The sequence below is a fragment of the Melospiza melodia genome, chromosome Z, assembly GCF_035770615.1.
Source record: "Melospiza melodia melodia isolate bMelMel2 chromosome Z, bMelMel2.pri, whole genome shotgun sequence".
NCBI classification, from domain to species: Eukaryota; Metazoa; Chordata; class Aves; order Passeriformes; family Passerellidae; genus Melospiza; species Melospiza melodia.
This window is the reverse complement of record NC_086226.1, coordinates 67,186,614-67,474,971: the sequence shown is the minus strand read 5'-3', so window position 1 is coordinate 67,474,971 and position 288,358 is coordinate 67,186,614. Positions and strand designations below refer to the sequence as shown.

The 288,358-nt window shown below is 40.5% G+C and overlaps 7 protein-coding genes across 9 annotated transcripts; 3 read left to right on the top strand and 4 right to left on the bottom strand.

Moving 5' to 3' along the window:
* Nucleotides 1–94,447: 94,447 nt before the first annotated feature.
* LOC134432543 (uncharacterized) lies at nt 94,448–101,236 on the top strand (the record flags this gene model as incomplete). The annotated part of the gene is made up of 2 exons (XM_063181390.1): nt 94,448–95,005; nt 101,165–101,236. Coding segments are annotated over 2 exons (630 nt in total), but the record flags the coding sequence as incomplete, so codon positions are not given.
* Nucleotides 101,237–113,075: 11,839 nt separating this feature from the next.
* CAAP1 (caspase activity and apoptosis inhibitor 1) lies at nt 113,076–130,351 on the bottom strand. The gene is made up of 6 exons (XM_063181426.1): nt 130,196–130,351; nt 129,055–129,255; nt 127,461–127,545; nt 126,757–126,832; nt 119,134–119,207; nt 113,076–115,346 (listed from the first exon to the last, which is right to left on the bottom strand). The coding sequence occupies exons 1-6, from the start codon at nt 130,325–130,327 to the stop codon at nt 115,003–115,005; spliced, it is 912 nt and encodes a 303-aa protein (XP_063037496.1). The 5' UTR covers nt 130,328–130,351; the 3' UTR covers nt 113,076–115,002.
* A 3,476-nt stretch (nt 130,352–133,827) lies between these two features.
* Nucleotides 133,828–152,336, bottom strand: PLAA (phospholipase A2 activating protein). The gene is made up of 14 exons (XM_063181415.1): nt 152,173–152,336; nt 149,484–149,677; nt 148,464–148,564; nt 148,260–148,380; nt 147,764–147,931; nt 146,565–146,700; nt 145,889–146,058; nt 144,238–144,395; nt 142,935–143,154; nt 140,887–140,955; nt 139,284–139,355; nt 138,342–138,443; nt 137,575–137,739; nt 133,828–136,117 (listed from the first exon to the last, which is right to left on the bottom strand). Exons 1-14 carry the CDS (start codon nt 152,319–152,321, stop codon nt 135,552–135,554), a joined length of 2,391 nt encoding a protein of 796 aa, XP_063037485.1. The 5' UTR covers nt 152,322–152,336; the 3' UTR covers nt 133,828–135,551.
* Nucleotides 152,337–152,507: 171 nt separating this feature from the next.
* On the top strand, nt 152,508–188,467 carry IFT74 (intraflagellar transport 74). 2 transcript variants are annotated; one of them, XM_063180937.1, is made up of 20 exons: nt 152,508–152,612; nt 153,124–153,270; nt 153,728–153,863; nt 154,358–154,406; nt 155,224–155,322; nt 155,527–155,587; nt 156,009–156,068; nt 156,994–157,055; nt 167,518–167,656; nt 168,688–168,750; nt 169,394–169,537; nt 170,613–170,653; nt 171,859–171,938; nt 174,750–174,803; nt 177,216–177,313; nt 178,260–178,386; nt 182,195–182,358; nt 182,946–183,071; nt 185,457–185,517; nt 187,140–188,467. In XM_063180937.1, the coding sequence occupies exons 2-20, from the start codon at nt 153,148–153,150 to the stop codon at nt 187,253–187,255; spliced, it is 1,803 nt and encodes a 600-aa protein (XP_063037007.1). In that variant the 5' UTR covers nt 152,508–152,612; nt 153,124–153,147; the 3' UTR covers nt 187,256–188,467. The 2 variants fall into 2 exon arrangements, with proteins under 2 accessions (XP_063037007.1, XP_063037008.1); XM_063180938.1 differs by lacking the exon at nt 152,508–152,612 and adding an exon at nt 152,661–152,720.
* Nucleotides 157,607–164,304, bottom strand: LRRC19 (leucine rich repeat containing 19). Its single transcript, XM_063180939.1, has 5 exons — nt 164,186–164,304; nt 161,676–161,768; nt 160,243–160,753; nt 159,844–160,047; nt 157,607–158,645 (listed from the first exon to the last, which is right to left on the bottom strand). Exons 2-5 carry the CDS (start codon nt 161,757–161,759, stop codon nt 158,320–158,322), a joined length of 1,125 nt encoding a protein of 374 aa, XP_063037009.1. The 5' UTR covers nt 161,760–161,768; nt 164,186–164,304; the 3' UTR covers nt 157,607–158,319.
* A 7,590-nt stretch (nt 188,468–196,057) lies between the features above and the next one.
* TEK (TEK receptor tyrosine kinase) lies at nt 196,058–234,626 on the top strand. Of its 2 annotated transcripts, XM_063179705.1 has the most exons (23): nt 196,058–196,464; nt 208,238–208,549; nt 213,714–213,824; nt 216,473–216,625; nt 217,519–217,650; nt 218,805–218,945; nt 219,149–219,277; nt 220,234–220,388; nt 220,647–220,788; nt 221,162–221,323; nt 222,127–222,261; nt 223,032–223,325; nt 224,577–224,876; nt 225,375–225,532; nt 226,751–226,961; nt 227,902–228,012; nt 228,349–228,539; nt 229,041–229,154; nt 230,040–230,110; nt 230,691–230,731; nt 231,827–231,923; nt 232,418–232,517; nt 232,659–234,626. In XM_063179705.1, exons 1-23 carry the CDS (start codon nt 196,413–196,415, stop codon nt 232,731–232,733), a joined length of 3,387 nt encoding a protein of 1,128 aa, XP_063035775.1. In that variant the 5' UTR covers nt 196,058–196,412; the 3' UTR covers nt 232,734–234,626. The 2 variants fall into 2 exon arrangements, with proteins under 2 accessions (XP_063035775.1, XP_063035776.1); XM_063179706.1 differs by lacking the exon at nt 223,032–223,325 and having other exon boundaries at nt 196,060–196,464.
* A 12,618-nt stretch (nt 234,627–247,244) lies between these two features.
* LOC134432542 (serine/threonine-protein kinase PAK 1-like) lies at nt 247,245–255,512 on the bottom strand. Its single transcript, XM_063181389.1, has 9 exons — nt 255,470–255,512; nt 254,694–254,757; nt 253,854–253,902; nt 252,482–252,591; nt 251,552–251,669; nt 250,627–250,726; nt 250,064–250,299; nt 249,637–249,771; nt 247,245–247,373 (listed from the first exon to the last, which is right to left on the bottom strand). Exons 1-9 carry the CDS (start codon nt 255,510–255,512, stop codon nt 247,245–247,247), a joined length of 984 nt encoding a protein of 327 aa, XP_063037459.1.
* Nucleotides 255,513–288,358: the final 32,846 nt, after the last annotated feature.

The window sequence follows — 288,358 nt, the reverse complement described above, 5'->3', positions numbered from 1 at the left end:
AAGATTCTCTCTGACCAGCCAATCCACACTCATCTTTATTAGTCACAGCTGTGACCCATTAAGGGCAAGGCTGTTCTTCTTTGGTAATTAGTACAGCTATGACTTACCAGGGATGAGTTCACTTGTAATCCTTTCTACCCCCTCCACCATGAACCCCCTCCCCCCAGCCAACTCCCAAGGGCAATTGCACCATAGAGTTCATTCCTCCTGTGGAAAAATATAACACTCCCCCCTGGACCTCTGTCTCACTGATCCCTACATTTCACAACCTACCCTGGTTTCTCCTTTCCTTTTTTCCTCATTGGTTACCCCTGGGGGCTGCCCCCTCTCCCCTAGAGATCAATCACCTTTGCCCTGCCCTTAGCTCTGACTCCCATCCCTCCTTAAGCCATCCAGAGCACATGTTCTCTCTCTTTTGCCTGGGTTTCCTTCAGCCTCCATGTGATAAACGTCTGCTGGAACATACCCTCAAAGAGCCTTCTGCATCTCTTGCTGAGCCAGCTGTGGCTAGTGCTTTGTGTGATCTGTGTTGCCTGAATGTTAACCCAACCTGCATTTCTACAGGAGAGGTTTGCTGGGAAAAGGTAATAGGCAGCAGTACCCACCATCCAACTCCTGCAGTTTTAATCCCTTCCCCTACACCTACACCACACTGGCCAATTATAGGGGTGCATTCTTGGTTCAAAGGGATTGGCTGAGGTCCCCTGTTTAAGATTGAAACTGACCTATCCTCAACATGCTCGAGGCTCGTTTACGTCAATTTTCTAACGAGCTAGGCTGGTCGAGTTGGTGCCTGTTATGCTAAATTATCTGTGCAGCCATAGACCAGCTATAGCTGTCACAGTTTCCCCTTTTGTGTTTAAAAAATATGAAGTGTTCTTTGTCATCCTTCTGCAGGTGCCTTGTAGACAGAATGACAAGGCAGCATGATGACTCAGATGTTTTCACCCAGCTCCACAAGCCTAGCTTCTCCCAGCTAGTGATGTATCCCATATATCATTGAAGTTGTAACATTCATTCCCAGGAGCTGTCAGGTGGGATTACCAACAATATAAGTTTTCAAATTGTCATGCCACACGTTCATTACTTACAACTTAATGCTATAGACAGGAAACATTTCAACAAAAATGTTGAAACATTTCAACATTTCCCAAAGAACCGTGGGAAAACCAACCAACGGGGGAAACAATAGATTTTAACCCAGGTTTGTGACTCACATCCATAAATAGATAAATCCTTAAGTCCTTATCTTTTAAATATATAAAATTCTTCTAATAGTGTCTAGTGATTTAGGGTATAGACAGCACCAGGCACTCCTCCTATTTCTATTTAAAATGAATATATTTTAAATTGCCATGTACTGGATGCAGGTGTTGTAACACATCCCTGAGCTGCAGGAGTCATTTTGTGTTTAGTGAAATATATAACTGCTTTTGAAAGCACTGTTAACCAAATAAATTTAAAATTACTAAAGAAAACATTTCCTGTCCTAGTTAGGTTTTACAGGTCACATCTTGGTATATGATTAAAAAATACACATCCTTTGTTTGTAATGTCCTTAAAATATTTGATTCTTGAGCCTGTTGAGTAAATTCATAAGTGAATTGTCCCTCCAAGGGTCCCATACTTGGTTTAAGGCTTTCGGATTTCTCTTGTGAAGGCTTCTTCACTTAGTCATGATCTTTTACTATTTGATGGATATGTATAAAGTTAACAACACCATTCAGTTGCATTTGTAGAATTTGTTTGTATAATTGTAACACCAAAAGTACAAAACCGGTTGGGTTGTCTGTCTCCACAAACACAGACAGCCTGCAGCACCACAGACCAGAGTCATCAAAATTGGATTCTTTTCTTATCTAAGGACAACATACAAAGTTGTTTTAGAGGCTGGACAGAATTGAGTTACTTACTATAGCCAGTATTGTACTGAATCATCTAGTGTAAGAGCTCACACACTGCAGGTTGTCTAAAGTTAGAGGAATTTATATTATTTTTAACATAAACCCTGTTATTTTCACAGGAGGTGAACACAGTGCTGGCTTAATTAAATATGGAGAATAAGATCTGGTAAAGAGGCTAGGAAGCAAAGGACTATTAGGGAGAGTGAAAGAGAAATAGACTGGTGGAGGAACATCTTTGTTCTGATTTAGGGCACATTTGGGAGGAAACTTCTCTCTAGAAAGCTGATTCAAGGGGTCCCTACCCCTACTGGTAGGAAAATATATCCTTGAAGAAAAGTGGAAAAAACCTGTTTATTTAACAAGCAAAGTATTCAGAAGCATTAAAAAATTAATAATATTAAAAAATAAAACCTTTGGCTGTTCTGAAGAGATGGCCTATTCAGAGATACAGTCCTTTTTGTGTGGTGTTACTAGGTCTCTTATCAGTCCCTCCTGTGCTGGAAATGCTGCATCCCAGGCTGTGGTGGGCCACAGGTGAGTGCTCCCAGTATTTTTCTGCATCTTTTCTCAGTCCAGAGCAGGGCTGATGAGTTCCAAGAAAAATAAAAGCCACAGTCCAGGGAACTTCTCTACCTCAGCTAGCTAAAAATACCCTAACTAAAATCAAAGGGCAACTCTCACCCACTGTTCGTGCCGCAGACAACACAGTCTGAGAAAAAAATACAGGAGAGTCAGTGTCATTTCTCAAAACAAACTCCACGCTTCTTCTGCCCCATTTTGCTCTCGGAACCAGTCTTAAAGTCTATTTTTCTCTCACTCTCCCTTTTATTCCTTTGACTCCTACCCTCTCTACCAGATATTATTGTCCATATTCAATTAAGCCAGTGCTGTGTTCACCTCATCTGAAAATGACAAGGTTTATGTTAAAAATAATATAAATTCCTCTGATTTCTAGGCAACCTGCAGTGTATCAGCTCTTACAGTAGATGACTATAGGTCTTAAAGGTGCAGAACTTAATATACAGCATAAACAGAACAGATGACTAGGGAGACAACAATCATAAAGTCACCCTAGGACAACCCTTCGTACCCTAAGAGAAGCTTGGCAGGAGTCAGAAGTCCCCCATCCATTTACCACCAGGCAGAAGGAGGAGATCTAGTAGATGGGGAGCAATGGAAAGAGGGATTTGCTCGGAGATGTAAAAGAATCCCTTCCTGACCCCCATCACCTGTTCAGATGCCCTTAAAAAAATGTACAAGGCGCTGGATCTAGAGGGACTGGCAGATGACACTAGAGACAACAATCTGTCTAGAGGGTCTCACAGTTGCACTCCATCTGTCAGACAGATCACAACCTCATTAAGATGAAAGGAAGGCTAGTTGTAGTATGTGACTCTCTTCTGAGGGGAACTGAGGGCCCTCAATTTCAACCAGACCCATTCCAGGGAATTCTGCCTCCTCCATGGGGCCTGAGTGTGGACATCACCAGGACACTCACTGAACTAAATCATCTCTCCAATTATTACCCACTACTGATTATCAAAGCTGGCAGTGATCAGGCTGACAAGAAGGGTAATTAAAATGGGCTTCAAGGCTCTGGGTTGGTCAATGATGGGGCAAGAGCACAGGTAGTGTTCAGCTCAATGCCTTCAGTGCTGGGATGAATGATGAAATGAACAGGAAAACCCATGTTATCAATAAGGGGATAAAGGACTGGTACCATCAGCAGAATTTTGGGTTTTCCCCTGAGGTACTTCCCACTGGTGAGGCCATGCCTTCAGGTCTGCATCCAGTTCTGGGCCTGCAATTCAGGTATGACACTGAGGTGCTGGAATGAGCTCACAGTAGGGCAAAAAAGCTGGTGAGGGGTCAGAAGCAGAAATCCTGTGAGGAGCAGCTGAGGGAGATGGAGTTGTTTAGCTTGGGAAAAGGAGTCTTAGAGGAGTCCCCTTTTCACTCTCTACACCTCCCTGAAAGGAGGGTGTAGCCCGGTGGGGGTTGGTCTCTTCCCTAGGCAGCCCGTGACAGGAGAAGAGGCCACAGTCATAAGCTACGCCATGGGAGGTTTAGGTTGAGCATTAGGAAGAATTTCTTCACGGAAAGAGTGATTTGGTAGAGGGGTGGACTGCACAGGGAGGTGCCGGAGTTGTTGTTCCCAGGGGTGTTTAAGAAAAGACTGGACATGGCCCTCAGTGCCATGGTCTGACTGACAAGTTGATGTTAGGTCATGGGTTGAACTGAATGACCTTAAAGGTCTTTTCCAACCAAGCTGATTCTGGGATTCTGTGATATAAAGACAAATAAATTAGGCCATAAAAGGTAAGCAAGAGAGACCCTTCCCACTAGCTACTATGCCATTTGCTTGGGGAATTTTGCTTTTTGGTCTTGTTGCAGAGTAACTAGATCACTTTCAGTGCTTACAGAAAACAGAGGAAATCGAATATACATTTTCATGTTATCAGATGATAAATGGCCTACACTTAGTAAGCTAACACATGAGCCAGCAGTGTGCCCTGGTGGCCAAGAAGGCCAATGCCATCCTGGCCTGTATCAGAAACAGTGTGGCAGCAGGAGCAGGGAGGCTATCCTTCCCCTGTACTTGGCACTGGTGAGGCCACACCTTGAGTACTGTGTCCAGTTCTGGGCCCCTCAGTTTGGGAAGAATTTTGAGACACCTAAGCATGTGCAAAGGAGGACAACAAGACTGATGAAGTGTGGCTGTTGGGGGTACAACTGACATCAAAGAAGGCTTCAAGCATCTGTCATTTACTGGCCTTCAGTATAACCTTGTATACCCTTCATCTTACATGCATTGCACCTGTGTGCCCTGTGTACTCTTTTGTGATTGCTCAGTGCACCTTGGCACTCCATGTCTCATTACCTTCAACACTGCTCACCTGTCCTGCACAGCTGTAGCCTTGTAGGGATGAGGCTTGGCCATAGCCCCACTCCCAGTTAACACAAACTGTGTGTCTACAATTCCCCCTTTTTTTCCTTTGAAATAAATGTTGTCAACTTATTGCAGGGGTTCCATACTACTGTCTCCTTATCACAAAAGTTTCATACCTTCTTGGTGTTTCTCGTGGGGAGCCCTTCAGAGCACTGACTCTTTCTTCTTCACAAAGGAACCAACTGATTCCAGTTCCCTTCTCAACCAGCCACACCACTTTTTTATAGCACTCTTCTCATTGGTCACAGTTGTGGCCTGTTAAAGTCAGGCCTATTCCTAATCTTTGATCATTGGCCCAGCTGAAACCCTCATACCTATGCCTACAAAATATTAATAAAGATTAATAGCTTCAATTCACAATCACAGCATATGTTTCACCAGCAATTAAACACACCATACTGAACTATGGAGGTACTCTGTCCCTAGCTCTCACTGCTGCTTTAATAAATTCCCTTGCTCTTTTTACAGTTTTTGTTGCATTACTTGGTCACTGCAAGCCTCTCTTGCAATTCTTCTGCTCTCACTTGTCCTGCTCTGTTTTCCATTTTTTTAAAGTCTCATAGAGCAACCTCCAGATGGTAGCCAAATCTGCAGCTGCCTTGTTCCCTTTTGACACTACGTACTATAGTCTTTCCCTGTTGGAATCCATAAAGATAGAGGGTTTTTAGGAAATGGTTAAAAAAGTATAGGCCTCAGACTGAAGTTTTGTTAGCATTGCAAATACAGCAGAAAAGTTTCCCAAGCAGTAGAGCATACGTGACAAATAACAATAGGCCTCTGTAGAATTGGCTTTTGGATGGCAACAAGGTTATTTAATGTATATCTTTAGAAGGTTAGCATGAATAGAGCTCTGTTCTTTGTCTCTTATGAACCAGTCTTTGTTTTAACTACCATTACATGTGTTTTATAAGATTGGATAGAATGCTTGTCAATATGTGTTCTTCTATGTATGACTGGCTGAAATCTAGGCTGAGATGGTTTTATGTCATTCTGTAATATTCCACCCCCCTGGCATTCCCTGTGGATCAGCAAGCTGTTAACATCCTGTCTCCATTGTCTAACAATGTCCTGAGACTGATGTGCTGAAAATAAAAAAAAAAAAAGCTCTTCACTGGCCTGGTTTGTCCAGTGTTGTCCATATCTGGACGTTCTGCCACGGCAAGTGGGTTCCTTTTTAAAACGTGGGTTCCTGACCCTTGCATTCCCCAACTTCTTTCCATGCTCTAACACTAAAAGCAGTATTTGCATCAGTATTAAATTCTTGCAACTTTGCCCATAGCAAAACACTATGAAGGGCGTAGTCAATAGTCTTAATGCCCTTTCTTTTCAACAAAGCTTTCCACGTAGATAAAACAATCTGTTCTTCACTTGATAAATTATTTCCCATTGTGTCTCCAGCAGCCCACCTTACTAATCTTCCATTCCAACCTTGTATGCCCTTCATGTTATATGCCTTGCACCTGTGTGCCCTGTGTACTCTTTTGTGATTGCTCAGTGCACCTTGGCACTCCATGTCTCATTACCTTCAACATTGCTCACCTGTCCTGCACAGCTGTAGCCCTATAGGGATGAGGCTTGGCCATAGCCCCACTCCCAATTAACACAAACTGTGTGTCTACAGTGTGGGGCTGGGAACATGCATCCTATGACAAATGGTTGAAGGAGCTGGGGTTGTTTAGCCTGGAAAAAAGGAGACTCAAGGGTGACCTTATCAATCTCCACAACTCCTTGAAAGGTGGCTGTAGCCAGGTGGGGGTTGGTCTCTTTCACCAGGTAGCACTGACAGAACCAGAGAACACAGTCTTAGGCACCAAGGAAAATATAGGTTGGATATTAGGAAAAAGTTTTGTCACCCTTACAGAAAGAATGATAAAGTACTGGAATGGTTTGTCCAGGGAGGTGGTGGAGTCACCATCCCCAGATGTGTTTAAAAAAAGACTGGATGTGGCACTTGGTGCCATGTTTTAGTTGAGGTATTAGGGCTGGGTTGGACTCAATGATCTTTAAGGTCTCTTCCAACCGTGTGATTCTGTGTGATACCAGGGACCACCAGAGGGTTCCCCCAGGACAAAAGAATGTTTGTGTAAAGCGGAAGTGAAATATGCTAATGATTTTGGGGAAATGATTATCATATTTATGTTTAGTCTGGGACAATCATTGAATATGTATGCAAAATTCAATATATAAACAGAAACTTTCCTGTATTCAGGATGCACATCTTAGGGAGGAGCTATCCCCCTGTACATCCAGCTGAATAGAGAATGTCTGCTTCTTAATGTTATGTTGATGTTAGGGAGTTTTTTTATTTTACTGAATTCTTATATTCAAGGCCTTTAAAAATATGAAACATATTGATCTAAGTCTACAGACCTAATTCACAGCATGACAAGTACAGGATGCTGTCAGTAGGATATGAAGGGAACACGAGAGTTGTTTTGTTTTGTTTTGACTTTGGGGACTCAAAATCTTCCTGCTTGTATTCAGTTACAGATAACAAAAAAACCAACAACAAATAAAGAACCATTCCACCTCATTAAATTTGGTGATTATATGACCGTTGTTTATACTTCTTACCTAACTGCAGTGTAATGTTATGGGAATAGTGATCCTATTCAAGGACAGAATTTAACTTTAGGCAGGTGGATTAATATTGCAATAGAAGATAGTCAGCTATCCTAGAGCATAAACTGTATTCACAGGAGGGAGAGAGATCTGAGGCAAAAAGAAAAATACCCATAAAAAAAGAATTTACTACCTGTCCAATCAAAGGCAACAGGAAAACTTTCCAATAACAAGAGTAAAATCTAAATAGTTTTGAGATCATGGGACTGTAAGACTCAGAAATTTTCACAGAGAAAACATCAACCCACTAGATAAAGAAATTCAGATTTCAGTGTCAGTACCTCTTACACTCACACATTCACCATATAATTTTACTGTCTCTTGATCCACTTACTTCATCTAGATTTCTGTTTATTACTATGGTGTTATTTTCTGCTACTCCTGGATGAGGTGCTCACGAGCCCAAATTTATATTGTACTGTGTCTATGAGTTAGTACGATTAATAGAAAATTATCCTGAATGAAAGGAACATATAACTCAGTGAATTGCTTCACACTACAGTACACTGACATTTAGAACCAGTTATTTCTTTCCATTGAAATAGCACAGAAATAAATAACCAATTTTCATTACAAAAAAACCAGACAAACCAGAGCTTAATTCATAGCCTTGTGAATAATAGTACAGAGTATATAATTCACCTGCCCTTGCAAGCACCACTCCATTAGTCCACTCGTTTAGGCGTGATGTATATCTGGCATGTGGCATTCTTGTCACCTGGGGGGAAAAAATAGGTAAATAAAATGACACATAGGAAGAAAGGTTGAAATAGTCTTCTTGGATCAACAGAACAGTTGCAAAGGACCAAAAAACAATTTCTATGTTCTTTATCTCTTGTTATATTAATCTTAAAAGATTTATGAGAACATCACATTACTCTAGAAAGTATGTTTTCTATGCATTGTTTATTAATGGACAGAAAAAACAGTAAAAGTAAAATCTAAAAAGTAAAATCTATTTTAACCACCTAGAGTGTCCTAATCCACTGCAAAACCACAACTTAGGAAATACTTCATTGAAAAATATAATTTTTTTGATGAAGTGTTATTTGATATTTCCATTCTCATTTATCTATTCTGATGTAGGTCTTAATTAAACCTGAAACAGGGGTTCTTCAGTAAGATTTTGTGTTCAAATTCCACTCCCACTGTGCTTGCCTTTGCTGACTTGCTTTCTTCCTTTTTTAATACCTCATCCATTCGCGTTTTCCACATGGGCCTCAAAATAAATTCTGCTCTAAAGTGTTGATACAAGTTTTCTGATATCCAATGACACTTGTAAAATATTTGTTAATTAAAATCAGAATATCAGAAGCTCTGCACAAGTTGTTTGTGTTTGCAGCTGTTAGAAAAACAAATCCCGAACACTCCAGGTCATTACTGTGAGAAATGATAACTCACTTTTAAAAAATTTAGAAGGTTTATTAAAACCTTATCCAAAAATACAGCAGAAGACTAAATAGAGAAAATAATACAGTGCTGGGAGCAAAGGATTCTATCACCACGTGCTCATCCACAGAATGGATGTCCCACCCTTTAAACCTTTAGCCCTTCCCAAAATGTTGTCAGTCAACTCCTCCTTCGCTGTGCGGTGGCAGAGATCACTTTCTTACATCGTGATTGTTGTTCAGGTGTTACCACAGTACTGAGCCAACTCTCCCAAATGCCCCGACTACCCAGGCCAGCCCGTGATAACAATGAAAGGGGGAGGGGAAACATAACTATACATCTACGAAACTTCTCTTAACATATACATAATATTTGCCTTTTAATTGTGGGAGCCAACCATCTCATTACTCATCCATAACATTACTAAGTTAGATCTGCTAGTAGGAACATACTCAGACTTAACTATTGCCAATTTTTTTTCCCATGTAGTTTTGTACATGCAGTAACTGCTGAATAAAAAGCACACTAGGAAGAAATTAAAGAACTAATCAGAAACAGCGAGTAAAAACAAGAGAAGCTTTAGTCCCATTGAAATAAGTATTTGGCACAGATATGAGGGTGTAATATAAAAGAAACGAAAATATGTTAAGCAAACAAAATATATGTATGAGACATGCAGAAATCTTCAAAGTAATACTTAAAAAATAAAATTCATTACTTCATTAAATGCAATTCCATGTTTAAAGAAACAGATGTTAGTAAAAATCTGTGATATTTATTTTCTTTCTATATACTAGGAAATTGTTTGTTTGTTTGTGTCTTCACTAAAATTTTGTTTTACCTTCAAGACTGGTGTCTCACACAGATCATTATCCTATTAAATTTCCACGTATTTCACACTGGTACATGAGTCTGTCTGAATTTTATCTTAGCGACTGCCTCATCAGTCAGTATCAAGACTGTGATGTCTACTTTGCCAAGCAAATAATATCTGCTTCTAACCTGCTGTATTTTACAAATGGCAGGTCAGTGTTCACAACAGCATTGACTCAAGTTTTACTTTCACTGATCCAAAAGAAAAAAAGAATGATGAAGGACATGGAGCGTATGTACTAAACTGTACACCTGCTTGCAAGTTTGGAGCCACGATAGTGAAGCATGCAAGGAAGGAGCCAATGCAATTTAAGGGCTTGTCTTTCTGAGAGTGGCATTTTGCCCAATAAAAATTAGACAGGAGCAGTGACTTAACTGCTTATTGGAATAAATAATGAAGTGAAAACCTCACTGTATCATATTGCTTATTCTCCAAAACAGAAATGCCATATATAACATTTTTTTTCATTATTTCTCCCCCTCTTCTTATGCCTTTTAGCTATCCAGAATTTGTTTGGGTTCTCTTTTTTTCCCTTTCCTATCACATGATGTCTTTTAAGATTTTCTGATAATCATTACCTTAGATACAAATTAAAGCTTCAGAAATAAAGCATAATGATATTATGGAACACTTCTTGAAATAAGGATCATTCTGACTGAGATGCAGCCATTGAAGGTGAGATTCACTCATCCTGGGAAACCTGGGAATCTTTTTTTACCCTGAAGAGGCCATTTTCAAGCTGTTATTACACAACTTCAGGAACTTTAAAGAGAAACAAAAGAAAAGGCTTGTGGCTCCCTGCTTCCTTTAGCAGGATTCACCATGGTTATGCTTTTTCTACCGCATGAGAAATCAGATGTTCTACAACTGTGCAGAAGTCTTCATGTATACAAACAGCCAAATTCACAAGGCAATTTCTCAGATCAGTTTCCCTAAATGCAAATGGAGATAATAATACATTAGTGCTCCACAAGAACCAAACACACAAACAAAATAACAAAACCAAACAAAACCAAAAAAAACCAAAAAACACACAAAAATCAAAACCTCACAAACAAACAAAAATCCACTAACATTCCAACCCACAATAAAATGTTCAATTGACAGATCCAGCAAAAATGCAGCAAAATTATCACCATAAATTAGACTGTCACAAACCATGAACACACTTTCTTATCACCTAAATGTTTATTTTCCCAAGAGAATTCTGATTTTTTGTAATGCTTTTTCTGCCATTAACCATAAGATTTTGCTTTTAATATTAAGTCACTAATAATTTGCATTTTCTGTGGACAGAATAAGCTATTTATGTTCTTACAAATTCTTGGCAATATATTTTTCTGCTGTTTCCAGATATGCAGCTTCTGCAAGTTGAACCAACACTATGAATAACCAATTTCCAAACTCTTTGCACTGTAGGAATGCTAATTTCTTTCCATACAGAACAGATCCTTTTAACAGGCACAAAAACTTCAATATAAACTTTATAATTGCTTCCAAAATACTGGTTATCTTTCCATGTCACGTCATGCAGAATGCAAAGACAATAGGAAAACCATTACCAGAAGACAACAGTGAGCAATAGAAAACAATGAACCATAAGATGCCATAAAATTTACTTATCATGTTCCTGCACTAAGTCAATTTGTATAATCAAGAGCTGTAAAATAAAGCATGCTTGGACCCATCACCACATGAAATCATCATCATTAGGTTTTTATCCAGCTTCTCAAAAAGTTGTAAAAGCTTTTTTTTTTTAAAAAAAAAAAAGAGGAGGTGTTTATTACTTCAAGAAGCCACAAAACACTGTTTCAAAACCCATACAAATATATTCTGTTTATTTCTTGATCCTGGAAAATTCTTAGCTGAAAGTATATTAAACCAGCTTGTCAATCTTTCTTCTCATACTGCCTCTGACAAAAATTAGAACCTGTGACCACTAACAAGAAACTACACCTTTCAAAAGGATAGCTACAAGGAAAAAAATCCAGCTTTTAAATCTTTTCTAGTTATCTAAAAGATCTTATAACCTTGGTCTTCCACCAGAAAATAGAAAAAGCAAACAAAAATACCTATTCAATATTGCAAATCCTTATGGACTAAACACATAAAATAAATATTTAGATTGTCTCTTAACATCTCTGTGTTTTATTGCAACTTCTCATGTATGCTTGTAGCTACCTCGAATTCCACTGTGTACTTCCTGCATGTGAAAACCCCCATATTTGGGGAAACATAAAAGAAGGGGAAAAGACACAACTTCAATTCCACTGCTAGGAAATCAGCACACATTTGCGCTTAAACAGAAAAGCCTTAGTGCACAATGATTGGGTAGAGTTCCAGTGTAACACCGAAACTATGGAGGTGTAACAGGAGCAAATTCCTTACATATATCTGACATTGGATGCATTTCCCAGCCCTGCTGGCTCTGCTGCCCAAAGGTGACCTCTTAGCACCCATGTCCATGATCAGTTGTTACGACACTGCAACATGCCTCACTCCCAAGAGAAACTTCACCTCTATACTGAGAGTGCTTCAGTCCCATCATTCTTGTGTCCAGTCAGTTCAACCCCTTCTGCAGGTGAACCTTCTGGCCCTCCATGCCCAAGTCATTCCCTGGTCACAAATGATCAAATGCTGAGAAGCTACAATTTGAATTTCCCTTTGACCAGGTGCTACCTAGTCCAGGAAACAAATCATGATGCGTTGAATTATATTGCACATACTTCCTTGTATATGTGGAAGGTGAAAGAGAAGACAAGGGAGCAGAAGAAAAGGAGACAAGATGCCAATATTCTGGATACTTTCCTTCAAATGGTAAAGTGATTTTATATTCTGAAGGAATGGACTTGTATGTTTGTTCACAGCATCACAATGCTTCTTGTTGTGGCTTAGAAAACTTCAGTATCTGGTCACCAAACTCATTCAGTCTCTTCCCCTCTCCAGTTTTGTTGCATAAAGAAACCAAATGTACTTTTGATCTCCCTTTAAAAAAGGATTTAAGTGTCTCCAGGGGCATTATTCTTTCTCTCAGTTAACCAGATCAAATTTATTCAAAACATATGCTAAATTTATCATGGTTATATTAGAAATCAGTATTTTCCTCTATTATTATCTAAGCACTTAATATTTTACACAAAATTCATGTCAATGTTCACAGGCTTGGAATAATTAGTGGTACATCTTTCCTCATATATTGTTTGGGCAAGCTGAGTTAAACAAGCCACACTATGTGCAATACGATGGTCATCATAATGTAGCTAAAAATAAGAAAAGGTGTACCAAAATTAGAGGAAATGTACAAGATATAAATGAACAAGAAACAACACAAATTTTCTCATTGTTGGGAATGAGTGAAATATATATTCTTTGGGATATATACACATACACTGAATACACTACTTAGAGTCAAAAATATGTTAGAGGGCAAATTGTTGCAAGACTTCAGCTTACAGTTTGATAAGAAACTGATCAGATGCATTTTCAATGGAAACTTGGGGGAAAAACATCATCTTCGAGTCCTCTGCAACAGCTGAGCTTTAATTACAGGTGCAGAAGAACAAAACTGTAAAACAATTTGATAAAGACTACTATTTCCAAATTGCCTTAAGTTATGTTTCCTCAACTGAATCTTCTGTGATGTTTTGAAATCCCAGCTGGAAACCAAACAGAAAGTTACAAGTAAACTATACCTCTACTATACTTTGCTTTTGGACTACAATAGATACTGAACTATAGTAATATGTGATATCACCAGGGGTGTTGTAGTGTGTTCTGTTAGTTTATTTAACTAGTCCCCTATTTTCTGTATCACTCCCCCATTTTCTGTAATGGTTCTGCCCTCACCAGTTCTTCCCGCCATGGCATTGTCTGTCATTTGGTTACCTTGGTTACTCCCGCCACAGTTTATGTCAATCCTCTCTGTTATATAATTTCCCCTCCCCTGTGTTTCCTTATATGTGAATTTGTTCTTCTCCCTGGGCCCAGTCAATCACTCCCCACTCCTCCCAAGCTTCCAGAATCTTCTTCTACCTGGGAGTTATGATTGGCTGTGGCTCCGGGGCCCCTCCCTTATAATGTAACTATTGGTTTCTCCCCAGTGCCTATTATGGTAAGTCCACTCCCCCACCTTCCCCTATTGGTCCTTTGTAAACCCCTCCCTGAGATTCCCTCCTCCCTTTATAACCCTGTTGCACCTCTTTGTTCGAGGTCACTCACTGGCAGACACGTTAGGTTCAACATCTGGGTGTTTGTCACTCCCTGGTTGACACGTTGGGTTCTACAATAAATCTCACAAGTCCCCAGTGAGTGTCCGGACTCTTTACTCTCGTCGGCCAGCAACGATTCCGTCCGCTGCGAGCACAGCTGGAAGCCTTCTGACGCCGAGGGGTGATCACACATTTGCAGTTGAGTGTTGGCCGCCCTCCTGCCAGCCGCACACCTGACCTTGAGGCCACGCCCACGCTGCACAGGGGTTCTTAATGGAAAAAGAGAAGTAGTTCAAAATAAACATCAGTTATAGCTCATCTTATCAGTACAGATTTCCCACCAATTCGTAATTCACAGTAAATAAACTTCTTTCTTGAGGAAAGTTTAAGTCATCTGAAAAATACAATTAGAATAGCCAACTTAAATATCCAAGTTTGAAAAGCTCTCAATCTTCCTCTACCAAAATTGATATTATGTCAAAATAACACAAAAACCAAAAATTTTAAGCATCTCCAGCACAAAGTCATGTCTTGCAATAAAGAACTTGCAATGAAAAACTTGCAACGAAGAATTCATACTTGCATGCAAACTAATCTTTCATTTTTGTAAGTCATTAACACAAGAAACATAAGGAATACTACTTTTAAAAGTTAAAATGTTGATTTTATAAAAGTGAGCACCACAAAGTATAAGTGACTGAAGACAAGGCTTTTGTACCAGTAAACTCACATTCACGTTCCCAAAGCACTGATTATCTTTTCTGATAAGAAAACAACTGCAATAGAATACCCAGTGAACTCTGCAACTAATGGAGAACTCAGTGGGGAAATCTTACATACTTCTTCAGAAAAAAAAAAATTTCAAATGTTTCTATATGGTGTTTTAAGGCTCTTGAGTTCAGATGCAAGTTGGACCTTCTCTTCAAGTCTTAAGGTCAGTTAGCCCTCATTTAAGGACTGCTGTTGGAGTCACACATCAAAGGACTCATTGCCAATTAGTTTTTCACCATGATTTTATGCAGAACATAAAGGCAGAAGGCCATAAACTCCAAACTGCAAACCTTACAGGTCTCCCTTAGAAGAAGAAAAAATCTATTCAGGATGTGTCCTTTTGTTTTCTCAGATCCGTGGCAAGTTGCACATATTTTTCTCTGTCTCTCTTTCTTTATCAAAGTAGAGATCTCCAAATCAGCTTCTGAACATTTTTCTGAGAAAAGGAATTATAGGTAGGATGCACTGAGATGCCAAAACATCTGAAACTGAGTTTTAGTATGACCACAAAATCACTGTGGAGCAAAAGCAAAAATAGGCCACACCATGCTTGTCAGTTTAAGTTTAAACATTTTTATGCAATGGATGCTGAACATATAAAGATAGATAAAAGTCCCAGTTAAGTCAGTTTTTAGGATGTTGAGGAAAAGCTCATAATTGAATATTTAGAATGGGGATTTTTCATTACAAAATAAAAAACACATGAGTTATTGAAATCTAATTGTACATTACCAATTGGATTTTTTAAAAAAATCTAGTTGCTTGCTTTTAGTAGATTACACAGCTAAAAGGCACAATTCTACCCAACCTTGAACCAAGAGAGAGTCAGGAAACAGGCATAATGCACTGATTTTACACTTCTACATCTTTAAAAGTAATTAACACTTTTATACCAGGTTAATTGTTTTAAAGGTATCCTAATTGTGGAAAAATATTTTCTTGATTGTACTTTCTATGTAATGTTTGTTATGGGTCTGACTTGCTGATTTGCACTAAGTTGAAAGCCATCTCTAGGTGATGCTGCAAATTGAATGAATACACTACAGATGGCCAGAAATAAGAGGCTGATTCATCTGCCAGAAAGAGGACACTGCTTTAATAATAGACTGAATAAATGATATCCACAAACTTCAAAAAAGTGTTTATCCAAGGAGAAGCTTGGCATAGCCTTGTAAATAACAAGCTTTATTGCCTTGTATTTCTCACCATGTTGCCATATTAAAAGGTGACATAGTAGGAGCCAAAGCCCAAGGTGTTTCCATCTTTTACAAGGACTACATATCAATGTCTTACTGGAAGTAATAAATACATTTATACACATGCTGGAGCTAAGTAATTTAGAACTAGAGTACAGTGTACAGAACAGTTAAGCGGTAACAGCAACATCTACAAATGTATTGTATTCTATTTTGAAAGCAGCATGCTTAACTATTTATGTCTGAGGTGCATTCAAGAAAACGTTCATTATGAAAACCCTACTTTCCAAAAAATTCAATGTACTTGCAGCACATTGCTGCAAAATTATTTTCTCAAACATTTCCAAAAACTATGCTTACATTTAACAAAATATATTGTTTATCTGTAAACATGTTAAATGTTTACAGATAAACAATATCTATTGTTAAATGTAAACATTATAAATTACTAAACATTATAAATAGTAATGGTCTAGCACTGAGGAACTGAGTCAATTACTGCAGTAACAAGTCAACAGTTAGCAACATAGCCAGTTCTGCAATACGCAATGTAACTGTAACCTTATGACAGCAAGAAAGAATATGATAATAGATCCAACAAGGACAAAATTTTATCAGAAGTCCTAATACTACTGATTTCCAACACTGCCTTAGGATAGTAATCTAATTTTATGTAAAATAGGTCTCCTTATCAGTGTACTTTTACTGATACTGTAAGAGAAACACAATATTGATGCTGAGAATGTCAACGTCTTTGGATGACAACATACCCATGGACTTACCTGTAACAGCCTACATATGTGTCAGCACTCCTTACCTGGTGGAAGACTGCAAGAATATCAGACCCAAACCATCTACCTGACCATGACATTTTTGTGTAAGACCACTCACATATAAATTTTTGTATTAATATAGCACTGAACCACCCATAGACCAAATATTTTTTTCTCAGTTTAGATTTCCTTTCATTCATCACAGCACAGCACAGTTGGAATTAGAGCCATTAAAAGTCAGTTATCTCTGAGTAACTGAAAACATCCGTCCCTGAACACATTGATCTAAATGGAACACATGAGAACGCTAAGAATCATAACACCAAAAGGGATGAGATTTATACACCAGTGTCACAGTCGTGAAGTTCCAAGCTTTCTTAGGAGATTCCATACAAGATGATACAAGAAAAATACTGCCTGAACATTATAAAATGCAGAGAGTGAAGGACAATTTCTCTCTAAATCTTGCAGCTCTTCAGAAACAAAAAGGTTTGCTGCTTCTTTTTTTCTTTAAATTTCACATCTGACTATCCTAATGCAGACTAACTAGTCTAATGTGCCTTGATTATTCTGAATCTCACAGTGCACAATAAAAATCTGTCTGTAACAGCACAGACAGAATTCTACATACATGCCTATCAAGGCATAGGCACACATGTAATATGTTAGTACTTTGCATGTTAGTTTAAATGTTATACTAGAATTTCAGGTAGAAATTTCCATGAGTTTGAGTATCTTAATATATTAAAATACAAGATAGTCAAATATCTTAACCCAGGAGTGCCTTCTTGGCATTGGTATAAAGAAGAACTGTTCACAACTTCTTTAGACTTCCTGGACTCTACAAAGAGCAGTAATTTTCTCACATTGGTAATAATTTATCAGCACCATCATGGCACCATCATGGCAGGCCATGTTCACTATTAATGTAGGCTTTTCTAGCATTCACAGGATTCTTCTAATTCAGCCTTAACATTCTGCTAGAGAAAGTTCTCTTAGACCCACCATGCAGTGGCCAAGAAGATATTTTTAAAGTATGGTTACATCCAATATGATTGGGGTAGTGCTTGGTAGGAAATGAAGAAATATAAACGAGTCATAAAACTGAACAAATGATTTTTTTAGCTAGCAGCTTGGTCCCAAGATAGAAACACTGGATCAGTAAAATCAAACCTGTAGGCAAACAGGTTTCTGCTTCCCTAGAAATCTGTCTGGAAAGAAGTAAAGCCTTTCCTTTTATCCCAGCTTTAAAACTCTTACTACTAGAAAAGTTATTACAGAAGAGGACAAAAGAACAAAACCATTTTACTTCTGGGTAAAATGGGTGAAATGCAGTATATGGTTAGGTATTATAACAACTAGTAATATTTTTTATAGCACCCTTCAAAATAGTGCTAGGTCTATTGAAGATAATGTAGCAGACTATTGTGGAAAACTGGGTTAAAACATCAACAGAGAAAGAATTACATGTATAGTTCTAACTGTCTTTGACTAAAGAAATTTTGAGAAGTCAGAACTGAAAGAGCTTACACATTCTTTTTCTGTCACCAATGGGAAAAACAGCTAGAGGTGCTAAATACAAAAATTTTTAAAAAGTAATCTGGTAAGAAAACTGCAATCATTCTGCTACATGTCAAAGCAGAAAAGAGGAATGTGAGAAAAGCTCCTGAAATATACTATCTCCCTGAATTAACAGGTCCATATAAAAAAACAAAGCAAACAAACAAAAACCTGCCTCAATTCTAAATTAAAAAAAAAAATTGAGGGAAAAAAATTTGAAAGGAAAATGGAAGAGACACCAATGCTAAAGAGACACCAATTTAAGCCAAAGCTTTTAAATCCAAACTTAAATTAAAGTTTTTATAAAAGAAACTACACCTTTGCCAGCTATTCTCTCTAATGTGAGAGCTAAAATGCTGGGGATGATCTAAAGAATATATAGCTTAAGAAATATTTTATTTACCTCTGTGGCCCTACATGAACAAAGCATCTAGACAGTTGAACTACATACCTCCTTTCAGGAGCATTCATAGTCTCTCCTAAACAGGTAACTTTTTAACTCAGATCCTGCTGGTGGTAGATTCAACACAACAAAACAAGATGTCCCTGCATCCAGCCTGAAATGGATTCCCTCACTGCAAAATATTTTGAAGACTAAAGCATAAATTGGTTAAAAATTGCTGGAAAATTAATGGAAAGAAAGGCCCAGCATGCTCATAAGTATGCAACATCATTTCTGCCTCAGTAATACCCAGAGACATGAATACTCCCAGTAGCTATATGCTTTAACTGTGCTCTCATAGATGTAAAATTTTGATACAATGAGCAAAAAACATATTCCCACTTCAATGTAGCTTGTTCTCATATATTGAGTTTAAAATGTTCATAGTGACCCAGTGCCTCCTGGGGGCAAAAAAGTGTGAGCTCAAAGTTTGGTAACAGTTGTGCTAAGTGTCTTACTTCTTCTTTTAGCTTCAAACACTTAATTTCCTGCTATAATTACTAAAAATATTAAAATTACCTCAATACCAGCCAATTCAACTTAAGAGAGGAAAAAAAGAAGAAGAAAATGGTATGAAAATAACCAATGCAAAAGTTACGTGCAAGTCATTTTCATTTGATAACTGTATTTTCTATCATATTATCATTCTTATTTTGTTGACAAGTTTCCTAGATTTTGATCTTGTTTTGCAATGTTACTCTAACAGAAAAAGTTCATATTCTCCTAGCAATTACAGTGGCATAGTACAGAATCATTTATGGGAGCAACTGCTGGATTGAAAAATGTGCCCTTACTAGAAAGGTATTTGGCAGCCTGTTTGACTGTGAATCATGGTGTAAGTACTCAGGGCTCCCAGACAACAGATTGAAATCTCCTTTCTTTTTTTCTCTTATCTGAACTCTAACATTTCTTGTTAAGCTGAATCAGCATTTCTGGAATATGTCCATATTTTCAGTGAAGATAATTACAACTCTGGTGTTAGAATTCAAACTGAACTGAAGCCCAGCATCAAAATGTCCTGGTTAAGAACACTACTCCAAAGCTTTTGCATGTGAGAATATGTTGTTATGCTAGCTAGTCTCAAAAAGTCCAATCTAATGATATTTAAGAATACTTCACCTTATTTGTATCCTATATACATATTTCCAGACACAATCAGCTTCCCAGAGGCATATTTCAAACCTTAAAGAAGAGCAACACTACAATAGAGTCTTTTTTCATTTTTTTCTTCCAAAAGAGAGAAGAATCTGAATTTTCTCGTTGGCATTGTTCTCAGTATAAGCTGCAGGGTCATTAATGGTTTAAACAGAATTTTGTAATGCATATATATTTTATTTCAACAGGACCATAAAATTGAAATCTTAAACTGTCCAGAAAACTGGAAGATGTAGGAAGAAGGTAGAGGCATACTCTCTAGTACTTACTGATGTGCTTCACTACTTGCAACAACTCTAAGGTCAGCACTATTTTTTCTAAACTCCATTAATTTGGATTTAATTATAATAAGCTATGCTCTTAGAGGGGATTTAACTTATCCTTTGTCAACAAAAAACCAGTTGTGGTTAGCTTTTTACTGAAAAGGAACAAGGTCATAAGAACGTGTGTGTCATGGTCAAAAGAATAACAGATAAAGGTACTATCCTGATCCAGGTACACCTACTGACTGACTTATGTGAAACATGTTATATCTCAAACTTGATGAATATTGTAGTTTTAAAAAGCACCCAGGTTCATGATCAAATACTAGATCATAAATCAAATATTAGAAGTACTTTTGACACTTTGGGCTTTCTTACTTTAACAGTCCAGAAAGGTTTATTTTTATTTGCATTATTAGACTGTAACATTAAAGTCCCAAGCTAACAACATAATTTCCTTGTAGGACAACAACAGTTTTATTAAGTACACAAAACTGTTACCTGACCCCCATCTTTTATTCTTGTTATTTTTATTTGTAAGCATCTCAGCCTATCACAGTCCTAAGTACAGACCTTTAAAAACTTCTCAAATGCCTGTATTGTTTTATTTTCTCTCTAAAAAATATGTTCTGATGCAGACATGTCAGAGTAATAACCATGTTTTAGATCTACATTTGCTGCCTAAATGGCAAAGTCCTAGATTTCACCCAGGGCTGCAAAGTTTTTAAATGGAAATCTAAGAGATCAAAGAATGTACTTACAGCTTTTAATTTTCTTTAGATTTTAAAAGGATTCAAGCAAAAAAACCACACACAATTTAAGAAAATATGAAAGCATAATTCTACAATAGAAAGGAAAATATATTTAAGCTATATTTTGATTTATCAGAATATGTGTTGAATAATGTGTTGAATATATTACAACCATTTTCATCTCACAAAAAGCAGAATTAAACAATTTCAGTTCAGACCGAATGAAAATGTTTTTTAAAGAACAATGGAAAGAACATCTTTCTTGTAGATAGAAGTAGATAGAGTTTTATGAATTAATTATTAAGTAACTCATTTTTGCACTATAAAGGAATTTGGAAGTGACATAAAACCCTCATGGGCTCTTGTATAGGAAGCAAACAAACTAAAGATTGTCTTCCAAAAAAATCTGCAGAATATAAAGGCTAATTTTTTTTCCCTCCTACTTCTCAGTTTAAGGAATCCAGCATCACTCTGTCAAACAATGAAAAGCTTAAAAGAAAAGGTCATTGCATTGTCATTCAGAAGCACGCACAATAAGTAAAATTTGAATAGGAAACTGAGCACAGAATATCAGTCTGAAATATTGAGATAGAAAAGTATTCAAAGAATTTGTTTATGTAGGAACACTGAATGAAAGAACCGATATTTAAGATGACAGCTCTTGAAAATCTAAAGTTGAGCTAAGACAAATATTATGAAAACTAGTAGAAAGTAGAGATGGTGTTGGCATTGTACACATTTTCATTTTCATAGTAAACAATGTCTAAGAAAAATCAGTTTTGGAGCAACAGATAATTTAGTCTTCCTGGATAAAATCCTAAATATTACCCTAAACAAATTTTTTTCTGGTTTGCATATGAAAAACAATATGCTGTATTGTTTATTTGAAAAAAGATGCTTCAAATTTTTTTCAAGAAGAATAGGACTCCTATCACTAAATAAGCTGTGGGTCTACAGATTGTAACTGAAGCATGTTTACTATCACACCAAGACACATTATTGTCTGAAGACCTTCATGTCCACATTCAAGGACTTCTTCCTCAGAATTGTTCTGCTGACCACCACCTTTTTCCCTCAGTATGGAATGTGAAGAAGAAAGAGAGCTAAGGGGAGACAGTAAGCAAGAGGTTTGGTTAAGAGGTCTTTGTAAGATGAAACAAAAGATAATTTAAAGACTTAACCTTATCATATCTCTACAAACAGAAGTACCAGCGAGGTTCAGCTTTGCTGGCAAGTGCCTTTGGCTTTACAGGTTAGACCCACACAATCATACCTCTACTTCAAAGTGCTGCACAGGTAGGCAAAATCTTTACAGGTAAATACAAGACAGAAAAAAGTGAAACCTCCCATAAGACAGAAAGTACATAATCAATATGCAATTTTCCATCAAAATGTGGCATCTGATTTCCTTTAGTGACAAGGTAACTCAGGTAGTTGATCAAAGGAAGTGATCTGATGCAATCTTTTTGGATTTCAGTAAAGCCTTTGATACTGCCTCTCCCAGGTTCCTTCTGGCCAAAATGTGCAGCACACAGCTGGATAAAAGTATCATGGGATGGGTGAGCAACTGGCTCAGGGCTCAGGCACAAAGGGTTACAGTGAATGGGGTGACACTTCACTGGTGACATCTCACTAGCAGAGTTCCACAGGGATCCGTCCTCAGCCCTGTGCTCTTCAACATCATAAATTACCTGGACATAGAACTGAAAGGGACGCCACTAAGTTTGCTGATGATACAAAACTGATCCCTTAAAGGATGGGAGACCCTTCAGAGAGATCTCAGCAAATTAGGGATCTGGGCAATCACCAACCACATGAACTTCACTAAGGGAAAGTGCCAGAATCTGCTCCTGGGATGCAGCAGCCCTGGATGTACAGACTGGAGAATGAGATGCTACAAAGCAGTGCCACAGGAAGGGACCTGGGAATCCTGTTCAGTTGAAAGCTGAACATAAGCCAGCAGTGCCCTGGCAGCCAGGAGGGCCACCCATGTCTTGGGACACATCAGACACAGCATCACCAGCAAGGCATGGGAGGGGACAGTCTCGCTCTGCTCTGCATGGAGGTGGCCTCACCACAAGTCCTGAGGGCAGTTTTGGGTGCCAAAATATAAGATATTAGGCTATTAGTATCCAAAGGAGGGCAATGAAGATGGTGAAGGGCCTTAAGGGGAAGCTATGTAAGGAGCAGCTGTCACTTGGTCTGTTCAGCCTGGAGGACACTGAGGGAAGAACTCACTGCAGTTACAAATTCGTCATGAGGGGATGAGGAGGGGCAGGCACTGATCTCTTCTCTGTGGTGACAGTGACAGGATCCAAGGGTTGAAGTTGTGTCAGGACAGGTTTTGACTGGATGTCAGGAAAAGGTTTTTCACCCAGAGGGGTGATTGGGCCCTGGAAAAGGTTCTTCAGGGAAGTGGTCCCAGCATCAAGCCTGACAGAGCTCAAGAAGTGTTTGGACAGTACTGTCAGGCACACTGTGTGACTCTTGGGGATGGTGCTGTGCATGATCAGGTGCTGGACTCAATGACCCTTGTGGGTCCCTTCCACCTTAGACTTCTTTGTGATTCTGAGACTAAAATTTTTAGTAGATTTAGTGTAATACTTCAGGCAACTAAGTTGAAAGAGGAATTCTGTTGTTCTTGCATTCTACACCAGTTTTTCAGAGTAACAATTCAATATTAGAAAAACACAAAATCGATTTCATAATCTTACTATGTCACAAATATATATTTTCCCCCACCTATTAGACTCACTCATCTTGTTGTTTTCCTAAATGTCCAGACACATTTACTGCTTTGAGGTTTTAAGAATGCTTTTTTTCTGAGTCTGAATTTCTTACATGAAAGGTGGTCCAAATTTCAGCATTTGTTTCAATGAGCACAAAATTCAATTTAATTTAAGAAATTACTCACCTTGTTTTCCAATATTATTCAATGTACCTTGAGCAAGTCCCTTAAGTGCTGGCCCTTAAAAGCTACTTAAGCCTATAACTCCTTCTGAAATCATGCTTGAGACCCATGGGATCAAGCTCTTAACCTGTTAGTCACTCCTATTTAATTTTTTAAAAAATTGCGTAAGGTTGTGGAAGAAGTATTAATAGTTACAGAATAAGGGAAGATGAATCATATATAACTATTTAAGAATATAAATTGATATTTTAGAAAATAAAGCACACACTCTGAAAATATTTTTAGGGATGTAACCTGTTTGAAAGCAATGGAACTAAATCACAATAATAAACTGAGACAAAAGCTTACACAATTCCTGCATTAGTCTTGCGGGAGAGACTGTTCTCTTTGAAAACTAAACTTTATTTAATTCCTCAAGTATCAAAGCCTGTGAAATTATACTGGCAGGTAATCTGAAGAGAGGAAAAAAATTATTTGTCACTTGTTATTTTTGCTTATCTTCATTAACATATTAAAGGCAGGCATCCTTTCACAAAATTTTATAATAACAAGCTGTCTTGTTCCTGACACAAACACGAACCAGAAAAATTTATGATGTTATCAGGAGATCACAGCTGCGCAAGAATGTATCACACCAGGGATGACATAGAACATAATCAACTGCAGTCTGGAGGCAGCCAGCGGGGGGAAAAACATATGACAGATCTTGGAATATCTTCCAGAGTCAGAAGTATGCATCAGCCTTCTCCAAGCAGCTAAATCTGTTCATTACCTAGATAATCCCAGAGTTTTGCCAGGCCAACCACTTACTGTATTTTTAGAGCTGGTCTTTTGGAGCTTCTTACGAGAGAGAAAAAAAAAGATGGAGTATGTAAAAGTAAACTAAATTTCATAAAACAGACTTTTTGTTGGTTATAGCAAAACTGGAGACCATAGAGCCATATTTTTAAAGGGAACTCAGTTCTAAACTCTGTTGTAACTCATCTTCTTGAAAAGTCTTAAAAATCAGTGGGAACAAGGTTACCTGATATCTTTACAGAAGCTGTTCCTGTTTTTAGTTAAACTGTTTTTCCACACTACTTTTCTTATTCCTATATTGGTCATTAATTTTCAGTTTACTTTCACTGTCTCTGTTATGGTTAAGATTCTCTTGTCCTAGCCATTCTTGTGTGCTTGTGTATAAACTGTAAAAATACAGTTCTTAAAGGATCATTGATAATGATATTTCCAATGAACATGTATTAAGTGTCTCAAAAGCCACAGAATCACATGACAAATACTTATTTATGCCTTTCCTGATGGATTCCAGTCCTAGGTTTGATCCAGGACATACTTCCAAATGTATGTGCTACTATTTTAAATCAGGAGGCAGTTGCTTACAGGATAGCAGACAGCAGTTACCAGAACAATTAACTCTGGTCATTAAAAAAATTCCTTACATACACTTACAATACCACGAGAAGAAAAAAAACAAAACAACAAAATAAAGAGCCTATCACAGCCACCATGATATTCTTGTCATGTTAACATTTCGGTTTTGTGTAACTCTTGCCTACCCATCTTTCATGGTGCAGGTCACTGTATATTTTAAAAGCTGGGTGGTTTTTTTCATTTTTTTTTCCAGGAGCTAATTGAGCTCTGTTTATGTGAGTGAGCTGGTACCTGACACTGACAACCTGCAGAAAACAATTTCTCTGATTGCTTGAAAAGACTAAGGAGTCAGACATGACAAACTGCAGCCAAGAATATCTGGCAGTAAGCCTATTAGTGTTGAAAAGATGCACAAATGAATTACTTACATAATATACACTCTTTTCATTTCTGTCATGGAATTCACTGTCCTGAAAAAAAGTTGAAGCTTTACTTTTTTCCCCCTACACAACTTGTCAGAGGTTTCGAAAGTTAAATACATAATTTATTCTATATGAGACACAATTAAATAGTATTCCTACTGCTTCTTGAAGTAGGCTTCCTTTTCATTCCTTAATTTCCTCAGCATGGGACCTCAAACCATTAGATACACTTCATCTCAGCAACTGCTGCACATTTCATGCAGGAGATTGTGAAGGAAGGGGAAAACAGTTCTATTTCTGTCTGTAAGGCACTGCCTTTAGTTTAATTTTTGTCTTTGAATATATATAGCTCTTCAGTGACACAGATGAGACTGGACTTTTATTCAAAGCCACCACAAACTGGCTCAGGATATGAACAAACCAAGCCAAGCTGGTACTATCCAAGAAATTGTATAGTGGGAGGTCTGTGCTAGAAAATGGTTTCGTTTTCTTAGAAAAAGCTTTTTACAGTAGCGGATGGCAATCTATCAGAATATTCAAACTATGCATACAGAAGAGTATAACCCAAACTGCATCCCAATGGCAATATGGTGGTTCCATTAGAGAAAAGCTAAGGCATTTCCAAGAAACTCTGAGTGTCATTCATATTCTAAGGCTAGCATCTCCCATGCCTAAATTGTAGGTCTGTAAAGTTCCATGTGCATTAAGGATCAGTTCTGGATTTATGCGAAAAAGGAGATCTTAAAGTACTGACTGCACTTTTTTGGAACACAACACTATTCTGTACAGTATTTAAATACAGGATCAGTTCCCATTGAATTAATTCTAGTGCCTTAGAGCTTTGTTGAGGTAAAGCCAAAGAGCACTTCAACTGTCCTCAAAGATTTATGCAAAACATCAGCAAATCTCACAATAGAGAAAGAACTTTAGTTAGATATAAAGTGTTTTCAGATTATTTTGCAAGCTGTAAGACTTTCACCTCTAAAATTGTCAGTCCAGCATTTCAAAGATGTGTTCCAAGATCCTTCACAAAGCTGAAGTAAAGAAGCCTAGATAATGATTACATAATCCACCTGAAATATGTATATCTGCAGGAGAAATAGATGGAAATTTTTGTCTTGAAATATGAATATGTAACTTTTTGAAATATGAAATATGTAACTTTACTTACCCATTGCTTTTTCTAAAGAGAGAAAGAATGAGTAGAACTTAAGAATTCCTCTTCCATAGGGAATATTGAGAGGAGAAATACTAGAAAGTCTTACAGACATTCAAATGAGTTCTCTAGCAACACAGTCTACTATAAATTCTTTGAGGATCCATGTCCATATTTACCCCTCCCTGACACAATCTTTGTAATCTTGAATAATTCATCCATCAGCTTTTCACTCCAAATCTGATAGTTAGCTGGATTCAGTAACCAGACAGAATTTTCTGCTATTGCATAACCAAATTAGAGTGCTATGAACTTTTGAATGTCAGATTAAACCAGCAGCATAGTTTTATTGTTTTATGCTGAAGGGCATTAGAGAGAACTAGAAAGCTGCTGGATACATGGGTACAAAATCAAATGCTGTGCCATCTCTGGAATGCAAAGTAGAACATGTACTGAGACAAATTTGCCCAGAGTAAAATCCCAATGGCATCAATTTATGCCCAGGTAAAACAGGAAGAAGATCTGGGACTACATATTCTTATTTTTCCAATTTACCTATATAAAAAAAAAAAAAAACTCTAGTAGTTCTGGAGCAAGAGCCTATGAACTGGACTATACAGGACCACAGACTGTGCCTGACCCCATACAGGTCCAGTACAAAGTGTTCCAGCTCATCTACAACTAATGAAAATGCAGGATTTACCACAGCATAATTAGCTGTCAGGTTATTCACCCACCTGCAAGGAAGTCAGTCTGACAAGGGAACAAGCAGCTGTCTCACAGACAGCTGGAGTCTCATCACAGCAAGAGATGCAGTTTGTCTCCAGGGGCTCTATTTCACAGTCTGATCAGAGATAAGGGAGCCTCAGAGTCATATAGAGAGAATATGAGTCTCTGTTAATAGTACATTCAGCTATCACACTTCCATTCATGCATGAACTTCAGGGTTAAGAATAAAGTAGGAGTGTTGTGGTTTAACCCCAGCTGGTAACTAAGTATCATACAGCGACTCAATCCCACCCCCCAGGTGGGATGGGTGAGAGAATCAGAGGGGTAAAATTGAGAAAACTCATGAGTTGAGATAAATCAGTTTAAAATGGAAAGCAAAAGCTGCTCACAAAAGCAAAGCAAGATGAGGGATTCATTCACTGCTTCTCATGGCCAGGCAGGCATTCATCCATCTTCAGGACAGCAGGGCCTCATCGCATGTAACAGGCATTTTAGAAGTCAAATGCCGTAACTTCCAATTACGTCCCCCCTTCCTTATTTTCCCCCTAGCTTTATATGTTGAGCATGATGCCACATGGCGTGTAACATCCCTGGATCAGTTGGGATCAGCTGTCCCAGCTGTCTACTCTCAAAAGCAACAGAGGTGTGCTCTGTTGGTGTGATGGGAATGACCTTTGGGGAACAGCGAGTTGGCCAAGAGAGAAAGAGAGGTAGAAAGAAAAAAGGAAGGCAAAGAAGGTAACCCTCCAAGGAAGTAAGAGTGACAAGCACCTGGGTTGGATGAACCACAAAGACCAGCAAAGGCTGGGGCCTCTGTGGCTGGGGAGCAGCCTTGCTGCCAGGTGCCTGGGGGTCTCAGTGGACAACAAGATGGGGATTCAGGAGTCCATAAGGATTGGTTAGATTTTAAGAAATTACTCTGAGAATCTCAGGAGCAGGGAATTCCCCTGTGTAGGAGGTGAAGAAGGTAGGCCAGATGACCAGCTTTGCTGAAAACGAAAGAGCTCCAGAGGAAAATAAATTTCTATGGTCTCTGGAAGAAAGGCTGGGTTTTGCAGTAACATGACAAAGCTGTGGATCACATACATGGGGAGAAGACACAGAAGGACAAAGCCCAATTAGAATTGTAAGTGTCCAGTGTTTTGTCTGACAACAGGAAAGGTTTTTCGGCCATAGTTTTTCAGCATGGTAATAGTTTTTCAGCTAGAGGACCTCTAAAGAAGACACTGGACCAATGCTTTCTGACAATTGTTATCCGACAAAGAGGGATGAAACTTCATAGAATCATATATTCATAGGTTGGAAGGGACCTTAAAAAGATCATCTAGTTCCAAGCTTTCTGCCACCTTCTACTAGACCAGGCTGTCAGAGCCTGCCTGGCCTTGAACTCTTCCAGGGATGGGGCATCCATAGCTTCTTTTCTCTTTTCTCTTTTCTCTTTTCTCTTCTCTCTTCTCTCCCCTGCCCTCCCTATGAGAAGCAGACAAGGGAGCTAGGGTTAAGTCTGGAGATAAGGAGGCTCAGGGGAGACCTTGTCACTGAAAGTCTTTTCTCCCAAGTAACAAGTGATAGGACAAGAGGTACATGGCCTTGATTTGTACCAGAAAAGGTTTAGCTTGGATATTAGGAAAAAGTTTCTTTACCAGAACGATGGTCAAGCATTGGAACATGCTGCCTTGGGAAGTGGTTGAGTCATCACCTCTGATGGTATTTTAAAAACATGTAAATTTGGTACTTAGGGACGTATTTTAGTGGTGGACCTCTCAATGCTAGGTTTGGTTTAATGATCTTAAACATCTTTTGCAACTCAAATAATTATCTGATTCGTCAATGCCAGAGTGCACTTCGGGAACTGAATAGGGTAGGGATAAACGAAATCAACCATGTCCGCTTTTCAAATTGTCCTTGTAGAGCAAAGATATTTGACCAGACTTAAATATATTTTTAACCTTTTATGTCTTCACATTTGTCTTCAACAGACAGCATTTTAAAGAAATATCTGATTTGCCTGCCAATTACTGTAGCAGCAAGCTCCTGAATGGGGAATAATGAGCATTGACTCCATGACTGCAGAAGGCTGATCAATCACTATCCTATCCTATCCTATCCTATCCTATCCTATCCTATCCTATCCTATCCTATCCTATCCTATCCTATCCTATCCTATCCTATCCTATCCTATCCTATCCTATCCTATCCTTATCCTATCCTATCCTATCCTATCCTATCCTTATCCTATCCTATCCTATCCTATCCTATCCTATCCTTATCCTATCCTATCCTATCCTTATCCTATCCTATCCTTATCCTATCCTATCCTTATCCTATCCTATCCTTATCCTATCCTATCCTTATCCTATCCTATCCTTATCCTATCCTATCCTTATCCTATCCTATCCTTATCCTATCCTATCCTTATCCTATCCTATCCTTATCCTATCCTATCCTTATCCTATCCTATCCTTATCCTATCCTATCCTTATCCTATCCTATCCTTATCCTATCCTATCCTTATCCTATCCTATCCTTATCCTATCCTATCCTTATCCTATCCTATCCTTATCCTATCCTATCCTTATCCTATCCTATCCTTATCCTATCCTATCCTTATCCTATCCTATCCTTATCCTATCCTATCCTTATCCTATCCTATCCTATCCTATCCTATCCTATCCTATCCTATCCTATCCTATCCTAAATCTCCATAACACATTTCACATGTGCACAACAACAGCTGAAGGTAAGAATTATTTCTCATTCTTTTCTCTGAGCTTTCTCACAGCATGTCACAGCTTCCCAGGAAAATTCTGGGAGAGAGCTATGTCTCTCACTGTTCAGAGGATATGTGATTACCACACCAAATTAAGAAAATTTTGCCAAACGTCAGGCTTAGGGATAGGTTGAATCTGGACCCCAAGTGTGAGGGTGAACCTGAAGGTATTCCTTCTGTGGGTCATTTGGTTGATTAAGTCTTGGGTGTTTTGGGTCTGCATTTCTTGTGGCATTGCAGAAAATCCAGCTGTCAATTCCTCCTGTCTATGGAGACAGCAAGCTCCTCACTACCACTTGCCAAAATGCCCAGGCCATGGTACCGTGCTTGTGGTAAGGGGCAGTGGCTTCTGGTTAAAGTGTCCAGTGCCTTTTTGAAGGGACTGAGATTCTGAGACTGCGCGGGAGACCTTCCCTATGCAAGAAAATGACACTGTGCCAGGCTCAGATGAAGAAAGAGAACAAATACAGGACACCAGCACACTTGCTGAGCCCAAGGAATATTCAGGTGAGTGCTTGGGCAATGCTGTCTTGGAAGAAGAGCAGCATTTCTGCTGAATACCTGCAGTGCTCTCCATGGACGAACTGCAGGTGCCCAGCGCACAGCCATGGCCTGCAGCCTGGAGGGAAAGGCAGGGGCAGTACTGCTCCCTGGCACACACTGGGCTCTTCTGCATGAGAACTGTATGGGATCCCTCTTGGTCCCTGATGCTAAGACACCAGAGCCAGAGGAACCCATTTCTGAAGACAATAATCCTTGGGCATCTGAAGCACACTGTGAGATTATCCCTAGTGCTGAGTACAAACATTGTCTCTCACACTGTCTTTTCTCCTGCCAGGGTCGGCTGCTGGGCAGAAAGCCGAGACTGCTGGATACTGTGACCCGAGCAAGTACTACAGCCTAGGGACAGTAGCAGCGCTAGCTTTGCTTCTGCTTGGGGCAGAGATATAGTCATGTATCAGCTGCTGAAGGGAGACATGTGAGTTTTCTTTTAAGCTATTGGCAATGAAGTGTCTACACCATGCTGGAATGCTCAGGCTGCTCCTAGCAGGGCTCTGTAGAAGGCACTGCAGTGCAGTGTGCTCCACATTCATATCTTTGAGGAGTCTTCTTGCAAATCTGTTTCTACAGCAGTACTCAGGAAGACAAAGAGGCAACAGGACAGGACTGGAACTTTTCCTGGGAAAGCCGTGATCTGCCTAGAGATGAAGCAGAGTCAATGGAAGGACCAGGAAGTGGCAATGGAGAGAGAGGGGGAAGACTGACTTTCTGATCAGAATCTGATTTTATTCTGGGATACAAATGCTTATATGCTATTTCAGGGAGACTTGTAACGTGTTCTACAATGATTATGTTAAAATCACACATACAAACTTATGTGTATAAGAACATCTCTTGCTTGTAGAGTTTAATGGGATTTTCTTTTCCCGGTAAATCCGTTTGATTTAATCTTCTTGCCATATAGGTCTAATTTTGAAAGTTCCGTCTGCTTTTGCCAAGGCATCTCGTTATCAAATCTCTTACATTAACCAGGTCCAAAGTCCACCATGTGTCCCCTAATATCCCAACATTGACCTTTTGACCAAAAATACTTTTAATGGTCTTATTAATTAATATCTGCACACACTGAAAGGTATCAGAATTAATACAACTATTAACAAAAATTTTCACATTTATACCTATCTTAAAAAGAAACTTTTAGCTGAAAAACTCTAGCCACTAAAAGACTCTGGTTTGTTCTTCATAAACTAAAAACATTCCTGATGGCAGCCACATTACTGGATTTAGGATAGCTGCCAGAAGTGTAACTGTACAAAAGTTTTGATTCTTATACACAGGGTTATAGGAAAAAACATTTTTAGATTGATTCCTTCCTGTGTATTTAAAATTAACACAAAAATCCAACTTCACAGAATCCAGGAATTCTAATTCTTGGGGTTCCACCACGGGTGTTTCAGGAGGGTAAGGGATCCAATATGATACGATATGATTTGGTTTGCTTTCAAAAAATATTAGTGTAAATATTAGTGTAAAATTCTGGAGGAGCTATATTCCCCCTAATTTTTTGTGTAAATATTAGTGTAAAGTTCTGGAGGAGCTATATTCCCCCCTGATTTTTAGTTTCTTAATAACATGTGTGTTTCTCATAATGAACATGAGGGTAACATAAAAGCATAACAATATGTAATAAAACAATAAACTTATACTAAGTAAAAATAAATCAAATAATAGAGACAATTAGTAGCATGTGGAAAATAAAGTGGTGATTTAAAACAATACATTATCAGTTTCTTAAATATTGTACTATTACTTAGAGTCTGGAGTAATTGGCAAGATTTATTTTTTAAAATGAGGGCTTGGAAAATCATTCCCAGGTAAGATTTCCAAGTTCACCTTTAAACGAGCTTTAGCTATTTTAAGTCCAAATTTGGTAAGCCAAAATTACTTGAATATAATTTTGGTGCAGAAATTTTTCTCTACTAGTTAAGGCCAGGACTTGGCCAAGGTCTAGGCTTTTAACTGGAAGAGTCTTTTTAATATATTTTAGAAACCTCTTAGTAATAGTAGTTAGAAAAATAATATATGTCTTATAAATAGCTATACAACAATAGGTGAAGGTTTGTAAAGTAGCTAGCTTTCTCATTTATCGTTAGTTAGTCAATGGTACCAGAGACAAATAGCAAATGTATAATGTATTGCTAGTTACAAAAAGTCAGTGAATTCACAAGATAAGATTAACAACATTATCAGGGTTACTAATGTATCAGTAGAAACTGTCTAAAGAAAATGAATTTATATTTTCCTAGACATTTATGCATATATGACATTAAAGCAAAAATGTAAAAAATAAAGCATTAAATAACTCATAACTAATAACGGTCAAAATATGGAATTGCTTCTCATTTTTCAGTATGTTATTCACAAAATTGTAGAATTAGCTTTTGCATGTTTGATTAATTGAGAATTAAATTAGAAAAAGTTAGTGTGCTTGTTGATGAACTTGATGATTACCACGTTCAATCCTGTTACCTTTCCATTAGTCTAGTTAGTATCCACAAGTTCTAATCGTATGTTAATGCATTACCTCTTGCAAGTGTGACTTTTCCACAAGTTCTAATTGTATGTTAAATAGCCCTTTTAAGTGTGCCTTTTTCCAGAAGCAGAGACAGCCAGCCCTCACAAACAGCAGTCTTAAGAGTTAACCATGGGTCTGCAGCTAAGCTCCATGACAACAGGAATTTTAATGAGGAACTTTCCCGCCTTTGAAGCAGATGACATCATTCCAGAAATCAGTCCCCTAACAACGAGCAAGCCATTGGCCAGAGAACACGACATCATGAACACTCTCACCAATCATACTAAACCTTAGAGGCTGGACTATGGGCGGTCCTGGGAGGGGCCACAGGAGTTAAAAAACCCAGACACAGAATGACAGGGGTCTTTCTCCCTCAGACTAGCCAGGATGAAGCTGCTATGCTGGGATCATGAGGCCATATTGAATTAGAGATTTTATAAAACAAAACCAGCCTAAAAGAATCCCTGCTCTCAGGCGCATAGCCTACTCAGCTTGAAGAGTCATTAATCCCTTGGTTTAACCTTGGTTCCTGGTTCAGTAATTTCTGTTAAAAATTAATTAGACTTTTTTAAATTAATCTTTTTATAATAAGTGTCTTTTTTGTTTAAATCCAAGAATTGTTTTCATCCCTAACAAGTATTACTTATAAAAATAAAATCACAAAAATTGTTATTTCTATAACAAAATTGTGTTATCTTGTAATTTAAATGAGCCAATTTTGACAAAAATTAAGACTCTATGTCATTTACTTGTATGGTAAGGAATTCTCTTTTATAACTCAAACAGGTGTGGTTCCACAAAATTTAAAATCAACTTCACTAAAACTTAATAAAGTACCCTTGAAAGAACTTAATGTTGTGGTGTGTGTGTTAAGTTTATTGTATTACTCCCCCATTTTATGTATTGTTTCTCCCTGTTTAATGTAAATGGTTCTGCCCTCCCCCAGTTTAGCCCTGCCAGTTATGTTATTCCCATGGCAACTCCCGCCATTGGGGTTGTCAGTTCTTTTGGTTATATAATTTCTCCTCCCTCTCCTCCCCTTATATGTATATTGGTTCCTCCTCCCTGGGCCCAGTCAATCAGCCCCCACTCCTCCCAGCTTTCCAGAATCTTCCTCTCTCTGGGGGTTGTGATTGGCTGAGGTCCCGGGGCCCCTCCTTTACTTTGTATCTATTGGTTTCTCCCTTATGTCAGTTATGTTAAGTTCATCCCTTCACCCTTTCCTATTGCTTCTTTGTGAATCCCTCCCATGTACAACCCCTTCCTTTAAAACCTCACTTCTCCCTCCCCTCGGGACCATTCCCCAACACATGTGTGATCATGCAGCCAGACAAAACCTGACTCTCTTAACATTTAAAAAAATCCCTGCTCTTTGGAGAAAAAGAGAAATCTTACTCTTTTACATTACCGTGTTCTTAGAAGTCATCATATATTCAAAGAGATTATGTTTTAAAAATGTATTACATTAATAGTCCACTGGGATTACTGTCATTGTGGAGGAAGCCCAATAGACACTCAATAGCAAGATACCCCATATTAGTTTACTTGTGGGATCTCAGCACCTCAGGATGGAGGTGCAGAGTGTCCGAGACCACCCTTGGGGGGCTCGGGAGTCCTGGAATGTTGCCAGAAGTGTCTGGTGGCTGGACTTTGATCCTACACAGGAGATGACACCTGTATGAGGACTGGGAGGATTTCACTGGGGTGAATGGTGAAGGGATAAGTTAATTAGAGTGTAAAACACAGGGTTTAGGATTTCTGTACAGGGGGGTCTGAAGAAGTAAGATGGAGGAATTGGGGCGTGTCCTGTCCTTCTTCTTCTTCTTCTTGGCCTCCATCTTCTGTGGTGATGGTGGCACTTTGGGATTGGTCTTTACTAGAAGTGCACCGGTTAATAAGGGTAGGAGGTACTGGGGAAAAATTATAAATATTGTATACGTAACTTCGGGTATAAAGATAAGTGACCGCCCCGGGGGCTCTCAGTGTGCCCATGGCTGACTTGCTGTGCAGACCTCTGTCGGGCTGAAAGGAAATCTTTTAGATAAACAATTAATAAACACCGAGACCGAAACAAGATCAGAAGTCTCTCCTCGTCCTTTGAAGCGCCGGGCTGTCCAAGGCCACCCTGGGCCTTTCCAGGCCACCTAAACAGCCGAGAAACCGAGCAAGTGGCGTCCCTGAGCTATCTCCGGTCATAAATCAGCCAGGAGAAACAGAACAGGAAAAGCGACAAGTGGCATTCGCTGCGTGGGCTAATCCCCAGCAACCCTTTCGTGGGGGTATCAGCCCTGAAGAGCTGAAGAGCTGAAGAGCTGAAGAGCCAAGAGGGCAGCCTCGATCTAGGACGAGTTCCCAGGAGAGCACTGATAGCTCCTGAGGAGAGAAGCCTGAAGAAAAGAAAAGGAAGAAAAAAAAAAAAAAAAACGGCCAGAAGAGTCTGCAAAAAACAGCAGCCACTGAGAATTACATCTCTCAGCTTCTACCGAAGACAGTTCGTAGCACAGCAGCCCGGATCGGAACCGGAAGGCGCCTCTGGATCCTTCTCCTGTGACCTGCTGGACAGAGACGGGAGGCTTCGGACAGCTCTGACGACAGATTCGGTGAGAAGGTCAAAAAATAAGAACATAATTGCACACTCTCCCAACAACAACGGGAAATCTTGTCCGCCTTACAAGGCGTGGCTCAAGCACACACAGAAGGGATCCCAAAGAAAGAATTAAAACAGCTATTGTTGTGGGCAAGGCTTAATTACCCACTTGCCAAAACATGCCTGCTATTCGAAGTGGGGTTTTGGCAGGAAATCAATAGGCACTTATATTTCTTAGCAACAAAAAAAGACGAGACAGCGTTAAAGCTGCTCTCGCCGGCAAGAGTAATGCTAGAAAGGCATATCGGTTCAGTCGAAAAGACTGGGAGAGCAACGAAAAGTTGCGGCACCCTCAGAATGAGGGGGGGAGCAATGCTCCAGAAAAAAATTAGCTCTGGCCTCAAGAAGCCAGGGGGAAAGGGCTCTCGAGGAAAGAGCAGGAAATAATATTAAAGTCCCCGGTCCCAAAACCCAGAAACCCCAGGAAGCTCCTAAAACGTCCTGAAACTCCGGAGAGTACAGGGGAGTCAGGATCGGAAGGGGGGGTGCAGGGGGCAGAGAAGGGATCGGGGGGGGCGCTTACTCGCGGGGGCACGGCGCGCCAGCGGCGGAGCCAGCGGGGAGCGCGGGTGAAGAGATACCGGGAGACACATGTCCCGGTGCGGCTTTTGTCAGCGCGGCGCCGGGGGTGGGGGCCGCCCCGGCCGGCAGGGTAGCGGAGACGCGCGCGGCGGGCAAAACTCGCAAGAACCTGCGGGCAAACTCAGCTCGAATTGCGGGGCGGGGCGGGCTCAGGGGCCGGCGGGAGGAATGGACACAACGTCAGAGGAGACAGAGTCAGGGGCAGAGCGAGGGAGGAGACCTCGGAGGTGGAACAAGGTGGGGAGAGCGACGTCAGCTCGGGAGAGACAGGGAGCGGCTCGGAGAGGACCCATGCACAGAGAGTAGAGCGCGGGCGGGGGCGGGCCCGATCCCCTGTGACGTCTCGGGCGAGGAGGGGCCGTGCTCGGGATCCTATATCCCGGGGCTCCACATCCTCTTCAGCCTTGGTACCTCTGGTTGTAACCCTCGGAGTTCCAGACTCATCCCTTCAAGGGAGACGTTCTGGTGTTCAAGCTCCATTTCCAGCTGAATTAAAAGCCAGGCAGACACAGTCTCAAAATGAGATCACGAACACGGCAGTCGACAGGACGAGGGGCAGTCGAGCTCATTCCATTATCCGAGCTGGGGAGGCCAGTGACAGCGCCACACCTAGTGGGGGGCAAGGCTTTCGCTTGTGTTTCCACAGATCGAGATCTGACGTGGGTGTCGGTACAACACATGAAACCATTTCGAGTGCGTGAACATGAAAACGCGGATCCGAGAAACAAAGATCCAAGAGACAAAGAGACGAGTACTCAGACGCAAGTCGAGACTCAGACCGCACAGAACGATTCAGAAGAAAAATAAAAAAAGGCTAAAGACTTTGGGGGAATTTTCTCTAGGGTCTTGAATGACAAGCAGAACAATGATTTCACGTAGAAGCAGAGTTGTGGGTTTCATGATGCTTATGTGCATCATTCTTTCATTCACTGCAGTAAGCAATGGGGGTAATTTACCTATTACTCAGCCAAGGCAAAATGTATGGGAAACTTTAGCTCAGGCAGCAAATTTAGATAGTATTTGCCTAAGACACTCAAGGCCAGGAAAACCATTTTCAGCATGCATGGTTGGATTGCCGGTGAACGAATGGCCAGTTCCAGGGCACTCCGCAGTTAACATTTCGCAGGTCATTAAAGATCCTGTGAAAGAGTGGTGTGCTTGGACGCATCTACTTCCTGTGGCTTCTACAGAACCTCAGGAATTGGAGATTTTTGGGTCCATGACAATGGAACTCTGCATGCAGTTTGAGGCTCCGAATGTCACAAAGGCGAAAACTGTCGATTTGACTCCCATTCATGAATTTTATAAGAATGCATCAGCATAGTGTAAACATACAGAAAAAACTACCAAAGGATCGGTCCAAGTGCCAGTGCAATTGCCACGGGGTTTGTTTTTAATTTGCGGGGACAGAATTTGGCACGGCATTCCTGCTAATGCCACGGGAGGTCCATGCAGCATTGGGGAAATTTCAATGCTATCGCCTGATTTGAACATGTTAAGGGAGAGAAAACGCAGAGAAAAAAAATCAATAGAACAATATGCGGCAGATTGCAATGATAAAATATTTTCTTGGGACAAGAAAGCGAGTATTGCTACAGCAATCTTCTCACCTCAAGCAGCATCAGGGGTAGCCTTGACTCAAGTTGACCGCATGGGTTGTTGGTTGAGCAAACATGCACAGTCTGTGTCTGTCGCATAGGATGACATGTTAAAAGACATCAGTGGTGTAAGGCAGGCGACTCTTCAAAACAGAGCGGCGATCGATTATCTACTGCTCGCTCATGGACATGGATGTGAAGAGTTTGAAGGGATGTGCTGCATGAATCTCTCAGATCATTCAAGGTCAATTCATGAAAGTATCAAAAATATAAAAGACAGCATAAATAAGCTTGGCGAGATCACAGGATCATGGATCAATCAGCTGGTAGACTTCTTTGACATCTCTCCCATTTGGAGAGGAATTTTAAGAGTAGGATTCTATGTTTTAATAGTTCTCCTAGTCCTCATACTTGTCGTCCCATGCATATTTGCATGTTTAAAACACCCTATGAATCGGATAGCAAAAGAGGTCTTCCTGGTGCAAACAGAAGGGGGAGATGTGGGATCTCAGCACCTCAGGATGGAGGTGCAGAGTGTCCGAGACCACCCTTGGGGGGCTCGGGAGTCCTGGAATGTTGCCAGAAGTGTCTGGTGGCTGGACTTTGATTCTACACAGGAGATGACACCTGTATGAGGACTGGGAGGATTTCACTGGGGTGAATGGTGAAGGGATAAGTTAATTAGAGTGTAAAACACAGGGTTTAGGATTTCTGTACAGGGGGGTCTGAAGAAGTAAGATGGAGGAATTGGGGCGTGTCCTGTCCTTCTTCTTCTTCTTCTTGGCCTCCATCTTCTGTGGTGATGGTGGCACTTTGGGATTGGTCTTTACTAGAAGTGCACCGGTTAATAAGGGTAGAAGGTATTGGGGAAAAATTATAAATATTGTACACGTAACTTCGGGTATAAAGATAAGTGACCGCCCCGGGGGCTCTCAGTGTGCCCATGGCTGACTTGCTGTGCAGACCTCTGTCGGGCTGAAAGGAAATCTTTTAGATAAACAATTAATAAACACCGAGACCGAAACAAGATCAGAAGTCTCTCCTCGTCCTTTGAAGCGCCGGGCTGTCCAAGGCCACCCTGGGCCTTTCCAGGCCACCTAAACAGCCGAGAAACCGAGCAAGTGGCGTCCCTGAGCTATCTCCGGTCATAAATCAGCCGGGAGAAACAGAACAGGAAACCGACATTTACTGTACTTTTATTTACGTTCTTTGTTCTTCCAGAGAGAAAGACTCTATTTCTTTTGGTTTCAAATCCAAGTATCTAGAAGCGGACTACTCCTGTTGATTAAACAAATATTGGGATAGTCTTTTCACCAAAATGCTAAATATGGTCATTCTTACAACTTAATGCAAAGAAAAAGACCAGTGTGATTAAACTGTAGAATTTTGGGCCAGACAAAAGGAAAGTTTTCAAGTAGTTTTTGTGTTGCGTGTGGCACAATTTCAGTTTTGTGGTGAACTAGATGCTTCTGCAATGGCAAAAAGTATTGGATAAAATACTCTTTTTTTTGTGTATGTTACCCCTTAATACCATGTTCTCAGTGCAAAAACAATGCAAAATTCCCTTGGAGGATTCCTTTATGGAAATAAACCAGTTTTTGTGTTTATTTCCAAATGCATTTTGGCTCATATTTTAGAATATTTTGTGTAATTTCTTTCTGACTCTGACAAATGTTTCCTTCATTGTTGAAAATAATTCAAGTTAGCAAAGGAACCAATGGAGCTTTTGCAAATGCACATATCTCTGTAAAGCTGGCTTTAATCACTTATTGATTCATCCAGATTCCTCTACACTGCCTCCCAAAGCAGTTTTAATACTGAAAAGGAAAGAAAACCACCGAAGTTATGGTCTTAATGGCAAAGTCATTTGCAGTGATCAACTACCACTTCTACAGTTTTGATGACAAATGACTTATAAAAGGTGATTTTGTCAAGAAGATAAAGTACTCATAGCTACATTTTGACACACAGAAAAAATTGCAGTATGATTGTGGTTTCCATAATGCTTACCCAAGTTTCTGAGCAGACTTACAGATTCCTTTTCTGCACAATCTCCTCCACATACTGGGTCCATTTTCACTTTTTTAGGAATACATTATCTTCTTTGCTATCTAACAAAAATGTTTTTGTCAAGCCAAACACTGTCACTACCCACAATGTGTCTCATCCTTGTTCAATACCTAAAAAAGAAAAGCCACTCACCAAAGCAGAGGGCAGCTACATGCATTTAAACATTGAGGAAAGAGCAAATTGGGCTGACTTATACATCAGAAACGAAGTTCTTAGCAATTCAGCTATCAGAGTTACACTCATTTACCTGAGAAGTGAGCCTTCCTGAAACATTAAGGAATTAAAGGATTGATCTTCCTTGATTCTGTACTCTGCAGCAAGGAGAGATATATGAATGTAGCATTCTACAGGATCAGATTTCTCAATCAGTGTGTAAACAAAGGCTGTAGGTATGAAGAAAAGGAAAATAATGCACATTGTTCATCTTGAATAAAATGGGCTTTAGGTATAAAAATTACTACTGCTTGCAGAGTATTTTTAATCTGAAACACCACACAACTTTTCCCTCCATTTAATAAACTCTCTGAAAAAGATCTAGTCACTTGCTACACCCTGTTAATTAAAAACTTATGTCTGATGAGTATACAGGATCCTGGAAGCTATGGTGAATAAAATTAGATGGATAGAGAAAGGGCAGAGGAGTACCAAGGACAGAATTATGTGATGCATCCATGCAGCACAAAAAGGCACACTGAATTTTTTATAACTTTATTCATAGGTAGTCAGTTTAAACACTTTCAATACTTTGCACATAAGGAAAGATCAGTCTGCATCCAAACAAGCAAACGTATTAGAAAATTATGTTTACTCAGCAAAAACTGCAAAGAAAGGAGGCATGGCAGCAAAAACTTCATGTTTTGTGGAGTTGAATACTGTTAAGAAGTTATCAAGGAAAGGCAGCAGGATGACGATATAATGCGGTGCAACTTTGTTTCTCACTTTATTTCTACCCATTGTGGCTTAGAAAGAGAGCATGACTTTTCTCCGAGTTATGCACTACAGGCTTAAGGAAACTTTACATCAAGTCCCAGTTTCATGACAGGCTTCCTGAGGGAACCTTAAACCATTAAATATCTTCACAGTTCATTCCTTAACTAGGAGGATGATTAGTATTTCCATTGTTTACACAATTTAAATACCATGAAGGCATTTCAATCTGTATAGAGCTAATACTTTGGTGTTACTGAAGCACAGTGATTGATTGGCATCATCCTTTCAGCAGTAAACAAGATGATTTTTGTGGGTGTGTGGGTGCCACCACTTCTCAAATCAGATTTTCTTTAAAAGGTTTGAGAAAGAGTGAGGGAAAGAAGAAAGTAAGAAAAAGAAAGTAAGAAAAAAAAAAGGAAGAGAGAAGAAGGAGAAGGAGAAGGAGAAGGAGAAGGAGAAGGAGAAGAAGGAGGAAAACTGTCCTGGTTTCAGCTGGGATAGAATTGATTTCTTCTCAGCAGCTGTTACAGTGCTGTGTTTTGGATTGGAATAAGAGTGGTCTTGGCAACACAAATGTTTTTGTAGTTTTGGTAAGTCACATTTGTCTTAAGCCAAGGATATATTTTTTTTGGCCCATGTTCTTCCAGTGAGAAAGTACACAGAAGAAGCTGGAACAGACATCCAAACCAAAGTGATATTCCACACCATAGAATGTCCAGCCCAGTATATAAAATGGGGGGAGTTACCCAGAAGCGTGGTTTATTTGGGCCTGGGAAAGGGAGTCTGACATCAGTCACTGGGCAGTGAACAGTTGTGAATCACTTGTTTTCCCCTTCTATTTCATTATTATTATTTACCCTATTGTTGTATTTTACTTTATTTTTAATTATTAAAAAGTTCTTATCTCAGCATACAAGTTTTCCTTTGATTCTCCTCTGGATTCCACCATGGTGGGAATAGAGGCAAGGTTCAGTGAACAGCTGCATGGTGCTTAATATTCAAACTTTTTAAAACCACAACACAAACTTTTCTTCTTTTTGGTAGAAATAAATTTTGCACTGAAAGAAAAGCAAGAAATTTACAGGAATTTATGACCAGTATGTCAGACTAGGATTACTGATTTGCCTTTTTTTTAATGTAAAGAGGTTGGGATTTTTTTGGTACAGAAATAAAATATAATTAAATTATTTCTCTACATGAGTATCTAATTCTTTTCTCTCAATTGCACTCTTCTGTCCCCCATACACATAAGCATCTACATGTCATTCCCTTATTCCCCTAAAGCCACAACCACCTGCCTCTGCAGGACTGACCTACCAGTACTGTAAATGATTTAATACAGTTTCTCAAATTACACTTTAAAGATTCTCTAGTGTGGCTTTTACCAATATGACTAGATTAGGACATTATCAGAATTTTCATCAAATGTGTTTGCACTGGTATTTTCTGACAATTTTCATTTTCAAGACTGATATAAATGGCATAAAATGAAATACAATAAATTAAAATAAATAAAATAATTAAAACATACAATGAAGGAGAAGAATAGGTTATAGACAATAATAAAATGAGTGATTAATAGGGTCAGTAATTCATAATGCTGTGTTTTAGTGGTTTTACTGAGCAGAACAAAATCACCATAATTACATTATCAGTGAGCTAAATACATTTCAGAATCTTTTAGAAGAGATATTCAAACACCAAAACCACATAATGCTGCTCATCTTAAAAGACTTCCAAGTACAGATTAAGAAGAAAGATTAGAAGGCTGCAAGACTTATTATGTGCCCTTCATCAGAATATCCTAGTTCCTCTAAATAACAACCACAACTACCACAGGACAACAAACAGACAAAAAACCACAGGAACCCCCTAAAACCACACCTGTGTAGGAGTGTATCATTGGCATTGTTAAGAAGTAATTGTAATTTCTAAACTATATCATCCCTATTGTTACCATTATTTCAGCATCCTCCCCTGATTCCCCAAGCACATTAATCGCTATTATGATGCTTGCAATTTAACACTTGTAACAACTGCTTACAGGCATAAGATCTTAGAACACTCTGTGCTTACCCCCACCAGGGCTGCTGGGGATGGGCACAACTTGACCAGAAATAGCTACTTCTTAATGTTAAAAATGGGGGGAAACAAAAAACATACAAAAGAGTATTGTAGAACAGACAAGGCTCATTCTGCAGATGCTTTTGCCACTGTTTAAAGTTCAGGGATCATCCACTGCTGGAGAGAGAACACTGAGCTCATGAGAGAATGGGGAGATCTTATTTGCCAGCAATGATGTTCATTTTAAGTTCCACCCCTGCATACTGGCGACTTTATCGTATTACTTGGGCTGTGTGCTTGTATCTTACGTCTCTGAAACATCCCAGTTGAAAAACAGCTTTACAAGACACAGTTTCATGAACAGGATTCTAAATGCAACAGATACATACTTATTAGTTCATTTCTAAGCATTTTATCAACCGATGCTTGGATAATTTAAGTACTTCACTGATTTGATCAAAATTCAAATTTTATTTGAAGAGTTTTAAACCTTTTCCTTGACCTGGTTTTGTTTTGCTTATTATAGCTTTTGTCATTTTCACATTTATTTTATTCCTCAATAAGCTTGTACCTTCTTCTCCTGCCACAGTTTCAAAGTGTCACAACAGCAAACTTTACTGTTTCTTGCATAGTTTTCCAATAAAAGATAAAATCAATACTCTAGTTCCACACTTTGTCATAAGCTCCATAAACTGCCACCAAAGCATACCAGGAAAGGGAGGGTAACTATTATTGGGTATCTATGTTTTAGAGACTTGTCCCTTGGGTCAAGGCATCAGAGCTGTTTTTTGATTACCTCAGCTATGGGGCCAACCAAGCAGCAGTAGCCTGGGCTTTGAGATGGTGAGTTGATCCTTCACAGCCTACCATTTTTCATCTGAATTGGGTACTATGATTTCCTTCCACAATGCTCATTTCAGACATAAACATCACAGAGTTTGTTCTGGCCCTACTTGATTTTAGGCTTCTATGGGAACAACTTCAGTCTGACTTCAAGCTCCCTTCTCATAGCCCTTTTCTGGAGATACCTTTGCTGGGGAGTTGGAAGTCAAAGGCAATGAAAAGAGTGGTGTCAAAAGTCATTAAAAATGTGTGACTCCATTATCCACACTAATCTCTCCGATGTTAATAGCCTGCATCCTGATGTAACAAAATTGACATCAGTCCTCACTTCTCTCGAAAAGACAGCAGATTCCTGATCACAAGACACTGTAAGTTTTGTACAGGTTTTATGGTTTTTTTTTGTTTGCTTGTTTTTCTTTTGTTGTTGTTGGTGGGGGTGGTGGTTTTGTGTTTTTCTTTGGTTTTTTTTTTTATTTTTTTAATTGCAAAAGCTCCTGAGTACCAACATATACACCTGTTAGCAAGTATATGTTCTCTTTCAGCAAAGCTTTTGGGCTCAATCATCTTCTTCTGGGGAGCTCAGGGGCACTTCTAGATGAGAGTGCAGTGAGGTGCACCCAGCCAGGCTTTCAGTAAGAATACTCTGGTATGACTGCCTGAGCCACAGCCACACCCCTACCTCACCTTTCCTACACTCATCTAGCCTGCCCCTAAATCATGACAATGGTAATCCCCTATGTAAGACTTCTTCAAGGAGTTTGTGATGGGAGCCCAGTCACACAGGTTTGAGAGTGGTTCCAAAGAACAGCAGAAGTTTCCGTGACTTAAAGAAGCTGTCCTATTCTACTGCAAACTTTTTAAAAGGCAAGAATCTGAACAACTTAATCCAACAGGGCTGAAGCAAAGTATTGGTTTATAAACCATCCCACTGAACATGCCAAGAAGATACTTGCTCTAAGCATTGCTCCCAGGCAGTGCAGTGGCATGCAGCACTTTGCATCAAGCTCTGTGCCTTTCCTGATCAGTTTCTTTATCTTACCCTTCAAACCCTGGATGACAGTTGTTTTCTCCCTGCATTCTCTCTGTAGAAGCAACAAACTTCTATGTCCTCTTGGGAAATTCACCTGCTTGCCTCTCAATAAAACCATCTCAGCTGCTCATAGCATCTCTTCCGGGTTTGTCCAACAGCAGCAGTTGCCCTTTCTCTGAAAGAGCTTATCTGAGCTGCTCTTTTTTTAAAAGGCAGCCAACATGTTGCAAAGGATGAGCAAAAAAAAGAGAAAAATTAGCTACATCAGAGATAGCCAGACAACAGAGACACAGCCACCTCATCTAACTGAGGTGGGTTGAGCCCAGCAGATCCCAGCAGAGTATCTCGTTATTGCATATAAACATCTCAAATACAGGTGTCAAGAGGAACATGGCAATCTCTGTTTAGTGGTGCCCAGCAGCAGGACAAGAAGAAACAGCCACAGCCTAAGCCAGAGAAGTCCCATCTCAACATTAGGAAGACCTTCTTTAGTCTGGGAATGGCAGACCACTGGAACAGGCTGCTCAGGGAAGTCATGGAGTCCCCCTGCCTGGAGGCATTCAAAATCCATATGGACACATTCTAGTGTAACCTGTTCTAAGTGACCCTACTTTGGCGGGGCTGCTGGACTGGATAATCTCCAGAGATCCCTTCCAAGAGTAACAATGCTCTGATTCTCTGCTTCTGTGAGTACTGGGACAGATGGAAGTTCTCTATAACCTCAACAAGATTGCAGGTGATACCAAGTCAAGGGTGCAACTGTCACACATGAAGATGTCATCCAGAGGAATGGCATACCATCCAGAAGAACATGGACAAGATGGAGAAGTGGGGCCATGTGAATCTCATAACATTCAACCTTGCAAAGGTGCTGCATCTGTGTCAGAGCAATCCCTGCTAACAATATAGGCTGGGAAGGAATAGGCGGAGACCAGCTCTATGAGAAGGATTTGAGGGTGCTGGTGAGTGAGAGGCTGGACATGACTCAGCCATGGGCACTCCCAGCCCAGAGAGCCAAACGTGCCCTGGGCTGCATCCAGAGCAGCGTGGGCAGCAGGGCAGGGAGGGGATTCTGCCCCTCTGCTCTGCTCTGGGGAGAGCCCACCTGAAACCTGCATCCAGCTCTGGGGTCACAGCACAGGAAGGACATTAACCCATTGCAGTGAGTCAAGAAGACATCCACAAAAATGTTGAGACATCTGGAGCATCTCACGACATGCTGAGGGAATTAGAATTGTTCAGCCTGGAGAAGAGAAGGCTCCAAGAAAGATTTATTGAAGACTTTCAGGACTTCTAGGAAGCTTATAAAGATGGGGACAAACTCTTAATAGAATCTGCAGCAATAAGGCATTTGCCTTACCAAATGTAATGGACCATAACGATGAAGAGACTAATTTCAGACTAGATATAAGGAAGAAATTTTTGACAGTAAGTGTAATGACACAAAGAAGCAAGATGTTCAGAAAAGTGGTACATGCCACATCCCTGCTAAGATTTAAGATTAGGTAGAATGGTGCCTCTGAACAATCTGATTAAGTAGAAGATGTCCCTGCTCATTTCATGGGTACTGGACTAGATGACCTTTAATGTTCCTTCCAACGAAAGCCATACTATGATTCTATGTTTGTGTGAAATTAGGCTCCTAATCACTCATCGGAGAGGACAATTTTTTCGATGGCTACCAAAAAAACAGAGACATCTTCTCTATAGTTGTGACATGAAGCCATATTTTCACTGTGGAAGAGAGCAGTAGCACATGGTAGTCTGTTATTTGGGGCATTTGAGTTGAATGTGCAAAGTTCAAAAGCTGAATTCACTCCACTGTATCAGTGTGCCATACTCCCTTTTGAATATAAAATTCAAATTTGCATAAATAAAATCTAAGAAGGCAAAGTTCCAGTTCCCACCAATGGCAATGTTTGCTCGTGAACCCTTTTGCCTTTAAAGGCTTTCCTTTGCATAATGTAGAAAATAGGTTCTGCTTTACTATTGATGTACTATTTTCTGTTCAAAAAGCTAGAACTTGCACAAAGTCTTTCAAAATTATCATTAAAAAGCAGAGCACTTCAGATGTGTTTGGAGGTTAACAGAGGTTCATTAACAGTTTGGGTAAACTAGAGATATTTTAACTGTAGCAAATAAATTTGCTGATTTTAAAATTAGTTCACATATACTTGATATCGGTGATTAAACAAAGGAAATTTCTTGTCTGATTCTGAAGATTTCCACAGAATAAAGCTATGAAGGAAACCCATACTCTTTCTTGTTAAAAATACATTGATAAATCACACCAAGCTGGAATCACTGGAAGTCTCAGTATTTTTGTGCTGAATGTCACTTCAGTACCGTTTTGCGAAAGATTGATCTCAGAAAAAGAAAATATAATAAATGGAAAGGATCTTTTTTAGAAAAGAGCAAGATGAATTTTCTTTAATACAGAAATGTTAAATCTTTAGTCTTGAATCTGGAGCTTCATCTAGGTGTATTTCCAGAAAAAAAACCAAGGTTTTGTAGCACATTTTATGGGCCATATGCTTAAGCCCACCAAGTTCAGAAGAACTCTTACATTTCTGCCATCAACTTTTTGCTATCCAGGCTTTCAATCTTACCTTCTTCTGTTGTAGGACTTTCTGTTTCATCTAGAGCCAAGTTTTATGACTCCGAGCTTTGTTTCATTATCCCTTTTCACTCAGATGAAGGAACAGGCTCCTGTGTTGCCCTTTCCCTGGGGGCTTACCCACCTGCATCTCCGGGAGCAGCAGGCGAGCACAGAGGAGAAACATCGCTGCAGAGAAAAGCCAGCATGGTCTTTGCATGTGCAGCATTGTTTTGCTTTCTCTCTGCTTTCCTTTTGCTGCTTCTGGCTGAAACAAAAAGAGAGCAACTGCACACCTCAGGCACAGAACAGTGGACCATTTTGGCCTTGCTTTCCAAGGTAATAAAATGAGAACTAGCCCTAATGAAAAAAACTACTTCTCTAAAGCTTATTAGAGTCCACAGTAGCCTTTCAAGTAACCCAGACAGACTGTGAGACAGAGCATTTACTGCCCAGTGCAAGATGTAATGAACCTACAAACAAATCTGACTACAGACATGAAACTGCTCAGAGAAATTACACAATCTAGAGTAACTGAATCACCACATTTTTCAAATACAGAAGTATGCAAAGTGAAAGAAGGGAACAAAAGAACTGTTGGTTAGAACTTTTTTGTTCCTAAATGAATTTTATTGACTTTGTCAAATTTTATTCTCTTACCATTGCAACTTTTTTGTCATCTCTGTCCTCTGTTTGTTAAATGGTGATTATGACACTGATTTACAGTTAATAATTATTTTGGTTTAATGGGTCTAAAGTCTCTTCATTTAGTGTTTGTTATTAACAGGGTGTGTCTGTACAATATGCCTTTGGCTCAAAAGAAGGTTATCACCCTATAAAAATGCTCTCAGCTAAATAAAAAATAAAATCACCTCTCCCCATTCTCTTATGATTCCAGTTTTATAAATTTGCGGTGAATATTTACCTTACAGAAAGAGGAAAGGTTGCTGTTACAAAACCCTAAATCTGGCTGTAGATACAATATAACCTATAAAATGTATTTGCCCACAGTAACCCATTAGTCACCTAGTACAACTTATGAGTGAAGCCAAGATTGTTAAGTGAGTTTGCCTGACAATATCGGTGAGTTTGCCTTTTTGCTGCTTCAGATGAAAGTAAGGTCCTTTCTGAGCATTCTTGTCACGGTTACCTGAAAGAATGGAAGAACAATCACAACATTCATCCCCAAAGAGAAGAAGGAGGAATACAGATGCCTGGATGTGTATTTCTCTGTGTTTGGGTCACCATGTGTAAGAGAAGAACACTATTTATGCATTACAAAAAATCTTAGTCCTTTTTTTTTTTTAATTTTCTCACAAGACATCAATACTAAATCCAAGGTAAATTTATACTGCAAGATGGCACAACTTGGTCTAAAATGAAAATCAATAAAATAAATAATCTGAGCCAGATAATCACCTCATTCTAAACTCCATACTGCCTGTCCTGTCAGGTCTTTGGACTAACTTGGATAAGCTACAGATAAAATCAAACTGGCTACTGCAGAACTGACAACCAACTTCTTCAAGGTTCTGAAAAAAAAACCAAGACTCAAAATCGTTCCATAAAATTAAGACTTTATACTCACTTCTATCTAATTTCCATGATCTTTACATTTTTTTTTATCACAGTATGGTGCCATAGCACTTGTAGCACATCCTAAGAGTATCCAGACTCCTGGCAGTCATTGTGAACTGCAGCTGTCAGATAAAAAATAGCCATTAGCACATCACCAGATGTAGGGGTATGGTCTATGTGCTCTTACTGATGCAGCTGATATAGTGCATAGGCTGCCTAATGGATCAGCTTTTCCTTGTCTTTTTTCCGAGGACTGTTGCCCACAAAGATTCTTGGCACCTGGGGAAATTTCTAGGCCGTAATTGAAAGATGTCTACATCAGGCCAAATCTACTAACCTGTCCACGGTCCAGGACAAGTATTTTGACTTCTTCCTCAAGCTCACTATCAATGAAAACATTTGAAGTGCCTTTCTTCTGAAGTTAGCATTTTCCCTCTATGCACAAAATTATACCTAAAAGCAAAAATGAATTACCGTGTTAATAGTAACGCGTTGTTATTATTAACAAAACACAGGAGTTAATACAACACCCTAGTTGTATTGCTGTTATTAATGCTTGCAGAGCCAGGCCAAATATGATTTGTCTTATGCTGGAAAAATACATGACTTTGACAGAAATGAAATGACAGTGCCATGTTTAATCAAACTTCCATAATTTTTTTCTCTTGCTCCTATGCAATTTTCCTAGCTTGTAGAATTTTCCGGACAGTTTGTTAGCTGAAATATTTTGTTTCAAATTAAGATTTCTGGAGAAAAGTTAAAATCAGGTACTAATAAACAAAATAGTTATTAACAGAGCAAATAGCTGATTAACATCAGTATCTATGCCTTCCAAGCGCCCAAAAAAATTACTACAAATTAGTCCCTTCGTCCTGGGTAAATAGAATGTTTTTCAGATGAGAACAGTCTTCTTTTCCTTAGACATTTAGGGAAAATATCTGTGCGTCTTTGGAGTATTTAAAACTGGCATAAACATAGACTGAGATTTTCCTCTGAACTAATCAGAAAAAAAAAAAAAAAAAGCTATATAGTAGAAGAAGTCTTGAAAGAAATTACTTTATGAAAAATAAGTAAATGAAATAAAACCATGACTACCAGTGAACCTATCAAACAGAAAAATGCAATATAATTAATACAGAAAAGTATTTTTGGAGTTCATTAGTTGTATGTCTTCTTCAGCCCATTGCAGGAAATGCAGGACACAGTACAGACACTGAAGGGGCAGCTGGGTACGACTGTCCCTCCCAGCTGGCAAACCAGCACCACTAGCAGCTGTGGGACACTCTCCCACGAGTCAGGAGAGTGTCCAAGGCTCTCACCTTGCTCAGGGATGTGGCTCACAGCAACAACCAGCAGAAAAAATAGGAGGGGTGAATCTGGGTTTGTTGAATTCCGGCATGGAGACAATACCCCCTGGGAAGGCAACAGCTAAAGACAGCCTCGAGGGGCTCACAAGGGGAGGAAATGGGGGCGCAGTTGGTCCCCAGGCGACCACGACTGCAAGTGGGAGTGGGGTACAGAAGATTGACATTCAGAATACACCAATGGGAATAACTTTGGGGTGGGGCCCTGGCCTCTGAGCCAATCACTAGATGCCTGGGCTGGAAGTTTCTAGAGAAAAGGGATGGGTCACCGAGTGACAGACAGGGCACCAGGGAGGGATCAGGGAAAGCATGCCTCGGTTTCCAGGGGAGGAGGACAAGGTGATTGACAATAAAGGGAGGGAGGAGGGAACCCGGGCAGAGCCATTGCAGCAGAGAGGGGGAAATGGAGCAGTCCAGCCTACAATTTATACAATCAAGGCATATAAAACGCAACACAACACAGACACCATCATCTCTAGTTTCTGTAGTCCCAGCCTCTGTGACACAATAAAGACTGTTCACAAAGCTCAGTCATGATGTGCTAACTTACTACTCCTTGATGGATTTACAGAATTTTGTTGTACGCTATGAACAACAACAACACAAACTTCGTCATTTGGACAACTAGAGAAAAATACATGTCTGTTCTGTCCCTTTGATTTGAATTCCACTCAACTTTCTTATTATTTAAAAGAAAAAAAAAATTTTTACAAGAAAAGACAGGAAAAAATCCTAAATGTATTTCCTTCAGAACTATTTCTAATTCAGAAAGTAGTAAATATTTTTTTATTCCAATACTGTGTTTTTATTAAAGAAAAGCAAATGCTTGGCTTTTTTCAAGTTGTTACTATTGTCAGTATATATATGTGCCAGCTAAATAACCTGACACATACAGCAAAAAAAGTCTCACCAAGATATATGTTCAGCCAAGCTTGTGCCTGGTTTTGAAATAATTCCATCAAAATTTCGGTCAAAATTTCAGTTAAACAAATTGACCCTGTTTATATATATTTCTCAAAAAATTGCATTTTTACATGGAGTCAGAGATGGCTTGACACATCATCAAGTCCTCGTTCACTGAAAATTTGTCTATAGACCAGACAAATATGGATAAACCAACCAAGCATCATTTATGCCAGCTGCTAATACAAGGTAAAAATGTATGATTAACAGCTGCTTCAAAAAACAGTGTGCAAGGAAATGAAGACAAGTACACGTTGCTTATATAGAGAACAGGGCACAGCATCATTTCATGACATGCAGCACACCTGCCATTGTACAGAAAAACTGCTCAAATATGGTATTGTCCAGTGGCAAGTGACAGACCACCACAAAGGTGTTCCTCAGTGTCACATTTTTTAGTTCAACAGTATGTCAGGTCAAACCAATCCTTCCTTACAATGAGGAAATAAATTCGTACTTAAAGCTCTAGAATTGACTATAAAGTGTTCAAATTTTAGAAAGGAAGATCCATCCAATGACCATGAAAGAACTTCCTTCTGTATTGAGCCCTGAGACAACAGAAATTTTGCTGTATTTTCTCTTTTTCACGATGTAGTGATCATATGCAAATCATTAACCCCTTTGATTTACTTAAACAGACATCATTTAGAGATTAGTTCATGATTTAATCCTGCATCCCATGAAGCCAGTAAAATTACCACAGGCAGTCTTTTTTACCTCTTTCACAACAATCTTACCAGTCTTGACCTTCAGAATAATGGATAGAAGTGTAAGAGGTAGATGATGCATTAATTAAAAAAAAATTAGAAATATATTGCAAAATTTAATTACAACTTAGCTCATTATTTTTTTTATCTTGGTGCTCATTAAAGCTTTGCCATAGTGTGGGTACATATCACAGAAAACACAGCAATTAAGATGCCTAACATTGCAACATTATGACTCAATGCTGAACTCAGTCAAAGAAAAAAGCAAACTGTGGTATCATTTTATTTACAGTCATTTCAAAAGCACTCAGACAGTAGTTAAAAAGGTAAAAAAAGGATTTTTTTTTTCTGCCATGTTCCTACCAATTCACTGGGCTTATAGGAATATTAAAATTATGAAGGAGATAAGAACTGAGTAGAAGAAAAACAAATTATCTGCTCTGCTAAGTTTTTTAGACTGGCCTGCAGGAGACCCTTATTTTACTTTACTTCAGTTTCTGCTACCACTAGTAAGCAATCCTGATTGTTTTCACATTTACATCAAGGATAAAGTAATATACTTATTAAATAAGTAAAAATTACAAATAAGTAAAATAATAAAGATATAATTATAAAAGTAATTATTTCATTAATATTAAAACCCCTTTATTTAAAAGTATTTTATAAAACAACATTCCTATGTTTCCATAGGGTTCCATACACTGGTATCAAAATACATTCTAGTTGTGTATTCATGGCAGAAAAATCTGCTTTTCAAATATTTTCTTAGGCAAACTTCTCTCTGAAATCTGCAGGCTATGCTTATTTGTGTTTTAGGTCAGTTTCACCAGATTTTGGTTACTCCATCTCATGCAATACAAATCAGGGGAAGCTTAACCTCTTTCTTTTAGACTTAGGAGCATTGGAATGTCATGTTATGGTCAAGAATTAACAAAGTTTTGTGCATTAACTTTTTTTGGGTTATTTGTCTGGACCTAATATAACCTAGAAATTCTGGCTTTAAATTAATTTAGGGAAACTATTGTTGGGTGAAAACAAATGAATTAATGTTTAAAAAGCTATATGTTTTTACAACAGATTCCAGTTTGGTATCATGAGCCTAGCTCACTTCAATATTTTTGGGTAAATAAATTCCACCAAGCAGTTTGTATCACAAGTTGATGAGTGAACATTTTTTCTGTTTCTTGAGCTGTGCACCCTGCTTATTGCATATTCTGGGAAGGTTTCGATGCTCTGAAGTGACACATCAGCATGTCAGTGCGTACACCAAGTATATCTGTGGAAACTCTGACAGACTCTTTCTTAAATATAGCAGATACCACTTACACTGCATTAATGTTCTCTGAGTATCTAAAGTAATTAAAAGAATATAAGTAATATACTTGAGATATTTTTCTAAAGAGCCTGAAAAGGCTTTCATAGAACATGGACAGTTTCTCAATTAACCAGGAGAAAATTTTTAATGAAGTAAATTTTCTTCTACAAGGCATCCACAATTTCTGCATAAAATACTGTTACTTAAACTGAAGGAAATCAGTGACCTAAATCTGATTCTAAAGAGGCAAGGGAAGGCCTGAAATGAGATTCTGTTCATCTGGAAGGGGTGCATTTCTTCAGACCTCTTTGAGCTTAGACCTCAAAACGATATACTGAACTTAACTGTACTTAATGACTTAATTTTCTATAATACTAAAGAAGCAAATTCTTGATGCTCCATGCAACATACATTAACCTTCTATCACCTAAATCCTCAAAAAATCTGTTTTTAAAGTCTAAGAGAGAGTTCAAAAAAATTATCAATAGAAAACAAGAAAATCTGAGCACATATTTTCCGTGGCTTTAGTACTTGAAAGTCTTGAATACTCAGTGTCTTCCACTATCTGCAATTTTTTTCTAAATAGTTTTTTCCATTCAGACCAAAAAAGTTAGCCACAGCTTTCAGTTTTTCTATATATTTCCTTCTGGTAGCTGAGTCACCCACACACTAGGTAGTTTTAGTGTCTGTGTGACTCAGCTTCCAAAGTAACTTGATCTCATTCTACCATTCTCCTTTGCTTTACTAATGGCATTTCTAAATTCTGCTTATATTGCAGATTTATGTGCAACTGATGCACTGATGAGCATAGAAATCTTCCTGTCAGCTATTTTAAGAAGGTTTATGGCCTTGAAACAGGAACTGAGAAAAATGTAAAGGGCAGAACATTCCTCTTCTTTTCCTTTCCTAAAGCAGCAACAGAAAATTTCAGCTTTAGCATACACACGCTTTTTCCATATACCTAAATCCATCTAAAACATATTTAATTATTAACAACCTCTTAGGTTTTGGCACAATTTTTTGACACATTTAATAAAATCATGAAAAGATATTTTTAGCCGTAACTGAAAACCCAGTCATCCTTTAGCCAACAAATATCTCTCAGTGCTAATAATTTGGTCACTTACTGATATGTATTTCCAAAACTTGTTACAGCACATCATGTCATGCTATCTCAAGGCAAGTTAACTCCCCCTTTATCAAAATTTGTTAGAATTGCACAAAGTTCTACATTGGATCATTTTTCCAGGTGAGACTGTAATGTGAAAAGTGAAGTGGCTGAGACACCAAAATATATGTAATTTCAGCACTTTGCTGCAAAACTCTACAAAGTCAGGGTGGCTGAGGACAAGTACCCAAAATTTTAAATCCATTATGCACAGTAAATTCAGAATATCAAATAAAGAAAGAACAATAATTTTTGAAATCATATCAATATTTGAAGTCCACAAAACCAAAAATATTCTGCCATCAAGTGTAGTATTTTGATCTTGTCAACTCCAACTCTCACATGTGTCAAACTTTGTGGCAGTATACAGTAAAAGCTATAGTCCTGAGGAGGAAGTCAGCTCTCATGAGTATAATTGTGCCATTGCAATCACCTTTGTTGTGAACCCGACTTGTCAGTGTGATAAGTGTATGCTCGGAATGAGCAGTTTTTATTTATGAAAAAAATCAACCTGGGATTTTGAGCAATGTCATAGTTTAAATTGGAAGGAGTTCTGATGCTTCATAATATGTCAACAACCTTACAGGCTTAACAAAGAAGCCTGTGTGTGGGCAGCTGAGAGTCTTTAGGGCTCTGCTCAAAGAACAACAAAGTATTTTAGAAAGTGCCTCTGGAAAAAATATAATTCAACTCTGGACTTGAAACAGGATTTACTTTAACAGGAGATCTGACACTCTGTGTTGTTCAGCTCAGCCTTGTGATTCTCTGACCTTCATGTGAATCCCCATAAGCAGCAGCAGAAGAATCTAAATAGCTGCTAAATGGATTTGGACTACCAAACAAAAGGGAAAAAAAAAAAAAAAAGTGGAAAAAGTGGAGATCTCATCTCTGAGGACAGGAGAAATAAAATAATCATCTACAAATGATGAAAGGTTTCTGATGACTTCCTAATGCAACTCTGAGTAGTGACAGAGCATTTTTCAGTGGAAAACTAGATATGGTCATGATTGGAATGTTTCTGTTCATTTCTATTCACCTGTAATTGTGGACTTTGCAAAATCCAAGACAGACAGCCCATTTAAAACTACAAAACTGTAATTTTTTTCTGATTAATCACATTTATTTAAAAAGCAGTTTGAGAGTAAGCCTCTGAATCCTGAATAATTCTGTTCATTTGATATGGCAAACATCAAAACAAGTCTAACATTGGCTCTTGAAAGGACCAACACTTTTGGATATGCCCCATAGGTTACCTATGAATTCTTTGTCATACCTGTATATCAAACTGTTTTAATTACTGTAGAAAAACTGGTTTAATTTCCATCTTAAAAGGTTACAATGCAATACTGTTATAGGAAAATTAAAAAAAAAAAAAAGTTAACATTCTGTTAACATTCATTCATGTTCTGACATCTAGTGAATCTGTGGAGAAGACACCAAACCCTAACAGTGTTGAAAAGATCTACTTCAATGGGATTGGAAAGACATCTTGAAGAATAGCTATTCCTAGGAAAGCAAAGAATATAGCTGGCAATGTTAAAATTAATAATTTTTGCAATATCTCTTAGAAATATATTGTAGCTATTATTAGGTAATTTAATTGGTGCCATAACACCTTACCAATACAGATTTTCCCTTGTGAAATATAAGGGAATATAAGCCATGAATCACATATCTTACCTTTCTTTTTTTTTGTCTTGAACCTTATTAAAATTATTTTAATATTTTGTCTGAAGATACAACTGACTTAGATAAAAACAACAACTGTCCATTATTACAAGAATGGTGACATCTGCAATGATATAATAGATATTTCATGGTCCCCAAAAGAGTAGTCCCAGTCCCTTCCAGGGATTCAAAATCTTAGTTTTTGTCACTCTAGGTCTTATGGGCTACTTGAAACCTGAGACACAAAGGCCTGAAAGAAAGTAAACACTTCTCCTGTTGATTTATGCCAGCTAGGAAAGCTTTCTAACATTGAAAAAGGCATTGTAAAACAGTGCTAAACTTGGATTATAACAGATGGGCATTAGGATCTAAGACAATGGACATGAAAAAATAAATATGAAGGCTGAGTTATCTCATATTGTAATTCTCTGATTGTAAATAACATATTTTGCTCAAGCAGATCCTATATTGTTCCACTATTTTCAAAGTCTCAAAATTATTAATTGTACTAAGTCTCTATTACTAAGTACATAAGGTTCTTGCTATTATATGAATGGAAGAAATATTTCTACTGGTAAGATTATTTCAAAGAATCTAAAAGAAAGCAAAGCAGTTTATTCTTTTACAGAAACACAAAAAGAAAAAGGCATTTTTCTCTATGCATCCAGAGAATAAATTTGGTATTTCATTGTTTCATGTCTGGTTTAATTCGGCTATGTCTTTTCATCTGTCCAACAGATTTGACTGAAATATTTGTTTTAAAAATCAATTTGAGTCAAAGGCAAATAGGAATGGATAATGAAACACTAAGAAACTAAACCAAAACCTAATATTTTTCAGTATGAAATGGTGGAAAAAAAAATCATATTTGGCAAACAGATAGACAAATGTGTATAAAATGTTGGGGAAACAGTAAAAAAAATCAGCATAGAAGGAGGAAAGAAGCTGCAAAACACAGAAGACCTCACTGAAGTTTCAGGGGGAACATTTTTAATTTTATTGTCTCTAAAGGTTGATTTTGCCTGTAACATTTATAAAATATTGAAACATAAGAAATAAATCAATATGGATATGAGTGCTGTGGCTTGTTTTATTTTCCCTTGGAAAAACTGCCATAAATCTTGGATGAAGCCAAATAAATCTGACAATTTTGGCCTTAATTCTTTCCTATTATTCAAAACATACATGATCCTAATGGAATTAGAACTAAACAGAATGGCTTTCTTCTGTGATCTTCATATCCAATGATCAACAGATTTACACCGGCAAAGTTTAACCAGGTTTTTCCTCCTATTCTAAAGAGCCTGTTTGTGTTTTTGTATGTGCAGGTACGTGCATGCATGTGTCCATGTATGTACCTACTCTCATGCTTGAAAAAATACCTGAAGTTTTAGGAGAAACTTTTAAAAATTCTAATGAAAAAGGGAAAAGAAAAGAAAAAGAAAAAGCTATCAGTATAACTACTTCTTTTTATTTTTTCCTTTGTAAATGACACTGGAGCAGACTCATATTGAAAGCAAATGTTATAGCCAGAAGAGATGCAGAAGATTTTATCTGGACAATTTTCTTTTTCACCATTACAACCTTGAAGAGTTTTTGGCAATTGAGGAATATCTTTTGGCACAGTTGTTGCTTTTACATCACAGAACAAATGAAATCACACACAGCATTTCTACAAATGGCTGGATTTGAAACAAAACTGACTAAGGACCTGTATGTAAGAGATGCTGCAGTGGAGTCACATGGAATGTTAAGCACTGTCAACAAGAAAAAATTCTGTGTCTGTTAGCTGATTGCTTATTTTGCCAGGAAAATGTGTTAAATCCGCTGGAGAATTTTCAAAACAACATTTTCTTAACAGAAAAATGTATTCTATATTGCTGTTAGATTGTCATTGAAACATATTGATTGCATCAAGATGAAAGGAAAATGTTCAGAATAATTCAAGAAAGAGCATATTGCAGCTCATGTCATTTGAAATTTACATTTTATATTTTATTCCATTGCTCTAATTTGATGTACCTTATTAAACAGCATCATCAGTGTTTTATATTAGAAGTGAACATATAAGCAAAACAAAAATATATTAAATTAGATATTTCATTGAAATCACACTTATTCTATGCTTTTTTGTAAATTCTGTTATCTTCTTCCATTGTTCTTGGCTTTTAGATCCAATAGATAATGGCAATGATCTTTTATATGCTTGAATTTACTGCAGGAGTGAAACCTCATTTCATTACTAGTTCTAGTGAGAAGAGGGTTCTGAAAATTATTCACTCAATAACTCTGTAATTATTTTTAATAATTAATATTGTCCACAAGGGTCTCTAACTGCTCAGAACTCAAGGTCAAGATGAGTGCATTTTAATTGGTTAGAGATGTTACTTAATGGAATTTTTGCTTCCTGACTATAATGAATATATATCTTAAAATTATGTCCACAGATATATAATTACATCCCATGAATTCTCTCCTAAAATTTCATCATTATTTTAATTGTAAATCTTACAGTTTATTTCTTGAATAAATATCCATGAGAGTTTTAATATTCCTCAAATAAAAGCATGAAATATTTTTTGTGAAATATTGCAGATTTTTTTCTTATTTTTGTCAATGCAATGCTTATTATAATTATTTTTCAACTATTTTATTACAAGCCATTAATTAGAAAAAAAATTAAAATGTACTCTGCTTCATGAGAATTTCTTTAAAGTAAGTGTAAAAGTGTTAAAAATATTAAAGTATAAAAATACTTTCTTCTAGTCTACTCCACAACAATTTTTAAATTATCTTGGAGGAAAGTGGTTGTAATATTTCTCTATGTGATGTCTATAATCCCTTTGGAATGGAAGCCATTTGTGTCAGCTCTTGTAGCCCTTTTGAATTTAGTCCATTCACAGTCATTTATCATGGAATTGTACATGGTTTGGATTGGAACTGACCATAAAGGACATCTTGTTCCAACTGCCTTGCCATGGGCAGCAACACTGTCCCCTGGACAGGTTTCTCAGACGTCCATCCAGCCTGGCCTGGAAGACTTCCCAGGATGGGGCATCAACAACCTCTCCAGGCAACCTTGTCCAGTGCTGCACCACCCTCATAGCAAAGAATTTCTTCCCAATAGCTCATTTAAATCTACCTTCTTTCAGCTTAAGACCATTTTTCTGTGGACTGTCACATTTGATGATGCAGCAAAGCCATCTCCCGCTCTCTTAAAGGCCCCTTTCAGGTACTGGAAAGCTGCTGTCAGGTCTTGCTGGAGCCTTTTCTTCTACAGGCTGAACAGCACCAATTCTCTCAGCCTTTCTTTACACAAGAGATGCTACAGACCTCAGATCATTTTAGTGGCTCTCCTCCGGACTCCCTGGAAGAGTGAGTACTCCAAGTAGGGTCCCGCAAGACCACAAGAGCAGGGTAGAGCAGTAGAATCCACTCACTAGATCTCCTGGCTACACTTATTTTGATGCAACCCAGGAGACACAGATGACTTTGTTGGCTACAAGTGCAGATTGTCAAGACATGTTGAGCTTCTTGTCCACCAACACCCCTAAGCCTTTGAAGTGCAGGGCTGCACTTGATTCATTCTGCCCTCAGTCTGTATTTGTGTTTGGGATTGCTCCAACCCAGGTGCAGAACTTGGCCTCATTGAAATTCACAACGCTCTCACCGGCCCTCGTCTCAAGCCTCTGGATGGCATCCCTTTACTCAGTGTGTCAACTGTACCACACCACTCTTTCTTTTTCTTCTTAATTCCCCCTTCTCAGAATTTTTTAGTAACTTAAAATCAAATGGGTTTACAGTTTGCTAAGTTGAATAGGCTAAGGTAATGCTGTGAGAAGGAAGGGTTTTATGTTGACTGAATGTTGCCCTGAACATTTTGCCGCAGTTCTCAGATTTTCTAAAGTTGTCAGTAAAGTCTATTTTGTTGTTTTGACCTCTTAAGAATATCTTGTTGGTATCTCTCCTGTGAGTCTAACTGAGAGTACATGAACAAACATAAGATCTTTTAAAAGTCTCATCAAGCAAGATGAGACTTTTAAACGTTTAACAACCCATAAGCTCTCAGTCCATCCCCCAATGCAGTTCCATGCACTCCAGATGGTTACTGACACAGAAGGCAACACTGCCTCCTCATCTCCCTTGTCATTCCTTCCTAAGGATCCTGTATCCTTCCACTTCAACACTGCAGTCATAGGAGCCATCACACCACATATCTGTGGTGCCAATAAGGTCAGACCCCTGCAGGCATCCACACATCTCTTAATTTCTCTTATTTATTCTCTATGTTGTGTGGGTTTGCATGGAGACTTTTAAGTTGTGCCCCTGATACAACTAACTTACTGCTGGAATGGCTGAAACTCCTTTTTGTTCCCCTTCATGGGCAGAAACTAATGTACAGACAGTGTCTTCCAAATATGAGAAAGAACTTCTTTTTACTTCTTTTTTTTCCCCTAACTTTCTGCAAAGAAAAGAAAAAGGCTTTAATTCTTCTCTGATTTTAAATGAAATGTTCAGACATCTCTGGAAACATAATTCATAAAGAAGGCACAGTAATTCAAACAGTAATCTATGGGCATATATATCATCCTGCAATGGTCCATTAATCATTACCCTTCAAGACAGCCCAAGAGTGATGAAGTTTTTCCAATTGTGTCTACTGCAACTCAGATATATTCAAGTGCTTTTAATCTGTGCTATTACATCAAAACGTAGTAAGTATATTTTAATCTAGAAATCTTTTATATACCCTTTGCAATGTAATTGGAAAAGAATCATAAGCAAAGGAGAGGTGACTTGAATTCAGCATGTCACATACACAAATGAGCATACACAAACACTGGCATGCACACAGAAGAGTTATCTACAGAATACAAAATTAACATTGCTTCTGAAGGAGAAATTCAATCGGATCCCTGAGGATAGAACTTCCTATGAAAAAGAAAGAAGGCAGGAGAGAATGATGTGCATTTAAGCTAGGTACAATCCTGAAATATATAGTATCTTGTGTCACTAGCCTGCAGCTGGTTCAATAGATTTCAGTTAGAAAAGGTCAGTGAAAGAGGTGAGAATTTAACTCTGCTTAGACAGACAGATTTTAAAAAACATTATAGCAGTGAGGATGATAAAACACCTTTCATGTTCAGAGACAAACAAGACAATTTCAAAAATTAAACTATTGTATTTATGTAAACCAAAATAAAACATACCAGACACTCCATATTAATAGAAAACTCTATACTTCTTTGAAACCTGGATTCATCTTAAGAAAAAAAGTATCAGTCCTGACAAAAAGATTTTCCCAAAATTCTTTCAAGGAGTTTAGTATCAAAAAGAGAACCTGTATTAAGGTTTCAGTAGAAGAACACCATCTCTGAATGGAAATTTGATATTATTTTGAAAGTGTCTTATTAGTTGTGATCATGAACCAGTTGAAATCTACAAGATACACCAATACACAGTTTTCTAGTACAAAAATGGACAAAAGTATTATCTCTCATTATTATGATGAAGAAATCAGAGATGTTGACTGAAGCCTGTTTTTTAGTGCAACCATTTCAATTCAGACACAGGTGTTTCTCACTTTACCCAGCACAGCACAGGCAACTTCTGTTGAGAAGAAGAACCAGCTGAGAATCTCATGACAGGCCCTGCAGGGAAATCTCCTTCGAAATTTGGCCCTGATAAAAAGCAAGCATAAGTTAGGGGCCAGATGCTGTCTGAGTGGTGGGGGCTGGATGACTGCCAGAGGCCGTGCATTCCAACAAAATACTCGTAAGCTGAGTGTACAAAGACAGTGAGAAAGTCATTATACCTGAGTGACAAGGGCACTTGTAACACATGAGCTTAGAGGACATTATCATTATAAGGCATTTCCCATCTTTTTGATCACAAACTGGGTGTTAATAGTCCCAAAAGGAAAATCATCATTTCAAGTATGGTCAGAAAGCTGACTGTTTATATTTCACTTTCCACGAGTATTGAACTTCCTGGAAACTGGCCTATTATTTTGTACCTAACAAACATCAAGTTTATGGAAATTATACTGCTACATCAAACTTACTTCTCTTCTAATGTCTTGAGATCTTACCAAGCCCTACAATTACCTGAAATAAGGCTTCAGAGAAGTGGGAGTCAGACTTTTCTCCCAGGTAGCAAATGATAGAAGAGGACTCAAGTTTCATCATGAGAGGCTTAGGTTAGATGTTGGAAAAAAAATATCACTGAAAATGTGTTCAGACAATGGAACAAATTTCCTAGGAAAGAAATTGAGTCACCACCTCTGGAGGTATTTAAAAAAATCTATAGATGCAGCACTAAGGGATTTGGTTTAGTAGTGGACTGAAGAATATTGCATTTACAGGTGGTCTAAATTATTTTAATATCTTCTCCAACTTAAGTGATTCCATGATTGTATGATTCTGTTCCATCTAATTTGTGACTCAGGCCAATATTATTTGACAGCCAAATATAGCCTTTTTTACAAGCATTTATACCCAGAAATCTAAAAGAAGAAGATCTGAAGTGTTCTATGCAATATAATCTGATACTAACCTCAGTTTACTTCCATTTTAAAATCTTTTAAAATATCACAACTATGATACTCTGGAGTTTGATCTTTTTCCTTTTTTAAATTTTATTTCTCTCTCTTAGCTACTGAAATTATTGATCCTTCTACTAAAAATTAAAATTTATTCTCTTTTGTAGTAGCAATGTGATCAAGAGAATTGTCCATTTAAAATAAAATTAGAAATACAGCTTACTAGAACAGACCATGAAATTATAGGCAGTGCTTATTATAGATACAAGAACCACTGATCTTTTAACATACCCCTTCAGGCATACAGCTCCACAGGAATTAGAAGTTAAAGTTTATTGCCTGCACATCCGCTCAATCCAAACACCTGACAGAGGGGTAAGCAACATGAGGAATAGTACTTTATGGGTCAAGAAGTCCTTTCTGAAATCAAGCTTATTCAATCCCTTTCACTTTCTCTGACAATGACAGCAAACTACCAGCATAAGTCAGTCTGAAAATAAACATATTTTTTAATATCTGAAATTACTTAAAGAGAAAGATAATCAAGACGTGACATAGAATGAAGAAGTGAAAGAAGGATCATTAGCAGTGGAAAGTAGACTTCAGGCAAGGGAAGCTTGCATCTCTCAGTTTAGTTTGGTCTATCCTTTACTTCATCAGAGAACTCTTGAAGCTCCCATGAGGCATTTCTCCATCCATCTTTAAATTTTGTGCATCCTAAAATTAAAATCGTCAGCTCTTTTCCATCCTGACTAAACCAGAACAGGTTTTTTTCGGACTGAAAACCCTGATGTTTTAAAGAGTGAAAAGAGAATACAGAAAATTAATTCCTTCTATGCAGTCAGTGAAGCCTTGCCCCAGTCAGATTCCCTGACCTTTTCTTTCAGCTAAGCCTGAGCTCGGGTGAACAGGAGAGAGCAGGAGGATGGTGTCTTTAACATGATTCTGAACAATTGTTGCTCCACCAAACCAGACACCTGATGAGTAATCTTAGCCATAAGGCCTTGTCCACCTGCACAGACCCCTCTTTCAATCCCGTGAACAGGCAGCTTCCCACATGGATGGCAACCATGGCTAAGTACCTTGGGGAAAAGGCATTCTCTGCAGTATGGAGGACACAGATCTTTTGCAGACCACAGATTTATGGTTCTCAGGAAAGAAACCCAGTTTTATTTATCAAGTGGTCAATAAATTCTGTACAAGTTGCAGCTTCTGAACAGATTTAAGATCATGGTAGGTTGACCCTGGCTGGGCACCAACTGTCCACCAAAGCAGCTTTATCACCACACTGTTTGGCTGGTCAGAGGAGAGAAATTACAAAAAAAAATGTGTATCAAGATAAAGATAGGAAGGCCATTCACCAATTACCATCACAGACAAAACAGACTTGACTCAGAAAAAGATTTCTTTTTTAAAACTTCTCCTTAGAACACAAACTCTTACCACCTAGAAGCACAATTATAGGCTTCCTTCACAGTTTCTTCAGCCCAAATCCAAGTTTCCTCTGGTGCAACAGCCTTTCATGCATATGGCTCACTAGATTACATGTACCTATTCTGGTGGCATAGGGACAGAACAACAAAAAGTCTGAAAGTGTTTGCAATCTGGAGTCATTTAAAGGAGTGATTTGCATCAAAATTAATAACTATGCAAAGTTTTTGGAGCTATGGATTTTGTCACAAACACCAAATTCTTCCATAGCCCTGATCCTTCAAAAGGTAAAAACATCTGAGGTACCACTGTCTTTGTCTTGATAAATGATACATGTCTTCATGTTCAAAATGGCAGAAATTCATTTACAAGGGGAAAACTGTAGGTTTCACTACTTTTATGTTTGGAGTACAACATTTTAGGGTTAATTTGAGTAGATGGAGCTACAGAGGGTGCTCATAGCCTCTACTCAGACCCAAAGAACTTAACCAGGCATTGTCCCAGTGAAAAAGCCCTAGAGCCATACAGCCACTGGAGCTGGACAAAATACATTGGAGACTGGGTTCTACTTCCACAGGCATGGATCTGCTTTTTGTGAACCAGGAGCCTAGAAAAGTTCCGTTTAAGAAAAAAAAAAAAATATATTTTACCAAAACGAACAACCAAAAGAAACTACAAAGAACACAATGAAAACCAGCCTTTATAGGCGGAGGGAAGCAGAAGGAGGAAAAAAAGCCCAGGAAACAAGAACAAGAATGCAAACAAACAAAACACACCCAGGATATAAGTTTTTCCCACTGAAACCAGTAAAAAATTTGCCAAAAGATGCAAAATATGTCATTTTCATGACACTTCTCCTTCTTTGTAATTTACTGGACAATTTAAGTGGGTAATTTCTCAGTCATTTTCTGTGTTCAAGTCACGTAAATCTTTATTCATTATAATCTTCTCACTTGAATAATCACTCAAATATTCACTCCTGATAGCACAAAGCAAATGCAAAAATGTATCAAAAAGCAAGATACCATAGCAGAATTCTGAAATTGCACTAGAGTATATTGCTATAGTTGACATTGTAAGACAGGCAAAAATCAAGCTTTATTTATAGACCGTAATGACACAAGTAATCACTCAAAACATCCTCATTTTTTATGCATGGCAAGGTTGTAATTCCCAGTTGGTAACAAATGTATTCTATCTCTCAAGTAATTTCTCTGTTATATATATATATATATATATATATATATATATACATATATACACACTCACACACACACACACACACACACACACATGTGTATGCGTATATATATGTGTGTGTGTATGTATATATATATATATATATATATATATATACATATATATATATATATGTATATTCAAAAGTATATTCAAAATTTCCTCTCTTAGCTTTCCTCGCTTGTTACTTGAATTTCAGTAATTCCTCTTCCACTCACATATGCCTAACTAACCTAGACTATACATATTTTCTAAAATTTTGTATATTGGATCTGTTTCATTGAAGCCCATGACAGTAAAATTTTGGCAATAGGCTATCACACTTGCAAGAGCAATGAACTTCTTTGTCATCACACACACAAATTATTTTGATGTGTTATCCCTGAGTGGGAAAATAGCACAAGAACGCAAAACAGCCCAAGAGCACAAAGTAGAAACATGGAAAAGCACCAGCAAAACTGCAGTCATGTAACTTATCTTCCCTTTTAACTTCTGCATATGTTTCCATGTAAAAGAAAGAGAATTAGATGGAACATTATTATGATGTCCTACTTGGAGTCACTCCATCAGCAGTGCCCAAAACTGCCCGTTCCTGCTCTTCTGCTTCATAATTTATACTCCCTCTGTAAAACCCTGAATGGAAGAACAGTGTTGTAATCAATCATCTTCCACAATTACATCCTTTCTCCTTTACTGTTATTATTTTTTATTTCCTCTAAATTGTTTGTAGACAAGAGTGTAATATAGAAATTTGTGAGTTTTAGATGAAATTATTTACACAGGAATATAAAAAGTATATTAAGAATGCTCTTGTCTCTTGAAAATTTAGTCATGCAGCCAGGTTGAAATTCCTTACAAAGTTTGTCTAGTACAATTCTACAAGAATAAACAGGTCCTCAAGAAACACATTAAACTCTGCAACAACCTTTCAAGCACATAAAGCTCCTTTCCAGCACAGTTTTCTACTTCATGTTTGTCCTCCCAAATACAGATAGATGAGAGGGAATCTGAGCCCATATTCTTTAAATGCTTTGCTCTTAGCAGTTCTTATTTAACTTTACTGAATAAAATACGCTGAATAAAAATATTCTTCCACTGTCTCTCTGACACTTTATTCAAATTAGTCTTTTTGCCCCATCCAGAAGAAAAGAAGATCAGTGATGCATTTGGGTTAGATCAAAAGTCACACTGTCAATTACAAAAAAGCCAAAAACCTTTTCTCCCTAAAATGAGAAAAAGTCATATAGTGCTGAAAGTGTCCCTACTCACAACACTATGTTAAAATTTTCATTTTAAAAAATATAATGGAAATAAGGAATCCATTAAGCAAGTTACCCAAAATTCAAAACTCAAAAAATTCCTAGCAATGTGGTATTAGAAAGCACAAAAATATCTCAAATAACAATGAAACTATTTTATTATTACTCATTCCTGACTAAAGAATATCCACACATGGCAATTTTATCCTGATTGAATTTAAGTATGCCCAAAAAATACATGACTCCTCCATGAGCTAGCCACAATTAAAGCTAATGTTAGTTTATTTCAGCTGTTTTGTTTCATTTTTTGAACATAACTATTACTGCTATAAAGTCATGTATCAGAAATTCACCATTCAAATAGAATAAAATTTTTCCTGTTTTTCCTGAAATATTTCTTAGATGGGGCAAAAAAACTTCAACAAAAATTATTCAATGAAGAAAACACATAGCTCAAAAAATTCTAGAATAAGGAGGTTTTTACATTTCTGAAAGGAAAATCTCAGTTGATTTTTAAGCCACTTTTCATGATTATTTCATACTCAGGATATGGTGCATAAATGAGGAATATCTTTGGTCAAAAGAAGAGGAAGCGTTTGATTGAAACTAGTGAAAACACCACCACAAAACAAATGCCGAGCAGCTTCAGAGGTGTGAAATGTCGACATGTGATCACTCTGCTCTGACACAGAAGACTTCTTTCCAAAGTTTGTGTTTTGCAGAGCAGACATATAGCGCAGCATTATCTCGTAGCAGATCTTAGTACTACTGTAGTAGAACAGTACTTCTGCCGTGACTTTGATCAGCAGCTGAAGACAAGACATGAGCCTATAGCAGGACAGGCAGAGCAGGGATGCCCTCCCAGTGCACCCTCCCAGCACTACTGATCCATAATTAAGGAAGAGGATCAGAGCTTTTTCAAGATGAAGTTTCCCTGAACACACTAGCTTTTTACAGCTACATGCAAGAAAAGAGGTTTCCATAACAAGGGTTAGATACATGGATAAACGTAATGTGTTTTGAATGACTGATCTTCATTTCACATACAAAGCAGCACAAAAAAAGTTTAAAACACTGGTTCTGCTTATTTTAGTAATGGTCTCTGAAGGTCACGCAGCATATTTCTTAGATAACTTGCAGCTGCAACCAGTGAATACTTTGCACATTTCACCATTCTCCCTCTAGAAAGAAATATTTTTTTGTAAACCTTACTAAATACTGAGCCAGAATTAAGCTGATAAATTGCCAGATGCAGCCCAACTCTGTACAGATTTTAGAGAAGAAACCGCAAGATTGGAATGAATAAGATTTATTAAGTTTATTATCCACAGCACACAGTCTTATTATTCTAAATCCAGCATGGGGAAAGGAAATGGGCTTCAGTCCTTACAGCCTGTAGGAATATGGGAATAATAGTTGGGGGGAGCACATTTTGTACAGTGGAAAAATTCTCTGCTCACACCGAAGATGTTGATTGATGCTTGCCAAGGAGATTGGCAGGCTCCTTTAACACATCTAATTAGGTCTCTTCTTACAAAGCAGGTTTCATTGTACACCCTGGCTCCTTCCAAATTTGAGGAAACATATCTATTGTAGGAGTTCTGTACCAGGCAGTACACACTCTATTTTATCCTTCACTATATTAAATCCAAACTTTTCATATAATGTAAATGTAAACTGAGATAATTTTAAACCATAAAATGTAAACTGAGATAATTTTAAACCATAAAAGTAATTGCAGGTGAGGACCAGAACAGACCATGCACATTTAGCATAAATGTCACTTTATGTGTCTCTTGTCTCTAAAAAGAGATTGACTTAAAAATCAGGGCTAAAGCATGAAATAGGTATTTTTTGATTTGAAAAAGTCATTGGAAGTCCATGCTCCTTATCTCAAAAATAACATTACTAGGGCGACAAAGATGGATGCCTGTTAAATTTCACAGAATACAATGAATTTAGGGATATGAGGAAGTGTTTTGAATGACAAGCATATTAAGCATTTCCTAGAGGCGTGGTGCTGGCATCAGAGACTGATAAGCTCCTGCTCATAATGTATTCCATCAGAACTTGAAGGAAAGTGTGTTTTCCAATATAATACAGCAGAGGAATAAAACTGTGGAAATTTGCCTCCAAAGATAGCTCAAAATATACTGAAGTATTCTACCATTTCAAAAAAAGTCTGAGCAGAAGGCTGTAATATGCCACCACTTCTTTCTGGAGGGATAGATGATTTTGTGATTTGGAAGAAGTACACCCTCACCTGGAAACATTATTATAGTTTTGCTGCATTTGAACCAGTCAGTTCTATTTAAAATACAGATTTTTTTCCTTGTCTAGGGTCAGCAACAAGTCAAAGAACCCACAGGCTCTGTCCAGTGCTCTTTGGCTGGAGCTACACATTGTTTCACTCAGTCCCTGGCAATGAGGTTGCAACAGGACAAGATACTGTGCAGTCCTCCCATTTTACTCAAAGAGGGATCTGAGTTACCTGTTAATGCAGAAGGTAGGTATCACTGTCATTGTCATTGTTCTGTCACTGTCACTTATTACTATTGTCACAATAAGCCTGTCACTGTCACAGGGTTATTGTTCTTCAATTCAAGGAAGGGAAGACACAAACCAGAAAAAAAATGCTTGGTTCCATACTTTAATTCTTATGCTGAAAGTACAAAATGCATTGGTGACTTCTGGCATTTAGCCATAAAGGGTTCACTGGGAGGTAGACTGGGAACCATTCCCTTCAGCTAAAGAATCACATAGTAGTCAGAGAAATATTCTTGGCATCTGTGACACAGCAGGGACAGAATCATACCTGTAATCCGAACAGTGCAAACCCAGTCTCACAGCAGCTGGCAAGGGTTTGGTGTTAACTTTAATGTTGCCCAGATTTCATCCAGGGGACATTCCCTCCTGCCAAGTCAGTTGTACTCCCTGTGCATACCAACTTCATTTGTTTCTGTTAACAATCCAGTAAAAAGCAGTTTTCTTTGAATATATTAAACACCATGGAGAGAAGAAAGGTTTCATGCCACAAAGCCGATGCTTAAAGGATACAGCTGTTCTATTTGAAAGGAAAAGATACAATCTCACATTTCAGTTTTTAGCAAGTACAAATGCAAGAGCAGCAATGCACTAAGTACTGAGAGGAAGAAAGCTCAGAGATTAATAGAATGGAGATGATAATAGCCTCACATTTGAACAGTTTACTTTTCAAAGGCAACACAAGGACAAATTGCTTTGTGCAAAGAGAAAATTAGTTTCCAAATGGTGTGCTTTCTGCAAAGAGTCGAGTTAATTATTCAAAGCAGAGGCCCATGAATTCTCACAATTTAGTCATTATGTTCAGACATATTCAGGCCCAGTGAGCTGCTTCTTATCAACAAGACTTTGATAATTAGCTTAGACATATCAAATAAACTTTCTGGAGAATTCAGTAGTAAGCAGGTATGATACCCTAACAGGGGTTGTATTAGGCATTTCTCTGCACAATAATGTGTTAGCAATCACTATGACATTTTCTGCTCTGAGGGATTTTGGCCTTGCTCATTTTTACAACTTGCTGGGAAACAAATTAGTTCATGACAAAGGTCTAATCCAACACATGACTCTGTTTATCCTGATTTGTACAGTAACAGGTGTCTCAGAATTAATGAGAAGTGACATAAACACCAGAGAGGAAAATGCAGTCTTCATCCTGACTGAATAGCCATGATCTCTCCTGGTCCTGCCGACTGTGGGAAGGCATTCTTAACTGCTCTGATCCTCACATCACAGATATCATCATGACAGAATGAAAATACTTCTGTTTCCTTTCTCTCAGCAAAGCCAAAATAAATTTTTAAAATACAACTTTCAATTTCAAATACATCTCCAGAAAACAAAGGGCTTGACACTAATAATATTATGTGAATGTTCTTGCTCATATATGAACTATCATATCTTGTACTGGTTACAGGGAGACTTATGCTGCAGAACTGAAAGTGTTATTTATAGATGATCTGCAACATGGAAGTGGCCTCATGCGTGGTTTTGTTTAACTTTTCACAAAATGGAAGCAATAGAATCTGTAAACACATTTGTAGGAGTCACATTCTCTGAACCTGAGAGAAGTGAGAGAAGCAGAGAAAAGAATGATCAAAACAATTCTTATCTTATTTACTGCTCCTGTGTTGTGCCAGATTAGAATGCACTATGGGGATTGCTTACCCAGAGTGATGGTGTTTTGTTTCCTTGGTCTATCACGGCCAAGCACGTGTCCTGACGGTCGGTCAGCAGACAGTCCAGAGATTTGGTTCAGTTGAGTGCTTGTGCAGTTTCAGTTTAGATGTAATGTAATATAGTGTAATATAGTATAGAATAGTATAGTATAATAAAGTAATTAATTAGCCTTCTGATATCATGGAGAAGGATGCATCATTTCTTCCTGCACGTTGGGCACCCTGCTTTTACAATACACATTATGCTTTTGGAGGGTCCAGATAAAGGCAGAAGTATACCCGGAACAGGAAAACAAATACATAAATAAAATTTAAAAGTTAGAAGGAGAAACATAAAATGAGAGAATTAAAAAAAACTCAATAAAGTTCTTGTCTGAGTAATTACAGTTCAAAGAAAATTGCCCTGACTTATTAATGGCAGAATCAGATTGTGATATAATAAACCACTTGACTGTAATCCTGGGCCAACAGGATTAGTAAATATTTGTAATGATTTTATTTTCCACTATATAGTAGCTATGACAAGTCTAGATCTTTTTTATTCTAGGTATAAAATCAAATCTTGTTGCATTCTGCTGCATAAGAAAATCACAGAAGAACACATTATGGGATGTTAAGAACTACTAATACAAATATTCTTTGTACTACAGTCTGCTGAAAAAAAAACAAACCAGAAACTGTGAACAAGGCCATACAATTAACATGTTTAAACTCTCTGATAAAATTGAGTGAAGTTTGGCCTGAGTTCATAGAATCATAGAATACTAGGTTGGAAGGGACCACAAGGATCATCTGATCCTACCTTCCTACCTTTCCTGGCAAAAGCAAGATTTATGCAAGATGGGGCAACACTCTGTGCAGCTGGATTTTAGGAGTTCGCAACATGGAATCCACCACTTCCAGGGGATGAGATTGTTACCATGGTTGACTGTTCTCATGATGAAAAATTTTCCACTTGTTTCCAGTTGGAAAGTCTCCAGGAGTAATCTGTACCTCTTGTCCCATTCTGTCTTTTCCTGTGACTCCTGGCAAAAAGGGAGTTTCTATCTTCTTTTTAGCCACTGGCACATGGTGATAAGATTTCCACTCAGCAGTCATTTCTCAAGGCTGAACAAACCATATATCTCAGCCTTTCCTCACTCAGCAGGCTTCCCAGCCCCTGGCCCTTCTCTGGACCCTCTCCAGCCTCCTCGTTTAGGCACTAAAGCCAAGCACAGTATTCCAGGAGTGGCCTGACAAGCACTCAGCAGAGTGGGATGGTGGTGCCTTTGTCTCTGTAGGTGATGCACTTTTTGATGCAGCCCAGCATCGGCTCTCTTTTCCACAGCATGCTCTGCACACCCAGTGTGAGTTTGATGTCTACCAGGACTCTTTGGGTCCCTTTCCACAGGGCTGTTCCCTTTCTGGGAAGATCCCAGCCTGTGCTGCACTCCTGGATTATGTTCTCCCTGGTGCAAGACCTTGCATTTGTCTTTGCTGGACTTCGTAAGGTTCTTGCCAGCCACTCTTCCAGCCTATCCAGGCCTTCCTGCAGGATAATTTCCCTTCCCAAGAACGCATTTCCCACTCTCTTTGGTATCACCACGGGCGTCATCACAGTACACTTGATCCCATTGTCCAGATCACTTAGGAAGATAATCAACAGATTTGGGCCCAACACTGATCCCTGGGACACCCCCCTTGTGAGAGTTGGCCAGCCTGGAAAGGAGCTGTGGACCATCTGGGGCCCATGAGCCAGGGCCCCACCCACACCACAGACCTCTTTTCCAGACCATCATGCAATGGCTTCTCTGGGAGGAAGCTGTGGGAAACTGCATGGCAAGCATTGGAAAAATCCAGATAGAAAATATCCATTGCTTACTGCAAAAACTGAGCAGGATTGAAAGAGGTAAGCTGCAGTTTGGATACTTTGAGAAGCTGACAAGATCTATGGACACAGAAATATTCCCTTTTTTCCTAGAAAAGATTAAGGTAGTTATTCTTATGTGATGACAAAACATCTACTAAATGTCTTACGTGCACTGTTACTGTAAAGTGAGAAAACAAGAGTTGGAATTTTCAAGCCCCTCCATGAATGTTTGCTTGTCACTGCATTTTTAGGGAATATTTAATCTCCCCCTGGGTTTAAATTACAGCTTCAAACAGTTCAAGAAATTGTTCAAGGAAGTTCAAAAGAAGTCATGACAAATCAGCTTGTCAAAAATAGCACCTCGGAATAATAATTCTGGCACTGATTCAGGCAGAAACACCTGTCTCCATCTTTGGGATCCATGCCTTCAATGAGGTTCTGGCATATGCCATTTGTCTTATTCATAAGAATAAGAAAATAGCCTCACTAGAAGTCAAATAAATAACGGTGCCAGTATGAAGGTATACTTGTTGCTCTGTCTAATGTACTTCTCATAAAGATTTTCACGTTCAGAAGAATACACATTATTTATGGAAAATTAGTAAGAAATGTAAATTACATTTGAATTTTTCTTATCTTCTTCTAACATTCTTTACAGGGTTGAGGAGATATGAAAAAGACTGATTGTGTTGCAGGAAAATATGGAGAATTAATTCATTCCAACAGCATACAAGTAGTATTTTCACAATTGTTCTATTACTGCTCTAGGGAAAATAGTGATCTCAGAGAGTTTTCCTTTAGCAGGTAAAATCCATAAAAGTACTTTAGATTTGAATTTGTCTAAAGGTCTGAATAGTGGACAAATGCTGTAAAGAATATAGCCCACCTGATGGATAAAAGTTTTAAAAGTTTTCACAGTACCAGAGGATATGTGGGTGGGAGAAGTGAGTAGACATCAAGGAACTTTTTCCACTAAAATAAATGATTCTCTTTAGTTACAAACAATAAAAATTACAATATGCAGCAAATATACCACAGTTCACTGTGTCACCAACATTTTTCAGTGTTCAGATAAGGGATAAAAATTAAATTACTTTTATTTTCAATTGCAGTTTTGTTGCCAAATATAAAATATTTAACCATGAAGGCAGACATTATTCTCCTCCTGTTGTCGGTTGATTAGTTCTTATTATATTAAAGAGAAATTCATTATATTCCTCCATATCACAAGTCCAGCTAGAGGAGATAAATGCCTGATAAAATGTCTCTGAGAACAGTTATAAATTACTCACTTCAAAAGAATAATAATGCAGCTATGCAAAGCTGACTAAATCCTCAATATATTTTGTATAACGTACTTAGAAATATGCAGCAATTTACAGCCAATAATCTTCAGTATTAAGCTGCTGCTTCCCAAATTTTTGCACAGAAACTTACCTCTGAAATACAAATGTTTAATTAGTTTTTAATGGCGATGATTTTTTTCACTAGATCTGTCTCCATTATTTTCTCGAGTTTTTATAGCTAAAAAATAATTCCCTTTCCAAGAGCTTTTTTGTCCTTCTTCCTGTATTTTATTTCTCTCTTTGAAAACACAAGCTTCAGCAAGCCCCACTATAGGAGCAGAACTCAGCCATTTCCTCTTGGCACAGATGTTCCAAAATTTGAGGGCTCAAGTGTGAGGGAAGTAGCTGGTACTAAGCTGGCCCTCTGGCACATTGTATGAATGTATGAATAAGTGAAAAGCAATGTATTTTGCTTTGGTTTTCAGTAAATAGCTGATGGCAGGAGGTGGGAAGCATTGCATAGCAGGAATTCAGGCATTTTATGGCTCTATGACTCACATGCTGTTGTGGGAGGAAAAACCAAACAAACACAAAACAAAACAAAACCAAAACAAAACCAAACAACCGTCTTTGGATAACTTTGAACAGTGGTGATCTCTGCATTTGCTTCTTATGCTGTGCTGAAAATATCCTTCAAATTAAATAATATTACTACACTGGCTTTTATTATACATGTTTGCCTCCATTGGGTGTCTAATGACCATGGTATCTGTAAAAACTTCACAAAAATGCAATTTTTTTTTCTTCTTTAGGCCAGCAACTAATTAAAAATATCTGAAGAAATGTAATTTTTTTCTCTCATTAAATTTGGTCTAAATAGTAAAAATATTGCATTATTGCTATTGAATTTTTCTCTGAAATGCAGTCATTCATCATCAGGGAGATACAATGTCATGGCCTTGTGAAGGACCAGGCATAAGCAGGATTTGTCCTGAATATGTTGACTTTTGGGACAGGGAAGGTGTAACTAGAAGAAAGGGTCCCACGGAGGTGGGGCAACACTATTCTTAGCTGGCTTCCTTTAATATTGAGACTAGTGCTCAGTGCGCCTCCATCAACTCCTCCCACGCTGATTCACTTCCTGGAGCACTCAGAAGGGCTGGCTGCACATGCGCAAACAATATGGCACAGAAGGTCCACAGAAGTTTACATAAAAGGTGTGTGCCAGGTTTTCTATGAAACCAAGTGAATTGTCCCCCTTGCTCTCATTTTCCTCTCTCTCTCTCTGTCTTATTCTCTTTGTGGTCCCCAGATCTGGACCATCCATGCATCGGGACCAACACAGGATCTAAGGACTGGTGATCTTTTTTCTTCTCTTTCTCTCCTTTATGCCTAATTTTCTGTCCTCTCTTGCCTAATCTTCACAAAGTGAGGCTATCGTATTCTACTCCTTACTCTGTACTGAAGTTTCTTGTGAAGTTTGAGGGCTTGTCAGTGATGTGAAGAATTCAACATCAGGTTGTGACATTGGGCCTAATCTTTATCTTTGTATACATGCACAGGCATAAAAGAAAGGTTCTTGTCAGCGTCCCAGAGATAAAGAAAGTCAAGGGACAATAATGACATAAATTATGCGCTACTGAGCAGGCACTACTCTGACCTTCCCCAGTTTCTCTCCACCAGCCTAACGTTTCTTCCCCAGCATGAGCAGTAGAGGAGGGCTTATGTGGTGTTTGCTGCACGTACAGAGGTACTGTAAGAGGAGAGCATAGCTAGACAGGAGTCATACAAAGCAGTGCAGACAAACAGGCACAATATCCCTGGTTAGAGCTGAGGTCTCGGGGATTGGACCTGAGTTGTGATGCCCCTTTATGGAGTTAATGTACGCAAATTTATAGCTGAACTCTCTGAAGTTCATCAGGGACAGGCTATGGACATTTTAGAGGAAAATCAGCTTTGCTTTGGTATTTAAACCCAAACCTTAACAGCTGCAACCAGATCCAGTTGCATGCAACTAATTCAAATTACCAGATGGAAACAAATTTCAGTGACCATGGCGAATTTGTATATTCCCTGTTCACATCCATATTTGGTGACTATGTCTGCCTTTTCATGACTTGGCAACATGGTGAAGTTTTGGAAGGGCCATGTGCTGAATTTGGCCTTCTGTGATAATAATTTCTACTAACAAGCATCCTACTTTTCTTCTTTGATTCCTTCCAAAGACAGTGAAGGGGTTCAAAGCCTTACATTATTGAACTTATGAGACTACTTTGCATACATTTTAAATTTTCATTGCTTATCCATAAGGTGATGGACTTTGGTGGGTCATAACCTGATCACCATTGGAGTAGAATGTTGTTCTCATCATCTGTTGACATTGATGCCTAGAGCTAAACAGGGTAGGATGTGTATGGACAAAAAAGCATCCTCTTCAGAAATGTAAGCTCATCACAGAGCTAAAGGTATTAAGCAAAGGATTCGAACTGATTCAAAAGTTTTTTCTTTCTGAATTGTGTCTTAGTGTCTATTTCTCCAGGCAGTATCTACTGTTTATAATTTTATGTACTAGTTTTAACAAGGTAAGTTGCAGCAGACCAACAACAAAAAAGTTATATTTATTATGCTATACTTAGAATCAGTAAAAAGTTGTTTAACAGATGTTGCAACTGTATGGAATAAAACCAGAAGAAATTCTCTGAAACTCTGTATCAGAATAATAGCAATTCATTTGCAGCTTCAGTTGTTCTTACCTCTTTTCATATTAAAGAAATAAAAGAGCATTTCAAAGGTCATTTTTCGGTATTTCAATGCAGCCAGGCTGATGAGGAAGGACAAACACTTGAAAAATGAAGTTGCACAAGGTGCTTGAAGATAGAAATTGTTTTTATGGTGTTTAATCATGCTTTTCAAAACCACTTCCTCTGGTGACCTAATCACATAAATCATAGTAAAAGGTTAAAGAAAAGTTCAATTGCATCAAATTATATCTGATAGTTTCCCTGACATGGATTACTTTCCATTAAAGAGTGAAGTCATTCCACTAAATAATCATACTCTTTGCATGGCCTCTGGAATGAAAGCTGGTATTTTGTCACACACTTGTATGGATGGACTTCTTGGCTGCTTAAAACTCCACTACATGGGACAATAACAAATCATATAGCTGCAGTGTTCTGGAAAATAATCACTTAACTCATTACTTACTCCATGCAATGAAAATGTTACATGTGATTATGATTTCTGCAGAAACTCCTTGAAGCTCACTTGATTTACAACAGGGGAAATCAAAGCACAGAATTACAATGTAGAATATGAAGATGGGAGACAGTCCCACTCCCAGACCTGTGCACAGCCCCAAAGTAGGTAGAAAGAGATTTGAACAACATCTTCAAGTTAATGTTTTAGCATGCAGCTGGCTATTTGGAGTGCTGAAAGGCAGACACTTTGGTAAAATTCCATGCATTTAAAAAGATTTTAAAGTATTAGGTTTAGACTAGTGCAAGTGCAGGGAACGGCAGAGGAGAGGTAAAAATTCCTGGGACATATTTGGTTTATTAACTTGGATCATTTTTTTAAAGTTGAGTCTCTCTCATTTTGTGTTTAGAACTAAAATATTAACCAGTCTTTTATGCTAGTAAAAGTCAGGATTTAATTCACTAGCTGTGCCAAAGAAGTGTCATAACCAGCATGCCTCTTGATAAGGTGGCAAGTTCCCTTCTCTGTTCAACATTTTCCAGTAGAACTACAACAAGGCAATTTAATGAATCACAAGTCTTCTTTTTATTTAATGCAGGTGTGCTCATCAAGAACTTGATTTTCAAGTTCTCTCTGTTTATTTTCTCCTTCTTTCTGCTTGGCATCTTCAACATCCTTCTGAAGCATTTTTTACTGAATTCATGCACATTTTTTTAAAGTAAAAAGTAGTCAACACTCTCTGGAAGCAGTTGTGCTGTTGTGTCTGCCTGGGGAGATAACTTTGCATGTCCTGTTACCTGCCTACAGGTAGACCCACCTTCTAATATACACCTTAGTACTGCTAGAGGTCCACATAATTTTCCAAGTGGGATTCCTCAGATCCTTTGGCATTTCTTCTGTAAGAGCTTATTTTGGCCATAGAGGTATTACTTCAAGAGCCAAGAGATGATCTCTAGTACGTGAGAGCATGTTGGAAATGGTGGCAGCACCATCATGAGGCTGGTTTCCATGGACATGTTTCCAGCAGCATTTTCCAAACTGCACACATAAGCCATGTTTCCTTGGTTGTGCTAAAGCACACTTGGCACAACCTTAGCCTACCTGAAAAAGGGAAACTTGTAACTCAAGCAGATGCCTGCAAGTTTAGCCAATAAGTCATGAGTAAGTATTTACTCTGTGAATAAATTAGAGGCTCCCTAATTAATTAGGCTTCCTAATTTAAAGGGGGCCTCCCCACAAGTATTTAACTTGGGGCGCAATCTTAAAACCAGAAAACTACTTTCTTTGTGTTTATTTGTGGAAAAATTTATCCAGCTGCAGTCAGGAGTAAGAAGTTGAATACAGGCTCTTTTCCCAACATTTCTCTACATATTAACTGAATTAAAATATTGTACCTTCTTTTCAGTTTAGCTGAGCAGGCTCCAGAACACCTAACTAGATTTTCTGGCACAGAATAAAGAAAAAATGGTCAAGATTTATTTAGAGATCACTGTCAGCTGATTGTTGTTAAAATTAAACTTAGGGCCAACATAATTAAGACAGAACAAAAGACTTTTCCAGTCCTGCTAGCCAAGAATCTTGGATCTCCCAAGCTAAACAGTTGCGAGTCTCTACAAAAAATACCGTGGCCACATGCATTGAATCTTAACCCTATTAAAACAATAACCTGACCTGTGAACATTTCAGTGAGACCTGAATTTCTCTGTTGAGTTCACGTATTTTGAGATTATATTTGATTCTGGAATTTCCCATACTCACAGCCATTCAGCTGCAGCTAAGCAGAGTAGGCATCACTTGTAAGAGAGGTGACCTTTTCCTCCCTGGGTAATGAGACAGGTTTTCTCAGTGCCAGCCTTCAACAGAAGGTCACTCTGATCAGGTTGACAACTGGTACTGTAAAACAAGTAATAACACAGTCCAACTAGAGCTGTCCTCACATAAGGGTTACAATCCTGATTTTTCTGCCCACTACTTGCCACAAAAATGTTGGAAGTGTCAGCTCGTATTGAGCAGTCAGGCTTTCATGCAAATGTTGTACATCTAATATATTTGCACAACCCTTGCAGACAAACCTGCACTTACATTTTTCAGAGACATTTGCACTCATTATGCTCCAGTACCATTAGATTCTGAAAATATAATGTTTAAGGTAATGAAGAGAACCCTGCCAAGAGCACCATGTCAGGATAATGAAGTAGCATGGTTTTCAAATTGGTGTTTGCTCCCATTACTTGGCTTTGAAAGTAACTACAGAGAGAGCAGAATGGAGACTGCAACTTCCAGGCCCTCTTACAGGAAGTGCACTTTCAAATTCAGGTTTGAAACTGACTAAAGCCAGCTGGGCAGACATCAATCTTCCACACCATGTGCGTTCCTGTGGTTGTCAGTGAAAATCTTCTCATTGCATTCAGACTCCTCTTTTGGAACCAAAAGCTTTTAGGTTTCTGGAACATTAGAGGAGCAAATAGACCTCGAAATTTGGCTAAACACTATCTTTTACAAAAAGCCTCTACTTCTAATTCCTCTACCCCTAATTCAAAGTGAATCAAGGAGATAGTGACAAGCACAATATGCACTCTTCACACTTCTCTTAAAACAGTTATAAAGTCAAGAAGAGACAAAATTAACTAACAAATTTCAGAAAAGATTATTCAGAAGGACATTAATGGTAGGTAGCAAGCTACCTACACTCTGTACTATTTTATGCTGCCTGGTATTTTTTTGTTATTGTTTCCCATATAATAAAAGTGTGGTTAAGGCAGTACCTCAAAGATAGGGGAAGTTAAAATTTCTGGCTCTGACACAGGAACACTTTTGACTGCAATTCCTTCTACTTCATTTACATGTGAGTAAATTACTTGGAGTGTTTAGAAATACTTCCCAGCCTCAGAAGAACTGCTGTAGGGCTCCAAGATTCAAAACTCTCGTGCACTCATGCTACATACATGTGGGCACTCAAATAATTCAATCATTCTAGAGGAGAATGTGCACCCTCCATCTGCACACCTCTACTCCCATATCATCAGGCCCTGCATTCTAATCTTTCAATGTGCACTGAATTTCAGCCATTTCAGTGACATCATGAGCCTGTGGAGCAGAAATTTTGCTTTAAATGGGTCATGTTCCATTCAGAAAGAAAGGAAAGGAACCTCTCTGCTCATCTCTCTGTTAAGTTCTTGTTTATCAGTTTCTCCTGAGGAGGTAATTCTCCAAACTTTAACAGCATTGGCAGCAGAATATAATTTTTGACTCTTGGTTCATTTCTATGTTGCCATGGTGGTGAGGGGGATGAACATTTCCAGGTTTCTGTATGACAGGCAGAGAGCCCAGAAGTGATCGTTCCACATGTAAGACGACTTCTGTACATGTAATATTCTGCCCTGGTTTATGCATTATTATATATCCCATAAAGACCCAGGGTTCTTTGGCTTCATCTGAGCATGTTGCAGTCTCAAAGGGACTTTACACTTGTGCACTGATATCAATCAGTCATATATTTGGACATTTAGTAGGTCCAGTGGTGGGACTAAAAGGAGCCTATTGCTTTCAAACCATAGCTGCATTGGTCTTTACACTCTGTGTCAAAAACTGTGATGTATTCAGAATGCAAAAACACAAGAGGTAACAAAAGTAGTTTACAAAATCTGGCACAAGAGGAAAAAGGACTTCTTAGGAGGACTGCTTGTGGGTTTAGTTGCTTGAGTATAATACTTTTAAGTTCTGCTAAACTCCATTTTATAATCCAGTGAGAATTTTTGTACTACGTCCTTTCTGATGCTGTCTTATCTTTGTTTGGCTTGCAGTCCCTTCACCAAAGAATTTTCACTTTTTCTTCTAAGTCATCATAACACCTAACATAATGAATAGATGTTCACTAAGCTGGCAAGATATTATTTGTTTTAACACTAAGTGACAATTGGCTGCTAGCTTTAATACAGGCTGAGCCTCAAAATAAAAGTGCATCTCTACGTGTTACTTCTGTTCTTCACAGATTTGTAGCAGCATAGAGTCTACTTGCAAACACTGGCACCATTTATACCACCTCAGGAAATAAGGCATAAGACAATGTTTTATACTTCTCCCAGTGTGGTCTGACTTGGCAGTTCAGCATGTTGTGTAAGATTTTTAATCCTGTATCTCTGTTGTGGTTACATCTGAAACAGTTTTATCTGTTACACACATCTGTCAGCTCTAACACTCCTGCTGCAATACAGCTCAGAGGATATCCTCTGTGATGCAGGGGAGCAGGAAAAGATCTATGCATCTTGTAAATCACCACAAGTTCTTCATACATCACTATTGCATTGAGAAAATACTCATCTTTAACTCTGTTTGACCATATTGAAGAGAAAGGCCACTTAGCCCTAGTTGGAGGCACCTGATAGATGAAAGGATTGGCCCCTACAGGTTCCACCTTTCTGCAGGACTCAAGGACAGTGTATGCCAGTAAGTGCAGTGGGAGATGAAATAAACTTCAAAAAACCTGATCTCATCTAGAACAGGAAATTATTTCTTTCACATCTCCACCTCAAAATGAAACCAACTTTAAAAAAAAAAATCTGTAGTCCAGTGAAAAGAACTCTAGATAAATCAATTTGTAGTATAACACAGTAACACCTGAAGCATGTGGGGATAATGTCAAAGCATAAAGGAAATAACACAGCTTGCTTCCACATTATCCAGAAGATTTCAACAAAATGTCTTCTGTTTAGAGACAAAGTGTTGCTAGTATTTGAGTATAAGTATGAACATAATTTTTTTATCATTATATGCTGCTTCGAAAATAACTTTTTCTATGCTATTGAGGGTAATAATGTTGTAAGTATCTGTTTTTCTTTTTCCCAAATGTTACAATCTGCTACCTTTTAAAAAGAATGAAATAAAAATTATGAGACAACCCTATAAGTTTTAGGTATATAGGTTCACACTAGACTGCAAAGAAGAATGTCTTGCCACACTGGTGCTATTAATTTAGGAGATGAGAGCTTAGGTGAATGAGACCCACATGTAATAAACACATTTTGGTAGAATTCATTAATTAAAGATGAGGTCTGCTTTCATTCACTTCTGGTGTGAGTTGAACAACCCATGGCATTTCTTTAACAAGAAAAAGATATTCCTTTCCTCTTCAGGTACAAGAAAAAAGTACATGCCATATTCTCACATAAGCATAAATCAGAACAGCTTCACTAGTATCCAATAGAGTGTAACTATTTATAACTAAGAATACTATGCACCAAAACATAAAACAACCTTGCATGATCACAGAGTTTCCACTTGCCATATTAAAAATGTCAAGTAGTATTTTTCCTATGGAAAACATAACTAATTTTCAACTTGAGGTACTGGAAAATATCTCCTCCAGACTATTTCTTATAAAGGAAGGGACCAATAGGCAGATTTGCACATTTATGGAATCAATGTGTGGCTCAAAAAATTTTACTGATACTTTTTAAACTAAAGTACAAAAATAAAACTGGAACAAAAATATGATTGTATCTTCTAAGTGATTTAATTAGCTCTGTGGCTTAATTGAGGAAAGTTCACCACCACAAATTCTGCACCCTGAGTCCTAGAGAAGCTTTCTACTTTTGGTATGGTCTCTGCAACTTAAACTTATCTTTACTTCTAAACCCAACTTCTTTAAAGTCTCTTTTTTCCCTGGAAAAATGGATTCATTACTAAACCTACTTACCACTTAATTTCTTTATTTATAACAGCATACTGCTCCCTGCCTGCCTTCTCTATAATATTCAGTTTAAGTGTAAACAGATATAGCAGATATTGTAATGAGATGCCAACATTAAATGGAGTGTTATGTTTTTCTGGCTTTGGTAAAATATATTTCAGAAACAAATGTAAGAGACTTTTCTGATTGCCTTCCTATTCCTGCAGTGGGGTTGCCCTAGAGCTGGGCAGCAGCTCCTAATACTTCAGTCATTCTATCACTCTTCAATTGAAAAAAATCTACCAACATTGGCAGACTGTTACAAAAATCCAGCGTCAGGGCCCATTAATGTAATTGCACTACTTGAAATACCAATATCATCTCTATTAGGTGGAATATTTTGTATATATGCACATATGTAGGAAAGTAGAAAGGCAGAAGTATAGGTACATTGAAAGATGGATAAATAAATAAATAAATATATATATATATTCTTCCAGCACTTCTATTTTTCAACAAATCAGCTGCGACTCTTCTGCATTTAACAGTTTAATGCATCTTGTAGATGCATTTCTTATGTAGAGAAAATGTAAATGGAAATTAATAGTTTATTATACCCAGTAGAAAAATCACCTAAGATCATACATCTCATCTAAGTCACTACCCCAAGCAATGTGCATCTTTAATGTTCAAATCTGAGCAACACTTTGGTGAGGGGATGTGAGCTTTTCAGTTTTCTCTCTCACAACTTGTGTCCTCCAAATACTCTTTCAGTAAAACACCATTATCTTAGAGGGTTTCAGAAGCAAATGTTTTAAGAGACTGCTTCTTAATTTGTAATATTCAAGACATCGTTTTCTGTTATCATTCAGTCAGGCTGACCACATCTTTCCTGCCTTGTCTCTTTTAGTTTGTTAGAAGAGCTGCCACTACTGAGGGAGAGGTTAAATATAGACATCCACTAGACAAGAAAATGAAGATTTCTTGAAATTGATCTGATTTTTGCATTCTTTGGAGTCTCTTTTCTCCTTTCTTTTTCCTTTCTTTTTCCTTTCTTTCTCCCTTTCCCCTTTCCCCTTTCCCCTTTCCCCTTTCCCCTCTCCTCTCCTCTCCTCTCCTCTCCTCTCCTCTCCTCTCCTCTCCTCTCCTCTCCTCTCCTCTCCTCTCCTCTCCTCTCCTCTCCTCTCCTCTCCTCTCCTCTCCTCTCCTCTCCTCTCCTCTCCTCTCCTCTCCTCTCCTCTCCTCTCCTCTCCTCTCCTCTCCTCTCCTCTCCTCTCCTCTCCTCTCCTCTCCTCTCCTCTCCTCTCCTCTCCTCTCCTCTCCTCTCCCCAATGGTGCTCCCAAATCTAAAAGCACAAGTTCAACTTCACCTCAATTCAGTACTGTTAGCATGATCCTGAATAGAATTCATAAATGCACCCATAATTTACCAAAATCTTTCACAGTTGTCCTCTCAGCCAATTCCCATGGCCTATACTTTTAAAAAATGTTTCTGTCACCCGGAAAATGGGGATACAAATAATGGACAAGCAGGCTGAGAGTGACTGTGTTTCATGATTGAACTCCCAAGCAGCTTTATGGCAGGCATCACCAGCACCATCCTGTTTCACCACAAATGAAATAAAGAAACTGATATATGGCACTGCTCACCCTCACCTTAATTAGAAACAACTTTAAATCAGATAAATTGTGTAAAACAAGGGGACTGCACCTTGCTGAAATGCAGGGCATGGCTCTTGGGAGAAATCACAATGAACCCAAATCTCCCAAAGGAGTAAGAAAAGGAGGAGAAGCACAAATGCTTTATGCTGCTTCCTAAGACTATATCACAAGTCTATTACGGAGTTTATTCTTAGGGCATGTATTCTTCCATGGCACTTTGTTTAAACCAGCAACAGTCTCCTTGGAATTAGTCACTTGGCAATATAATGAATAAGAATACAACCTCCAGCTTATTTGTCTGTTACATTGCCAAAGGAAAAAAAAAAAAAACCAAACAAAGTTAATGAAAATCTAAAATAAATATGTGATTGAATACATAGGATGTCCATTCAGCACCACATGATTTTCCTATGGCAAGGAATGATAGGAAGTACTGAAAGAAGTGAAAGAAGGTAGAAGACTTTTATGGAGTTACACCAGAAACAAGCAGAATTACCTTGTAATCAAACTAATTCATGGTGATGGTAAGGTTATTGCTTATTCAGCATCTGTATTTCACTTTTTGCATAGTCGTCCTGGTAACCTTTGTGAGGCATGCTGTAAAAAATTACAGACAACAACAACAGAAACAGACCTTACAGCAGAGAAAAAGGTCTTACACTAGCTGTTTGTACAGGGGCCATATCCCCATGGGTGAAGCTCAGTGGTGTGTTTTGTGACTGCTAAAAGTGTCTTCTGACAGATTCAGAAGAAAGAAGATAAATAAAAAAAAATTCTTTTCAAATACACCTGTTTATCAAACCTTATTTTAAATTCACCTAGCATTGAAAATTTAAATTAAAAACAAAAGAAATTTTTGGAGGTGCCCATTGTGTCCCTTCAACCAAAATGTGTTGAAAACAAACCTTGGGGTTGAATTCTCAAAAGAGTGAAACATGTCCACTATTCCTACAATTAAAACCAGAACAGAAGTGCTAAAAAGTGAGCACTTAGGTTTCCTTCTTAAATAGCTGGATGATTTGACAGGTGCATCACATCATTCATGTTTGCTTAAACCACTTGGAGTAAAAGCTAAAATTAGCTTTAACTTTAGACTCTCCTGAAATCTCCAGATGAAATAAATGCAAGCTTTTTGCATCTAGTTAAAAATAGATGCTGCTTTGAACATGTTCATTAGAGCTAATTATTTGCATATGTGTTTAATCTCTATTTATCAGGGAAATTTCGGGGACAAGTATATATATGTATATCCCTTTTTGGAATTATTTTTCTATTCAGAAATTATTAAACTTTAAACTTCATTTTCTTCAACTGTTACTGCAGGTCTCCAAGATTAACTAAAGTATCTACATCTCTCTAAGCATTCTTGCGAAGTGTTTAGATGAAGAGGTTGAAGAAGGTAGATACACACAGGCAATATGAAAGTCGAAATAAATATCTTCACAATTTCTATAAATTATGTGAATGGGGGTTTTTTCCCCCACTTGCACATACTTTTCCCTGTGACATTACAATACACATCTTGAATTAGTGATACAAATGTATTCAGGACCTTCTAAATTTTAAAATTTCCTGATGCTTAATTCACAACAGAAATTTTTTTAAAATTTAGGTTTATAGTTCTGAAACATGGGATTTGGACTTGGGTCAGCATTCTTTTTTCAAGAAAAATTAATGAATTATTTTAGAATTTTATTCCAATTTCACTAGAACAGAAATTTGCATAGAGGGCTTTGACTTCAACCTATGTGTTTTCTTTTTCCACAACGTACTCTGCACTATATCATCCCCAGGGTTTGCAGGCTTATAAATCCAAGTGTTAATTTATATTATTCTTTGCTCCATGCTTGGCTATGCCTATCAGCCTATTATGAAATTAATAGGGTCTCATTATCTGTCATTTCTAATTTTAAGCAGGAAGAAGGACATGACAAGCCATAACATTGATGCATTTGAAAATATGTTAATTGTGTCTTTCTCCTTATTTAGCCTACTTAACTACTTGCCAATACTACTTTACTAAATACAAGTCATGATAGATTACTTCTATACATTAAAAATTATATCTGAATTCCTTTGGAATGCCAGATGTTTTCTACCAATTGAAAAATAGTTTTCATGAGGATTCCTCATGTATCCTCATGATCTCTCTGTAGAGAGATCACCGATCAGAGGTGAAAGTTAATGTACAATTGGTGCATGCTACTGACTGCTTTTAGACCTCAAATACTAATGAAAGGTATCTGAACTCAGCAGAGTGGTAACTAGCTTTCTTTCAGTAATAGCAGTTCTCAGCCTGGGTGTAGAGCAGCTGCCAACAGTTCAGTCACACTTTTGTAGCAAGATATCTGCGATAGCTGTAAAATGGCATGGAAGTAAGGGAGTATACTTTTCTCTCCAGCACATCTGGGTAACTCTTACTAATGCTAACATTGACATGCCTGTGCAATGATGACCCTGTATTCCCCTCAGACTGCAAAAGGATGTGTTTACTGTGTGTCAGTGTGTATAAGGAAGCATAACAAATACTAAAAATTATGCAGTGATTTACTGCATAATTTTCCATTTTCTGTATGAAAACCTGTAATCCTGGAGGGTCCTACTCCATTTTAGCTTTTGGGAGGACACCAAATGTGGGGGTTTTGGATGTGTAGGTAGTAATAACTCTTTTAACATTGGTATTTCATTAATGGGCTCCAATATCGTATGGGCTGACTAAGATATTATCTATGCAATTTTTTAAAAATCCTCTTCTCTTTCAATAGATGAAGCAAAATGGGAGCCTTTCAAGCAATAAGTCAGGAAATGTCTCCCTGACATCAAATGTCAGCAAGAGAGAGGCAAAGAAGAGTGGGGGAGAAAGAAATGGGGAGAGTGCATGCATGTGCAAAAGCTGGTAATTCTCACTGCTACTATGCTCTTTAAAATAAGTGACAATCATTTTATGGGATACGACTCTTTTGTCTCTATTCCTTGCCATGTTACTGTGTCTCACTCTTCTCTGAGACTGGAAAGAATTACTTATCCAAGGGGTACAGAAAAATTTCACTCCTAAGACCACCAAACCACAATCATTTTGCATGTATTCATGTACATATGACTCTAGATCACAAGCTGAAGAAGAAGAAAAAAGAAGGAAAAAGAAAGAATCAACCAAGATGTAGATGGAAAAGGAGGATATGGGTTGAAAATGTCAAGAGGGGAGGAACTGTGTTTGTTCAAGTTTTTCTCAAAAGAAAACAATATCCCAGACCTAGAAATTCTCTGACTTAAATATTTAGACTCAGATTTTCAATGAAAATATATGGCCTGGCACTCAAATCCTTAAAAGTTGCATATAAGATACTAGATTCTTTGCAAATCTGCTGAAAAATGCCTAGAGTTCAACATTAAATTTAGCAGAAAACACAGAGAAGAAATGCATCTGTATAAATTCTACATTCCATGCAAAGGCATACATCCTCACAGCAATGCTATGAAGGAAGAAAAGAATTCCTAAAAAAGCAGACTTGACCATTCTACCCGTGATCTTAGATTAGCAGCCATCCAAGGAGATAGTTTGATTTGAGGCCATGACAGAGCTGATGAATTTACAGCTGCTGGACAGCAGAATATGCAGAGGCATACCCAAGCCCAACCAGGCAGTGCAGGTAACTTATATTTCAAAAGTTGACAGCATCTTTCTGTTGATTGCTAGTTTTTATGCCTTAGCATAAAAATTGGAAAAGAAGGTGTGATAGAGTTTCTTATACAGATGAACTGTAATTGAGTGTAAGTTGTGTGTTGACTTCTGTTGACAAGAGTTTAACCATTCATACTCTATGTGGAATTCAAACAGGATTTTCGTCTGGCTGTGTCATGACACTGAACATCCAACACCAGGTGAAGGATGGGGCTTGCATCAGATGGTGCAAGAAGGTCTCTGATGTTTCATGCCTTTGGAAACCTGTGCCTAGATTCCTTCACCACTGGGGACTTTCTTCCATGAGTGGTCCTGCTGGACCCCTCAGATAAGCTTAAATCCAGACCTAAACCTAAGTTGTTGTCAAACCAAAAACGTATTAATGTTTTCAGATGTTTTCAGTGTTTGCTTATCCTATAAAGGATAAGCAAAAGAGAAAGTCACAGAACCACAGAATCACAGAATTCACTAGGCTGGAAGAGACCTTGGAGATCAAGTCCAACCTATGGTTAAAGAGGAACTTGTCAGACAGACCATGGCACTGAGTGCCACATCCAGTCTTTTCTTAAACACATCCAGGGACGGTGACTCCACCACTACCCTGGGCAGCCTACTCCTATACCCAACGACTCTTTCTGTAAAGAATTTTTTGCTAATGCCTAGCTTAAACTTCTCCTGGTGCATTTTAAGATTGTGTCCTCTCATCTTGTCACTGGTTGCCTGAGAGAAGGGGCTGACCCCCCACCTGGCGACAATTCCAACCTCCTTTCAGGCAGCCGTAGAGAATGATAAGGTCTCCCCTGAAACTTCTCTTCTCCAAGCTGAACAACCCCAAATCCATCAGCTGTTCTTCACAGGGCTTTTGTTCCAGACCCTTCACCAGCCTTGTCATCCTTCTCTGGATGCATTCAAGAATCTCAATGTTCTTCCTAAATTGAGGGACCCAGAACTGGTCGCAGTACTTAAGGTGTGGCCTCACCAGTGCTGAGAACAGGGGAAAAAAGTCTTGTGAAAGGGGAAAAATGACTCGTGTATGCCTTAGAAATAGAAAAGATGTAGCTAGAGTTCAACTCCATTCGACTCCCTTTTCATCCTTTAAACCAAAAAATAGGGTGAATGTTCTGAATTCAGAATGCCCCACTAGTTACAACTTTTTTCCAATGAGAAGGGGAAAGATTTGTGTCTTATTTCATTGTAGCCTGGGCTTCATAGTCTGATTTTGGTAGGCCCTGGGTAAAGACACTTAGTGTTCTGGTTGCTATTAGTCCATTTTTAAGAAGCAGTAACATATTCTTGTACCAAAGAACAAGCTGTGGCCAGTAGCAGTGGTAACTTTATTTTGGGTACCCCAAAACTGATTCACCTGCAGTCTAGGCCAGGTGTAATGCAGTCAACAGCACTGACCTGTGGAAGACAAAAGTCCTTATCACAGAACATTACAAACCAAAGGAACATGATAAAGATATGAGTACAAGGAAATTGGAATCAGAAGCATTAAGGGATGGAAGGCAGAAGAGAACACAGAATATAATCTCATCTCTGTGCCATATGACTTATTAATACAAAGAAAGAACATATGACAAATCATCCCTCATCTATTTTCCTTGTACACAATGGATGCCTAATATATTTGGTCATTCATCTGCTGCAGTAAGGAAGCAGTACAAGAATATACAGTCCTGCAGCAAATTCACTGGCAGGACTAAATTGAGTGTCCTTCTCCAAACTTTAGAAATCTGTGTTATTTTAAAAATAATTTTAAAAAAGGTCTATATTTGCATTTCACAAAGTTTAAACATATGATGGAAAGCAATAGCTTTTCTTTGCTCTGCTACTGGTTTGCAGTGGCACTTTGGTCATACCTTCCATGCATTTTTTACCTTTTTTTGTCGATAGTGGAAATGACTTTGTATATGATAAATGGAATTATATGAGTACTAGTTTTTAAACTTTCTGATCACTGTTTCAATTCTGTTATTCTTTTCTCTCTATCTGATGCTGTAAGTGTGCACCAGCAGCCAAGAAAGATGGTAGAGCCTCATCTCCTCCACTCCCCAACTGCTCACTCTTCAGGAGGCAGCAGGTAACAAAATCCTGCATCCAAAAAGGCAAGGGAATCATAGGGGAAGAATTTTACAGGAAGAGTCATGTTGGGTCTAAGCTGTAAATGAGATTCTAAAATCTTCTTTTTTATAGTCCAGAAAGCAGGAAACCGTCCTTTTCTAGTTCTGCATTTACTGGTGAGGATTATGTGTTCTTATTTTTCATGTGCCAGTTCATGGGAGAAAAAATGGTATTCAGACTGCTTCTGATGAAAAGAAGGCTCAATGCTATTGGGGAACAGTGAGTTAAAATGAACACTTCAACTGTGTTAATATAAAAAGTGCCTTGTCATTAATAAGATAACACTTCCTATATGTCACTCTCCAAGGTGAACATCTCTATTTTTTATTCTTGAGTAGGTGGAGCTTACTATTAAGCACGTACATGGGGATTGGCACTGATAGTGGAACCCTGGAAAAAGTTAAAGATAGAATCTAAAATGTTAGGCTTTGTGCTTTCCCAGATCAACCGCACCTGCGTAAGCAGTATGATAAATTATATAATTGTTAGATGTGATGATTGTTTAGTAATTAAATGTAATTATTATATAACCATAAGAAGAATAGTGAGAAACTATGTTGGAAATTCAGAGAGGGGCTAAATTTATGTATACAATAGAACAATACAAGTTTAATAATTAACATGAAAGTTATGTAACGATAGAGTATAAAACATGATCATTTGGGATGTATGGTCGGAGTCAGATTTGGGTTGAATATACCCCGATTCCCAGAGCTCTTAATAAAAAGCACTGCATATAATCCCCCATGATTATGTGTTTTTGAATGCTAACCTTTTGGCGACCCGAAGATGGGACCCTTGTGAGTGCTGCTGAGCGAGTTCGCGATTCGATCACGCTCCAACCGGCACCGAGGGATTCTCGGGGAGCCCATTGGCCGCAACCGCTTCCGCCACTCACAAACGTCCCCGGGAGAAAGGTAAGGTGCTTTATACTTTGGTTTGGATGCCTGCTAATAAGACACAGCGAAAGCAACGCTTCGTTGGGCTAAACGAATTCCTGTTGGGGTAAGTCTAGGCACCGTTCCATAAGACAATCGCGAAAGCGTTGCGGGTTCAGCATTTGTGGTATTTTTTAAATGGAGAAACTTAAAGGGATTTTGGGCAGTAACACCCCTATCCCTCAAAATTCTCCTTTGGGGTGCTTATTAGCACATTGGAAACAAGGTAACTTTGGGGAAGGATTACGTAAAACTAAGTTGATTGATTACTGTAATTCATGGTGGCCAGAATATGCCTTGGAGAAAGGTGAAAAATGGCCAAAATACAGTACTCTGCGATATAACACTATTTCGCAGTTAATGTAGTTTTGTAAACAAGAAGGAAAATGGGATGAAGTCCCATATGTTGATCTGTTTTCCTACTTACGGGGAAAGCCAGAATGGCAGGATCAATGTGGATTAATAGTGGTTAAAACATCTGCAAAGTGTGGGGTTTGTGAGGAACGTTGTTTAGAACACTTGGCGTTAAGAGAAAGCTTGAGTAGGGAAAATTATACAGATATTGATTTACAAGTAGCTCCAATAGGAACAAGAGAACCTAACCCTATCCCACCTGTTTCATCTGTCCCTATCCCATTACCTGCTCCTCACCCACCTAGCCCTGAACCTGTCTCGTCTAGTACACCTTTCCCTCTTTATCCTCCTCTCCCATCATCATCCAATCCCTCTTCCTCGGAAGATGAGCAAAACCTAACTGTGATAGAAAGGGGAAAGAGGTATGCGAGTGAAAAAGATAGCAATGGTAATGAATCAGTGACCCCAATAGCCATAGAACCCGGGGTCAGGCAAAGCTTGCTCCAGTTGTGCATAGAGATGGCATAAGGAAACAAAAATGGACTGTGATTGCCCCCTTGCGACAAGGTGTTGGAGTGGAAGGGCCAGTATTTGTAAAAGTGTCTTTTTCCCCGGCAGACTTAGTCATTTGGAAACAGTCAGCCGAAACTTATAGAGAAAATCCTGATAAAGTGGCACGCGTAGTAAAAATGGTTATGAAAACTCAAAATCCTGACTGGGATGACATACAAGTAATATTAGATACTCTGATGGATTCTACTGAAAAAGAAATGGTACTTAAGGCAGCCAAAGAGAGGGCAAGAGAAGATATTAGAAATGGGCTGGTAACAGGGAATTTAGATGTGAATTTCCCAATTGAGGATCCAAATGGGGACCCTAATTTATTGTGCGATATGAGGAGATTATGGAAATACCAAGAGTGGATCCAAATAGGAGTTCAGAATGCTGTGCTCAAAACTATAAATTGGTCCAAACTATATGAGGTTCAACAGGAAAAGAAGGAATCTCCCACTGCGTTTTTGGAGAGGCTTAAGGAGGTAGCAAGGAAATATACAGACCTCCAAATGGATACAGAGCAAGCAAAGGTTCAGCTCGCTCTCATATTCTTGGGCCAATCACAGGATGACATTCGTAGAAAATTGCAAAAATTAGAAGGGGAAAAATTAAGGAATTTGGGTAAGTTACTCGAGGTTGCTTGGAAGGTATATAACAATCAGGAAAAAGAAGCTAGTAAAAGGCAGCAGCAGAATCTTTTGGCAGTAATACAGGGGAGAGGGAACCCAAATTTCAGGGGGCGTAACAGGAATGGTCAGGGTAGGAGATCAGTTACCCAAGGGTCAAGCCTGAATCAATGTGCGTACTGTAAGCAGGAGGGGCATTGGAAGCGAAATTGTCCAAGCTTGAATAACCATTTTGACCTGGGCAATCAGTTCCAGCAGGCTACCAAGGAGATGGTCCTGGGGGAGTATACCAGCTGACTAGACGTAGAACCGGTAGAACAAGTTAAGGAACCTGTTGTAAATATACAGTTAGGGCATAAAGAGGTCAGATTTCTAATAGATACGGGAGCTACCTTTTCTGTATTGAATGATTTGGAAGGACAAATTGGGGACAAGGAAATGACAATAGTCGGTGCTACAGGGAAAGAGGAAAAACGGCCTTTCCTGCAACCCCTAGATTTGTGTTTTGGAAACAAGGTTATAACACACTAATTTTTATATGTACCTGAGTGTCCAATTCCGCTTTTAGGGAGAGATTTGCTAGCAAAACTTGATGCGGTAATAACCTTTGAAAATGGAGAGCTTATAATGAAAATACCTGAATCAAAGACGGGACAGATATTAATGATCAAAGAAAAACCTGTCCCCTCTATCCCTAGGGAGGTAGAAGATGCAGTGATTCCCTCTGTATGGGAGACAGATATACCAGGGAAATCTAAATTGGCAAAACCAGTGCATGTAGAGTTAAAAGAAGGGGCAAGGGCTGTACAAGTCAAACAATATCCGATAAAACCAGAAGCATGGCAAGGAATAGTAAAGATTATTGAGAAATTCTTGAAAAACTGAATTTTAGAAGAATGTGAATCAGAATTTAATATTTAACCAATATTTCCAGTAAAGAAGCCAAATGGTGAATATAGATTGGTGCAGGATTTGAGAGCAATAAATAAAATAACAAAGGACATTTATCCAGTGGTAACAAATCCTTATACATTGCTAACATCCGTAAAGGAGATATATAAATGGTTTACCGTAATTGATTTAAAAGACACCTTTTTCTGCATCCCCCTTGAGAAAGAAAGTAGGAAACTGTTTGCCTTTGAGTGGGAATACCCAAGGAATGGAAGAAAGACCCAGCTCACCTGGACATGACTCCCACAAGGCCACAAGAACTCGGTGACCCTATTTGGAAACCAACTGGCAAAAGAACTAGAGATTTGGACCGAAAATGGGCAAGTACCAAGAAACCAATACTTATTGTTGCAGTATGTTGATGATATACTAATAGCTGCAGAAGAAAGAGCAACCTGTATAAAGGTAACCATTGAGATTTTAAATTCACTGGGAATGGGAGGCTATAAAGTATCTAGAGGAAAGGCACAAATCGCACAACAGACTGTGATTTACCTGGGATGTGAAATTTCACAAGGGCAACGAAAACTAGGTACTAATCATATCCAAGCTATTTGTGTTATTCCAGAGCCCCAGAATTTACATGAGCTGCGAGTCTTCCTCGGGATGGCAGGATGGTGTCGCTTGTGGATCATGGACTATGGACTGATTGCAAAACCCCTGTATGAAGCTCAGAAGATGCAGCCATTCACCCGGGGCAAACCACAGAAAGAAGCCTTCCTAAAATTAAAGGAAGCACTGACAACTGCTCCAGCACTAGGGTTACCTGATCTGTCTAAAGATTTTCAGCTGTTTGTACATGAAAGGCTGCACCTAGCACTAGGAGTCCTGACCCAAGGTCTGGGAAGCTGGAAAAGGCCGGTGGGCTACTTTTCCAAACAACTAGACAACATAAGTGCCAGGTGGCCCCCATGTCTGCGAGCAGTCGCAGCTACTGTGATCCTGATACAAGAAGCCAGGAAACTTAATATGGGAAGGCACACAGATGTCTATGTACCACACATGGTAACCACTGTCTTAGAACAAAAGGGGGGCCATTGGCTATCTCCCAGCAGGATGATGAAATTCCAGGTAGTCCTGACAGAGCAGGATGATGTCACATTAAAAACAACTAACCTTTTGAATTCAGCTTTGTTCCTAGGTACCACAACTGAAGAAGGCCCATTAGAACACGACTGTGTAGAAGTAATAGAGTACACCTATTCAGCAAGAGAAGACCTGAAAGACGTCCCACTAGAGCAGCCAGAGTGGGAGCTGTTTACAGATGGGAGCAGCTTTGTGGAAAACGGAACCAGATACGCTGGATATGCGGTAACAACAGTCAATACAGTGGTGGAGGCAAAGGCATTACCACCAAATACATCTGCCCAGAAGGCAGAACTGGTTGCTTTAACCAGGGCACTAGAATTAAGTGAAGGGGAAAAGGTAAATGTCTGGACTGACTCAAAATATGCTTTTGGAGTGGTGCATGTACATGGAGCACTGTGGAACGAAAGAGGACTGTTATCTTCTCGGGATACACACATTAAACATCAGGATGCAGTCCTGCAATTGATAAAGGCAGTACAAAAACCTGAAAAAGTGGCAATCATACACTGCAAACACACCAATCAGGAAACTCCAAAATCTGTGAGGGAAATTGAAAGGCAGACTGGGCAGCCCGACAGGTTGCTCGAGAGGTACAAACAACAATGGCATTGATACCTTTGAAGCTTAATGTATCCCAATTCAATTTGCCTCCAAAACCAAAATATTCAGTAGAAGATGAGAGACTGGCACATTTGCTAAATGCACAAAAGAATTCAGAAGGATGGTATGTAACCGCACAAGGACAAATAGTGGTACCCCCCTTGATAATGAGAGAAGTTCTACAAATTAAACATAACTAATGTCACTGGGGAGCAGAGGCATTGGTAAAATTACTAAAACAGAGTTTAATTTCAGTACGGATGTTAACAATGGCAAAATCAGTAATGTCAAAATGTGATATCTGCTTGAAAAACAACCCAGTGGCCAGGCGACAGGCACAGTTAGGAAGAATTCGGATAGGAATAGAGCCAGGAGACTATTGGCAGGTAGATTTTGTAGAACTACCAAGGACTCGAGGATACAAATACCTATTAGTGGGGGTTGACACATTCTCTGGGTGGCCAGAAGCCCTTCCCTGTCGCACGAACCAAGCAAAGGAAACAGTTAAGTGGTTACTACAGGAGATTATTCCCAGATTCGGGGTACCCCTAGGGGTATCATCAGATAGGGGACCCCATTTCATAGCTACAGTAGTAAGAGAGGTAAGTAGATTGCTGGGGATAAATTGGGACCTCCGCACACCGTGGAGACCCCAGTCAAGTGGACGGGTAGAGAGGATGAATCAGACACTAAAAAGGCAAATCAGTAAAATATGCCAAGAAGCCAAATTGCAGTGGCCCCAGGCTTTGCCAATAGCACTGTTGAGGATTCGGATAAAGACTAGGAGTGGGATGTCAGTCAGTCCTTATGAGATATTGTATGGGAAACCATATGAATCTCCTGAGCCTAACCCTAATGTACACGTCACAGGAAAGCAGGAAGTATATAATTATGTTCTGTCTCTTGGGAAAACTTTAGCTCAGCTCCAGAGTATCCTCGTGTGGAATAGACCACTGACTCTTGAGAACCCAGTTCATAACATACATCCAGGAGACGAGGTGTACATCAAGAACTGGAACGAGGAACCGCTGAAAGAAAAGTGGAGTGGACCCCATCAGGTACTACTGACCACCTTTACAGCAGTCAAAGTAGCTGGTGTGGAACCCTGGATCCACTATACCCGAGTGAAGAAAGTCCATCCTGGATCACAGACTGTATAAACTCTGGAATGAACAAAGGCTGCAGATAAGATGTGTTTAATTGCTTTCAGAATGCTATCAGTAATTGTGCTAACGTTATGGTTATTAATATCTTTGGGATGTGGAATGCAAAACGATCAACTAACCACTCTTCATTCTAGAATGAAGAGAGAGGTACAAACGGAAACACAGGTGATAAAGGTTTCTAATGCAGTTCGGACTGAGAATGTAATGATTGGATTAGTCAAAGATTTTGCCAAAATGCAAAAACACCAGCCGAATAACTGCCTGTCTGCCAATACCAAAGGCAGCAGGAGACCCAGTAAATTGGGGAATCGTAACATCAAAACTACCTGAAATATAAAAGAGCAAAACAATTACATGTAAACTGGTACCCGAATCGAGGCAAGTTACAGAAACCACTCTGGTATGGGAATGTGAGGCCGACGATCAGAAAGATCAGATAGAACCTTGGGACAGTGCGTGGTCTGTGAGTATTCTTCAAAGATTCCAATATATGGCAAACACCCCTTGGTGTATTAAGTGGGAAGGCCCCGAGAATGAAACAGATCCAGCAATAACGAACACTGACACTAGTAGCAGAACAAGGGCAGACAAAGTAAGTTGGTGGGCATGTAATAAAACTTACGACTGCACTTCAGATGATGAAGAGATAAAACAGATGCCACCCCTGGCAATAGCCCTACAAATTGGTTGTGCTTGCAGAGGGATCAAACATAAACAAGGCAGAGTGAATTATAAAGTAATTATAGGGTGTACCAGGATTACAATCCGAGGTCCAGGACAATTTGTATGGGCAGCAAGTGATGGTACCTGGACAACACATCTGCCTATAGACGGGAAAGTAAAGGAGATTACTTTAGGCCTCCCAACCTTATGTCCAATTTGGAAAAAGTCCCCATTTAATGGAAAACATGAACTTCTGCAGATAAGAGCAAGACGAGAAGTTCTAGACAATGAAAATCCAGATGACACTTGGCAAGAACCCTCTACTGAAGTGAAATTTGGATGGGCCCTAGAGTCATTGCTTGGTCCTATAGCAAACTATAAGAGCAGAGAGATGCTGTACAAACTTACAGGTCAGGTAGGTAGACTGGCAAGAGTCACCCAGGAAGGATTTAAAGAATTAAATATACAATTACAAGCCACCACAAAAAAGACTACAAAATCAATTGGCCCTAGATATGTTACTCCTGAAAGAGCATGGAGTATGTGGATTTTTAAAGGGACAATTTGATCATTGCTGCATTCATATCCCAAATGTAACTGCAGATGTAGAATATGACATCAATCAGTTGAAACAAATAGATCATGAAGCACAAGAAGAGCAAAAGGATTTGGCTACAAGCTGGTTAGGAAAAATCTTTAAAGGATTAGGGTGGAATGTGAGTTCATGGATTAAATCTATCATTGAGAGTGTGATAATCTTACTAATTGTATTCTTAGCAATTTGGTTAGTTTACAGCATCTTAAAGGGAGAGATACAGAAGAAAGCATCCTGGAACCAGAGGATAATAAAGGCACTAACACGAGATCCATGCCCACCATCTTCTGGTTCTCCAGTTCATAACAGCATCCACAACAACGTTTACATCAACCCTGGATTTGAAGAACCAAGTACAAACTGAGGAATAAAGGACTGTATCAAGTGAAAACATTTATACCTATAGTGAAGTGAAAATGCTTTAAAAGGGGGGAGAATGATAGTGGAACCCTGGAAAAAGTTAAAGATAGAATCTAAAATGTTAGGCTTTCTGCTTTCCCAGATCAACTGCACCTGCGTAAGCAGTATGATAAATTATATAATTGTTAGATGTGATGATTGTTTAGTAATTAAATGTAATTATTATATAACCATAAGAAGAATAGTGAGAAACTATGTTGGAAATTCAGAGAGGGGCTAAATTTATGTATACAATAGAACAATATAAGTTTAATAATTAACATGAAAGTTATGTAACGATAGAGTATAAAACATGATCATTTGGGATGTATGGTCGGAGTCAGATTTGGGTTGAATATACCCCGATTCCCAGAGCTCTTAATAAAAAGCACTGCATATAATTCCCCGTGATTATGTGTTTTTGAACGCTAACAGCACCATTTGTTTTCAGGTTTTACATTTTACATAAAAAATGCTAATGTCTGATTGTAGAATCTCTCTCATAGTTACGTGCAAAATATCTGAGATATTACGTTACCTCAGGTGTGGTCAAATGGGGAAAAACTATAGCTGTGGAATATTCCCTTTCTTCCTCAGATGCTCTATTGTTGCATGGTTTTAACCATGGTAAAATGTCTTCTTCTCTCTCAGTAAGCACAGAGTCCTGCAATGAGAACGAAAAAGGGAGGGCAGGGGGAAGGTTTGTGCGGCATTTTGTTCAGGGGCAAGCACGTGGCTCCCAATGTACTCTGGGGACACAGTAATTCAATTTGTACCATGCAAAGTCCAATCACAAACTCATTAATCAGAAGTGAATGAGCTCCCCATACCCAAGAGGTGAGGCAAGTTGTGTGATTCCTGGAAGTAGCATCGCCTGGAATGCAAAATCAGAAAGAAGAAATTCAAGCAGCTCCTCTTCACTATGCTTGCATTGAAGCAAGCTGTGAAAGAAAGGGAGAGGGTGAGGAATAGAGATAGGGGATGGGTGAGGAAGAAGAAGAGGGAGAGGGAGAGAACATGCTCTTAACATTGTTTCTGGGTGCGGCTCCAGCACCTCCACTAAGACTTGCAATTGACAAATGCATAGAAATAATTATAGGACAGGCAATATCCCAGCTCCATAAAGCACCTCCTTTACTCTGACGTTGCTTGATCTGTATTACTTGCGTTAGTGTGTCTGCAGGATGTCTTAAAGGGCATCTGGGCGCAACAGGGTGCAAAGACAAATAAAGTCTTCCACAAGCCACTCATCCAGAGATTGCCAGACACAAAAAAATCTCCGTTTCTAGTAGTTCTCCACTATATATAATGGATCCCAAAGCCCTGGCAGCGGCTGCAGAGGCAGAGAACACAGATTGATGTGTGACTGCATGCACACTGCAGAAGGGTTTGGCTCTATTTACTGCAGCCAGCCAGGGCAGCAGGGCTCCTTCCTCCTCTCCTTTATTTTGTTGTTGCTTTCTCACGCTGGAAAAAAGAGGTAAAACCTAGTGGTTTTCCACTAAAAGAGGCAGAGCATAGGAAGAGTTAAAATAACAAAGCCTTAATGTTTAATCTGCCAGAAACATGAGAAGAGCAATCAAATCTGGGATAAGTAGCTCTGAATGAGGTATGCCTGATTGCTTTAGACCATGCTGTTTGTCAGCCTTTTAAAATTCAAGTCATTACCAGATGCTGATCTGCTCTAATATTGTGATATTTTATCTGATTACACTTATGTGATTGTGCTATATCTGCTATTTGCCTTCCCATTTTTCCATGTATATTAAATGCAGGTGGTTTTATTATTCAGAGAGCTAGAAAGTGTTGACTGCTCTGAATATAAATGGGAATATTATATCATTACCTTGCTCTGAAAGCAGAGTGATTCAGTGTGTAAATCATATGCAAGGTACCTAGTGGAGACACAATAAACCATAATGTCTTGAGAGAGAAATCAGTGAGAAAAGGATAAGGAGATAAAAATTTAGGGCATTTTTAAAGAAGGATAATCTTCATAATCCTATTTATTTCTTTCAAACCACCATTTGATAATATAACCTTTATATTCAAAACTTTTTTTTAAGTTCATTTAGTATCTCTTGATGAAGTTATTGTCACATGGAACATTATCAATAGTGAGGACTGAATAAAAACAAGATCCCCAACCAACCAGGCATCTTAGCTGCTTTCAAGAAATGCAGAAGAGGCCCACACATTTCTGCAATTTCTTGGCTGACCCTTCTTCTAAAAACATATCTTACTGTGAGTACAGGATTTTGGGATACCTTGGAAAGATAGTCAGGAAGCACTTACAACATACCTGAAAAGCAGATCAGAGTAACAGGCCAATCCGGGAATCCCTTTTTCTTGCAAGCAAGAAAATTCCCTTGCAAATTTTACTAAATTGAAAGCATGATAAATTCCCACTGTGGCGATGCTTAGAAAAGTTACAGGATCATAGAAGGGCTGAGACTAGAGACACCTCTGAAGAGCTAGCCTAGCTCCCTTGCTGAGCTAGAGTAGGTTGCAGAAGACAGTGTGCAGCTTCATTTTGGAGATCTTCAGGGATGGAGACTCCACAACCACTCTTAGAAACCTGTCCCATTTCTCAAAATCCCACACAGGAAAAAAGCATTCTCTTATGTGTAAATTAATATTCCTGTCTTTCAGTTTGTGCCCATTACATCTTGTCCTGTCACTAGGCACATTGAGTCTGCCTGCATCTTCTTTACCTCTCCATGAAGTATTCATACATCTTGATAAGATCATTCCCAGCCTTCTCTTCTTCAGGCTGAAGAGTCCCAGCTCTCTCAGCCTGTCCTCTTAGAAGAGGGGCTCCAGACCTCTGATAATCTTTGTGGTGCTTCTCTGGACTTGTTCCAGTGTGTCCATGCTGCTCAGGGTGAGGGAGCCCAGGACCAGGCACTCCAAGTGTGCTCATCTCTAGATGCTGTTCTCTCCTTTGGCTTTTGTAGCATAACCTGTTGTAATCCTGCTCAACCTCCAACAGCTGTGACAGATGAAGGTAATTGCACAACAAACAAGTAAAAAAGTGAAATAGCTAATGCCTCCCCATCCCTGCCCCCATCAGTTATGCTTGCAGCCTTCAAGGTGACACTAGGGCTGTCAAGTCCCCCAAAAAGGTTGCTGCACAAAACTACCCCAGCACCCCTGTGTTTACAGGAAGGATTTTAGAGTATGACTAGGAGTCCAGAGAGACATGGAGTTGGCCAAGTGAACAGTGACTCTAAGTAAATACGATAACTTTATGTAGATGCTGGTGGGGCAGAGTGTACAGAAGGCAGGCAGAGGAAGGCTCTACAATTTACACACATCAGCCATCAACTTTTCTGAAAAATAAAAAGGCAAAAAAAATATATAAGGAGGAGAAAGGGCAGCCAATGCAAAAGCCATGGATGAACAGTTCAGAGACACAGAAGCTCAAGAAGAAAAATTAGAAAATAAATAAAAACAAACATAGGAGAGAGAAACATAGCTATTAAAGGTTGATTTAAGCTTGCAGGGTAAAGCATATCTGCAACAAAAGAAAAGAAAGAGCTAGTGAAAGGTGACAGAATTTTAAGTAAAGGTGGCTTGAAATCCAAACCAAGGAAAGCAGAAATGCTCTCCACTCTGTAAAATGTACTTTCAGAAAGCAGAAACTGAGAATACTTTGAAAAGAAAAAAAAACAGACAGACATAGACCTCTGAATAGTGGCAAAAGTCAGATGGGCAAATCATTGGCTTAAATGCCTCTCTCATGAATCTTCACTGATTTTTTCTGCCTGGAAAATTTTTAATAACAGCCTATTGACATTGATATACAAATCTGGGCACTAAAGGAGCTAACTGCCAAGCTTGAAGAAAAATGTGTGATTTTATCACAAATATCACAGCATGTTATGTTGATAAAGCCTCTGCTACTGCAGACATGTGGGACAGGAAATCCTTGTTTTGAGTTCGTGTTTCCAAAGTAAGGTTTTAGTGCCATTTGCAAAGAAGAGATTAAGGACACTAGCCCAAGCTTAAAAGTGCAGAAAAAATAAAAAGTACTTCAAATTTAGGCAACTATATTTTAAAATGTTACAGAATGTAATTTTCAAGATTTTTGAAATTTTGATATTCATCATGCTTGAGCTCAGTTTCACTGCTTTCTCAAATTTCCTGCACAGAAAAGCTAACTACTTTTCCCTGATAAAAAGGCATCTTGCTAATCACCATCTGAGAAATAAATATCTGACAAATGATGGGGTGAGAGGGGGCAGGAAATGGAGGACAAAAATATGAGGGAAGTTCAAAAACTTCAAGAACTAACAGTTGAAATGCAGTGTCAGTTCACAGTATAGAGGTTACTGTAGGTAAAATACTTGCTGAACTGTACTAGGGCACTTTTAGAATGTTTTATTTTCTTCTGTTAGCAGTTCCTTGAAGGAGGAGCGCTGGTTTTACTCAGCCTTCAGAAAGCAACTGCTTGAGCTGGCACAGAGGTTTATTCCCATATCTGCTTGGTTGTTGCACCAGACGGAGGATTTAAAGATAAAATATGACCAAATGGAACAGCTTTTTCCTGTTATTTGACTTCTAAGATTGGGAAATAAAGGGAACATGGGACTAGATGAACTGTATTTGGATGTTGATATAGCACTTTCATGTTTTCAAGTTTCAGCATTTTTAAGGAAACTTACCTCAAAACTCACACTCCAATTTGTTTGGACAAAGATGATCTTTTACAGAATCTGAGTGGCAGAGTTAGGAGTTAAAGGCAGTGGTGTAAATTTTCAAAGGTACCCAGATACTCATGGAAAAGGAACGCAGTCAGTTCTGGTTCTATTTAAAGTCTTTCTTGTATAGCATTTTAGAGTTTAATAATGTAATGTTTAAATGTAATATTTAAAATGTTTAAATGTAATATTTAATAAATATTACATTTGTGAAAGCTCCGAATTATACTAAATGTAGAGGACCTGTAAACACCAATTGAGCCAGAATGAGGTCAAATCTCTTTTAGGAGATTAGAAAAACAGATTGACAAAATTTACAACAATGCTTCTTATAGGTATTTCTGCCAAGTGGTGCACTCAAAGTTGGAGGCTTTCCTGAGGTGCAAATGTGCCACCACAAACACCTAAGAAACCACAACAGTTAATGTAATCCTGGGTGGAATGACATCAGACTTATTGGTCAGAGGGAGACATTTGAAATCTCTGAGTTTCAGATCCCACTCTCAATAATTTTTCCTCTTGGTATAAAAGAAAATGGGAAGAGGAAGCTGACATTTCTCAGATGACTGTGACAAGCACAGAAGAGTATGTCAATTCTTATTCACATTCATATGCAATAATTTGCCTTCCTCTAGAGAAAAGCCAACTCATTTGAGAAAATTATATCAGAAGCAAAACAGCTTGAACAGTTTCTTGTCTTTCTCCCGCATTTGTTTATATGCTAATTCCTGTAATAGCTCTGCTAAAAATACAACTTTGTTTTGATTGTTAAAGTGAAAAGAACATCACTACAAACAGAGCCTGCAAAGTTTTTCAGTTCATCCTTTCACCTTACAGAAAAGCCCCTCAGGCACAGTGTTGCAAGGCCTGAATGAGCTCTCCATCAAATTATGCACACGTTTTCCAGCTACACATTGTGAATTCTCTATGTACTGAGTTCCACTGCTGTGGCCAGGAGTGACTCTAGGTTGTATAGAGTCCATTTTTCTTTGATGAGAAAGCTCAGTCAGCTTCTTCAAGAAACCTCTTCAGACTGCTGTGTGAATTTACAAAGAGTTAACCTGGTTAATGCATGTCCAGGAGCGTAGTTTTCCAAAGGCTTCAATGACTTCTGAGTAAATGCATGTCCAGAAGTGTAATTTTCCAAAGGTCTCAATACCTTCTGAGTAGTGACAAAAGTGACTTTGTGGCTTTTATCACTCAGGCTTTTATCACTCACTCACATCCTAACAAGAAATTACTTCTGGAACTTTATCCATGATGTAGCAACTTGATATGTTACAGAAATGATACATGTAGGAAATGGACTAACAATTCCTGTGCTGAAAAATCTCATTGGAAAAAACAGAAGAATGTACAGTTTCATGATGCACATGTGTATTAGAATCACAGAACTAGAATATGCTGAGTTGGATGGGACCCATCAGGATCATCAGGTCCAGTTCCTGTTCTGGCACAGGACATCCCCAAGAGTCACAGCATGTGTCTGAGAGCATTGTCTAAATGCTTCTCAATCTCTGTCAGCCTTGGTGCTCTGACTACTTCCCTGGGGACCCTGTTCCAGTGCCAGTCTTCTTCTGGGTGAAGAACTTTTTCGTAATATCCAATCTAAGCCTCCCCTGATACAACTTCAGGCCATTCTCTTTGGTCCTGTCACTGTCACCACAGAGAAGAAATCAGCATCTTCCCCTTCTCTTCCCCGTATAAAGAAGTAACTGCAATGAGTTCTCCCCTCAGTCTCCTCCAGGCTGAACAGACGAAGTGACCTCAGCCATTCCTCCTATGGGTTCCCCTTCACCATCCTCATTGCCCTCCTTTGGACACTCTCCAATAGCTCAATGTCTTTCTTACGTTGTGGCACCCAAAACTGCCCCAGCACTGGAGGTGAGGCTGCCCCAGAGCAGAGCAGGACAATCCCTTTCCTTGCCTGGCTGTGATGTTGTGCCTGATGCACCCCAGCACATGGGTGACCCTCCTGGCTGCCAGGGCACTGCTGGCTCACATTCAGCTTGACATTGGCCACATCTCTTTCCATCGAGCTGCTCTTCAGCCTGTCGTTCCACAGTCCACACACACAACCAGAGTTGCCCCATCCCAGGTGTGGAATATGGCACTCGCCCTTGTTAAGTTTCAGAGCTTTGCAGATGTTGAGACACCATGTCACAGTCTTTTGTTTCAGAGGAAATGTCGGTTTAAGGAGTACAGGAGCTGGGCATTATTCTCCATGTTGTCCCACAGTTGCAGTGACACAATTGTTCAGTAAATTTCCTTGTAATATCTAATCAATCTATCTAATTCAAACCTACTCCCACTTGGAAACCATTGTTTCCCCCTCCCTACATCTACAGCTCCTGATGAAGATTTCCTCTCTGGCTTCCTTGTAGGCCACCCAAGGATACTGGAAGGTTGCTATGAGGTCTCCAGGAAACTTTCTCTTCTTCAGGCTGAACAGTGTTAACTTCCTCAACCTATCTTCACAAGAGAGGTGTTCTGCCTATGTTTTAATGTTTCATTAACTCTTAAAAAATTAAAAGTTAACTGGTGTGACATACAATTTTTTATTACTGAAGAAATGCATCCTGCTTTGCTCACATCCTACCATCAAAGCACAATAAGCCAACCTTATTCCTGCCCTTACTTAAAGTTTTTCCATTTACAGATGAAGAAATTAAACTGTCCACAAAATCTCTTGCAATGTGTTGTCTATTATTTCCCCAACCCCACTACTACACCATAGAGATACTCATATTAAGCAACTAGCAAAATAAACAATTTGTTGTGTAATTTATGATTCTCCGTGACCCTCTTGGCAAAAGGCAGGGATTCAGAGGAGAATCCTATTTACTAAAGAGTGTTTAGTTCACGCATATTCACCAAATGAGTCCACTCAGCTTTCATAAACTATGGCAGTGGATTTTCATGGAATGAAAACATTTGAGGAAAACATTGGCAGCCACTAAATTCATCAATACTGGCCATGAGTTTTTTCTGATGGCAGTACCATTAGGAGTTGTTGTCAAGGCATAACAACAGCATAACCAATGCTGATGCACAGGCAGAGCAGTCCTTTATTGTGTTCTGGACCGGAACCAATGCTGTGTAGGGCCTTACAGTTTCATAACAACTGGGTGGAAAGACAAATCAGAAGGTTAGATAAATGTTAGAGACAAATAACAGCCTGTATATGGTTAATAATTATTTCCAAGTATAAACACAACAGAAGAGAGCAATAATTAGCTGAAAATGCAGCAAGGTACTTGTAGGCCTAAAACACAGGTGTTTGTGGGAAATGTCATAAGTAATGAGTAATTTCAATATTGTTTGTAGGTCTGGTGCTGAGCTAAAAGCAGAAGCTACAGTCAGAACTTGTTTTAACACCATAGTGACACTAAGAATATATTATAAAGAGTTTTCAGTGTTGTCAGATTCACTCTTCTTTAAAGAGCATAGAAAATAGCTAGCAAACCTTTTTCTTTGTATTACAGCCAATGTTGGCTGTTGCTTACCTAGGGTTGTTGGTGTGGCAAGTGAAGAGCTTTGACAAAGGAAAATGTAGAACTGATTCAAAAAATTAGAGTAGGCATGGTTTCTTGTGTAAAAAAGTTTGAAGATGCCTTCTGGTATTTAAAACTGCCTTTTGTAACACTTAAGCAGCCAAGTAGCAAGATTATTTTATCTAAAAACTCTACTACATTTGAAGTCATGTGTCTTGCCATGCAGACGGTCAGGGTAAGGTTTCTAAGAAAGAGCCATGCCTAAGAACAAGTTCTGAACTGTTATCTCCTCTGTAAGCATATGCTTCCAACCACCCCAATTATCTTTGATGAAATGGGTTTGGGATCAGCTGGGTTCTTCAACATCAAAAACCTGAAAGTAATCAAATTTTTAAAATTGCAGTGTATAAGCATAATTTCTCAATGACTGACAAATGCAGTCTAAATTATCAGTGCACATTATAATAGCCCATAATTTCTCTTTGGCAGCGTCCCTCCAAAGCTATTCCATCACACTGCTGTTGGATTATGCGATAGAAAGGTCAGAAAAGCTTTTTATTGGAAAAGCCCTCTGAGATCATGTAGTCCAACTTTTGAATGACCACCACTTTCTCATCCAGATACCATGGCCCAATAATTTTGTGATCATTTCCAGGGATTGTGATTCCACTACCTCCCTGGGCTGCCCATTCCAATGTTTAACAATCCCTCCTGTGAAGAAATTCCTCCTGGTGTCCAGAATTCCTTCTCATGTCCAGATTCAATACCAACAGTCTTTCTTCTGCATAAGTACAAGAACCTTGCCTATCATGAGTGATGTTTCTTCCAGAAAAGTGCACTGAATCACCACAATATGCTTTCTTCATAACTGATTCTGCAGATTTTATTTGTAAGTCAATGAGGAGCCCAAGTTTTGTTTAATTGCTCCATTTTTATTAATATTAATTCAATGCATTTTAAAGGCTGCTGTGGCTGGAAATAAAAGGAGGTTGTTACATTATTGAACATTTCTCCTTTAAGCTGACAAAAAGAATCTGTCTCTTAACCTGATGGCTATGAAAGACAGTGAATGAATCACTGCTTGAGGTAACCAATTTATTTAGTCACTGTGTCATGGTTATTTATTACTTATCAGCACATGCTGTTAGTTCAATTAAATACAAAAACCTGAAATTCTCTTCCAGCCTTCTCCCCTTCTCAATTTTATAAACACACAACAAACCAGAAAAGAATTACTAGAATCTGCAGTGCGAAGGGTGAACCCTTTAAGTTTATTGTGCTTCTCTTGTTTTAATTAAACTTTGTTTATTAAATTTCTGCAGCTAAAGTATGGGGATTATTAATCTTATTCAGTAGCTAAAGATATTAGTAGAGAGAGGACAAAAGGAAGAATTTAATAGTAAGACAAAGTGTTGATTGCAACATTTTACCAAGAAAAATACAGGGAGCTGCAAAGCACAAATATTTTCATTCATCTGCTCACAAAGGAGAAAGAAATGAAAATTCCTAATTTATGTACATGTGCACATATGTAATTTAGAACATTACTAGTAAATGCATCTGCCATTTCAGAATATAATCACAGATATATAGAATCAATCATAATCAGTACAGTACCACCCTTCCTCCTGCGCTTTGTTTCCTACATGTTCCTTGTTTAAGACATCATGAGAGTAGAAAATAGAATTTTTGTTCTTTATGAGAGGATTCTCTGTTTTTTGCTTAATATTAAAATTAACAAAGGAAGCCTTTCTTATTCATAAAATAAATATAAAAGACAAAATAAATAATATAAATATGAAATCTTCCGGTCTGAGGACAAATTGGCATTTGGAGATCTGCTTAGTAAATACCATTGCTGAAATAACAATAAATTTAAGTTACTGCACCCAAAACAGTTTTAGAAGATTAAAGAGACAGTCTGAATTGCAATTCCAGCTACAGATACCCATGAACAGTGTCAAACACTGCCTACTAATTTCTGACCTTGATTCCAGTTTGCAATGATAAGCATGTATTATATCCCAACAATTCCAGGGGCTGAAATTCATCATCGGCCCTCACTTTGGGTAAATTGATTCCTTTTGGACAGTAGAAATTTAGTGAAAAATACTGGCAACACTACTTTTCTTCTGCAGCAAGTGGAGGTATAATTAGAGGCCCAAGGGCACCCTGTTCTCCCCTCTTTTTTTTTTGTTTGGCTTCTCAGTACAAATGTTAGTGTTAAAATTAGTGTTTAGGAGGCAGCGAAGTAATATATTTTATTGTTTCGGTGGCAGTGAAGTAATATATTTTTATTTTAAAATGGTCTGCTGAGAAGTGTTTCAGGCATTCACAGTTTGGACATGCAATTATTTTCATGAGACAATAAAAATCTCAGTTAACTTCATTGTCAGTTCTTAGACAGATTTTTTATCAAAAAAACACAATTTAGAAAAAGTGGAAGAAATAGGATCCACCAGGCTGGACCATACCCAGTACAATAGGCAGAAATGCCTGCAGAGGCTCATTATTCATACTAAGGACACAAGATTCATCAACCAGAAATTTAGTAAAACCATCATCTACCAATCCCTGTACCAGTTTATTTCACCAAAGGAAAGTAATTTACTTATGAAAAATATTACTATGATAAGATATGTATGGAGACACTCTCCATGAACAGTGAAAACAGAAATTTTCTTAATGTGCTCTCCTGCACATTTTTTTTAAACAATATGCAGATTAGTTAGTGAAAAAAGTGAGGAAACTCCACTATTATATGATCAAATGTTAATATTTGGTAGGAAGAGACATATTTGACTGTTCTAAACTCTTCCTAATCTTGATAGAATTCCTCCTTCTAATGGAGGTTGTAGCTCTTCAGAGGTATACAAACAATGTAAAAAGATAACATTCAGCAACTTAAAGGGAATTTATGTTGTCTAAATAAGGTCCTACTATAATAAATGCTGCCTATTTTAACTTCCTTGGAGCAGTATCCACAGCTCTTCAGCATTCCAGTACAAAGCTATATTCCATAAGAAACTGGTTTCTTTAAAGTACCATTTTTTATCAATTTTAAAGAAGGGAATATATTAACAGAGTTGTTTAGATCCACTAAGTGTTTAGAAGAAATTGAGGATAGAAAAGATATAACCTGCCTTTACAGTGGTGGGAGGAGACTTCAGTTAATTTTCCAATACTGCGTCCACTTGTGCTTCAGTATACCTCTACATCAATGCCCTCATGAGGCCTGGAAAGCAAGTTGGAGAAGATATCAAACAATGAACCTCAGTTTTGTTTGGGATATAGAGCAAATGGCTTCCTAAAATGATAGTTTAAGGAATACAATGTTTGTAGCAAAGCAATCTTACACCCTGCAGTGATACATGAACTGGGGCAGTCAAAGAAACAGGAGACTAAAGCAGAAGCACTGGGATATGCAGTGTAACTGGGATATGCTCTGTATAGAAAATCCCCATTTATGAAGAAAAAATGCTACAGGTTGATAAATCTTGGTGAAGAGCAACCTACAAGTCCTCAATTCCAGCAAACTGGGTTATTACATCCTAGATCTCAGAAGCAGGAAGTAACGAGGTCTCAGCTTTTCTACTGATCTCATGACAATGAGACCATCACTTTATCCTTCAACTTTTCAACTTTTTATCCAAGTAAACAGTAAATAAAGTGTTTAAATTGCAAGTCATTCCCCTTTACTATTCTTCTCCTGTTCACTTTATTATGTAGGGAAAACTACTGCTTACAAGTTGTTTATACAGTTTGGACTCTGCTCTTAGTACATTACTTTTTGAAACAGACATTGTTAAAGCAACACAGCCCCCTAGTGTGGATGTAATCCAAAATTTAATTCACATACAAGGAAGAGGCACTAGCTTTCACCAGACTACTTGTACTAAAAATTACACAGACTTCAACAAAAAACCTCTCACTAAATGATGACACACATGAAAAACTCAAAACCATATACAAAGAAAATCTGCACCAGCCAATAATTAAGAATGTAGATTTAACAATAATTTAATAGCTTAGATAATTTATATTTGGAACATTTAAGTAACAGTTTTGAGTGAAGATTTAGATGCTTTCAAAAAGACAGAATTAAGTCATGGACCTTATTTCTCATGCCTCATATCTTAAGAACTGGAAGAACTTCTTCTTAAGTGGGTTATCACTTATGTAATATAACCCAGCAGTTTCATTTTCACTACTCATTCTGTTGTGCCAACACAGCAAATTCAATCAGAATGGCGTCTCAGGTGAGAAGCAGATGGGCAGGATAGTGTGTGAATAAATTTCCTGATATGGCTCTGTACATATCCACACTAACACTAACTGCACAGCTGCAGGGAGGGGACCAGGACACAGCCTGAGAATAAGCAACTACACCAAAATGTATGCACGGTTCCTCACCAGCATTCATACTCAGCTTAAATGTCTTTCCCAGTACTGTTTCTGCCTGCCTTTAAGGCTAGTGTCAACATGCTTAGACTAAACACACTTCTCCAGTTGTGTCTCTTGCCCTGTGCTCCTCTAGCAACCTTAGACGACTTCATCTGCATCTGCTCCTCTCCCAGTGGATAGGCCTTCAATACAGTCATGCAGAACTGCACACAGTATTCCAGTGAAATGAAGCTGAGACTACTTATATAAAGTAGGATTCACTGGAGTCTGGAAACACAAGATGGAGAGCAAGGCTTTAGATTAGACAATTCACGGCTTTGCAGAACCATTAGATTAAAAAAAAAAAAATTGAGACTGACAGTAAACAACAATCCCAGGGACAAAAAGTTACCTTTATGCATTGTTTAAAAAAATGAAAATGCAATGAATGAACAAATGAACATGTTCCATACTCTGTTTATATTTGGTTTGAGGTTTCTTTTCATGCTATTATTGGGCTGTATAATGCAATAAATACGTAATATCCAGATTTAAATTTTTGCAATCTGTCCTTACCTCACCACAGAATCAAGTTGATTAAGGGATATGTGGCTAGCCCTTCCTACAAGCAGTAATTTTTCTCCTCCTTTTTGTATTCTGTTTGCATATTTCAATATTAAAGCTAAAAAAGAGCCAAGAAACATGAGATTTCAGCCCCTCCCCCAAAAAGTCAAGTATTTTAACATCTATATTTGGCCACAGATAAGGTGAACAAACTTTTTTTCTTCTCTATGTATGTTGCAGATTGACTTAGCAATAAACACGAAAGTTTATACTACTGGAACTAAATTACAGGACTTTATAATCAGTTTTTAATTTAGTGCCTATGCTCCTAAAATTATGCTGTTCTTATGTTTCTGGATCAATTAACCACCTCATCTCCTTTCCTGACTAAAGGGCTTATTTCACAATTAATCTTCAATTATCTTCTGTGAAAAGGGCATATTTACCGGTATCAGTGATCTCATAAAGCTAAATCAGTGTTTATAATTTTAAGATAAGTGCATAAAATGCCATATAAAAACTTACTATGCACTCATGCACACAAAGTCTTTCTTCAGCTGATGTTTTTAGAGAATGCTTTAGACACAGAAGGGAAAAAAAAGCAACTTTAGTTACAGTAACTGCTTTTGTAAACATTATTTAAAAAATAATAGTGACAACCAAGCAACCATTTACCAGCTTTAAAGCTCTGACTCTGTACATTTTGTCCCACTGCAAGGTTTCCCTGAGGTGGCTGCTGCTTTTGAAACTGTGCTCCTTTAAATACGGACAAGGCCCGAGTAAAGTGCTACACAGCTGACTCCTCTGGCAAGACTCACAATGCAGCGCTGAACTGCTCATGTTTCATCTGGCATCTCAACAGTACCTGGCTGGAACAGCAGCATCTTCTATCACCTACACATATTATCTGACTCCCTGTTTCTTCAAATACACTTAGAAACAACCTGTCGTTAACAGTGATGAAAATTTCATTTACTACAATCAGCAATTACACTAATTTCAAACAGCAAAGAACATTTTTATAACACATCTCAAAATAAAGTCTCTTGGACAAAATACTTTTGAGAGCAAATACTATATTGAAAAGTGTATTACGAGGGGAACTAATTCTATGCTGTGGAAATATTTGGGATTTGCTTCTCAAAACTTGCAACTAGAAATCTATTATTCTCTATGAAATCACCATAACAGCAAAGCCTCCAGAGATAAATACTTTTGACTCTCTGTGGGAGAGTCATTAATCTTTTTATTCATCTAGTACACAGTTAACCCTCCTCCTCCTCAAAAGATCTTTTTCAGGCTGGCCAACACGCAGTGTTTAATAACTGTCTCCTGACAAAATGGTTGATCAAAACCCAGTAACACTATTTTAACATTTCATTAATAATTCAATATATTTTACATACAAATTGCCTCTCCTTCCAAATGAAATAATAAATTTATTTTTCAAGTAAAGATCACAGAGATATTTAAAAGTGAAAAATGAAACAGCTGTATAATAAATATTTTAAATACACTGGATTTTTTTATCTCTTTAGTGATACAAATCAAAGCAAGAACACATGTAATTTAGCTGATCTGTTTTTAACCTAAGCAGCAACAGTACAATATCCTAAAAATGAATTAGCACTTGTGTAACCAATCACATTAAGTATTTTACATGATTTTTTTTTGTTTTTTGTAAACAGCTTAATTGAATTTTCTTGGAATACTTCTCATGTTTTAATTTCAAATTTAATTAGGCTGTAATTACAAACCTTCTCTGCCATATGCATAGTAAACCTGTTTCATCTCTGTCACACTACATGTTAAAGTTAGCATTAGCTAACTTTAACATGTAGCGTAGCTTGAAATAACACCCTTTCAATGTGCTATATAACAAACTTTTAAGGGTGACCTGGGAAACCAGTAGAAAAATAATAAATACCATACACCTCCACAAAGTAGTCAGTAGAAGGCAATTACATTCTAGTTTATCATTACTTCCACCAGTATTTTTGTGTTGCTAAACAACTGAAATGTGTTGTTTTCCAACATCACTGAATAAACTTCATATATGTGGCTTCTTCATGTGATGCAGGAAATGCCCTTGCAAGCAAGATTTGCGCTTGCACAGCAGGCAAGGTGAGGTACTTGGTGCCTTAATGACCTAAGTACAGCAGCACTGAAATGTATCTTTGAAATCCAACACAGCTCCACCAGTCTATGACTTTGTAAAAGAGAAGACAGCACATCTAAGTTTTGCCAGCTGTCTTTCTCTGATTACTTCTTTAGTTTCTCCAGACTCAAATAAAACACAAGTTCATCAAACACCTAAGTGGAATTGACCAAAGACAACACCCACAGATTTTGAGTCAGTAAAGTTACCTTTTGAATTGTGTGTATATATTTTCACTTACAATCTCCATTTGCTACAAAATAATAGAAAAAATGCTGACGATGTGGATAACCCTAGAGTCAGGTGCACTTTACCAAGGTCACTGATATCACTTAGTAGAAGCACACTGTAATTTTATCAGCTGTATTTAATGAAGGTTTTAGTTTATTATCAAATTTACACTGCACTAACATTTTACAATAATGTTGGTTGTAGAGGAAATCAATCATACTTAAGAAATATACAAGAAGCTTCCTACAGAAAGGGATTTAAAAAGAAACTGGTAAAAAAGAAAGGGAATAAAGAGAAGGAAGAAAAGGGATAAAATGAAAGAACATAAAGAAAATGATAAACTTTAAAAGAATTCAAGACATAATATCTGAATAGACTTAAGTTTGCAGTAATATTACACAATACTAGGGGAAATTATGTCTGCTTCTGTTGCAAAGCATGTAACTGGCTTTCTAAGTAACAACCAAGGAAAACTCATGAACAAAAATACATAATACATTATTTTACTTAACAAACAGTACAGTTGTAAACTTCATACCTATAAAAAAAAATTTGATGTCTGCATCACATTGTAATTAGAGTACCTACATTATGATGAGATGGGCCCCAAGAAGAATTAAGCAGTCTCAAATCTCTTCCTACCGTAACCATTCAATAATTCCATGTTTCTACAACAACCTTTCTGGAAGGCACCAGATACCTGGCACAGCTCCATATGTGGTGTGACTCCCTGAGGAAGCGACCTAGCACAAGGACACCTCATCTCAGGGAAGCATCAACCACTGTTTGTGAATGTCACGGAAGCAGCACACTAAAGGCAACAAAACCACTGAACCACAGGTCAGGATACACAATACAGTCTGAACGAGGAATGTCACACCCAACCCAAACATAGCACTGAAGAGAACAGACATCACCTTTTTCGAAACAAATAGTGAAAATGAAATCTGAACAGTGTCATGGATGTTTCTTTACATCACCAGCTTTCATCAGAGCCTTAATAGCTCTGGCCCTCATCTCGAGTTCCAGAAGCTCCAGCTGTTGTGCTGATGGCTGAACATCTTCTGATGGAGGAACAGCTAAGGCTGCTGCTTTAGGCTCCTTTGGGCTGGACTCTGCCAACCCCAGAATCTCATTCACACTCTTCTCAATGTCCTTCTGAAGGTCATCTATCTGGCCAGCTCCACTTCTGACAGTGCTCTCTTGCACATCTGGACCATCCTCTTCATTGCATGGGCCTTCTATGTCACTATCATATGCATCTGCATTTATGCTGAGGACATCACTATCTTCTCCCTTGCCTGTAACACAAACATAACTATCACAGAGTTGCTTAACAGAATTCTTTTACCTCAACCTACAAAATCACTTCAGCTTAAAGTGTTACTCTGCAAATTAAGAGAGTGGAAAAAATCTAGAAAAAAAAATCTATATGATAATCAACTCCTTTGTCTCCTTCAACTTTTAAAGGTAATTTATACAAGTTTTATTGCATCTTTATGCAATTATAAAAGAATATGCAGTATAGCAATGCAGCAATACCAGAAAAATTTATTCCCTCCTGTGAAGTTACATTACCTATTTTTCTAATTAAATTGTCAAAAAATTTTATACTAAAGAAAACTTCTGCAGTGCAAAACTGATTTTTGTTTATCTCTTAAATAAACCTAATTTTCAGATTGCAACTTCAAAAATTACACTCAACTATGTTATGTATTTTAAGAGGCATGGGATTTTAGTGAGACACAAGACTAAAAATTAATAGAAACTCATAGTGCCACTACTCAGAATTTATCATTAGTCTTCCAGATGTATTTAACTCCATATAAAAACATGGCTAAATTTAAGACTTAGAGTTTTAATTGTGGCTGAAAGTTGGAGTGTATTTTTAAAAACATAATTAAAAGAGGCAGCTCAGTTAAATAAAAGCAAAGCTCTAACAGAACGTAACTAACCATTCTCCCAGTTTCGCTGCAGCAAGAATTGCTTTTGACACACTGGCCTCCAAAGTTCCCACTCTTTCAACAGCTTTTTTAAGTGTGGAAATTAAGAGCAAGATTGGTTCCAGCTTAAAATGAATAATGTGTAGTCAGATGATAATTAAGTTACTGATTACACAGACTTTATAACTGAGTTATTACTTTTAAGTTTTAATTATTAAGTTACTACTTTTGGTAATACCATTTTTACCACTTGCACAGGGAAAAAATGGCTTTAGAAAAATGTTATTCTTTTTTTTTTAAAACATTTAAAATGCTTTATGGTACCTGTATGCACTTGGTACTAATACATGAAAAGTGCTGAAAAAACTTAGGAAGATTTATTTTTCTTGGTGTTTACAACAGTCCTCCCATCCTGAGGGTGTGGGAAAAAAAATCAATACTGACTACTTCAAAAGCTATAAATGCAATTTCTCTACTTAAAAAAATAAAAGGAGGGAGGAAAGGAAGATCAAAACAGCTCAGAATTGTTTTATGAACAACAATAATATTTTAAAACATTAGGGTTTTGTTGATTCAGCATTGAAAATTTTTTGTATTATAGGAAGGACACATTTCAGTTACTCACTCATGATCACTTTGTATCAGGCTGTGATCATCACAGCATTTAAGTTCAGATTTAAGAATTCTGCACACTCACCCTGAGAATGCACTCACACAGCTAAGGTATGTGGCATCTCAAAAATTCCAAAATGAAAATATATGTTAAGACAAACAAAAGAAGTTTACAGACCACTTTTCATCTTTTTTTAAAGCAAGATAAATCACAATTTTGAAATAATAAAATTTGAAAACCTAAAAATTAAACAAGGCTCCAAAAAGTCCCCTCACAGCATTGTGTATTGAAACTACTCATGAGATGAACATACAAAGGTCTTCTTTGATCCTAAGTAGTCTTGGCCTGTTCCTACTGTGACAGTAACTTCAAGATTAATATTTCATTTTCATATGCAGTTTCCCCTACTTCCCATACCATTTAGTCATCTTTGAACAGTATCTTTTAACTTTACCTTGCAAGCCGCAATGTGTGCGAAAGATCAGAATGGGAAACAACAGGATTAAGAAACTGTCTTTCTTCACAGTATCAGTCAGTGTTTACCTAACATGCTGGCCAGCCAAGGAGTATTCCCATGGATCAAAAAATCAGCTGTATTACTGGATCACAGTTCAAAGCCTGAAACTTAACATCTGAGCCTGACCATCCTAATATACTGCCAAAGTCAAACTGACCTGTACAGAGTCTGACTGGGATGGAGTTAATTTTCTTCACAGCAGAGTGCATTATGCTGCTTTCAGATTTGTTTCTGAAGCATGTTGATAACACATGAGTTTGGCTACTGCTGAAGAGTGCTTGAACAGCCTCAGGGCTTTATCTGTTTCTCACTCTGAGCCCACAGAGAGTACAGTGGGAGGCTGGGAGGATGCAGAGCCAGGACAGCTGAGCCAAACTGACCTAAGGGATATGCTCCACCATACAGCACTGACATCTTCCCAAGTAACTGTCATGCATGCTGAGTCTCTGCTTTCCAGGAAGTGGCTAAAAATCTGGCTGCCAATGGGAGCTTGTAACTAAGTCTCTGGTTTTTGCTTTGCTTCAATGTACAGCTCTTGCTTCACTTATTGAAGAGTCTTTATATTGACTCATAAGTTGTCCTCATTTTGTTTTGCTGACTGTCACCTTTATCCCACTGGGGGACAAACAATTCAGGGGTTGGTAGGTGCCTACTGGGTCAGCCCATCATAGGATTCCTTTTGGAATCAATTGTCACATTAAGAAGGAACAAAATATTAAGTCATTCATGTCTATCCCAGAGAAGCTGGGCAGAACAACCTTGGGTTCTATTTAGAAATTGGAACCTTCAAACCTGTGGAATTCAGGGTTCATTCAGGCTTTTTGGCCTGCAGATGTATAATGAGCTAACAGGCTTTATTCCCTATTTTGCTTCTGTGTTTTTACAGTAATAAGGATCATGGCTGGCATTTCTCATCATATTTTTCATTTTGGTAACTTTTACTTTTTTCTTCATCTACAGTTGCAAAATTAATTTCAGCACACTTAATTTCATTTTTAAATTTTAATTTTATCCACTTTTGCTTATTCTCTCATTCTCTCTTCTTTTTCCCACAGCCTGAGAGCTGTGGGAAAAAGAAGGGAGAATGAGAGAATAAGCAAAAGTGGAGAGAATGACTGGAGTTACACTTTCTAATTTATACAATATTCTCAAAAGTTCTTAAAAGCTAACATCTTGAGAGGAGTCACTGTTTTAGCCCAAAGCAATCATGATGCTCTGGTTGATTAAGTCATAAAAAAACAATGATATCACTTGAAGTAACCATCAATTCCTTTTGATAACACAGAAGCAGAAGAAATCTGCAGGAAATCTGTCAGTTCTAAGGTTCCTCCAAGAAGCAACATTTAAATGATTATCCACAGTCATAGCAACTCACACCTAAGAGTTTTGGTGCTTTTATTATGTATGACTCTTTCCCATTTGACTCTTCTCACTAACTAATTCAAAAAAGAAACACATTTCAAAAGTCATTCCAAGAGACATCTTTTAGACAACATTCTGAATTGTGAAATAGTAGCTGCAAGAAGCAAATAAAGTTAGATTTTGCAGAAAAGAAATGTAGCTTAGAAGAATTTTCAGCATTCTTTGACTGGAAAAGCTATTTCTGATCTTTCTGCTTAGAGCCAGTCAAAATGAAAATAAACAGACTGAGGCAGAAACACCTCTATTTCTAGTGCTTCATGCACAAACTAATATTGGCAATTGTTATACGTGCTGATTTAATGACTGGAATAAAACAAACACTACTGCAGGCTAAAAGTACTGTTTTCTTGTGTAAAAAGTACAAATGTGCACCAGTAACTTCTGAGCCTTTGCATTTTCTATCCTGCCAATCACTGTAGTACTTGAATGTTTCACAAGCTGTGTTTTTGCATTTAAGAAGAGAAAGTACACAAAACAAAATACTCTCTCCCAATGTATGTTCATTCTCTGTTCACAGGAGAGCTGTCAGCTACCTGGAATAAGTCACTGCCCAACATCAAGAACACAAAATTTCAGCTGTCTCTACAACATACCTTGCTTTGACTCCTGACCTTCCAGCTTGCTGTCTTCTCTCAGAGAAGAAGTTGAGTCTATACTGTTGTCTTGTCTGGAAACAATTAAGAACACATTTTAATCACCATAATTTAAAATTTAACAGAACATTTTTTAGAAACTAAAAAATTATCAGGGGGTAGGCCAATAAGCCAGCTACAGTAGGAATAAGGGCAGAAGAAGTACAGAGAGCTAATGTAAGCACTTGAAAATAAACTTTTTTTTGTTTGCCTTGTGATACACAAGGATAAAGCACTGCATCCTTGCCTTTTAGAGTAACAATCCTGAATGGCTGTAACTGAGCAACCACAGCTGAGCAGTTATAAGGGAAAAGCTCCTCATATTAGGAGCTTTTCTGTAAAACTCAAAATAAATTGTCACATAATTAGATTGTTTGGAAAAATGATAATTTCTGCTGCACTCAAATACTATTTACAGTCTTATTTTGAAAGTAAAAAATTACTTTAATGAAATTATCATCAGACCATCACTAACCTCACCTAAACCAGAATCTTTTTGTTTCACAAAGGGATACCTTTTAAAACAGAAGTATTTACAACTCAGCTATTACAGTGTATTCAGTTCTCGCATTTCTCTATTTCTCCTACTTAAAGACTTCTACCCTTGATGTGTAGGGCTTCAACTCTTACACAAGTGTAAAGAAGAGACACTTCAGTAATGTCCTTCATGTACTTCACTCATACTAGTTACACAAATTGTGAAAACATTCAGGAAGGGCACAGGTAGAACAATCCAGAATCACAGGAAAAGTTCAATTGCCACATCCAGTGAGCATTTTGACAACAGAATTGCCAAATTTCTAAACTGGAGTTAGTGTATCATTGGCTTCATCTGTATTAATATGGAATCAATGCAGCTCTCCTGGCCATGGGAACTTAACAACTCTATAAAAAGGAAGCAGTATTCTGGTGTCACAGATGTAAATATAATGACTGACAACTTGTTTCTTAATAATGGCCTTTAGGGCTTTCCTGAAAGTGAACACAGATCTATTTTCCTTGTGCTTTACAAGTTGTGTTTTTTCCCATATGCCCAATGGTTTTATCAGGAGGAGGAACACCACAGTATTTCTAGAAATCACGGTCTGAGAGGAGAGGCAGTTATTTTCATTTCTATTTCCTTTAATGAAGCGGCAAAGGCTACATCAACAGACTCTCCTTTTCCCCCTACTTTTTTTAGCCATTGGAACATAATTGTGTAAAGTATCATCAATAACTCATTAAGGACAATAAACAGGTCAATACACTTGCCTAGCAAACCCTGGATGTGAACACCAGTCTGTTCTGCCTATTTATTGAGCCACGTGGCTACACTAACTCCTTTTCCAAATGAGATGACAATAATCACAATATGCCTACACACGTGTAGGCAACTGCAACCAACAACTGCAAGGAGACCACAAGTCAGATGGGCCTAAAGGACTGTGCTGCCAGAAATCAGACAGAATGAAAAATATATACCTTCTCCAGGATTTTCAGTGTCATGCAGCTGTAAGTACATGCTTGTAATTCACTAGCAAACCTCAAGCTAGTCTAGACAAGAAGCAGGATGCAAGATCTGGGACTAAGGTATGAAACAGACTGTAAAATCAGAGGCAAAATTCCAAAAGCAGAATAGGTTCTGCAAGTAGGCAAACTTTTGGACTATAATAGAGCACAAGATACCCCAGAGATGAACAGCTTCAGCTACCGGGGACAATCACAGGCCTACACCTGCCATCAGAGAGGCCTGCATGCACATGGAAGTCTGAGCAGCAACAGCAACAAGGATACAAACCTTGTGGGCTTCTGTGCCAGCAGCCAGGGAGAGATGTGGATTTCAGACCAGCTACTGGTTGGCAGATGTGGATGGAACCACTTGGTTTTTGGTTTTTTTTTGAGCAACTCCTAACCATTTGCTGTATCTAGTTACTTAACTCTTGACGAAAATTAGGTTGTAATATACCCTGATCATCACTAAGAGCAGAAGCAGCTTTGGCTGCTCCTGCCTAATCCTCTTTCACATACATACTTCACCATTCAGAACTCAGTAGTCATGTTCACAAAGTGGACAGCAAAGTGTCACTCTTAAAAGCCTGATCTTGCACCAGTAGTATTCAGACAGTAGATTTTAGAACTCTGGTATCACCTTAATGTCTGATGAGGAACTGTAATCATCTCTTTCAGAGAAAACAAAGTGACCACTATAGTTCAAACATTGGCTGTGAAATTATCCACAATCATTTTAACAGCCGTATTAAAAGAAATTACCAACTTTAAAAGAAACCACACACAGAAACTTGCAAAGTTTCTTCCTGATGCTTTGACTTTAGCAATAATTACAGCAAACCCATATTCCTTTAGAGACTACCTAATGTCAACAAAAGAATTTTTATGACATGGGAGTACTTTTAGAGCATGTTTTACTCTCTCAAAATTGATTGGATTGGACTGCATCGCTGCTGAACCTTCATGACTTTGCTTTGTAGGCAAGCATTTTGCACCATCTACTGGCCCAACAAATGCATTTTAAGTTCATTGCTCAGTTTGGCTTTTAACTTGTTAGCCTTGTTTTATGTGTTTGCTAGTGAAAAATATTTTTTCCCTAATTATTTCTAGTGTGGTATACACGTAAGAAAGGGGGGTCTCCAAACAATGGGAGCAGAAGATATGTTATTCTAAAATTAAGGGACCTTATAAACACTTAATACTCTCTTTTTTCATGCTGTGCTGGTAAGTGACAATAGTAATTTAGAGTGTCTCCCTTTTGCCAGCCTTTATATTTCTCCCTCAAGATGACAGTTAAGTTCAAAGTCAATCTTCCAAGCAATAAACTCAGCACTTTTAATTTATTATTTTAAACAGAACAACAATTTCACAGTATGATATTTTCAGCAGAAAGAAGCTAACTACACTACAATTTGCTGAAAACAAATGTTGTAAATTTAAATTTACCTTACTTTATGTAGAGCATGCATTTCATGTTGTCATGTGCCACAATAGTGTAATCCCTAACTGGGCTCACACAAATGGTTTCTGTACAAAATTTGCTACAGGAATTTGCACAGCTCTCAAAGCATCTGGGCGTGAAAGTGATTTGGTACCCAATTCCAGCAGATTTTACAAAGTGGGGTAAAAACACAGCAAAGGTTAGGAAAAGGAGTACTGGCAGAGGAGCAGATGGCTAAGGATTGACAGTAGCTCTCCAATACTGGTGGCAGTGGTCACTGGGGTTGGAGACCAGAAGGAAAAGTATTATTCACCTAAATCTCCAGTGAGACTTGAGATCAGGACCTCTGTTATTTTTGACGTGATGCACCTTCCTGAATTAAAATTTGCCTTTGCACTCAGCTCCAGGCCTAAAAACCATTTCTAGAAGTCCCAAGCCCTTGAAAGATTCCGGCAAATTTTTGTTCCAAGGAGAGTTTTCAATGACAAATGACAACCAAAATAATTAACAAGCATTAAGTAGTAAGTTAAAAAAACAAAAGGGAAAAAAGTTCTTACAAAATAGTGCTTCTGAAGAAAGGTATCTCAAAAGACAGGTGTTAATCAAATAGTTTTATAAGCTATGCAAAGTCCATCAGTCCTGTTACAGGTGATGTTTGAGGACACCACAAGAACAGAAGGCAGTGGAGCAAATTAGCCAAATGCTGATGTATCTGTTCAGTGACTCATGTAGCTGGTAGTTACAGAGATTCCAAATGCTGAAAATAACCAAATTGTCTTACAGGGGTAAATATCAGATGGTAATTGCTTGCTTGTGAACACGCAGCAACCAGGAGCACAACACATCAAAGCAAGACAAAAGTTTTATCTGCTAACCTTTCCAAAAGAAAACAAGCAAACTACACTTATGACTGCAAAGTAGTAAAACACCTATAAATTCTTGAAAGAGCAAATATTAAACTGCAACTTTTCACTCAGGGAAAAAAAATAAGCCAAATATGATTTTGAAGGCAGGAGATCATTTACTCAGACCCCTATGAACATTGATCATTATAATGACACTGGAATGTTTGTTCTTTTAATGTTTTACTAACATAGCATGTAACTTACTTTCACTTGTTCTGCTGAAGGATATTTGAAGAATCAATTCAGGTAAAAGAAAAGAAACAGCTCAAAAACATGCTAACACTTCTTGAACAAGATGAAGAATACCTACTTGGTTGTTCCAAGACATCTGACTCCTGTCAATTAAATATCTGATGTTTAGCTGGAAGCTTCATATACAATAATTCTCTTGTTTTAACAGTATTCAATTTCAGACAGTAACACAGAAATGCAAGAAAAATCTGAGAACTGCATATTCAAAAACCTATACAGAGCTGACAAATAACAAAATTTATCTATTGCAACAGCATGTTCCAGTTACTGGCAAATATAGGCCCTGCTTCTTCAATTCTTCTGCATGGTTATTGCAGGATTTCTAATGCTTCACACAGAGTAAGCTGGTGATAAAATAAAAGAGTAAATGTTTTACATGCTAATGTAAGCATGTGAAGCATTTACATAGTTGAAATTCATTAAAAGCCTCAGGATTTCCACTTCTAGTAACAGAATGAGGATATGTGCAAAAACAAAAAACAGAAGATCCAATTTACAATAAGATGCAATACCATCTAAAAGCTTCACATAAAGATCTGAATTTTGCAAATTTCCTGTAACTAGAGAAACTTCCCTGCTACTTTTAGCTGGTACAGACAGTAAACAGCTCTTTAGAGACTGAGAGTAATTTGCTTATTTAATTTGAAATTTCTCTAGATGTATTGATTCAAGCTTTCTGAATTTCAGTTGATATACGCAGATGGCTAAAGGTACATTTGTTGAATTTATGTTTTTCAAAGGACAATAACAAAAGAAACAAAGGGGTGTTTCCACTCAGTTAAAAAACCACTTTTGATGAGAGTACAACTTGCTACTCACTTTTTCCCTTTCCACATTCACATCTGAATGTAAAAACTAATACAAGTCAGACTTTAAACAAATAAGGTATAATAGAATGCAGGAAAAAGAAGAAATTTACATAAAAGCCATATGCAATGAAGATAACCTAGGAAGAACTAACAGCGATTATATAAATACAGAAAATGTCTTTTTTGTTATGAGAAGTCTTTTCTATTCCCAGGGCAAACAAACTTGCCTACTTAAATCCAGATTAGAAATATAACTAATGATTACAAACAATGCTTGCTTGACTTAGAAATGCAGTTTTCATTATTTTTTCACATTGGCACCTTAAGCCTCTGTAGTGGCTAACTTGTTGAAACACAGTTTTCTGAAGTTTTGAAAACTTGCATTTATAATTATTTACACGCTGGTTATAAAGAAGCTGACCCAAGGCCCAAAGATTAGACTACTTAGTAAAAAGTGCTTGTGACTGTTTACTGTTGTAAAAGCATCGTATTGGTCTACTTACTGAGCACTGAACTTCAAGATTAACATAAAACCTTAATTCTCCTCATTTTCTCCTATCCCTTTATTTTTTAATCATCCAAACAGCTTTTCTGTTTCGCTTTCTTTTTGTTAATGCTACCACACAGCTGAACTGTGGAGCCAAGGTTCTCAGACAGCACCCACTGATGCAGAATGCTATTTTTGAAAGGGAGAAGAAAATCCCCAATTCCTAAAACTTGCCTGCCCAGCATGGAGGGGTCTGAAACCCTAAACTATCAGGATACAGATACAAGAACAAGGGACGCCTCAACCACTGTTTGTCACAGGAAGCAATTTGCTCTACAACTATGAACAACATCTCTCAGTTTCTTTTACCTTTTTGAAACACAATTTCTTGATTTTCTGTCAGTTACTGAAACCTTCCTAACTGGCATGGGAAAATAGGGTAAGTGCCTTTGATATCCACTAGCTAAAAAATGATAAATTCTGATTTTTCTTATTTGATAGTTTTATTCATTAATTTCCTCTTTTTAGATTTTTACCAGCTCAAATAATTTCCATATAAGAAAGAATTTACACAGTCTACTATATCAAACGATCATAAATACATGTCTCAACAGTAGCTTTGAAACATCTTGAAGACACAGAACAACCTTACTGAAATCCAGCACCACTACTCCTGCCATACATCTTGGAGATAAAGAACACTTAACATATTTTGCAATAGTAAACAGCTTGTGAGTTAGACCTTAAACAAAAACCCAAAATAACATATAATGTCTCGGGGAATCAAAAAATTTGGGTATTTTTTATGGCTTATTTAGGCAGCAAGTCTGTCTTCTCATTCTATTTAGAACTTCACTGGCAAATTATCAATCACTTTACAGAGACTATTCCACATAGAGACCACTACATTACATAAAGCAACCCAAATTTTAGTATATTTAGTAGTTTTTTAATTTTTCTATCTGCTTTTCCCAACAGCCAGAAGAGGGCAATAAAATAAGAAAACTAGTTTTTAAAACTGATGACCCCGTTCACAGATCACATAGGCAACAAACAGCACAGCAGGATACATTAACAATGGGCTCCAAATGGAACCTTAGAAGAAACAGTGTCAAAGGGTATAAAAACTGTATCACAAGGAAAAGAATGAAAACTAACTTTGTATCCACTCCATTTTCTAGTATATTTGTATGATGAGAAATCATCAAGAAAATTATGTAATAACTTCATAGTTTGTTTTGAATCAAAGACAGGATCAGAAATTAGGTCTCTGCTAAAGAAAAATACTGACCAGAATGTGGAAGTTGAATTAGTGTTACTACCTTTCCCATCCATTTGTTCTTATTTAGGAGGTTTACATAAACCAACCAAACCAGTAGCTAGGAGGTTACTTTAATCCGCCCATCTCTGGTGCATTGTCTTGCACTGTCTCAGAGGTTTATTAAGTGTGTCCTGAATCTGTGGACCAGCTGTAATCAGGTCAGTGTTGAAAACATAAAAGCTTATTAGTCTTCTAGAAACAAGTTAGCCTCACTAAATTTGATGCATTGTGCATGATAACTAGTAACTTTCCTTTCTCCTTCACTAAAGTAGTGAAGGGAAACTATCAAACAGGTGAACTCTTGACAAAGAAATGGTCTTTAAAAAACAGAGAAGCATTTTAAGGTTAAGTGCTGTCTTTTACAAAACTGCCTGATGCCAAGGTTGTAGCACTCCTTATACAGAGTGCATTGAACGGGTGAGTGTCAGTGCTGCATGAATTGCGGCAGGAATGAAGGACCAGAATGGAAAGTTGAAAGACAAGGGATAAATCTCAGTTGAACTGAAAGTACACTTAAACAATTCACTGATCTAAGTGGGAGGGGTTTACTGCTTTAGCTCACACAAAGACAACCTAAATCACACCACTTCTGTTGCAGGACACAAGTATGAAAGTTTAATTACCACAACTCAGCTGACAGGTGCTATGCCACTATGAGCCCAGTTATGTGCTCAAGACACACTTAAAGTCACAAAGTGACAAAATCATGTCTGTAACTTTAGGGCTTGCTAGTAGCCACACTTCATTGTCATTTAACTAGAGTAATTAATTAAGGATATAACAACTGTGTCTTTCAATTATATATTTGATCATTTCTCATGAAAAATCTCTGAATTGTTCAGTCTCCTTAAATTAAGTTTAAGTTTTTATCTTTTACTCACTGACTGACTGAATCACCTCCAGTCTTGTCTCCTCCATCTGCCTCCTCGTCAGTATCAGAATCAGCTCCAATCTTGCCTAGATATACACAGTTTCAAACATGAAAATTTAGGAAAGTGATATAATTAATACTACATACTTAGGTTTACTTTTAATTATTAACTCTATTGCAATCAGCGGAAGAGGATTTTTCCCAGTTAAAGCAGAAGTTCTAAAATTAGACTTTTTTGACGAATTTTTCTAAAATTAGTCAAAACCAAAACCCTTATTTGGGAGTCTTCTGCTGGCTTCACATACATTTATACTGGATTACAAAAAATCTGATTAGCTTCTCTGATTAGTACAATACTGTGGGTGCTAAAAATAAAGTACAGAATCAACAGCAAGGTACTCTGGAGCACTCAGACTCGAAGAGCTTTTCTTCATTGACAAGACGGCAATATGTTTGCAAATAAGTTCTATACTCCTTAAATATCACGTGCAAGTTTAATAAAACTGTGAAAAGCTGGAATGTCATTTCCTTAACCAAAGTTACATGAAATGTGTGTCTTGGTGGAACTGAGCGATTATGAACACATTAATATATACTTACTAGTGTGTGTCTGTATATATACATATATATTTTTAAGTTGCTAAAATAAGTGCAAATTCGGTTGAGGCAGACTATTTTCTGGTATACAGTGGAGTCTAAAAGTTTCACTCATACCTTCAAGTATCTTCAACAGTTTTTTTTCAGATAACAGCTCCAACTGCTCCATGCAAAGTCTTTTGATTTCATCCATGGAACAGTTCTAAGAAGACAGATAAGACATACCACAAGCTACTAAAAATTTCTGAGAAGAGAGTAATTAAAGTTGTAATGAAGATTTAACTTGGATTAAAGCCTCTCCCATATTCTGATCTGCACTGATGCAACTGCTGTAGAAAACCAGGTGTTTCAGTTATGACAAGAAATACCATATGTGTGGGTTTCATCTGAAAAATTAAGCAATATACACGCTATCAGTTACCTGACCTATGGCTCGGAGTCTTTACTGCAGCTACAACACTGAGCACCAGAAACACCAGATCGTATGTGTGAAGCATGGAACAGCAAACAATTGCAGACTTTGTTATTCCTAGTTTTGCACCACTAGGGGGAAGCTGGGTTATGTAATTAAGCTTGCAAAGATCAGAGGGAACTGTTGAATGGAAGTCCAAAAACTGGAGAAAATAATCCTATTGACAACACACCAACAGATGCATATCACAACACAGAAAATAAAGCAAGCATGTAAACTGTGATTCATTTCTCATGCTTGGTACATACCATACATTGCCACAGATTTTACTGGTATTCCAGTCACCTTCAAATCTCATACCTCTTGGTGACATTTGGGAATTTCCCATTTTCAAATGAGCTCTGATACCATGTACAAGTACCAAAATTAGGAGCTGCTAAACAGGTTGTAACACCCTCAGTCATATTTTAAGTTTGGTTCTATACTATGAGGCAATTTCCCTACAAACTCAGTAATGTCTTTCCTTCCAGACTCTCAACTTCTTCTTCTGCCAGAGATGAGAAACGGATGAGCCTATGTGCAATTTACCATGTGTTTAAAATGAAGTCCTGTCTCACTTATATTATTAATAATTCAACTCATTAAGATAAAAATTTGAGATAAAAAATTTACAACTACCAACAAGCATTACACAGATGACATTTCACTTGCAGCCTCTTCTTCTGTACAGGCTGCTAGCTTAATTTATTTTAAGTCCTACTTAAAAGTTCACAAGAGTCAAAAACCATTTGATCCAAGCCAGTAAAACTCCACCTTTAGTCCATAGGAGTTACAGCTTCAGAAGCTGTTTATGAAGAATGGGCTTTATTTTCTTATCTCAGACATTGCTTTAATACCATACAAAGAAAATCAGTTGCCACAACCAGAAATCAGTATTTTATTTACAAATCAGCATATTAGATAGTGAACAACACTACTGCATTTACTTCTCATAACCACGAAAATCCTTTTGCATAGAGGGAGAATCTAAAGCTAAACCTGAAGTTTAGAAATGATTGAGCAGTAGCAAAAGGAGTAACCTGGAATAACAACAGCAAATCTTTAAAAAGTTTCACTTCCAGACACATGACTGGGAGACTACTTAAGAAGAGTACTTGACTTCATAGAAACTTCTTTAGTTGAGAAATATACAGACAGTTTTTAAAATGTAAATGCACTAGGCTTGAGAGATAAGTATTTTTTGTTAAACAAGCACTCAAGATCATGGTAAATATATAAATGGTCAGTGTATTTCAGTACCTTTAAAGTATCAGGCAGCATCTTCTGTAGTTTCTTCTCCCCTATGACACAGAAACACTGTTGAAGCATTTCCTTTTTGTCCCCAATGTAGAAACTGACAGGTTTGAGTGACACAGTGAGATCTAATCCTCCTTCTTCTATATCACTGGGTTGCTCAGCTTCTTCCACTTTTTCTCCAGAGAGTACACTGCATTTTGTTTCCTAAAATCAAAGAAGACACATTTTCTAGTGAATTAGAGAAGACAGAAAATTACAGCTTCACTTGTGCTTGCAATAATTTTCCCTTCATAAACGCAAGGTACATCTTAACGTGGGCTTCTCAAATTCCAGTGTTTCATATTGTAAGGTAACTGCATTACAGAAGTTACGTATTTTATTACTGAAAACATTATTGTGCTAGGAAAATTTTGTAAACCTCCATGAAGTGAAAATTACTCCTAAATATTAACTGGGAAATACTATCTGCAAATACTTAGCAGGTGCTTACACATGAAGGCATGCTTTAATGCAGAAGAAATCCATCTGATTAGCTGGGCAGTTAAATCATAAAGCCCATCATTTACAGCTACCCTGCTAAGATTGGCATACAATCCCCTGTCTGGCAGAGTCTTTACAGAATCAAAATGGGCTTCCTATGAGAAAATGCATCCTACATACATCAGCGGAGGACCTCTAGAATAAAAAAACTAATTAAACAAAAAACCAAAACCAAACCACCAGCCAGAAATACATTTTGTCAGCCTTAGCATTCACTTAGGCGTGCATGTCACAACCAATTTTTGCAGACCAACACATCCTTGGAAGACTCGCAAGGCCAGAAGTGTGAGAACCACGACGGGCGCTACCCGAGCTCGTACGCCACACCCCTCACACCTGAGAAGCACAGACCGGCGTCCCCGGGATGCGCGCCCGGGCTCGGCGGGCCCCGCCGCTGCCTGTGGCTGTGCCTGGGCCGCCCGTCTTCGCACCGCCCTCCCTGCACCTGCACTCCGACCAGCGCGACTGAGCCCGGCCCTTCCCGCAGCCAGCCCCGGCAGGGACCGCGGCCAGGCCTCTGCCGCCGGGACGCGGGACCGGGACGCGCCCGGGAAGGCAGGGGCGGCACGGCACCGGCCAGACCCCGCGACTCCGCCCGCGCTACCTCCAGGGCACCGTGGCTGGACTCGGTGCTCCGACGCTTCCTGTCGCTGCCATCCTGTCCCGGGGCTCCCTCCGGGCAGCAGGAACGCGAGCGGCGCCGCTTCTTCTCCTTGGAAGACTTCCTGCCCGGCATGGCCGCGCCGCGCGCACGCCGCACTCCGCCGCGGCAGCGCCGCTTCCGGCCGGGACTCGCGCGCAGCGCCCCCTGTCGGCCCCGCGCCGCGGCCTCCGCGCCCGAGGCTCGAGATGGAGACGCTGGGAATGTACGGGCGGATGGCCTGGGGTGAGCGAGGCCCCAGTAAAAATGCAGCCACGCGTGGGCACGGGACCTCTTTACACAGGTGGAAGATGTAGAAAACACATCTTTCGAGGAGCTGGGGTTGTTTAATGTCCAGACGAGGAGGCTCAGGGCTGACCCCATTGCTCTCTAAAACTCGCTGAAAGGAGAGTCTCCTGCCGTGCCTGCAGTGAGAGGACAAGAGGAAATGGCCTCAATCTGAGTCATGGGAGATTCAGATTAGATATTAGGAAAAAAGATTATCACCATCAGGGTGGTCAGACATTGGAATAGGTGTCCCTGATGGTGGAGTCACCATCCCTGGAGGTGTACAAGACATGTGGATCTGGTGCTGGTGGTGTGGTTTAATGCTTCAATGGTTACAGTGATAATGCTGGGTGGATGGTGGACTTGATGATTACTTAATGTTCTCTTCCAACATGGATGCTTTTACGATGATTCCATAGTTCTATCCTCTGTAGCTACTGTTTAATTCTGACCTTTTCCCTGACTTTCAACCTGTTTCAATGCTGCAAGGACCTGCAAACTCCTCCCTTGGCAGCTATTTGGCATTGCCAATAACTTTGGAACAACAATAACTTTTCCCATGATACTGTGTACTGGAGAAATTCTTTCATGGGATGCAAACAATTAGGAATTGCAGCAGAGAAGCCTGTTTAAGGCAGGCAGCTGCTTTGTGCAATTCACTAAGACACTGATCAACTTTCTGCCACCAATAAGATTAGTTACAGAGGGAACTCAGTCTATTATCCTGAAGAGGTTAGTGAAAATTAAAGACTATGGTAGACGAATAATTAGGCAGACATCATTTGTATTAAAAATCTTCTTTACAGTGCAAAGATGTGCAATAATTTTCTTCTTTATTTAACACAACTGAATGTCTGTTCTTTTTTGTCTGCTTTCTTTCTCAGATTCAAACATATTGCCATCCAGTTTGCCCATATTGGGTTGGATCTTCAAATGGGATGTACTGGCCCATTTAGGCAGAAGTCTGCTGAATGCAAGTTGTATAAAACTACTGGTATCAGAACTGCTGTGGGAAGATTATATATATTTGCATAGGCTGACACTGTTTCCAAAAGGGTTAGAATTTATTAAGTACCATCAGTTCTTTTTTCAGCAAGCCTGATTCCCTGCAGAGGCAGAATAGTATCAGAGTTAATCCTGATTAGCCTATGTTGTTAAAATTACCTGGATTGTGGGAATAGATGTTCATATTTACCATCAGCGAATAACAGCCTCAGCATACTCTGAAGGTGGCAGAGGTAATGTAATGAGGAAACACTGAGGAGGGGTCTAAGTTTGGGATGAAAATGGGATCCCTTGAGCAACTGTTAGGAAAATAAAAAGTTTAGCAGTGTATGCTTAGGCATGCAAACTGTGTTTTAAATGAATGTAGGATATAGAATACAGAAGCTAACTGGGCTGCTGATAAAAAGATTTGTAACAATATTCGAATTTATGTACTCACAGGCTTCAAATTCTGCTGTCAGAAAGGGGTAGTTCATACTTTAAACTATTTTTTAATGTTTTTTGTACAGACCAACAGTGGTGTCACGAACATTGCAGATTTATCTTTGCAACTGGAAAGTCTAGAAACAAAATTTCCTACCAAATTTGAAACCTCAATCTCTACAGTGAATAAGCATCAAAAAACCACTGTAAGAATAGGACATCTGAAAACACCCAGATACTCTTCAGGCTTTCAACAGTTGCATGGGGAATCTTGTTGCCAAACATTTAATTTCAGTCTATTTAGGACACATTTTGAAAAGATGGGAAACATCTACTGTTCCTAGACTTTGGATTTTTTGGTGGTTTAAGGAGAAAGTGACAAAAAGAGGCAAGTGATCACAGCATACAGTAATGGATCACATTCAGCTAAGAAGCTTAACTAAGTATTTTTAAGCAAAATACTTCACACAATTGAAACTATCAGGCTATTACATTTCCTAAAGCATTTGGAGTTGCCTCTGTAATACTGATCTATGGTAAGGCTCCTCCTGTAGATTATTATAGCATGTTACATTATAAAAAAGTCACTGCATCCAATTATTAATGAATGTATAGCTCAGTGTACATTCATGAATGTACGGCTCAATGTACTGCTTTTAATAAAATAGGTTTGCAGACTGAAGTTAGTCTATTTCTGGCTGTAGCCTGAACACGACTGAGTAATTAACACTGCTTACTTAGGTCCTGATATGAGCAAGGCGCATCATAATAACAGACATTAAAGAAACTTTGTGATAGATTAGACCAATTTGTGTTACTGTAGTCTTCTTCTATCTTGGAAAGTCCAGCAGTTGGTGCTGACAGAAGTCTGTTTTGACTCCTTATTTAGTTCCTTAGGAAGGCATTTTTTACTTGTCCTGAGCTTTGGCCTAAGTAGATCCAAAGTTTTTCCACTTCATAAAACCCGAGCCATGCCTAACAGCAATGCTTTAATGTGAGATGCTACTGTGTGCTGTTGGCTGTTCTTTCTAAAATCTTCGTATCTTAGAAAAAGATGCCAAAAGAATTGTGTCATCTACTGAGAGACTTTAAATTCTTAGCAGAAGACACAGCTTCTCTTCAAGGGGCTCTTGAAATCTCTCAAATGTATACTTCAACTATTTCCCTGATAAATGAAATCAGGAACACTTAGCACGCAGATCAACTTAGTCAAAATGTACTACTGTAGATAGTAAGCCAGCTCCCAGTTGCGTGTGAGGCACATACTTATTTTCAATGGCCTCTGGTCTCAAAATTTTTCTCAAAATTTTTTTATTGTACCCTGTGGATCTCATGTCTGGCACATTTCCCACTACAGATGTAACATTCTTGCACTGCAACAGTAATTTCATCCTGCTGACATTCCTAAGGAATTCTTCTTATTGATGACTCCAGCAGCAGATTGTGCAGTACCCTTACATGCATTTTCATTTATGCATGTGGATACTGACATGAACCACAATGGAGTTCCAAAGAGTGCCATTTAAAAGCAAAAGCAATTCCCCAATCCCTGCTTCCTCAGATGATGCTAGATCATGGATGGGTTGGTATCACAGTACCCTATGGCAGCAGGTATCTTTCTCTCCAAACAATCCTGGCCTGCTTTGTTTATCTCACCTAACACTTAATGCTGCAGTCCCCAGAAGGATTTTTTGCTGTGCCTCATCATTTCTCTGCACGTTTAAGTGAATTTTGTAATACCTTTTAATATACCATTTCTTGGGAGTTGCCAGAGTATGTTTATTAATATAAACATTAATTTTTGGTCTGAGAAATTCGTAACAATTTTCACGTAAAGAGATAATCTGTAACAGAGCAATCCCACAATAATAAACCAAAAATATTAAGACAAGTATAATTTCTGAAAATAGCACAGGTACAAACACAGTTGAAGAGCACAACATTAGAAAGCTGAAGCTTCAAGAACAATTGTATAGTAGGCAACCAAAATTCAACAGACAGGCACATTATTTCACAGACATGTTTCCTAAAGATAGTTTCTTAGATGCTTTCCCAGGAAGGGGTTCATCTATCAAGCACTGTAAATCACAAATAATTTGTTGGACTGCCTCATATATGAACCTCCAATAGATCAAATCAGAAAGCGTGTGACTCAGACCATGATCAAGACTGTGAGGGTATTTATCTGGAAATCCATCCAAAGTGTAACTGTACAAGTGTGCAACTAAAGATCTGAGAGACAGAGTTTGCTGGAAGCAGTGTAGTAACTTAGTTCAGGTAGCTGGAGCAAACAAAAGTTAAGAGCGCTTGGTCACAAAATTCTTCACATCTAATATAGGCAGGTATCACGGGGTGTGGAATTCATGTGCCAGAATTTTGCCCCTTTTTTTCCGTTTTCCATTTTATTAGTCTAATGAAAAATGCAACTTAAACATTGATACTCTTTAGCTCATCTTAATTCTGAACCCAATTGCAACGCTTGCAGTAGTAGAAAATAACATTTGCATTTTCTGCTGAACATCTTAGATCTGCTGGAGTAAGTTGCAAACTATTATTTTCCCTGTCAACAGTCACCACAGTTTACGAAGTTAAAGCTGCTTCATAAGACTTGACTTCAAATAGTTTGTGCAGTTTACAACAGAGTATTTCAGTTGTAAAGAGATCTGACCATTTTCTGGACAAAAATTAGAGCCTCTTATCAAGGACATTGTCCAAATGCCTCAAAACACTCAAAACACTGACAGGCAGGGTACACCAACCACCTTTAGGAAGCTTCTTCAAGCTTCTGCTGCTCAATCTGTTCTCTACGTGTAGACAGCTCTCCCACTCTTCAAGATGACCTATTTTAATAATCTAGATTTCACAACATGGAATAAGACACCTGCTATTAACTAGTGGGGTATTCCTGTCCTTAGAAATTAAAAAGTCAAGATAAAGGCTTCTCTAGAAGTTCATGCCATTTTACAAGCTGCAAGATACAAATTTATGAGGGAAACACAACATCCATATGGCAGGTAGAGGTTCTACCCCTCAAAAGGTCATCTAGCCCTAGGTTAAAAGACATAAGAGCCATAAAAGTTGTTTCAAAAGGAAGTGGAGAAAGCTGCTGAAAAATTTCCTTACCAGGCTATTTGACAAGGGTTAATATTTAACTGAGGTAAACTAATAAGCTTGTGAAATGCACTGCTGAACTTAAGGAGATCTCAGGGCCACTCATCCACTGAAATAAACCCCACAGCGAAGAAACAGACGAATCATGCTGGAACACAGAATGTGTTTGGGGTGGGTGTCAGAGTTGAGAGTCACTAAATAACAGCCATTTCCTACTTTTCTGTCTGAATGACCTGTAAGTACTGATATAGTTTGACTTCTTGGTGTCCTATTTTTTATGAGCAATGTCCAGACTCCTTGCAAAGTTTCTGTGCACTGATCACTTCAGAAAAGCAGTCCAATGACAAGCAGTGAAAAAAGTTTTATTTACTCTGTATCTTGCAACAAGTGTAATTAATCCACAGTATTTTCCCAAGTATAGTCTGTCATAAAATATGAACAAAAGCATCTTTTTTTTTCTGCATACACTGTCTTCCAAGTGCTAAGAAAATTATTATAACAGATTAAGAACAAACCTACAGCATTCTTTTACTTTAGCTGGTTCTGATACAGAGGCATACTTTTTTATTTGAGAATCAACTCCCAGAGACTTAGCTAATTGCACAGCATTTGTATCATCACTGATTAGCGTCCCAAGAGCCACAAGCAGTCTAAAAATAGCTTCAAGATCTTGAACAACTTCCATAACTGTGCTGATTACTGATAAACATTGAGCTTTGCCCTCAACGTTGTTGACTTTATGTAAACATACAGCATAGTTCAATGTCAGTGTGGCCAGTGCAATGTGGATGTTCTTATTATTGCCTGATTTCGTTTCTATTGCTTGTGTCATTATTTCATCCCTCTGTTCCATCATGAGCTTCTGGCCTGCATGGCTGACAAAACAATTGCAAAGAGCTCTAAGTGCCAACAGCTGGTTTGCTTGTTTGCCTTTAGGATTCAGAAATTTAAGAAGAAGGATGATAAACTGTACATGCTCCTTTTCACTGCAGAAGTTTTCATTCACAGTGGGATGCCTGACAGACAATCTAAGAATGTCTAGCGCTGGAAAGACAATATCTAAGAAACAAAACAAAACAAAATTTTAGTATTAATAGTAAAATTATGTGTAAATTTATCAGTGAGTTTCTTTCAGATGCAGACCTTCTTAGCCCTGCAAGTTTGGGAACAGACAGTAACAGTTTCATGCGTAAGTAAAGCATAAATTGTTTCACATTCATAAAGACAAATATTGACAAATCCATTCTAGTCACGCTTCAATTATCATTAAAAAATCCATAATCCTTAATTTAGGATTAACATAGGGCTTTGCAGAAATCTTAAAATCTTTTCTTTGTCTAAAATCTCAAACTGATAACACTGAAGATAAGCACAAGATATGGTAACTAATCCAAAAAAGTCTCTGAAAGCTGAAAGTTCAGTGACTGAACACCCCTACATAGACAGCAACTCCCTTTGTCCTCATTCCATAACTTACAGTACAGTGTAGGTACAAAACTGCTTACAAGAAAAGAAAATAAAAAATATATTCCAAACTGAAGAGCTGGAAATCATTGTAAGGAAACTGAACTGAAACCTTGTAATGTCCCTCCTTTCCCAGATTCTGAATACATATGTCTACTTGTATCTACTACTGGTATCCAATGCTTTCAACTAAATCAAAGCTAAACCTGCCCAACTACTTATCTTATTAGAGGTTTTTTTCCTGCACATATGCAGCATCTTCAGAATTAATGCCTTGTACAATACAAAGAGTCTGGAAGGTATGACATTGGCCATCACCAGCACCTCTTTATGCAAAACTTTGTTTGATTAAGTGATATTATAAAATGAGCATGAATTTTTAATATTGAAATGTTTTTCCTATTAGTAAATCTTTAACTGCAATTTTAAAAAAGCAGGTAACTTTAACCATTCTCAGATATTTGTATATGCAAACAATCGTTTCTTCCAGAATGTGCTGTAACAACCAAAATAGCTTTTCCAAGCCATCATTGCTGACAATATTATTAAATGTAATTATATCACCTCCACTTCCATTCTTCCAGCATGTCATTTCACTAATGCAGTTTTGGTCCTATAGCATAGCATCAGTAACTTTTTATCTACCATATTAAACAGGAGCTACTTTTGATTTTTTTCCCCCATAATTTATCTCATAATTTCATCTCTCATTTGCTAACAGCTTAGAATGCCAAGTTTGTACTTCCTTACTCTATTTCCTTACAAGTCTCACATCTTTTTGAGGATGGCCCTGCTAATGAAATAATCGTAACTGACTTTTATATCAAGTTTCCTCTTTATGTTAATTATTTTGCCAACAAAACTTGACAACCAATTACCAAATTTACCCCTGAAGCTGATCAATGCTGTCAGCACATTTTATTAATCTTCTCTTTTCTGCTTGGGCTATCAAGTGTTTGGGACTGACTCACTGTAACATACAGCATGACAAGACTTTTCATTCATGGTGAAGTACTGATGAGATGACGCTAAACACAATTGCAAGAGTTTACCTTCTGGCCAGTTAATTGCTCTCCATAAAGTCTGAAGTTGCTGTGCTGTAGGTGTTTCCGTAGAGGTGTTGCATGTTGCAGACAGTAACTTTTCTAGGATTATCAAGTCATCTTCAGTAAGCTTATGTTCTTCAGCTGCACTGCCATTAAGTTCCTTTAATTTGCCTATAATACCAAAAGAAGAGGCACAATTTTCCCAAAACAGAACTTCAGAAATTGAGATCTCAAATGAAATGCTACAAAAGCACTTTATAAACAAGTAACAACTATTGCAATTGAGTGGTTTTTGGGGGGGGGGCAGATTTTTTAAAACATGTTTTCCAATTTGATAATTTCTCATTTCAAGATTTTAATTATCACAATGATTGCTACTAATAATTCCACTTTAATAATGCGACACAAAGATTCAGAATTTGTAGAAAAATTTTAGAAAATGCCTACATGAAGATAAAAATGCAGAAAGGAGTCATAAGAACAACAGAGCTTTCATAACTGAAATACAATTTATTTTTACTCTTTTATTAAGTAGTAAAAACGTTAAAGGTCTATGTTCTTAGTGTGATCACAATTTTTTTATTTTTACTTCAATCATGTGATCATGTTTTGCTTATGACATGTGCTATATTCAATCTTCAGTGTGATTTAAAAACCAAATAATTAGATTATTGTAATGGATCTAGCATTAAGGAAATGTTTTTTTTAAGAAGCTCAGTTAGTCAAATTACTTCAAAAATATTAAAAAAAATCCTTAATATTAAAACACTGACCCAGTATCTGTGTAGGATTGGCCTGGTCAAAGGTGACCGCATCTTTCTTCGGAAAATAAATATTTTCAACTTTAGCTGCAGCTGACTGGTAGGCATCCATTCCTACAGAAGGGCAATACAGAGCATTCAACAGTGTACCAAGGTGTCTGATATAGAATGATGTCCTAGCCGTAACTCTCTACTGCTGGACATTACTTGGAAAAATATCTCTTGAGAAAAACCCTGAATGTCTATGCAAACAGCTGTCATTTCTTACATTATTTTTACATTCAGGGGTTAAAACTGAAAGCAATATCTTCACAAACTGTTCCCCCCTCATGTATAAGTTTACAAGTTGAAATTATTAACAGTCTTCTTAATTATGTGAACTAAATACACAGTCACTTATAGCAACAGCTATTGTAGTTAACACAAAAATGGCAAGGATCTTTTTAGGAAAAATATCCCTTTTGCCCCTGAAATCTTGTATTTTTATTATTTTCATAATGAAACTGTTTACATATTAGAAGACATTACATCGCAGACATGACCAAGTTAGGGCACATGCAATAGTAGCCTAAAATGTGATTTTTTAATGAGCAATATAAAGCTTTTATCAGCACCCATTATTATTTCTTAAACTCACAGGTCTAGTGGCTGATATTGCATAATGCCCATTAACTATGTATCAGTTTCTCTGATCAACAACACAACTACTAGGAGATCAATACTCCTCTAAGATTATTATTATTATACATTTTAAAGCTTGTGTGCATGATTCCTGCATGCAAAGGAAGGCTCTCTTATCCCGCTTTTATGATTAATTTCAGAGTATAAGCAGCTTCAATCTGCTATTTTTGATAAAGTATGAATTTGCATCAATGCAGAATTAATGTTAGAGAAAAAAAAAAAAAAAAACGCAACAATCAGGAATGTTTTTCACTGGCAGACATTTTCTCTTACCTGTAAATGGATCAACCCCGCCCACTGGAGGAACTGTGTTTGATGCTGAACCAGGAACGTACCGACCAGCTCCTAACAAAGATGTCAAGTTTTTAAACACCGCCACCAATAAAGAGGTTATGTATACCTGTATTTAGTTACCATTTTTCAAACAAAACTATTAAAAATTATTTTTCTGCACTAAAGGAATTACGAAGTAGTGTTCAACACCTCTTTAAGGATTAAATCTCAATGCCTGTGTGAGGATGTTGGTGATGACAGCATTCACAAGTTGTGAGCCCACAGCTGGGAGACACTGTGTCATCACTGTGGGACACTGTGGGATCTCTGGCACTCACAGGTGAAGAAGGCTTCAGCACAGCAGATACCTTATCTATGACAAGTTCCAGCAGGAGGGCACACTGCCCTGGCAGTGGCTCTCCTGTGGGAGTTGGACTCTTTCACACTGAGGCCTCAGTGAGGCCTCCATCTGCAGAGACCACAGAGCCACAAAAGCCATGGAGGAGAAACAGCTGGACACAGAAGCCTGTCAAGACAGGGAAGTAACAGCACAAAGGCTTCTGCTCTATCAGTGGATCTGCAACTGCAGAGCAGGCAGTGAGCGCTCTGGCACTGGTGTGGACCAACACCCAGCAGTGATGTGTTACAAGCCAGCTGAAACTACACCTCATGTCTGCAAAAACAGGAAAGGCAAGCAGCAGTGATGGGAAGCAGAGTAACCTCCTGCATGGTGGGGAGGCACCTGCCTATGCATATGGCCTGGTAACTTGTGTGGTATGTGTCTGCTGGGGCAAGGACTCAGGATGCCAAAGAGACACTGCCAAGCCTTGCCTGGCCTTCAGACTGCTACCCTGCTACTCTTCCACATGGCAATCAATGGTTTTGCCAAGGAGGTCTTGGAGGATTTCAAGAGTGATTAGAGGGCTCTGAGAACAAGGCTGAAGAGTTCAGGCCATTTCTTTGTTACTCTGAACAAAGCAGAAATGCTTGAATACAAATGGACTTATCAAGTGGGTCCGCAACTAACTGCATGGCTGGTTTTGCAGGCAAGATCTTGGCATCAAGTGATTACAGGAACCTCTTTGAGGACTAAGAGCTCCTAATCAGGGATGGGAGAAGTCTACCAATGCAGGGCTGGAACTAGGAATGTTTTTGCAAACACTAAATTAGTGAGGAGGACTTTACAATAGATATACCAGTGAGGATCAGAATATAAAATAGGGGGAGCATGGTACCAATAAAGATCATGTAAAAAAACCAAGTAAAAATGAAAATAGAGAACTACCTCTATAAATATACCTAATCTTGTGTGGTTCATGACTATGAAGTCTGGCAAAACAAAAGGTTTAGGTCCTTACTCTTCTGCTGTAGTGGAACAGAGTGACATGAGGCACACCCAACAGCAGAGGGCTTATCTCAACTGAACAGATCTCGGTATGCTTTGCAGTGGCAGAGCCCACCTTACCAGGCTGTTCCACACTACTGCCCCAAACAGAGAACTGTAAGAAACAGCTGTCTGGGGCTAAACACATAATGCAACAGAAAACAACTGAAATGCGTATCTTAAGTGCTAGCCAGAAGACAGATATGAATTTCCCATTACCTGTAAATGGGTCTGCTCCAGGTATTGCACTTGATCCAGATGAAGAGCCTGGAACATAACGTCCAGCACCTAGTCAAACAGTCAGAAAAGCAATGACTATTAAACACACCTTGATGTTATTAAAATCCAGAGAGGGGTAACAAAGCTGGTGAAAGGTCTGGACTGCCGATCCTAAGAGGAGCAGCTGAGGGAGTTGGGGTTGTTTAGTCTGGAGAAGAGAAGGCTCAGGGGACACCATACCTCACTCTACAACTTCCTGAAAGACGGCTGTAGCCAGCTGGAGATTGGCCTCTTCTCCCGGGCAATGTGATAGGCAATGTGATAGGAGGAGAGGGCATAGCCTTAAACTGCACTGGGGGAGGTTTAGGTTGGACATGAAGAAGAATTCTTTCACAGAAAGGGTGATTAGATACTGGAATGAGCTGAGCAGGGAGGTCGTGGAGGTGTTAAAGGGAAGACTGAATGTGTGGCACTTAGTACCATGGTCTAGCTGACATGGTGCTGTTCAGTTATAGGTTAGACTTGATCTCAGAGGTCTTTTCCAAACTAATTACTTCTGGGATAACTGCAACTCTCAGAGTTACATATAAACCAACAAGCCTGTACTCCCATTTTCAGTCCCTTGCAAGAAAAAGATTTAGCTCAATTATGTTAATGCTATTTTCTTCAAAAATTCATCTTTGTGAAATTAATTGAATTAGTTTGTTTTGTAGATGTGATAAGCTAAATGTAATTGATTAAACAATGGTTTAGCTTATCAGTAATCAACTTGTTCTAGTTCCATTTCCTGCCTGAAAAAGGTTCACATTTATGTATTTTGACTAATTCTCTGGCTAAATTTTTGTATTTTATTAATTGCCCTAATAGCATCTGGCACTTCTTGTATGAAAACTGGACTTTTCTTTCACTGGAAAAAAAAGACTAGACTGAAAAATACGACTGGCTTGATTAGAATTTTGCTGAATATTCTTTGTTTTTTGGGGTTTTTTTTTCAGAACGAAAAAAAAAACCTTTGCCCTCAATCATTTTAAGATATGAAAGTATCTGTAGAAGAAGTTCAAGACCTACAACACTGAAGCCTGCCTGGGCAGACAATTCTATGACGCTCAACAAGGACAAGTACTGGGTCCTCCCCCGGGTCACAACAACCCTGTGCAGAGATACAGGCTGGGGGCAGAGTGGCTGGAAAGCTGCCCAGAAGAAAAGGACCTGGCAATGCTGATCATCACCTGCCTGACCATGACCCAGGAGTGTGCCTATGTGGCCAAGAAGGACAACAGTACCTTGGCTTTTATCCCAGCAGGACCAGGGCTGTGACTGTCCCTCTGTACATGGCCCTGGTGAGGCCACACCTCAAATCCTGTGGTCAGTTCTGGGCCCCTCATGACAACAAACACATTGAGGTATTGCAGGCAAGTCCAGAAAAGGGCAATGCAGCTGGTGAAGGATCTGGAGCACAGGTCTTATGAAAAGAACCTGAAGGAACTGGGGATGTTTAAGTGGTGCAGGTGGACCTTACTGCTCTCTACAAGAATTTGAAAGGTATCAAGGTGGACGTCAGTCTCTTCTCCCAGTAAATGGATGCAAAGAAGTGGTCTCAAGCTGCACCAGGAGAGGTTTAGATTCAATATAAGGAAAAAGTTCTATACTGGAAGGGTGGTCTGGCATTGGAATAGGCTGTCCAAGGAAGTGTCTGAATCATCATCCCTGAAGTATCCAAAGAACTATGCAGATATGAGGATATGATTTAGGGGTGAACATGGAAGTGGTCAGTTAATGACTGAACTCAATATTCTTAGAGGTCTTTTCCAATCTTAGTGATTCTATGGAAGTGAAAGGGATTGGAACAACCGTGGCCAGAGCATGGTGGCCAGTGCTACTACATTTACTGGAAGCCAGCCACTGGTGGTGTACCCCAGGAGTCAGTACTGCATCCAGTTCTGCTCCACATCTTCACTAATGATGGTGTCGAAGATCAGTCAGAGTGTGCTGAAGACACAAAACTCGGAAGAGTATCTAATGTCATCATTTAAGTTTAAAATATTTACCTGTAAATGGATCTGAAAATTGATTACTTGTACTGAACAGTGTTTGCCCCTTAGTGTTGTCCATAATAAACTTGGCCACCTGATCCAGAAACATAGGATTTAAATCATTCTTTTGCAGGAAATTGTATGCAGTCAGCCAGGGATCATCAGTGATGTTATATGGCAGTTTGTAGGAAGGCCCATTTTCATTTACATCAATGGTGAAAACATAGTCATATTCCTTTAAGTGGAATAAAAATAAAAACACATTAGAAGTCTTCCAGCACTTTTTACATAATGATCTATTAAATGTAGTCTAACCTAAGCCTAAGAATTTAAACCACTGCTACTTCCAGAACTTATCAGCAATACTCTCCTGAGAGACTGCAAGTAAACATTTGCTGATTTAGGTTAAACACTAAACATTACTTAGCAATAGCCAAAACATCAGTGTGTTGTAACACTGTTGCTATACTATATCCAAAACACACAGCATTGTACCAGCTGCTAAGAATACAAACTGTGTCTCAGTCAAAACCATCACAGACTTAAGCCTGTATTTTCCAGAATTCTCTGCTCAAGAAGAGCAGAGTAAAACAACATATCATTGTAATAAGTGTACACATATATTACAAAGTAAAGATGCATCAGGTCACTTTCACTGACACCTCCGGCTCCCTCCAACGCTATAGAGCAATCAATTTGATTGATTGCTTGATTTGATTTCTTCTCTCAAGAAATTTGACTCTTAAAAGCACACTTCTAATGCTAGCAAATGACTTCCTAATGCTTCTTTAAAATCTGTGAGAGTGAAAATCAGTATTTTGGAGGCATTTCTTCTGTGGTGGACCCTGACAAGCTTTTCTGTGTATATTTCTGTAAAGGAAACGTTTTTTAGCTTTTATGTCTTTAGGTTAGTTTACCTTTAAGTTCAATAGTTACTATAGAGAAGCAGGACAGAAAGTCTGGTACCTAACATTTTAGGTAAGCCTTGCATTATAAAGTTCATTTCCTTTGGGAAGGATATTTAAACTAACTTCTCAAGGTATTAACAATACATACAACAGAACTTGACAACTTCTCTACTAATGGTTTACCTTTCTCCAAAATAATTTGTGTCCATTAGCTTTCTCATTTTACAAAATGTGTTTTCTAAGTAATATACTGTACTCACTTAGACTTCTACCTCTGATATCAAAGGTATCCAAAAAAATCATGTTTTCTAATACAGATATTTTTAAATACCTGTTTTCTAAATTATATTTTATCTGAACAAAGACCAGTTACTTAGGAAAGAATGAAACAAATTAAAGTTTGCACATACCTTTCCTTCAAATAAAACTTTTCCAGACGTTTGTTGTGTGGCTCCAGAAGAACCAACAACATCACCGATCTTTATCCATCTTCCTTCACTTACACTCCATTGATATGCTTCTACTTTCCCATTATCTTTAATAAGCCGTGTCTGTCCATCTCTTGTTCCTGTAGGCAGGAATTTAAACAATTTCAAGGATATTATTTACTTTAGGAGAGAAAAATATTCAAATGGTGCTCAGCATTAAAAATTTTAAAATAGTTCAACAACACTTGAAACAACAGCACAGCAGATATATGGTTTAATCCCAGATGGCAACTAAGCACCACACAGACACACTCATTGCCTTCATGGTTGGGGTGCAGGAAAGAATGAGATGAACAGAAGTGAAAAATTTGGCAATTGAGATACAATTAAAAAGGTAAATCAAAAACTACATGCAAAAAGGTAAATCAAAAACTACAAGCAAAGCAAAACAAGGAATTCATACACCACTTCCCATGGGCAGTCAGGTGTTCAGCTGTCTCCAGAGGAGCAAGGCTCCATCAGGCTCAACAATTTCTTGGAGAGACAAACGCCAACACTCCAAACCCCTCTCACTCCATACCCCTCTCACTTCCTTCTTCTTCCCCCTAGTCTATATGCGGATGGGTATGGGGATATTCCTTGGGTCAGTTGGGGTTAGCTGTCCCAGCTGCGTCCCCTCCCAGCTCCCTGCACACCCTCGGCTCCTCACCGGTGGGGTGGTGAGGAGCTACAAAGGCCTTGGCTCTGTGTAAGCCCTGCTCAGCAATAACAAAAACAATGCTGTGTTATCAGCCCTGTTTTCAAGCACAAATCCAAAACACAGCCTCATAATAGCTACTATGGAGAAAATCAACTCTATCCCAGCAAAAACCAGACAAAATACTACATCTCACAACAAGAACATCAGATTTCTTAAGGAGCATTTTACAATTATGGTAACAGTATCTGCCAGCCGACTAAGTGGCCAAACCAATACTTAGGTCAAGTACTTTAGAAGTTTATCAGCTTCTCAGTGAGATACCAATTAAGAAAAGTGACATTCTCCCATAGTCTAACAAGATGCAAAGTTTCATACGGATCTAAGATCTACGCCACTTCCTAATCATAGCCAAGGGCTGAAGTCACCGGTTACTTCACCTTGGGAAAAAGTATTTGTCTGTTTAAGAATAATGTTTACTATTGATTCTACTGCATTCTCAAGTACCTACACAGTGTGAACCGAGCCCATCAAGACCACCTTTCAAGCCAAAAGCTAAAGCAGAAAATTTGCATTTCTAATTTTATTAAGAAAAAAAACCTGCATATTCAGTATTCCATTTACAAATTACCTGTTTCACATACTCTTGGTACAGCTGGCAGAATAGATAGAAAATATCTCAAACATAATGTAGCATCAATTCCACCTTTTTCTAAATTATCTCATAGGAGAATAAGAAAACCCCCAAAACCAAAAAACCTTGAGTCCTGTTTCCAAAAGAATCTGTGAAAGGATACCAGAGCAAAATTAAGCCATTTTCTTCGGTAACCCTATCAAAAGGGATTAAAGCTTTAAGTTTGGAAACCATCAGATGCTTCAATACCTCCAACCAATATTTGGAGGCACCTCTGACATGACAGAAGTATAGTAACTTACCAGGATCCTTAAGGTGTTCTCTTCCAGGAAGGTCATCAGCATTGATATCTCCTAAATCACCAGTTTTAGGGTCAATGGATGCTTGGGCAAGCTCATTTTCAAAAGCCTGAATCTCTTCAGCACTTGCTGTACGTTCCAAGGACTCTGTAAACACCCTTATAATTCCATCACTGAATGGAGAGAAAAGATTCGAATAGAAATACTATTTTAAATGTCATTGTGATATTTTGTGATAAATTCTAATGGTGACTTCTATGTCGCAATAAACCATCACTATTTTCAATTACCCCTCCCAATTATAGCTATGAAAGGAATTCACTCTCATACTAAAACCATACAGAGAAGGAATCAAGCAGGTAACCCTGTCTTCAGAAACACTTTAATGTCAAGATACATATGCTTATGCAAAGTGTTTTTATACCATGTTTTCTAAATTTATTCTCAAGTCTATTCATGATTTACCACATTTCCAAAGAACTCACTCTACCTCTATGAATGACATAAAAAAATTACTTCATGGATGTAGTGCAGTGCATGTTTAAATTTAACACACATCCACTCTGATGGATTTATTTTTAAATATAAATGAAACTGACATCCAAAGTGATGCTGGCGATTTCTTCAAGTATTATCAGATTTGGATTTACAAATATATTGAAAGTAAAACTTGGGATACCTTGCACCAACTACGATGTCACCATTGTCTAAGACACAGCAGCACCACACAGACTGAGCTGGGAGTCTGATTGTTTGAGCACATTCCCCTTGTTTCCAAATTCTAAGAGATCTATCCTCTCCAGTTGTTACAAAATCTGAAAATAAAAAGATACAAAAAAGTTCTAAAGTACATTTTTAGCACACTGTGATAATGGATGCTATTCTGAAACTAGGTATCTAAAAATCACAACAGTGAAAGAATCTTTCTGCAATTCAGTAGTTCTCTCAATTACAAGTAGAGAGCAAAAACACCCCACTGTTCATTTGCCTTCTCAAAAAATACAAAGTGCATAAATTGCAGATTAAGCAGCCAAACAGTGAATAAAACTGTGCCCAAGACAAAAAAGATCCCTTCATCCTTTAAAGGGCTTGAACAATTTTATACTCATCATAGTTTCATCTTGCACTACAGTTGCTTAAGTCCACATTTAAGGTACCATTTGGAAGGTAAGCCTGCTTTATCAGGAAATACACATAAAGCAATTTTAAAAGTCTACAAACTACTCAATGAGGGATTTTAAGGCATAGGAGGTCCACAATATATGTACTAACCCATATACATGCACTTGACCTACTGAACAAATGTGCAAGTATCCAATACACCCCACAAAGGTCACTGACTTGGAATTTCTTCTGCAACTGGCTCAACAGTTAGTTCTGAACCTCTAAATCTCTAACTCTGAAAACAAACGTAATTAAGCCTCATAACAAGAAATTCTTAACCTAAACTACATATAATGCACATTGTGGAAGTATTTAAATTTACATTATCTCAAACTGGCATGCCACACATTACTATTTTACTACTCTGCAACAGCACTGAAATACAGGTGGCAGCCAAGACAACAGTTTTGCCTACTGTTTCATCTAAGTTTTACTTAAGCTTTCAATCAGGAATAACCCAGGACCTTTCATCCCACATACTGCCAGAGCAATTTTGACAGCAGTGCAACTTGGAGTCAATCTCAATGTATTTTATTTCTTCCTTACACCTAGTGCAAATAGGTGTATTTTCTTACACTTATTTGCACTAGGTGTAAGAAAAAAATTAAACGCTACTGGTCTTCTTCAGTTGTGGCAGTGGCACAGAAAATCAGAATACACACCTTCTCATTTCATTTTGAAAAATGTCGTGTAACAGCTGGGAAGGAATCCTACCTTTACATCGAGGGAAGACAGAAATGCTGTATATGTAATTTGTATGTCCATAATACACCTGCAGACACTCGCCAGAGATCTGCCATCTTCGAACACTAGCATCATTAGCACAGGAAAGGAACTCCATTTCACTGAGAATAGCTAAACCTCTCACACAATCTTCATGTCCTTTACAAAAGGAAGAGAAAATTTTAATGCAGTTATTGTCTCCATTAGCAGCAGTATACCATTTCTGTATAGCTCACATCTAAATCCAGGCAAAAAATCTTTGTTGGAATAGTTAGAAAAAAAAATTGCTCACAATTCTGTGAAAAATATCTTGTTTTCAGAAGTCATGTGGCCTCTGGACATATAACTACTTCAAGAAGTAGTTTACTTTCAAAATCCTGCCTAAATATTGTTCAGTTTATGTATGTTTTTGTAAGATTTTAGTGTTTGTTCTCTTTTGACAAGAACAGACCACACCAATGAAATTATCAACTGCAGCAACATTTACCGGTGAATGTTCTTTCACATCTGCCTGCCTTCCACAGTTTTATAGTTTTGTCAGCTGAACCAGTCAACATTAATCCCTGTTCCGGAAGTATCTTCACTGCCCATATTGCAGCTGTGTGACCCTGCAAAAAACCCAACATTGTTAAGACATGTCAGAATCAAATTCAGAGTAGTTATTTCACATTCACGTAGGGGAACTTCATACCTGTAATGTCATCATACATCTGTCATTCAACCAGACTTTTGCTGTTGTATCCCATGATCCACTTAATAATGTGCCAAATTTCCCAGATGAAAGGCTGCAAACTGGAATGAACATTTAAGTCAGAACTGACAAGTACCCTGCACTGCCACAAATCTTCAGTATTCAAGAGATTCATTTAAGAGGATTTATTTGGTATTAGTAGCATATTTAGTGTTGAGGAGTCTAGAGAAGAATTAAGTGAACTGTACTTGCACTGCAACCCAGAAAGAAGCTGCTTAAAATTCTCTTAATTTTACGTTTAAAAAATTGAAATATTTTTGCCATTCATATTTTTATACTTCTCTCAGTCACAGATCTCTTCTCTTGGACTAGAATATGATGACAAACAGGTGAGATAACTAGCCAAGACACACAATTAATGCAAATGGGACATTTTTAAGAGACAGAAAGGTATTAATTGATGTCTTCAAGAAGTTATTTCATAAGAAAAACACTTAGCTCACCTTCTTGGAGGGCAAAATACTACCACCAAGAAATCTCACTGTGGTGAGATTCAAAGATTTAGTAGAAAGGTAATCTGCAATTTACACAGTGTAAAGCTCTGTATTTAAAGCACCAATTAATATTAAATACTCATCTAAGTAACAAAATGGGCAGAGGAAGTTTATTTAGGAAGCTCATTTTTTTTCCACTTGTATCAGCTTTGACAAAAAAAATAATACATGAAGAAGTAAAGTGCAATTCTTGACAAAAGGGTAATCATTCTGTCAATTGCCAGGAATTTAGAGAGACAGTGAAAGTTCAAACATTCATCAGGACAAACTTGGAAGTCCTTGCAATGAATGGTCACTGCATGAATTAAGATTATAAAATCCTACTTGCAGAGAACATAATTAAACAGTTTGCTACATTATATACCAAATAAATCAAAACTGAGTTTCATAAATTTGATTTAATTTCCTCTCTAATAAATCACGTTAACTTTTATGCAAAAATCCCCAAAGTACAATTACTACATACCTGTGTTTTTATGACCCTTAAGGACGTAAAGAGGAGCTGAGTTGTCAACTGTGAAAATGCAAATATTATGATCATTGCCACCAGTTGCAATCAGCCCACGAGGGTAGAGGTCACTTGGAGGTATGATGCACACGCAAGATACAAAATTTGAGTGGCCACTCATACAGTGCATCTCAGTAAAACCCCTGTTAAGACTAAAACATAGATAATAATCAGTTTAGAATCATGACAGAAACAGCACTTTGAGTAAATTACAGCTCTTATTAATTAACAACTATGCTTGTCTTGTGCTGAATAAGTACTATATATGGCCTAGAAAGAATGAAATTTAAGACAAAAATTATATCCCAGTATGTCGCAGACATTTTTTCATAGAAATCCTTTCTTTGGGATTTGTTCATCTTCTGGGAAGCTGAGGCCCCAGAAGAATGTAAACAATTGTTATCGGCTGGTGTGGAATGCAACAGGTGCAGCAGTGATTGGTCTTCTGTGAGTGTTTGAATTTGCACTCACAGGAGAGCTTGTCCTTGCTTTCTGCTTTGTTATTCATTCTTTCCTATTCTATTCTTAGCTTAGCAGCCTCTGCAACTTCTCTATTTATTTAGTATAGTAATAATGTATTATATATCATATATCAATAAATCCAGCCTTCTGATCATGAACCAAGATTCTCGTCCACTTCTCTGACCCTGAAGACCTCATCAGGTCGCTGTAATACCAGAATTCTTCCCCATACACAATACTAAAGCTTTCCGCTTATTTTTCAATGTAGTGATAGGCCTGGAAGGACTTTTGTTCTTTCTTGCTCATTGGCAAACACTCTGCCAAATTTGATGAGAAATAGCTACAGTTTGTCTTTATGCCATCTTTTTTTTGCCTGAAAACTCAAATGTATGTCCAAGTACATGCTAAAGTAAGAGCACAGAAATGTAGTTTACTGCCAGCCAAGTGTATTCACTGCCTCTTCATTAGGAGCACTACAGAGGAATAAAAGTTAAACAGATCATAACTGACTCAACCAGCACCTTCATTGCCTCATCCTCAGCCAATCTCAGCAGTTACAGCACTAATGGAAAAAAGCTACTTATTCCCATAGAATAAACATGTAGGTTGTGGTGTTGTGTGCTTGTTATGTTTGCCTGTGTTTATTCACCCTCCTTCAAACACAAAAGCTATCACATGATATCATACCTGTTATCCTTCAAACCCTAAAGCTTGGCAAGCTTGAAATATGTAAGAAAATCACGATACTCTCTAGATTCTAAAAGATCTCCCCTTGACGCACATAGAACAAATCACAGGAGCAACATCTCTTCTTGGAAAAGCTGAACCAAAACAGCACACAGCAGTGTGCTCACCCACTGAACCCTGACTACTGTAGTCCCTGAGCCTTCAAAGCAGAGAAGCATAATCAATATCAACATTTGTAGTTGATACAAGTAAGTTATGTCTTCTTCCTCACAAAGTTCTCAAAAACTGTGGGTTAGAACTAAATTCCTTTCCTCCTGCAAATTTCTGTGCAATTTAGCAAGTTCTTTGTCTTGTGATAAGAGACTCAGTAAGACCCACTTAATAAGATTAGTTTTCCTTCACCTCAGTCGCAGAGCTCCAGAGAGCAATACGAAGAGACATGTAAGCACTCAGCAAATTTGCCAATTATTTCTATTTTACATGAACGCAATGGGAAGACCATCCATGCCTAGTAACTTCAGAATACAGATCACAATACAAAACTATAGTCTGGGAGGAGGTACATCCTGTAGCTTCCAGCAATACCCCCACATCTCCTACACACATTCCTTAGCAGTGTATCTGGTCTGCTTCTGGTCAAGGCAATATGCTGAAAATTTGATTCTGTGTATTCAACTACACAAATTAGCAGGAGACATATTAGTGGAACATCAGAAAAATTAATCTTGGGGTATTTTTTCTTTTTCTATGTCTTTGTGTATTTAATTTTCTGTACAGTTTATTTTCATATTCCATTTAATACTTAAAGAAGCTTGTTTAACAAGGGTGAGAAAGGATGGAGTTGTTTTGTGTGCTTTTTTTCAAAGCACAGTGCCTTACTGTCAAAATAGCAGCACTGTTACTTAGCAGGATTACTTGGGCACTGAATACTATGAGGTAGAAACAACGTTATTGATACCACTTAGGAAAAAAGACGCCTAGAACTAATGGCATTGTTCCCATTTCCAAAGCACACTACAACATAGATGTGCAGCAAACGGCTTTAAAACATACAACTTTCCCCAAAGGCATGCAGAAGTTAGGCCTGCTCAGCCTGGAAAAGAGAAAATTACATGGAGACCTCATAGCAACCTTCCAGTACCTAAACGGGCCTACAGGGCCCCTGCAGAGAAGTTGCGAATATCCCATCCTCGGGAGTGCTAAAGGCCAGGATGGACAGGGCTCTGAGCCAAGTGTTCTGGTGAAAGGTGTCCATGCCCGTAGCTCAGGGACTGGGACTAGCTGATCTTGAAGGTCCCTAACGTGACTCTCGACAAGTGACAATGCCAACCACGAGCGCCGCCTGCGAACAGGCTCCCGCCGTCCGCCACCTCTCTCGGTCCAACGATTGTGCCGGCAGCCCCTGAGGAGAACTCAGCTGCACGGACGAACTCGGCGGGGCACGGGCGGAGCCCCTGTGGCGCCACCTCCACGCTCTCCGCCGCGGCCCAGCACTCACCCGTCAGGGGCCCAGAGCCGCGCGGTTCTGTCCCGCGAGACGGACACGAAGCTGCCTTCCGGGAAGAGGCCGCGGGTGAGGCCGCGCACGTCCTGCCCGTGCCCCAGCAGGGAGCAGCGCAGCCGGAACGTGCTGCCCTCACCCGCCATGGCGACAGCGCCGGCCTGACACAGCACAGACTGCGCGCCGCCGGAAGTCGTGCCGGATGTGCCGTCACAGGGCGCGCCGCCGGACCGAGGCGAGGCTCCTTATCCCGGCAAGCACTGCGCTACACGCAGGAGGTTGTGCTGCCGCTCTTCCGTCGCCAGGCCCTCTGGGAATCGTAGTCTTTGGGAGGCACGGCCGGCTGGAGCGAGATTTGCGGCCATCGCGATATCCCCGCGAGCGGTTGCTGCGATACGGCGGCGCTGCCCGCGGGCTGATGGCGGCTGAGGGGCGCGGTGAGGGGACGGGGCCTTCCCGGGCGGTCGCGGCCCTGGCTCCGCGCTGCTGTGCGGCTGGGATGGGCTCCTTGATGGGCTCCTTCGGGGGTGGCGAAAGTTGCCGGGGTTTGTGAGGGACAGCGCGGTTTGGGATTGCTGTAGTGATGGGTGATGGTTTACGGACCCTCTGTAGATAACCAGAATGAGTATTTGCACCAATTGCTCACTTCCAGTTTGTTTCATTAAAGATTTGCATTCAGATAGTGAAACAATAAATGCTACAAGAATAAGCTAAGAGCTCAGTAAACACTGAAAAGAGAGTGCTGCCTCAGCTTACGTTAAATGGTCTTTCCCGAGCCCTGCCGCTCATGGTCTCGTACCATCCAGTAAGGAAGTACTTTGCAAATTGCTAAAAAAACCAAAACTATCCCCCCCATAACATTGTAGTAAGAGTTATGCTTTAAAGAGTCGGTTTCTCATAGTTTTAAGGACCTTGTGCAAGTCAAAGGATGATTTCTTTTCTTACCAGAGAGAAGTTAAAAAGGAAACGAGTATGGCCAGCGGTAACAGACCTCCCACAGCTCGTTCTGCCTTAAGATCAGGAATAGGACTGACCTCTTCATCAAGGCCTGCCTCTTCATCAAGGACTCCGTCAGCAGGCAGAGTAGGAACAGCGGTATGTTAGAAAATATTAAAAATATATCATTAATTTTTATGTCTTTAGATTTGTTTGTTTGTTTGTTTTTGCTAATCTTATTTTTTTTAGTGCCAAGACCAGAGTGAGGAGAAGTTTTTTTTTGAGAAGAACTTAAGATTTCAGTTTCGTATAAAGTTTTGCTAACCTTCCCTGGAGTAGATCAGGGACTTCCAGCATCCAGAGTTCACCTGGGAGACCTAAATAGCATTAATGTTGCTGATAGATGGAACAATGAACAGCTGCTCAAAAGTAATCCCTTACCTTCTACAGGAGACATTCATCTGAAGCTTTGCTTCCTTGAAGAGATGTAAATGCTAAAATGTTCCTACAGAAAGAGTGAAGAGACTAACTGAAGTTTTTAACTGCTTTTGCAATTGCTTAAGGATAATAAAGTTATATTTCAGACTTGGTAGATTTTTCATTTGTTTTTTTATAGATGCCTCCTAGTACAGCAAGACCTGGTTCTCGTGGTGGTTCTTTGACTCCTGGAGGAGTCTTATCATCTCAGATTAAAGTTGCAGACCGCCCAGTGACTCAACAGGGATTAAGTGGAATAAAAACTGCAGTGAAAGGTATTTTATACTGAAAATAACCCTCAAGATGTCTGCAAACATTTTGAAAGAATATTTAGGTTTTTAAAGGGAAGCTTTTCATCATTGTGTAAATTGCAGAGTGAGGAGCTGTGATTAAAAGGAGGAGCAAAAAGAAAGAGAAAATTAAAGCGTCCCTCTTTCTGTGATTAGTCTTGGTAGCCAAACATAAGCATTTTTCTGTAACTGAGCTGTCTTTAAAAATAATTCAAAAGAATAAAACAAGGTTATTGTGTCTTCTTCCATCACTACAGAATACTTAAAATACTCTGTTACATCGTAACTATTTTTATATTTGTATTAGTAATGTTTATCTTCACAGCAGTCCAAAATGTCTTCTTTTTAAAAATTACATAATAACTATATAGGGACACCAAAAGATATTAGTTGTACATTTTTTAATGTAAATTTGGCAAATTGTTTTCCTAATTTACAGTTCATCTAAAGCAAAATATCATATTGCTTTCTTTTATCAGGTCCTCAGAGACAGATAATGGATAAAACATACTACCTTGGCGTGCTGAGGTATGTCTTAACAGCACACATTTAATGGTCTGTTCCCTTTCAGACACAGAGTTGGAGCTTGAAAATAGCATGAAATAAGTGGTGTTCATGTATAATGAACTTTTATAGGAGTGCTGCTGTAAAAGTGAAGGTTATTTGCGTATAGATATTCTGTAGGAGGAAAGGAAGTAGATTCCCTTGAGCTTTTCTTGTTAGGCTTGCTAAGTTAAATGCTCTCTCACAGTGTTAGTAAGGGGAGGGTTAGTGATTCTGAGCTTCCAGCTCCAATGTTTATTAGGTCTGATAGCTCCATTTGTAACAAGTACCATTGCAAAACAAAAATTTTTTATTATACGTTTCAGATTATTTGCTTGGATTATACATTCAGCTAGCAATGGCAAAGGCAAGACCTTGTGCAAACTATTGCATGCAGGATTTTATCAGTTGCTCGTATTATTGAGCAACTGATAAAATTAGGACTAATTGTTGAATAATTAGTCCTAAAATATGTAATTTTAAATATGGATGTTACCCACATTTTGTGACATTAGACTGTGTTTTTTTTATTTCCACATTTGTTTTGCCAGCAGAGACAAAAAGCTAATTAAAACATTTTATTTCATACCAAGGTTTTCCAGCAGCTACTTAGGACTTTAATTGATAGAACCATTTTGCTTTTTTCTACACTTACGTCTCCTTAGAAATGCTGAGTTGAAACAAAGTGCAGTGTGAGAGATACTAATTGCAAACATCCTATCGTAAAATGTGTTTACTGTTTTAGCTGTGCTTTAGTTGGATATCCAAATGTTGATGATTCTTTTTTCTTTATTTTTTTCAGAAGTAAAATAAATGAACTTACAACAGAAATTAACAAGCTGCAGGAAGAAGTAGAAATGTACAAGCAAGAGAAATCTGTCTATTTGTCCTATGAAAAACGGTGAGATAAATTGCAGCTAATGCAGTGCTAACTTTCTAAGTCACAAGACTGTTTCCGAGTATTGAGCAGGCTTCAAGGAATCACTAAGTAGTTGGTTTTTTTCATTATTTTATTTTTAATTTTAATTAATAATAATTTTTCATTATTTTATTTTATGTGCAAATCTTTACCATCTGAAGTTTGACCTTTTTGTTTCATATTTAGGGCAGAGGCTTTAGCTGGTGAAATCAAAGATTTTCAAGGTCAACTAGCAGACTACAACATGGTATGCTGCTGCCAAATTTTGATACTGAATGCTCCTATTTATTCTCTTGCTGCTTGTGCTTTATTCTGAATAATTTTTTGACCTTTCTATGTGAAAATTTACTAGTTAATACTGCCTTTATTCAGTTATTGGCAAGGAAAGAGATGGAAACAGGTAAACAAAAAGTGTACTATACATTGGGAGAAGCATCTGCATATGGATTTAAGAAACTGGTGTTGTGTAATATTTCAGTGCTTAGAACAGTGACATATAATGATGATTATTTCTAAAAATGACATGTCATCTATTCAGATTGGCAAATCATGTTTTTTCCAATTGCAATAACCAAAATTTGCTATTTTCATGAACCTTTTGTCTGACTTTTGGTTTTTTTTTTAGGAAAAGGAGAGCAGTAACAGGTTGGAATTCTTTCTTGTTTCAGGTTGTGGATATACTTAACACCAGTACAGATATGGCAGAAGTGATCCGTGATTACAATATGGTAAGAATTAGGATATTTGCTATGCTTTAACAGTGAAAGGATGTGTTACTTTCTTGGTGCTTTGAATGTGTGACATATATAAAAAAGCCATTTTTTTCAAATTAAGTTATTCATAATGTTGGCAACATGTTAGCTGTAAGAAAATTGCCTGAAGTCTTGTGTTAACTGTCCCATGATGTTTTTTTGTGATTTACATCTGAGAAGGCTGTTGTCACCCCAAATTATGAGTGTTAAATTATCTTTTTTATTTTTTGGGAGCACAAAACACCAGTCTTAGACAGCCAAATTTAAGCAGACTGTACTGCCTTGTAAAGCTGCCTGATCTTCTGGACATTAAGTTCTCTTTTATCTTCAGCCTTCTAAATGTCTCCAGTGTAAAAATATTAACTAGGTCTCTGACATAGCCACCACAATATCAAAGAGTTGTGTTCTTCCTTTGCTTTCCTTGTTTATTTCTAATACAGCCTTTTAAGTGTTAAGGCATGAATAGCACTATGCAGATTTTCTTTCTTATGATCAATTTTTCCATAAACAAAAGAAACCAGTTTCAGTAAAGGTTGTTTTGGTAACTTGAAAGATCACCTGAATATTTCTTGGTCAAAATAACTTTTTTTTTGTTTGCATTTGGTTGAATAATAAAGGTACAATGTCTGTGTCATAAAGAGAAGAATGCTTTTCATCCCATCTGTGTGGTTTTAAACAGTATATTAGGAAGTGTTTCAGGAATAAATCCCACAGAAATAGGAGGTGAATCAATTTCTCTGGAAGTATTTAGAAGATGTGTACATGTTGTTGTGGTTTGTTTGTGGACTTGTCAGTGCTGAGTTAAGGGTTAGACTTGATGATCTTAAGAGACATTTTCCAACCTATATGATTCCATGATTTATTACAAACTTGATTGTATTTTATTTTATTTTTTTTTAAGTTAAAGGTTCAGAATGACCGAGACACTCAGAATATAGATAAAATTTTCACAGAAAGACAAGCGTAAGTAAATTTACATGTCTGTTTTTCATTTTTGAATAACTCAACTTCTCATAACTCAGCTTGGGAAAATTGAGGTGTTACATGCTACCAAAGCAGTGCAATGCGTGTGAACAATTTCAAGATGATAAACATTAGTGCCAGGTTGTAGTTGGAGTTCCTAGCATTAAACTCTAGTAACTCTTCTGAAGATAGTTACCCTGCCATCCAGGAAGGGCTAGGTGGCACTAGAGACTCCTGTCTTTTTGCAGTCTGCTATCAAGTTCTGGGAGTTTTGTTGTGGAGCAGCAGAATGAAGAAAGCAAGCAGGGAAGTAGACTTTTGCTTGGCTAGTAACATAGGTTTGTGCAGAGGGACAGATGAGGATGGTGAGATGCTTGAAATAAGAATTTGTAAGCCATGAGGATGGCTTGTGTAGTGATAGGCTGAGAGTGAGTTTTTGGGGTAGTTAAATTAGGGACAAGGTAGGTGCAGGAGAAGATATGATCCTGCTTGTTGCCAGTGAAAGCAATCTCAGCAATGAGATTTTATGTATCAATAACCACTCCAAAAAATTTACCAGTTAATAATGTCACATTGTATTAATACTGTAGGTTTCAACAGCTCACAAGTTTCTCTGTTCCACCCTGAAAGAATTAATTTTTAAGTGTTAAGAAAATATGAAGAGAAAGTGCTTGATTCAGTAGCAATGCAGTAAGGATAATTTTTTATTGCACTGTACATACACATTTTTGGGAATACAGCAGTTGGTCTTTCTTGCTGTGCTAATTTGGGTCAAAAAGTACCCAAATGCTCCCTTCTCTGATTGTGTTAGTTTTGCCTAATAGACTTCAGAGCTGTTACAGCTCTGATTGATTTGGAGCCAGCCCCTAGTCTGGCTGTGGTCTGCTTCAGCATTTTAGAGAAATTATTTTTCTCTTCTAGACCTCTTCACAATGCAGCATTAATAATTATGCCAATTTCACCTGCTACTTTGTGCATGTTAAAGAATATATAGTAAGCCCCCCAATATAAGTAGCCAAATATGTTTTTATAAAAAGTGGATTATGAGTATTTTTGCAAGTTCTAAAGTATTTGTTGTGCCAATAGTGCATGCATGTCACCCCATTTTTTTAACTTCCTGATTGATGCAGCAAAATCTTTTCAAGAATTTGGCAAGATGCAAGGAGATAGGCTGCATTCTGTATTGCATGTAATAAAGCATAAAATTGAAGTACAAGTGTACTACATTTTTTAAATGTCAGTTCAACATCCATTGTTTAAGACATTAATGCTCCTCATTTACATAAATATCTATGTATTTATCCTCAATAAATCCATCTTCTTCATCTCTACATGCATGAACTTTCTCAAATATTACAATGGGTTCCTCACTGCTTGTGCCCGATGTTGAAGGAGAAGGACTCATGTCAGCTGAGAACTCCTGTTCAAACATCTCTGAGTCATTTTCTTCCAGACGACGGTGACGGTAGCTGATCAAGTAGTGATACCATGCCGGGCATTTTACAGCAGTGAGAATCAAGAGTGTGGTGCCTAGGACAAACCCTAGGACGCCTGCTAGGAAGGTCCAGCTTTTGCCAACAAGCGGTAACTCTTTAAAAAAACAGGAAAAAAAATAAGAGTAATCTTCATGAGGAATACTAGTAAGAGTTCAAGTATGATTTTTTTCATAGTTAAATTGAAAATTCACCAAGTAAACATTGGTAGGGGAATGACTGAGTGTCTCCAGAGCTTTGTTGTTGCTGTGTTGTTAGGGAGTCAGTAACAGAGACTAATAATGTATGTGCATAGTATGTTTCCCAGCAATATAAATCTACCTTGCATATTTATAAAAAATAATTGTTTCAAAGTCTATTTCAAAGACAAAGCTCTGGGGGCATATAAAAGATAATAAATACATATAAATATTTTTTTTCCAAAAGTTAAATTCCAAGAATAACCTTTGGAAAAAAATAATCAGTAATTGCCTTCAAATTCTATTTCCCAGGCTTTACTTTTTATATGATGATAATGTCTGAACCCTAAAATATCATGCCTTTTATTTGGCATATCCTTTCAGCTCTGCTTCTTTAACAATAAAAATTTCAGTAAACTGTAGTTGCAAGTAGTTTTTATCTAGAAGCTGCTTTTGTGTAATCGCCACTACCCTATAAATAAATTATAAGGTGATACAGCTAAAGAAATATGTCACAGTGGTAAGCTTATAATTTGTGTATATATCTGTAGATAATTTTCTTGCTTTAACCAGAAGAAGGAAGTAAAGCATTTCAGGATGGAAGGGTTAACTGACATGTCAGATTAACATTGAAAGGTGAGGAGACTATCACTGAAATTTCCAGAGAATATGTAGCAGGCACATTCACATCTTTATACTGAGCACAGTTAGGATGGGAGTAAAATCTGTAAGTTCATGCTATCATGTTTTAGAAAGACAACTACATCTAGAAAGCAGTTATTTTGGAAAAAGCAATTTTTTTTGAAAGTTTTTTCCCTCGTTCTGTTAGGCAGAGATCTAGACAATTATCTGAATTTTAGGGCTTTGAAATTTCATCATCATTTTTTAGTATAATTTGAGAGTTGTGGGGTTTATCTGTTTTGAACACCTACTCAATAGACCTTAATATTCACTGCAATGTCTGTGACTGTTTACCAGGACATAGAGATATGCCTGCTTTGTAGCCCTGGCTTTTATGGAAAAGTCAGAGTGTACCAGGGATGCAAAACACTATAAAGTCATTGAACAGCAAGTCAAACAGCTCATAAGCAGTAAAGTGAAATATCTGTGTATTACCTGCACGTGTTCCATTGTTTCCAGTGATGTTGTTTGGAGTCAGAGCTGTTAAGGTGCTACTTCTAAGATTAACAGCAGGAGTGGAAGTTACAGGGTTTTCTAAAGGAGTATTTTCAGTTATGCAGTCAGCTGGTTGGATAGCTGCCATCTTGATGGAGATTTTTTCCGTGTTTGGGAATTTACATGTGGTGTTGCTTTCATTTTCTGTGAATGTGAGCAGTGAAAAGGCTATGAGATGCTGGTAATTTTTTGGCACTTGAAAGAAATCTCATGGATAGCTATTGTATTACTGCATAATATGGGTAAATTGATGATTGATTTTATCTACATCAGAAAAAAATGCACAGTAAAGTTATTTGATGTAAAAAAATATTAAATGCTGCTCTTACCAAAACTTACCCAATGTCACATTGGAGGCAGTTAGCCATATCTGTAAGTCAAGAAGGTCACAGGAGCAGATCCATGGGTTTCCAGCTAAAGCAATTTTAGTCAGTTTAAAAGATGATTTTATATGAAAATATTTCAGAAAATTATACTGTAGATTTAAAACTCTCAGACTTTCTAGAGAAGTAAATGTATCAGAATCCAGTTGAGCAATCATGTTATAGGATAGATTCAACACTGAGAGTTGATGTAATCCTGAAAATGCTGCTTTATGAACTGTGCTAATACAGTTGTTGCTAATATCCAGAGTTATGAGATTTTTTAGATTGTAGAAGCTGTTATTGTTCAGTACAGTAATGTTGTTTTCATTCAGATAAAGTTCAGTGAGGTTAATAAAACACCCAAGAATCTCTTTGTCATGATCTTCTAAAGTGATTTTGATCTTTTTGAGGCTTAATTTAGTAACATTTTGAAAAAGGTTGAGGGAGATATTAAAGAGGTTCTTTGCCGACTCCTCACAAGCAACCTGTTGAAAAAAGAGAATGACAACAATTAAATACCATAGAAAAGTCTGCTAAAGATGGTGTCTCAGTGAGGTTTCTTAAAGGCAAGAGAAAATGATCTTCTATTTTTTAATGCTGTCACTTTAAAAGAAAAGTTATATTGCTCTTCATTAAGTTTTATCTACATCTTTCTTAATTAACTCATGGTCTGGTGAGAGAGTGGAATGAATCCTCCTAGTGTCTAGAGACCTGATGTTCCAGACGACTTAGTGCTTAGGTATATAAGTCTTTATGTGATGATCATCCAAAATGTAACCAGTTTGTCATACCATTTTGGAATTAATATTAATATTTGGAATGTATTATTTGTTGGGTGTAAAAAGAATTCCTTTCCTACATAATCTGGAAAGAAGGTGTCATAGAGGAGATTTACTCAAGACTGTAAATTAATTAAAATATAGTTTCTAAACTGTTTTTTTTTTTTTAATTTACGTTTACTCTTAATTTAAAATAACATGTTTAGAGCAGACCTTCAACTAAACTTTTGTTATATATATGAATGCTATGGCACTTAACTTCATTTTGGTTTTCTGTGTTAAAGGTTAGCATAGCTAGAGTCTTTTTTGATTTGAGTCTTTACTCTCAATGCCTTGAAATATTTTTGTTTTCTGAAAAGAGTATATTTATTTAAATATGTAAAGAGGCATTCCTGTTGTTTGGAAGAATTTGAGATACAAAATAATCTCAAATATGCTTCAGTGTTATTTACCCACTTACAATGACTATCATCAGCTAATTGTCCATTACACAGAAAACCACTTCTTACTTGCATTTTTGTATTTCTTTCTTCAGGACTTTTATGTTTATGAAACAGTTTTTAAAATGCCTTCTACTTCAAGTGTATCTTTCAAAAGTAAGGGTAGTTCAGATCAATGTAAAACTTACGGTTTGGGATGTAATGTTGCAGTCAGCAGTGACTGGATTCAAAAACAATGTTCCAGCCCATATCACAAGCCAGTAGAGTTTCATGTTTGAAGCCTAGTAAAAAACAACACTTCTACATATCAAGACTAGAATTATACCTGTGTCTTTTGTAGTGATTGTTTAAGAAATTAATAGATACAGTTATTTCAATGATAGTTTAATAAATTTTGTTCTACATAAATACTTTGTAATGCAAAATTAATTGAAAAAACAGGGGTTATCAGAATTAATGAATTCAGCTTTCACTTAATTGAGCCAAACCTAAAATCCAGTCTGCAGACTGTATCAGCAACTAGAAAAGGGATTGATTAGACAGGTTAATAGAGAAGAGTATCATAAATGTATAAAACAAATTGGCAGGGCTGTACTCATTATTATCCCTGTTAAAGCCGTTATGCGTACTGGAAGGCTATGATTGGAGTAAACTGCAGAAAGTATTGAAACTTGCTTGCTTTCCCCATACAATTTCTCTTGCTGCTCTGACAGAGTGCTCTACTAGAGAATTGTTGGTTTCTCCAGTCAGATTTCTTTTACATTCTTATGTAAGTTACTAAGCATTTTTGTGAATATTTACTTAGAAGATAAATCTTTTCATCTCTTTCTTGTCCATAATGTAACCTATAACATGACATAAACTGGCACTTTTCTGTCATGAAGGTATAGTTTTTGCTCTGATCTTTGGAACTAAGTAAACATGGTTCAATCTCTATTGACAGAATTCTTGTATAGATTCAAGCCTTATTTTTTGAAAGTTAGGAAAGGTCCTACAAATGGTATTTACTGTGACATTAACATCTCTCAAAGAAATGATCTCTCAGTCATTGCCTTTGAATCAGACACTATTTGTAGTATCTACTAATTTTGAGCAGAAATGTTACACCATATTTGTGAGATGTTAAGTTAGTCCCTGTTTATGCCATTCATTCTACTTGAATGAAAATGTTATGTAAAAGGTAATGAACCTTTAATTTTTCCAGTTTTTCTTAATTAATCTTTTCTTATCTGAAAAGATAGGGTGTCAAGTTAATATTATTATCTCCTTGCCAGATTTCTATCTTGCAAAGTAATAGAAACACAAAAGGTAAAGTGTAAGATACTTGTTTAAAGTGAGCTGTACAGAATATTCACTGAATTTAATAGAAAAGAGTGGGGGAAATTACACGAGGAAGTTTAATTACAAACAATGCTAAACATAGGCAGCCTGTCAGATTTACAAAACCTCCACCAGTCCTTAAAATGAGTGCTGGAAGGCCTTTGCTGATCATAATGAAATAAATGAGGTCATAGAACAAACTGATTAAGTCTGTTTGATAACTTTTATATATTTGCATGCCAGAGGATTGACCTTATTCACCTAAATTGAATGAGCCTGGAAATTTCATAACTTCTTGGAAAGAAGAGGAAGATAAATGCCACTTAAAATGCTCTGATCCATTGTGTATTTCTACTTCTGTCAGAAACTTATACTGACTACAGAGGGAGTTCATAAACCTTTTACCATTTAGCCATTATCCCTGGCAGGGATAAGGGGTGCTAGCAGCAGCCCCTGTGGAATTATGTTCTGTATTAAGTTTTGCACTTGTCAGTGGTGGTACTGGTGGCCTGCATGTTTTTTTACTCAGTTTGTGTCTTGTTAATGGAAGACATGATGCCCTTTAAGAACTCCCAAAATGGCCATTTTAACATCTGGATCTTGCAGCATATTTGTACTTTAAAGATACTGCTTCCTATAAGTTCAGAAACAGAGCAGATCTTAACCTGGCAATTTATAAATACAGATTAATAGTATTATTGTAGTCTTCAGATTAGAAGACAAGAGCTGTCTTAAATAGAATGGGAAAATATATTAGGTATTGTTTTTAATGTTAATCTGTACATTAATAACAAGTTGAAAAATCTAAGTTGCACATATTACAAAACATAACTCCTAGCTCTTACTTAAGTTTCTGCTGAAAAGGTAGGGATTTCTTACAAATGTGACTACCTGTATTTTTTGTGTGTGAACCTGTGTAATCAGTAAAAGAACAGGAAAGAATCTGTAATTTTAGTTGCAGTTTAGCATTTTACTGGAACCAGTTTTTATGAGCTGCTGCTTAAACTAAGTGCTTTGAAAAGAGACTTAGCCTGGCAAAACACTGGCAATACATTGGTAGCACTTTGATATTTCCTTGTAATTAGAAGAGCCTTCTTAAAAATTTCTTTCTGAAAACTTTGAAAACGATATGATTTAAAGATAATGTAATTAATTTTCTGGGAAGGTGATTGTGTTTATAGAATTGATCTGGTTTTCAGAGTCTGTTCCCCAGCTTTTTAATGGAGTAGAATTTACTTAACAACTCAGCATGTCCAAGGTTCATAGTAATTCCTGAAATTTTAATGTACTTTGAGAAGGGTTGGCTTCCTGTCTAGCAACAAAGTTACTGTAATAAATCTTCGCCTGCATTTTGAATTAGACTTGCCAAGTATCTTACCTTTTGGTTGCTTCTGAGAGGTATCGTATGTACACATGTGTAGATTTTTCAGTGTGGTGGCAAGAAATTATATGGTGAAACAGCACTTTGTTTTTCTTCAACCTTTGTACCTGATGAATAACCAGGCAGTGTAAAAAAATAATAAACCTAGAAAATCCTTAGCAAAAGATTGACTAAGTTGAGCAACTTCTTATAATCATCTTGGATTTAATTGGATCAGCAGCCAATAGGGAAGTCTAACTGTAGTATGCTGAAGTGTCAAGTTCCAGATCATAGAGGAAGCAGTGAGTTTAAATGCCACAGGTGATTTACAAGCAAGTTGAGTTATAATCAGTTAAAGAAATTATGGAGACAGAAAAAGACTTGCATTTTTAATTTGATCATTCATCAAATGAAGAAAATGTCAGGATGTGTGCATACCAAAGTCAAGCTTCCTAGTAGCTAGTTAACTCCATTTTAATACTTGTGTTTTGGAAATATCATTGTCCGAGGAGCTGCAGGGTCATAGATGAAGGTCATTATTTACAGAGAATTATATGCCCTGTAAGGATGTCTGTAATTAGGGCTGTATTTCAGGAAGTTATAAAAACAAATCATACTTTCTCTGGAGTGAATTTCTATGTACAGGTTGAAAAAAAGGGATTATATTGATATACAAGTGCTGTGTCCTATGCATTTTTACTTGCATTAGTACTCATTCTGTCCAGTACATACCACCAAACTACAGAGCAGTTCATCTCCTTTCTATCTCCATTCCTCTCCAATATGTGGCATTATAAGTTGTTTTACTTCACTATGTCTTTGTTGTTATTGGTGCTTTTGTTTTGCATAATATCTCAAAACATTCTACAATTTTTCCAAGCCTCATCCCTGATTCAACTTCATGCATAGTGTTCAAATTATTTCTGGTAATGAATTGTATTTCTGTGACAGCCATTGCTGATTTTTTTTATTGCCTCTTGAAAAATCATTAAGTTGCAGCCTCCCCTCACAAGGTTTCTGCCAGAGAAGAAGCGTCACTGTAAGTCAGACATTTCTAGTCTCAAGGACATGCTGGATCATCTTGAAGTATTTAGCCAGGAGTATATATCATGTAAGAAAAGGAGAATTGTCTCATGTAAAGAGGCTACATTGTAATGTGTCCACACACTTTAAATAGAGGGGGCTGGAAAAAAAAGTTTCTTTCCTTGTCCTGTCTTGCACACTTTAAATCTCTGGCAAAGATGAGAGAAACGCTACAGAGCTTGGAGACCTCACTGCCCTCAAGTGTGGTGTTCTCAATTTTCTTTCTTCCATGTCCGCAGTTGGGCTTGATTTGAGAGAAACTATCACCGCTAAGACCTTGCAACAACTTTCCTAGGTCCACACTGAGGCATGAAGCACACTCAGTAAACAAGTAACATGAAAGCTCCCTGACATCTCCTAGCTCCATGCCTTCCAAAAGGTCTTGGATCAAACTACTCATGTAGCTTAAAAAAATCTCTTTTCCATTAACACATGTAACATAATTAACCATTTATAAACTGTTGTTCATGCAGTGAGGGACTCATATTTGGAGCGGGTCTGTATAAATTAGTTTTAGTTTCGAGAGGGTATTAAATTTAATGTCACGTTACAACTATCCAGTATTTCTTATACAGTCCCAGTGCACTCCAGATTTGCCAAACTAAGTGGGAGATCATGATTTTTATTTGTTTCATCATCATCAGGTCCAAAGCATTTTTGCTGCATGGCCTGCTAACCTGACAGAATTGCTACATAATATCCTCAATGTCTTGGAGATTGTGGATCTTTCTTCTAAGCTGGTTGGAAGTGGTTACATTTTTGAAACTCTTGAGAATTCCTTGTAAGTGATGAATACTGTGGGATAAGGCTGAGAGAACTGTCATTGTTTAATCTCCAGAAGAAAAGGCTTAGTGGATATTTTATCGAAGTAAATACCTGATGAGCAGGGGTTGAGAAGATGGAGCTGATCTCAGTGATCCCTAAGGGCAGGAGAATGACTGAAAATTAAGAACAGCAAAGTCCCTTTAAATATCAGAGAAAACTCTTCTGTTTGTAAGAGTAAACAAACATCAAAGCTTTGCCCAAAGCAATGGATATATATTGTGGTATATCCATCCTTCAAGATACTGAAAACCTAAAAAAGACACTGACACCTGCTCTAGGTGACAGTGCTTCGAGTAGTGTGCAGGTTGGACCAGACAGACAACCTTCAGAAGTCCATTCCAATGTCAGTTCTACCCTGCTTCTACAATATTTTCATTATTTCCTTACCCTGAAATTATTGTGCAGTTCCACTATTTTGCCTCATCTCTTAAACTTGAGGTGATTTTTGTCTGCACTCTTTGATTCAATAGTGTCATTTACACAATTTATAACTTGTCATCTTGCAATTCAGGAAAAGTTAATGAAAAACAGATGAAAAAAAGTCCTGCAGGAAGGTATTTTGCTGATTTTGTAATTTTTAACAGGAGAAATCGCTCTGGAAACAAGCAAACCATTTTAGCAATCTTTCATGAACAATGAAGGGAATTAAGGTATACTCTTCAGGGTCTCAGTTTTAATTTCCTTTAAGTATGTTTTCAAGTTGACTCTCTAGTTTTCAGGAATTTCACAGAAATTACTAGACTTATCATAAAACAATGAGAACAGTTCTTTATGTGTTCTTTAAATCTGCTAAGACAGTTGCTTGTAGCTCACTATAGCTGGAATGGTAAAGTTTTTGAATTTGCAAGCTATCCATTTTCTAACAAGAATAAAGTCCTGATTCAAGAATGTAAAACATATCAAATGTCCTAATTATTGCATAGTTAAAAAACTACACTGCTCAGACCTCTCTGAAACCACTCTCCATTCTAAAGTAACTAACAATTCTTTGCAAAAAGTAATCTGTTCATCATCATCATCTGATGCTGTCAAATCCTGATATCTGTATTATGTTTTCTTTATGTGCTTTCACAAATTTCTTATCTACTTCCTATCTTCAAACTGCTTGTTGTTACTCCAGAAATTCCCTGATTGTGAGGTAGTACCATACTTTTGCAAGTGTTGAGACCAATGCAGATAGACAGTATGGGAGTGTTGGAAAATACCATGTGGGTATTATAAAGGCAGAGAATTCTTCATCTTCTCTACATTTTGTGAACGTTTGTATTGCTAATTCAGTTCCAAGAAGATTGGATACAAGTTGGTAACACCCTTTTATAGCATCTAGACTTTTTCTGTTACACTGAGCACGTCAGTGAAACTGAAGGAGTACTGGAGTTTGAAATAAGTGTTTACAATATGTATTTACCAGTAAAAGTTACAAAAGCATTATATTTTTACAGCACAGAAAAGTTAATTCAAGCTGTAGAAGAAGATATCGAGCGTGAAAAGATTGTGGCAGATGACATAATGAAAGACATGTCACAGGAAAATCAGGCTAAATATCTGGAGATAAAAGCTGCTAATGAGAAACTCTCCCAGGTTGGCTTGTTCCATTATGCTTACCTAAAATATTTCTTAAACTTGCTTTTTGGGGTTTAGATAAAATTTAAATACTGAAGAAATTGACAACAGACTAATACAATAAAAAAGCTTGCTGGTATCTTGCTGGTATCTTCCAGCTAGAAGTACCTGGAAATTAGGCAATTGGCTGAGACCAAGTCCTTTGCCTTCTTGTATTTCATGCTTTAGGAAGAAATAATGTTCACAATTTTCTGTTTGAATTTAGGGTTTGACATGCAATTTTTAAAAGCCATTGGGATACTTAGATGTTTCATCATGTGTAAAAAGCAGGAGAAAAGGAAAAATAACCTCAGCATTTTTTGTAGTTCACTTGAGTAGAAAGTTTTCTTCTTGTGTAAAAAAGTGAATCTGACTAGCTTTTTCGAATATTATTATTATTGTTATTGTTATTGTTGTTATTGCATGTCTGAATGTATCCAAAAAAAATAACTGGGCTGTATAAAACATTTGTTACTTCACTAATCTGTATGTTAACAACAGGAGTAACACTTCTAGGCTCCCTGGGACGATCTAATTCAAGCATGGTGTCTTAAAAGTTCCTCTGTATGGTCTGTACAGAGATGAGTTCCATGTTTCCTATCTGTCTTAGAATGAGCTGAATCAGTAGTCAGGGCTTACCTGTCTCTTTCTGGACTATGAAGAAACTGTAATGATTCAGATTTTAAAATTTGACTCTAAACTCCTGAAATACAGATAGTAAATTCTACCAGTGGTACTGACTTAAAAAAAAAGTAGAAAAAGTGCAAACAATTTTTTGGTAGTAGCCCAACTGCAAATAACAATGATAAGAGTAATGGAAAAGTTGGATGCTGAAAGCAAGTGTTTACTACATCTGAGTTATGTGAAGGAGCTGGACAGAGTCTTGTGTTACAAATTTTTAAGAGCAGCAATGGGACAGTTTACAGTATTTGATACATACTAAAGTTTAGATCAAAAAATTAGTTAAGTAGTAATTTTTATCTGAATTTTGCATTTTGCTTCCTCTTTAGGAATTGGTTGTTCAACAGCAGGAATTGGATGCACTAAATGTGAAGGAAGAGAGTCTAAGAGCTGTATGTATGATAACAAGTGGTCTCTATACTAACCTTTGCTGAATGCTAGTGTAAAGAATAATACAATTGAAAAAATATGCGTAATTTCTTTTCCTTAAATTTTCAGATACTGTAGGATCATGCTTTAGTATGGGAAGGCAAATCTGCCTTTCTGGTTTCCACTAATAATTTCTAATCATTTTTTGGGTTTTGGGTAAAAATATCTTATTGAGGGATTTTTTTTTTCATACTGTGTCTTTCATGAATAAAAGTATCTATGACCTGAAGCATATAGTCAGAAAGCATAATTTTCAAATACTGCTAGATATTTTTCAGTCCTTTTGAATGTTGTACATAGTTTGAAATCCCCTGCAACTGTGAAGTAATAAATCTCCTCAGAAAATTGGCCCAAGGAGGAACTTGTAAATCAAGAAGTAACTGATTGGGATATTCTATTCTAGAAAATGAAATTTTGACAATATGGATTATGAATTTTACTTTTTATAAAGTACTTTATAAAGTGCTTTTTACTGTCTCTGTGCTTTTTATAAGAAACAAGCTTCACTTGCAATGTATAGGTAAGTGTTGCTGTACTAAAACATGATTGCCACAATGGTCTCTTCCCATCTGAAAACAGCTAGTAGGTGTTTGCTTTTCCCTACAGGAAATAGCACACTCTGCGGTGAAACAGGAAGCTGTGCAGTTGTATGAAAAGCTCCATGAGCTCAAGGAACATCGAGATCGAATGATTGCTGAGGATAAGAACATGGAGTCTCCACAGGAGGAAAGAGAGAGATTACTAAAGCAGGCAAGAATAGGAAATGTTGTTACGTCAAAGATTCTCCAAGCCAGCATTATTAGGGGTGATAATACTTGAAAATACTTAGGTTTGAACTTTGCCTTTATCTGTCCTCTAGGCAGTGCAAATAATCTGACATTAAAAATAGTTGGGATATTTCAGGTCCAGCCAAAACTATTGTAGTGGGTTCAGAGGAAGGCTGTGAAGATAATCTCAGGTCTGGAGCACGTCTTCTATGAAGACAAGATAAAAGAGTTGGAGCTGTTCATTCTGGAGAAGAGAAAGCTCTGAAGAGACCTGATGGTAAAGTCCAGTACCTAAAGAAGGCTTATAAAAAAGTGGACGAGTGACTTTTACGCAGGCAGAAAATTACAGGATGGGGGAAACTCTTTTAAACTAAAAGATAGAAGATTTAGATTAGATGTTATGACAAAATTCTTTATTGTAAGGATGGTGAGGTACTGGAATATGTGGATGCCCCACCCCTTGAAGCATTCAAGGCCAGGTTGGATGGGGACCCTGAGCAACCTGATCGAGTGGATGGCATCCCTGCCCATGGCAGGACTGGGGAGTAGAAGGAAGTGTGAGTTGGAAACAGGCGATCTTTAAAGTCTTTTCTAACCTAAACCATTCTATTATTTTAAGAAAACAAATTTGGTATGGTGAGGTTTTCAGGTGGTTCACTTGCTCCTATTCATGAGGCATGTTGGTTGGGAAAACTGATCCAGTTGAACAGCTCTTGTAACCTAATTCCAGAGAGTATCCTTGTGAGGTACTGAACAGGTATACTAGTCCAGGAGTAATTGGATCAGTTTACAATGGCCTATATTGTAACTGACCATTGATACTTTATAGATTATTGGTCTGAATGACCAATGGTAAGTATGATTTTAAAGTATGATTTTTAACCATTTGGAAGACATAATGCCTAAATCTTCACTTTTTGTTGGACTGCGTCACAAATTTGTGATTTCAAATGCTAATTTTCTATTCTCTGTATTTTGAATTCAGATTTTTATATAATTTTCCTTTTTTCATTTGTAGATTTAATTTCGTATATTAAAGTTGTTGAACTTTTTTGTAGGTTAAAGATGATAGTCAAAAAATTGCAAGCATGGAAAGACAGTGAGTAACTCCATTATACTGTTGCTATAAATTACATGTACACCCTAAAGACATATGGTTGTGTTCCTTCACAAAGTCTATTTCTATAGACTTTTAGAACATCACCACATCTTCAAACCTGTACTAGTCTAACCTTCCATAGAGAATAGAATATATTCTTCGGTTTCAGGTAAACAAGTTTCGTAGTGATAAGACATTTAGATCTGCATAATAAGATACTTCCATCCCTTAGGAACACGCCTTGAGAATATAGATTTGTAATAGAACTAATTTAAACTTGTTTAAGGCTGAAGAAGACATTGATTTGTAAGAGATGCTCCTCTGAGACAGCTATGAAATTTAACCGTTATTACACTGCAGTCACATTTTTAAGTTTGTTTCTGTGTTCTTAAAGCCTAAGAGTTACAGAAGTACCATTCTAAAGAGTAGTAGGGCATTGCTTCTTGATTCTTAGGTACTGGGTCTTTCCAAAGACTGGCCAGAAAGTCAAGTAAATTTTATAATAAATAGTAATGTGTTGAGGGGGAGATAAAAAAGTACAATATTTTCTGGTTTTGAGCCTTTTGATTTCTCTTTCTTGAAAGAAAAACTGAGATAATTAATAAAATCTCTTAGAAACAATATTAAATTCTTTTAAGCAATATTTCCAACTATAATTATTTGTTAGTTTTTAATGGATTTTAATTGGATAATGAGTTGTTTAACAGATTTTTTTAATAAATAACAATAACAAAGAATTATATTTGAGATTTTGTGTAGAAATATGTTAAAGGTAGTTTCATTTCACACTTTGATTGATTGCATAGCAGAGTGATTTATTTTGAAATTTCTTAGTGGATTTTTCTAAATACAGTTATTGCTGTTTAACAGTTATATTGTACTTCTTTGGAGGTACAACAGTTATGTTGTACTTTAAGAATAGCAACCAGCAGAGGGACTAGTTGAGTAAGTTAAGAATTACTGATGACTCAACAAAAATTGTTTTTTTAATAAAGAGGCGCTACAGAACTTCTATTTAATAAACAGAGGACTAAGTGACAGATGATTTACATATACCTTTTATAATAACAAGAATCCCGTTATTCTTTCGGGTTTGATTAAATCTATAGTTTCTATTTTTATTCTTGACTTTTCAGTTTTGTCTAAAATAAAGTAAGTCTTTTACAACATGGTTTTAACCTTGACTTTCATTATCTATTTGTTAGGTTGGCAGAAGTAAAAGAAAAAATAGATTATTTTAAAAAGGTCATTCAACGACTTGATACAGATCTGGAGAACCATCGAGGTAATATGATTAGAGTTGTAGCAGACTATGCAGAGCTGCATCTGATTGTTCTGTAACAAACTGTTATACCTAGGAGTTGCTTAAAATTTTGAGGCTTATGCGGTAAGTGAAAACTCATCAACATGAGAAGTTCTGTGCCTACAGATACAGCCTTTTCTTTTCAGACATAACAAATGGGGAGTATCCACCTTTAGTGGTACATTCAACAAGTTCATGTTGAAAATTACCGTATAAAATAATAGGACAGCTGGCTGGTTTTCTGTTTTGTTTTATTTTATTTTTAATATTTTTTGGGAAATAGAAGTTTAACTTACTGGAAGCACTGCAGAACAAACTCATATTTAGAAATGCTTTAAATAATTTTACCTTTTACATTGTCTGTTAGACTGTCAGCAAATGTGGAATTGAGGATATTTAATAGCAATGTGTAAAGTAGACTGAGTTCAGTATTATTTTTATCTGTCTTTGAAACTTCTTGGGTTAATCTTGGCAAGAAGAGTTTGTAAGCTGCCTGGTAATGGCCTTAGCTTACACTGACCTCCAGCAAACACATGCTGCTGATGCTTAGGCTAGGTTAGTTTGGAATTTCTCCTAGCACTGGAAGTTGTGGTTCTGTGGTTACTTTCTCTTCTGGAGGAAGTAACTTCAGTTTGAGCATGGGCCCTAAAAAAGCTGTAAAAGGTTATAGATAAAAGGAAGATCCATGCAAAGGAAAACCTTCTTTTGATTGTAAGAAATCTTGTTCAGATAGGAATTAGATAAATATATGCCTGCATTCTGAAAGTCTTTACAAAATTTTTAACTTCTGTAGGATTGAGGAATTATGTTCTTCTTACTTTATGCCTTTCCTTGTGCAATCAACGTAAAATCTAGCTGTAAGTTTATTCCAGTTGAATAAATATCTAAAAATCTGCCTCTAAGCAAATGTTTCAGACATCTGTTTATCATCTTTTGCCTGGCAAAATATTTCATATTTCTACAGATACTTCATATTTTTGGAAATAATTCATTAGGACTGCTTTATTAGCTTTGTGTTTCCAGATAATATCATTGCAAACTTTATTGTTCTTTGGTTTTTCCTTTTCGTTTGTCTTGCAACTATTTTTTTATTTTAACTTTGGAGAAATACAGAAGGTAAGAAGTGAGTTGCTTTTCACATTTTATAGTTTAGTGCACACACAGAGTCATTCGTTGACTGTCTCTTGTTTTAGAAAAATAAATTTGTTGAAGAAGAGTTTGAAGCATATGTAGGAAAAAGCACATGTTCTTTGTCAGCATATCAGAACCAGTCAGAATATTCAGAATCTAGTTACTTAGAGGTATAATACAGAGGGGATTATACCTCTTTGTGTAACACAGAGGGACTAAAGATACTCATAAAGAGTAGCTTTAAGACACAGAAATGTAAACTGCCAGTGCTGCCTTCCCTAGTGAATGGAGAGAAGATCACAGAGGGCCATTCATACTTCTGCTCTAAATCAGTGTCTTGGTGTGTCCTTGAAATTCCTGTGCTCTCTCCCTCCCCAGTGACTTTACTTCTGGATCAGTATTTAAACATTATTACATAGCATTCTCAAAATTCAGCTCCAAAGTTTTTTATGTAAATATCAGGTGAAATAGCCAGTAAAAAATACCCAGGCATTTTAACAAAGCATTATTTAATATTTTAGGATAAGTATTTCAGTGTTAGAAATATTTCTGAGCCGGACAAAGACTAAACATACGATGCTGGAATAACTATTTTTAGGTTTTACCGGAAAAAATCTATTAAGTAAATAATTCACCCACATATTATTTGGCCTGTATACTAGCAGTAAACTTTTAATGAGTAGTCAAAGTCAGCATTAATTCATAATGCAACAGACTTAACCCTTCATACATTGAAGAGGAGGTTAAGACAGTTGTGTATTAGTGGTGTATTTGAAAGAAAACTTACTGAAAAGACATCTCAAAATTGTGGACTTCAAATGTTTTTTCTATAAACACTTGACAGATTATGTAACTCTGTTTCATGGCTCACCATTACTGGAATTCTTAAGAGTAGAGCAGGCTAAGTCATTAACTCAATTAAAAATGTAGACGTTTGAAACTTAAAATTATTTCTAGAAAATGAATTGTCTCATCTTCTTGTGACAGATATATCAGGTGTCCCACTTTAGTAATACTTACAAATTATGAGTTAATTATAATGAGTAGTTGAATTTAAAAATAGGTTGTCTATGAATGTTATTCCTTACTTCTAATACCAGTATATTGAAGGTGTATGGAAATGTTTTCAACTTAATTGTAGAAAGCTTTCTGTGCATTTTGTTTTCCTAGACCATTGCTCGTACAGTTCTCCTGTTTATTTCCTTGAGATTATCACTTGCAAGTTGCATATCCTTATGAAAGGTGAAAGTGCAGTTGAAGTGGCTCATGCATTAAACAGGGCTGCAGAAACTGTTAACTAATCTTGGTGCCCAAATACAAAGAAGCATTTGTTCTCCATTATTGAAATTCACTTAACTTCAGAAACCCCTTTGAATTTCCTTTGCCCAGACCAAGTATTTATCTCCCTCCTGTCTATCAGAAGTTGTAACCTTGAAAGGTTGTCAAAATTGCATTGAGACTGATTCATTAAGGTATCTTCTTTTTTTAATATAAAGATATATATAACATAGTTAGTTGAACTGACTACATTAAATGAAATAGGATGAATCCTGTAGTTCCTAGGCATGTAGAAATTTTATTTTTGTGACAGACATTTTACCTTCATGAAGGAATCCAGGCCTAAGACAATATGAAGTTAAATCAATGGTACATGTCTTGTAGGGGAAGAAAATTGGAAATACAAGGAGTTGAAGAAGAGGGAAGAGAGCATGGACAGTAAGTTGTCTTATATTATTTACCTAATATTGTGTATGTGTGTGTGTATATATATATATATAATTAAGCCTAATTTCACTAAATTAGAGGTTTTGTTTTACTGATAAAAAAGTTAATTTATATCTGCAAAGAACTGGTGTGCTGATCTTTGCATGAAGTTCTGCAGTCTTGTTCTGCAGACAAGATAGTTGATACCTTACATGACAGTCACAAATATTCAGAGCATCTTTCAAGACTTTTTATCAACCATTAAATGTCTTAGAAACACGACTTTATTTTATGAATGCAAAGTTGTAAATAATGGATTGAGTGATTAAAGCAGAACTTCAGCATGGAAGATTGTAGATAAAATGTAATTCTATAAAATTAGAACTTCTCATATCTATTTACTCAAGATGAATGTTTCTAAAGCTTTGTTACATGTCATAAAGTTTTAATGTTGTAGAGACTTCAGTAGCAACTAACAGAGGATGAAAACAACTGACTTTAAGTATACCTTGTTCCTTTCATACTGTAGGAGACAGCTTACCAAAAAAGTTGGTCTGTTGCTCAGCAAAAGGGATAACGGTCAGTAAACATGCCATGGAGGTTCAAGGGATATAACACCTGTTTTTAAGTGTTCTCCAAAAATGTTCTATATAACTTATGGCTATCATGATACTGAGAAAAAGGTCTCAGCTGATAATAAAAGAAGATTAATAAAAAAACACAGCAAGTTTCTGTGTTTTCAAATTGCCAGGTTTCCTGAGAAGCAGAGACAAAAGCTCACTTGATCTGGATTTTCCATATTAATGCAGATGGAGTCTGCAGGGCTTGACTTTTTGGGTTTTGGTTCTGCTTCTACCCTTCATTAAAGGTTATTGCTAAATTCTAGACCAGTTAGTGATTTGGGGGACCTGAGACCTGAGAGATTTGGGGGAACATGCCAGGAGTCTTAAGGATGGGGAAAGAGGAAATATGTAGAAGAAGAGGGGACAGGGAAATACAGGCCAGTCAGATTAGTATCAATTCCCAGAAATAATTTGGGAAAACTATGCAAGCTAACAATATGTAAATGTTACAGGAATGGGAATATGAATAACACTAGTATTGATTTGTCAAGTACAAACAACTTTTTTTCCTTTTTTTGTGTCAGAAAAATACTGCAGAAAAAGGAAGGTGTAGCAGATTATGTGCACTTTAACTTCAATATAACCTCTGCTGTTTTGTGGTCTTTTTAGATTCAAGCTAGGCAAATATTGTCCATTATTAATCTATATTGTGCATTAAGTTAAAAAAATCATTAGTTTTGAAAGATTCAGTGCCAAAATTAAAGGATGTACTGCGTGGTGTTTTGCAGTGTGTTGGATTGTCAGTGTGTTTAGGTTAGTCAGCATTTTCTTAATCAGTTGGATATTGGGAGAGAGTATCTGACAGAAGAGTTACAAAAAATGGTCCATCAGAAAAGCTGAAATCATGCTGGAGCACGTAGTTAGAATTTAGTATACATCTGTTATGTTAGAAATCAATTACAAAAAGTTTGGGAACGACTTAGTGTTAACTTTCTACACTTGGATGGAGTAATCAACAGCGAAAATGCAGAGCAGGGAGCGATTCATTAGGTACAGCTCTGTGGTATGGCTCAGAGAGTGAATGACAAAGTGAACATGGCTGAGCAGTATCAAACTAACAAGGAAAATACCACAACAGTAGGTGTACATTGGAGTGTAATTTTTTTTTGACATCTGAAATATTTTTTTCCCTGTGCATCAAATTCTTCAGATGGGAGTTCTGCTCATAAAGAAGGGGGCTGTCAGTCCTTAAGAAAGCTGATGGGAGTATGCAGAAAGCATGACCTGCAAGGAGATATAAAAAGAATTTGTCTTTTATTTTAGAAAATTTATGACAGTTGTGAAATGTGTAAAAAGGCTGTTTCAAATAATAATGGAATAATTTATTTCTACATATACATGGAGGATAGAAAAGGAGTAACATACCACTAGGTGCAGAAAGATTTCAGTTTGGATATTAGTAAAAACTTCCTACCAATCAAACTTACCAAGCATTGAAATAGATTATCCAGGAGAACTGTAGAGTATGTATTAGGAGCTCTGTTTGTGAAGAATGTAGACAAACATCTGAATTACAGACATAGATCTGGCTTTGTCTTGGAGCAACTGAATTAATTTGATTAGCTCTTGCACTTTCTTGCATTCAAGAGTTTTTATGAATCTGTGAAATACACAGCATTCAAATGAAACAAGGTCAGTAAGCTGACAAGTTTCAAGGTCTCTACCACCTGGCTTTTAAATAAACAATTACAGTAACCTATCACAAACTGTACTGCTTCCAATATAATACAAAGTTTTGACTGGAAACAACATTGCAGCCATAAAAGTAAGAGCCTTCTTTTTTATGTTTGTTAATCCCTAGATTTTCTAGCGACTTTTGAAGATGTGAAGAATCAGGAATTGGAAAGAAAGGCCCAAATAGAAGCCAACATTGTTGCACTCCTGGAGCACTCAAGCAGGGTAAGCATGGAGCATTTTCATCCTCCTTTGGCAAGCTAGGACTTCAGACGCACAAAACAGGAGAGTGGCTGGATAAAGAAGGATGGTGGATTTTATATATTTATCTACATAATTATCTCTTAAAATTAACATTAAACATGTTAAACTACAGCTGATTAAACATTAAACAGCTGTAGTTAAAAAAAGGATTTGTTTAATTTCTCTCTTTTTCTAGGGGAAGGGTTTTGCACAGTGTGTGATATTGTAACCAGAATACAGGAATATTTTCATAATTTCTATAACTCTGCATCTCTCTATAACTAACATTAATAATGATAAATATTTCCAAATACTGCAAATAAAACTACTGCAATATTTTGTTTATCCACAGTTTACAAAACTCAGTTCATGGGTATTCTGTCACTAGTTTTACTGAACTAAAAATATTTCAGTTGTCCCTCTACTAAAAGTGTGTCTGAACTACCCTGATACATAATATTTAATGTAAATATTATAAATTAATAATGTAGCAGTTCAGAAACTGTTCCCATTTCCAGTCTGCCATTTTTCTCACTTTCAAGACTTGTATTCTTTTTAATGTTTTTGGCTCCCATGGATTTTTTATGTTATAGAAAACTTTCAACTGAGTAATATTTTGATTCTATTATTATTTTAATTGTCTCGTACCTCTTTCAATATAGTATACCATAAGGTATATTTTAGATGCTGTCACTTATTTTACAACAGACCTATATGACAGCACAGTTTATATTTGCTGCATATTTATTTCATCTGTACTGGCCTGTCAATACATCTTTTATCAGAAGTTGGCAGAATGCAAGTCATTCACATTTAAATCACCCAAATAACAGACAGTGTCATAGGACAGGAGAGTTTCTTACTTATCCAGTTACCAGTTGTTTCAAAAATACAGCATGTTAATATCATTGTTGTTGGTAACACACAGAATCTGAATCATATGAAACAAATTTCATCTGTTACCAATCAAGAGCTGAAGATTATGCAGGAAGACCTCACTTTCAAATCAAATGAAATGCAGAAATCACAGAGCACTGCTAAGAATCTGATTACAGGTGAGATCAGTGAATTTTCTAATTAATTCCTTAAAATAATAAAGACTACCTGCATTGTTTCACTGATATCATGTAGAAGATTTCTGAATATTAGATATCAAGTCATCTCCAAATATTAAAATACAGTGATAAGTTCACAAATTGAAATGCTTCTGGGTAACAAGTTATTTATTTTCATAAATTTATTTCTATTTGTTTTATTTATTTATTTATCTCTATTATCTATTAGATATTGTATGCTATGTATTTATAATAGGTATGTATACTTATTTATATTTACCTTACTATTATCACTAAATTATCATCTTCCTTGCACAGATATATGTTTAACATGTGTATTTCAATACAGGGGTTGAATTGAGCTAGAATTTTATTTTACTAATACTTGCCTCAAAACAAGATCTTCCATGATCTTGATAGAGTGCTTAATAAACGGAAACAGAGTCTTGCATATTTATCTAACCATGAATTATTTGTAAATGTCGTTCTTAGTACCACTTACTTATGGTTTATGCTTTTCCAAATGGATATGTATCACAGGCAATTAACTGACAACAGTGAATAGCTCTCAAATCCCAAGGCTTCAGTTCTGCAGAGTGAATATTCATTTTGACTTTATTTTCTAAACACTCAAATACTTATTAGCATCTTGAGGATGTTCTCTGTAATTTCAAAAAGCAGACAGTAGTTTAATTTCATTCCTGTAAGAAGTATCTCTTTAGTTTGTTATTTGCACTGTTTAATTCTGTGTCTTTGTCAATATCATTATTGGTTCAGCAAACCTTTCCTTGTCTGTTTGGCTGAAAGGAAGGGGCAGGAATTAAGAATGATAAATCATTTTCTTAGAAGGCTGTATCATGTTGTACTTCACAGTAATTTTCAAAATAGGAGCCAGTATTGTGACTTCAAAGTAGTTACGAACAAATAAGTTATTTGGCACAAAATTTTAGAGAAATTGATTTTCTGCTGTGTGATTTAACACTAGTGTTTGCTCATCTGCAAATACTCATTTTGCAGTTGTAGTGTAGTTTGAATTTTTGGGCCTTATATTTATAAAAGTTCAAATATGACTTTTTTTTCTTCCATATAAGCATCATTTATGACTCTTTTCCAATATAAGAATGTTTTGGAAGCACGTAGTACTATAGAGGCATTATTGAATGAAAATTTTTTTTCTCTGTAAGTGAAGAGGAGGAAGTTACAGTACATAATTTTCAGCAGACGATTTAAGTTATTCCTAAGTAAATGTCTGACAGCTGGGATTCACAGATAGTTTAACAAGATTCCTTCAGAAATACAGTGAATGCTCAATTTGCACAGTTGAAGTTCCTTCTAATCTTTTAATTATAGCACAGCCATCTTCAGAATTCTTTTGTTATGATTAAAATCTGGATTTCCACACTTTCTTGTCGTAACAAAGATATGTCGTAACAAAAAGTCCACCAGCAGAATCCTTAAAAAAATAAAAAAGAAAAGGAAATCATGAAGGGTAAACAAAAGTGCTGATGGCATAGTTTCCCAAAAACATTTCCCTGGGTCACTGTAATTTGTTCTGAGAATTTGCCACTGTGTACACACTGCATGCTAGATGCTGCAACTTCATGGCCTATCAGAAGGAACTGGTCTGCATCCTCTTCCTGTCTCTTCCCCTAGAGGAATTTTGAGTTTTTTTCAGTTTTGAGATTTTTTCATTGAGTCTGCTGCTGGATAAGGATAAAATTTTCCCCTTCCAGTTTTGTCCTTTTTCTCTAGAAAGTGTGAATGGATAGGAATATCCATTGCAGTCTCATCATACTTGTATTCGACAGAACAGTCCAAGAAATTTTTTTGCCTTTTTGGCATTTGGGTTGGCACTAGTCTTTACATGTGAAATAAATTCCAACTGGTCAACTATGTATAATTTTAAAATAACAAAATACAGATATTAGAACAGCTGTATAAAAAGTGAAAATGCTGTGATCAGACCTAGGTAAATACTCATGAACATCTCTAGTTGTTTTCTGTTATTTCTCTCCAATCTGAGTCTATTTTTTAATTTTATTTTTTACTGTTTCTGATCTAAAGCTCTCATTTATTGATTTGTTTTTAAACCACAGTGCTCTAGGAACAAGAAAGGAAAGAGCTGATCTGTTCAGTTATGGTTTACAATCTGTCACTGACCAATGCCAGAAACTTCATTGTGAAAGACTGAGCAGTTATAAAATATTGTAGACACAATGAATGTGTTTTCTTAAGTCCTTTACAGTGGAAAGCAGACTGTGAATTACATACATGTGAAGCAATCAAAAATATTATAATTTAAAATACTTCTTTTAATTTGCATGGGAATTGTTCATATTTATATAAATGCTCCTTGCACATAGAGGACACTTTCAATCTTACTCTATGGATAAGCCTTCCTCAGGATAATTGCAAATGGTACAGAAATCTTGGTGTGTCCTTTTTTTTTATTTTGAGGTTCCTAAAGAAATCATGAAAGTGCTCTGTAATATGCCAGAAATGTTGATAAAAGTGAGTGTTTCACTATAAAATATAAGTATATGGCATAAATACAAAGCAGTGAGATGAGTAGCAAAATCTTGCTCTGAATGTTTTGATCAGGTGAGATTTTCTCATGTAAGTCCACTGACAGAACTATACCCATAGTTTTTGGAAAGGTGAACCCTCCTTCTATCCCATGGACACACCTATTTTCTTCTGCCTTAAAGATTTATACTGCCTTGATTAAGTTGGGAGGAAATTTTCTCTCCTTTTTTCAGCAGATCAGCATAAATCTCAAGATGCAAACATATGCCAAGAAAAGGTTTTTTGTGCAGTCTCTTCCCTCTCAATAGCCCATGTTGCCTGATACTTTGGAATGTAGGAAGAAAACTGCATTATCTCTGTTGTTCTTCTGAGTTAGACACAGATTTGAAACATAAGATGATATAGCTATGTGTTCAGAGTTCAGGAACGTGAATGAAATACAATGACAGGTCAGATCACAAAACCATCCAAACTAAGTCTAGCCAACATCTAGTCCTTCCTGACTCTGGGTAAGTAACTTAACCCAAGACTGAGTCAAAGTACTTTTATTACTTTGTGTATATATAGTTTCTTCCCTCCCACATGTCTGGACAGTTTCAGTCTTTACAGTCCTCTTTATGTCATAATCCACCCACAGTTCTAATTCTTTTAATTACATAAGTCTGCTATGTTTTTAATGGCATCTCAGAAGTAAATGCTATATATTGTAGCCTATGTTGATGATGTAAGCTGTGACGCTTATTTTTTGAAGAATATATGAAGGATATATGGAAATGTTTTCCTCTACAAAACAAATGTTTACTGCAAGTTTCACTATTTGTTGTCCTAAAACCAAATCTTATCCATATTCAAGCAGCACAAATAAAAAGAAGATGATGCTAAAAAATTAATAAAAATACTTCTTTGGTTTGTCTGTGTTCTGTCTGCACTTCTGTTGCATTGCAATAAACTTTTTGTAAGTTATCACCACTGCTTTAAGATTGTGGTGCTACAATTAATTGCATGGTGCTATAAACATTACAAATAGAAACACTGTGATACATATCATCATATTTTCATTACTATTATGGATTATAATACAGTAATTGTAGTGTGTGAGTCTGACTTGTGGCATGGTGGTGAAGATCAAATTTTTTGTTTCCTTCACATTAACAACTCCCAAAAATACAAAAAATCAGAAGTGTTTATATTGGTTAAATATAGCATAAATGTTTATGTAATGGGCTGTGTATTTTGAAACAAAAAGTACTGTTAATTAGAGATTGTGTTTCTGGTGATCTAGAGAGTCAAAAACTGCAGCTGGACCTACAGAAGATGGAACTGTTGGAGGGCAAGATGGTTGGTGAACTAGCTTCTCTTAAGGACAAAATTGAACAGACAAAAGCAGAGTTGGAGATCTACAATAATTTGCCAGCTCTGAAAGCATCAGGAGAAGAAAAGAAAAAGGTAATGAAAGGGATGAAACAAAGTGTGTGCTTTTGAAGAGTTAGTGGAGGGGAATCCAGTTTTGTGACTGGCAGTCCTTCTGACAGCTGAAAAACAGGATTGCACATCAGTGCAAATTAATCCAAATACTATTTTGCTTATATGTGTGACTTGTTAACTGGGTACATGTAGCAGGTATTCAGCTGGGTATCTTTTAATAACTGCCTTCCACAAAATCTCCCCATTCTATTTTAGTGATTCAGCTAAACTCTTATGCAATTTATGACTGCCCATAGCGTTGAATTTAGCAATCTAACACAGAACACAAGCAAAAGAGAATTTCCTACAAATTCTTAATAACAGCATTCCCACTAGTGTTCATACAGTATTGTCTAAGCATACAGCTTGGTCATAATCATTGATTGTTTTTGGGGTAGAGCATGCAGTGCTAGAGAAAAGCAAATGAATTCTTTACACATATGCATGTGATCTTGTTCTAAAAGGAAAAAAAGTAGCATCTTAAAAGGTAAATTGAAGTAATGTACTTGAAGCCCACATCAAATCAACTCATCCATTAATCAGTTTCTGTTGGGTTTTTCCCTAACTAGAAACTCGAGGATGACAAAGAAAAATTAACAAAACGAAGTCGTGCTTTTAAGAAAATAATGGAGCATTTGAATACAGAGTATGAGACACTAAAGAAGGAGCTGCAAGAAAATGAGACCCATTCTCAGGTATAGGTCAAGTTACATATTATTCCTTCAGTTGTTTGTTTCTTGGTTTTGGCTTTCTCATACGCATGAAGCTTTGTACAAGCAGAATCTGTTCCTTCTCAGTGAGTTTTCTAAGTCATGTGTTGTAAGTGTGTAACTGTATTTGCTGTTTTCAAACAAAAGGTAATATTGTGCCAACAAATGGCTTGTAAACTTTGGATTATTAGCAGAAATCTTTCTGAGCTAAAAGTTATGTGAGTCCTTTGTTTAAGTGTTTGTGTTAATCTTGCTCTGAACTCTCTACCTTCTGCCCTTCCTTTGCTTAAGTAGTTTGAGGACGAACTTAGAAAGAAACTGCGGGGAAGAAAAAGGTCACTGCTAATTAGCTAAGATCTCTTTTGCTTTTAAAGTCATGGTGATTATTTTTTCCTTTAAATCTGTACTATTAATTCCATTTTCCTTTTTCCAATTCTGCTCCTTGCAGGCCACTGAAGTTTTAGGGTCTGTTCACATTTAAACAACTTTGGTATATATGTATATTTGTATTTCAAAAGTGAATCAGGAAAGATGTTTATAGCTTCTTGATCGGCTTCTATTCTTTCATTATAAACACACATAAATTGCTGTCATTTTGGCAGCAGAACTTTACTGGTAAATACGTTTGAATGCACAGAAGAAAAATAGATAGCCTTAAAATAAGGTGGAAAGGGAAACTGATTTTTTAAATGCATTTCACTGTTTTTTATTGATTTATGTTTTTGAGATATTTGTCCTTTAGAACTGTTATTTTTTGCTAATACAGTTAAAAGCTGAAGGTCATATTGCACATGTTTAAGTTGACTTTCTTTTGAAATTAATGTTGCGGAGCAGATGAGAAGACATAGCTCTGACTGAGACATATGTGTCCATTTGTAGCATAGGGTTATGATAATCATTCTAGGCTGATGATACAAATCCTCAAAGCTACATGCCAAAATGTGAAAGACTTCAGACACTGTGAATCTTTTTTGCCAAGATCAAATTCTAGGGTTTAGGTAAATTAGAAATGCATACTCAAACAGTGTTAAGTCACTTGCATAATAAGTCTAAGGATTTTATAAAAAATAGTAGTTGTATGTAATTTCTTCAGTTCATTAAGCTGTGGCAATTCTATTTTTATGTGGGTGAAAAGGATTTTTTTTCTTTACTTTTTACACCCCAAGTGTGTAAAAAAATGAGGGTGAATTAAGGTATGTCTTATAATAGCTGATTATTTGACATGTGTCAAGCATTTTGAAGTACAAATAGTGTTCATAAATGTGGAGGACTTGGCAATTTTACAAGAGGTCAGCTGGTCTTCAAGCAGTTACTGTAAAAATACACTGAATCTTTCCTTTTCTCTGTGCAAGATAACATGTATTTCAGTTCCAGGCTCCTTTGCTGGCTGTGTTATGTGCAGCAATGTCTACCAAAAGGACAATAATAATTCTAATTAGCCAGAAATACCTAATCTTGGAAACAAATGATTGCCTTGTTTCCTGCAAACTAATACACTAAACAAACTGATTCTTACTGTTAAAGTTTGAATTACATAGAAACTATTTTCATCTCTTCCAGCTTAAGGAAAGCTTTAAACTAAAATACTGCAATATTTTCTTTATTTATTACCTCAGTTTCCACTTAAAGTTTAGCCTCAGAATGGTTTTTAGTTTTACTTTTAAAAATAACATCTTCATATCTTGAAATGCAGAACCTTGAACAGTAGCATCAGAAAAACAAATATAAAATTGTATTGTAAGGAAGCAGCCATCAATATAATGTCCACATTAGTTTCCTGTTGATGCTGAAAGTATTGAAGAAGTGCCAGCGCTGAACCCACACTCCTACAATCTTCTCGCTGCAGCTCTGTTCTTATCACAACTTCTGGCATCAGACAGGAAACTTAACTATGGAAGTAAGGAAGTTTCTTCTGTGTAGTGCAAAGTCCAAGACAGTGTCAGGAAATATTGTATCTCTGGTGATTTTAGATTTTACTGATTCTAAGAAGAGATCCATCTAAATGATATGGAGCATAATTAGAATTAGTATCTCCCTGAATTGTTCACCTTTTTACTTCTGACTTGCCTGTTAACTTTTTTATATGACAAATCTTGAATTCTCATCTGATTTTTTCATCTGTTGCTGCAGTTGCATACAGTGTTTTTATGCAGATGAATTATGAAGTACTAAATTATATATGCAGGCTAATCAGCAGCAGCTTTAAAAGCATTTTGCCATTGTTTCTCATTTCTGTGGTTTTTATGTGAAATAACTTTGATCTTATCAGTTGATAGAGTACAAGGTACTGATACAAAATTATTTATGTAAATATATGTGTAATTATTACCATTTTAATTTTTGGCTCTTTTTGTGGTTTTGTGTTTTCAGCTTACAAATTTGGAGAGGAAGTGGCAGCACCATGAGCAAAATAACTTTATGATGAAGGAGTGTATCCTTTTCTTTAAGAGGTAAGAGTCAAATTCACACACTGTATTAATTGAGGAAGTAGTCTGTTTCCTCCAGCAGAACAAGACAGGACGGAATGGGCTGCAAAAGACAGGGGAGAAGGAGAAAGGCAATCCTTTGCAAATATCTGCTTAGCTGATAGATATTATATATAGCGAAACTTGCATGTGTTGCCTGAAAGAGTTTTACAGAGTCCTAAAACATAAGCTTTGCATTGCAGTCTGGAATTTTTCCTTCTTTCTCAGGTTTTCTGCAAGGTTACATATAAAGTTTATCTTCACATCTCTTCAGTCTTAACTGATATTAATCTGCCAGTGTAACATTGTTTGAAAACATGCTGAGGTGGCGAACTGTCTTGTAGCTCTCTATGGAATTCAGATTAACAAGTTGCATTTCAGCAAAATCATTACTTGCTGATTTGCAACTGGCTTGCATAAGATAGTTTTTGAAATTAGGAAAAGCACTGAAATTTGTTTTAATTAAACAAATGATGGTTCTTCACATCAGTACTATTCTTCTGTTTTTCTGCTTAGTTATTATAGAGATCTGAATAGGACCAAGCTGTGCTTTTATTTTATATTATAAGGACAGTAAATTCACTGCAATAAAATTACTTCTTTAAAATTATTTAAGAAACAAGTTGTTATTTAAAAAGTCTGAAATCTCTAAGATGCACAAAATCACTGTTACATGATTACAGTACAAATGTAATTGGTGAAGGTAACATGAAAACTAGACTCCACCATCTAGTGTAGTGTGTTGAGCAACGAAAATGGCATGGGGATGTATTTCAGGCAATTCTGTGTTAGGCTAGCCATCACGGAAATAATACTGATGATGATGATAATTATTTAGTAATTAATGCACATACATATAGCTATATGTAGGTGTACACATATAATGTTGTTTTCTGCAAATACCAAATATCCCATTTCTCAAATCTGCTACATGCTCTAATTCCTAGAGAAATATCTGAAAAAGTCTTGGCTAGTGTAATATAGTTTGGAGCCACCTCTTCTTTGAAGGAGGCTCTACAGGAATGTTTTATTAAGGCAATACTCTTAAACACAGTTTTTCTCAACAGAAAAGACTTTAAAACCAAGAAAACAAGTTGATCAGGATATTAAAGTATTTCCTAACTTAGTATAAAACATTGACTATCCAACTGCAGACCCTTATACAGAGTACTTAAATCTTGGGCTACTGGAGCGGGGCTGCTTTCTTGGACTGGGACTTCTGTGATTTGGTTTGCAATGTAACAATAAGCAGAGTCCTTCCTGAGGAACTTATTGCCTACATATATATATATATATATATATATATATATATATATATATATATATATATATATATATATATATATATATGAACAAAAGTGCCTTAGGTATGTAATCGCTCCTTTTTTCTAAAGTGCTTGTCGTGAGATGGCAGCTAGTAAATAAGTGTAGATTATTATTATTATTAGCCCTGGTATGAGTTTTTTCCACTATTTTCATCCCTTGACAGTTTTCACAGAAGGAAATGTATGGTCTTGTGGTTCCCTTGTGATCTGTGATTATGCTCATATTTATACTGGCAGTTTGTTTCCTTAATTCTTTTAATCAGTCATAGCAGCAAAAAGTCAGGAGAGTGACTACCAGCCAATAATGAAGAATTCGAGAAAGCTGGTCAAAGAATACAACAAAGCTCTCATAGAAGCTTTACAGAACACCAAGAACTGAACCCAGGCATTTCCTTCCTGCCTGAATGGACCAACAATGAGAGATGTGCAAAGGCCGTGTGGAAAGCTGGACTACTGAGATAATTTATTCACCACTAGGGTGGAAGATATTCTTAAAATTATTTTTCCAGGTTTTTAGAAGTTACAGGTTTTAATACTATCTCTCCTTTTGCACTGTTTAAAATTTTTAGAAATAAACATCTGAATTTTAGAAACAAAAAGGAAATACTGCCCAATGAATTACTGAGGCCCATTGCTGAATTGCATCTCAAATGTGAGATTTTAGTCTGCTTTACACCCTGAATTTCTAATTGCCTTGTAGTCTTGCCTCTGTCAAACAGAACAGGACTGCTTGGCGCGCTGTCATATGCATTATCTTAAATTAAGTGCATAATAAGATAAATGGTAACATCAACATACCATACCTATATATAGGAATTTATACCAAGTAAGGAAAGCATGTAATGATGACAAGCATCTTTTAAAGTCAAAATTGCTTCATAGTGTAAAATCTTACAATAAAACAAGTGCCAGCAAATTTTCATTTCCTAATGGAGACTTAACTTTCTTATTTTTTAAAATGTAATTATAAAGAGCAAACTCTGATAAAAGGTAGTGAAACATAGCTAACATTGATTTTATGGGAAGCATTTTACTGCTGTAGTATTCACCAGTAAAGGAAATAGCGGAGAAACTTATTTGTATTTTCTGCAATGTGTTTTTCCCTCCAGTTTCAAGCAGCAGTGTCATATGAAAGCTCTGACAAAAATCCACAAGGAAGAGTTTCAACTTAGAATAAAAACAGGGCTTAAATAGAAACTAACAATGTGCTTCATGATACCAAAATTTCAGAAAACATTTAGATTAAAAAAAAATTCCATTTATATATTTATCTCACATTCTACATGTAATGTATTTTATAAACTGCTTATTGATCATTTCTTTCACCTGGTATATTGTAAGCTAGTCCTGATCAAATAGAAATAGCACAGTTGATTATAGATAGAAATCTTAGCTGAACAGTAAGCTAGTAGTCTTATAGAAAGATACTACAAAAAAGTAGTGGGATCTGGATTTATAGCTGTTCTGCTCTCTTAGAAAAGTTTTCCAGAAAAGAGGTGGACTGTGTGCCTCATTTCATGAAACTGGAGTAGAGAAATTATTAGGAAATGTTCTGAGTCCATTAAAATAGTTCTGTATTTTTGTCACTAAATTTCCTCAAATCTATGATTGTCTTTTTGAATATAAAAAGATCTGTAAGCTAAAAATATTGAAGATTTGTGCAGAAAGCACTGTTTTTGCTAATTCAGCATACTGAATAGTGTTGCTCTATATGTTTAGAATATTTGGAGATAATGGAACAGGATTTCTATAAACTAAGGGCTGTTATCTAGGGGAAATTCCCACTAAAGTCTCTTCCTTCCTGTCAGAGTTTCAGCTATTCCAGAGAAAGGCCATTATTTGCAGAGATAAAGTTGAAGTCTAATATTCTCACCAGTCAAACCATCAGCCAGAGAGATCATCTCCTTGTGCTAGAATTCCACTTGTGCTAGAATAACATATTGCAATGTACAATGGAAAAAAGCTGCAGACTGAATAAACAGATTGCTTTGACTTTGCTTTCTCTCAGGGCAGGGGAAGGTTTTATTCCTTGGTAGGGATTCTGTAAGGTAGCATGGTAAAGCTTACAGGTTTTGGCTGCGTTCCCAGGAGATGCCTGTCATGAAATCCCTTTCTTCAGCATGCAGTTCTCTTCCTTGTTCTACTGAAGGATCTTCAGATAACCTGTTTCTGTGTAAGAATCTCATCACTCAGTCTTTCTCTAACAATTCACCCGTATGCTCCTTGATAGCAGTCATAGTACCCATGGCTGAAAAGAACTGTATAGATCCAGAGGGGTAAGCTGTGTGGCAAGCGTTTCATCTCCCTCTGGAACATTATTAACTCACTCCTAGTAGTGAGCTGTGTAAATTGTACCCTTACATAGTTTTTTTCAAGTGAAAATAACTTTTCCTTTAACTCTTTATATATATATATATAAATATATATATATGCATGTATGTATGTACACACACACACACACACACATATATATATTTATACAGTTTAATTACCAGACAATGTTTTTTCACTGAAGTTCCTGTGTGCACATCAGGACATGAATTCAGTAACGCACGTCTCTCTACCCAGACAATCTTTTATTCATTTTATGCTATGACTTCAGACTGAGAGGACATGAATTAACTGTCATCATCTGCAGAGTGGAGATACTTAAAATCCCTTCTGCTCACCTTTCTCAGCAGGGCTGAGTATCACCTCCCTCAGTCTGCCTGGCAATGCTCTTCCTAACTTGCCCCAGAATACTGCTGGCCTGTTTTGCTGTGCATTGTTGGCTATTGGTCAGCTTGGTGTACACCAGGAAGGGCCCCAAGGTGCTTCTCAGTAAAACAGGTTTCCAGCCACTCAGCCCTCAGTGTGCATGGGTGCCTGGATTGTTCCTCCGCAGGGACAGGACTGTGCATGCATCTGTGTGAAATTCCAGTGTGTGGAACTTCATGACATTCTCGGCTGCCCACTTCACCTGTTTAGATCCCTCTGACCAGCACTACACCCATATGGTGTATCAGCCACTCCTCCCAGCTTTGTGTCATCTGCAAGCTTCCTGAGGGTGATCTCTGACCCATCATCCAGGTTATTGGTGAAAAGGTTAAACTATATTGCCCTCATATCCATGGTTGTTGTATTCCACTACTGGCTGGCCTCCAACTGGATTTCAGGCCACTGACCACACAGGGAGCCCCAAGCCTGCTTATGTAACCATACTTTGTCAGCTTATCTGTGAGGATTTAATGGAAAACTCTGGCAAACACCTTGCTTATGCTGAGGTCAACAACATCCACACTTCTCTCCTTGTATGTTATTAGTTGCCTCATTGTGGATGGCTATCACGTTGGTTAAGCATAATTTCTGCTTCATAAGTCGGTGCTTCTTGCTCATGATCAACTTCACATCCTTCATGTGTCTGGAGATTGTACCCCCCCTTAGCTGCTTCACAACTTTCTCAGAGATTGAGGTGAGGCTGACCAGTCTGTCATTGGACTGATCACTCTTGTTGCTCTCCTGAAGGGACACATTCTAGCTTTCAGTATTCAGAAGCCTCTCCCTTACCACCATAAAATAAAAAAGGTACTCAGGAATGACCTTGCAATGCCTTAAGTCAGCTATCTCTCTACACATGTGGGTGCATCTCAACAAGCTCCATATACATGTATGTAGTTTGTTAAAAGTTCCCTTACCTAGTCCCCCTTCAGTAGGGTGCCACTGAGGCATTAGGATACCAGGTTTGACAATTACTGTCACTTCCACATCTCACTTCAATGGCACACTGTATGAAAAGAAGCATTTCAATTTCAAAGCCTTCAATCAAAGCATCTGTTGCTGCCATGTTATTTTTGCTTAAGAACGAGCACAGGAATTACTGCTGTTGTTCCCAGCTCATGATGGCATGACAGTACTCCAGCCTTGTTCCCATATATACAGGGATATCATCATATCTCCAAGCAAACTGTATTTTTCCTGCAAGCAAAGCTAATCCTCTTGTTGGTCTTCCTGTTTCATCTTGCCTTCATTACTTTTCATGGTGATTTTCAAAACGTTGTTTTTCTTTCAAAATAAGTTTATTTTTTAATTTCTCTTAGTGAGCTTAGAATACAACAATGCAATATTCCTTTGAGCAATTCCAGACAGGCAGAACACTGAGAATTCTTTCTGCCTGACAACTTTAGTTAATGGCTCTAAGTGCTAGTATGTGCTGTTTCACAATTGTATGGACATGTTTCCAAGGTGAAGTGTTTGTAAATTCTTTCTGTACACTTCTATTTCCCTGCTGCAAGCATAAAACAAAAATACAAGGCATAAAGCAGGCCTAATGAAGAGGTGCAAGCCATTAGAATGTCTTAGTTTGGGGAGAAAGAGATTAGACTTCCTTTGTAACTGTTCTTAAAATATCTGCTTTGAGTGAGCTCCTTGGAAATGTCTCTCATGGTAATAATGGGTGTGGTGGGTGTAGCAATTGGAGTGAAAACCCTTCAGATTCTGAAAGTCATCCTAAAATTGGAGCTCACTTGAACACCTGCATGGTGTGAATAGCAGCTGAACACCACATGATACATATCTTGTATGTGCAGAGCAAGGCTCTGAAATGCAGGTCAAGCATTCAGAAGGGAACTGGATTCCTCCCAAACAAAATAGTTATCACCTTTGTCTTTTTGATTAAAGAGGAAGGAAGCCCTTAAGCAATCACTACTACAGAGATTATCTGAATTCAAATCCCAGTTTTGATCAATTGTTTGTTGGGATTGACAGAATCTTGGAGCAGAGGAAGAAACGTTTGTACCCTGACTTGTGCTCAACACTTAGAGGTCCTCCTTTAAGGAAGGAGGACTAACTGGACAATATGCCAAATGTGTGAAATAAGAGGAAATGCTCCACATTAAAAAAAAAAAAAAAAAAAAAAGAGAGAGAGAGACAAAAAGAGCAGAAATGTAAAATTATCCACTCTTGTTTCCTCTTGTAAAGCTAATTCCTTGAAAGCTATGTTCATTTAAAGTGACTGAACTTGATTCACTGAACACTGGTATCTCTGTATCAGCCCCAAGATTTCCGCTATGCAGCAAAGGATGAGTAAGGTACAAGACCTCTGTCTCCAACATACAACTCAAGTTTGCCCACAAATACTTGTGATGTAAGGGGGGCTCAGCACTTCTTACAATTAGGAAGAAAAATAAAATTGTGACTATAGTAGAAATTATCAGTTGCATCAGCGACTTTAACAGTTATGCATGAGAGACAAAATTCTAAATGAAGCCTTCAGATTTCCAAGATTTCTGTAAGATTTCTAATCCCAAATTTGGAAGAAGAGGCAGGTAGACAGCAAATTTATCACTAAGTTGTACTTGTTTAAAATCACCATTTAAAAGCACCATCAAATCATACTAACAGTGTGATAATAAGTCAGGGAAGATAGTAGGTCCTGCACACAGGATATTAAGAATGAATTTCTGTAACCCTAATGGCTGAGAACACTACCCTGAGATCCAGTTGACATGACCCATTTCCTGGTCCTTGAAAACAATAGTCCGGTCTTCAAAGATCACATGTTTTAAGAGGCTTATGAAATTAATCTTTATTTCTTCAGATGGAAGAAATATTAAATTTGCCTTGTTCATGCCCTTTTACTTTAAGCAGTAGTAGTAGTATTTCTGTACATCATTTGGGGAGATTTAATATCAATATCTTAAAGATATTTGGATATACAACTGTTGACATTAAACACAGATACACAGACTCATTTCTTAGAAAAGAAAACAAAAATATGGAGCAAAACAAGTGGATTATAGCTATGTTTACAACCCTGAATTGCCTTCTAAGTATGTATATGCAGGAGAAGCAGTAGAAAAAGCATAAAGAAACTGCACCTCCTCAGAATGAGGTGCAGCAAAAAACACTGTTACCTTCTCTACCTCATCTAAAGTTTCTCAAAACTACCGTTTTCAACAGCACCATTGCTCCATACTGTCCTGTCCATGTTTGCATGACATGTACCCCAGAAACCTTTACCTCCCTGCATTTGCCTCTGCCACTGAAGTGGTAGGGCAGTGCTCATCCTGAGTGCTTGCACCAGCAGCTGCCTGCACGTGTCCTCTGCCTGGCCTCCTGGCTGCTACCTCTCACTTCCAGGTGGTCCCAGATAGATGGCTTAAGGGCTATAGATGGCCTCAGTGGCACAGGACATGCTGCAGAGGAGAACATGATCTGTTTGGGAAATTAAGCTTAAACCCTATCATTTGTGAGCCTTGGTTTCACATTAGCTGACTATGATGAGTAATAATTCCTGAAGTTCCTTTACTGCCTCCTACTAACACATTAACATCACATCAAGGCCAAAGTAATGGCCTGGTTCCAAAAACTAGAATACAACCAGACACTGCAAGAGGATATGTGATTTCTGCTAACACATCTACCTGACTAAAGAAGTATAGTGGCATTGTTTCTTTTTCCTCTTCACATATTTCCATGTGGTACAGCATGTATGAATGGGTTGTCCTTGAGACAACTATGCAGCTTATCTAAGGAGGAAAGCTGGTGTCAGGAGTTCAGGGCACTTGACATATCATAAAATTAGCCTTCAGCAAAGAGAGTTATGAAAAGCCATGTTTAATGCTAGGGTTCTATTTACATGTTGGAAGAAAATTTGTTTCCCTGCTGCAACTAATTTGAATTCACACATGCCATTGTGTCAGGGTTTAAGATGTGAATATGTTTGAATCAACAGCTAACAAAAAAACCTGATGTTTTAGAGAGGAACACTTATGAAATTTTTGGAGTCTTTCCAAGTACCTTTAGAAAATATGAGAGTGTGGCCTAAGGGGCCAAAATACATCTACAAACCTGACTGAGGATGTAGCAAGGATGCTCATTGGACAGCCTAGTAGTCAACAGCCTGACGTGGAATAAAAGTTAGAGTAACTCAGTACCATATCTTATTCCTTGTGCCATCCTTACTTTTAATCCAGTTTGTTTTTTCTGGCCATCTGGTTTTGCCAAAAGCTATTTAGAATCCTTCAGGTCATTAATAGTGAGTGCCAGCTGAGACTCAGTATCCCTGTTAGCTAAGGACTGTCTCTTTGGTAGTGGTGACAGACAATCACCAATCAGAGGGTGATCAGATCATGCAGTTTTTAATTCATGGGACAAAAAATTAATATCACCTACCTTAAAAAATACTTATGTTCTAGTCTTATGAAATATAAGGATGAAAATAATAAAGGTAGACCTAGCAGACACTTAATGTTGAGTGAGAGTAAGTCAGAATATTGAAATCCTTTAAATTCTGCAGTAGACAAAGTTTATCATGTGATTCATTTTGACATCAGTGGGAGGAGTATTTAAACTGTGGCATTGAAAAGCTTTCCAAATAGAAACAGACCTAAGTGGAGTACATTATTGTTGGCTGAATTATAGATGCTATTCTTTATTTCTTTGAAAACGAAATTTTGTAATGAAACAGAAATCAAATACACAGTCCTGCTGATGCTGGTACCTTGAACAAATTCTGACTTGGGTAAGTATGTATCTCTCTTCTGGCTTCAGCAGGCCTTCACAACCTTCTTGAATTTGTGGAATGCTGCAGCATATTCAGCCTGTCCACTCTGTCCTGGAGATAAATAACGCCCTTGTATGGCAGATGAAATGATCAGTAATACAAGTTGGTTCGTCAGAAAGAATGAACAGCTCACCTGGCTCATTTTTCATACTGCAAAATCAGTATCAGGAGCATTGCTTTGTATCTAGGTGTATTGCAAATGGAGGCATGGCACATTTCTCTTCAGCAGGAAAGTGAGATTTAAGTGAAAACTTTAAAAACCCCTCTAAATTTAGAATAGCAATCTGAAGAACCACAGCCTTGACTGCAGTTGCTTAACTCCCCTCTCCTTCCTCCCTGCTCCCCATCCCTCAACAAATTAAAAGATATTAAAAAATAATTGAGGATTGGCCAACTTATAAAGAGGTTAAATGAATGACAAAACAGTTTTCCACAAGATAGGAAGTATGATAATACTTAGTATCTGCCAATACAGTAAGTATTCTGATATTGGAGGGAATCGCTGCTTGCAGACTTATAAAAGATAAAGTCCAATTGGAAAGGGGTAATCACTGCTGCTTTACATCTAGGAGTCAAAAAAGAGTAGATGTTCTCCAAAATCTAAAATGGACAAAATATATATAGGGTTTTTTTAGTCTGAAACAAAACCACATGAATATCTTATATTCTGCCTCCTTTAAGCATCAAAAAGGAATTTTAGTGATGTTTGTACCTCATACTGAGTTTTTGCCCCCAAAGAGTATTTTCAGTATAAATTTCTACTTGATTTGGATTTCAGTTATATGGAGGGCCAGGAGACACACAGGTGAGGAACTCTGGGCTGCTGCCTTCCCATTTTCTGTGGATGTAACACTTCTCTCCACATGGCAATAGATCTTGGGTATGCAGGCCTTCCTCTGTGAAATCTACACTACAAGCCAAAGCTAAAAGGAAATTAAAGTAGGATAAACCCATGCCCCCTTTCCAAAATTAAGCTGAACATTCCTTTTTCTGTACTTCCATAAAAGTAATTCTGGCTGTTGGCATCTTGGCAGGATTACAGAACTTCCAAATATTATATTGCAATGGATCATGTTTAGTAAAGTGGTAAATAAGATTGCTCTTTATTTTCAATTCAGTTTATATATTTGAGTGCTGCCTTTCCATTTATTTAAAATTTTTTTTCTGCTTTTCTTTGTATTTTTTCTTTGGGTTTTGTTATAGCTTCCAAGACCTCCCTGAGTGATATGGGCATTTTAATCCTACTGAAGTCATAATAACTCTGTGTGAGCTTTATTATTACAACAAGTTTTCAGTCTGGTTCCAATTGTCAAATGTAAAGAAAAATTGTTTCCAATAAAACACATGAACTAAGGGAGTAGTTCACTGGATTGTGGATGGGTTTGGTCTATACTGGATTCAGCAGGCTGCTTTGTTACTGTTTACTTCATATTTTCATTATTGTGTGCAGAAATGCATTGCAGCCAGCAGCTTACATGTGGATTAAATAAATAAGGGAAAACACAATAGCACCCTGAGAAGTTAGCAGACCTGGTCTCCAAGAAGGAGACACTAACACTTTCCACCTACTGTACCTAGGTGGAGGATGTTTTACTTGCCCTCTCCCGCCTACTGGAGGATGCCATCATTGTTCCTTTTCTGCTGACTATGAACAACAGCAGTCCCCTGCTTCTCCCGCAGCTCCAGATAATTGTTTTGATGTATTGCTGGATGGACGGGATTTGCACTGCCCTGCAGTCCTGCTGATACAAAAATGCCTTTAAGATCCTGCCTTTCCCATCCTAATCTACAAAGGAAACAGGAAAAAGGAACTTAAACTCCCTGTACTCAGACAGCAATGAGACTGTTCCAGCCTGCGCCAGTGCTCTGATTTCTTGCCTGTGACTTGTAAACAGCGTACCATGCAGGAGAAGAATAACTGCTAAAGGGCTGCCCCGGGGAAAGGATACTCCATGAGCAACTGTAAGAACTGGATGGATACACTTTGGAAAGCATGGACCCTCTAGCACACCTAGTTCTCTGTGGATTCAGCTTGTTAATTTCAGGTAAACTTTGTCTTTAATTGCTGCACTGGACCTGTCATAACTTTCTTTGTTTTTCACACAGTATGCACCTACCCTTTGACTGTCTACCCTTCACTCCAACGTTTACCTTTACTGATTTAAGTACTAATGTTTGTTTCAGTGATACCACTTCTCTGTGCAGAGCTCTTACAGCCAGTGAGGGAAGGACTGGGGCCAAGCAACTGGGGGTGATTTAACTACATGTAGCATCCACTGCTGCCGCTTTCGACTATTGAATTTGTTGGCACATGTTGCAGCAGGGGTTTTTTTCTGTCTAATGGCACCATTTTTTTCATACAGCTGATAACTTTAAAACCATTGGTGTCGTTCCCTAAGAAATCTGTTCTAAATACAGATTAAATGTCAATTTCTTCTGTGACTGATTTTATGAACTAGCTGTACACTTGATGTGTGTAGCTATTCCAGTATCTGATTTTAGACAATATTCCACAAGTGGAATTTAGATGAAAGTCAGTGAGCAAAAAGGGGAAAAATACAAGATCAATTAAAACCACTTCAAATATGGTTATGTAGTATTATCAGGAAATGTCATTAGTTCAGCAAGTCAGAAGTTGCCATAAGAGATATCTGTAGAAAGGTACACAGAAATATACTGATTCAACTTCAGCTAACAGTAATTTCAGCAATTATGTTTGAGATATCTTGCTGAATCTATCACATGCAGAGCCCTGAGGACGACTGTCCTCCTGCCATCAGATTCAGAGTTGCTCCACATTTGAGTATCACTTTAACAATCCTCCATTTGATTCTCTAGTCAGTTTCTTCTGTAAAAATATGTAAAAGAAAAATACAAGTCATATGATAACCTTAGACTCTTAACTCACCCCTGACCATTGTATTGAGATATATATAGATCCAGTTCATCTCACAGTGAAAATGTCATGTGCTGTAGAACTGCAAATTGTCCTGCAATGAAAACCAGAAATTAGGAAGAAAAGGCAGAAGTCCTCATTTCCATGCAACTTTCTTCATGATTGCTTTGCACAGATCTTCCTGATTAGCAGCATGCTAACAGCTGTTAATAATAAAATTGCGAGTTTGAGATGTTACTTTTGGCATCGATAAAAGGCTAGAGGTTAATGCAGACCAAAAAAAAAAAAGTTTTTAATCTGCTGAAATCATGTTTGGAAATATTCTTATCTAGTAATTGCTGTAATAGGCTGCATATTCTTATTGCCAACTCCTCTTCTGTGGCTTCAGTTTCTTGGTTGTTTAGCTGCACATGGATTCGACCTATTTAGTCCTCAGATCACTTCCAGCTTTATACTTTTTGAAAATATCTGGTGCTGTGAGCATTATGGATGGAGAAGAAAAGAAAGTCCAGTTATTCCAACCTTTTTCCTTGTCCCTCCTGTTTCTCTGCATGGTGTCATATACTATCTGACACAGACAGCAATGGCCTTCATTAAGTCACAAGTGCAGGAGAAACAAGTCATTTGCAGAGATTAAAATGTGGCGAGCACAGACAGCCCATTGCCGATGAGCTGCCAGTCACTGAATTTTCCACAGGGGCCGACCAGCGAGGTGTGTGCTGTAGTCACACCCATCTCAATAGATCTGTCAGCTTTCCCGCTTTTGTTTGAGAATGATATCATGTTTCCTGGGGCTAGCAGTGGAAGACAATGCGAGCCTGCTTTCCTCTGCAGATACTGCAGGCGGAGTTCAGGAAAGCAGGAATGACATTCCCTGAGCAGGGGAGGGTCTACACTGAGCACAGACACTGAACTGCCTTAACCTTGTCCCTGGTGATATTGGGCTTCTCTGGGTGTGTTGCTGGGTAGGCACAAATTCCACTCCACCCTTTGCCGAGGTGAAAACCACTGACTTGGCTCCCATTAGGAGAAATGGACTTTGATTTTATGTCTTTTTATTTTTAATAGCAGTACTTTATTAGCCGCTAGAGCTAATGATCCAGTTTGGAAGGTGGCATTCAAAGTGTACACAAATGCTCACTTTTGCACTCTCTACATTCCACAGCAAATGTTCAATTAAACTGATAAGGAGTTGAATTTAATCCTGCTAGAATTCTTCAAACTAGATTGAGTATCGCCACATGTTTTTTCTTTTGGTTGTTTATGTCCCTGACATTTTAGACTAGCAAAATTGTGCTGGCATCTATCCTGAAGTATGGATTCAGATGCCAACCTTGTGGCTAGGTTCAGTCTGTTGAGTTCTGACCAAAGAAGAGCTGCAGATTTATTTATTCCTCTGAAGGAAAGGAATGAGTGTCACAACTTGCATTTTGCCTCAGAAATGCCTCTGGCATCCTCAGGTGTCCTCAGATTATCTAGAAATACACTTGCAGTTTCTCACAGTGAGCTAACTCTCAGAAATGTTCAAGTGTGAACTTTATTTTATTTATCCTTTACCAGTAAAGGATTGGTGAAAATCAGCCACAATTGCAATTAGAAAGAACATTTCTTTGACTATTTCTATCAGGAAGCAAATATAATGTCAAATGTCTTCATTCTCCAAGACAGAATTTTCTGTGCTGCAATTTTTCTCTTCCAATAATCTTAGATCCAGTGGCTCTCTAAAAATACAGGATTTTTTTTTTCTGATTTAGCTGCTGGACCCATATATGGTAAAAGACTCAAAAGATCATAATAGCTTTTTTAGAAAAAGGTAACAGTGGAGCAAACCAGTGTAATAGCATTCAATTGCTCTCTATCATCCATGCTGATGGCTTCTATGCATTTTCTTTGGGATCAGTAGGTGTTATGAAAATAATCTAAATGATCTGTATTATGTGACTTACTTTCATATTTGGAAAGTTGAACAGCTTTTAACACATCTTACCAGACACACAAGCACCTTTATAATGCTGTAGGCTTTTCAAAATGACATGTCAAAATTTTTAGTTAGATTGGAAAGTTCTAACAATTTTGCTTCAAGACTTTTATTTCTCTTTTCAAGCTTAATTTAACCAAAAGAAAGCCTTTATTAACTGGTGGCTAATCCATGCCTGTGAGAGTGAACAAGAATATCATTCTTCCCACAATTAAAGGGACTAGGCCTCTGTGAGCATCTTCAAATAGGCTGTTGTCAGATCAAAGTGGCAGCTGAACTTCAGAGTGTCGTGTGGCTGAGTGCTGGAGTTTTGAACCTTCCTCAAAGAAACGGAGGAAAACCACTTCTGACCTTTTAATCTCAGATATTTCATAACTGTAACTGTGAGGTTTTAATATCAGGTATTTGTCACAGACATTACACTGATGCACAACCTTTCTGACACCTAAATTATCCAACCAGTAATGTGAATTGGAGGAATTTTAAACAAATTTATCTTTTGTTCCTGAAGTGTGTTTGATTGTGAGACACAGAAATTGCATCTGCCTGCCATACTGTGCCTGGTTCACACCTACAGAGATGCAGAGTAGCTCTCAGGAAGCTTGTGTTCCCAAAAGTCATTTCAACAGCTGGGAGTGGTCAGGAGTGAAAAGGCATTGCATCAGGACCAAAGGAATCAGCACTGAAAGGGTGAAATGAAGCCACAATACATTTGTAAATGTTACCATATGCTATTGTTTTAGATACAGTATTCATCTATAGATACATGAACACACATCTACAGTATGGTTTTTGTATTTAGTCATAATTAAGATGGGTCGATTACTTTTTTGCTGAATTTTCATTTAAGGGAAAACTGAAGCTGTAATATTTTTGCACCCATTGTCTGATACCCACAAGATTTTTATCTGGAAGGTTTTACTGTACAAGAGGGAGAACAGAAGTCATAGATACTGACTGTCACTGAACAGCTGTCTCTAGGGCAGGGAGATGCAGTTGGTCCTTCATGTGCTCAGTGAGAATTACCTGGGCTGGAAAGTGACTCTGTATCAGTCACATACACAAGCATGCTTGACCTAGATCCATCTCTTAAACAAACAAAAATCTCTGTTCAGCTCTCTTGGAAGACCAAGAAGTCATAGAGGTATGGAGGGTGTGTTGCTTAGGCACAGCAGCAATGAACCAAAACTGGATGCACCTACACTTGTGTGAAACTGATTTAGTTTCATGACCAGGTCCCCCTGTAAGACCTATCTGGGAGTGGAGGGATGAAAATCTTAGAGAATCTGCAGTAAAGAACTGCCCTTCAAAGACAGTCTCTATCCTGCACTGGGTAGGTTATATTTAAGATGCTGTTCCACTGTAGTTTCAGTGGAGCCACACAGAAAAGAATAACCCATATCTAAAATAGAGAATTTCCTATAAAGAGTTTAAAATGTTGAATGTTTATATTACAGATTTGATAACTGTTCTCCAACTGTTAAACAAGGGTCATATCTTAAAGAAGTTAAAAAGCTATAAAAATCCATTTTGTAATTCATCACTTGGAACCTTAACCCCTTTACAATGTAAGGATATAAGGCATTTGCTATGTTCTGAAAGGATTTTTGAAAGATACATTAACAAATTACATTTCTCTTTTCAGAAATGCAAACTTTTTACTTCAAGGCTGGTATTTTTTTCTTGCCTGCTATTTATTTTTTTGTGCTGTCAGCATGACTAATGAAGTGGTTTAATGAAGTACTCCTTTGGAGTATAACAAGCCTTCCTTGACAATGTAATTCCAACTGCACTTCTGATTGTGCTGATGATTTTCCCTTGTGTTATTTCCTGGCTGTTCGTCGCAGACAAGCCACTGCTCAGGGGCCTTGGCCTCCTTAGTCACAAAATGTGCTTAGCACCAGAAACACCTCCCAGCTACTTCAGTCTGAAACATCAGTAAGTGGCAAAGCGAGGGTGCCCTTCTGTACAGGCAAGAGCGCATTAGAATGTGTTCTCACAACAGTCAGTGCTCACAGTCAGCCAAGCTTATGCTTATTGTATGCACTGGTTAATTGTTTACCTGTGTTATTTTACCTACTTTGGCTTGGCACATTTGCAGTACAATATGAGCTTCATAATGCAACTGACAAGGGCCAGCCTTGTTAGGGACATATTTATTTTGATGTCCACATGCACTCTTGATGATATGATACCCATATTTTGCTAGCTGCAAATCCAACCATACACACCCGAGCTACAAGCCTGTCCTACTGGAGCTTTCCCACATTCTTCAGCCTCTTTCAACATTTTCAGCATTACCTGGCATACTGTCAGCTAGTTATTCAAACAACCATTGGTGCCGCTATGCTGTTTCCCATTTTACTCACTTGTGGTCAATGTGCAAAATATTACAGCTTCAGTTTTCCCTCAAATGAAAATTCAGCAAAAATCATGACAAACCATGTTTTGGTTTCTTTCTTGTGTTTTGGTTACACACACACACACACACACACACACACACACACACACACACACACACACACATATTTCGGCACAGCTTCTCCCCTGGAAACCCCAACAAAGCTGCAGCACTGTTTCTCTTCCGGCTTTTTCATCTTAAAATATTGTTTTGACAGGTTGTGAAACAGCAGACATGCAGAGAAAACAAGAGAGCAGTGGTATTTCCTTAAGCTGCACCAGAGGTACCCAAAGGCAGATGAGCAGATACCGAGATAGGCAGCGCTCATAGCTTTGAAACTATTTTGTTTTTCACACATGTGCTCTGGTCTTCCTACTACAACATATTGACAGCCTGTCAGTAATTTCCCCTCTCTTGTTAGTTTCACAATACCTTCCCCCCACAAATAGTGCCCTATTTCTAAGGGCAAGTGGTCTTGGTATTGAAATGGCGAAGCATCCCACAGCTGTACAGTAGCATAATGTAAAATACAACAAGAAGATTCTTTACATAAGCAACAAAAAAGGTTTTATTGGGACACCTGGTTTTAGCTCATTTATCAGATGTTTTCCAGGAGCATTTCTGTCATTTTTTTCACCCCTAATGTTCCAGTTCTATGGTAGAGAATCTTACTTTCTTTGGGCAATAATAACTTCAACCTTGTTTTCCTGTGGAGGAATGAGCTGTCAGAAGAGAATCTGACTCACTGGGAGAAATTACCTGAGCCACTGCTATCTTTGCATTCCAGATAGCAGGATGCTTAAAGATCACTGAGCCCATAAAATGAATACATGGCTTCAAAGCCCATCAGATTATTTTCTTTCTTGAGAACGAACCAAAAATATTATAAGTGTTGAGAGCCCAGGAAAAAACATCTAAAATTGCCAGATTCTGGTTTGGTGTATGTTCTACTCTTCCTATGAAAAATATGCCCAAACAGTTAATGTTTTGGGTTAGTTTCTGATCAGCTTTAATATTAAGTAAGGAGTCCTTATTTTTTTCCTTTTGGAGGAGGAGACATGTTGATAGTCTCTATTTTATTTATTTCTTCATATTTAATTTTCAATATTTCCAGCCTGATTGTCTTCTACATTGTCTAGTTAATTGATTTTTTAAAAATCATTGTTTATTCAGTACTTCCCCAAGAATTAATCAAATGCTATACTTCCTCAGTAAAATTGCTTGTATGGTTGCCATTCGTATTTCTAAATAGATTAATTTAATTCTTTTAATCTCATACATTGTTTTATACCAAAAAAATAAGACTGGAGAGGGTACAGCTGAAGTTATAACTACAAAGCAGGACACAATAAGAAATACTTTAGAGGTTTAGGCTATTTAGCAAGTTGGGTTTGTTCTAAATAAAAACCTTATTATTTCAAGCAGACGGAGTGTTCATTGTTATATTTTGAGAAACTTTCAGGAAGAAGGATTGATGACTTAAAAGTTTTCACCAGTCTCTAAATTATTTTTAAATCCTGCAGTGAGTGTCATATGCAACTGACTGTTTCACTTTCAGCATAACACCAAAACTAAGCTCAGATTCTACTTTTTCCCTGCCAATATAGTAGCTATATGTTTTATATTCCTGTTCCCAGATGCCTAATAGCAGGAATCATTAGTGTTCCAAGTAATAACAGTGAAAAAAAAAAAAAACCAACAAAAAACTACATAAGCATTCCATATTACATCTATTCTCTGCTTCACCTGGTGAAACATGGAGTAGAATTTACTGGAATTGGAATTTTCTGCCCTTTCATCTTCTCTTAAATAACTAGTATTTTAAAAGTATTAATCTTTCTGCTTACCTCTACAACAGATCTTCACCTCTATCTGTTACACTCCAAATACCAGGAGGAAGACTTCCTCCTTACAGTAATTTCAAGCAATCAGTTATAAAGTTATAAAGTTCTACAAATATAAGGAAATAATATATCTTTAGGTGTGTAATGTCTAAACAATTTCTTTGCTTCTGTTACCAATCATTATTAAAAACTAAAGCCTTCCTCAGATCTTTGAATTCTCAATACCCTTTGCAAATACAACTTCTATCCATGGTATATGAACTTTGAAGGACAGTGAGTTGTGGTAACCCTGTGATGGAGCTCACAACTCTGGCTGCTTGCTGTGGAAGAGGAGCATAAGCCACTGTGTTGAACATTTTTTCCAAATAACAGACAACTTTGCAAAGGCCTCACACTAAATAGGAGGGGCCTAGAATTTTCCCATGTTTTCCTGGAGACAAGACAAGGGTTAACAGTGGAAGTATATGGGCAGGGACTGTCAGAGAAAAGGACAAATCAAGATTTTTGTTGGTTTGTTGACTTTGTTGAACTAAGAGTTGCTGTATGTACTCATCCATGGCATCAAACTATCTCAGCTCAAGATTGCCACATTTATCCATGAACCCTAGTATTTGGCACCAATAATCTAGAGCAGTGATATTTTAATCTTTATCAGGGACTTGCTTGCTCTTTGAGTAGAACTATGTCTGGGATGTGTTCTAGGGAATTTTTGAGAACTATTTTTTTCAGCTGATCCTAGCTGAGTTTTGTTGGTGCAATGCAGCACAGAAAATATGATGACTGTGCCTGTATGAATGGCATTTTGGTAGGGAATAAGAACACACAGGGCCTACAGACACAGCATGACAAATTTATTCTCTGTTTAGCACAATTTCCCCAGATCAATATCATCAAATCAAAAAATAATTTGAGCTGAAGGGACCTTTTTAGGGTCATCTAGTTCCAATCTCACCCCTATGGACAGGGACACCTTCATTTAGACCAGGCTGCTCCATCCAGCCTGGCTTTGTACACTTCCAGGGATGAGGCATCAACAGTTTCTCTGGGTAACCTGTTCTAGAGGTTCACCTCCCTCATTGTGAAAAATTCCTTCCTTATATCTAATCTAAATTGACCCTCCTGTTGTTTCAAGACATTACCCTTTATTCTGTCACTACATGCCCTTGACAAAAGTCCCTCTCCAACTTTCTTGTAGCCCCTGTAGGAACTGGAAGGTGCTATAAGGTTTCCCTGGAGTCATCTCTTCCCCATGCTGAACAATCCCAACTCTCACAGTCTTTCCTTATTGGAGAGGTGCTCCAGCATCTCTCCAATCATCTAGGTAGCCTCTCATGGACCTGTTTCTAGAGGTCAATGTCCTTCCTGTGTCGGGACCCCAGAGCTGGATGGAGGGTTCCCCTCTCACCAGACCAGAGGGGCAGAATCCCCTCCCTTGCCCTCCTGGCTGCGCTGCTTTGGATGCAGCACAGGATACAATTGGCTCTCTGGGCAGCAGAAATCTGTACTAGAAAAGCTGTCAAAGACACAGCTATCACCCAGCAAGAGAGAGGACAATCCTGTAATTTGGAGTGGGCCAAGAGGAACTGTAAGGGTTTCCCTCCGTTTATTTTGCTGTCTGGGCTACAGTCAGTGAGCTGTTATTTAAACTTGTATAGAGGATGCCATTTTCACTGTGCTGGAAAGACTCAAAGCACTGCAGCACAGTGAGTGATGTGTCATAAATACTTGGCAATGGGTCTTCTTTGCATGGTGTTTCCCATTTACAGCATTGGCCTTCTGCAAGCTCTTTCTTTTCTCAAAATCCATTTGCCCACACAGCAAATTGCCTTCCTGATAAGGTCTGCTCTTCAAGAACCAGGGCAGGAGTGGAAGGACTTTTTCAAGGCAGCACAAGGATTGTCCCTGCTGCTGAGATAGGCTGCTTCCTCTCTCTACTTTTTATGCTTTTCTCAAAGCTAAATTCTGTTGCCTTATTTGGTTCTTACATACTCAAAACCTTCATTAGCATCTAGGACATGAGTGACCTAAATTTTGCCAGACTAGAAAAGTTCCTTTCTAGCAAGAGCAGTTTTTTTATTTGAAATTGCATTATCATAAAGAGATGCTGCATGAATCCTCACCCAGTGGAATCAAAGAAAACATTGCTATCACCTCCAAGGCCTTAGATTGCTAAAATGCCTTTTTTTTTTCTTTTTCAAATTATATCTCAACCATAGTTTTTCTTAGTGCAAAACTTTCACTATTTATATTTCTGCTTGCAGTATATTCCAGCTATGAAACCTTAGCTTCAAAGTCATGTTTGACATATAATTCTATACTTACACATAGATATAAAATCCTTTTAGAGGCAAAAAATTCTTATGTTTATCTCGGAAGAAACTCCATCTGTGTTACATCTGCCTCATTGAGGTGTATAGGCTACCCTGCAGTGTTTAATATGACAAACAGCCACCTATCTTTAGACAGTGAATCAGAACACTATCCATTCACTGGATAGATTTTGATTCACCTAGAATATTCTCAAGTTTAAAAAAACAATATGTGTACTTGTTCTACACCTTTATTGCATGAATTTACTACAAGGAAAATACTATGCAGCAAATAGTTTTGGTAGAATGTTGCTTCACATATGGATCAAAGGCAGCATGAAAGCTGGTACTCAAAATTCAGGCTTCTCCTACTGTTTTTTCTCAGAGTATCAAAAGGCTGAGATTCAGGGGAGGAAAGAGGTGTTATTTTCACCTGTCAATCTTTGGTGGAAGTCAGAGGAATGCAGAAATACTAGGGAAAATGGAACTGGAGCCCTGTATGACCAGCTGTCCTCTGCAGGACACCAGCCCTTGGGCTCACACAATTGTATTGGAAAGGCAGCTGTAGCTCTGTGCCCTGTGGATGCCAGGCAGAAAAATATTTCACTTCTGCTTTCTAACACTGGGCCTGACCTCAGTGCAGAAAGTCATGTCAAGTCACAGAATTTGAATCCAGATTTGATTCTGAGTTTCGCAAAAGTTTGCAGAAACCAGGATCTTGCAGTTTGTGATTTTAAGAATATCTCTACCTGGCATGTGAGCTTTGCTTGATCTAAACTGAAGCTTCTTTCAGTGCTGGTGATTGTTGAGCTATATTGGCCTTTGGCTGATGCGTCAGATCCACAGTAAAAGCACACTGTGTTTCTCAAACACAGAAATGTTTCTCATACAAAACTAAGGGCCTTGAGACAAATGTCCCATAAAATGAATGTGTGAATTTGCCTCATTTCTATCACATACCTATTTAACTTTGTTCAAAGGATTCACGTTGGCAATGTGCAGCAGGATGAACTGACTTTACTGACCTGCACGTTTATGCAATATTTGCTTTAATGTTCGTCGCAACGTTTCCAGAAGGTTTCATTTCTCCATTATGTAACTGCAAATTATCTGGGCTGGCACATGAAAGGGTGGAGGCTGTGGAAGACTGGTTGGGTGTGGTGAGCGTCAATGGGCTGTCAAGATACTTCAGTCCCCAGAGTGGTTGCTTGCATTGAAAGCAGAGGAGGACCTCCTCCCTTGGCCCAGAGCACTGCACAGACACACGCAAAGACTGCAGTCAGCACTGCGACCTTTTGACCTTCCTTATCTAAGACTATACCCCTTCCTTCCCATCAGAGAACATTTGCAAGCTGATCGGCACTAAATATTAGGTTTCTCTATGTAAATACAAAATATACTTGTATCAAAATCAGGAAAATAGATGTGATGAATAAAAGAAATCAATTATTCTTCCTGTTTCAGCTGGAAAAAATGTTAGTGTTTCCCTTCTCCTTGCCCTGAACTTAAAAAATAAAGGGAAACGCCTGTTATTTGCCAATTGTTCATTATAGGAGAGCTGAATTTCCCTCCCACTATGCACATTTGAACAGCTAAAACTGTGACACTCTGCTAGAAGATATTTTAATTAGGCTTGCATCTCTCATTTTCAAAGGAACTTTCACCTCTGTGTATTTCTGGCAGTCCTATTGATCAAAAGAAGCAATTTTGAGTGATTTAAACCTGACCTCATTTAACTAGCGGTGCCAACTTTCTCTTTGTTTTTGCATAAGTTGCTTTGTGCCATGGGCCTTGTCAGTGTCTGTTAGGGCTTCAAATATTTAATGTGATTGACTGTGAAATCATTAGTCCAAATTCATAAAACAGCTGCAAAGAAATACTGCAAGTGTTCAAAGTACTACCATCTCCTATAACTGACGTCATACCTGCTTTACATCAGTTCATGTGTACTAAATCCATGTAAGGGAGATTGAGGAAACACTATTAAACTGACAATCTTATCATCCACCAATTCTGTTGCCAGAAAAGCACCATACTTGAGGCATTTATGTGCACGTCTAACTATACACGGATCAATCTGCTTTGGCAATCTATGGTTTTCTTTGGGCTTCTACAACACCTCTTGAAAGAAATTCAACATGTTTGCAAGACACACTGCCTTTTCTAAGAAGAGCAAATTCCATCTGTTTGTGTCATAAAAAAATTAATCCTCAAGTCATTGTAACAGAATACTTAATCTGTGTTCATCCAATTTTGCACGAATGTTGTGCACGGCAACATCCAGAGAAACCCTGAGCACTGGGTGACACAGCTTACCTGGTGATTTGATTGGCCACATCAAATTCTGCAGTAAAATTTTTTTCCATTTGATGTGTTTTGGTTTTTTTTAGGCAAAGTAGGAGCGGCACTGGACCTCATACTGATCAATTCCTTCCCTCTGGTGGGCAACACTGAGACATCACTTACATGTGTCACTTCGAAATGGCGTTCCCGTGAGTCTATCACCATAGGCCGGGACCAGGAGGATGTAGCAAACCAGCACCGGGAGCCACTGGAAGTTAATGAAGATTCCAAGAGAGCAGCAGCCAAAACAGTGGTGTGGAAGAGGGAACAGGCCAGTGAAACTATTGGAGCATATTACTGTGAAGGGAAACTCAAGGATGAGGTGACAAGGATACGTACCATGAAGATGCCACTGGGAGGTACAGTATGGTGGTCAGATCTGAACTTGCCATGGCACTGCTTGCAGACTGGCTGCTACCCCTGGCTGACGCAAGTGGGCACAAACAGGGTCCCAGACCTGAGTCAATAAAAGTGGACTTGGTTCAGGGCCTTTTTTTTTTTTTTTCTGCAGTGCAGAGAAACTGGTTGGTACTAGGTGCTAGTCATTTCCTTGTGGAAGTTAGTCAGACATCTCTAAGTGTTCTGCCTGCATCTGGCTACTGCCAGGAGCATGAAGTCAGCAGTTACAGTGGCCTCACTGACCCCATGGAATAATATATGTGGCAACTCCTCCACTGGTTTTCTTGCATGCCAGATGCTTGATTTCAAACAGGCTTCTATTTTTAAAGTTTGACAGGTCTGAGATGTAGATAGCTAAGCATCACTTTTCTATCTGTTTTAAGTAAATGGGCAACCTGACCCCAGAAAGTAATTGCCTTTCCTAAGGTTTAGTAAAACTACAGATCAGCAACACTGGATCTTCATTGTCTGTGTCCATGTGGGGAAAGAAAAAGAGGCATCCCTCTCAGCCCTGGAAAGGAAGCCTAGAGAAGTTTTCCACAGTCTGAGAAGGTTATTCACAAAAATCCAGTGCAGATTTCACTGTTCATTTGATTTTGGTTTTAGGCTATGCACAATAGTAAAAGCAAATGTGCAGGGATATGGTGGGACAAGAAGGTGAGATTTCTAAGGTCCATTACATTGTATTTACATATGTTCAAAATTTCTCTTGTTTCCGGACATCATTAGACTTCTGGGACAATTTCCAAAGCAGAGGTCACCATCAACTACAGAAAGGCACAACAAATTTTGAGTAATTTTCTGCAGCAAATCATGTTTTCAAAACTTAAGATAATTTAAAATAGATTTTAATGTACTGTAATGTTTTGTGCCTTGGCAACTGCTCTGTAAGGATGTTTGACAATTTTGATCTTTATTCATAAGATTTTAGTAAGAGCAATTTTTGTTGTGGGATTCTCCTGAAATTACATAACAAATTTATGAAAGGAGATTTTTTCATTTGTAAGAGCTGCAGCTAGTGCCCATTATTATTTCTTTGAACACGGGTAGATTGGAAGCAAGCTAAGTGGGATATATACATTTTCCTTTGGTTTATGTTTTCTCTGACCAAACGTGGTCTTTGAAGGGCTGGATTGGTGACCAAGAAAGATCTGCAGATGCAGACTGACAACTCCATTGTTTCAAAGGAGGGTGCAGTGAGGAGCAGATAAGATAATAGTTCATGGAATGTCACTGTGACCCTGCCTGTGGCAGTCTGCCAGCAAGCTGAGCACATTTCTAGCTGTTGTAGAGCAACATGCATGGGAGGAAGAATGTCTTCTGAATCCATCAGCTCTTTCCATTTGGCATCTGTGGGCCTAGGAGCAGAGAACTTTAAGTAATCAAATTATGAAGTCTTCTTATGTGACAGATGTTGCTCTAAACAGAAGTAGCATTCACACCAGTAGTTGGTAGGTTTCTTGGGTTAATTTCTAAGTCTGAGTACCTTTCTCAGATTTTTCTCTGCAAAAGTTTTCGCTAACTAATTTCAAACTAGCAAATCTTCAGTGAAGTATATAATTTAATCAGATTAGATGGGTGAGAGAGAGGTACATCAGAAATTCTCATAGCTATTAAAGTGCACAGGAAGTGGAGAAAGAGGTTGAGGAAAGATTGTGGGGCTTGGCAAAACATATGTGTCTGGAAAACAGACCTTTTTCCACTTAACTGTTGTTAACTTCATAATTTTTAAAGGCAGAATATGTTTTTCAACAGCAAAAATTGAGTTCAAAATATGCAGTTTCCCATTGGAGACACCAAAGTCAAAGGAAGAAGCAGCACTTCTGGAAACCCAGCCACTGTTTTGCATCCTTCTGGCAAGAAGCTGGTGAAACACTCACTAAGCATTAATCATTTTGGTAGCCCTACTGACTCAGTGGGAACTGCCATCTCCCTGATTGTATACCTATTATCAAATATGAACATATAGTGAAGAATTTTGCTGTGTAATATGGAAACAGGTCCATTTTCTTGATTTGTTTTACCATCTGCTATTCTGAAAGTAACAAGTCCATTCTCCTGAATTTTTTATACTGAAACATTATAGTTGCAAATGTAATATTCATACATGCAATGAGAGGGAACACTTTATGCTTTATATTCTTATGGAGAGTGGTCCTTATTCTGTATAAGTACACATCTCTAGAATAAAACAGCACAGAGTATTCTCCTTCTAGTCAAATACAATTTATTCAATTTCTCTACAGAATAAATATTTATTTTAATATATCTGATTGAGTTTTCCCCACAGAAACTCGACCACAGAGCTGTCAAAGGGACAATAATGGAAATGCTAGTAGTAGAGTATTATGGCATTTGTCCTGCAGCTCAGTTCGTTATGTCTCTATAAGGAATTGACACACTTGAGATGTGAAATTATGTAATACAAGTCACAATCTAAAAATACGTTGGAGCTGAGCCCAACAGGGAGTGTGCATTCCTTTCCATTGCAACAATACCCTGTAGAAAAGCCTTGTGGTTTAGCCTAACATGCAAAGAAAAGTAGATGGAACAAAAAAGTTCAATATCTTGTTAAGACAATTAGCATTGTCTCACTAAATTTGGTCCAAAAAGGACTGCAACTAAACCCCTTAGGATCATTTGTAGTTAACAATGTATTTTTTGCAAAAGCTGTAGAATTATTTTTTTCTTAAATAGATAATGATTTTTCACTATGCATTTGTTACTAATAAATAACTTCTAACTGGGGAGCTGACAGTAAGTTGGAATTGCTTTTAGTTTTTGTTGCCTGTTTCTAATGAAAACTTAGTTCATTATTCTATATTAGAATTTTCTGTTTCTCCAAGATGTAAATGTAGATACCAATGTTTAGGTAAAATGACAAAAGCATATAGTTAATGTGAAGCAGGAAGACTCCTGCTGAAATCAATTGTATATAGCTTACAAAGGAATGGAAATGTGTGGCAAAGTCTCAGAACAAAACCACTAGAACTGTGCAGGGGATGGAAACTCTATTCTGCAAAGAATTGTGTATTTTCAATAGTTGTCTTGTTTCCAATGATAAATAAAACATTAACATGTCAAAATTGTCAAGGAATTAATATCCTAGGAGAGACGTTAACTTGGATCGATAAAAATATCTTCATTCTTGCTCAGATTTTCTTTCTTTAATTTTACATCATGTGATACAAACATTTTTATTTTAACTTAAAATTCTATTTTGTAATGTAAATATCAAAGTGTTCTTTGTTTTATTGCAAGAATATCATCCTTTTTATTCCCTCAGATTTTGAAAAATAATGTTGTGGAGGTACTGTCAGTATCTGCCTCATACAAACTTTGATATAGAATCTGTCTGCTCTATTTTTACAGCTCTGTTACATATAAAATATGACAGAAAGTTACTTTATAATTTTTTCTATGCTTTCTGATCCTATCTCTGTGTATTTCTTTCCCACCAAATTTTAGCCAGCTACAAGCTCCAAATTCTTTTTTTCCAACTGTTGGTATGAACCAAAGGATATTTTATTGACAGTTTTGTAAAAACAAACCAAGAAAGGAGGCATGATTCTCGATAAAGGACAAATTTTTTATTAATAAGTTGTCTACAGTTTATATTAACTGTTCCTTATATGCTCCTTAAAAAAATATTTGCTGTGAAATAAATATTTGCTGCGAAAATATTTGCTGTGAAATGAAACCTCTGAAAATGCAGAGCTGTCTAGGAGCATGAATGGGTATTCAAGGATTCCTTTCAGCTGAAACTCAGGTGGGTCTTATGTCAGAATAGTCCCACTCAGCTGGCTGGGGAGGCAGGTGGCAGCAGAAGGATAAACAAAGAGAGATGGAGTTACATGGAGGAACTCGCATAGGAGGAACCCATAAGACTAAAAAATTCCAAATTTAGAAAAAGCGAAGGGATTGGTTTAAATCAATACATCATTCCCCTGAGTGCTCTAAAAGGGAGAGTACAGAGGTATCAAATTCTCTGTCAGGTAAGGAGCTTGATAGTTAAGAAGTCAATTTGGCTAATTCTAGAGGAGGATATAAATGACAGTATGACATAAAGCATCAGAGCTAAAAATGGCCTGAAAACCTGAATTTGTCCTCAAAACACTTCATAACTCTTCCTTTGGATTTTCCAAGTAAATGAAAGGAAGCATCCTTAACTTCTAACTTGTTTCAATGTAATGTGGTAATTAAAATTATCATTTCACTAGTTTCATTAAAACTGCCATTTCAAGAAAGAGCTATTATTTCTTGAGTCTTTTCTGTCCCTTCTCCAGTTATCTTCTGATGTACTGATAAGAAATAGACAGAAATGTTGGGAAAATCATTTTATCTACTGCTTTCTTTTTGTTTAAATCAAGATCTACAAACAAATGTAGAAAAGTTCCTTTCTGTTTAAGCAGGAAAATGAATTTCAATTTCCCTGCTGGAAAACTGGCTAAACTACACCAGTCTCTCACAAAGAATTTTTATTTTCATTAAGCCATCATTTTGGTATTTTGGTAAAAGTCCCGCAGCCTGTGAATATGATTTTTTTCCTTTGGTTCTTAGTGCAATCCAACATGCTCTGTATTTCCAGAATTTGGTGAACTAACACAAACACAGACTTACTACATCTACCTCACCTTCTCCCAGCCCTGCATGACTGTGGTCTCCTGAACTATCTCACAGTTCTGCATTACAAAGCTTAAGTAGAAGAGAACTTAAATCACCTTAGGTATTTATTCGCCAGTGACAGCTTGTTCCCTACAATACAATTTCCAGTACTTTTCCCAGTCTGCTTAAAAAATGTCTTAAGAGATGAAGAAACTTTGGAAAGTATTTTACAGCCAGTTGGAGTTCCTAGTTAGAAACTGTTTCCAGTTTGCCAGAAGCCAATTTTTTTTTTCATGCCTCAGGTTCTAGGGGCAGTCTGTTGTTTCGGGGTACAGGCAAGCCCTCTGTCTTTGCCAAAGCATAGATTGAGGTTGCTGATGGTAAAGAATCACTTTATGCTCTAGAGAAATTGAGGTGTCAAAATCTGAGTGAGGCTCATGCTGCAAACCGTTCTCAGCTATCAGGCTAGAGACCAAATAGAGACAGTAACTGCTATTTATCACATACTTCTGTTTTCAGCTTCATTCCACCCAGTGGCATTAACTGTTACAGCAAATAAGGGAGAGCATGTGAACATCTCCTTCATCAGAATGGCATCAAAAGAGGAAGATGCAGTGATCTACAAGAATGGTATGGAATCTCGTCTTTTCTCTTTCTGCTATAATTGTTTTAGTTGAGGGCCAAGTAAGCCTTTGAAAGTTATGGCTGCTGATTCCCATGCTGTGCAGATGCAGCAGGCATCATTCCTCATACATTTAATGTCTCCTAAAGGGGTGAATTTCCATATCCAATATGTTGATCTGATCCAATATGTTTTGTCTTTTTCTCTTCCACCAAAATGCCCCATCCTCTCTTTCTATCTCTGCTTTGTTTTTTGTTTTAATTTTTGATTTCCTTCTACATCCCTTCATATATTTGCCTGGTTGTTTTTAGGTTGTTTGTTTTTCTTTCTGGGCCACTGTGAAAGCCCAGTTACAGAATATTTCGTTGCATTTCTACAGTTCTTCAAGTGATACTTTGAGTTCTTCAGAAGGTTTTTTGAGGCCATTTACCTTCTATGATGCCCTTCAAGCTAAGAAATTAATCACCAGTACTCTGCTATTAGAAAGAAAAAATTGTAAACAAAATCTAGTACTTGTTTCATTTAACTACAAGAGTTAGTCCGGTTGTAAATTTTGTAATTTTGTAACACCAACTCTTCTATCTAGCATGGCACCTAAACCACAGGTAATCTCTGTTCAGCTGTGTGTTGCTCCTGCTTGATGCTCAGAAATTTCTGCAGGTTGTGCTCTACCTTCTGTAGAAAAATACAAAAATAGAGGTCACTATAACTCATAGTGCCTTCATAATCAAATTGTTAAACCACAACAAATTATGATTGTGGAAAGCACATGTAATGTTCTGCTCCATCTTTGACAGTCTAGCTTACAGTGAGCCATGAGGAAACAGGGAGTAAAACAGAGAGCAGGATGAGGTAAGGACGGGACAACACACTGCCAAAGAACTCATGTAGTGAGTCAGCCTCAACCCCAGTTACTGATTACCTGGAGCATTTCAACAGGCTGGAAGAGTTAAATAGATAAAAGGTGTCTTTTAAAGGGGCAATAGGTAAAGTAGACTTTCACAAATACCTGTTTCTTTGAACTTCAGAGACTCAACTGTGTCAGGGCACAGCAGACAAGTTTGCCATCACTTGTCATTACAGGGTCCCTAGGAAAATTTTGTGATCTCCTGTCACCAGTTTCTCAGAAAAGAACCAGATGAGATATTGGAGCAGGACTGCTAACGTCATGGTACTCACTTAGCTGCGATTCCATCTGGAAATTCAGCAAAAAATCTCAGAATGCCTCCAGACAGTAGGTCAAGTTTTTCAGCTGAGGTTGATGTTGAAACAGCATTTCTGAGAAGTCCTGATACAGAAACTGGAAAAGAAGAGAAAAGGTTTCTACTATATTTAGCTGTTGCAGTCTTTCACTTCAGTTGTTTCAAGTACTTCAGCCCCCTTACAGAATCTCACAATGGCTGTCTAGACAAAGAAATGGTTCTGCTAAACAGGGTTGCTTTAAGACATTGGCAAAACACCTTGGAAAACAAGTCATAAGAATCGAGCCTTGCTTAGCAGACTGTAAGCATAAGCCTTTCTTAATGCTTTGTTGTCAAGTTTGTTATGCAGCTTTTAACTCAAAAGACACTAGAAAATGCCCCACAGTTTCAAAATAAATTCCTTTAATTATTTGTTCTTTTGATTTAGCCCTGTTTTCATGGAGAATGGACTGTCATGGACTAAAGTGACCTACAGTCTTTCAGCTGCTTTGGTTATGATCCTCAGCAAAGTTTTATGTTTCTAGGCTGCCTGAAATTTGACAACAGTCAAATTGACAGTGTGTATAGTCACAGACAGCAGAGGTCCTGCCTGATGCTGTTTACCTTCTAAATAATTTAAGAAAAGTGAAAAAAGGAAAAAAAGAGAAAAAAGTTGTTGCATTTTCAGTGTGACTGTAAGGGAATGTAGAAGATGAGGACAATTTGATTCATGACAATTGGTAATGGTCATTCAGCCATTTGAGCTTGTGAATCTGAACAGGATCAGACTATCTGGGTTGTTAAGATCAGACTGGATTGTTAATAGGAGCAAGCTGGGATTTGCAGCCAGGAGAAGTCCAGAGGGAGACCTCTACAGCAGCCTTTCAGTGCTAATGGGAGCTGAAGGAAACCTAGAGAGGGACTTTTGACAGTGAAAATGGGGAATTGCTTTAATCTAAATAAAGGGTGTGTTAGAATAAAATAAAAATGGTCTTTGGTGAAAAAACCTGGAAGAAACAGAAATGTGTTAAATCTGGGAGGAAAATATAAAAACATGCTGAGTTCTTCCTGCTTTTGTCTCCCAAGTAAATCTTTGTGCTAGTCAGACTGAATTAGACCTGGCTGGCATTTGCTCTTCAATTCCAGCCACCCTAGAATCCGTGTGGATTGTTATCCCTTATTTCAGAAAAGACCAAGAAACAAAATGAACACTCTTAACCACTAAGCTCAAAGCCGAGTGTGAAGTTGTTTGTCCTGTTTATCTACTAAATCCTGTCAAGATGTCTCTTCCTTTTTACTTGCACTTCTCCAATTAGGAAAACCAGTGTAGCTAGAGTTGTCAGAAAATTCATAATGAATTTTAAAAAAGATTCTGCTGCTTCCCCCAGCTGTCCTTCGGTTACCAATGTAAGTTTATGTATTTATTTAGAGGGTAAATGACATCTGTCTGTGGTATCTGTACGCTCCTTCCTCAGGCTCCTTCATCCACTCTGTGCCCAGGCATGAAGTGCCAGGAGAGCTGGAAGTCTCCTATCCTCAAGTTCAACCACAAGATGCAGGGGTTTACTCTGCCAGATATATAGGAGGAAACCTTTTTACTTCTGCTTACACGAGGCTTATTGTAAGACGTAAGTTCTATTAATATGTGGTGATGATTAATAGTCAAAATTAATCTGAAATGAAACATATTGTTTCATTTTGTTTCATGCATATTGCCCAAATAAGGGCCAAAATATTTCTTGACATTTGCTGTTATCAGATTATGTCAGAAGAAAGTTTCGTACCAAGGGCCTTTGGTACAAGCTGATATTGATGCCAACAGCTGAGAGAAAAAACACACACCCCATCAGATTTAAGTTGAGCTCATCTTAGCTACTGCCAGGACAGTTAGCTCTTTTTTCAGCATCTCAGCTTTTCAAACACTACAAATTAATAAAAGAGGTAATTCTTCACTGAGTCTCCATGTTCTCCATGGTGGGTTATATCCATACCTCACTTATCCTAGGGTTCATCATCTTTAGTATACATTATTATAACTTAACAAACTACCTTAGTTTTAAATAGCTATTAAGGTTCACTTCCTACTGGATGAAAGAATGAGTTGGGATATTTTCCAACAAACATTTTACATACTTTGCTACTCAGCTGCTGTGTCCATCAGATATAAAGAAAATTATATTCTGTTAACTTGGACAGAAATATAAATTTGATGTGAAAAAATAGATAGCTGTTCAAATATCTTACATTGCATAGAAAATATTTGTGATGGTAATACACATTTATTCATGAATATCCACACAATAGTTCCAGGAGTTGTGAATAAATAAATGTAATGCCCCAAATTTGGATTTTGAAGCTACTGTTACCTTACTAACAACAATGGTCCAGTTGGCTGGCATGTAGGGTTCCATATAGCTTGCACTTTTATGTATTTTACTGTTTGCTCTGAAAAGAATATTACAATTTGAAGGGTTACTGAATAACAAGACAACGAATATGTGATTATATTTTTCCATAAAAGGATGTGAAGCTGAGAAATGGGGCCCTTCCTGTAGCTTCCACTGCCCTTCCTGCACAAACAATGGCATTTGTCATGAAGATACTGGGGAATGCATCTGTCCTCCAGGTTTTATGGGAAAAACATGTGAGAAAGGTAAGTTGATAATATTTTCAGGGATTGCTTATTAATTTGATGTCAGTAAAAGAAATTGGCATATTATTGAGGGAAGCATCATACGGAGTACCTGGTTTTATTCTTGAAAGCTGCAGCATTTACAGCTGGTGCTAGAGATAGGACAGAGTTGGGTGAGATGAATCCTGAATTCTGTTCTGGTTGTTCTTGCAGCTGTGATTTAATTTCTCTCTTTCTCTCTTCACCTAGTAGAGACTATTTTGCTAGGGATGATGAATGTTTCCAACACTTCTTGATCAATATGCACTTGGACAGTATGCTACCTAATATCTCCTAGGCTCCTTTTCTCACAAAAGGCTGGACCAGATGATCTTTGGAGGTCACTTCCAATCTGGGCTGTGCTATGACTCCCTTGAAATGCATGTGCTCAGTGCTGCTGACTAACTTAAATGCATATTGGTAGAGGACACCTTAAGGATACATGAGCACTAGGAAATATGCTAGAGATTCCTTGGCTGCTTCTGAAGAAGCTGCTAATGTGCTCACAGGATGCTTTGTCTCTGTAGGGACATCAACACAGTGTATATATTTTTGTGCAAATCTGTGTGTGTGGCAAGTAGTTTGGATTCTGGAAAAGTTAGAGTTGGCATCACAGTGTTTTGACTTCTCCAAGCATCATTTGGGTTCATTGCTAAATATGTATGCTTTTATTTGACTGAATTGCAGTGCTGAAAATACTAGAGCTAAGCTGTTGGAATAGTTGGCACTAAAGCACTCCAGCATAGCGCTGCTCTTATCATCGAAGCAAAACCTTGACATCAGCAGTTTTGTGTGCATTCACCACTAAGATATGTGTTTCATGGCATTGCTTGTTCATTTTACATTAGAGAGACTCATAAACACACTTTATTGCTGAATTTATGTCCCCATAGATCTAAAACAAGGGTACTTGGCTGACAGATCCTCACAGTGAGAAAATTGTTTCTGCTGCCTGTACTCGACTATTAGAACAGCTGTTGTTCAAGTTGCTGTGGTTGTTAATATATTTGAATGATCAAAGTGCTATTTTTAATTTGAATTCATGTTTTCTCTTGTCTAGTGCAGTATCATAAGAAGCACTAGCTCTTTCATGGACAATGCCATTGGGTTATTATTTCCTTCTCTCCCTTCAACAGCTTGCGGAGCCAACACTTTTGGCAAAACATGTGAAGAGACCTGTAAAGAAAATTATGGCTGCAGAAACTTTATGTTCTGTCTACCAGATCCATATGGTTGTTCTTGTGCCACAGGATGGATGGGACTGGAATGTGATAAAGGTATAGTGAAAAAAAAAAAGAATGGGAGGATCCTTAATGTTCTGCACACAGGAAATACAGAAGGAAACCAACAGAGAAGGGTAATAGATGATATATTTTACAGTCATGTTTAAAGTTTTTTTCTGTAATGAGACTGAAAAATACTGGAAGACATTTTCCATTTTCTAGCACTTTTGCACTAACTGCAACATATGTATTTGTAGAATGCAAACCTGGGTTTTATGGGTCGGATTGCAAACTCAAATGTAATTGCCACAATCGAGGAACATGCGACAGATTTAAGGGCTGCATCTGCTCCTTCGGATGGCATGGTCCACAATGTGAAAAAAAAGGTAAAGTAAGGTATTAAATGGTTGTTCCCAGTGTAACTAAAACAGATCTTAATGCTGGTACAACATTACCATTCCAGGCTGGTATTCTTGCTCCATCCACTACTTTCCAGGAGCACAGACACTTCTGCACAGCCTCATTGTAATACAGTATTTTTAAGCCTCTGACCTATATGTTGCATTTATCAGGATGACATCATTAGATTTTCAAGCTTTACTGCATAGGACTTGATTGATCTTAACATTAATCCTTGACAGAAGCTGCACATCCAGCTTTTTGTATAAACTCATGGTATTTTATCATAACCTACCTCTTGTTTGGCTGCATACATGCCTATACCACGAGCTTCATGACCTGAAAGTGATGACTGAGACACTAAGACAACACCAAAGTTTAAAACTTCTCTGTCTCTGTGGGAGAAAGTTAAATTTACAAAGCTGAACACACCTTGTCTCATTGGATTCAGACAAGGTATTCTATAAGATGCACTCAGCATTTATTATTTTAGCTAGATAAATAAAGTGACAAATTCACTGCTGATCTGTGAAACTTTTCAAGAACAAAACCAAATAGAGAAATAAGGCTCTGATCCAACCAGCCAAATTACACTGTTACAATCTGTCTGGTCTTACAAACAGTCAAAATAGAGAGCAAGGAGGTACTGTACACCCAGAACAAAATATGTGCATGATTTTGCCATGGCTAGACTGTTTGTGCTTAAAATGTGAACAACAAAGAGAGGAGAGGGATCAGAAAAAGAAAGACGAGTGAACACAGGGTTTGTTCCTTCTCACATTATATATAAAACGATGCAAAAACGTTGTCTTCGAGAAGCGTGATTCTTGCATATGCCCACATGAGGGAAGGCAGAACCAGACACCTACACTGCCTGCACACCTAAACCTGTCTTTTAAAATGTCTGTTAGAAGGGTGACATTATACTATATATCTTCTGTAGGTTCAGCAGATCTTTCGCCTCAGATAGTGAACTTACTAGATCCCGTGGAACTCAATTCTGGCGTCGAGTTCAAACCGTTTTGTATAGCAACAGGGATGCCGCTTCCTAAATCTGAAGAATTCAAACTCTTGAAGCAAGATGGAACTGTTCTGAGGGTAGGCTCCTGATCAATTGCTTTCTGCTATTTCTAATATTTATATTGACTTTCTCTGTAGTTAATGCCTACTATGATTTTCAAGCATAATATGAAATTTTGGTATTCTGGAGTACACCATGAACTTCTCGGCACATATGAAAATATGAAGTTGACCATTTTAGATGCTTTTTATAGATATCACTAAACTCAAAGCATCATTGGAATACTCCAAAATGCCCAAATTTTTCAGGTCCTGTACATCTTTTTGTTGTTTCAGCCTGATGAAATTTCCACCAGTAATCGTTCTGAAGCCATGTTTAGAATTAACCGAGTCCTGCCTGGTGATACAGGAACTTGGGTTTGCAGTGTGCAGACAGTAGCAGGAATGGCAGAGAAACCATTTCAAGTTACAGTCAAAGGTAAAAGCTTTCTTCAAGTGTCCTTGTCTCTCTAATATTAAGCACAGCTTTATACTTTAGCATGTCTGAGCTTTCTCTGCACTGCTGGAAAATGCCTGAATAAATATTTACAGTTAGAATATGAACAGAAATCCATTATAAGTAATATACTAATTATGTATATTGAAAGTATTCTTAGTGTGATGACAAGATTTAGAAGAACACCCAAGGTTTTTTTAAAATATCTTAACTATCAGCTTTAGTGCATAAAGCCCCATCTATTTTATGCGAGTTTTGAAGAGCATCTTTCATTTTCCTACAGATCTAGGAATAACGAGAGTCTTACTGATATAGGGAGCTAAAAGATTAGTTTAATACATGCATTCTTGTTCAGTTCCTCCTGTGCCACAGTATGCTCCGAGGCTGACAGACAGAGGACATAATTTTCTCATAATTGATATCAATGCTGAGTTACACAATGGAGATGGACCTGTTGTGTCAACAAAACTTCTGTACAAGCCAGCAAAACGTTATCAGTCCTGGATGTCTGTGGAAGGTAAGACGATATTCTTTAATTCCCTTAAAGACAAACTCCACCTACCAACTGAAACTTCATGTGTTTCTGTTCTTGATTAGCCTCAAAAGACTCTACAGTGCATAGAAATTTTGTGACTGGATGTGTGACTGTTTATCACTACACATAATGTTCATGTGGATGTGTTACACCAATGGTTGTTGAAAGTGTATATTCATTTCAGGAACAAAAGGTTTTCCCCTCCTTCCTTAGGATTAAGTGCACTCAGTATTGGGCCCAGCTGTTTTAAATGTCCATGTAAATGGAAGATTTTCAAAAGCAGTGGGCAGTATGGAGATATGCTGGGGCATCTACCATCTTGCATTGTGTTCATTGTATCCCTAGAGAGACTAATAACTTACCAAAATATTTATCAGTAATGGTATAGGCAAAATGAAACCTGCTTATGAGTTGGATGACCTCCTCCAGCTATGCTTTCAAATTTTTGTGCACAGCCTCAAATACTACAGGAAACATTCCAGGACCTTTAAGAACAGTTGTCACTACATCAGTATAACCCAAAATCTGGGTACAGAAAGGACATTGACTAAGCAATCAGTATTGTTTTGTCCTGAAAGAATGGCGGGTGAAGCAACCTTTGGATGGGGTTAGAGCTCAAATTAAAAACAGTTACATTATACTTCTAATTAGTTTATCTTACTGATTCAAGAACAACAACAAAAAAAGGAGTCTGTGTATCTTACCTTGTATTTTCCAAACATTTTCTTCCATAACATATTTCAACACAGGCCATGGCTTTACTTACTTTTAACTTTTATTGTCAGTAAAAGGCACAACTAAAAGACTGGACAATTTGGAACCCAAAACAGAGTATCAGTTCTGTGTTCAGCTAAGTCGGCAAGGGGAAGGTGGAGAAGGCCATCCTGGACCGCAGGCCAGCTTCACAACAGCTGCACTTGGTAAGGGATCACTGTGGTTTCTCACAAATGGGGTATTTCAGCTCTTTTTCTCTGCTGTCTGTTCCCTGATCTCTGTCATAACACTTTCACTTGAGCAAAGAAAGTTGCACTTGAAAACTTGTAGACTCTTTCAAAAGAATCTCAGGCAAAGGGATATTAAAAAAAAAAAAAAAAAAAAGGAAGGAAAAGAAAAAAACAAATCAAAAAACAGAGGTGAAGAAAACCAGAAAAAAGCAGAGCTATTATTTTCCCTGATTTAGAGATGAGGCATCTAAGAAAGGAAAAATTATATATTTTGGCTGGCTATGCAACAGAGCTGGATATACGAATCACTTTTTTGCAGTCCTTCCTCCTAGTGTTAGATCAATTTACTTTAAAACTGAAGATGTTTAACAAGCTGGACAGTTTTTAGTTAATTTAGGACAGATCCCAAACTAAACAAACTGAATACAGACCTACAGAATAAATGAGGATTGCACCAGGACCTATCTAGCATGACAACAACTGTTGGCTTCTCACATCTAAAAAGTGCATCTGCAACACCAGCTCATTGAAGATGCCATTTTATTGGCACATCATCTGTTGCTAAGATACTGTGGGACTATCAACACCTCTTAGATGTAACTTCAGCCAAATTATGTAGGATGGCTGAGAGAATTACCCTATGTCACCCCAAACTGGGGCAAGTGGTTGGGAATAACTGTACCCCTACTTTAGCTTAGATACCAGACATGAAATGTTGTTCCCTGTTTCACTGTGGCTTTTCCAAGGTCTTCCTCCACCAGAAGGTATCACTCTCTTTCCAAAAAGTATGACATCACTGAATTTATCATGGCATCCCTTAACACTGAGGACAGAGGATGATATTCGTGTTGAAGTGGAAAGGAAGAGCGTGAATGACAACGGTGACGAGAGCAGTGTTATTACTCAAGTGCCAGGAAATATGTCCACCTTGATCATTAAAGATCTTGAGCCTAGACAGCAATACATGTGCAGGGTACGGGTGAACACCAGGTCCCAAGGAGAATGGAGCAACTATCTATATGCATGGACTTTCAGTGACAGTAAGTGCTGATTCACATCCTTCTGTTTAATTCTTCATGTTTCCCCCAGTGATCAGACTAATTGTCACTTGATGACTACATTAAATGTAATCCTTTATTTTGGTAACGCTTAGTTCCTCATGATCACTTACGGTTGTTATTGCTATAATTTGGAAAGCTCAACATCCAAAAGAATTCTTCTGCTGGAAATTGTCAGGAACTACTAATGTGGGTTTCTTTTAAATGGAGAAAAACAAGCTTGAGAATCCACATGTTCATTTCAGTGCGACTAATGCTTCTGACACAAGTAGCATTTTTTCCTCCTCAGAATGATGAGCCATCAGAGTTCACTACTCCAAGCTCTTTTGTTACTCAATTCGGCTATGACCATACAGAAATAGTCAGCACTTAAAGAAGAGAAGATACAATGCAAGGTAAAACCCCTGTGAGCAAAGAGTAGTTAAGTGTGCTACACTGAAGACCGCCCTTGAACTCCCTGAGTGTGAGCACTGTGCTTTCACAACACCACAACAAACGCCCTATCTGAATGAAGTACCATCTGAACAGCTGTCCATCTGAATGGCAGAGAGGTGACACTGCCCTTACCACACACTGGAAAGGTGGGCTTCTTCCTCCTTAAAGGTCATGTAAGGAGGCCCTCACTGAAATCCTACATGTGTCAGTGGAAGTATAAATGGCTGTCATGGGACTCTCCATTTCCCTGAGCTCTGACACCAAACTGCACTACGAACCACATAAGGGTACTGTTTTCCAGGAGAAGGTACTTAGCTTAATATTCATGGTTGCATCTGCAAGTGTAGCACTCACCCCTGCTGGTGGTTTTCTGATTAGATTTTTGGAAGTGTTGGTATCAATTTCCTTTCTTTCTAACAGCCTGACAGGTAATTGCTCTCTGAAGCAGTGAAAGTACAAGACATGGGAATTACAAGGGAATGATGATACAGTAGAGAAGGATATCAATCCTTTTTGCATTAATCTGAAAGGAAATATGGTGTGCTTGCATACAGCTCAGAGGATGTGTATCTTCATCCAAGAGAGTATGTTGAATGCCGCTCCAACCTCTGCTGGAAGTATGGAATACTGCTACAAGGATGACAGCACATCATAAAATTATTGCATTCAGTTACCATAGCTCATCAACAAATTGTGCTTTGAACAGCAAAAGCACTGAGGAAAATGTTTTGTTCTCTGTGAAAAGGAGAAAGAGGTGGATGTACACGCCAATGCCTTGTGTGTTTTGTTTGTTCTCAGGAATACCTCCTGCACCGAACAACATCAGGTTTTCTAACACCACAGACACATCCTCAGTCATCTCTTGGACAGCTGCTGAGGGTCATTCCATCTCCTCCATCATCATCAGCTACAAAATTTATGGCAAGGCTGGGTACAACCACGTTGACATTATCATAAAGAACACCAGCATTACTCAATATCAGCTCAAGGGCCTCGAGCCAGACACTGTGTACCAGGTTCAGATTAATGCTCAGAACAACATTGGCTTGAGCAACCCGAACACATCATTTGAACTGAGGACCCTTCCAGAAACAAAAGGTTAGTTAATCCACCACACTGGATTTGCACAAACCAGGACTGGTTGTATAAACTAGTTAGCTAAGACATTATCATAATACTAATGTTTTAATCTGAGTTTTCTTTTGCTATTAATTCTGACACACAACACAGCACCACCAAAATTTAATTCTTATTTCACTGCGTGGTATTGATAAAGTGACAATATGCACCGTTTCTCTATATCCACTAAAAAGGGCCCAGTGACTCAAAAAATGAAGAGCTGCATACAGCAAGATCATTAGATCACTGAATGTGGCCTCATCTCTGCTTTGACTGAATTAAATAGAATATTTAGGTGCTTGTACACCTGGAATTCAGAGCATTCACTGTTTCTGACATTTTTGGAAAACAACAGGATGTATCCTTAGCTTTTTAAACAGTTTACAAGAGAGGAGTATTCAATTATACATGGCTAATGCATTGCTAAATTCAGAATAAGCTGAAAATGATGATGAATTTTTTGTCCTTCCTCAACAGCTCCATATGAATCAAAAGGAGGCAAAATGCTGCTTATTGCTATCCTTGGATCTGCAGGGATGACCTGTGTAACAATTCTCCTGGCCTTTCTCATCATGCTGCAGCTAAAGCGAGCCAACTTCCAGCGTCGAATGGCTCAGGCTTTCCAAAATGTAGTGGTGGGTTTCCAGCTTTCCTGTGTCAGTTTGGTTATTTACTTTAGCTCATCTTTTCCTGTGTTTTCTTCCAATTTCTTTTTCCTGGCTTTCCCAAACACTGTTTTCTCTTTGTTGTAAAGCTTCTCTACTAGTGACCTCAAAGCTAAAGCTAATAGGGCACAGTTGCAGGCTAGGAGGTAGAAAACTTGACTTGAAAAAATGTTTGCAGACCATTTGCTGTGCTCCCTCTTCTGCCTTGTCACACTTGTGTATAACAAGTACCAAGCCAGAAAGAATAGAGGAGCCTGTTCTGCCTCTATGAAATCATGCCTGATTTTGAAAACTACCGAATATTTAATGCTGCTTTTGAGCATCAGCAGCTGCTGATACATGCTCATCCATTTTCAACTTAGGAACAGTACACCAGGGATCTATCAATGGCAACATCACAGTTTTGGCTGTGAGGAAACTGCTGAAGATTTTAACATCACAAGGAGATATCTCTCTATAGACACATATTTCTTTGTATCCTGCCGCAGTCTCTAAATCACTCTACTTTCTGCTGCTTTTCTCTGCCTCCAGAGGGGAACCTGTGGAGCAGAATGAAGCTGACCCAAAGAGCTTCTTCATATCTAATTAGATTTTTTCAGAAACCTCACCCAATTCTATGATCAGACTGCAGGCCACACAGAATAGCTTTGTCTCCTAGTCCTAAAGCTTTTCCCACAGCAGTATTTCATGAGAATGTGTAACTGAAGAGGAGATGTCTCCTTAAGCATAGAGGAAGATAATTTCCTCTCTCTTTTTATTTTCTTGCTTCTTCTTGCATCACCTTTCCTGCTCAGCCTGACCAGCACAAGATTTAATTAAAACTTAATATGAGATTAAGCTTAAACCTGAAACTTATAACTATTTTGAGATCGGTTTTATCGCATTATTTTTGCCCATGTACTTCATCTTCAAAATTATTATAAACTGTTCAGGAGGCCCAGATCTAAAAGGATCAGTTTAGAAGCCTGATTAATTTTGTGGATCTGGGCAGAACTGCTTGTTGCAGGTAAAGTAGATGTAACTGTCTAATGTACTCAGTCTGCTGTATGTGTAAGAGATGGATTGAGATGGATTGAGGCGTGTGTGTCTGTGGAGATGAGTGAGCACAGGCATTTTGGAAATGCAATCAGGGCATTGCTCAGTGAAGTAGAAATCACAGTTAATGTCATTTTCTTAATTCCGTTGCAGAGGGAAGAGCCAGCTCTGCAGTTTAACTCAGGTACTCTCACTCTGAGTAGGAAAGCCAAAAACAGTCCAGATCCTACTATTTATCCAGTTCTTGAATGGAATGACATAAAATTTCAAGATGTGATTGGGGAAGGTAATTTTGGGCAAGTCCTGAAAGCACGCATTAAGAAAGATGGCTTACGCATGGATGCTGCAATAAAAAGGATGAAAGGTAGTAAAAACCAGGGATTCTGTGACTAAAGAGATTTCTTGATTGTGTATTTCAAATGTTTCTCTGTCATACAAAATGCTTAGCAGCCCTCTTTTAAAGCTAAAATAAATATTCAAAGTTGCTAATTAAATTGTATCAGGTGTCGCTAGGCCAAGATTTGTCAACAGCTGTATTTCTGACGGGTAAAGTTGGTTTCCGTTTCTCCTCAGTGGTTGATATGATTAACCATCATGTATTTTTCAATTCATGGACCAGTATGAGCTTCACGTGAGTTCATCTGCAAGGCAAGGTGCATTGGATAGACAGGAGCAGAGAGCATGTCTTGGGGCACAGCATTAGTTCACCTTGTTCACTATAGCTGTTCAGAGACAACTGCATCTAAGCATCTATATATGCACATACCATGGGCATCATTAAGTTTCTTTTTCTTCACTGGGCATGACATCTACATTCCAGACAGAGCTACAATGTGTACAATACTGCAAGAATGTACATGTTTTATTGTAATTCTCTGTGTCATTATCTAGGCAAATTGAAAAACACTTTTAAGTGTGATGATTAATTTAAAAATAGTCAATGTCTGCATACTGGCAGAAATAATCAACGGCACACATATGGAAGTATTTTTAAGCAGCTCCTTTTAATATTATCTGCTACAACATTTTACACTCTCAAGTAAGAATAATAGTGGTAGGGTGTGTTAAGATACTTCCTTTCTCTGCAGTAGCTTCTACAGACACTTGTTCCTCACAATTTTTTCTTCTAATTGAAAAATCCTATTTTTTTTCTGTAAACACTAATGTACCTTACAGTTTTTCTCTTTCTACGGAGTTGAAAAAGTAATAACCCAAGCAATGTGGAGTCCTCATAATTAAAAAAAATGCATTGTTATAAACTCAGTTACAACTAAAATGTAAATGTGTGCTTTTTTGATTTTCAGAGTATGCCTCAAAAGATGATCACAGAGATTTTGCTGGAGAACTTGAAGTTCTTTGTAAACTTGGTCATCATCCCAACATCATCAATCTTTTGGGAGCATGTGAGCATAGGGGTAAGATGCTATTGAATGCATGTACTTTAAAAATTAGTTTGAAAAAAGCCTCTCACAATATAGCCCACACAGTCCAGAGAAACACTAGCAGGCCTCTGTGCAACTTTTTTTAAAAAGTCAGATAAACTTATGTTTAGATCCACAAGCCCACTTTAATACTCCAGAAATTATGTTCAACACTAGCTCAAAATTCTCCTTTACTCCTAGAAATTAGCCTGTTTCACATTTCACTACAGTGTTTATTTTCTTTTTTCACTCAAGGTAGTGTAAATTGCCCAAGACTATTACTGACCATCTCTTACTTGGTGATATGCTCATTATCTGATGTTTTGTTAGGATATCTTTACCTTGCTATTGAATATGCTCCCCATGGAAATTTACTGGACTTCCTTCGGAAAAGCAGAGTACTAGAGACAGACCCAGCATTTGCTATTGCCAACAGTACTGCATCTACACTTTCCTCTCAGCAACTTCTGCATTTTGCAGCAGATGTTGCCAGAGGGATGGACTACTTGAGCCAGAAACAGGTCAGTCTTCAACTCTCTACCCACTGAAAGCATGGAAAATAGTTTTCCAGGGAATATGCCCTTTAATTACATTAATTTTTAATTTTAGCTTCTATAGCACACACTGAATGAGATTTATTTTGTTGTCTCTATTTAAACTTATCAAATACATCATGGGGAATCATGGGAGAGGCATTAAAACTTAAAACAACATGGTAGTTAACAGCTTTCATTTTCAGATAAAGTTTAAATGTTCTTGGTAGTGACATACTAAGCCAATTTCTTTATGTTCTTATTCCAAAGGGCTGAAATTTTCAATATAGCAGTAAATTAATACATGTAAAACTCAATTATACTGATTCCCTTATTTTATTACATTATTACATTATTACATTATTATTATTATTATTATTATTATTATTATTATTATTATTATTATTATTATTATTATTATTATTATTATTATTATTATTATTATTACAATTACTATTAGTGTTATCATTATCATCATCATTATTTTAGTTTATTCATCGAGATTTGGCAGCAAGAAACATCTTGGTTGGAGAAAATTATGTTGCAAAAATAGCTGACTTTGGCTTATCAAGAGGTCAGGAAGTTTACGTTAAGAAGACCATGGTAAGGATCAACATAAATTGATACAATCTGTTTTCTTAATTTTGCTTTCTTATTTCTTAATATGTGTTTCCATATGAAGAAAAATGCAAATTTATGGGTATTACAGAACCAATTTTTAAAATTTTATTAATTGCCATGTAAAATATGAATACTTATTAATATACACATAAATACATCTACTTGTAAATAAATCCTATACCATGTCTATAATATAAAATGTAATTTAAAATTATTTATATGAATATGAATGACAGTAAAATAGATGAGTCAAGCTGGTCTAATTCTATTGAACAAGGCCAAAATTAGCAAGAAGGTAACCAGACGTACAACAGGATGTGTCCAGAACTAGTGCTTGGAAGATCTAAAAGAAGATATGTAATAAGCATGATGTAGCTAAAGACCAGAAATAGCACTGTGTTGTCAAGGCAACACAATGGTCAGAGGCATCGTCTGAGGAATTATTTACATTTCACCTTGATGCTGATTGGATAATTCTTTTAATAAATTTCATGTGAACTGTTCCTTTGGGAAGCAAATCATATAATCATGGGATCATGGAATGATTTGTTAGGAAAGGTACCTTCAACACCATCTAGTTCCAACCTCACCTTTCACTACACTAGGTTACTCAAGCCCCATTCAACTTGGCCTTGAACAATCCCACATCCACAGCTTCTCTGGGAAACCTGTTGCAGTGTCTCACCACTCTCACAATGCAGAATTTCTTCTGTAAAACAGCTCAAGTTTAGTAAGTTTATTTACTTGATAAAGTTTACTTGCATAAAATCAGTTTTCACTGAGGCAACACAGAATGATTGTTGGCATATAAACTGCAATATTGCTATACCAGAAGTGAAAAATAAACTTTCATTAAATAATTTCTAGGGACGGCTTCCAGTGCGATGGATGGCAATTGAATCTTTGAATTACAGTGTTTACACCACAAATAGTGATGTGTAAGTATGTGTTCAAGTGGCATTAAAAAAAAAAATATTTTTCCATATGAAGGAAAGGTTGGTAACTAGCATGAGACATCCACTCTTAACTCAAAATACTCAGTAGTAATGTCACCATAAGTAAGCAATGGAAACAAAAAATAAAACCCATAACAAAAAAGTTACTTTTATTTCTTCCTCAGAGTGTGATCAAGTTCTGTGTTCACAAACTACTTGGATGTGCCCTGCTACTTCAGCTGTACTTCTTATTCAAAATTTGAGACCTGATGAATATTTGGAAAATCCAGAAGAAATTAGTATTTTATTTAGGAAACTAGAAATTGTATTTGGAAAAGAAATTCTGTAATTTCAGTATTTGCTGAAAGCTCACAATCTGATAAATGTCTTTGGTTGACTCAGAGTGAATTAATTTTGCCAATTTTCCTGTTTTCTGATTCTACAAGCCCCATCATTATACAAAACTTTATTAAAAAATACAGAAAAACATCACACTTCCCTGTGTTCCCTGAACACTAGCAAAACTACCTACCATTTAAAAATATTAATTCTTGTTGCACTTCATAATATCCCTCTGTTGCAGATGGTCATATGGTGTCCTCTTATGGGAAATTGTTAGTTTAGGTAAGTATCTGAATTTTGTACTGCACAAATAAACAATCTGCACCAAGGCAGCTCTATTCACTCAGTCTTTTAAAAAATATTGCTTCACAATAGATTTCTATTTTATTTCTGTTTTATTCTCCTACATTTTATTTAGGTTCAGTATGCTTGGAAATGCAATTGTCAAATTTTCAGTCCAGGTACCATTTTAAATAAGAAAGAATCATAATGACCATGTTTTCATTACACTGTAAAATCCAGGCCATACCTAAATATAAATTCCAGGATATCATATGATATATAGCCTTAGTACAACATGTTTTGAGTTTGGTGGGTGACTTTTCCTCAGCTTTCCTGCATTTCAAATCAAGACTTATATTTTAATCATATTGCAGGGTGGGGAAGTAATCACCTCCTACTCCAAATATTCATGAAGAAAAATTTTGAACATTAACCTTCAAATAAAATTTAGAGTTCATTTCTGCAGATACCTCTACCCATCATGACTGTGATACAGCCTTGCACCACTCAAAATCATTGTGCTACACCTCTCTGGTGATTTGCCCTGGAGATGTGCCCATGGTCTGCTGGCCACGAGAGGCTACTGAATGAGGTGCACATTGCCAACTGGACTTTGAATTTCTGATTTGTTCCTGGCTTTCCTTACTAAATGGGTTTGCACTAGATATGGATGCAGTGTGGAAAATTAAGTCTAAGCAACCAAATACCTACAGAAATGGGCAAAACCAGCTGACAGTAAGAGCTCCATGAGTCCATACCAGATCTTATTATGATACTAATGAAGGAATGACTTGCCCAGTGACATCAATGCCATTGAAAAAATATTTTGAATACTATCAGATCCTGGCCCTCAGATTGCAGAGAAAATTAGTCCAGCCACACAGATGAGAAAATTGACACTAAATTTTTCTTTTCTCCTCCATATTGTGCATCAAGCAGTAAGGAAGCATTACAATAAAAATGTAGATGCATAATACCTCCTAATTTTGGATTAATTTAGCTGTTACTATGTTAGTCATTTCAATTTCTACTATGAAATTAAACTTTTTTTTTAATTAAAAACTGCTTCCATTTATGACAATGGTTAAACTTTAGGTGGAACACCATATTGTGGAATGACATGTGCAGAATTATACGAAAAACTCCCTCAAGGGTACCGACTGGAAAAACCTCTCAACTGTGATGATGAAGTGTGAGTATTGCCTCACAAAAAAAACCAAAAAAGAAATAGAATAACAGCAACCTTAGATATAGAAGATAGAAGATTTCTACAAGAAACTGGCAAACAATTTTTTTTACTGGAAAATTTAAGAACTACATTAAAAATTTAAAAAGTGCACAAAACATAAAAACTACATTAAAAAATTTACAAGTGCACAAGTCCTTTTGTATACAACATACAATATTAATTTGCCATGAATACTTTCTCAGGCTCTCTGTTCCAGCCAGTTATCCTGTTCTTTACACAAAATACCAGGGTTTTAGCTCAAAGAGAGCTTTTTGATTACTCCAGAGTAAAAGAAAGTTCTTTTGTGACAGCAACCAACTATGGAAAATGTAACTTCAGCTATGTAGAAATCCATTTCCCTCTGAAAAGTGGAATGTGCACAATCTTTAAATTATCAAGTATTTGTAACTTTAACCTATGTAGCTAAATCATCAAATGCTGGTGTTGGATTTTTAAAGGTATGACCTAATGAGGCAGTGCTGGAAAGAAAAACCATATGAAAGACCATCATTTGCTCAGATACTGGTGTCACTGAACAGGATGTTAGAAGACAGGAAGGTAAGAATGAAACTCTATTTTATGTAAATATATATACTTAAAATGATATAAATAATTAGGCTAAGCATAATTTCAATATTATTTAGGGTTCTTGAGGTAATGCACCTCGCATGACATCTTCTCTGCTTATTTCCTTTCCAGACCTATGTGAATACTACGCTATATGAGAAATTTACTTATGCAGGCATTGATTGCTCTGCTGAAGAAGCTGCCTAAGATAGAAAAAAAAATCTTCGCTCATCATTGATGCATTACAGAAAACTAAAATTCAATCTGCTGGAGTCCAAAATGTGATGTGCTGTGTAGAACTGTGTATAGCTCTAACTATATATAATACAGCAATACTGTTTTACCACAGTTATGCATGTGTATATCACACAGTGATATACATCTCTGCCTTCACAGGCTGTAGAAGTGTATATATTGTCCAAAACAGGTATAGACTAAAGTAATGAAATCTGTTGTTTCATTCACAGGGTTTTCTTTTTTCGTAGATATATGTAGATATAATGTCTACATGCATATTGTAATGCATTAGCTATTGACATCTTAGAGGGTTTTTTATATTTTCCAAGAGCTACTATTAGCAAAGTGGTAACTTATTGCAGTATTCTATATACATTTCATTGTGTTTGAAACAAAAATGCTGGGCAGCTGCAGTGCAACAATGGAAGTTGTAATCCAGTGTGCTCAACAAGGATAATTAAGACAGACTCTTGTTCGAATGTAAAAGTCAGCTAGTAGAAGTAATCTAGTCAAAAGCTCTGTTGACACTCGTAAGATAAAAAGCATGCTATTGTTCTTTCATTGCCTAGCATGACTATCAGTTTTTGCCCATATGCCAAGTATACATATATTTTGAAGTGTTTAATGTTATCAGAGGCAGCCATACAGCAATATTCATGAAGCATAGTGTTGAGGAGCATACTACATATTGTAAAACACATTTTTACAACTCGCCTGGATATACATGAGACTTACTCAATTTGTATTTCATTTAATAATTTCAATGCATAATTATAAATTACTACCTGTTATATACAAGCAGGGCTTACTTACTTTTGTTTGTATTACCCTTTCATTCTGTCTGTAGTGTGGTATGGCCTCTTACAAAATATCATACTCAAATGCTTCAAAACAGTGGTATTTGTCCTGCCAGAAAGGTCTCAATCCTTAGGTAAGAAAAATAATGGCAGGCTTGGTTTGAACTTCTGGTGTCAAGCCAAGAACAAGGGTTTTGGTGGATTTACCCTACCCAAATTTCACATGGTAGCCAACTTCATGTTTTGCACATATGTCCCCCTCTTGCCCTTGAATTACCAGCTCACAACTGTCCATCAGACCACAATGATGTCCCAGTTGGGTGCAACAGGTCATCCCCTCAGACTTGGAGAAAGATGCTTGAGAGAGTGCAAGATTTCTCCTTGTGATTCTTTGTGGATGGGTATGTGATTGGTTACAAGGTGGGGGTATCACAGCAGAGTATAGAGAAACATTAATGACATACCAGACTGACTCAAATAGAATATTCCCTATTAAAAGGAAATAAGCCAACAAACAAGGGTGCTGAGATGACTCGAGTGGCCTTGAGATAGGCAGAACTTGCACTGTAAACCAGGTGCTAGATGTAAACTAGGAGTTTATTGTTGGGGATTAAAATAAGTTTACTTATAGAATATTAAAGACTATCTGTGTAGGTTTAAGTTTAATTGTAACTTGCTTTCACCTTAGAATGAGAGGGCCCTGCTCAAAACTTAATATAGGTGAACTTTAAATGAACTCATCATAATGGCTAAGCAGGGGAGAAAACAGAGAAAGACTGGTTATCTTCAGGTAAGGGCTGAGACCCTGGAGGGTCCCAAGACTGCCCCAAGCCGGAATACAAGAGCAGTTAATGCACACAAACCTCGTGGAGAATCCAATGAGGTGTCAGAAGACCCCAGACCATAAATCACCATAGGACTAAGAGGCTCATGCAGGGCACGTGACAAGTGCGTGAAGGTCGGGTGCACAGACTGTAAGGGTATAAAGGCCCAGGGATTTCTTTGGTCAGGGTCCCTCTCTGGTGGCACCCAGCTCAAACTGAAATAAACCAACTCTGCCTTAGAACCCAGGGTCTGATCTCTTCTTTCAAGTTTACACAGAGCAAACAGATTTACTGGACCAAAGCACAGCTCCAAAAAAAAAAAAAAAAAAAGAAACAAATTCCACCACATTTTTCAAAAGAGACTACTTAGCCAGAGGTTTTTGAAGCATGGGCATTGCAATTTGAAGTACATTCTTCCCAACCAGTGAGATGACTAAGAATGTACCTCCAAAGGTGTTTTCTAGACTTCCAGGCAAATGTGGCTAAAACCATCTGCTGGAAATGCTTCAATTTCTGTACAGAATATTTCAGAGGTACAAAGAGGTTCTCATCTCATACTCTCACATTTCTAACAAGCAGACACAAATCATTATTTTGTTACTTGATGTGAACATCTCCATCTGTGGCAAATTTTTACCTGGAACATTATATCACATAATTAAAGCATCAGAGTGTCATTCATCAACTCAATAGCTCTTAATACTGCCTGCATTTTAAGTGCTTAAATCTCACTGTAAATTGTCCTGAAGGACAATTAGGTCTCCTTATAAAAATTCTTCTTATATTCTTTTATATTGTAGCATGTAACAATTTTCTACATTTCTTCCCTGGACATATCTGTAGAGAACAGGCTGTAATGGATGGAAAGAAAGCAAGACAAAACAGTTTAAACAGAATGTGGAACTTAGTAAATGGTGGTGCCTGGAAACCACCCATTAAAAATGGACAAGCCCCATCAGAAATGGGAGAAGTGAGGCAGAGACTAGTTAGACAGGCTACAGGAAGGAGGGCTTAGGGAAACAGAAACCGCAGCTGTTCCAGTATTTGGAACCATAATTCCCTGTTGTCTCACTATTTATAAAAAGAAATTCCTCAGGATAAATGGCAACTTATCAAACCTGCTGAGCTGAGAGGCTGCTGTAATGAAGGCCAATTTAGCAGAATTACCTCACACAGAGATAGAGAGAGGGACCTAAAGCAATTTGACTTTGTGCCACTTAATCTCAAAGGTCACCACTCTCAGTTCACACAGATGGAGTAGACTTGTGTATTCCCTGTTTGCTGTGTTGATGCACACTTGGCTGGCATAGCTTTCCCTGGTGGGCAACAACAAGCAGGGACAGTTCACTCACAGTTGTGCAGCCCAGAGATCTGCAGGGCACCATCAGCACCCGGCTTCACAAGTGACTAGTTCTGCTGGGATGGAAACCAACCACCAAATCCTCACTGCAGCAGCAGCAGTGCCTGCATCTGATCCCCAGGTCTGGGGCAGGGCTGGACAAAGGACACACATGGCACATTGGCCCTGCAGAATGTGACTTTGGAAACAAGCACCTGCCACTGTCTCCTCTTGTTTGCTCTAGGGTCACACCAGCCTGAGGCACCGGGCAGCCCTCAGTGCCATATGGCACTGCAGATGACAGGCCCTGGCCTCTACCACCAAACAGAGGGGAGAATTCACTCTCCAGACCGACATTCCAGATGGAAAAGGTTGACATATGAGGCTCTCCTGCACATTAGCTGTGCCAGCTACAGAGCCCTGGGAAGCAGCCGCTGAGCACTGGGACAACAGAAGGCACAGAAAGAGGGACAAATCAATCAAGCACAGAGGCTTTTCATGATTACTGAGCCCCACAGAGCCCCCAAGAGTGGCACCACCCACCAGTCCTTATCTGATGACAAAGAGCTGGTCCAGCAGGTGCTGTCCCTCCTTGGCCAGGCAACACCCAGGCTCTTTGCTCTCCCCTCTCCTGTACTGGCAGCAGACATGCCCACCTTCTTTGGCTGCACTTGCAGAGCCTTGTATCTCTTAGCCATGGCCACCTGGGAAGGGGGAGCAGTCACGGGGGAGACATGCCATCTGCACTGGGCAGGAACCAAGGCCTCTGTGTGCACAGATGAAAACCTGTGTCTCCACAGGACATTTTGGCTGCCCACCTCCTCATTGCTTTTGGCTGGAGATGCAATTGTGCTTTCTTCCTCATCCACAAGTCCATGGCTGGAAAAAACTTGGCCAGTGGATGGCATTCCAAAAGCAGAGTAGGTTGGAACTGATAAAGGAAGGACACCATTCCCAATTCCAAGCCACACCAGAACAGCCACAGGAGACTGTTCTTCCAGGCTCTTCTGTCCATTTTTAAGAAAGAATGGGCAGTTCGGAAGTGAACATAAGGCACTATTCCCTGGGTGAAAAAGAAGGGAGTCCTCCAATTGCCTTGAGGGTGTCTAGGATTATTATTTTGATGATGGTTCTGAGCAGGCATTGGAGAAAGTAATCCTGAAATGCTCCTGGTCATGTGCTCCACTTCTCCGATTGATTCACTGCATGTTTCCTTCCTTTTCATTTGAAAAGCACCTGGAGTGGAGAGTTACATGGTGGGGGCTCATGTGATCTTTCGGAGGAATAACAGAAGCAATAGCAGTCATGACACAACACGAGTATGACACCAGCCCCATAGCCAAACAATTTCTCTGAAGTATTTTGTCTCAAATGGCTGCTGACAGGGCAGGAGTCTAAAGGCATTAGAGGAAACCAACTATTCTGATCAATAAGGCCAGACCAGCACACACAAGCTGACTCAGTCGTTGGCTAGGTTGCAGCCTTCTGCTGCTCAGGAAACAATCCCTGCTTTTGCCTTTAGTGCACATGGAACCTCAGGCAAAGGCCACCCACAACCAGCTGCCCTCAAAGGCAAAAGGAGTGCCCCGGGACACTCCCTGGCTGCTTCCAAGCACAACAATGGCTTCTTTGGGAGTCCAAAATGTCTCTCTGACACCAAAGCGAGGCCCAGGCTTTAATGTGAAGTGGTACTTAATCAGGCGTAGGAGGCATACTAGAAGGAATATAGAGCCGAAAATTATGTGTAGGCCTTGGAATCTGGGAGCAACAAAGAATGTTGAGCCACAGACTCCGTCAACAAAAGAAAAGGGTGATTGATAGTATTCCATGGATTGTAGGGTGGTAAAGTAGAATCATACAAGGACTGTAAGGGATAGGGCTTCGATTGCTTGTTTTCGGTTAGCTGTATGTTAAGGCACAAACACAGTACACTACTCAATTGGATAAAGAATGCACAGGATGTTCCCAGCAGCTTCAGGCACCTCCTCCGCAGCTGGGAACATCCAGCCCTCTCCCACAGCTCTAGCCTGGCTCTGCCGGTGGCATCCTGTGGGAGCTCCCTCCTCCTGAGACACAGCTCTGGCCTTCCCATTCCCTTCACGCCTGCAATGCCACTCCTGCCTTGCTCAAATCTGCACATCACTAGTGACTTTGTGCCCTCCAGCTATGCTGTCCTAAGCAGAAATTTAGAAGGAGGATGAGCAGATGGGAGAAAAGGAGGTGGCACCTTCTTCTCCCACTCTGTCTCAGTCTGCCTGTTTGCTGGGCCCTCTCTCCTCAGGATTCCTGCCTGTTCTCAGAGGCTCCGTTCTCTACGTGCTGAAGTGGTCCTTGTCATCTCCTCTGCTTCCTGCATTACTTTGCTGCAGGGATGACAGCAATCAGGCTCTCAGAAGAGGCTGAAGAGAGGCTCCGCTAGCTTGAGAAATGGATGCTGCCCAAAGGGAGAAAGAAACCAAAGCAACAAATTAAAAGAGACCAAGGGAAAAGGAACCATTATTTTCCAACTGAGCTTCTAACAGGGTCAAGCTTGGTTCTTCTAGGGCCCAGAAACACACAGACAGAAGGGGCAGAGCGCAGATGGACTCAGCTCTGGCTTGCAAGGAGAGCAGTGTCTGCCTTGGCATGCCCCCCTCCTCCTGGGTGGCTGGCATCTTCCTTCACAGCAGGGAGAGCCGAGGAAGTGGCGCCGTCGCCAGCTGCCTGTCTGCCACAAAAGGTGGCAGCAAAGCTGCAGTGGTTCTCATCTACTTGAGCGGGCCAGGCAGCACGTGAGGCTGGCACAAATCCTGCTCAGCTGTCCCTCTTTGGCTGGCAGAAACCTCTAAGAGTGGGGCAGGAAGGACAAACTGGATGCCCTTGGATGCTCAGTCAGTCCCCCCAAAGGCCCCACCTTCCCACAGACCAATCTAGAACCGCTTGGCAGGGAGGGCTTTTGTTGTGTTCTTCAAGCCCCACTGCAGGCCTCCTTGCCCAGCACTGCAGTACTTCAGTTCCTTTGCTACCAGCTAAAGCTGAAAACAGCAGCCGAGAGCAAAAGGGGGCCTCAGCAATGACCAGAAGGTGGGAGCTCTCCTCTGAGGAACGGCTGTGAGAATTGGGCTTGTTTAGCTTGCAGATGGGCAAGGTCTCCAAGGACACCATTCAATATTTGAAGGGGCTCAGAAGAAAGATGGGAACATATCTATTAGCAGGGCCAATTGCAAGAGAAGAAGGGAGAATGGTTTTAAACTAAAAGAGAGTCAATTCAGAAAGGCTCTATGGAAGAAACTCGTTATGAGGAGAGTGCTGAAACACTGCCTCAGGCTGCCCAGAGAGCTGGGAGGTGCCCCATCGCTGTCAGCATTCGAGGTCAGGTGAGCTGGGGCTCTGAGCAACCTGATGTATTGGCAGGGGCTTTGGACTAGATGACCTCCACCACTCCCTTCTAAGCTTAACTCGTCTTGGATCCTTCTTGGTTCTCATTTGAAAAGCAGCCAGAGCAGAGATTACCCTGTGGGGGGCCCATCTGATGCCCTGGAGTTGGGCCGAGGAGCAAACCCAGACAGGGAGCAGCTGTTTGGCCTGCAGCCCCTTTGCCTTGTACCTGCAGAAGTTCCTTGGCAGAGCCTCTCCTGTCCACATCCATCTGCAGGCAGCAGCCCAGAAATTCACACAAGGCAGGGGGTAGGCTGAGCTTGTGCACGTCTGGTATGCCTTGCGTGCCTATCAGGTGGTTAGCCTGAAGGGAAAGGAAACACAAGACTGTACGTGATTCTTCCACAGCCTTCAGTGCTCACCTAGAGCCCGTCTTTTAAGCCCCAGTCTGCAGTGGCAATTTCTTGCCTAGCAGATGGTTAGAGATGAGCCTTCTTCCCCAAAAGTAGAAAGGCCCCAGTGCAACTCCAGCTATTCCAAGGGGCAACAGGTCTTGCCTTGACAGCTGATGTGAGCTGCAGGGACATTTTTAGGAGTGGACCTTCTTGGAACTCATCCAAGCTGCGGGAATGGGATTTGGTCGAATGGAGACAGACCAGAAGGATCCCGGATTCTGACGCATATTTGCACGTTACCCTGTCACTGGTCTCCCAAACATAAGGAGCCTCTCCTTTGGCCATTTCAATTCCCACGATGCCAAGGGACCAGGTGTCCACTTTGGGACCGTAAGGCTCTCTTCTCACCACCTCGGGTGCCATCCAGCAAGTTGTCCCCACCATCGACCTCCGTTTACTCTGCTCAGGTGTGAGCAGAGCACAGAGGCCAAAATCAGCTGAGGAAAAAAACAAACACTGCTTCAAGTAGGAAAGCAAGGAAAAGGGTTCCAAGTCTCAGAATGTAGTACTGAATCCAGCTGGAAAAGCAGCTGTGCTCTCATTCCTCGGGGCTGCTTCAGTCGTTGGGACATAAAACAAACATGGAAGAAAAACCCACTTGCACAAGTCCCCAGACTGTGCAAGCAAAAGAGGAAAAAAGGAGACCTGCAGCACTCTGCGGACTGTACAAACACAAAGTGAAAAACAAAAGACACCTGCACAAGTCTGCAGACCGTACAACAACAAAAGGAAAATAAAAGGACACCTGTAGGTGTCTGCAGACCCTACAACCGCAGGGGAAACAAAAGGATGCCTAGACGAGTCTGCCGACTCGTACAACGGCGGGCAAAAGAAAAAGACTCCCTTTTCACGGCACAGACTGTTGCCAGAGAACTCCTCTGTACAGGATCCTCCTGCAACGAGAACGCCAAGAGCTGTTCTGGACACTGAGGCCTTGCGTGCACCAGGGCAGCCTCCTGCTGACCACCATGCTGTGACGTGGCAGCTCTGCACTGACATCACAATAGCAGCAGCCCTGGGTTGCTCTGTGAATTCATGCATAGCAACCAAACCTTCTCTAGAGCTAACACAAAAGAGAGCCTGGAAAGTTCTCCTCTGTCCCAAAGCAGCACAATCCTCTCCTTCAGTCCATAACCCGTAGCTCAAAGGATCCCAAAGGAACACAAAGCAGGCACCAAGCGCACACACTCAGCACTTTGGCCACCAATGCTTCTGACTGAAACAAGCAACCCTTGCTTCAACTCAGTGGATAAAATCACGCCTTGGTAATATCCCTGAGAGTTCCCTAAATTGGAATGCCTGTCCTTCCTGCCCATTTACTGCATGGCTAACATCTACCAGAAAACTCTAGGGCTCGCTCAAGGAAGAACAACACCTTAGTGGGGAAAATAACCTGAGGAACAAACTACCCATAGGTGTTTGCATGGCACTGAACAGCGTTGGTGTTGTCAGTATGACAGGGACACCTCCTCTGCACGGGGCAGTGCCCGTGTCCTCGGCATGGCAGGGAGTGCCCTTGGAGCAGCCCTCACTCTGTGGGTGCCCACATGGGCGCATTTGCTCCTTCTGTCCAGCTCCCAAGGCAGCTCTGCTCCTGAAAAAGTTCTCTGTCCAACACTGAAGGCACTCCTGGTGCCTTTGCAGAACCCCACTCCCTTCAGCTTGTGGGAAATGGGCAAGGGCAGATTCCTCCATGGAAGTGGCTTTTAAGTCTCTATCCTGCCCACAGTGCATACTGCATAGCACTCCATTTTTCAGTCCTTTGCTGCACTCTCATTTCTGGCCTGCAGGAGCTTAGTAGATTGATTGTGCTTTTCCTGGGCCAACTTAGTTTTCCCTTCCTGGATGGCACAGCTCACAGAACTGCAAACTCCATGTCTGCTGGGGATGGCTGCAACCAGCAAATGGGGCAAATGATCCAAAGTTCAGGTTCTGCGCAATGCTCCGCTGTCATTTCATTCTAGACTTCCCCACAATATGCCACAGGAAGGAGCAAACAGGTGCCAGTGCCATGGGGAACAGGAGAAGGCCGCAGGTCAGCACCAGGGGCTCAGCCCATGGCTACAGGAAGCAGAGGAATTTGCAAGGCAGGTGAGTGCTGGGGATGCTGGAGGCCTGCCAAGCTGCCTGCTCTTGTCTTGCTGCTGAAAGCCTGACCTGCAGTGCTCTTGAGAACAACACCTAAATCCCACCGGAATCAGCATTTCTTACAGAGATTGGCATGTGCTGAGGAACGATTTACACTGCTCATCCTCATGGCAGCTAACCCAGGCCATGTTTTAGATAGGAGGGACCTAAGTGAGTAGTCTCTGGAGTTTCCTGCAAGGAACAAAGCCCTGTGACAGCAAGCAGCATTCCCAGGCTGTTCCCACAGGGAAAATCCCAACAAGCTGAAGACTCTGGATAAAGGGGTGACTGTGATTTTGAGCTAAGTTGGCCTGCAATGGCAAGGTGCTGGACATGAAGGTAAGGGGCACAAAGTGCCCTCATGTCCTATTCCTGCATCCTTCTGGGAACCAGAGGAATCCGGCCTCTGCCTGTGAGGAACTGGGCCTGGGAACTAATACTGCCTTTCTGGTTTGGCTTTTGTAGATTTTTGTTTTGGACAGCAGCTCTTTGCAACATCAGCTGAGTCAGCCTCCAGCCTGGCTGATTGGACCCAGTCAGCAAAGGCCTTGCAGGAAGCCTGGAGAGGAGGCAGCGGTGCTTCAGGAGGCTTTGTGCTGGCCCAGCTCAGCGCAGGACTGGCAATCAAAAGGCCTAAATATTGAACTCCAAGGGAAAATCCCCTTGCTGGTCAGCCTGCGCTGAAGCTGCGCATTGCCCAGCGCTGTGCATTGCCCGGGTGCTGTGCTTTGCCCCGGCTCTCTGCTTTGCCCCGGCGCTGTGCATTGCCCCGGCGCTGTGCATTGCCCCAGCACTGTGCATTGCCCCGGCTCTGTGCTTTGCCCCGGCGCTGTGCTTTGCCCCGGCGCTGTGCATTGCCCCGGCGCTGTGCATTGCCCCAGCACTGTGCATTGCCCCGGCTCTGTGCTTTGCCCCGGCGCTGTGCTTTGCCCTGGCGCTCTGCTTTGCCCCAGCACTGTGCATTGCCCCAGCGCTGTGCTTTGCCCCGGCGCTGTGCATTGCCCCAGCGCTGTGCTTTGCCCCAGCGCTGTGCATTGCCCCAGCGCTGTGCTTTGCCCCGGCGCTGTGCTTTTCCCCGGCGCTGTGCATTGCCCCGGCGCTGTGCTTTGCCCCGGCGCTGTGCTTTGCCCCAGCGCTGTGCATTGCCCCGGCGCTGTGCTTTGCCCCGGCGCTCTGCTTTGCCCCAGCACTGTGCATTGCCCCGGCGCTGTGCTTTGCCCCGGCGCTGTGCATTGCCCCAGCGCTGTGCATTGCCCCGGCGCTGTGCTTTGCCCCGGCGCTGTGCTTTGCCCCGGTGCTGTGCTTTGCCCCGGTGCTGTGCTTTGCCCCGGCGCTGTGCTTTGCCCCGGCGCTGTGCTTTGCCCCGGCGCTGTGCTTTGCCCCGGTGCTGTGCTTTGCCCTGGTACTGTGCATTGCCCCGGCGCTGTGCTTTGCCCCGGCGCTGTGCTTTGCCCTGGCGTAGCTGCCCGAGGCTCTCCCCCCTCACAGAGGGGCCCCGCCCCGCCCCGGGCGCCCCCTGGTGGCTGCCCCGCCCCGCCCGCCCCGCGCAGGGGCTCTCCCTTCCCGTGGCGCCGCCCAGCGTCAGCAGCCCCTCACTGCAGGCACAGAGGAGGGACCGGGCCCTGCTGCTCCTCCTGGCACTTGGGTCCCTCCTTTCCAACAGAGAAGAAGACCTCAAGGGAGGCATTTTCCAACTGTGTCCCTCTGCTTTATTTTTGGAGGCCGGAACTCTGCCCTGAAGGTGGCCCTAATGCGTCCATAAATGCTGGGGCAGGACCACTTGTCATTACTGGCTCAAAAGCACCGCCCAGCTTTGGAAGGAGAAACAGCCCGTGGCACAGTCGTGCTATCCCTCCCCTTCCAAAGGCTCTGTAAATCTTCAGTGTCCACATCAGTAGGAATAAAGGAATCACACTCACATTTCGAATTTTCCATTTCAGAAGTTTATTCAGATAAAAGTTGAGATCTTCCGAGAGAAGATTGCGTGCTTATTGCAGCCAGGGTGAAATGTCTCGTTCAGAAGCAGACCTAGAACTGCCTAATGTGTCTCCTGAGCCTGTCTGACGTTTGTTTTAAAGACACAGATTTCAATTTCTTTCAAAATTTGCTATTTCTCCTCAGGAGAGTTGGTGATAGAGCTCAGGAGAAATAAGGTTCTCTATGACAGCTTACTGCCTGTCCCTCATGCTGCTCTCTGTCTGCAGAGCAGCACAGTAGCAGCCGCAGCAGCAGAACCTGCTCTGGCTCGCTCTCTTCCACCAGAGGGTAAAGGGGAGGCAAAGGACAACAAACCTCCAACTGTGTTGTCAGTCCAGGCCTGAGCATCCTGCAGCAATCAGTGGCAGCTTTGGTTGCTTCAGTGCAAAGCTTTGGTGCAGTGCAGAGCTGCAAGTTTCTGAGCACGCAGCATTTGCCCTTTGTGGCTGAAGATGCGGAGGGCTGGAGTTCTTCCATAACCTAGCGCTTCAGCCCAGCCACTGACACGTGGGAAATGGGGTCGGAACTCTTACATGCAGTGAGTGCTCAGGCGCCCTGCTCTTCTTTCCCTCTGAGTGTCACTGCAGAGGAGCCAGCTGTCTTCCCTGTAGTTGCAGAAGCTCAGGGTTCTCACTTCTTGACAAATCTGTGATGCAAAGGGCCTTGTTAAGAAGATCAAAAGCACAGGGAATGTATTAGAAATTCTTACGAAAAGTAACCTTTCTTACAGATAAAGATAACCAAGTCATTCCCTGCATTTATCTAAATGCAGAAGTTGTATAATTATCTAAACTGAACACAGAAACAAACTACCTCTGTCAGACCATCTTCATATTCCAGATCACTTTCAAGACGTATATTGAGTTGTTTGAATGATTAGTGGTCAACTCTGCCTTTCTGGCTGAAGGCTCTGGGGCTCCTTTGAGTTCATCCAGGGTGGTATTCCCTAACAATTCCTGGTACCTCCCCCTGCTTTCTTAGGGCACAATAGTCTAAATGAAAACCTAGCCAATGGCATAACTCTCGAGTCCATAAGGAAATCATTGGACAAGTTGTCAAGTTCTCAAACCAATTGTCCTGCTGCAAGAGTCCTGTTGCACACAAGAGTGTGTGCAAAAGCCAAGAGAAGCTGGAATTGGTGGTGCATCTTGTGACAGAAGCTCAACCTAGCTCTCCAATAAAGAAAAGAGCTTGAAAAGAGCAAACATGAGTGTGGAAAAGATTCTTGGAAAGCTGAAACAGCTTTCCCAAAGTGCAATGAAAATGGAAAGAATCCAAGATGTCCACATGTAGGAGTTCCTTTACTGATATGCTCCCCTTTTCCATGTTGCACGAGTTCTACATGGCATAAATTCCAAATTCATCTTACTGCTAAGATCCATGACTCAGCAAGTTTTACACTCTCAATCATTAGCTACACACAATTTGCCTTCCTTTGTTTTCATTTGAAAGCAATGCTGGAAACACAAGAAACATGCAAATGTAAGACCTTTGAGTACAGTGTGAGCTTTGGTCGAGTGTGAGTTCTAGAAATAGGGAATAGGCTCTGATAGGATTTTACCCTCAGCAGCGACAATACACAGCAGCAACAAAAGTGATTCGTGTGACGTTGTGCAGAGGTCAAGACTCTTTGTCTTAGATGAACATGGCAAAGTTGACATGTTTAAACAGACTTGGGATGCAACCTGGTTTGGTTTATTGTCTGTGTCACTAAAGAGCAGGAGAAATAAACCAGCCAGAGTTTCTTTGCAGAGAAGACCTTTGCTTCAGTGTGAAAGTATTGGGAAAGGAGGAGGGAGATGGGTGAGAGTTGAGCTGCTGTATTGGACTGGCATCCAAACTACGGCAAGAATAGGGTTTAATTATTTTCTTTTAATCCTATCCACACTCTCCGATTCTCACCTGGAACTGGACAAGAAAACACGAACAGCCCCGGCGACGAGAGCACAGCACCGGGGGCGCGGTCCCCTCTCCCCACCCCGAGCGGTCGGGGGAGCAGTGCTGCCCCGCAGGGGCTGGATTTCTCCCTCCTCATCTGCTGCTTTGCATTTCCGCGCGGCCGGCTCTGCCTGGCACTGGCAGGCTCCTCATTCAGCACTTATGCTCCGCGGGAAAGTCCGGACAGCGCTCTACGTGGGAGGAAGAGATGGCGGCGCGGCGTGAGTGGGTGGGATGAGGCCCGGGGGATGCGAGCACCGGGGGGAAGCTGCAGGGTTGCCGGAAAAAACAGTTATGCTGTGAAGTAGTGAAGAAGAAGCTAAACGACAAGGCGATTTTGGCGTCGGTGCGGGAGGCAGAGAGAGCTGCTCCGTGACTCCAGCCGAACCCGGTTCGGCCTCGGAGCGAAGTGGCCAGCGCTGCCCCGGGGCGCGCGGGGCTGAACGGGGAACGGACAAACGGGGAACGGACAAACGGTCGAGGCACTTCAGCGACAGCAGCGGCAGCAGCTCTGCTGACCCTCTGCCTCTCTTGCTCCAGCTCCTTCTGTCCCTCTCCCGCTGCGGCGCACACTCCTTATCGACCCCTTTCCTTCCCGGTCTCTCTGTCCACCTGCCGGGCCGAACCACGCCTCCGGTCCGCCCCGGCCTCGGGCGGGACTCCACCCTCACTAGACCGGGGCTCCCGCCGCGGTCTCGCCTTCGGCCGACCCTCGCCGTACTGCCTGTGCCGCGCCTGGGTGGGGGGGCATCGGTAGCTGGGCCTCGGGCCGCATGGCCATCCCTTGGGCTCGCCTGTGCCAGCTCCGGTTACGCCTCCCGCCTCGACCGTGGCTTGTCTCGGGGCGGGGGGAGGACACTCGGAGCACGGCTGCTCCCGCCGCCTGCGTTACGGGTTCCCCGGCCTGGGCCCCAGCGGAATTGCAGCTACCGACCCCGAGCTCCTGGTGCCCCATTCAGACAGAGCTTCCCCTCCTGGGACACTTGAGGGGCGGTCGGGGGCCGTTCCTGGAGCCGGGCCCAGCGCCGCCAGCCGCCTTTGGCCCCAGGGAAGGCGCAGGAGGCCCTGCAGGGGTGAAACCGGCTGGGCTCTCTGCTGGGGCGCGGCGGCTGCAGCAGCGTCTGCAAGGGGACGTGCCTGGAGCACAGCGCCCCGGTGAGTGGGGGTCTGGCGGGGGGCAGAGGAGGGTGATTGGGGGAGGAGGATGGGGCTCGGCAGAGCGGGCGGGAAGCTCAGCCCGCTGCTCCCCTTGGCTAGCAGGTGGCCGTCAAATGTGTGTCAGGGGATTGCACCCATCTTTGGGGTGAGCTGGTGAGGGAGTGGAGTCAGCAGCAGAAACCGGGGTGTGCTGGACGGGATAAGTTGAGCTCGGCAGGGTGGAAGCCACCAGAACGCCTCGAGGGAGAGCAAAGGGAGATTAGCAGAGGGCACAGAGCATCCCAGTTTGGCTGAGAGCTTCCAGACCCCTGGCACGGCATCAGTCCCACGGACAGCATCATGGTCTTCCTGCAGCCCAACAGCACCTGCGTGCCCCAGATCGAACTGCTGGGCTTGGTGTCCACTGGGTTGCATGGTGTTGTCCAGCTCCTGGATTGGTTTAGGCGCTGCCAAAACTTCTTGTTGGTGATGAAGCGCCCAGAGCGATCCCTGGACATCTTTGATTTCATTCATGTGCGGGCATTCCTGTCGGCAGACTGGTGCAGGGGCTGTTCCGCCATGTGCTGGAGGCTGTGAGGCACTGCAGCAGCTGTGAGGTCCTGCACAGAGACATCAAAGCTGACAACGTCCTCCTCCACCTGGCCAGCGGACAGGCAACACTGATGGACTTTGCCTGTGGCACCTACCTCCAAGTCTGCACACAATTTGTAGGTGAGCCCACCCAGGGCTTTGCTCACGGTCCTGGCATCTCATGGATCAACTTAAATGGCCCAAGCTGGGTATGGCACTGGACATTCCCCTTCTTCCTGCCAGTCATGGGTGTACCAATGAGCCACAGAGGTGTGCCTCTAATGGTCAAGGAAGGGATTCTTCCAAATGGCTTGTGGATGTCTAGGATTTTTCTTCTGAGGTTGGCTCCGAGCTGGCATTGGAGAAAGGAATCCTGAAATGCTCCTGGTCATGTGCTCCCCTTCTCCGATTGATTCACCGCCTCTTTCCTTCCTTTTCATTTGAAAAGCACCTGGAGTGGAGATTTGCATGGCGGGGGCCCAAGTGATCTGTAGGAGGAATAGTAGAAGTCATGAAACAGTCATGATACAACACCAGTATGAAACCAGCCCCAAAGCCAATCCATTTCTCTGAAGTATTTTGTCTCCAGTGACTGCCAACATGTCAGGAGTCTAAAGGGAAACCAGGAAGCCAACTATTCTGATCAATTTGGCCAGATGAGCACACACGCAGCACCCTGCTCAATGGGTCAAAGAATGCACAGGATGTTCCCAGCAGCTTCAGGCACCTCCTCTGCAGCTGGGAACATCCAGCCCTCTCCCACAGCTCTAGCCTGGCTCTGCCGGTGGCATCCTGTGGCAGTTCCCTCCTCCTGAGACACAGCTCTGGCCTTCCCATTCCCTTCACGCCTGCAATGCCACTCCTGCCTTGCTCAAATCTGCACATCACTAGTGACTTTGTGCCCTCCAGCTATGCTGTCCTAAGCAGAAATTTAGAAGGAGGATGAGCAGATGGGAGCAAAGGAGGTGGCGCCTTCTTTTCCCACTCTGTCTCAGTCTGCCTGTTTGCTGGGCCCTCTCTCCTCAGGATTCCTGCCTGTTCTCAGAGGCTCCGTTCTCTACGTGCTGAAGTGGTCCTTGTCATCTCCTCTGCTTCCTGCATTACTTTGCTGCAGAGATGACAGCAATCAGGCTCTCAGAGGAGGCTGAAGAGAGGCTCCGCTAGCTTGAGAAATGGATGCTGCCCAAAGGGAAAAAGAAACCAAAGCAACAAATTAAAAGAGACCAAGGGAAAAGGAACCATTATTTTCCAACTGAGCTTCTAACAGGGTCAAGCTGGGTTCTTCTAGGGCCCAGAAACACACAGACAGAAGGGGCAGAGCGCAGATGGACTCAGCTCTGGCTTGCAAGGAGAGCAGTGTCTGCCTTGGCATGCCCCCCTCCTCCTGGGTGGCTGGCATCTTCCTTCACAGCAGGGAGAGCCGAGGAAGTGGCGCCGTCGCCAGCTGCCTGTCTGCCACAAAAGGTGGCAGCAAAGCTGCAGTGGTTCTCGTCTACTTGAGCGGGCCAGGCAGCACGTGAAGCTGGCACAAATCCTGCTCAGCTGTCCCTCTTTGGCTGGCAGAAACCTCTAAGAGTGGGGCAGGAAGGACAAACTGGATGTCCTTGGATGCTCAGTCAGTCCCCCCAAAGGCCCCACCTTCCCACAGACCAATCTAGAACCGCTTGGCAGGGAGTGCTTTTGTTGTGTTCTTCAAGCCCCACTGCAGGCCTCCTTGCCCAGCACTGCAGTACTTCAGTTCCTTTGCTACCAGCTAAAGCTGAAAACAGCAGCCGAGAGCAAAAGGGGGCCTCAGCAATGACCAGAAGGTGGGAGCTCTCCTCTGAGGAACGGCTGTGAGAATTGGGCTTGTTTAGCTTGCAGATGGGCAAGGTCTCCAAGGACACCATTCAATATCTGAAGGGGCTCAGAAGAAAGATGGGAACATATCTATTAGCAGGGCCAATTGCAAGAGAAGAAGGGAGAATGGTTTTAAACTAAAAGAGAGTCAATTCAGAAAGGCTCTAAGGAAGAAACTCGTTATGAGGAGAGTGCTGAAACACTGCCTCAGGCTGCCCAGAGAGCTGGGAGGTGCGCCATCGCTGTCAGCATTCGAGGTCAGGTGAGCTGGGGCTCTGAGCAACCTGATGTATTGGCAGGGGCTTTGGACTAGATGACCTCCACCACTCCCTTCTAAGCTTAACTCGTCTTGGATCCTTCTTGGTTCTCATTTGAAAAGCAGCCAGAGCAGAGATTACCCTGTGGGGGGCCCATCTGATGCCCTGGAGTTGGGCCGAGGAGCAAATCCAGACAGGGAGCAGCTGTTTGGCCTGCAGCCCCTTTGCCTTGTACCTGCAGAAGTTCCTTGGCAGAGCCTCTCCTGTCCACATCCATCTGCAGGCAGCAGCCCAGAAATTCACACAAGGCAGGGGGTAGGCTGAGCTTGTGCACGTCTGGTATGCCTTGCGTGCCTATCAGGTGGTTAGCCTGAAGGGAAAGGAAACACAAGACTGTACGTGATTCTTCCACAGCCTTCAGTGCTCACCTAGAGCCCGTCTTTTAAGCCCCAGTCTGCAGTGGCAATTTCTTGCCTAGCAGATGGTTAGAGATGAGCCTTCTTCCCCAAAAGTAGAAAGGCCCCAGTGCAACTCCAGCTATTCCAAGGGGCAACAGGTCTTGCCTTGACAGCTGATGTGAGCTGCAGGGACATTTTTAGGAGTGGACCTTCTTGGAACTCATCCAAGCTGCGGGAATGGGATTTGGTCGAATGGAGACAGACCAGAAGGATCCCGGATTCTGACGCATATTTGCACCTTACCCTGTCACTGGTCTCCCAAACATAAGGAGCCTCTCCTTTGGCCATTTCAATTCCCACGATGCCAAGGGACCAGGTGTCCACTTTGGGACCGTAAGGCTCTCTTCTCACCACCTCGGGTGCCATCCAGCAAGTTGTCCCCACCATCGACCTCCGTTTACTCTGCTCAGGTGTGAGCAGAGCACAGAGGCCAAAATCAGCTGAGGAAAAAAACAAACACTGCTTCAAGTAGGAAAGCAAGGAAAAGATTTCCTCACTCTAAGTCTCAGAATGTAGTACTGAATCTAGCTGGAAAAGCAGCTGTGCTCTCTTTCCTCAGGGATGCAGCCAAGAAAACTAGCAATTGTCCATTTAACAAACCCACCACCATTCCCAGGGTGGTGGCTTTTCCTCATCTACACTGAAGGTTTCCACTGTGGCCTCCCTCCCTCTGGAAGGGACACACACAAACCACAGTTCCTCTTGATACTTGTTGCTCTTCTAGACTCCCAGCAGCCTACAGCTGCGCCCTGAGCAAGAATACCCACCCAACTTGACGGAGCCATCCCGGCCCAGAAGGATGTTGTCACTTTTGATGTCTCTGTGGATCACCTGGTTGGCATGAAGGAAAGCCAGGCCTTTCAGGCACTGAAAGAGAAAAAAAGAAACAGGAGGCCAAAAGTTAGCCTGATCTGATTTCGTCACGTGCAAAAGGAAAGTGCTCCTGAAGATTCATGTATCTCAGAGGAGCAGCGAGTGCTGGCAAGAGGAAGAGCTTGCTGCTGCAACCCTGGGAGAGCAGGATCTCTCTAAGGCAAGGCATATTGGCTTTGAGGGGGAAACAGCAGGTGCTGCTCGAGACTGTCCCCTGCAAAGCCAGTCAGAATGACGGCTGCTGCAGCGGATGCGCTCTCCCCATTCAGAGGACAAACAACGGTTGGCCAAAAGAGGAGGAAAAGTCCCTGCTTTGGGTACCAAGGGCATCACTTGTCAGCTGGGAGACTGGAGGTAAAGGGCTGAAGGGCTGCCTGGTCAGCAGATTTGAAAGACATTTCAAGTCATTTGTCAGTTTTCAGCACAAGCACCGTGGTGGGTGCCATGCCCTCCTTTGACGCTGAGACCCATGAGAGATGAGTCTCTCTTGGCCTTTGCTGTTGGTTTAAAACTCACACACCGGCATCTTTGTGCTTACCGGCAAAGAAGGCAATGCAGAAAGGTTCTGGGCAAAGGCTTGGAGGGGCAAAGTGCAGAACAGAAAAAAAAAACTGAAAAGAGACAGAGAGCACAGAGGCCAAAAGCAGATAAAGAGCAGACTATAGAAAGGGCAGGGACACTGGCAGGCACTTCCGTCCAGATGCTCTTTCTTCTCTGAAGCAAAAGAAAGAAAGCTCTGAACACGGAATCGCTCACTTAGCAGCGCTTTTGAACTATGAGGCTGTCCAAGGCATCCCAAGCACAAGCAGGATCCCTTACCTCCTGACAGACAGTTGCCATGTGTCCTACAGCCATCCTCTTCTCGCTGATCACTTTTGCTAAAGAGCCTCCATCCATGTACTCCAACACCAGCAGGACAAACCCATTGGCAAGGTAGCTGGAAGATGAAAACAACAGTGTAGAGCTGAATGGGCACAGCTAAATTGCCATACGGATGAAAAGACTACAGCTGAGTTTTGCTTCCAGGTCACTGGGAAATGAAGACGGAATAAAATGGAGACACGCTCCACCCAGGCTATCCAGGGCTTGCAATCTGTGCCATCTAATTGCACATCCGTTGGAAAGGAGACGGCTTAGGGGGCAAGCAGGGGAAAACGGCAGTTTGTGATAGCAGAGGCAGATCTGGAAGCGCACACATCCCAGCAGCTGCTTCATTGACTTCATACACAAACTGCACCATTAACTCCAACAGCAAGGAGACAGCGTTTTCACAGCTTTTTCAGAGGGGAGGTGCAGGTGCAGCACTGCCAACACTCTTTGGGAAGCCTTGCATAAAGGACAGCCACAAACAGGATAAAACTACCTCAAACCCAGCAAATAATGTGTCTCTTTTGGCATGCAAGGCCATGGCAAATAGTGGGAACAGCACAAGGGAAATAATTTCTGTGATGCTTTCTCAGCACTTCTCTTCCGGCACTCAGAAAAAAAAATCACGCCTCAAAACAGCAAAGAAACATTCAGCAAGTGAACATAGAGGCTGCTGGCTTAGTAAGAGAGCCAGGTTTCTGAGAACAATCTTGAAGCTATTTCTGCCAGGAACCAGAAGAATGCCATCTCCTCCCATGCCTCATACAGGAGTGGACTGATGTTCATAGCAAGATCAATTTTCTGCCACTGAGCAAAGTGCTTGAAACCTTTGCCTGGCAAGTATGGAAACTGACATTCCCATAAAAATACAGAACTACTTACCTTTCTAGGTAGGTGACAATATTGGGGTTCCTCATTTCCCTCATGACCAGGATTTCTTTCAATACCTCCTTGCAGCGCTGGTGCCGGAGATCAATTTCCTTGATGGCCACCTACAATGACGTCGAAAGCCGTTAGCAACAGACATTACAAGAGCCTCTTCCTCCGTGCACTCACAGGCCAGGATGCCTTGTCACCTCGGTGAAAAGGGACTCTAAAGCATCAGCCACAATGTGCTGACAGCACTCTCAGCCCTTGCAGACTCCTCCGCGAGACCTCCTTTATCACTACTGTTATCATTTACACGCGTTTTGCAAGGCAAAGGAATTTTGCTTCTGTGAAATGAAACTCAACTTGTGGAAAACAGGTTAGCATTTCTAGGGAATTTGATCAGTGTGTCAGAAACTGCTGCCATTCTTGCTTGTGCTCCAAAGTAAATACACCAATCCATTACAGAGAAAATGCTGTCTGAAAAAGAACAACTCCAAGGCAACTCAAAGGAAAGTTAACATCCTAGCACATCCTAACTTCTTCTGGATTTTGCATCCCTGAAGAACATTCCTCAAGACAGTTTAGATATGTAATTATTGAGTGTGTTAAAAAATGAAGAATCCTTTCTGTGGACCGCTACGGATGCACTCCAGGTGATAAGCAGGGCTTAGGGCTTTCAGACTCCTTGTAGGCATCCCTCCACGTGCAGTTGCTGAGCACAGCACTGCAGGTGGATAAGGAGCTACCAGGAAGATGGAGTTGTATTTGCTGAGAGCCAGAAAGGAGAATTCAGGACTCTGAATGTTTAGCCCCAAAGAGCATGCGACTCTCCAAGACACCAGCATGTCAGTTCAGTACAAAAAGCACCTCTGTAATGGAATGTCAGCAACAAAGGACCAACACAAGGCGGTATTACTTAAGGCTCTTCATCAGCTTCTTCTCGCTGATCCATGTGCGAGTGTCTGTGTGTAATTATTTGACCCTGGCTCCCTAGGACTGAAAGGCAAAACTGCGCTCCAGACAAGGCCTCTCCTTCTTTAGGTCTTTTCAAAGTGTACCTCATGATGGGAAACAATGGCAAATCCTATCTGTGTCTGAACCTCAGCTTAAGAGGAATTGGGCCAGAATGACGGCTGCTGCCATCAGCTAATCTCTGCACACTTATCCAGGCAGTCCAAGATAGCATGGCCTTCTTGGAAAGACACCACTGCCATCCTCACATTGATTCAGAATGCGAGACAAAGTCTGTCCAAAATGCATTTTTCAGCCTGCCTCTAGGCAGCCTTTGCAGCAAAGACAGGTAACACAACGCTCTGGCCACAGATCACATCCCAAGGGAAAGCGCTCAAGAGCTGCAAAATCTGCAAGGGCTGTTGGCACTTACCGCTTGTCCCGTGGCAGCGTCCAAGGCCTTACAAACGGTTCCAAAACCCCTAGGAACAGAACAGCGGCAAGAACAGAGAAGCTGTTCAGTGCTGAGAAGCAAAAGGCAGCCCAGGCAGGAGCTCTCTGCTGCCTGGAGTGTCCCTCAAACACCAGCCTTTGTCTACTCTTCAGACAATACCACAGCAGCCCAGCAACCCTCTGCCATGCAGCTTGTCCAAGAGCCAAGCTGGGTCCAAGAGGAAGAAAAAAGAGCTGCTACAAATCTCAAATGTACACACCAGACTATGGATGTGAGGGTTTGCTTTGCTCCTTTCTTGTTGTGCTTGTGCATGTGGTGCGCCTTTCCAAGCAATGAAACACACACCATCCTGTTGGACTCAGAGCTCTCTTTTGATTCTGTCTGCTAAACTCAGGCAGCATCACACAGCCTGTCCTATTGTCCTGAGCACTGAAAGTTGTGTTCAGCAAAATATTGGAAAGAAATGCTGCTGAGAGCTGCTGTCTGACGGCTCTCAGGGGGGAAGCTGCTCTCTCAGTTTTTTCTTCCTTCAGTTGTGGGGCCATCTTACTTGGAATCATGCAAAACCATATCTGCTGGGAAAATAAGGAATCTCGTGCCACACACTTGAGGGACAGGCAAGTGCCTCCTTGAGGCAGGCAAGACATTGGTTGCCAGCATGCAGTTATCTTTGATGATGCCTTGTGACCAGTACTGAGACAGGGACAATCTAAAGCCAGGGTCTGAAGATGCTTGCAGCTTGCCTGACTTCCCTCTGGATAGTCCAGCAGCCACGTACGTGACCCATGGTTCTGGAGGAGTAAGCGTGGCTGAACTCACCCTCTGCCAATAATTCTCCATCCAGTGTATTTCTTTTCTGGATCAGCCACGCTCACCACACTCCCTGAAAGAAAGAAAGAAAATGCAAGAAGCAAACTTCAAAACAGAGATCCTGACTTCCAGTGGATCAGAATCTCAGCTCCACTTTCTGCGGCGCGGAGCAATTTCTGGTCGGTTGGCTAACAACAGTGTCAACAAGAACAACAACAAGAGCAGCCGCAGTAAGAAGACAGGCAGCTCTGCAACACACGTGGCCTGCACAGAGTCTGATTCTGCACACTCCTTGGAAGAGGAGACTAAGCCCACGGAGAAACCGTCAGAGCAGACAGAGACCAGAAGAGAACTGGCACCGTGGCAAGTGGTTGTGGTCCACAAAGGGGAAGGAGGGCTGAAAAATCAGGACCCTTCCTTGTCCTGGGAGATAACACTCTCTTGTGAGATTCAACAAAAGGTTTCGTAATTCCAAGATTTCAATGCACCTTGCGATCTGGGGTGAAGTTTTATCAACAGCTGCTTTTTGCAGAGCTGAAGGAATATTGCAAAGTGAAATCCAGGAGAGGAGGGGATTTCCTCTACCTCTCAGCAGTTTGCCTAAAGAATGCCTTGGCATTTTCAGAGAACAGCAGCTCATGCTGTGCTACATCCAAGAACATTGGCTGTAAGAATGAGGACCCTCTTCTTTGATGAGCAGGCTAAGTTCTGAAGATGATTTTGCCCATTCCCCGTTTAGTGAAGAACAACAAGTCCATGTCTTCAGCCTGGGCTGCAGCTGTCACTAGCACTGCCCTCGGCCCCTTGGACAGCAGCCACGTGCCCCATCTTCCCAAAGGGCACAGCCCAGACGGGGAACAAGGACAGCGCCGCTCCTCAGGCGCTGCCGTGGCTCAGACACCTGCACAAACGAGATGCTGATCCTCTGACGAGTCCAGGCAAAGCTGCAGCAACGCGGTGGCTGCTGAAACCTCACAGCTAAGGAAGGCTCCAGCCCCTGCAGTCGCAGCAGCCATCAGTGGCAGGGCAGGTATGGCAAAAACCTGGGCAGAGCCCACAAATGGCCACTGACAGGCACTGTGAAGAAGGCAGAGCCAGACTCAGCACTGCTACAAGCTGTTGACCCCACTCGAGACAGAAGATGGGTGTCATTGAGTTCAGAGCCAAGGAGGAGTCGATCCATTCACCTCTTGTCCCTACAGCTGATGGCCAACACTGAGTAAACTGGGCTCTGTTCTGTACCTGCCCGCTTCTTATTCTCTGACAGCACTGCACTGGCAGCTATGACCAGTTGCAAGGAGCAACTGAGTTGCACTGCAGAGTCACCAAGGCCTTGCTGTGCTTTCCAAGAGTGCAGCCATTGAGGCCAATCCTTAGTATCCCAAGAGTATTTACCGGCTGGGCTTTAGCCCTGACAAAGTGCCTTGTACTGGAGGAAGATGCAGCAGAGGGGATGCAGGCTTCCTCCTGACAATTGCCTGCAGGGCAGTTTTATCTGGCCCTGCCACATAGAAGTGTCTCTTGATGCGTCTCCCTAGGCATACAACTGAACTATCCAAGGGGGATTGGAAAATCAAAATGTGTTTTTCTTTGTTGGCTGCACTTTGAAAACACCTCTTGCTCTCTGATTCCCAGGGATTGTTCTAAGAATACAATTTCTTAACATTTGGGGTGTGCTGAAAAGACCCCTTCCTCTGTTGTTTTGCCATCACCTGATGCTCCTTCCAAGGAGGTCACACTATCAAAAATGAAGAAATTTTATCCAAGCAAACTGTAGAAGGAATAGTAGAAGTCATGAAAACACCACCAGTATGAAACCAGCCCCACAGCCAAACAATTTCTCTGAAGTGTTTTGTCTCCAAATGCAGTCCAAAGGCAATCTAGGAAGCCAGCTATCATGATCAATAAGGCCAGACATCACACACAAGCTGACTGAGTCGTTGGCTAGGTTGCAGCCTTCTGCTGCTCAGGAAACAATCCCTGCTTTTGCCTTTAGTGACCATGGAACCTCAGGCAAAGGCCACCCACACCCAGCTGCCCTCAAAGGCAAAAGGAGTGCCCCAAAATGCTCCCTGGCTGCCTCCAAGCACAACAATGGCTCCCGTAGGGAGTCCAGAATGTCTCCCCGACACCAGAGTCAGGAGGAAGATGTGCTACAGCTCATGCTGAGGCACACACCCCATAATACACTGCTGGATTGCACAAGGAATCCCCAGGACCTACTCAGCAGCCTCAGGCACTGCTTCTCGCTCTCCTGGACGGAGCAGGGCGAGTTGCTCCTGCTCGGGCTCTCAGGCTGCGGAGGGGAGGCTTCTTCGGAGGGTGCTGCTGCAGCGGCGCCTTCAAGGGCAGAGCCCTCGTTCATCTGGGACAAGAAATTTGTTTGTGTCAGAAATGTGGCTGGCAGAGATGCCCCTGACAGCACATTCCACAGGCATGCCATCAGGAGCAACACTGGTGTTTGGCTGCACAAGTCAAAGCCAAACAAGCAGAGACTACAGCTTGTAACAGCCAGCCAGAGTAGAGATGCTTAAAGGGAAAGAACACCTTAAAATTTCACCCCGTTCTGAGACCTGCATTCACCATGGAAAGGGACAACTTGTTCAGAATGTGCATGGGTCACCATGTTCACCTGAGCAAACTCCTCAATAAACAAAGTGGGCACTAAGAAGCCAGCAGAAATACATTCACAGGATTGCTGGCCCACCGGCCAAAGCACTAGCTTTGATGCCCAGGGCAGCAAAGCTGAGCTTCAGTGGCCCAGTAAGTGTTGTGCTGGCGAGCTGCAACGCAGACCACAGAGCATGGCAGTCAGGGGCCTTGCCCCCATCCACCTGCTGCTCTGCAGGGGAAAGGTGAGAAGAGCAGAGACCACTTGTTGCATGACTGCAGTGCCTACTGCTCTTTCACTCACCTGCCTTTGTTCTGCCAGCCTGTACTGCAGCTGGATCCTGCACATCCTTTCCATTTCTTCTTTGTGCCTCTGCGCCAGTGCCTTCATCATCCTCCAAGCTTTCTGCAGCTCTGCCTGCATCTTGTCCTTGATATTCTGTCAAGAAAAGTCTCACCAGCTCCTGCCATCATGCTCAGGCTTCTCTATTCCAAGTCTCGTAGGCACTTCCATTCTGCTTCTCCACCCAGCTCTCACTCTTTCATCTCAACTCTTCTTCCTGGTGCACAGTGCTGGAGCCTGCCCGGCTCTGTGCTCCCAGTGCCTGCAGTAGTCCTTGCCTCCCCTCTCCTGACATGTCCAGCTCGTGCCTCCATCACTGCCCTTCCCTCTGCAGCCTGCCTGGTCACGCTCACCTGCCCATTCAGACGCTCCTCATTCAGCTGCTGCCTCAGCTGCTCCACCTGCTGCCACCTTTGCTCTAGCTCCCATTGCAGCTGGTGCGCCTTGGCTAAGAGAGCAGCATTCTGACCCTGGAGCTGCACAGGAACAAAGAGAAGACGCCTTTTAACGTCCCACACACCACTTGTGTGGCAACCAAGATTGAGGTGCACACGCTTTCCAAAAACACTTTGTTCTCCTCCTCGTGTTTACCACGGGCCGGCTAAGAGGCAGTCCCGCTCAGACAGACAGTGTCCAGACAAGCAGTGCCCGTAAGGAGCCCAGAGGAGACCAAAGCAACACACAAACTCTCTTTTCACACTCTGTGCTGCCTCTTGACTGGCTCTGGTTCCTATCTTTTCTTATTCAGGTTGCCTGATGGCAGCATCCTGCTTCATCTCAAGCAGCCTTTTCTCCTGCTCCCTCTGTACCTCTGCCAGGAAGCTTTCCCGTTCCTCCAGCATCGCCTGCGCCTCCAAGTGCTGCCGTTCCAGACATTGCTTCTGATGAGAGGAAGAGACACTTCCAGATGAAGTCCCAGCCGTGCTCCCCAAAGAAAAAATGACAGCTTCATCCCTGCCACAAGCCCCCTCCCTGAAGAGTCTCAAGTAGTGGCTTTGTACCCTCCAGCACTTCTAACCAAGAACTTTACAGGAGGCTCAGCAGGTGGAAGGAAAGGAGATTCCGCCTTCCTTCCCCACTCTGAAGGCTGCCTGTTTCCTGTCTGCTAAGGATTTCTGCCTGCTCTCACAGGCTGTGTTCTCAAAGTGCCACAGCCCTTTGATCAAGGAAAACCTGCAGGTGGACTGCAGGATGAGGAGGAAGCCAGCACCCCGATGCCCTAGTCACAGGACAGGCCACCAGCTGGAATACCAGCAGCACGGGGCCTGTTGCGTATGCTTCAAGCCCAAAGGGGAGACTCTCTGTCCACCGTGGAAGGACAGAATGCAAGGAACCCACTTGCTGGGGCAGCAGAGTGCAGCAAGGTCAGCAGCCGTCTGCTGCATGGCACGAGGCTGTGGGCAAGATCCTTCGCTGCCATGCTTTGGGTGGTGACCATCCAGCTCTCTGGGGAACTTGGCTTATACCCAGCCTGAAACCGTGGCTGCAGGTACTGTCCTGGCACCATCCTCTTGGTCTTCACAGGCTCTCTAGTAGGAGCCCTTGAAGCCCTCTGCTGCCTGGCCCAGCAATGTGTAGCCTAGAGCAGATGCTTGCAGCCATGTCACCCAGGCTGCTCTTCTGCTAAGCCAGCCCACCAAGCTTGCCTGAAAACTTCCGGGACGTATTGTCGCTTACCATTTCTTGCTGGAGCTTCCTTTTTTCCTCTTCCTGAGCAGATTGCCAGTGTCTGAGAGCCTTGCAGCACTGCTCTTCTGCCCAGCGGAGCTCTTGAGCCATTTCTTCACACTGCTGCTTGCTGAGAGATCTTACAGCTTGCAGCTCCTGACGGAGGCCCTTCACATCCTCTGCAAACATGACAAACGGCAACAGTCAGAGACTACACTAGCAGAGACTCTAGTGACCTGAAGCCCTTTCAGTTTCAGGCAAGGAGGGACCTGTGCTCAGTTCCTTTCCTCCTCAGGAGCCCTGTGGACAGAGCTGCCTTTGGAGCAACTGCACTAGGCTGGGCCATCACCAGAAACAAAGCACACCAGGCTCTCACCGAGTATCACCTCCCGGGCCCGTGTGGCTGTGCGCACTTGGGCTTCCAGACGGCTCCTGGTGATCTCCAGCTCCGATACGTGCTGCTGAGCCTGCAGCAGGCTGCTTTGCAGGCTCTCCTTCTCTGACCTACAAGGTGTGAAGATGAAGAGAAATTGTTCCTGGCACACAGGGGCAGTTGCTCCAGTTGGACATGCCTTCAGTTACATATCCTGAGCATGGAAAAGGGTGTGCATGGAAACTCAGCTACAGCAAGATTGTTTCTGCTACTTAAAATAGCAAAGCAGCCAACCTCCAGGTGGTTGGCCAGCTTTTCCTCATGACCTAGCCCAGCACAGAAAGGCCAGCTGAGTTTGATCTCAGCAGCCAGTGCTCAAATTGCTGTTGCCGGACACATTCCTCATGGGTGGCTGTGCCCACAAAGTCTCTGCCAACAAGCAAAAGCCCAGCCTGTGCTCAGAGCCCTGAGCTCATCAGCCCTTCCAAGTCACTCTGCAGGGGGACAGAAGCCAGTCTTCTCCTGAACACTGCCTCCTCAATGTTTACTGCTATTCCTAGTGCACCTAGAGATACTTTGTTCACCAGATGCTCTCAAAGTGACTCAAAGGGACTAAAGGAATGATAGATGGAAGCTCCACCTTCTACAAGTATCAGTAAGAAACCAGAACTAGGTTTTCTCTGAATTAGCAATGTCTTGGAGGAGGGCTGTCAGCTATCCTGCCATTTAAATTACTGGATTTTCATCAACAAGAATGCTTGCTCCCTTGATTTTTGCTAAACGGAGCCAGCAATGCCCGAATGTCTTGACACTCTTTAAGAAGGGAGCTGCCTAAGGACCTTGACAGGTAACAGAGGCGGGTGGACAAGTGCTCAGCAAGAATCCCTGGACATTGTCGAGAAGCCACAAGACCTTTCCCTTCTTCTGCTGCTCCTTGTAAGCAACTTGAGGTTCCTGCACCATAACTGACAAGAGTTATGTCAGAAGGGTCTCAAGATTTTCAGCTCAACCCTGCAGCTTTCACCTGAAGCATCAGCACCCTACTGATAACCTTCACATGGAAGAGCCTTGAATTCTGGGAATGCCATGTCAAACTACTTGGCAAGGAAAGATTGAAGTTAAGATGCACTGAAGGAGAAAGCAAAGCCTGCGGGAAATTCCTGAGATCAGCAAACATCCGCACAGTTTCCCTAGTACTCCTGTCAGTGCCTAGATGGCTTGCTTTGCACTTTGCCCAGGAATGTGCAAGGGGGTCCCAGGCGGGCGCCCAGAAGAGCTTTGACAGCTGGAGCTGTCAGAAAAGTAACACTCAGGTCACAGTATCCTTTTCTTTTTTCTCTTGTCTCTTCACTTCTCAGACAGAGACACATCTGCAGCACAAACAGGAGGCAGTAAATGCTGACTTAATGCTCACCCCCTTTGTCATTCCAGACCCTCAAGAGTGTCGCACCCAGGTGCTCCTCCCTGCCCTTACCTGGCCTCTGCCAGCTGCTCTGAAAGGCCTCGTAGGTCCCGCTCCGTGGCTGCCAGTCGGGCTTCCAGGGCAGCGTTCTCTTGTGCCTGCGCCGCCTTTTCTCTGCACACCCGGGGCAGTGTGTGCCCTTGGCGAGAGAACTCCTGCAGCAGCTTCTCCAGACCCCTGTGGGGTGGCCGCTGCCGGCGGCAAACCTGGAAGTGGAGGGGGCACCATTTTTCAAGAGGAACAACAACAGCACAGTCTCAGTCTTGGCTTGCTGCCAGAAGCAGCCTTAGGGGCCGTCTTGCCAGGGGCAGCTCCCTGTCCCTAAGTGCTGCCTAGGAATAAGGTGAGCGTACCTTTGGCACCGCCAGAGGAACCTCTTCCTTCAGCAGGTTCCTCGGAAGCCGTGGTTCCTCGGCTGTCTCTGCTGCCACTTGCAACGCCCTCTCTCGTGAGGAGTGGCGCCTGCTCTCAAATGCAGCCAGCTCCTTCCCTCTACAACAAGGGGACAGACAAGCAAGCCTTTAATTGAAACACAGTCTCCTTGCAAGACCAGGACTACACACCGTGTCCCTCACAGGGCGGTCTCAGGGGCTTCCAACAGCCCTCTACTTCCACCTCAAGAGAGTGCTGGCATTCCCTCTCTAGACCACCATCTCTCTTTGTCATTTCTGCAGGTGAAAGAATCACCAGGGAGGAAGTCAAAGTAGCTTTCAGAAGCCACCAAACATTTCCAGAAAGCTCAGGTACTCTCAGCTTAGCAGCTTCCTGCCTGCTAGTGCTCCTCTCTGATACAGTGGATACCGGACTTGCAAAAGTTCCTCTTTGGCTAAGAGAGGCCTGGTAAGTCCAGATGAGCACTCCCACAATTACTCTTGCTTTCACTAGCGCAACAAGGAAAGAGCCTGCAAGCTATAGCCTGGGGAGAATGTGGGTACAAATTTCCAATCCAATAATCAAAGGATCCCAAGATGGTTTAGCCCGGCAGGGACCGCAGGGAGCCTCTAGGACCATCTTCAGCTCCAAGCACTTGGAGTCAGCTATGGCATCTGGACAGGCCGCTCAAGGCCCTATCCAGCCGGGGTTTCCAAATTTCCAAGGGTGGAATCTGCACAAGCTCTTTGAGGCACTTGTTCTGCTGCCTCTGCAGTTCAAAGGTTTCCTTTCCATAAACCCAGCCTGAACTTCCCTTGCTTTTCCTCTGGTCCAGTTCCGCATACTTTTTGTCAAGGTTTGAGAAGGTTTGAGAAGTGAGTCCCAGGAGGCAGCCAGACCTGCCCACAGATTGCCTTCCCCTGTCTATGCTGAGCAAGTCAAACCATGAGAAAGCCAAATTTCTTCTTTGACTCTGAACCTCCTGAAGCCCAGCAATGCCCAACCCTGCTCAGAGAAAGCGAGAAAGCTTAACCACACCTGAACTCCTGGGCACTGCACACTCTAGCTGTGCTCTGCTCCCTCTCTGCCTTTCCCGCCTGGGCCGAGGAGTTCGGAGAGGCAAGAAGCTCTCCTAGAGGGGCCTGCAAGGAATGGACAAAGAAAAAGGAAAACAAGCAATGAGGAGCAGGGAAGTTGCCTCCTGAGAGCTGCAAGAAGCAACAAGCGGCCACACAGCTCACCTGAAGGCAAAAGCTGTTGTGTGGGGCTGTTTATGTGGGTAACCAACTAAGCCTGTGTTGCTTTGAATGTCTCAGAATGGAAGCAGGGAACATTGCCCTGCTCAGCTCTGGTCAAAAGGCTTCCCCTCAGGATTTCAAGCATTAGGAAGCAGCCAATAGGAACTGCATTCCAGCCCTTCAGACACAGACCTTGTCTCTGCCATGCAGAGCTATTCAGGATTCTCAGCAAACTTGGGTCATGTCAAAGTTAAGGGTGTAGTCAAAGCAGAGACTGTAGCTCCTTAGACAGTGCTTGGAGATGGGCAAGTCCCTGCAGCAACGGTGGCTCCTGTGTTCCCCACAAGGCTGTGAACTGCGCCTTGGCACCGCTCTCTCTGCTGGCAGCAGGGAGCCTGCACAGACACTGTGCACAACGGGGCTCACTTTCTCACCGGCAGCACTAAAGGACGTCACGCTACAGCTTTTTTGACACCAAGGCAAGTTCACAGTCCCTGTCAGAATGGCAGGAAAATGATGCCTGCATGTGAGAGTTCCGACCCCAGTTCCCACGTGTCAGTGGCTGGGCTGAAGCGCTAGGTTATGGAAGAACTCCAGCCCTCAGCATCTTCAGCCACAAAGGGCAAATGCTGCGTGCTCAGAAACTTGCAGCTCTGCACTGCACCAAAGCTTTGCACTGAAGCAACCAAAGCTGCCACTGATTGCTGCAGGATGCTCAGGCCTGGACTGACAACACAGTTGGAGGTTTGTTTTCCTTTGCCTCCCCTTTACCCTCTGGTGGAAGAGAGCGAGCCAGAGCAGGTTCTGCTGCTGCGGCTGCTACTGTGCTGCTCTGCAGACAGAGAGCAGCATGAGGGACAGGCAGTAAGCTGTCATAGAGAACCTTATTTCTCCTGAGCTCTATCACCAGTGGTCCTAGTGAGAAGCCATGAATTTCACTACAAATGGGATCCTCAGTCACTAATACTCATGTCAAGTGAGCTGATGAGACTAATGTTTCAACAGGACTCCATGTGCTTCTGAAGGAGATATTTTAGCCAGGCTACAATCAGCATGTAGCCTTCTGTCAGCTAAACGTAGTTTCATTAGTTACATTAGTTAAAGCCTCTTCAAGGGAAAAGGAAGAAACTGAGGGAATTGTTTTGGTAGTGCTCATGCAGACGTGGACTGGTGTGGACTTTCCTTTGGCCTGCCAGCCTGGCACTCAACTACAACAGTCCAAGCCCGCAGCTTGCTGCATAATCCTCAGGCACCAGGAATGTCAAGGGTGCCCGTCCCACTCACCGAACCGTAGACTTGACTCCTTCCACCTCTGAGGCGACCTGCCGCGGCAAGAGAGAACAAACCAGGTGCTGTTACAAGACTGCTGGTGCTGAGGAATCCCACAGAACCAGGCCAGCCAAGCAGAGAGCATTTTCCTTTCACAACCTCCCTCCCGGGAGCAGCAGTTCTGTAGCCCAGCAAGCAGGACTGCAGGCCACTATCCTAGGCTGCGCCTACCTTTTGCTCGGCTTTGCCACTAAGCAACTAGAAACTTGGGGCCGGGAAGATGCAAATTGTTCCTTAGCAGTCACTGCCTGCATTGGAGCTCATTGTCCCCCCAACAACTAAAGCAGCTTCCTTCTCTTCTCCTTCCTGCACTTCCTTTTCTTTCTGTAAATTGCATGCAGCATGTGCCACTTGGTTGCTGTAAACAATTCCCCACAAAAGCTTCCACTGAACCCCTCTTGGCGCTTGCAGCTTTGTTTGGACACAGCACAGGCCCAGCTCTGGGGTTCAGGAGCCCACACTATCTGCTCAGCAGTTTGCCCTTCAGTGCAAAGCCAATCCCTCTTGTGGCGCACAGAGGGGGGCCAGTTAGACAGGCACATCCTTTAAGGAGGGAATGCAGAAAAACGATGCCTTGCTTAAGTTCCTTTAGAGAACTGCACAGTTTATAGAAGGACGCCTGCACATCTCTTCCAGCCTGCATTTTGGAAGTTGTCCACACCCTGCTGGACAAGGGACAACCCCCTTTTTGGCTGAAACTGTTGCCAGGAGCTTTACCAAAGTTATGGCATCTTCATGGCACTTTTCTTTCATTGTTCTGCCCCCAAGGAAAAAACTTCTACTTACGTCTCAGACCATTAACAATTTTGCGGGCTGATATCGCTGAAAAAGCCCTGCTGACTGCTCTACGAACTCGCTCCATCGTTTCAGCAGGGCTGCTTCAGTCGTCGGGCCGTAAAACAAAAATGGAAGAAAAACCCACTTGCACAAGTCCCCAGACTGTGCAAGGAAAAGAGGAAAAAAGGAGACCCGCGGCACTCTGCGGACTGTACAAACAGAAGCGGAAAAACAAAAGACACCTGCACAAGTCTGCAGACCGTACAACAAGAAAAGGAAAATAAAAGGACACCTGTAGGTGTCTGCAGACCCTACAACCGCAGGGGAAACAAAAGGATGCCTAGACGAGTCTGCCGACTCGTACAACGGCGGGCAAAAGAAAAAGACTCCCTTTTCAGGGCACAGACTGTTGCCAGAGAACTCCTCTGTACAGGATCCTCCTGCAACGAGAACGCCAAGAGCTGTTCTGGACACTGAGGCCTTGCGTGCACCAGGGCAACCTCCTGCTGACCACCATGCTGTGACGTGGCAGCTCTGCACTGACATCACAATAGCAGCAGCCCTGGGTTGCTCTGTGAATTCATGCATAGCAACCAAACCTTCTCTACAGCTAACACAAAAGAGAGCCTGGAAAGTTCTCCTCTGTCCCAAAGCAGCACAATCCTCTCCTTCAGTCCATAACCCGTAGCTCAAAGGATCCCAAAGGAACACAAAGCAGGCACCAAGTGCACACACTCAGCACTTTGACCACCAATGCTTCTGACTGAAACAAGCAACCCTTGCTTCAACTCAGTGGATAAAATCACGCCTTGGTAATATCCCTGAGAGTTCCCTAAATTGGAATGCCTGTCCTTCCTGCCCATTTACTGCATGGCTAACATCTACCAGAAAACTCTAGGGCTCGCTCAAGGAAGAAAAACACCTTAGTGGGGAAAATAACCTGAGGAACAAACTACCCATAGGTGTTTGCATGGCACTGGAACAGCGTTGGTGTTGTCTGTATGACAGGGACACCTCCTCTGCACGGGGCAGTGCCCGTGTCCTCGGCATGGCAGGGAGTGCCCTTGGAGCAGCCCTCACTCTGTGGGTGCCCACATGGGCGCATTTGCTCCTTCTGTCCAGCTCCCAAGGCAGCTCTGCTCCTGAAAAAGTTCTCTGTCCAACACTGAAGGCACTCCTGGTGCCTTTGCAGAACCCCACTCCCTTCAGCTTGTGGGAAATGGGCAAGGGCAGATTCCTCCATGGAAGTGGCTTTTAAGTCTCTATCCTGCCCACAGTGCATACTGCATAGCACTCCATTTTTCAGTCCTTTGCTGCACTCTCATTTCTGGCCTGCAGGAGCTTAGTAGATTGATTATGCTTTTCCTGGGCCAACTTAGTTTTCCCTTCCTGGATGGCACAGCTCACAGAACTGCAAACTCCATGTCTGCTGGGGATGGCTGCAACCAGCAAATGGGGCAAATGATCCAAAGTTCAGGTTTTGTGCAATGCTCTGCTGTCATTTCATTCTAGACTTCCCCACAATATGCCACAGGAAGGAGCAAACAGGTGCCAGTGCCATGGGGAACAGGAGAAGGCCGCAGGTCAGCACCAGGGGCTCAGCCCATGGCTACAGGAAGCAGAGGAATTTGCAAGGCAGGTGAGTGCTGGGGATGCTGGAGGCCTGCCAAGCTGCCTGCTCTTGTCTTGCTGCTGAAAGCCTGACCTGCAGTGCTCTTGAGAACAACACCTAAATCCCACCGGAATCAGCATTTCTTACAGAGATTGGCATGTGCTGAGGAACGATTTACACTGCTCATCCTCATGGCAGATAACCCAGGCCATGTTTTAGATAGGAGGGACCTAAGTGAGTAGTCTCTGGAGTTTCCTGCAAGGAACAAAGCCCTGTGACAGCAAGCAGCATTCCCAGGCTGCTCCCACAGGGAAAATGCCAACAAGCTGAAGACTCTGGATAAAGGGGTGACTGTGATTTTGAACTAAGTTGGCCTGCAATGGCAAGGTGCTGGACATGAAGGTAAGGGGCACAAAGTGCCCTCATGTCCTATTCCTGCATCCTTCTGGGAACCAGAGGAATCCGGCCTCTGCCTGTGAGGAACTGGGCCTGGGAACTAATACTGCCTTTCTGGTTTGGCTTTTGTAGATTTTTGTTTTGGACAGCAGCTCTTTGCAACATCAGCTGAGCCGGCCTCCAGCCTGGCTGATTGGACCCAGTCGGCAAAGGCCTTGCAGGAAGCCTGGAGGGGAGGCAGCGGTGCTTCAGGAGGCTTTGTGCTGGCCCAGCTCAGCGCAGGACTGGCATTTAAAAGGCCTAAATCCTGAACTCCACGGGCAAATTCCCTTGCTGGTCAGCCTGCGCTGAAGCTGCGCATTGTTGCGGCGCTGTGCATTGCCCGGGTGCTGTGCATTGCCCGGGTGCTGTGCTTTGCCCCGGTGCTGTGCATTGCCCCGGCGCTGTGCATTGCCCCAGCGCTGTGCATTGCCCGGGTGCTGTGCTTTGCCCCGGCACTGTGCTTTGACCCGGCGCTGTGCTTTGCCCCGGCGCTGTGCTTTGCCCCGGCGCTGTGCATTGCCCCTGCGCTGTGCATTGCCCCGGCGCTGTGCTTTGCCCCGGCACTGTGCTTTGCCCCAGCGCTCTGCTTTGCCCTGGCGCTGTGCTTTGCCCCAGCGCTGTGCTTTGCCCCGGCGCTGTGCATTGCCCCAGCGCTGTGCATTGCCCTGGCGCTGTGCATTGCCCGGGTGCTGTGCTTTGCCCCGGCGCTGTGCTTTGCCCCGGTGCTGTGCTTTGCCCCGGCGCTGTGCATTGCCCCGGCGCTGTGCTTTGCCCTGGCGCTGTGCATTGCCCCGGCGCTGTGCTTTGCCCTGCGCTGTGCATTGCCCCGGCGCTGTGCTTTGCCCCGGCGCTGTGCATTGCCCCGGCGCTGTGCTTTGCCCCGGCGCTGTGCATTGCCCCAGCACTGTGCATTGCCCTGGCGCTGTGCATTGCCCTGGTACTGTGCAATACCCGGGTGCTGTGCATTTCCCCAGCGCTGTGCTTTGCCCCGGCGCTGTGCATTGCCCCAGCGCTCTGATTTGCCCCGGCGCTGTGCTTTGCCCCGGCGCTGTGCATTGCCCTGGTACTGTGCATTGCCCCGGCGCTGTGCTTTGCCCTGGCGCTGTGCTTTGCCCCGGCGCTGTGCTTTGCCCCGGCGCTGTGCTTTGCCCTGGCGCTGTGCATTGCCCCGGCGCTGTGCTTTGCCCTGGCGTAGCTGCCCGAGGCTCTCCCCCCTCACAGAGGGGCCCCGCCCCGCCCCGGGCGCCCCCTGGTGGCTGCCCCGCCCCGCCCGCCCCGCGCAGGGGCTCTCCCTTCCCGTGGCGCCGCCCAGCGTCAGCAGCCCCTCACTGCAGGCACAGAGGAGGGACCGGGCCCTGCTGCTCCTCCTGGCACTTGGGTCCCTCCTTTCCAACAGAGAAGAAGACCTCAAGGGAGGCATTTTCCAACTGTGTCCCTCTGCTTTATTTTTGGAGGCCGGAACTCTGCCCTGTAGGTGGCCCTAATGCGTCCATAAGTGCTGGAACAGGAAAAGTCTCCTTTGTTCTCCTACCACTTGTCATTACTGACTCAAAAGCACCGCCCAGCTGTGGAAGGAGAAACAGCCCGCGGCACAGTCCTGCCATCCCTGCCCAGCCGGGGCTGTCTGGCACAGCAGCAGCAGCTGCAGTGCTTGCCTTGGCTTCTGCTCTGAAGGCTCTTCAGTGAAGGCTGTAAAACTTCAGTGTCCACATCAGTAGGAATAAAGGAATCACACTCACATTTCGAATTTTCCATTTCAGAAGTTTATTCAGATAAAAGTTGAGATCTTCCGAGAGAAGATTGCGTGCTTATTGCAGCCAGGGTGAAATGTCTCGTTCAGAAGCACACCTAGGACTGTCTAATGGGTCTCCTGAGCCTTTCTGACATTTAAGGCATACATTTCAATTTCTTTCCAAACTTGCCATTTCTGCTTAGGAGAGCTGGTGATAGAGCTCAGGAGAAATAGGGTGCCCCATTCAGACAGAGCTTCCCCTCCTGGGACACTTGAGGGGCGGTCGGGGGCCGTTCCTGGAGCCGGGCCCAGCGCCGCCAGCCGCCTTTGGCCCCAGGGAAGGCGCAGGAGGCCCTGCAGGGGTGAAACCGGCTGGGCTCTCTGCTGGGGCGCGGCGGCTGCAGCAGCGTCTGCAAGGGGACGTGCCTGGAGCACAGCGCCCCGGTGAGTGGGGGTCTGGCGGGGGGCAGAGGAGGGTGAGGGGGGAGGAGGATGGGGCTCGGCAGAGCGGGCGGGAAGCTCAGCCCGCTGCTCCCCTTGGCTAGCAGGTGGCCGTCAAATGTGTGTCAGGGGATTGCACCCATCTTTGGGGTGAGCTGGTGAGGGAGTGGAGTCAGCAGCAGAAACCGGGGTGTGCTGGACGGGATAAGTTGAGCTCGGCAGGGTGGAAGCCACCAGAACGCCTCGAGGGAGAGCAAAGGGAGATTAGCAGAGGGCACAGAGCATCCCAGTTTGGCTGAGAGCTTCCAGACCCCTGGCACGGCACCAGTCCCATGGACAGCATCGTGGTCTTCCTGCAGCCCAACAGCACCTGCGTGCCCCAGATCGAACTGCTGGGCTTGGTGTCCACTGGGTTGCATGGTGTTGTCCAGCTCCTGGATTGGTTTAGGCGCTGCCAAAACTTCTTGTTGGTGATGAAGCGCCCAGAGCGATCCCAGGACCTCTTTGATTTCATTCATGTGCGGGCATTCCTGTCGGCAGACTGGTGCAGGGGCTGTTCCGCCATGTGCTGGAGGCTGTGAGGCACTGCAGCAGCTGCGAGGTCCTGCACAGAGACATCAAACCTGACAACGTCCTCCTCCACCTGGCCAGCGGACAGGCAACACTGATGGACTTTGCCTGTGGCACCTACCTCCAGGTCTGCACACAATTTGTAGGTGAGCCCACCCAGGGCTTTGCTCACGGTCCTGGCATCTCATCGATCAACTTTAAACGGCCCAAGCTGGGTGTGGCACTGGACATTCCCCTTCTTGCTGCCAGTCATGGGTGTACCAATGAGCCACAGAGGTGTGCCTCTAATGGTCAAGGAAGGGATTCTTCCAAATGGCTTGTGGATGTCTAGGATTTTTCTTCTGAGGTTGGCTCCGAGCTGGCATTGGAGAAAGGAATCCTGAAGTGCTCCTGGTCATGTGCTCCCCTTCTCCGATTGATTCACTGCCTCTTTCCTTCCTTTTCATTTGAAAAGCACCTGGAGTGGAGATTTGCATGGCGGGGGCCCAAGTGATCTGTAGGAGGAATAGTAGAAGTCATGAAACAGTCATGATACAACACCAGTATGAAACCAGCCCCAAAGCCAATCCATTTCTCTGAAGTATTTTGTCTCCAGTGACTGCCAACATGTCAGGAGTCTGAAGGGAACCCAGGAAGCCAACTATTCTGATCAATTTGGCCAGATGAGCACACACGCAGCACCCTGCTCAATGGGTCAAAGAATGCACAGGATGTTCCCAGCAGCTTCAGGCACCTCCTCTGCAGCTGGAAACATCCAGCCCTCTCCCACAGCTCTAGCCTGGCTCTGACGGTGGCATCCTGTGGGAGCTCCCTCCTCCTGAGACACAGCTCTGGCCTTCCCATTCCCTTCACGCCTGCAATGCCACTCCTGCCTTGCTCAAATCTGCACATCACTAGTGACTTTGTGCCCTCCAGCTATGCTGTCCTAAGCAGAAATTTAGAAGGAGGATGAGCAGATGGGAGAAAAGGAGGTGGCACCTTCTTTTCCCACTCTGTCTCAGTCTGCCTGTTTGCTGGGCCCTCTCTCCTCAGGATTCCTGCCTGTTCTCAGAGGCTCCGTTCTCTACGTGCTGAAGTGGTCCTTGTCATCTCCTCTGCTTCCTGCATTACTTTGCTGCAGGGATGACAGCAATCAGGCTCTCAGAGGAGGCTGAAGAGAGGCTCCGCTAGCTTGAGAAATGGATGCTGCCCAAAGGGAAAAAGAAACCAAAGCAACAAATTAAAAGAGACCAAGGGAAAAGGAACCAGTATTTTCCAACTGAGCTTCTAACAGGGTCAAGCTGGGTTCTTCTAGGGCCCAGAAACACACAGACAGAAGGGGCAGAGCGCAGATGGACTCAGCTCTGGCTTGCAAGGAGAGCAGTGTCTGCCTTGGCATGCCCCCCTCCTCCTGGGTGGCTGGCATCTTCCTTCACAGCAGGGAGAGCCGAGGAAGTGGCGCCGTCGCCAGCTGCCTGTCTGCCACAAAAGGTGGCAGCAAAGCTGCAGTGGTTCTCATCTACTTGAGCGGGCCAGGCAGCACGTGAGGCTGGCACAAATCCTGCTCAGCTGTCCCTCTTTGGCTGGCAAAAACCTCTAAGAGTGGGGCAGGAAGGACAAACTGGATGCCCTTGGATGCTCAGTCAGTCCCCCCAAAGGCCCCACCTTCCCACAGACCAATCTAGAACCGCTTGGCAGGGAGGGCTTTTGTTGTGTTCTTCAAGCCCCACTGCAGGCCTCCTTGCCCAGCACTGCAGTACTTCAGTTCCTTTGCTACCAGCTAAAGCTGAAAACAGCAGCCGAGAGCAAAAGGGGGCCTCAGCAATGACCAGAAGGTGGGAGCTCTCCTCTGAGGAACGGCTGGGAGAATTGGGCTTGTTTAGCTTGCAGATGGGCAAGGTCTCCAAGGACACCATTCAATATTTGAAGGGGCTCAGAAGAAAGATGGGGACATATCTATTAGCAGGGCCAATTGCAAGAGAAGAAGGGAGAATGGTTTTAAACTAAAAGAGAGTCAATTCAGAAAGGCTCTAAGGAAGAAACTCGTTATGAGGAGAGTGCTGAAACACTGCCTCAGGCTGCCCAGAGAGCTGGGAGGTGCCCCATCGCTGTCAGCATTCGAGGTCAGGTGAGCTGGGGCTCTGAGCAACCTGATCTATTGGCAGGGGCTTTGGACTAGATGACCTCCACCACTCCCTTCTAAGCTTAACTCGTCTTGGATCCTTCTTGGTTCTCATTTGAAAAGCAGCCAGAGCAGAGATTACCCTGTGGGGGGCCCATCTGATGCCCTGGAGTTGGGCCGAGGAGCAAACCCAGACAGGGAGCAGCTGTTTGGCCTGCAGCCCCTTTGCCTTGTACCTGCAGAAGTTCCTTGGCAGAGCCTCTCCTGTCCACATCCATCTGCAGGCAGCAGCCCAGAAATTCACACAAGGCAGGGGGTAGGCTGAGCTTGTGCACATCTGGTATGCCTTGCGTGCCTATCAGGTGGTTAGCCTGAAGGGAAAGGAAACACAAGACTGTACGTGATTCTTCCACAGCCTTCAGTGCTCACCTAGAGCCCGTCTTTTAAGCCCCAGTCTGCAGTGGCAATTTCTTGCCTAGCAGATGGTTAGAGATGAGCCTTCTTCCCCAAAAGTAGAAAGGCCCCAGTGCAACTCCAGCTATTCCAAGGGGCAACAGGTCTTGCCTTGACAGCTGATGTGAGCTGCAGGGACATTTTTAGGAGTGGACCTTCTTGGAACTCATCCAAGCTGCGGGAATGGGATTTAGTCGAATGGAGACAGACCAGAAGGATCCCGGATTCTGAAGCATATTTGCACCTTACCCTGTCACTGGTCTCCCAAACATAAGGAGCCTCTCCTTTGGCCATTTCAATTCCCACGATGCCAAGGGACCAGGTGTCCACTTTGGGACCGTAAGGCTCTCTTCTCACCACCTCGGGTGCCATCCAGCAAGTTGTCCCCACCATCGACCTCCGTTTACTCTGCTCAGGTGTGAGCAGAGCACAGAGGCCAAAATCAGCTGAGGAGAAAAACAAACACTGCTTCAAGTAGGAAAGCAAGGAAAAGATTTCCTCACTCTAAGTCTCAGAATGTAGTACTGAATCTAGCTGGAAAAGCAGCTGTGCTCTCTTTCCTCAGGGATGCAGCCAAGAAAACTAGCAATTGTCCATTTAACAAACTCACCACCATTCCCAGGGTGGTGGCTTTTCCTCATCTACACTGAAGGTTTCCACTGTGGCCTCCCTCCCTCTGGAAGGGACACACACAAACCACAGTTCCTCTTGATACTTGTTGCTCTTCTAGACTCCCAGCAGCCTACAGCTGCGCCCTGAGCAAGAATACCCACCCAACTTGACGGAGCCATCCCGGCCCAGAAGGATGTTGTCACTTTTGATGTCTCTGTGGATCACCTGGTTGGCATGAAGGAAAGCCAGGCCTTTCAGGCACTGAGAGAGAAAAAAAGAAACAGGAGGCCAAAAGTTAGCCTGATCTGATTTCGTCACGTGCAAAAGGAAAGTGCTCCTGAAGATTCATGGATCTCAGAGGAGCAGCGAGTGCTGGCAAGAGGAAGAGCTTGCTGCTGCAACCCTGGGAGAGCAGGATCTCTCTAAGGCAAGGCATATTGGCTTTGAGGGGGAAACAGCAGGTGCTGCTCGAGACTGTCCCCTGCAAAGCCAGTCAGAATGACGGCTGCTGCAGCGGATGCGCTCTCCCCATTCAGAGGACAAACAACGGTTGGCCAAAAGAGGAGGAAAAGTCCCTGCTTTGGGTACCAAGGGCATCACTTGTCAGCTGGGAGACTGGAGGTAAAGGGCTGAAGGGCTGCCTGGTCAGCAGATTTGAAAGACATTTCAAGTCATTTGTCAGTTTTCAGCAGCAAGCACCGTGGTGGGTGCCATGCCCTCCTTTGACGCTGAGACCCATGAGAGATGAGTCTCTCTTGGCCTTTGCTGTTGGTTTAAAACTCACACACCGGCATCTTTGTGCTTACCGGCAAAGAAGGCAATGCAGAAAGGTTCTGGGCAAAGGCTTGGAGGGGCAAAGTGCAGAACAGAAAAAAAATTGAAAAGAGACAGAGAGCACAGAGGCCAAAAGCAGATAAAGAGCAGACTATAGAAAGGGCAGGGACACTGGCAGGCACTTCCGTCCAGATGCTCTTTCTTCTCTGAAGCAAAAGAAAGAAAGCTCTGAACACGGAATCGCTCACTTAGCAGCGCTTTTGAACTATGAGGCTGTCCAAGGCATCCCAAGCACAAGCAGGATCCCTTACCTCCTGACAGACAGTTGCCATGTGTCCTACGGCCATCCTCTTCTCGCTGATCACTTTTGCTAAAGAGCCTCCATCCATGTACTCCAACACCAGCAGGACAAACCCATTGGCAAGGTAGCTGGAAGATGAAAACAACAGTGTAGAGCTGAATGGGCACAGCTAAATTGCCATACGGATGAAAAGACTACAGCTGAGTTTTGCTTCCAGGTCACTGGGAAATGAAGACGGAATAAAATGGAGACACGCTCCACCCAGGCTATCCAGGGCTTGCAATCTGTGCCATCTAATTGCACATCCGTTGGAAAGGAGACGGCTTAGGGGGCAAGCAGGGGAAAACGGCAGTTTGTGATAGCAGAGGCAGATCTGGAAGCGCACACATCCCAGCAGCTGCTTCATTGACTTCATACACAAACTGCACCATTAACTCCCAACAGCAAGGAGACAGCGTTTTCACAGCTTTTTCAGAGGGGAGGTGCAGGTGCAGCACTGCCAACACTCTTTGGGAAGCCTTGCATAAAGGACAGCCACAAACAGGATAAAACTACCTCAAACCCAGCAACTAATGTGTCTCTTTTGGCATGCAAGGCCATGGCAAATAGTGGGAACAGCACAAGGGAAATAATTTCTGTGATGCTTTCTCAGCACTTCTCTTCTGGCACTCAGAAAAAAAAATCACGCCTCAAAACAGCAAAGAAACATTCAGCAAGTGAACATAGAGGCTGCTGGCTTAGTAAGAGAGCCAGGTTTCTGAGAGCAATCTTGAAGCTATTTCTGCCAGGAACCAGAAGAATGCCACCTCCTCCCATGCCTCATACAGGAGTGGACTGATGTTCATAGCAAGATCAATTTTCTGCCACTGAGCAAAGTGCTTGAAACCTTTGCCTGGCAAGTATGGAAACTGACATTCCCATAAAAATACAGAACTACTTACCTTTCTAGGTAGGTGACAATATTGGGGTTCCTCATTTCCCTCATGACCAGGATTTCTTTCAATACCTCCTTGCAGCGCTGGTGCCGGAGATCAATTTCCTTGACGGCCACCTACAATGACGTTGAAAGCCGTTAGCAACAGACATTACAAGAGCCTCTTCCTCCGTGCACTCACAGGCCAGGATGCCTTGTCACCTCGGTGAAAAGGGACTCTAAAGCATCAGCCACAATGTGCTGACAGCACTCTCAGCCCTTGCAGACTCCTCCGCGAGACCTCCTTTATCACTACTGTTATCATTTACACGCGTTTTGCAAGGCAAAGGAATTTTGCTTCTGTGAAATGAAACTCAACTTGTGGAAAACAGGTTAGCATTTCTAGGGAATTTGATCAGTGTGTCAGAAACTGCTGCCATTCTTGCTTGTGCTCCAAAGTAAATACACCAATCCATTACAGAGAAAATGCTGTCTGAAAAAGAACAACTCCAAGGCAACACAAAGGAAAGTTAACATCCTAGCACATCCTAACTTCTTCTGGATTTTGCATCTCTGAAGAACATTCCTCAACAGAGTTTAGATGTGTAATTGTTGAGTGTGTTAAAAAATGAAGAATCCTTTCTGTGGACCACTACGGATGCACTCCAGGTGATAAGCAGGGCTTAGGGCTTTCAGACTCCTTGTAGACATCCCTCCAAGTGCAGTTGCTGAGCACAGCACTGCAGGTGGATAAGGAAGATGGAGTTGTATTTGCTGAGAGCCAGAAAGGAGAATTCAGGACTCGGAATGTTTAGTCCCAAAGAGCATGCGACTCTCCAAGACACCAGCATATCAGTTCAGTACAAAAAGCACCTCTGTAATGGAATGTCAGCAACAAAGGACCAACACAGGGCAGTATTACTTAAGGCTCTTCATCAGCTTCTTCTCACTGATCCATGTGCGAGTGTCTGTGTGTAATTATGTGACCCTGGCTCCCTAGGACTAAAAGGCAAAACTGCGCTCCAGACAAGGCCTCTCCTTCTTTAGGTCTTTTCAAAGTGTACCTCATGATGGGAAACAATGGCAAATCCTATCTGTGTCTGAACCTCAGCTTAAGAGGAATTGGGCCAGAATGACGGCTGCTGCCATCAGCTAATCTCTGCACACTTATCCAGGCAGTCCAAGATAGCATGGCCTTCTTGGAAAGACACCACTGCCATCCTCACATTGATTCAGAATGCGAGACAAAGTCTGTCCAAAATGCATTTTTCAGCCTGCCTCTAGGCAGCCTTTGCAGCAAAGACAGGTAACACAACGCTCTGGCCACAGATCACATCCCAAGGGAAAGCGCTCAAGAGCTGCAAAATCTGCAAGGGCTGTTGGCACTTACCGCTTGTCCCGTGGCAGCGTCCAAGGCCTTACAAACGGTTCCAAAACCCCTAGGAACAGAACAGCGGCAAGAACAGAGAAGCTGTTCAGTGCTGAGAAGCAAAAGGCAGCCCAGGCAGGAGCTCTCTGCTGCCTGGAGTGTCCCTCAAACACCAGCCTTTGTCTACTCTTCAGACAATACCACAGCAGCCCAGCAACCCTCTGCCATGCAGCTTGTCCAAGAGCCAAGCTGGGTCCAAGAGGAAGAAAAAAGAGCTGCTACAAATCTCAAATGTACACACCAGACTATGGATGTGAGGGTTTGCTTTGCTCCTTTCTTGTTGTGCTTGTGCATGTGGTGCGCCTTTCCAAGCAATGAAACACACACCATCCTGTTGGACTCAGAGCTCTCTTTTGATTCTGTCTGCTAAACTCAGGCAGCATCACACAGCCTGTCCTATTGTCCTGAGCACTGAAAGTTGTGTTCAGCAAAATATTGGAAAGAAATGCTGCTGAGAGCTGCTGTCTGACGGCTCTCAGGGGGGAAGCTGCTCTCTCAGTTTTTTCTTCCTTCAGTTGTGGGGCCATCTTACTTGGAATCATGCAAAACCATGTCTGCTGGGAAAATAAGGAATCTCGTGCCACACACTTGAGGGACAGGCAAGTGCCTCCTTGAGGCAGGCAAGACATTGGTTGCCAGCATGCAGTTATCTTTGATGATGCCTTGTGACCAGTACTGAGACAGGGACAATCTAAAGCCAGGGTCTGAAGATGCTTGCAGCTTGCCTGACTTCCCTCTGGATAGTCCAGCAGCCACGTACGTGACCCATGGTTCTGGAGGAGTAAGCTTGGCTGAACTCACCCTCTGCCAATAATTCTCCATCCAGTGTATTTCTTTTCTGGATCTGCCACGCTCACCACACTCCCTGAAAGAAAGAAAGAAAATGCAAGAAGCAAACTTCAAAACAGAGATCCTGACTTCCAGTGGATCAGAATCTCAGCTCCACTTTCTGCGGCGCGGAGCAATTTCTGGTCGGTTGGCTAACAACAGTGTCAACAAGAACAACAACAAGAGCAGCCGCAGTAAGAAGACAGGCAGCTCTGCAACACACGTGGCCTGCACAGAGTCTGATTCTGCACACTCCTTTGAAGAGGAGACTAAGCCCACGGAGAAACCATCAGAGCAGACAGAGACCAGAAGAGAACTGGCACCGTGACAAGTGGTTGTGGTCCACAAAGGGGAAGGAGGGCTGAAAAATCAGGACCCTTCCTTGTCCTGGGAGATAACACTCTCTTGTGAGATTCAACAAAAGGTTTCGTAATTCCAAGATTTCAATGCACCTTGCGATCTGGGGTGAAGTTTTATCAACAGCTGCTTTTTGCAGAGCTGAAGGAATATTGCAAAGTGAAATCCAGGAGAGGAGGGGATTTCCTCTACCTCTCAGCAGTTTGCCTAAAGAATGCCTTGGCATTTTCAGAGAACAGCAGCTCATGCTGTGCTACATCCAAGAACAATGGCTGTAAGAATGAGGACCCTCTTCTTTGATGAGCAGGCTAAGTTCTGAAGATGATTTTGCCCATTCCCTGTTTAGTGAAGAACAACAAGTCCATGTCTTCAGCCTGGGCTGCAGCTGTCACTAGCACTGCCCTCGGCCCCTTGGACAGCAGCCACGTGCCCCATCTTCCCAAAGGGCACAGCCCAGACGGGGAACAAGGACAGCGCCGCTCCTCAGGCGCTGCCGTGGCTCAGACACCTGCACAAACGAGATGCTGATCCTCTGACGAGTCCAGGTAAAGCTGCAGCAACGCGGTGGCTGCTGAAACCTCACAGCTAAGGAAGGCTCCAGCCCCTGCAGTCACAGCAGCCGTCAGTGGCAGGGCAGGTATGGCAAAAACCTGGGCAGAGCCCACAAATGGCCACTGACAGGCACTGTGAAGAAGGCAGAGCCAGACTCAGCACTGCTACAAGCTGTTGACCCCACTCGAGACAGAAGATGGGTGTCATTGAGTTCAGAGCCAAGGAGGAGTCGATCCATTCACCTCTTGTCCCTACAGCTGATGGCCAACACTGAGTAAACTGGGCTCTGTTCTGTACCTGCCCGCTTCTTATTCTCTGACAGCACTGCACTGGCAGCTATGACCAGTTGCAAGGAGCAACTGAGTTGCACTGCAGAGTCACCAAGGCCTTGCTGTGCTTTCCAAGAGTGCAGCCATTGAGGCCAATCCTTAGTATCCCAAGAGTATTTACCGGCTGGGCTTTAGCCCTGACAAAGTGCCTTGTACTGGAGGAAGATGCAGCAGAGGGGATGCAGGCTTCCTCCTGACAATTGCCTGCAGGGCAGTTTTATCTGGCCCTGCCACATAGAAGTGTCTCTTGATGCGTCTCCCTAGGCATACAACTGAACTATCCAAGGGGGATTGGAAAATCAAAATGTGTTTTTCTTTGTTGGCTGCACTTTGAAAACACCTCTTGCTCTCTGATTCCCAGGGATTGTTCTAAGAATACAATTTCTTAACATTTGGGGTGTGCTGAAAAGACCCCTTCCTCTGTTGTTTTGCTATCACCTGATGCTCCTTCCAAGGAGGTCACACTAACAAAAATGAAGAAATTTTATCCAAGCAAACTGTAGAAGGAATAGTAGAAGTCATGAAAACACCACCAGTATGAAACCAGCCCCACAGCCAAACAATTTCTCTGAAGTGTTTTGTCTCCAAATGCAGTCCAAAGGCAATCTAGGAAGCCAGCTATCATGATCAATAAGGCCAGACATCACACACAAGCTGACTGAGTCGTTGGCTAGGTTGCAGCCTTCTGCTGCTCAGGAAACAATCCCTGCTTTTGCCTTTAGTGCACATGGAACCTCAGGCAAAGGCCACCCACACCCAGCTGCCCTCAAAGGCAAAAGGAGTGCCCCAAAATGCTCCCTGGCTGCCTCCAAGCACAACAATGGCTCCCGTAGGGAGTCCAGAATGTCTCCCCGACACCAGAGTCAGGAGGAAGATGTGCTACAGCTCATGCTGAGGCACACACCCCATAATACACTGCTGGATTGCACAAGGAATCCCCAGGACCTACTCAGCAGCCTCAGGCACTGCTTCTCGCTCTCCTGGACGGAGCAGGGCGAGTTGCTCCTGCTCGGGCTCTCAGGCTGCGGAGGGGAGGCTTCTTCGGAGGGTGCTGCTGCAGCGGCGCCTTCAAGGGCAGAGCCCTCGTTCATCTGGGACAAGAAATTTGTTTGTGTCAGAAATGTGGCTGGCAGAGATGCCCCTGACAGCACATTCCACAGGCATGCCATCAGGAGCAACACTGGTGTTTGGCTGCACAAGTCAAAGCCAAACAAGCAGAGACTACAGCTTGTAACAGCCAGCCAGAGTAGAGATGCTTAAAGGGAAAGAACACCTTAAAATTTCACCCCGTTCTGAGACCTGCATTCACCATGGAAAGGGACAACTTGTTCAGAATGTGCATGGGTCACCATGTTCACCTGAGCAAACTCCTCAATAAACAAAGTGGGCACTAAGAAGCCAGCAGAAATACATTCACAGGATTGCTGGCCCACCGGCCAAAGCACTAGCTTTGATGCCCAGGGCAGCAAAGCTGAGCTTCAGTGGCCCAGTAAGTGTTGTGCTGGCGAGCTGCAACGCAGACCACAGAGCATGGCAGTCAGGGGCCTTGCCCCCATCCACCTGCTGCTCTGCAGGGGAAAGGTGAGAAGAGCAGAGACCACTTGTTGCATGACTGCAGTGCCTACTGCTCTTTCACTCACCTGCCTTTGTTCTGCCAGCCTGTACTGCAGCTGGATCCTGCACATCCTTTCCATTTCTTCTTTGTGCCTCTGCGCCAGTGCCTTCATCATCCTCCAAGCTTTCTGCAGCTCTGCCTGCATCTTGTCCTTGATATTCTGTCAAGAAAAGTCTCACTAGCTCCTGCCATCATGCTCAGGCTTCTCTATTCCAAGTCTCGTAGGCACTTCCATTCTGCTTCTCCACCCAGCTCTCACTCTTTCATCTCAACTCTTCTTCCTGGTGCACAGTGCTGGAGCCTGCCCGGCTCTGTGCTCCCAGTGCCTGCAGTAGTCCTTGCCTCCCCTCTCCTGACATGTCCAGCTCGTGCCTCCATCACTGCCCTTCCCTCTGCAGCCTGCCTGGTCACGCTCACCTGCCCATTCAGACGCTCCTCATTCAGCTGCTGCCTCAGCTGCTCCACCTGCTGCCACCTTTGCTCTAGCTCCCATTGCAGCTGGTGCACCTTGGCTAAGAGAGCAGCATTCTGACCCTGGAGCTGCACAGGAACAAAGAGAAGACGCCTTTTAACGTCCCACACACCACTTGTGTGGCAACCAAGATTGAGGTGCACACGCTTTCCAAAAACACTTTGTTCTCCTCCTCGTGTTTACCACGGGCCGGCTAAGAGGCAGTCCCGCTCAGACAGACAGTGTCCAGACAAGCAGTGCCCGTAAGGAGCCCAGAGGAGACCAAAGCAACACACAAACTCTCTTTTCACACTCTGTGCTGCCTCTTGACTGGCTCTGGTTCCTATCTTTTCTTATTCAGGTTGCCTGATGGCAGCATCCTGCTTTATCTCAAGCAGCCTTTTCTCCTGCTCCCTCTGTACCTCTGCCAGGAAGCTTTCCCGTTCCTCCAGCATCGCCTGCGCCTCCAAGTGCTGCCGTTCCAGACATTGCTTCTGATGAGAGGAAGAGACACTTCCAGATGAAGTCCCAGCCGTGCTCCCCAAAGAAAAAATGACAGCTTCATCCCTGCCACAAGCCCCCTCCCTGAAGAGTCTCAAGTAGTGGCTTTGTACCCTCCAGCACTTCTAACCAAGAACTTTACAGGAGGCTCAGCAGGTGGAAGGAAAGGAGATTCCGCCTTCCTTCCCCACTCTGAAGGCTGCCTGTTTCCTGTCTGCTCAGGATTTCTGCCTGCTCTCACAGGCTGTGTTCTCAAAGTGCCACAGCCCTTTGATCAAGGAAAACCTGCAGGTGGACTGCAGGATGAGGAGGAAGCCAGCAGCCCGATGCCCTAGTCACAGGACAGGCCACCAGCTGGAATACCAGCAGCACGGGGCCTGTTGCGTATGCTTCAAGCCCAAAGGGGAGACTCTCTGTCCACCGTGGAAGGACAGAATGCAAGGAACCCAGTTGCTGGGGCAGCAGAGTGCAGCAAGGTCAGCAGCCGTCTGCTGCATGGCACGAGGCTGTGGGCAAGATCCTTCGCTGCCATGCTTTGGGTGGTGACCATCCAGCTCTCTGGGGAACTTGGCTTATACCCAGCCTGAAACCGTGGCTGCAGGTACTGTCCTGGCACCATCCTCTTGGTCTTCACAGGCTCTCTAGTAGGAGCCCTTGAAGCCCTCTGCTGCCTGGCCCAGCAATGTGTAGCCTAGAGCAGATGCTTGCAGCCATGTCACCCAGGCTGCTCTTCTGCTAAGCCAGCCCACCAAGCTTGCCTGAAAACTTCCGGGACGTATTGTCGCTTACCATTTCTTGCTGGAGCTTCCTTTTTTCCTCTTCCTGAGCAGATTGCCAGTGTCTGAGAGCCTTGCAGCACTGCTCTTCTGCCCAGCGGAGCTCTTGAGCCATTTCTTCACACTGCTGCTTGCTGAGAGATCTTACAGCTTGCAGCTCCTGACGGAGGCCCTTCACATCCTCTGCAAACATGACAAACGGCAACAGTCAGAGACTACACTAGCAGAGACTCTAGTGACCTGAAGCCCTTTCAGTTTCAGGCAAGGAGGGACCTGTGCTCAGTTCCTTTCCTCCTCAGGAGCCCTGTGGACAGAGCTGCCTTTGGAGCAACTGCACTAGGCTGGGCCATCACCAGAAACAAAGCACACCAGGCTCTCACCGAGTATCACCTTCCGGGCCCGTGTGGCTGTGCGCACTTGGGCTTCCAGACGGCTCCTGGTGATCTCCAGCTCCGATACGTGCTGCTGAGCCTGCAGCAGGCTGCTTTGCAGGCTCTCCTTCTCTGACCTACAAGGTGTGAAGATGAAGAGAAATTGTTCCTGGCACACAGGGGCAGTTGCTCCAGTTACATATCCTGAGCATGGAAAAGGGTGTGCATGCAAACTCAGCTACAGCAAGATTGTTTCTGCTACTTAAAATAGCAAAGCAGCCAACCTCCAGGTGGTTGGCCAGCTTTTCCTCATGACCTAGCCCAGCACAGAAAGGCCAGCTGAGTTTGATCTCAGCAGCCAGTGCTCAAATTGCTGTTGCCGGACACATTCCTCATGGGTGGCTGTGCCCACAAAGTCTCTGCCAACAAGCAAAAGCCCAGCCTGTGCTCAGAGCCCTGAGCTCATCAGCCCTTCTAAGTCACTCTGCAGGGGGACAGAAGCCAGTCTTCTCCTGAACACTGCCTCCTCAATGTTTACTGCTATTCCTAGTGCACCTAGAGATACTTTGTTCACCAGATGCTCTCAAAGTGACTCAAAGGGACTAAAGGAATGATAGATGGAAGCTCCACCTTCTACAAGTATCAGTAAGAAACCAGAACTAGGTTTTCTCTGAATTAGCAATGTCTTGGAGGAGGGCTGTCAGCTATCCTGCCATTTAAATTACTGGATTTTCATCAACAAGAATGCTTGCTCCCTTGATTTTTGCTAAACGGAGCCAGCAATGCCCGAATGTCTTGACACTCTTTAAGAAGGGAGCTGCCTAAGGACCTTGACAGGTAACAGAGGTGGGTGGACAAGTGCTCAGCAAGAATCCCTGGACATTGTCGAGAAGACACAAGACCTTTCCCTTCTTCTGCTGCTCCTTGTAAGCAACTTGAGGTTCCTGCACCATAACTGACAAGAGTTATGTCAGAAGGGTCTCAAGATTTTCAGCTCAACCCTGCAGCTTTCACCTGAAGCATCAGCACCCTACTGATAACCTTCACATGGAAGAGCCTTGAATTCTGGGAATGCCATGTCAAACTACTTGGCAAGGAAAGATTGAAGTTAAGATGCACTGAAGGAGAAAGCAAAGCCTGCGGGAAATTCCTGAGATCAGCAAACATCCGCACAGTTTCCCTAGTACTCCTGTCAGTGCCTAGATGGCTTGCTTTGCACTTGGCCCAGGAATGTGCAAGGGGGTCCCAGGCGGGCGCCCAGAAGAGCTTTGACAGCTGGAGCTGTCAGAAAAGTAACACTCAGGTCACAGTATCCTTTTCTTTTTTCTCTTGTCTCTTCACTTCTCAGACAGAGACACATCTGCAGTGCAAACAGGAGGCAGTAAATCCTGACTTAATGCTCACCCCCTTTGTCATTCCAGACCCTCAAGAGTGTCGCACCCAGGTGCTCCTCCCTGCCCTTACCTGGCCTCTGCCAGCTGCTCTGAAAGGCCTCGTAGGTCCCGCTCCGTGGCTGCCAGTCGGGCTTCCAGGGCAGCGTTCTCTTGTGCCTGCGCCGCCTTTTCTCTGCACACCCGGGGCAGTGTGTGCCCTTGGCGAGAGAACTCCTGCAGCAGCTTCTCCAGACCCCTGTGGGGTGGCCGCTGCCGGCGGCAAACCTGGAAGTGGAGGGGGCACCATTTTTCAAGAGGAACAACAACAGCACAGTCTCAGTCTTGCCTTGCTGCCAGAAGCAGCCTTAGGGGCCGTCTTGCCAGGGGCAGCTCCCTGTCCCTAAGTGCTGCCTAGGAATAAGGTGAGCGTACCTTTGGCACCGCCAGAGGAACCTCTTCCTTCAGCAGGTTCCTCGGAAGCCGTGGTTCCTCGGCTGTCTCTGCTGCCACTTGCAACGCCCTCTCTCGTGAGGAGTGGCGCCTGCTCTCAAATGCAGCCAGCTCCTTCCCTCTACAACAAGGGGACAGACAAGCAAGCCTTTAATTGAAACACAGTCTCCTTGCAAGACCAGGACTACACACCGTGTCCCTCACAGGGCGGTCTCAGGGGCTTCCAACAGCCCTCTACTTCCACCTCAAGAGAGTGCTGGCATTCCCTCTCTAGACCACCATCTCTCTTTGTCATTTCTGCAGGTGAAAGAATCACCAGGGAGGAAGCCAAAGTAGCTTTCAGAAGCCACAAAACATTTCCAGAAAGCTCAGGTACTCTCAGCTTAGCAGCTTCCTGCCTGCTAGTGCTCCTCTCTGATACAGTGGATACCGGACTTGCAAAAGTTCCTCTTTGGCTAAGAGAGGCCTGGTAAGTCCAGATGAGCACTCCCACAATTACTCTTGCTTTCACTAGCGCAACAAGGAAAGAGCCCGCAAGCTATAGCCTGGGGAGAACGTGGGTACAAATTTCCAATCCAATAATCAAAGGATCCCAAGATGGTTTAGCCCGGCAGGGACCCCAGGGAGCCTCTAGGACCATCTTCAGCTCCAAGCACTTGGAGTCAGCTATGGCATCTGGACAGGCCGCTCAAGGCCCTATCCAGCCGGGGTTTCCAAATTTCCAAGGGTGGAATCTGCACAAGCTCTTTGAGGCACTTGTTCTGCTGCCTCTGCAGTTCAAAGGTTTCCTTTCCATAAACCCAGCCTGAACCTCCCTTGCTTTTCCTCTGGTCCAGTTCAGCATACTTTTTGTCAAGGTTTGAGAAGGTTTGACAAGTGAGTCCCAGGAGGCAGCCAGACCTGCCCACAGATTGCCTTCCCCTGTCTATGCTGAGCAAGTCAAACCATGAGAAAGCCAAATTTCTTCTTTGACTCTGAACCTCCTGAAGCCCAGCAATGCCCAACCCTGCTCAGAGAAAGCGAGAAAGCTTAACCACACCTGAACTCCTGGGCACTGCACACTCTAGCTGTGCTCTGCTCCCTCTCTGCCTTTCCCGCCTGGGCCGAGGAGTTTGGAGAGGCAAGAAGCTCTCCTAGAGGGGCCTGCAAGGAATGGACAAAGAAAAAGGAAAACAAGCAATGAGGAGCAGGGAAGTTGCCTCCTGAGAGCTGCAAGAAGCAACAAGCGGCCACACAGCTCACCTGAAGGCAAAAGCTGTTGTGTGGGGCTGTTTATGTGGGTAACCAACTAAGCCTGTGTTGCTTTGAATGTCTCAGAATGGAAGCAGGGAACATTGCCCTGCTCAGCTCTGGTCAAAAGGCTTCCCCTCAGGATTTCAAGCATTAGGAAGCAGCCAATAGGAACTGCATTCCAGCCCTTCAGACACAGACCTTGTCTCTGCCATGCAGAGCTATTCAGGATTCTCAGCAAACTTGGGTCATGTCAAAGTTAAGGGTGTAGTCAAAGCAGAGACTGTAGCTCCTTAGACAGTGCTTGGAGATGGGCAAGTCCCTGCAGCAACGGTGGCTCCTGTGTTCCCCACAAGGCTGTGAACTGCGCCTTGGCACCGCTCTCTCTGCTGGCAGCAGGGAGCCTGCACAGACACTGTGCACAACGGGGCTCACTTTCTCACCAGCAGCACTAAAGGACATCACGCTACAGCTTTTTTGACACCAAGGCAAGTTCACAGTCCCTGTCAGAATGGCAGGAAAATGATGCCTGCATGTGAGAGTTCCGACCCCATTTCCCACGTGTCAGTGGCTGGGCTGAAGCGCTAGGTTATGGAAGACCTCCAGCCCTCAGCATCTTCAGCCACAAAGGGCAAGTGCTGCGTGCGCAGAAACTTGCAGCTCTGCACTGCACCAAAGCTTTGCACTGAAGCAACCAAAGCTGCCACTGATTGCTGCAGGATGCTCAGGCCTGGACTGACAACACAGTTGGAGGTTTGTTGTCCTTTGCCTCCCCTTTACCCTCTGGTGGAAGAGAGCGAGCCAGAGCAGGTTCTGCTGCTGCGGCTGCTACTGTGCTGCTCTGCAGACAGAGAGCAGCATGAGGGACAGGCAGTAAGCTGTCATAGAGAACCTTATTTCTCCTGAGCTCTATCACCAGTGGTCCTAGTGAGAAGCCATGAATTTCACTACAAATGGGATCCTCAGTCACTAATACTCATGTCAAGTGAGCTGATGAGACTAATGTTTCAACAGGACTCCATGTGCTTCTGAAGGAGATATTTTAGCCAGGCTACAATCAGCATGTAGCCTTCTGTCAGCTAAATGTAGTTTCATTAGTTACATTAGTTAAAGCCTCTTCAAGGGAAAAGGAAGAAACGGAGGGAATTGTTTTGGTAGTGCTCATGCAGACGTGGACTGGTGTGGACTTTCCTTTGGCCTGCCAGCCTGGCACTCAACTACAACAGTCCAAGCCCGCAGCTTGCTGCATAATCCTCAGGCACCAGGAATGTCAAGGGTGCCCGTCCCACTCACCGAACCGTAGACTTGACTCCTTCCACCTCTGAGGCGACCTGCCGCGGCAAGAGAGAACAAACCAGGTGCTGTTACAAGACTGCTGGTGCTGAGGAATCCCACAGAACCAGGCCAGCCAAGCAGAGAGCATTTTCCTTTCACAACCTCCCTCCCGGGAGCAGCAGTTCTGTAGCCCAGCAAGCAGGACTGCAGGCCACTATCCTAGGCTGCGCCTACCTTTTGCTCGGCTTTGCCACTAAGCAACTAGAAACTTGGGGCCGGGAAGATGCAAATTGTTCCTTAGCAGTCACTGCCTGCATTGGAGCTCATTGTCCCCCCTACAACTAAAGCAGCTTCCTTCTCTTCTCCTTCCTGCACTTCCTTTTCTTTCTGTAAATTGCATGCAGCATGTGCCACGTGGTTGCTGTAAACAATTCCCCACAAAAGCTTCCACTGAACCCCTCTTGGCGCTTGCAGCTTTGTTTGGACACAGCACAGGCCCAGCTCTGGGGTTCAGGAGCCCACACTATCTGCTCAGCAGTTTGCCCTTCAGTGCAAAGCCAATCCCTCTTGTGGCGCACAGAGGGGGGCCAGTTAGACAGGCACATCCTTTAAGGAGGGAATGCAGAAAAACGATGCCTTGCTTAAGTTCCTTTAGAGAACTGCACAGTTTATAGAAGGACGCCTGCACAACTCTTCCAGCCTGCATTTTGGAAGTTGTCCACACCCTGCTGGACAAGGGACAACCCCCTTTTTGGCTGAAACTGTTGCCAGGAGCTTTACCAAAGTTATGGCATCTTCATGGCACTTTTCTTTCATTGTTCTGCCCCCAAGGAAAAAACTTCTACTTACGTCTCAGACCATTAACAATTTTGCGGGCTGATATCGCTGAAAAAGCCCTGCTGACTGCTCTACGGACTCGCTCCATCGTTTCAGCAGGGCTGCTTCAGTCGTCGAGCCGTAAAACAAAAATGGAAGAAAAACCCACTTGCACAAGTCCCCAGACTGTGCAAGCAAAAGAGGAAAAAATGAGACCCGCGGCACTCTGCGGACTGTACAAACAGAAGCGGAAAAACAAAAGACACCTGCACAAGTCTGCAGACTGTACAACAAGAAAAGGAAAATAAAAGGACACCTGTAGGTGTCTGCAGACCCTACAACCGCAGGGGAAACAAAACGATGCCTAGACGAGTCTACCGACTCGTACAACGGCGGGCAAAAGAAAAAGACTCCCTTTTCAGGGCACAGACTGTTGCCAGAGAACTCCTCTGTACAGGATCCTCCTGCAACGAGAACGCCAAGAGCTGTTCTGGACACTGAGGCCTTGCGTGCACCAGGGCAACCTCCTGATGACCACCATGCTGTGACGTGGCAGCTCTGCACTGACATCACAATAGCAGCAGCCCTGGGTTGCTCTGTGAATTCATGCATAGCAACCAAACCTTCTCTACAGCTAACACAAAAGAGAGCCTGGAAAGTTCTCCTCTGTCCCAAAGCAGCACAATCCTCTCCTTCAGTCCATAACCCGTAGCTCAAAGGATCCCAAAGGAACACAAAGCAGGCACCAAGCGCACACACTCAGCACTTTGGCCACCAATGCTTCTGACTGAAACAAGCAACCCTTGCTTCAACTCAGTGGATAAAATCACACCTTGGTAATATCCCTGAGAGTTCCCTGAATTGGAATGCCTGTCCTTCCTGCCCATTTACTGCATGGCTAACATCTACCAGAAAACTCTAGGGCTCGCTCAAGGAAGAACAACACCTTAGTGGGGAAAATAACCTGAGGAACAAACTACCCATAGGTGTTTGCATGGCACTGAACAGCGTTGGTGTTGTCAGTATGACAGGGACACCTCCTCTGCACGGGGCAGTGCCCGTGTCCTCGGCATGGCAGGGAGTGCCCTTGGAGCAGCCCTCACTCTGTGGGTGCCCACATGGGCGCATTTGCTCCTTCTGTCCAGCTCCCAAGGCAGCTCTGCTCCTGAAAAAGTTCTCTGTCCAACACTGAAGGCACTCCT

What these genes read in the sequence shown, in the direction of transcription:
- TEK (XM_063179705.1), top strand. Translation starts at nt 196,413, where the DNA reads ATGGACCCTCTAGCACACCTAGTTCTCTGTGGATTCAGCTTGTTAATT. An exon ending in TACACCACAAATAGTGATGT is followed by an intron (nt 230,111 to 230,690) that starts GTAAGTATGTGT and finishes CCTCTGTTGCAG; the next exon opens with ATGGTCATATGGTGTCCTCT. An exon ending in GGATGTTAGAAGACAGGAAG is followed by an intron (nt 232,518 to 232,658) that starts GTAAGAATGAAA and finishes TTTCCTTTCCAG; the next exon opens with ACCTATGTGAATACTACGCT.
- LRRC19 (XM_063180939.1), bottom strand. Translation starts at nt 161,759, where the DNA reads ATGAAACTCTACTGGCTTGTGATATGGGCTGGAACATTGTTTTTGAAT. An exon ending in TGCCTCCAATGTGACATTGG is followed by an intron (nt 160,048 to 160,242) that starts GTAAGTTTTGGT and finishes TCACATTCACAG; the next exon opens with AAAATGAAAGCAACACCACA. An exon ending in AAACAATGGAACACGTGCAG is followed by an intron (nt 158,646 to 159,843) that starts GTAATACACAGA and finishes GTTTTTTTAAAG; the next exon opens with AGTTACCGCTTGTTGGCAAA.
- LOC134432542 (XM_063181389.1), bottom strand. Translation starts at nt 255,512, where the DNA reads ATGGGGCACGTGGCTGCTGTCCAAGGGGCCGAGGGCAGTGCTA. An exon ending in TGGAGAATTATTGGCAGAGG is followed by an intron (nt 253,903 to 254,693) that starts GTGAGTTCAGCC and finishes TTCTGTTCCTAG; the next exon opens with GGGTTTTGGAACCGTTTGTA. An exon ending in GGATGGCTCCGTCAAGTTGG is followed by an intron (nt 250,300 to 250,626) that starts GTGGGTATTCTT and finishes TTTTTTCCTCAG; the next exon opens with CTGATTTTGGCCTCTGTGCT.
- PLAA (XM_063181415.1), bottom strand. Translation starts at nt 152,321, where the DNA reads ATGGCGGGTGAGGGCAGCACGTTCCGGCTGCGCTGCTCCCTGCTGGGG. An exon ending in CGGCTCTGGGCCCCTGACGG is followed by an intron (nt 149,678 to 152,172) that starts GTGAGTGCTGGG and finishes TCTATGTTTTAG; the next exon opens with TCTTAACAGGGGTTTTACTG. An exon ending in TAAGGGTCATAAAAACACAG is followed by an intron (nt 148,565 to 149,483) that starts GTATGTAGTAAT and finishes TGTTCATTCCAG; the next exon opens with TTTGCAGCCTTTCATCTGGG.
- CAAP1 (XM_063181426.1), bottom strand. Translation starts at nt 130,327, where the DNA reads ATGCCGGGCAGGAAGTCTTCCAAGGAGAAGAAGCGGCGCCGCTCGCGT. An exon ending in ACTGTTGAAGATACTTGAAG is followed by an intron (nt 126,833 to 127,460) that starts GTATGAGTGAAA and finishes GTGTATATCTAG; the next exon opens with GCAAGATTGGAGCTGATTCT. An exon ending in GGAGGTGATTCAGTCAGTCA is followed by an intron (nt 119,208 to 126,756) that starts GTGAGTAAAAGA and finishes AATTGTTTCCAG; the next exon opens with ACAAGACAACAGTATAGACT.
- IFT74 (XM_063180937.1), top strand. Translation starts at nt 153,148, where the DNA reads ATGGCCAGCGGTAACAGACCTCCCACAGCTCGTTCTGCCTTAAGATCA. An exon ending in GAGAGAGATTACTAAAGCAG is followed by an intron (nt 169,538 to 170,612) that starts GCAAGAATAGGA and finishes ACTTTTTTGTAG; the next exon opens with GTTAAAGATGATAGTCAAAA. An exon ending in TCCTGGAGCACTCAAGCAGG is followed by an intron (nt 177,314 to 178,259) that starts GTAAGCATGGAG and finishes GGTAACACACAG; the next exon opens with AATCTGAATCATATGAAACA.